The 288,358-nt window shown below is 47.0% G+C and overlaps 1 pseudogene across 1 annotated transcript; it reads left to right on the forward strand.

Moving 5' to 3' along the window:
* The first annotated feature begins 36,408 nt into the window (after positions 1-36,408).
* On the forward strand, positions 36,409-231,962 carry LOC146817897 (uncharacterized; annotated as a pseudogene). The gene is made up of 6 exons (XR_014962855.1): positions 36,409-36,586; positions 173,512-173,608; positions 193,465-193,609; positions 200,117-200,265; positions 218,975-219,114; positions 231,664-231,962. The product of XR_014962855.1 is annotated as an uncharacterized LOC146817897 (transcript).
* The last annotated feature ends 56,396 nt before the right edge of the window (positions 231,963-288,358 follow it).

Genomic DNA, 288,358 nt, shown 5'->3' on the forward strand with positions numbered 1-288,358 from the left:
CTGATTTGCATTTGGCTGGGTTCAAACTGGAATGGCATGGTGAGCAAAAAGAAACGATGGATTTAGGCCCAGATCTCTGCACTGGGGTGAATGTATCACATTGTTCTGCATTCTGTCCATCAATTGTTCTTTTTGTACTTGTGTTCCTAGGCCTCTCCGTGACGTTTGACACAGTCAACCACCAGGTTCTGTTAGACACCCTGAAACATCGAATGGGTATTAATGGTGTCATCCTTAAAGGATTCACCTCCTATCTAACAGCTCCCAAATTGTAAAAAGTGTAAATGCAGTCTCGGATCCGCTCAGTCTGCAACAATGTTCGATTCTCTCCACAAGACTTTCAACCTCTGTCTCGAACCGCTCTGTAAAGTCCTCTTCCACCTATACACCAATTACACCCAAGTTCACTTGAAGGTCTCCTATCAAGGAGGCTGCACCCAGTTATCCAACTACCTAAATAGAATTCAAACTTGGATGACTAACAACTAAACCCAGCGAAAACAGAACTACTCCTCATCTCTCCTGAGAAAGACAACTTGTCGATCCAAGACTGGATGGACCTCTCCCAGACATGGATGGCCGCCCTTCCATCATTGAGAGAGGCAAATCCATGGAATTAACCCTTGACAGATATCTGAATCTTGAGAACCTTGTCTCCTCCATCACTAAGAGTGTGTGCTTCCAGCTAAGGCTTCTTTTGGGAATCAGGAACCTCATTCCAGAACACACCTTAAATCTGTTGTCGAGGCACTTGTGCTCCCCTGACAACTACGGAATTGTACTCCTTTCCGGCATTCCCAAATTTCACTTAGGTCCTCTCAGAGTAGCCCTACATGCGTCAGCCAGCTTAATGACAGGACACAAGAAATTCAACATCTCCACCATTCTACGCTGCCTTCTTTCTGTGGCTTCCCACAGAAACAAGATATCAATTTAAAACGGTCTGCATCAGTAATAAAGTTCAGCATTCCACTTTAGCCTGGTACCTCTTCAAGAACTGAAAATCTCAGGCACTGACAAAGACTCGCAAAACTATAAATTCCACCTCGAGCCCTCCTCCCCCACCTTCAAGCATGAGCGATACATGACCAAATCTTTCTCCGGCAGCACCGCCAGATTATGGAGCTCTCTCCCGTCCAGCATCCACCTGGCCACACCATGTCACCTTCAAAAAAAGACCTCAAAGAACTGGTCTTAAAAAGACATCTGCCCAACGTGCTCCTACCCCATCATGCTCTCAAGTGCAGACCAACCTCAACCAGCACAAAAGATGTGTGTCCATCTCGTGGTACTGTACTGTAGGAAGGTGGAATCTGACTGCATGGTTACCCCCACTTTTTGCCTGGTGTTTTGCAGGTTTTCGACTTAGTTTGACTGGGATCCTGCTAATCAGGACCCCAGTCTATCTGCGTTCTCCCTAAATTGATTACATGTACCTTAGGTACACTCCAGATTGGATTCTGGGATACCCTTATAAGTATATGGTATACTATATACCCAGATTAATTCAGAAATAAGGGGAAGTAGAGGTAAAAGTTAGGTTCACCCTCCACAAATATATCTAGCAAAAAAGACTATCTAAACAAGTCAGATAGACAGGAACCTAACTGGGAAAAAGCAGAAGGTGTAGGAAACAATTTGATCCTTGAAGACACCGTTATCCGAAAGAGAAGTATTATCTTTTTCTATAGTCCCCTCACTCACCAGGGTTTCCCCACGGTGACATGCTTCATCATAGGGGTCCTCCCAGTCCTCTACGGACTGAGGCGTGCTGCGACTTGCGGTGTTACGTAGGAGCACTGAGAATTTGGGTAAACTATGTGTGGTGTAAGTGAAGTGGTGGAGTGGGAAAATTAAAAATTAAAATAATCAGCTAGTGGGCTACAGAATAAACTTTATTGGTGCTCTAAGCTGAAAAAATTAAAAACGGGGTAATATGACAAGGGACCCTAACTATGATGGAAAGGTGTGCCTAGCATATTATGAAGTCAACTAGTTTCGAGCTCCCCAGCTCTTCGTCAGGACTACACTGGGACCAGCCCAGTGTCGAGAAACTTGCCACTCCTAGTCAACCTTAATAAGGTGAGATAAGTGTGATGCCACAATAGTAAGGCATGCGTTTTAAAATATATATACATACGTTATGTACGTTGGTATAATGATCTGTAAATCACAAAATCACAGTTAATGGCGAGAAAAATTATATATACATATATATGCGCATAGTGCAATACATAGTAGTAGCTGAAGATGTGAACACACTACACACAGTTGAATGCACACTTCCATGACTGGCGTGCCGCTAAGTGAAAAAAGGAAGAAATGCAATTATTCACTCCATGCCGGCGTAGTGATGGAAAAGTTGTGCTGGAATTAAATAAATAATTAGGTATGACTAAACACACACAGTAACATACAACATACAACATGTAACCTACTTAAGAAAAAGCAACACTGTGCCTCATGGTCACTGGAGGGGATGCGGGGATCTCGTACATCTAATGGACGAAGGGAATCGAGATCGTTAGAAAGAAACGGCGTGTTCCGTCATGACGGATCGCCTAGCGTGGTGTGGGGGGGTAAGAGAATGGTTTCCACGCTTCCTTCAGGAGGTGAGAATGGCAGTACTTACTTGTACGTTGAACCCCACATGCTTCTGACACCTACTGAAAGCCAAACCTCTCGGACCGCATTCTGGCGTGTCCTCGTAGCCGCAATGTTTTTATGTGCTGGCGGGCGTGTCACGAGGTTAAAAATAGAAGAGGGCAAGTTCCAGCGCCGATGTGCAAGTGGATCCGCCATCTTGGAAAGGGGTAAGACAAGAGTTTGTGATACTATTAAGCATCCAAATATGTTTCTGTGTGGGCTCAATGTTCCTGCCAGGGTATGCGATCGCTCACAGCTAGATGGGGAATGAGAGCGAAAGATGGTGCGATATGGGGCCGCACTAAGATGAGGCTCATATTGGGAAGAAAAACGAATTTAAATGAAAGACCTGTTCAGACCCGGGTCAGTTGGGTCGGCTAGGATGGAAGCCGCCATGTTGGAAAGGGAAAGGGAACAGGATGAATGGTCATGAAGAACTACTGCTAATTAAGCGCTGGAGACAATACGCTAAGGGGCCGTAAAGAGAATAGTGATAGTGGTCACAATTGAGACACAGATTGAGGGAATGAGGGAGGGATAATGGCTAATGGAATAACGTGAATGGATAACAACGTGCTAGATGATTTATCAAGTAAAAACTGATGAAAAAAGGAAGGCTAGATCAGCAAATGTTCCAGTGATTGTTGTTTAAGTGAACTGGCCCCAGGGTATGTCATCATTGAGACCCCTGTCGTCCGAACATAGCTTGAACACCCAACGTTGTTCCTTCTCATGTAGCTGTTTCTCTATGTTGCGATGATTCTTGATGTGTTCTAAGACAACCCAGTTGAAATCATTCGGAGTATGGCGTTTTTCCAGGAAATGTTTGGTCATTTTTGTGTTATCCCGTTTACATCTGAAATTACTACGGTGCTCGATCATTCGGGTGTTTACTTTCCTGGTGGTCATACCTACGTAGTGCAAATTACAAACGCAAGTTATTAGGTACACCACACATGTTGTGTTACAATTAGTGAATGACCGAAGATTCCAGGTTATCCCATTGTTGCATTCCACTGTCTTAGTCACCTTGGTCAGATGGCACACACTGCAGTTACTGCATGGGAAATGGCCCTCTGGTAGGGGTTGCAGCAGGCGTTGTGGACCTGCGGCTCTTGTTGTCGTTGGACGTGTATGGACAAGATGATCCCTTAAGTTGCGTGCCTTGCGATGGCTGAACATCGGTTCCTGTAGGTCTAGGCCCCCGCTGTTCAGGGTGCGCCAGTGTTTCTTGATTATTTTGCTAACCAAGTTGGATGCAATATTGTATGTAGTAATACAAATTTGTCTTCGTGGCTCATCCTGTCTTGCTACGGTTTTTGTCTCTAAAAGAGCCTCCCTATTGTTATTGAGAGCTCTTTTCCTGGATCTAGATACAAGATGTTGTGGGTAATTACGCTGTATCAACTTTTCTGATAGTTCTTTTGCCTGAATATTGTAGTCTTGTGTTGTTGTACAATTCCTTCTGAGGCGCAAAAATTGGCCAAAAGGGAGGTTGTCCTTGAGGCTGCGAGGATGGAAGCTGTCATATACCAGCAGGCAGTTCCTTGCCGTAGGTTTGAAATGTGTAGTACTGTAGAGGCGTCCGTCTTGTGCTGATATATTAAGGTCTAAAAAGACCATGGTGGATCGGCTCATCGAGGAGGTGAATTTCAGGAACGGGTCTTGTTGGTTAAGCCAGACTAGGAAATCTTCAGCCTCCTGTTCATTGCCTTCCCAGATCAACAGTACATCATCTATGTACCTTCTCCATAGTTTCATGTGTTCAATGTGAGGATTGTGTTGGTGGAGAATATTCTGCTTTTCCAAATGATGCACATACAATCCTGCCACACTCGGCGCAAATGTGCTTCCCATGCTGGTACCGTGGGTTTGCTTGTATAGGACATCTTCGAATTGGAAAAAATTCTCAGTTAAAGCCAAACGGCAACATTCAAGAACCACATGTCTAGGGGTGTGATAATCCCAATCATTTTGGTAGAGTACCTCTTCAAGGATGTCTAAGGTTTCTTTATGAGGGAGACTCGTGTAGAGACTCTCTACATCCAGACTGATCAGAATGTTAGTAGTGGGGTTGAATTCGAGATCCTGGATTAAACAAAGGACTGCTTTGGTGTCCTGTAGATAGGTTTCTGTAGCCTGAACCAAGGGTCTTAAAAAGGCATCCGCAAATTTTGACAAGGGTTCCAAAATCGAACCGATCCCTGATACTATGGGTCTTCCAGGGGGAGTTTCCATAGATTTATGTATCTTTGGGATCGTGTAGAAGTAAGGTGTTACTGGATTTTTGTTTTCTAGGAAGTCTGCCTCTTTCTTGCTGATCCAGTCGTTAGTCAAAGACTCTTCCACTAGACTCGCGATCTCTCTGCGCAGTCGTTCAGTGGGATCCTGTTGTATTATTAGGTAGTTACGTTCATCACCTAGTAGTCGTAGGCATTCGTGTTGGTAATCAATAGTATTCTGTAGAACAATAGCTCCGCCTTTATCGGCTGGTTTAATAGTCAGGTCCTTGTTATTCGATAGTTGGTAGATCGCCTCCAGCTCAATTTTGCTCGTGTTGTGAAAGACTTTGATTGTTCTTGGATCTATCTCCGTCACCTCTTTTATAACCGCTTTCTCGAAAGCCAGTAATTCAACCGGCAGGTTATGTGGTGGAGGAGTGAAATTAGATTTTTTATGTAGTCCAGTGTCGGTGGTGGCATTATCGCTAGGATCTTTATCTTTGAAATAGACTTCCAGTTTGATTTTGCGAATAAACTCCTTTAATTCGCATATTAGCTTGAATTTGTCCAGAGCCGCTGTGGGGACAAAGCCTAATCCTTTTTCTAACACGCTTTGACTAACGACTGGATCAGCAAGAAAGAGGCAGACTTCCTAGAAAACAAAAATCCAGTAACACCTTACTTCTACACGATCCCAAAGATACATAAATCTATGGAAACTCCCCCTGGAAGACCCATAGTATCAGGGATCGGTTCGATTTTGGAACCCTTGTCAAAATTTGCGGATGCCTTTTTAAGACCCTTGGTTCAGGCTACAGAAACCTATCTACAGGACACCAAAGCAGTCCTTTGTTTAATCCAGGATCTCGAATTCAACCCCACTACTAACATTCTGATCAGTCTGGATGTAGAGAGTCTCTACACGAGTCTCCCTCATAAAGAAACCTTAGACATCCTTGAAGAGGTACTCTACCAAAATGATTGGGATTATCACACCCCTAGACATGTGGTTCTTGAATGTTGCCGTTTGGCTTTAACTGAGAATTTTTTCCAATTCGAAGATGTCCTATACAAGCAAACCCACGGTACCAGCATGGGAAGCACATTTGCGCCGAGTGTGGCAGGATTGTATGTGCATCATTTGGAAAAGCAGAATATTCTCCACCAACACAATCCTCACATTGAACACATGAAACTATGGAGAAGGTACATAGATGATGTACTGTTGATCTGGGAAGGCAATGAACAGGAGGCTGAAGATTTCCTAGTCTGGCTTAACCAACAAGACCCGTTCCTGAAATTCACCTCCTCGATGAGCCGATCCACCATGGTCTTTTTAGACCTTAATATATCAGCACAAGACGGACGCCTCTACAGTACTACACATTTCAAACCTACGGCAAGGAACTGCCTGCTGGTATATGACAGCTTCCATCCTCGCAGCCTCAAGGACAACCTCCCTTTTGGCCAATTTTTGCGCCTCAGAAGGAATTGTACAACAACACAAGACTACAATATTCAGGCAAAAGAACTATCAGAAAAGTTGATACAGCGTAATTACCCACAACATCTTGTATCTAGATCCAGGAAAAGAGCTCTCAATAACAATAGGGAGGCTCTTTTAGAGACAAAAACCGTAGCAAGACAGGATGAGCCACGAAGACAAATTTGTATTACTACATACAATATTGCATCCAACTTGGTTAGCAAAATAATCAAGAAACACTGGCGCACCCTGAACAGCGGGGGCCTAGACCTACAGGAACCGATGTTCAGCCATCGCAAGGCACGCAACTTAAGGGATCATCTTGTCCATACACGTCCAACGACAACAAGAGCCGCAGGTCCACAACGCCTGCTGCAACCCCTACCAGAGGGCCATTTCCCATGCAGTAACTGCAGTGTGTGCCATCTGACCAAGGTGACTAAGACAGTGGAATGCAACAATGGGATAACCTGGAATCTTCGGTCATTCACTAATTGTAACACAACATGTGTGGTGTACCTAATAACTTGCGTTTGTAATTTGCACTACGTAGGTATGACCACCAGGAAAGTAAACACCCGAATGATCGAGCACCGTAGTAATTTCAGATGTAAACGGGATAACACAAAAATGACCAAACATTTCCTGGAAAAACGCCATACTCCGAATGATTTCAACTGGGTTGTCTTAGAACACATCAAGAATCATCGCAACATAGAGAAACAGCTACATGAGAAGGAACAACGTTGGGTGTTCAAGCTATGTTCGGACGACAGGGGTCTCAATGATGACATACCCTGGGGCCAGTTCACTTAAACAACAATCACTGGAACATTTGCTGATCTAGCCTTCCTTTTTTCATCAGTTTTTACTTGATAAATCATCTAGCACGTTGTTATCCATTCACGTTATTCCATTAGCCATTATCCCTCCCTCATTCCCTCAATCTGTGTCTCAATTGTGACCACTATCACTATTCTCTTTACGGCCCCTTAGCGTATTGTCTCCAGCGCTTAATTAGCAGTAGTTCTTCATGACCATTCATCCTGTTCCCTTTCCCTTTCCAACATGGCGGCTTCCATCCTAGCCGACCCAACTGACCCGGGTCTGAACAGGTCTTTCATTTAAATTCGTTTTTCTTCCCAATATGAGCCTCATCTTAGTGCGGCCCCATATCGCACCATCTTTCGCTCTCATTCCCCATCTAGCTGTGAGCGATCGCATACCCTGGCAGGAACATTGAGCCCACACAGAAACATATTTGGATGCTTAATAGTATCACAAACTCTTGTCTTACCCCTTTCCAAGATGGCGGATCCACTTGCACATCGGCGCTGGAACTTGCCCTCTTCTATTTTTAACCTCGTGACACGCCCGCCAGCACATAAAAACATTGCGGCTACGAGGACACGCCAGAATGCGGTCCGAGAGGTTTGGCTTTCAGTAGGTGTCAGAAGCATGTGGGGTTCAACGTACAAGTAAGTACTGCCATTCTCACCTCCTGAAGGAAGCGTGGAAACCATTCTCTTACCCCCCCACACCACGCTAGGCGATCCGTCATGACGGAACACGCCGTTTCTTTCTAACGATCTCGATTCCCTTCGTCCATTAGATGTACGAGATCCCCGCATCCCCTCCAGTGACCATGAGGCACAGTGTTGCTTTTTCTTAAGTAGGTTACATGTTGTATGTTGTATGTTACTGTGTGTGTTTAGTCAGACCTAATTATTTATTTAATTCCAGCACAACTTTTCCATCACTACGCCGGCATGGAGTGAATAATTGCATTTCTTCCTTTTTTCACTTAGCGGCACGCCAGTCATGGAAGTGTGCATTCACCTGTGTGTAGTGTGTTCACATCTTCAGCTACTACTATGTATTACACTATGCGCATATATATGTATATATAATTTTTCTCGCCATTAACTGTGATTTTGTGATTTACAGATCATTATACCAACGTACATAACGTATGTATATATATTTTAAAACGCATGCCTTACTATTGTGGCATCACACTTATCTCACCTTATTAAGGTTGACTAGGAGTGGCAAGTTTCTCGACACTGGGCTGGTCCCAGTGTAGTCCTGACGAAGAGCTGGGGAGCTCGAAACTAGTTGACTTCATAATATGCTAGGCACACCTTTCCATCATAGTTAGGGTCCCTTGTCATATTACCCCGTTTTTAATTTTTTCAGCTTAGAGCACCAATAAAGTTTATTCTGTAGCCCACTAGCTGATTATTTTAATTTTTAATTTTCCCACTCCACCACTTCACTTACACCACACATAGTTTACCCAAATTCTCAGTGCTCCTACGTAACACCGCAAGTCGCAGCACGCCTCAGTCCGTAGAGGACTGGGAGGACCCCTATGATGAAGCATGTCACCGTGGGGAAACCCTGGTGAGTGAGGGGACTATAGAAAAAGATAATACTTCTCTTTCGGATAACGGTGTCTTCAAGGATCAAATTGTTTCCTACACCTTCTGCTTTTTCCCAGTTAGGTTCCTGTCTATCTGACTTGTTTAGATATACTATATACCCAGGGCATAGGTACCCCAGATGCCTCTCAGGTGCTACAGCATGTATTATGCCACCCCTGGGAGACCATTCAAAATGACAACAGGTCTGCTACAGCAGCCTGTGTAAGGTGGTGCATGCACCCCTTACTTAGATATAGGTTCACTATATCTATCCATAGCACTGCACATATAAACCTATCAGTCACCCCTATGGCAGGCAGGGTGCTAGGTTTTATGTGAGAAGGTGCAACTGCATGAGCAGAGCCCCTCTGCAGCCGTCAGATCCTCTATTCCGGGGTTCTTTGTGATGCAGCCAACCATATATACTTAAGTGCATTATAACCTCGCGGTAAACGCTAACTTTAAAACGGCTGCATGGAAACATGTTGTGTTCGGTGTCAAACACCTTGGAATCATACCTCCACACCAGTAACTGGTGTGGGAGGTATGATTCCACCCTACTAGAGGGAGAAATATGACAGCACTGGTACACCCGGTACCAGCTTTGCAAGCCCTGGCATCACAAAATGGATGCTGCCAGCCACAGACACGAGTCTGCCCTCCTGCTGCTGGGCGAAACTCCGGCAGGGGACGGCTGGACAATAGGTTTCCTCTCACAGGGAGTTGTGACCACCTCCCAGACAGGCTTTAGTGTATTGGGGCTGGGTGGGTGCACTCAGAGTGCTTTGATGTCTGCACTGGGGGCACATTTGGTGTCCCTGTGCATAGTCCAGCTCAAACCGGTTGCAGGGGCTATAAGCCCCTGCTCTGGCACGAAACTGGACAAAGGACATGTGTGTGGCCACCCCTCTGTCCTGACCCTCCCATAGGTGGGTCCCCAGAGTTTGTCCCACCCCTTCCTTGGGTATAAATAGGGCTCCCGGTTTTATGGTATTTATTTTTTTGCCATTTCCGTCTGCATTTATCCATATTTCTTTTTTAGGCATTTTTTCTGTATTTATCTACATTTATTTTTGCCACAAGCAAAAGACTACTCTACAACTAGTATTTTTCCACATTTATTTAAAAATCGACAATGCACATATGCGCTTGGTTATGTGAGGGCACTGTCAATGTATGAGAGGGAAGACCTCGGAGGGCAATAGCTGCTTGCAAGGATGAGGGAATCCAGTTTGAGGAATTTCAATCAATTGCTTGGCTAGGGCTCTGCTGGAGGTCATTAGTGTTCTATTTGGTCGAACCGCGAGGATGAATGTACAGATCTGTAGGTTACCGTCTCCCCTGCATTGTTTCACAAACCAGTGAAAACATCCATGCCAAGCACTCAAATTGCGCTGACTAGTTTGCAAGTGATCAGACCTCATAGCATGGATTGTACAGGTTCCCCGGTTGCACAGTGGGGCCATCTCTCCCACCAGGCGCACAACACCCACTGGGCTCAAAGCCCCCCCACCCGTCCTGTGTGTCAGCCAGGGCTGAGACAGCTTCCCGGGCCCACACACTTTTTGAGCTGCCAGCCGCACCCGAGTACTTCACAGGTCTTTAAAAAGGCCATTCACTTGTTAAAGAGTCTTTGTTGTTTTTTTTCACCTCTTCTTACCAGACTGCGGGCAGTGTCTACAGGACCCCCTGTGCTCAGTGGCCTAATCACTGAAACGTAAAGAGCTGCCTTTTGTGATACACACTTTAATTGGTGGGATGTCCTGCCGCCCGCGGCACTAACAGAGCGGGCGGCAGTTTAATTAAGTTCGTTTTTTACTGCTGGCAGTGGCAGCACAGCTCGGCCCTGCTCGCACCGTGGGTTGGTAATCATTTTAAATGATCCCGTGACCGGACCGGACCCATCACCCCACTGTGGGCCAGCAGCTGAGTGCACGGACCACCGAAGTGGTTCCTCACTCAGCAGCCCAGAACACACCGCGGTCCACTCTGCAGCTGAGCCGCCCTCAGAATCACTCCAGGCGTTGCCGCAGGTGATTCAGTCATTGAGGCCACGAGGCAGCCTGTACTGAAAGGCCACTCGCCTTGCAAAGAGTAAGTGCCTGGTGGAGTGAGGTATTCTCTGCTTCTCAAAAAATAGCTTTTTTAGTGCCCTGCGGTCATAATGATCATTCATCTTCAGCTGCCTGTGCGTGCCCTGTTTAACAGCTGAATTCTACAGTCTCACATTGCAGTCAGAATCAGTCTGTGCTGACCTCACTGGAGTTTTCAGTGACAAGCACATTAGTCTGCCGCATTAACTCGTTTTGGGTCCAGTCGGGTGAGCAGCAGTAGTGCCGGTCCAACATCTACTTTTATGAATACTTTCAGCGCCGAGCACTCAGCCGTGGCATCACTAAGTCCGCAGAGCCTGTAGCTCTCCGACACGCTGGTGTGAGATCTGGTGCGCTGCTGGGCTGGGCACTAGCGGTGCGCCGACCAGGATAGACAGCTCAGCCCCTTGGCCACAGCACGCTGCGGGATGATTCTGTGAAAGACCGGCATTGCGCGCATTCGCTGTGTATGGCGTCACGTGTGATGTACACAATCTTGTGCACTGGAGCATGGCAAAATATGCTAGTATTTTGCCGTTTCCAAGTATAAATACAGACAAAGGAAATATAGTTTTCCGTCTGTATTTATATGTAAAAATCAGTAAAACCGGGAGCCCTAGGATTAAAGTAGGAAGCTCTGGCTACAGGACTTCAGATTTACCTGGACGAAACTCTGCTACAGAAACCAAGTACTTCAACTATCTACATTACTTTGGATGACGAAGAATCTCCCTTGCAGTAAAGGAGTTACTCCCCTGCAAAGCAGGCACCAAAGACGCATCTGACCGGTTTGCCTCTACGCAGCTCCTGATGGACTCCGTAGACTTTGCGACACAGGAGGTGGGTTCCTAAGCTTTCCCCGAGGCCAACCAGTGCTCTCAGCAAACCTGAGATCCGCAGCCCTCGTCGGGACTGTGCAACCCGAACCCCTGGACACCGTGCACATTTGCAGCAGCATATGCTTTTTGGCGATCCCTGAGGCTGTGCTTTGGACTACTTGTAGTCCAGACCCCGAGCAGCGATTCCACAGAAGATTACTGGCCTACACTCCACGAGTGTTCCATGGTCTGGTATTTATTGATTCCTCTCAAGATCACTTTGCGATCCCTGGTTCGTCGACCTGTGGGTCCCTGAGAAGGGAACTGTAACTTTAAGTGGGCTTACCTGGTTGCTCCAGACGTACCCTGACTCTTCATCGCTTGGCGAGTCCCCAGGACCTTGCTGGTCCACACCAAAGCATCTTTTCTCTGACCGTGTGGGTTGCAGTTGCCAATGCTTGTTGGTGTCCAATCCAGACAGTGACACCCCAGCACTCGACATCCTTCGTGGGACAGCTCACCTGCTGACTCTGGTCGTCGTCGACGTCTTAGTCCCAGTGGCTGCAGAGTCAAACTTCACCTTATCGAACCTGCAACACCCATCGGTGGGCATTCGTCTATTGTGCCCCCGGTCACTGGCAAGTGACCCAGACTCTGTCCCCTCTGCTTTCAGGTTCTTCTCAGCTCCGATCCAAGCTTGGATCACACCGGACACTTTTCCTCTTCAACTATGCACCTGGCTTCCCTGAGTTAGGTAACACGAGTACTCCAGTGCTCACATGAGTGCTGGCCTTAGAACCTTCTAAGTTTGAAAGGGTATGCTCCAAGTCCTCTCCTAAGTGTCCTGAAACGTTAAAATTCCAACCGCGACTTTCCCGTAGGATTGTATGGAGCTCGAAGCTGTGTTCTCACACTGCACGCATCCCCTGTGGGTCCCCTGTGTCACTACCTTGTACTTGGGTGGTTCCTTGGAGTCCCAGCAATTCTACATGCTCTAGACCAGAGCTTTCCAAACTCTGTGTCGCGACACGGTACTGTGTCGCCTGCTAATGGTGGGTGTGTCGCGGCATGATGCGACGTTCGTACGCCAGACATATGTGGAGAGAGGAGACTGGTTTCCTAGCGTGTAAGCGCTGTGTGCGCACGGCACATGCGCAATTTCGGGACGTGGACGAAACAGCAGGCTTGGAGATAATCCACCGGCCACGGCATAAGAAGGCCTTGCCATTCTTGACCTTTTCACAAGTAGGGTGATCAAATAAAGTCGTGAATAGGAACTCCTGCCAAGATGCAGACAGTTGGAGCTGGTAAATTCTAGGGTAGCTGAAGGACTGATGTGTTTCAGTTCGAGCTCTAACCACCTGACCTTGGAACCTCTCAGAATTCCTCTTTCTGTTTTGCATAATTTATGCACCATTCTTGGTTTCTGAGTAGCCGGGTTTTAACAACATGTGAATATGTTTAGAGCCGTTGGCTATTTTACTTGGTCTCTAGCAGCGTTGTAAAGGCAGGGTCCGCGCAGGTGACATTTACTGTCTGTCCTCAGTGGCTCTGTTGGGTGAAACGAGAATCAGTTGGTGATTGGGCTTTTAGCAATCTCTGGCGCCCACGACATCATCCAGATGGGGACAGAAAAATGTCAATTATTTTTCGATTAAGTCGGAAAAATAATGGGATTTTTGGAACACCATTTATGGAAGTTTCGTACACTTTGTTCAGAAGTTGAAAGTCGACACAATTTAGATTGCAGCAAAAGTAGCGCTTGTCAAGTCTTCCCGTTCACACTGTAGAAATCCCCCTCGCGTGGGCCACATCAAATGAATCACCGACATGAAGTAGACTACAGACATGGGATGGGCGATACGGTCAGTCACTCGGGGCATCACTGTGCGCTGCAAAGATCCTAATGTTTTCACATCATTTTGCCAATCACGTTTTGGCTGCATTCGGTGCATCCAGCATGGCTGGCTGTCCGTTTCATCCTTCTCTGCAGCCAATATTATTGTTAGCGCCATTGAGTTGGACAATAAAGTACTGCAATACCCTGCGTATAATTAACTTTTCAGCTCACCTAGATACAATTATTCCCAATTTCCGCAATGTCAGTATGTAGATTGTAGCTGATAAAGACATATGGCTATGTTTACTTGTTTTATTTGCTGGAGTTCTTAAAGAAGTGACGTAACGTATCGTACATTAAACTGCTTAAAACACGCTTCTCGTTGTGCAAATGGTTGTAATTTGGAATATTTATGTTTCCCTTCTCTTCATTCCTTCATTTTGCTTGTCACTCATACTCGATCAAATGTCACTCATAATCGCACTGAAATTATGAAAATGTCACACGTGGCAATCTGAAACCTTGGCATCTATGAACACGTTTCCTACCACTTTCAGGCGCTAAAGCATTATGCAGCATATGTATAAAGATTAGAACATGTACACGTGAATGCAGCTTGTAATACTGCTTGAAAAAGGCTCCACTCGGGCATTATCTACCAGTCCCCTCCACCCAGCCCCCAACTCCATTAATTTGTTCTCTTCATTTTCAAATTAGATTTTAAAGTTTCTTTAGTGCAGACCGAGCCCAGAAGTGTGTCAGACTGCTAAACATGAGAGGCAGGTATTCGTTTATACAGAGAGGCTGTGCTGTGTTTTTCCCAGCTGTCATTTGAGGTGTTCCTCAGAAAGTTTGGTGACAGAAGAAATTACGACTCATCGAAGTTCCAAAAATGAGCATCTATTGATTTGGAGCAGTACTCGAAGGAATTTTGCATTCAGTTTATCTGCTTTAGAAAGTGTAATGGATAAATCAAAACAAGCACACACCAAACACACACCTGCATGATACAGTACGACGTGGTTTTAACATAGAGTGCAAAATCTTCTAGGTAAAAACAATTAGCTGTCCACGATTGTGTCAATTTTTAGAACAGGTGCAAAGTTCTATATACAAGAAGCAGTGAAAAAAGAAAAAGGGTTTCCCTCAAAAAAACTATTCTCTTTCTTGTCATCTTTTTCCACATTAAAAAATGCAATGCTGCATTGGGAATTAATCCTCCAATCCCCAAAGCTTTGAAAGGCCCTGGCTGGCAGCAGGACTCTCATGCGTTGGGCCAGTTTGTTGTCATCCTCAGCAATGCTCTGTTTGCTGGCTTGGCAAGCTGCCCAGGTATTGTTGTTCACGACTGAGCGTCGATGTCACAACACATGGGCGCAGAAAAGCGACACTAAATTTAGAAGGCAGGACGTGAGAGTTTGGTCTCCAACTAATCTGGCAACAACAAAACATTAGTTTCACCTCGTGTGAAGGCACTTCAAAGGATTTTGCTAGAGCGCTTGTGAAACAGCACTTGTCACATATTTCTATAGATTGGTCTTTAAAATTGAACATTGCTACATAAAAAAAATAGGTACATTGAAGTTACCTTTGCAGTGGTGCGGCTGGGGGGGGGGGCAGACTGCCCCAGGCAGCACTGTTTTTGGGGGCAGCCACCTAAATGAAGCTCCCAAAACTGTGGTTTACGCCTTGCGCCTACGCTTGCCTTTTAGACATTGGTTGTGTCATAGAAGTCGATGTTCATGCTTTATTTTTTCATATATTTTATTTTTACTTGTGAAGTTTGCTATTGTCGTATATAAAAGGAGGCAGAAGTTGATGCACAATTTGAGTTTCTGATACAGATATGTGGTACTTCTGGCTATTTTATTGTTTAGTAATTAATTTTCAAGGTCAGGCAGGTTGCGTTTTGCCACTTCAATTCTGCATGAAGTCTGCTACATTCGCCGTCTCTCTTGATCTTAACGTGAAATAAAACCCAATCCAAGATTTGTTATTTTTAAGAGGAGGTCTTTCTTCAAATTCATAGTGGTCTGGTCCCAGCTATATCCCTTCTTCCAATGCAGACATTCAGAAAATGCCACTATTATAACTCGTTTTCCATTTCAGACATTTACTGTTAGGATTTGGGAAGTTGATGCACAAACCTTTGTGATCTTTTTGACCCAGACTCATGACTTGCTCCGTATTTTTTTTGGGTGGAGTTTTATATAGCGCAAACTAGACCTGAAGGTATCAGAGCGCTTTGTTCCAATGCACATAAATGGTGCTCATGTAGTCAGCTATGCTTAACACAAGTTTCCAGACGTTTCTTTGAACTGAGGCTGCAAGAGACCTGTTTGCTTCCTTATATTTTGGAACAAGAGGGATGTAATGTGCCTGGATTACATAACATGCCCAAAGAGAAAATTACATCACAGAATAAGACTTTTTATTGGAAAGAAGCGCTATGATTTATGAAGAATGTGGTATTCTACGGTACATAATGCTGTTTAGGCATGTTCAGTTACTTTGTCACTCACTGGACATTGTTACAGGTTTCCCACAAGAAACTGGTCCATGCTTAATCAGGAAAATTCATAGCACTTTGTCCTGCTTCACTGACAAATCTCACTACTAGGAACTTGGGGTGAAGTCAGGTTTTCAGGACATTCTTGGTGCAGTGTCGTTCTGTGACTGAAACATCATTTAGTATTACAGCAAGTTTGACTTACCCTTCCATACTTCCAAAACATTGGTAACTATATTGCCTGTATTTTACAGCACTTAGAAATGGCCACATGTAAAATGTAGTGCTATATTTAAGGCGTAAATTCTCTTTCTTTCCAGTCTGCCCAATTTTTCATTTTTAAATTCTTCTATTTTTGCACAACATTGCCTTCAAGGTCATGAAGATATTCCACACCACAATCATTTGCTGTTGGTGGGTTCTTCAGTAGCTTGCAATGCATAATAAAGGCAGAAAGATGGAATTAAAATGTTTGCATTTGCTATTGTTGGCAAAGAGGAGAGTCGCATTTACCTGGGTGGGCCTAGTCTCGATGTTTGGGAGAGGGATGTGTGTGAGTAGGTAGGTAGGCAGTGGCGTAAGAAGTACACGGAGGAAGTACGCCTCCGTAAAATGTAGACATGATGATAAAGTGGAAGATGATCTGCAGGTTTGGGGGGTGCTGTCTTTGTTAGAACAGATTCACAATTGCTTTATTAACCTTCCTGCTTTCTCAAATTTACTTGAAAATGCACCATTTGCCCACTATTTTTTCAAATATTTCTCGAGGGGAGAACCCCCCCGAACCCCCCTTAGGTGGTTCAAATTTGCACGCACATTACAGTGTCAATAAAGCAGGAATGTATAAAAAGTGTGTCACCAACGTGAAAAGTTTGGAAAGCTGTGCTCTAGACACTGTGTCTAGTCAAGTCGGGGTTTGTTATACCACTTTCTTAATATATGGTTTGGTCTCCCCCTGGGGCCCACTGAGTACTGTGCTATTTACTGTCGTTCTAGTGCTTTAATATTGTTTATCTTGTACTCTAATATCATAAAGAGGTTAGTAGAGTGGGTTTAGTAATAAATACATATATTTTATATATACCTTGTGTGGTTCTCCTTTCATGTAATCATTCAAGAGGTTATAATCTGGTAAACCAAGCTGCTTTACATTCCTTTGAGACTTAGCCTGAAGGCTGCTCTCCATAGCTACTACTACTAGGATAGCTTTCAATAAAAGTTGTCTTTAACCTAATCATCAATAGGGGTTGTTTGGACTGGTACAAGGTGCCCACTTTAACTATTTAACTAGTGGACAGCATATACCAGACCAACTTCTCACATGTACCACCACCTGCTTGTCACTGCTATGTTACAACGAACTCGTATGAAATGTTCTACCTCATGGGGAGGCTAACACGGTGTTCTCTCCGCCAATAATGTAAATGTACCTAGTTTATGTGTTATCCATACGGGCTGCTGAATCGTAAAACACTCTGATGGCTACAGGCCAAGTCTACGATATATAAAAAAATAAAAATTAGTAAAATAAACTACAGCTAGTTGAAAAAACAAAGAAGCTATAGTATCCACAACCATGGAAGTCACTATTACATGTTCAAGTTCAGAGAGCTACTGCTCTGCTGGTTCTTTCGGATCGCCGACCCTGCTTAGTACCTGCGAAAGTCGTTCCTGTCCGTTGCGAAGCCATAAGCTGTCTTGAGCCAGTGCCGTATCCCCACGGTCTTCTTCACGACACCGCCACTCGTGGCCACGGTACCCGCAGCCATTACAACCCCACTAGCAAGCTAATATGGACACGTGAGGAAATACGCAACGTCCGAGAAAAGTAGGCTTAGAAGTACAACACCTCAACCAGGCACGTCAGTGGCAGCAACGGTTAAATAAATTAGAAAACAGAAGCACAACCTAGATCTACCGTGCTCTTAGTCAGTATACAAGGAGACTTAACGACGACCTTAAGAAAATGACTATAGAAACAAGGCTGTCATTCATTGAAATAGAAGACGCCCGGGCACATACCGCACCGGAGTATTATGTGATGGCCATTTTAAGAAGGAAAGCATTTGGGAGTGAGCGACCGGAGACATCTGATGTAACTGGAGCACGCAGAAGTGGTTTAAACGCATGTTAAGAAGGTGGGCAAGTGGCAAAGTATTGAAATCGTTTAATATATATTTATCCATTATTCCTACACTTTCACAACAATATATCGATTGCAAATTATTTAACGGCGCTTAGTAAAAAGTGAAGCGTTGGGAATACGTGTGTAATTTAGTAGTAAAAGTAAACCATCGCGATGCTGTATTTCTTTTATTTTGGAGGGGGGGTGGGAGGGTGTTTGACGGGCATGGGCAGAACCAACCAATCCAGTATGGCTCCCAGGGCACCTTTTAAAACGCCAACTAGTCTTATGTCGCTTTCATCCACTATATAGCGGATACACGGATCAGTTGGCCTGAGCCCTCTTGCATACAAGTGCCACTCAGTTGAGGCAAGCGAGAATTATTCGAGAAAGGCTGCGCCCACAAGTCATTCCAGGCAAGACTTTTCTAAATACCACATTACACTAATCGGGGTTTTCAAGCTTCCTTACTAAAGGAACACGCAAAATCAACCAATGAAAAGCTTCTCTGGTTAACCTCATGACAAGACATTCAGTAACCAATCCAAGGTCGCTATGCTTTCCACCTCTACTAGACTGTTTCCTTCTACGTGATTGGCTCTGAGCACCTAGATGCCAGCCACTGCAAAGCGTTGCTTCCCCCTTATATGTATTTGCGGAACAGAACACTTACGTTACGAGAGAAAAAATAACGGAGAACGAGCCCATGTTCTTAAACCAGTGACTGTTCAGGTACATTCTGAATACGTTTTTACTATGTGTGATCTACAGAGCTGAAATCTACCGGTGATAAAGAACCAGACTCGTGGGCAGCGAATACACCGGGAAACAGTCTGTGAGCAAAGTGAGTTTTGAGTCAAACGGTGGGCCAAAATCTGCCTGGAAAGCACAGGCTGCCAGTAGAGTACGACTTTGGAAGCAGAGACTGGCCAAGGTATTTGAGACTGCGAGGAGACACGTTCCTGGTGAGCAGAGACTAAGTTGCTGGTGACCAACCGGTGGAACTTATTATTTAGCCACCCCCCCCCGCCCCATTGGCGTCCCAAGAAACTTAGCCAACAAGGATTGCAATTGTTGTGGTCGTTGTTGGCCTCAGACTTTATTATGGTTACACACATACTGGTTATCCGGTCATCCTTTAGCATGACCCCTGATCACATTGGGTTATTTGCGAACTGCCATATCTTTGGTCACAACTCCCTGCCTGCATCACATTAGCAGATCCTGTTGTGGTACCTCCAGTTCGTAAATGACCCCCCAACCAGTTCTGTTGGTAGTCCTCTTTTGTCCTGTTACCACTGGGACCACCATTTGGTTGGTCACCCACGCCCTCTGCGTGTAGGGAGGGGTAGCTTCTCCCCGGAGTTAGGCCCCCAACTTGCTACCTTTTGTGCCCTGCCGACAGGCCGAGTCTGGGCCGCGAGCGCCGTCTCCGTTTGCTACCCCCCTCCTTGGCCCGGCCACCTCACTCTGCCGTGCGGCATCCCAAGGTGAGAGGCCCTCCTCCTACACACCGCCCTGGCGGTGTGTCTCCTTAGCCAACCATTGTACAGTTTTTCGCCAACGCTCGTGTTGCTGACCAGCACTGCGACACTGCCGGTGGTTCGTAGGTGTGGGTTCCGAAAAATTGTCACCGGTGCGCCGCTCTTCCCGCTCCACGAAGTTAGGAGCTACCTGGGAGAGCGGCTGCTTATATCCCCCCCCACGTTTCCCGCCACCCGGGTAACGTGCCCCCATTGGGGGGTTCGTACCTCGGCTTGCCCCCCCCATTGGACGGGGGGGGGAAGTTTGTCGCTACCCTGATGGGGGGGAGGGGCGCTCCCACTTGCCGCTTCTGGTCGCCGCAAGGTGCCCAGAACTGGTTTTTGCCCACGTTTGGCGCGGGTTATGGCGCTGGCCCCTGAGCCTCTCTCCCCCTTCGGGGAAGAGCGGCGGCCTCTGCGATAACCCCTGCACTGCGCCCAACCGGTGGAACTTATTATTTAGCCGCGCCGCCCCATTGGCGTCCCAAGAAACGTAGCCAACAAGGATTGCAATTGTTGTGGTCGTTGTTGGCCGCAGATTTTATTATGGTTACACACATACTGGTTATCCGGTCATCCTTTAGCATGACCCCTGATCACATTGGGTTATTTGCGAACTGCCATATCTTTGGTCACAACTCCCTGCCCGCATCACATTAGCAGATCCTGTTGTGGTACCTCCAGTTCGTAAATGACCCCCTCCCCAACCAGTTCTGTTGGTAGTCCTTGGTAGTCCTCTTTTGTCCTGTTACCACTGGGACCACCATTTGGTTGGTCACCGACGCCCTCTGCGTGTAGGGAGGGGTAGCTTCTCCCCGGAGTTAGGCCCCCAACTCGCTACCTTTTGTGCCCTGCCGACAGGCCGAGTCTGGGCCGCGAGCGCCGTCTCCGTTTGCTACCCCCCCTCCTTGGCCCGGCCACCTCACCCTGCCGTGCGGCATCCCAAGGTGAGAGGCCCTCCTCCTAAACATCGCCCTGTTGGTGTGTCTCCTTAGCCAACCATTGTACAATTTTCCGCCACGCCGCAGGGAGGCTAACGTCTTCTTGCGGCTCCCCCCTTAGCTATTGTGTTTTTTTTTTTTTTCTCTCTGCAACCTGCGAGAGCCATTGCGCCCCATAGGTTGTCCCAAAAAAGTTTCCACCCTTCCTCTGACAGGTGGACCCCGTCCTGGCCATACAACTCTTGGCGCCCGGGGTGGATCAGCCCGTGTCTGATGGATTCCATACCGTTGATTTTGCAAAACTTGTGCATAGCTATGTTCAGTTTTCTTCTGGCATTTTCTACTGCTTTGTGCGATTCTGCACCCCTCCATTGTCTCCTGCTGATCATTTCCGACCATATGATGGCCGTGCCGCCGAGAGATGCAGATGCCTTTGTGAGGTCTTCCTGGATGGCGTAACCTAACGCTTTCCTTCCCATTTGGGTCAGGTCGTTGCCCCCGAGGTGGATGATCAGTATGTCTGGGTGCCATGCTGCGTCTGCCAGCAGGTTTCCAAGTGTTGGCGTCAGCTGGCTCCATTTCATCCCTGGCTGTCCCAGCCACCGGACGCACGTGCCTTTGGGCTTGCTTGCCATCCTGTGGCCCGCCTGCTGCCACCATGTCCGCATCCTGGACACGAAGTAATGGCCCACTACCCACACCAGCCTGGGGCGTTCTCCTGGTGAAGAAAGGATTGCACATCAGATAGCCATCTTAGCAGCGCAGGCTTTTTTTTTTTTTTTGCTCTGTGACACCCTGCCGTGCGGCATCCCAAAGTGAGTGGCACCGACTCTTCCCAGTGCGGTCTAAAGCAGCTGTGGCTTGATGTATGTTTTGTATGCCCTGGACCGCCACCGGCCCACTTCTTGAATTCTTGCCTCCGGCATACCGTGCTGCGACGCCGCTGTTGCTGCGCCGATCCTGAAAGAGTGAGGGGCAAAAGCTCCCGGGGGCAGCCCGGCTTTGGCGAGGGCCTGGCGCATCAGCGCGGTAAATTGGAATCTGCTCAGGTTGCTTCCATCTTGATGTTTGAAAAGTGCCCCTGCCGGGCGGGCTTCCATGTATTTGCGCAAGCAGCACACTGCGCACGACTTGCTCCCCTGGATGCATTGCAGCTGTATTACAGCGCCCTCTCCTGCCTGGTCTGTTTTTGACCTTCGCAGAACTATTTCCACCAAGGATGCCCCGGGTCTGATGTCCACGGCCTGGAGGCACCGCCCCGCTGGCTCCTGCCTCCTGGGTGCCACCAGTTCGCTGATGCGGAAGGCGCCAAAGAATGCTGTGGAAATGGCTGCTTGGAACAGGTGGAGCTCAAATCTGTCCTTTGTACACCACACCAGGGCCTCCAACAGCTGGCCAAGTCTTCCGAAATCTATGGGCCGCCTGCCATCGACCTTCTTCCCCTCGGCACGCTTCCACCCTTTCATGGCCGCCTTGAGGTACAGGGATGCTGTCGAGTCTTCCCCCTGTATGAATTTTTGAAAAATGGGCTATGGCTGCCAGGTAGGCCTGTGCCCAAGACCTTGTCTTCTTGTTGGCGAATGCCCACTGTATGAATCACTCTACCGCCCTTCGTGTCTCGTCCCTGTCGGCCAGGGATCGTATGCCACCTATCTCCATTACTGTTGAGGCGTATTTCCTGTAGCGTCTAGCTGCCTCAGGAGTGAGAGCCTGATTGACCAATATAGATAGATCTACCCCCCCAGGTCCCACAGGTGCGCTGGGAAAGGGGTCATGGCTTTGTCTGCCCCAGGTGCCAGTTCCCTGAAACGGCCCATCTGTGATCTGGACAAGGCGTCTGCTACCGTGTTGTCCACCCCTGGGACATGGCGGGCCTTCACATCCAGGTTCCCCTACAGCTGCAATTTAATCAACTGACGCATTAGTCTTAAAATGTCGGGGCACCTTGCTGCTCCTTTGTTAATGGCCTGCACCACTCCCTAGTTATCCGACCAAAGTGTTAGCTTCATGTCCCTTAGCTCCTGCTTCCGTATAGTCAGTGCCACTATAATGGGGAATAGTTCCAGAAATTTTACGTTGCCTGTGATACCCAGTCTATGCCATTTATCTGGCCACCGGCTTGCACACCACTTCTTGCCGAGAATTGCCCCGAAACCTGTGCTACCAGCTGCGTCCGTAAATAGGGCTATCTGCAGGGCACAAGTCCTAAAAAAAGAAGTGGGGGGACGCTCCAAGTTAGGTGGTGTCACCGGAAGTGACGTCACGATAGGACGTGTCGTCACGAAAGGTGAAGGGGGCAAGCTACCACCAGCAAACCTCGGCGTTGTCATCACACTTCCTTCCTATTCCAAACCCGGCCCCCTTGTGAGCGCGCGCCCGTTTCCTCTCTTGCTTTATTTGGTGGTGTGCTGGGATTATGTTTTCCTCGTGAAGCCCTCAATGCGGCCAGCTTTTGCGCAGGGGGGACGGCGTCCACCCGGTAAAATAAGTGGGGGGACGCCGTCCACCCGCGTGGTACCCCGACTCGAGCCCTGGCTATCTGCTTGGCTGTTACCCAGCCTTCCCTCCATATGAGCATGCCATTAAAGTCTGTGAGGAATTTGTCCCACATCAGTAGGTCTTGCTTGACCCCCGCCCCTAGCCTTACGTGATGGTGCTTGTGGGTGAGGCCTGAGGTCAGTTGTGTGAGGCGCCTGGCAAACACTCTACCTACTGGTATGACCCTGGCTGCGAAGTTGAGCTTCCCAATCGGCCTTTGCAGCTCCTTGAGCGTCGCTTTGTTCCGGCCGCACAGGCCACGTACCTCTGACCTGAAATCCTCTACTTTGTCCTCCGGGAGCCTAGCTGTCCCTGTTACTGAATCCAGCTCTATGCCCAAAAATGTGAGTTTTGTGGAGGGGCCTACCGTTTTTTCTGGTGCCAGGGGGATCCCCAGTATCCCTGCCAGCTCCTCAAACGCTGCCAATGTGTTCCCGCAGATTGGTGACCAGGGGGGGGGCCTGTAAACATGAAATCATCCAGGTAGTGCAGTTTCCCCCCTTTTGGGTGTCTGTCAAATCAAATCAAAAACTTCTTTATTCGACCTTCCGAAACAGGTCATAAAAGATACACATACAAATAGTGTTAAAACATCTCATAAAAATTTACAATCATTAAAAATTCATTGAATTTAAATTTTAAAACCAAACAAGAATACATACACAGTTAATCTCGGGAATTTGATCACGGCTAAAGTGACAATGCATATAGAATGATTGGATAAAGTGCATCAATATATTTTAACCATCAAGAAGTAGTAAAGTCAGTCGTATAATAAATATGAATTAAAACATAAATTAAAACACTCAGATCCCATCATTGACCCGTCCCAATCTTTAAACCCTATTAAAATCATCCTAACTTAGATCTATGACGCGAAATATACTGCAAAAAATTAGAAACAATGCAAACCAACTCCACTCCGTCCAGTAACTGTAGAGAGAGAAAAGCTGGGCGACAAGTTCGGAAACCCATCCGTTTTAATAATGGGATGAGTAATTTTTTTCGTTGTTCCACATAATATTTGCAGAAAAGGATGGTATGCATTGTAGTTTGGGTAGAAATCCCATCACAAGGACAGGGAGGTACATTTTTTGCCCAGTTGTTTCTCGACGGGAAAGCAACTAGACGATGGAAGAAGTTCAGCCTAAACCTAACCAAAAGAAACAATTCATAAGCAGAAATGTTGTAGGTTAGGTAAGGCTGCATCCCAAATACTGTCTGAACAGTCAAGGTGTGTCTGACTGATTGTTTCATGACCTCAGAAGTAAGTCTCAGTTCTTCGAGGTGGTTTAGACAGAGTTTCTGAAAGTCCTTCCTCGATATCTCCCGAATTAATAAGGGACCATGGTAGTATTTTACTAACCCTAAGTCAGTTAAAAATCTTTTAACATAGGATAGCCACCTAGATTTGTGTGCATTTTCCAGGGCTTTACAATCTTGAATTATTGTTTGTGAAAAGGCTGTTTTGTCAGACAACCAAATTCAGTGCCACAGTAAAAGTGGCTGTATTTTCGCCAAATCTGCCACGTAGGGAAGACCCAGTTCCAAGTGGCAAAGAAAATTTGCAGAGCTCCTAGGTAATGCAAGAAGATACTTCAAAAAGGTGTTTTCTACCCCCTGGATAGAATCCAAAGCTACGTGGCCCCACACACCGCTCCATACAGAGCCACTGTAATACATTTAGCTTTGTAGATTTTAACCATTTCCAAGGGTGCTTTTTTACCTAATTTCCTGGAGAAATTTACAAGTGCTGTGGTAGTTCTCATAAATTGAAGTTTCCTCATATCAATTGCCGCTTTCCAGCTTAATTTCTGGTCAATCATCACACCTAGATAGGGATATTTATCTGTATTCGCCAGTTTTTCATTATTCAGGTGAATAGCCCTAGTTTTATTTTTGTTACCAACCCCTGCCTTCATAACAAAGGTTTTTCCAATATTGACCTTGAGATCCAAGGTGGCCATAAAGGATGAATACCTGCTTAACGCCCTTTGTAGTTCGTTAGGGGTGCGGGCCAGTATCACTGCGTCGTCCGCGTAGAGAAGAGCCGGTATTGGACGATTACCTACCAAAGGGAGGTCCTTGGCCCCCCTCAGCATCTCCCCCTCCAAGCCATTGGTATAGAGGGTGAAGAGAAAGGGAGCCAGGACACATCCTTGCCTGACACCCCTCTCCACTCCGAACGACGCAGTGAGTTCTCCACTGGTCCCAAACCTCACCCTGGCGGTCGCATTTGAGTATAGTTCCCTCACAAAGGTAACTACACTCTGCTCCACCTCCATCTCTAGCAGAACAGACCAGAGTTTAGCATGGCTGACACAATCGAATGCGGCAGATAGGTCTACGTAGACCATATAAAGAGCTCCCGCCTTAATATTTACATATTTATCCATCAGAAGTGATAGATTTAAGGCTTGGTCAATAGTCCCCAGGCCCTCACGAAACCCATATTGTAGGTCGGATAAGATACCAGTATCCTCCGCCCACTCCTGCAAACGCCCAAGAATTATTCGTCCCATCACTTTCCCCAGGGAATCCAATAGGGAAATTGGGCGATAGCAGGATACTGAGCTCCGGTCCCCTTTCTTAAAAATCGGGACCAGTATAGATTTTTTCCAGGATTCCGGAAGTCCCGCTGTGCATAATGCGTTAAAGACCCTAGTCAAAAAGGGGACCCAAAGATCAGTATATATTTAAAAAAAATCTATTGGGACCCCATCGGGGCCCGGGGCCTTCCCTTTCTTACTTGCACTCAAAACCCGAGTGATCTGTTCTGAAGAAATAATCAGGTCAATGGGATACGGGGACGACCGTTGATAGCGAGAGTCGTTATCTATATTGTTAAGAGATGCTGAGTTATTCATAAAAATTTTTGAAAAGTGCTCTACCCAATCTTTTTCATCAATAGCGACCTCAATTTTGGGGGAGTCTCCGTTATCGATTAAAAAAGGTGATTTTACCACTTTCCAGAATGCAGCACTAGTTTTATATAAACAGCTCTCATGCAATTGGTCCCAGAGTTGTTCTTTTAACTCCAATTTTCTTTCTTTTATGGCAGAATTGTATGCCCTCCTCAGTTTCGAGATCTCAGTGGGGACCCTAACTGTCCTACGTAAAGCAGATTTTAAATTTGAATAAGCTACAGTACACCTGTGATTAAACCAGCCCCGCCTTTCCCTTGGTGTTTTATTTTTTTTCACCATTAGGGCTTCGTTTATGGCCTTAATCACAGTGCCAAAATTTGTAATTACGTCAACATCTGTAGTAGCCAAATCTAAACATTTCTGAATGGATGAGTGTACATTAGTTACCACAGTTTTGACAATTTCAACGGGATCAACAAGAGCCCATTTAAGAGAGTAGCCATTAAATCTATCTAATACTAAGTTATTTTGGTCCAATAAACTAGGGATATTAGGCTTGGGCCTAAATGAGAGTTGAAAAGTAAAGCTCAGAGGATAATGGTCACTCAAAGCATTCTGTGTAAATGGAAAGAACTATCTCTTCTTATTACTTAATGGAAAGAACTATCTCTTCTTATTACTCCATTTGACACCAGGATAAAATCAATGGTAGTAGAAAAACCTCTCCCATGAAATGTAGGGGCCATCCCCATGTTCGGATTAACTAAATTGTTGGCAATTCCTAAGTCTAGGTTAAACATGGTTTCATTTAGGGAGGTACCTAATCTTGTGTGACTAAAATGCGGGATAGGGTTATCTCTCTCATCGTGGATGCCACAGATAAATTTGTTAGTTACTTGACAAAAAGTCTGATTAAAATCTCCACCCCATATGGTAGTTACCTCCCTGGATAATTTCCTTATAATAGATGATATTAAGGAACAGATAGAATTCACTAAATTCGCTGCATCTATCTCAGGGAGATTATTATAAAAGTTTACCAACAGGAAGGTGTCCTTCTTGTTTGTGAGAAAACTAAGGATTTGGAAGTGATAGTCAAGTTTTATGACCCTCATCTCGTCTATATTTATCAAGTTTGAAATATAAATAGTTAGGCCTCCCTTAGCCCTGCCAGATTTAGAAGGTTGGGCAGGTAAAAAATAAGTTTTGTACCCGTCTACGTGGATCTCTGTTGTCAACCATGTTTCCTGTAGGCACAGAATAGTAAAATTCAAAATAAAATTTGTCCAGACATCATTCCCTAATTTGGAACGTTGTCCAGCTACGTTCCAGAATACAACATCCATTTTTGGGTTAGTAACCTCCCGGTTGCTACCGGTCGTAATGTTTGATAATAGAGGGGGGGGGTTCCAACACTTCATCCACCCATTGAGGGACGATGCTTTGATCCTGTTGTTGTACATTCTTTGGGTGAACTGTAATGGAATTTGGGCAGGGAACCAGAGAATCGCTGTTCTCTAATGTCCTGTCACCAAGTTCTTGAGAATCCCGATTTGTTCCCCTAATAGGGAGTCAATCTACGTCCTCCAACCCTCGGAGGGTTGAAAAGCGATTAGAAATAGGGATGTTAAAATTAAATCCCCCAAGTTGGTGCCGGTGATGGGCTCTAATCAGTGTTGAATTCCTCATTAGTGTCTGGGGATAAAAATAGGTCAAATCATAAGTTCTAATAACACTCTGCCCTAACCCTTGATACCAATTTGTTATATGCGTTGTTGCCCTGCAGTCTCTAAAATTAACGATAATCAAATCCCCTTGTGTTTCCTTTGGCCGGTGTCCAATCCAGCCGAGTCTGCGTACGTTTAAAATTTCCCCATCAATATTAGGGGGTAAGGGTCTGTTCTGACTCAACCAGTGTACAACCTTGTTCTTTAAATCATAATATCCTTCTTTTTTCCCTTTCTCTAGTATTGGAACTCCTACTAAAGCCACAACATATGGGACCGCCTCCGGGGGCAAATCTATATGTTGACTATTTGCGCCGTCAGACTTTCCCGGCACGACGAAGCAATTTCATTTCGTCTAAGCAAATCAGACCCATAAGTTTGCGTGCTGAGATTTGTCTGCCCGCTTTTTAACTCTGTATCATCCTTCAATTGGGGGGTCAGATCTTTTGGACACAGTGGGGGAGATACACTTTTAACGGCCACTGACTTAGTCTGTCTATCATCTATCAATGAGGATGGTTTTACTTTTATAGAGCTATTTAAATGTAACGCTCTATTAATAGATAGATCTTTTATTTGGTCAGTATTACTTAGAATCGACTTCTCCAGTGACCCAAGTTGGTTTGACACTCCCTTCATTCTTTCCCGAAGTGGTAGTAGAAGTGATCTGACAAGTGTCTCGATACGTCCCATTAGCTTATTAATTAATGGGTCAAAGTAATGGGAGTCCGAATGAGTTTCTCCCCCCCCCCAGGCCTTTGGGTCATCTAAAGAGACAGGCGTCTTAGTAACTTTCACTGATTTACTTTTGTTGTTACTGATAGTGTCTGTCATGTAGGGCCCATTCTATAAAGGTGGCGAACTGCTCAAAGTATGCGCAGGATATTGCGCAGCCCATAGGCATGGCTTTATCTATATACAGGTCCCCTTCCCACTGGAAACCTAATAAGTGAAAACTGGAGGCATGGAGTGGTAACAGACGGAAGGCGGACTCAATGTCTGCCTTGGCCATGAGTGCCCCCTGTCCCGCCGCCCTTACCAGGTCAATTGCGTCGTCCACCGATGCATAACCCACAGAGCAGGCCTCTGCACTTATACCGTTGTTTACTGACGACCCCTCGGGGAAAGAGAGATGGTGTATGCGTCTGAATTGTCCCGGTTCCTTCTTGGGGACCACCCCAAGGGGTGAAATAACCAGGCCTTTTTGCAGATGCGGGGGTAGGGGGCCCTCTATCCTGCCTAAGGACTTCTCCTTCTCCAGTTTCTTGGTTACCACCCCCGGGTGCTCCCTTGCGGATGTCAAGTTATCTACCCCATCTAGGGGGAGTGGACCACTGAATGGTATCACAAAACCGTCCTCAAAACCTTCCACCAAGACAGCCGCGTTTGCTCTGTTGGGGTATTTGTTCGCTAGCCTGCGCAGCTGATGTGTGTTAATTGGGGATCTGGCTAGTTGGCAATCACCCAAACCCCGCACCGCCCCCCCCCCCCCGCTGCACCAACCTTAGTGCTTCCTTTACTTATCCTTTTTGTCCCTTTTCTGCTCCTGCTTGCCCTGGCATCCAGCTGACGGGTGCCCGCCCCCACAGCTGGAACATGCGTGCTGGAATTTGCATGCTGCACCCCACGTGCATTCCCCGGCATCAAACTTCCAGCAAATTGCTGGGGCACCGTTGGGCGAGGGCGGTTTTCCCGTGTTAAACTTGGACCTGTGAAATGACTTCCCCCCCCCTCCCTCTGTAGAACTCCGAAAGGACTGGTCATTTTTTCCCGCCCAGGCTTTCACCTCCTTTGCCACTAGCATTTTGTGTATAAAACCGGACACGTCCTCCTCATTCCATTCCATCTCCGGGTGCCTCTGCATCTTTAACCTAAAACCCTTGTCATATTCCAACCATGCGTCACCTGGGAATTGCCTCTGTGCCCAATGAATATTGGACTCGTAGAGCCATAAATCTTCTGCGCAGTGCGGGAACTTTTCAACTATGATGCAGGCCATAATTCTAAACGCGTCGTGCCAATTATCAAAATTTCGTTCTTTCTTTGCGCCGCGCTTCTCCCTCCTGTCTTCCTCCTTCTTGTCGCAGGTTGTGAGGTCCAACCCTTCTAACTGTATCTCTAGCAGGGAAAAATGTCTACAAACTCTTTGCGCCATAGTCTTTCTTTGACCGCCACAGGAATAAGGCTTGCCAAGCCAGTAGCTCTTGTGGTCAGGGATGCAGGGCCAGGGGATGGCCTGGTGTAGGCCTCTGTGGCTGGCGCCTCAAGCGTTGGGCTGCTTACATTGCCCGTGTACCCCCATGCCGCTAAAGGGGACCCTAGGTTGCCCTGGCCACCCTGTCCTCTTTGTCCGTGCAATCTAGCCTGCCGCACCCAACCGGGGTCTATTAAATGCCAAGTTAAGCCGGACGCTTCATCTGCGCGCTGCGCCCCTGTCTCCCCGGCCCCCTGACCTTTAAGCAATAGCGGAGCCATTGATTTCAAACATTCTTGGACAATGGTCGTTATATGCTCACCGCCTGGTGCTCTGCCGGGGCCTCCGCTGTGGTCGCCTGCTGGTGTGCCCACTGGAGGCGGATTCCTCCTTTGCGGCTTCTTCCTCAGGACCTTCCTCTGGGCCTGCCCGGGCGCTGCCGTCTTGCGTTTCTTGGGTGAGGATGGGCCAGCCTCGTCCGTTCCCCGGGCTTCTGTCCTCTCGCCTGCGTCCTGGCCCAAATGTGGCTGCAGCCACTCTCTGCCATGCACTGCCGATGCCTCCCGGATGCGATTTTGGAGCTCTGTGAGCTCCTCAGGTTGCCCTTTCGCTTTTATGGCCGCGCGGCGTTACTTTTACTGCCGCGCGGCCAATGCTTGTCAGTGACTGTGGGCGCGTGATTTGTACAATGAGATGCTCACGACAACGTGAAACGATTCAGCTCTCTGAGCACTCAGTCGATTTTATGATACTGGCAACGAAGGAGTTACCAGACACAATTTTGTTGCGTTTACTTAACAGCGCAAAAACAGAGGCCTTCAATCTAAATTAATAGCTGAATTATTTATTACCCAAGTCAGCGGTTCTCATTACCGACCTCGGAAGGCTGATTGGTTGATTTAGCTAAGAGTTTTGATGGCTTTCAAATCCGTGATTAAACTACTTCTAACCCGCGGATCGACCCACCAAGCAATCTCTAGGCTTTAATGTGCATGTTTTTTTTTTTTTGCATATTTATATCGCGCGAACTCGACCCGAAGGTATCGGAGCGCTTTACACGAGCACCGTATTTACATTAACACATTCAGCACGGGAAGATTAAGTGATTTGCCCAGAATCACAGGATGTGGACGCGACCCCGAGGCTCGAACCCTGGTTTCTAGCACCAAAGTCGGCCGTCTAGCCGAAGGACCACATCCTCACTCATGATAGTTTGACTTGGTACCGCTCTGTGAGTCACCTGGAGCTTTTGTAATGCAACCCATTGGAATATTACAGACACACTACACATCACAACAGGTGTCTTTTGTGTTAAAAAAAGCTCTTTTATTTAAGTCAGTAGTCTTGATATCAGCACTGGAAGAATGAAAGGATGAATAGGCATAACGCTTTGCAGGGATTCAAAATTATTATAAGGGGCTAAGTTACAATTGTACAGACAGGGTACTCTGTCACAGATGTGGCGGAAAACCCTGTCCCCCAAAACCTTGCCCCCTCCACCTTATTTAGACTTGGGTAGACTGCCAGCTTCCGTTGACGGAGCCCCTGTAGGCTCAATCGATAGAAAGCTTCCGCCGACGGCCTGATGGAGACGGGGCCATTAGAGGAAAGACTTTACACCCCTCTCCTTATTAAAGGTAAATCCTGCTGGTGAAGGACGCATAAAATAACAAGCATTTGCAATGAAATAGGTCTCGCAATTACTCGAGTTTGAGCTATTGGCATTGTAAGTGCCAATGCCTTTTATTTATGTGTCTGTTTGTAAAACATAAATAAAAGGCATTGTCATTTACAATGCCAATAGCTCAAACTCTCGTAAATGCGAGACCTATTGCATTGCAAATGCTTGTTAACTCTGAGCATAGGGCACTCGCCCCCTGAGCCTAATTCAACTAATTACTACACGTTGATGGCTCTCACTGTAAGCTTCGTTTTTTAGTTTGGAGTACTGGCTGGTCAGCAGCCTGATGACTGAACATCGGTATTGTAATGTAATCGCCCTTGCCAAGTGTCACTCATTAGTTGTCATACTAACGCAAATGTATTATCACCACAAAACTACACTGAAAAAATATGTAATGTGGTTCAGTGCTCCTCCGGCTGTTCTCTGGAGTTGTATGCACTGCATTGTTTAAAAACTTGTTTGTGAGCGCTGAGGTGGCTCATGCATACTGACAGAGCCGTATTTAGCAGCTGCTGCCCATCTGGTATCATCATTGGGATCAAAGATGTCACATGTTTGTAGGGCAATAAAGTGGATGAAGCCTTCTCCTGCTTTCTGTTTCTCTGGAACTCCTAAGGATTGTCATGACGCGGTACGCCAGAGACCTCAGTCTGCTATACCATTGTTCACTTTACACCCTTGCAGCAGCCAGTCTCCCAAAAATTACACTTTGGGCCTACTGGCCCTGCAGCGAAGGGCTAATCTGTGGCTCGGACAGATCCCAGGGAGTTCTGAGCTCATCGACACTGCGGTCCTGGCCAGCACCAATAGGTTTTTAAAACATCTGCTCAGGGAGAATGCAAGTAAGGGCTGAGTTCGTGGATATCCCTCAGTTTCAGGAGAATTGATATTCATAGGGCTCTGTCTGCCTTGCTGGGCACAGGCTGGTACCACGCAGAAAAGTGTCCTCCAAGGTAGTGCGAATATTTCCGCAACACACAGAGTGACCTTTGGTTTGCCAAATATTCTTTAAAGAGGGATTAATACATTTTCCTTAAAAATGTTGGGTTTTCATAGCATGTTTTAAACCCCGTAATAAAATAATGTGCTTGTCACAGTGTGCATGTGCTATTTTACATTTATTGCATTCTTCTGAAGATGTTGCAAGTAACGTCATCATGAAGAACATTTCAGTCCTTGGGCAACCGTATAGCTCAGTAACTTAAGCAGCAGCTACCTTGTGTGTTAAATGCAATGCAAAGGTTTAAATAGCATTGGGCCTACTCTGCTATTAATTCTTTCACAGTTAAAAATGTGAAAGTTCTGGGGCCTGAGTGCTGAGATCTTCCGCTAGACTTGGGTGAGAGCGAATCAAAACCTTTTGTCCATTGCAGTCTGCTTTACACCGGAAGAAACTAGCCATTCAGCTCAAAGCCATGAAAGTCGCCATGAAGCCTCTAGTTCTCAGCATGGTTTCTTTGATCCAGTCACTGGCAGCTTATATTTCAGATGTCTCTATGAAACACTGGTGTATAAACTCAGAGGTTACACAGAGAACTACTAGAGGAGGGGCATAAGGCGCCTTCATTTATATATTCTGTATTGGTCATACAGGATGTATAGAGGTGACGTCAAACGTTTAGCAGAAATAAACTAAAGAAAACAGTTGCCATATCAAACATTTTTTTGTACTAAGCAAGCTCCATCAGTGTTTGTTGTTTGGTTATGATAATGCTGCTTTGTGATTTTTGTCTCGAGTATAACTATTAGTTCCCGAAGAACGCCAAGAGGCTCGTTAAGTATTGTGCATACTAAGACATAAGCAGAACAAACACTGCCTCAGCTATGTGCTTGAGTGGGAGGGTCTTTGACTGCACACACCTCTCCTGTTGCTGGGGACATGGGATCAGCTCTTCTATGCACCTCTCATATGGACTATTAAAAGATGCATATCACAAATTAGTATTTTACATTGATGGCTATTGCTTTTGACACTGAGATCATTTTGATACTTCCAGTTCATAAGTTGCAGTCCCTCTATTATAGCACAGCCATCTATTTACCGGCATCAAGGAGTTGCATGCAAACTGTAAGCCTTGGGTTTAGATCCTTATTGGTGGTGGTTGTTCTAAGATTGCACAGAAGGATTCCTCTCTAAAATGAGAAAGTCTTGTTAGTACAGACAACACTAATCACTGCCTTACATTTTATAGCCTAACCTAGTTTCTCCCTACCATTCACTCTTAACATATAATGTCTACAAGTATGGACGATATGTGATTCGTGCAACTTGCCACCCTCATTGTCCTAAATAACATTTACTGTACATTTAATTACACACTTGTCTCATCTATTATATCTCTCTTTGGGATGTAAACCGATCTGACACCCTACACTAGGATGAGTATCAATATAAAAGAACTAAATAAAAAATAAATTAGTAGGTGCCATTTAAGGCACCTTGGCCTAGAACAAGTCATTAGAGGTTCTTCCCACATGGGCGTGCACCTGTTGGATGGGATTTATTTTATGAACAATCCATTTCTCAACCCCACTGGCTCACTCCAGCTTATGTGGTCGGACCGTTTAGCTATTCTTTTTGATCTTAAGCCTCCCAAGGCCTCAGACACTGGGAATACCTCAATGCATAAATACACAATAGAAGACTTGGACATACTATTGATGTCACTGAACTTAAGATCCTACTCATTAACAGCAGTCCCCCGCTTGCCAACGACCTTCAGTCCGCTACTGCCAAGTACCATGCTTTGATCCATTTGGCGGTAAGCACTCTAGCTCCTTTAAAAGAGGATCAGGGGGCGTGGCCAAGACGCAAATGCAGTGAGACGTGTTTTGCTGAGTCTCCGCTCCATCGCATCCTGCTAAAGCTATTCATCCTGGCCGCTGGGCTTGCTGGCCAACACCGTACACCTCGCCCGACGGGGGAAGAGATTGGAGGTACCCCTGCTGACGGAGCGGCGGCCCCACTGCCACCGGGGGACTCGTGGTCTACTGCTCGAGACGGCTGCAGTGAGGTACACCGGTGCCATCTTAGTGGTTTGCTCTGCGGGCCGCTGATGCCGAGTTGGAGGTGGTGCTGCCTGGACTGGAGTGACCCTTGAGGCGGGAGCGGACCGCTGGGAGGCCTTTGACCCCTCCGATCTTGGTCCTGGAGCCTGACGACCCCGGAGCTTCCGCGGTGCTTCACCCTGCACTGGAGGCGCTGCTGCGGCGGCGGAGCGGAGGATTAGGCCCTTGACCCCCGATACAGTAAGTGAAAACGTGCGCCTGGGGCTGTCTCTGCCTTGTAGAAGTGGAAGAGTGTGAGTTTCGCCGCCGGGGAAAGCTGCAGCCGGATTGTTTTCCCCCATTACGCCATCGGTGGGATGAGACTGCGGCCTTCCTTGGCCTAATCACTAAATCTGCTCCCTCGGCGCCACCCACCTGCAAGCTGTTGGTTGGGCTGGTGGCTCCATTTGTCTTCTGGCTGCTGGGCCTCAACGCCACGATCCCTACAGAGAAACCCCTGGGCGCGGGCATAAGCTGTGGACGGTGACTGGACCTCCCGCTGACTTGCCCTCACACGCGCACCTAGCAACGCGTGGTGGCGGAGCAGCATGGCTATTGAATGTGTTTGCCCAGGGCCACATCTCTTGGATGCTCCCCAACAGAGCTTGATCAGGGCGGATGAAGGGAGCAGTGCGAAGTGCTCTACGACCCAACGGTAAGCCTTCTCTACATGTTATGGGGCCAAAGTGAACTGGGAGTGCTGCAGGGAGACGGTCCGAGTCCAGGTTGCAGCTAAGTTCCTCAGAGATCGTCCAGATAGGCCTGGAAGGGACGGTGGCATAACAGATCCCCTGGTATCGCCGAGGATTACATGATTCCTCCTGAGCAAGGCCTTGGCGGACTGAGCTTGGCGAGCTCTACTAGGTGGGAACTGCCTAATCCTTCTGTTGTTACAATCTGAATGTTGAGCCTTGATAGCCTGCGTCAAACACGGGGCTCTAGGCTCTGCTCTTTGGTCTGGGGCTGCCTAGGAGATTGCGATAGAGCCGGGGAAGTGTTGCCTCTCCTCATAGAAGACTCTTAAGGTCGAGGAGATCTGAGGCGTTCGATTCTGTGCGGAGAAGGGTCTTGCCGAGAGCAGTTAGTCTGGTGGTCGCATTCATACCCCCTCCTCGCCGTTTATTGCCTCCGGCTGGGACTGAAAGTTACAACTTGAATCATATCTGTTTCTGTCAAATTACTCGCTGAGCCATCTCCAAATCTTGGGTGGTACCCCCCTCTGACCTGCCGGGACACTGTCAAGGAGCAAATACTAGCTATGCCCCCTAAAAATTAAGTCAACAAGGACCCAGATCCTACCTCGACCAGGGGCAAACCGGTAGCTTCTTAATGGTCCAAAACCAATTTACAACCCCAGGCTACAGCCGCCTCTTTGGATCCTGCAGCAGGAAAAAGGCCCAGCCTGATACGCCGATCACGCAGGCCTTTATGACCTCATTCCTCCAAGAGATCAAGGACGACATCTGATCTCTCAAACAAGACTTCAAAGCTGGGCTGCAGGACATCCCGCGGGAGGTCACAGAAATCGGTGGACTGGTGGACGATCTCAAGCGCACCATGGACACAAGATCTGAGGACCACGAGAGCCTGTGGCGTTGGACGGCGGAACTGGAAAACCAAAATATTAGCCTAAAGCTTAAATAGGAGGACCTTGAAAATCGAAGTATGCGTAACAACCTACATATCGGGGAGTACCCCTGGGGGTGGAAGGCAAAGACATCATGTCCTTCACGGCAGACCTTCTCCAGGCCATTCGCGAGAATGAAGAAGCATCTCCACCCATCCTGACTAGAGCTCGAGTCCTGGGGCCCAGAAACCGTCCTAACTTCATCCTGGACATACTCACACAGGTCCACTTTTTCGCTGAGAAAGAAGTCATCCCGAGAAAGATCAAGGGAGGTAAAACCCTCTCTTATAACGGATTCTCGGCTTAAATCTTTCAAGACCTAGACCCTGTCAACCTTAGGAGGAGAAAAGACTCCAAGCCAGTTACCGACGAGCTTAGTGATCTCAACATTAAATATCAGTGGGGCCACCCCTTTGCTTTGTTGTTTAACTGGGAAGGCAGGCGACGTGTCCTTCGCTCAATGAGAGAAGCAAAACAGCTCCTGCAGCTTCCGCAGGACCCTGAGGGCGACGGACCCTCCCTCTCCGCAGGGGCGCCCCGGAGGACCCCTGCGTCCGGAATGGGCTACGGTCCTACCACCTAAATACAAGTGACGCCTTCAGGACCGGGACTCTTCTCAGGCCAAACAGAAGATCATCAGCCACATCAGGTCTTTAAGTGAATCTTCCCCCGCAAACTTGTTCACCGGACCATAAGGATTGATTAAGACTTGGAGTGCACAACTCCCTATGCTCTCCACATCTAACTCTGTGACCTGGCGTTAGGATAAACCAATGTGATTCTACTGTATAATTGTTTTCGTTCTGCCCTTGTCCCGAGGAGAGCTGATCCCTTGCGAGAGAATATAAAAAGTCCCATGGCCACAGCTATCATGGGAGTGAGCCTTTAGATCCAGTCACTGCCCGCCATGGCACTGACTTTACCGGAAGCGAACCGACGGAGGACGACTTCTTCACATCACCACACAGGCCGTTGGAAGTGGAGACCTAAGAACTCATTTGTGGCTGAAATCCCCCACCCCCCCCCCCCCCCCCCCATATCCACAGGGTACCTTTGGAGAGTGGCTTCTTCAGAATGGGCTGTTCCTAGTAGATACTGACCTTGTCCTGCCCCTTTGGCCTTCCCCTGTTGGGTTTGTTACCATTCCTCTTTTCTCACTCCCCCGTCCTTATTTTCGGGATGCGCTGCTATTGAAGGGGTCGAGTTTGGGTACCTACGGCCTTGGAACCCTGGTTGTGGCTGGAAGGTGTTCTGTTTTTTCACTTGTCTCATATATGCCTCTAGCTACCGTACTCTGTTGCGATATGCCGGGGCGGGAGGATGGCCCCCCGCAGTATGTTCTGTTAGACTTATTGCACAAACCACCTTTCGGGACTGACTGTGACCAATTCTTTTAAATTCCTCTCACTTAATGTTAAGGGTCTCAACTCTCCTAATAAGACGCCAGGTCTGGCGTTACCTTCTCCAACAGGACCCTGATGTCATATTTCTTCAAGCGACCCACTTTCTCTCCTCTGACACCCGCCTTATGTCCCACCCCAAATATCCTACTCAATACTGGGCCTGCTCCTCTACCAAAACGGGTGGGGTGGCCATATTACTTAAGGCTGGTTGAGCGGGGATTTCCCCCAAGGCTACGAAAGACAAGGACGGGCGTTTTTAAAAAATACAAATACGCAGGGACACACGGCCCCTGACCCTCGTAAATATGTATGCTCCTAATCAAAATCGGGATGCATTCCTACGCTCCCATTTAAGAGATATCTTAAAGCCAGCTACAACAGCGACTATTCTTTGGGGGGGAAGGGGGGGATTTTAACCTGGTATGGGACCCGGAATGGGATTGTACTGCACAGGCACATCAAAGCACTGGCGCCATGTCTACAGCTCTTAAAAATGCGATCCACTTAGGATTAGTTGATGCCTGGAGATGCATGCATCCTGACTCCAAAGACTTCTCATTCTTTTCGCATGCACATCGATCATACGTATCGACTATTATTTTCTCTCCCTACCCCTACTGCACTCACTAGTTGTCGCTGAGATCTGACATTTCTTTATCCGATCATGCCCATATCTCTAGCATTACAACCTCCCACACCCCAAACCAGCACTCCACCCAGATGGAGGCTACCTCCTCAGGCCCTCCGGCATCCTGTTGATCTGGCAGATATCCAGAAGGAGATTGAGGCTTTCTTTATTACAAACAACACCACTGATACCTCAGAAACTGTCAGGTGGGAGGCATTTAAGGCACCCATCCGTGGAGTTATATCATCCATAGCGATAGCGATAGCCAGAGCCCGTGAATCCCGCTTGATAGAGACCTCCCTCTCAGCCGACATCAAAATCTTAGAATGTAAGGACCATCAACAGCCTTCTATCCACAATAAACGTCCGCTTGCTGAGCTGCGGGGTCAATTACGCTTACACCGTACTAATCAAGTGGAACGGCTTTTCCTCGCCCTTAAACAAAAATTCTACACGGGGGGTGGGACAAGGTTGGAGCATGCCTAGCGCGACGCCTCCGGGCTCAAACTATGAGAGCACACATCTCCAAACTTCGGTTCCTCGATGGCACTTGGGCCATAACGGGACCTGACAAGAGCTTAAACCTTTCAAACTTATAGAGAATTATATGCGAATGAACCCTGCTCCCTTGAAGACTTTCTCGATTCCTGCCCTTGGGAACCTATCCGTTCCCACCACACGGAACTGCTAGAAGAACCCATCTCACTTGAAGAAATAGCAAAAGCCCTGAAACAGCTTCCACGGGGAAGACGCCTGGTCCTGATGGCCTTCCCATAGCCTTCTATCGCGCCTTCTATCCGCAGCTTTGAGAACATCTGCTTCAGCTTTTTAATAGCTTCAGACACCACGGGCCTAACTCAAACTATGTTCAAAGCGGAAATAGTGCTTGCCTACCTTATACCGTACTATCGCCTATACCAAGATCTTTGCGAACTGCTTGGAGCCTCATCTCCCACGTTTCATAGATCTGGACCAAGTAGGGTTTATTTACCACCGCCAGGGGGCTGACAACATTCGTTGGGTGGCCCGCCTTATTGAAAAAGCCCAGTATAGAGACATACCTGCCTGCCTGGTGTCGCTGGATGCTGAGAAAGCCTTTGATCGGGTGGATGGCGCTTTCTCAGGGAGGTCCTACTTAGTGTGGGGCTGGGCTGATGGCTCCCTACACGCAACCCACCATACGCATCCGCCTTAATGGTTGTCTCACTGCTCCCATCCCGATTTATCACGGCACCAGGCAAGGATGCCCGCTATCCCCTCTTTTATTTGCCCTAGAGGTAGAGTCTTTGACAATTGCAAGCCGCTGTGAGCCTGCTATCTTGGGCATTCCCCCGGGAGGGTACGATGATCAAATTTCTCTCTTTGCAGAGGACCTCCTCTTATCCCTAACCACCCTGTCCTCCTCTCCCAGCGCTAGCTACGCTTTTACGGTCTTTTGAGGGAGCCTTGGGGTTCCGGATCAACCTAGCTAAATTTCATGCCCTCAATCTCACCCTTCAGGCCTCGGAGATACAGGACTTACAAAATCTGATCCCCTTAAAGTGGTCTGATAAATCGATACAATATCTGGGATTGGACTTGACGCCCTCGCTCTCTTCCTGGACTCTAGCTAATTGGCCTAGATATAGAGGCGCCATCCGGGAAGAGCTAGGCAGGTGGCGGGGCCGCCCTCTCTCATGGCTAGGACACATTAACACAGTTAAAATGTCGCTTCTCCCAAAGATATTATACCTATTTCAATCTCTTCCCACCCCAATATCATAAAGCGAAGTCCTGTCACTTCAACGTGACTTTACTAATTTCAGTCCCGTCCGCGCTTTTCTAATAAGATATTGATGTTGCTGCGAGATTGGGGGGGAGGGGGGGCGTGCGTGTCCTAACCTTCTGGAGTACTGTTGGGCCTGCCATCTCCACTATATATCTGAATGGGTGATCGAGAGAGGGAAAAACATTGGTTACACATGGACCCGGCGGTAACATGCAGAGCCCTATGGGACCTAGCTTGGCTCCCTCGGGGTGGGGGGGGGGGTCGCCCCTGTAGTGCATACATAGCCACTCCCACAAAAAACGTCCTAGAAACATGGGATAAATTGGCAGTATCTCGGAGCCTGACTTCATTCGCTTCTCCTAACACGCCCATAGCGCGTAGTCACATTTTTCCTCCTGCGTTGCAACCTGTTTCCTTTAGTGCATGAACAGACGGTGAATGTCGTATAATACAAGATTTATTTCAGGGTGATAAATTTCTCATTTTTTACCAGTGCTAAAAAACATTTCACCTTACTGAGGGGGCTCAAATGCAATATTATCAAATCCGCCATTGGTTACTCTCCCCTGGTTACACACAAGGAGCAACCAGACCACTCACCGCCTTTGAGACCTTAGTCTGCAAATTTGAGGGCTCGAAGGGCCTAATTCCTCATACTTACAACGTCTTGCAGCATTCGCAACGACCTTCACCCCACACATACAAAACACAATGGAATTTAGACCTTGGCGAAGAGCCCGCCCCCCTCCCCCAGAGCTGGGAACGACTATGGCGAGACATTCCGAAAATCTATCTCAGCACCCCTCAGCGTGAATCGGCATATAAGCTTATGACACAATGGTACTTTACCCCAGCCCGTATACAGCAGATGGTACCAAACTTTCCCCCAACCTGCTGAAGATGTCAGGGTGACAGAGGTGACTTTATCGACATATGGTGGTCTTGCCCCAGCCTAACGATATTCTGGAAAGAGATTCTCCATCATATCAAGGACACGGTGGGATTTCCTATTCCTTGTTCCCCAATTGTAACTCTGCTGGGCATTAGACCCTCAACATTGACTGCTATGACACATTTGGAATGGCGATTAATATTACAGATGGTAGGAGCTGCACGACAGTCCATAGCCTTATTCTGGAAGAAACCTAATTCCCCACCTGTGGCCATGTGGTTTCTCCGCCTATGGCATGTTCTAGCCCTTGAGCTAATTTCCTCCCGCATTAACCACACTGACTTCAAACTTATTCGCACCTGGCAGCCACTAATTTAACACTTTTCCAAGATGGAACACACCCACCTGGTCCCCCCGCCTGCGAGCTCTACAGCTATTTTTTTGACCCTCTTGAGCTCTACTCTAGGGGTCGACAACCGGCGTCCCCAACTACATTGGAGCTGTAGAGGACTGTTTTACCTCCTCCCTAAAAGAGGCCTGGGCCTCCCCTCTCCCTCTTCAAGGTATTTTAAGCGCACCCTCCCTTCCCTTACCCCCCATTGATAGAAGCTCAAGATATACTCTCACTCCTCTCCAAGTTCGATAACAATAATATCTAGAGACAAATACATATATACACTACCACATAGACATACTTGAACGTTAATCATTTAGTGGTGGACCTGTGGATTTGGAGGTCTCCGTGGAAGACCACCCAAAGGTGCAGGGTCCACCCTTCATCCACGGGTCCGGGATACAAACTGAGACCAACAATGGAGCGCCGAGAGAAAGGATATTTATTACAATCTCATGAGATGGAGAGAGAGCATCGGCAACAGACACCCGCAGCTTGTCTGAGGAGCCAATCTGCTGAGTGCTTTGCCTCTGCACCTTATATACCCTTCATCCCCACCCTGTGCGTGCTAGGTGAACAATAACAAACACCAATAATTTACAGACAAGCAATGGTCAGTTATGATACAATCAGCAGGTGGTGACTGTTTGACCCCTGCAGGGCATAGGTGAAAAAGGCATGATTATATGTCAAACAAAGGTTAATCCGATAAGTCCACAGATGGTAGCAGTTTGTTACATAGTGCTATCTTCTTGTTGGAAAGTTCCATGGTTTCGTTGTTTGTCATAATCGGTCTTCTTTTGGGCTATACAGCTGTTGGAGAGAAAAGGTGAGCCCTACGCGTCGCTGGTAGCTGGTGGTTGCTTCTCCTGGCTAGGCTTCCCAGTACCCCGCTACCTGGAGTACCAATCCACCCTTCCAGATAATACTACCGCCCTGCGACTTTTGGCTCACCTTCCCTGTCCGGTCGCTGGAGCTCCAGAGGACGTGCGTGGGCGGAGGTTGTATCTTTCTTTAGTTGGCACGGTGTTATCTTTGAATAATTCCTGTTCTGGTAGACCACACACAGGGGGGTTGCACGTTAAAACTTCCTTGTAGGTGGACAAGGTAGGATCAGTTTGAGTGATGCTGGGGATCTTCCGGCAGTGCACAGCATGGATCCAGGATTTCTTGCCTTCCACTCGCAGGGCCGTTCTAGTGGCCAGAAGGACTAGCAGGGGCCCTCTCCACCGGGGTTCCAGCGTCGTCTTTCGAGAACAAAATCCCCCGGTAGGATGGCATGTCCCTGCCCGGTGGATCGATCAGGCAATGCTTCCTGGACCTGCTGATGAATGGAAGACAAAGTTCGTGTAAGTACGGACAAATAATCAATCAATAATTCACAAGGGGAATCAGACAATGTTGTAGCGGGGGGTGCGCCCCAGATGTTCATTGGGCGTCCAAAGACCACCTCATATGGAGTCAATGAGGTGCGGGAATGCGGGACAGATCTTATTGATAGAAGGGCCAGTGGTAGCGCATCTGGCCATTTTAGCCCTGTCGTTTCTACTATTTTGGCTAGTTTGGATTTGATCGTGGCATTGTATCTTTCCACTAGGCCTGCTGATTGGGGGTGGAAGACGGCATGACATTTTTGTTGAACTCCTAATCCTAATATGCTTGACTATTTCTCCAATGAAGTGACTCCCACTGTCACTCCATAGGACTCGGCAAAGGCCGTAGCGGGTAAAGAATTCCTTCAGCAATATCTTGGCGGTGGTTAGGGCAGTGTTGTCTCTAACTGGGTAAGCCTCCACCCATTTGCTGAACACGCAAACAACCACCAAAACACATTTAAGGTTATTGCATCGTTCCATTTGAATATAATCCATTTGCAGCGCTTCAAAAGGTGATGTGGGGATGGCATATCCTGCCCCAAGGTACCCGAGTCCCTTTACCTACATTGTAGCGGAGACAAACCAAACACTGTTGGACCAGCCTGGAGGCGGTAGACCGGAGTTGGTTGTTATCCCACACTTCCTGTAATATTTTAGCCATGGTGGCAGCATTAGTGTGTGCTGGCAAATGAGTCATGTTCAACAATGGGAGGAGATAAGCATTTGGTAATTTCCAAAGTTTTGCATCTTTGAATCGCCAACAATTTTCTTCAGCAAGCATGCCCTCCTTCTCCCAATTTTGAAGTTCTTCAGAGGTGGCAGTGGACTGGATGTCCCGGATCTGTTGTCTAACATCATGCCACTTCTCTGCTTGGGATTTTACTATGTACATAGGGATATGTATTCTTTCCTGTGCAGTAGCCCGGGCTGTCTCATCAGCAAAGGCATTTCCTAATCCTATTTCGTCTGTGACCTTCTTGTGTGTGTTGCATTTAACAATAGCTAATGTTCTGGGTAGTGTCAATGCTTGGAGCAATGCAGTGACTAAGTCACCATGCTGAATGGGCGTACCATGTGACGTTAAGAACCATCTCTCCGGAGGAGCCAAGATGGCGACCGGGACGGCAGCGTAGGCTCCCGGCTCCGTGACCCTCCGCATCCCGCACAGATATCCTGCATGAGATCCTTAGCCTGCGCTATGTGCCCGTGTTGGTGAATGAGAGCGGCAACCGATCGTGTGACTCCGAAGTTTCTGGCGGCGGTATTGCCGGAGAAATATCCATTTGAAGCTTGCGGCCTGTGCAACCCTGGAACCGGGACCTCGAGTGGATGACATGGCCGGGCGGCAGTTCAACAACAGCGGCCTTTGGTGACTGGGTGGAGTCGGACTAACCGGAGCGGTGCGATTATCGGCCTACATTTCGCCGTGGTCGTCCCTACCACTAAGCGTAGCGGAACGAGTGCACGCCCGAGGTGGCTAATCCAAGATTCCCCGGTGATTGCCTCAGCCTTCGCCGGTGAGCTGCCCGGCCGCCGCCCGTAACTCGCCCTGATTCTTGCGGACTGCTCCCGGATTTTCGCGGGCTCAGATCCGTGGTGGGGATGACTGTTGCCCGTGATCACACATCGGATATATTTTTTGCCTGCCCCCGAAACCCTGATTCCAGTGATTCCAGTGACATGGAACCTGAGGCGCTTGTCCCTGAGTCCTGGTCCCAATCTGGGTTGGACCTACCCGGCGGCCATCTTGACAGGACGAAGTCTACCATCCTGTACACTGGGTCGCAGCACGATTGGAAGTGTGCGACTATGAGGAGCGTAGCGGAGCGAGCGCCGAGAGCTGTGCTGGGGTATGGTGATCTTCTCGAGGCTCTCGGCGCCCTTCACTCCACCTTGGTTCACGGCGCCTGGGTATTGGGGAGTAAGCTTGATGGGGTGGCATCAGCGTCGGAACAGTTGCTGCCTGCCTGTCCCCAGGTACACGGGGACTTCCTACACTGCACACAGGAGGACAGTGTCGTGGCCGCCCCTGTGGATAGTGACCAGCTGGAAACTCCGGACAGTATACTAACGTGTGATTGGTTGGCTGTGGGTCTGGTCTGTTCCGGAGGTCTTGGACCTGAGTGGGGGGTGGTGGCCTTGTCCCGTGCGCGGCCACCGGCGACCCAGGCAATATTCAAGCAACGGTCGCCTGCTCTGGCTGATTTCGCCTTCTTGGACCTTGTGTGCAGTGCAGATCCTGGAGCAGCACTGGGAAAGATGACTCTCCATACTGCTGACTGTGTTGGGATTCAGAGACTTCCACCCTACCTGTGTGTGTCGCTTCATGTTCTTTTTTGGACGCTCCTCTTCTTTGTAACATTGGACATGGCACTGGGTCGATGGGTATGCATGGGTAGATTCGCAAAGAGTGGCCAAGGATAAGGCTGATCCTTCAGAGGTGGTCATCTAATAAGCGGGCGGGCTCTGGGGTTGCGTGCTCTCACGGCATAACTGTTAGTGTAATAGGCGCATAATGCTCCCCATTCTTCTTTGACATGGTCGATTCGGTGTTGCTTATTGTTTGTTTTGGGGGAAAACCTATTGTGCGGGAGGGAGAAGCCGGGGGCATGTTTTGAAGGCCCTCCTCCAGTTTATTAATATTCTCTCTACCCCCCCGTCTGGTGGGGTTTCTTTTCTTACTCCTCTTTCTCTGTTTCTTCTATATTTCGGGTCTGGTTCCGGGGCGACAGGCACACTGCTGGGGGGGGGGGGCCGTACTCATCTGCAGAGGTGCAGGGTGGGGGGTTGGGGGAGGGGATCCTTTAGTCTTTAACCCTTTTTTTCCATGGCCTCCTTTTTCTTCTCTTATTCTTCTTTGTCTTTCTTTTCTGGGATCAGCATGGTAGAACTCCTTCGTTGTTAATCGCTGCGTTTTCATGTGTGCCACAATTTCCGTGGTGTTTTCTGGGTTTTAGGGCAGGGGACTGCAGGCGCAAATGGCCGTGATATTCCTCCACATCCTGAACTTCCTGTTTCAGCGCCATTGACTAGATAAATTGCTGTTTATCGTTGACGTTTATTATTCTGCCTGCCATTTCTTGCTGCTGGGAAACTGTTTGGCACCTGATCCTTCCATCCTCTTTAATTATAAAATGAAAACCTTTTGTATCCTGGTCTCCTACTTGGGCTGGCCAGTGGCCGAGAGTATACTAGCATGGAGATTCTGCTCCCCGAGGTGCTGCCTGTGATAAATATTGATTTTTGTTACTCTGACTGCTTAGCGGCCGGCCCCGGGGGGTTGTAGGCCCATACTTGTTATTGGTTGACATGTCAATAAAGGTTTTTCCAAAAAAAAAAAAAAAAAAAAAAGAACCATCTCTCCTTCCAAAGGATACCAAAACTGTGGGCTACTCCAAAGGTGTACTGGCTGTCGGTATAGATGGTGACAGCGAGATCCTGGTTAAGGATACAAGCGCAGGTGAGAGCTATAAGTTCTGCAGCCTGGGCCGATTTCTGAGGTATGCGTGCAGTCTCAACAATGGTATTGGAAGTGGTGACGGCATAGGCAGCAGATGTGGTACCGTTTGATAGTTTAATACAAGACCCGTCCACCCACAATTGCCCATCCTGTTCCGTGAGAGTGGTGTCTTTTAGGTCTACCCGTCCCTTAGTCTGTTCTTCTGTTTGAAAGAGGTAGTCATGTGGAATGTTTGGGATATCAGGATCTGGTGTGGGCAGGAGTGTGGCAGGATTCAAGGTCGCACATCTCTTTAGCGTGATATGGGGTGCTAACAGCGTAAGTTCGTATCCTGTTAGTCGTGCACTAGTGAGGTGTTGTGTCTGTCTGATTCAGTAATATGTCGACTGCGTGTGGAACTAATACCGTCAATCTAGATCCCAACACAATCCCTTCACTTTGTCGGATAGAGACGGCCGCTGCTGCAACCGCTCTAAGGCAAGAGGGCAGACCTCGGGCCACAGGGTCTAGGGTGGCCAAAAAGTAAGCGCATGGGCTTTGTTTGGTGCCGTGAATTTGGGTCAGGACTGAGAGAGCACATCCTGAGCGCTCATGGGTGTAGAGGCAGAAGGGTTTAGAGTAATCAGGTGTGCCCAATACTGGTGCAGAGCAAAGAGCGTGGCGTAAGTCTTGAAAGGCTTGGTCGTGTTCATGTGTCCAAGGAAGAGGTGTGGGTGTGTCTTTTGTAAGCAAAGCAAGGAGTGGCTTAACTATGAGGGGAAAAATTCGGAATCCATTGGCGACAAAAGGAAGTGAGACCAATTAGTGCACGAACATCTCTTTGGGTAGTGGGAGAGGAAAGGTGTAGTATTGTTTGGATGCGGTCAGGTGTGAGAGTACGTCCCTCCTTAGACAGCAGATGGCCGAGGTAGGTCACCTGCTGTCTACAATACTGTAGCTTATATTTGGATACCTTATGGCCCTGTGATGCCAAAAAGCGCAGTGTAGTAAGAGAGGCATTGCGAACCAGGGCCGGAGTGTCTGCAGCCAACAGAATGTCATCGACATATTGGATGAGAACAGCACCGGGTGGTAACTGTATCTGGTCGAGCTATTGTTTAAGGGCCTGGTTGTAGATGCTAGGGCTTTCGGTATACCCTTGAGGAGCCCGACAGAATCTGTACAATCTGTTTTTTATGGTGGAACCAAAAAGATAGCGTGACTCAGGATGTATTGATATGGAGAAAAATGCATTTTTGAGATCTATTAAAGTGAAGGTGGTAGCAGTTGAGAGGATCATTGTTAATATAGTTATGTCAGAGACCACAGGATATTGTGGGACCGCTATTTTGTTAATTGCGCGGAGGTCAATGACAAAACGGTATATTTTCTCAGAAGTGGATGTACGTTTCAAAACTGGAAGGATGGGGCTATTGCAAATGTTAGACTGAACTTCCTCAACTACCCCAGCTGCAATCATATCCTGTACTATAGTCATGAGAGCCTTTTCGCCGTCTGCAGAAATGTTATACCGAGGAAGGCGAGGAAGAGGTGCATTCTGTTGTACTGTTATGTGGACAGGATCTGTAGGAGAGTAGGGTCTGCTATCCTATGGTCACCCCAAATTTTTGCTTCACTGGTTTTTGACGTATTGAGGCTGTGGGCCTGCTAATCAGACCCCCAGCCTGCTGTTCTCTCTGCTAAATTGACACTATGCACTTTAGGTGCATAACCCATTGGAACTGGATCACCCTGTGAGCCCCTGTACCAGTGTACACTAGGTACCCAGGGCATTGGTGTATCTAAGGCCTACCAGGGGATGAAGCATGTATTGTGCCACCCCTGGCCTGGCCTAGCAATTTGACACAACTGGCTGATCACTCAGCTGGGGTAAGTTGGTGTATCCACCTTTTACTTAGGTGTAGTATGCCTATACCTAACCTTAAATGGGACGCATGTTAACCTATAAGTCACTCCTATGGCAGGCCTTAACAATCCTGAAGGCAGAGTGCTTGGTTTCATGTGAGATGGTGCTCTGGCATGAGCTGAGCCTGTCTGCAGTAGTCGGAACAACTTCCTTCTACCGTTTCCAGATATCGCCATACCATATACTCTTAAGTGCATTATAAACCTCGCGGTTAAATGCTATCTTTGGTTTGGCTTTATCAAAACATGTCGAGTAAGGTGTCATACGAATTGGAATACTAACCCCTCGCCAGTTCTGGCGACGGGGTTAGCATTCCACCCTCCTAGAGGGACACAACATGTACAGAACCTGAAACCCGGGTAAAATCAGACATAGCCTCAGCTCCACAAAATGGACGCTGCCACCACAGACACAAGTCTGCCCTCCTGCTGCTGGGAGTCCTTCCAGCTTGGGAGACGTGGACAAAGTATTTCCTGCCAGGGGAGGTGCGAGCACCACCCCAGACAGGATTTTGTGTATTGGTCAGGTAGGGCTTGAAAAGAATCAGACATGCCTGAGGCTCACAAGGAGCCTCGGTGCATATGCCAGTTCAAACCGATCCTGGGGCACACCAGCCCCAGACCTGGGGCGAGCTGGACAAAGGATTGGGGGTGTAACCACCCCCCTTCCTGGTCCCACCCTTAGGGAGGGACCTAGCAGGTAGTCCGGCCCCTAGAATCCGCTTAAAGGTAGGAGCTGTGTCCTAAGACTTCAGACATCCTGGAATCAACTTGAAACTAAGAAGAAGACGGGAACTTCGACGTTCTGCTGCACAGAAGACTGAAGGAAATCTCCCCTATGGTCAGGGAGTGACCATCTTGCTAACGCAAGCACCATCCAGCACATCAACGTCTGCTTTGCCGCCGCCTCCTGCCGGAGCCCGAGCCCAGAGACCGACAAGGACAGGACCTCCAGACCTCTCACCGCCCGATCCACAGTACCTGCAAAGAAGGAACTCGTGGAGGCACCGAGACCCGTGGAGCCAGCCACCTTGGAAGACACTCGACTAAGCTGAAAGCGCGACAACAGAGGCTCCCTCCGAGTTGTGCTTTGGGTCATGAGAAGCCCAACATCCGAGCAGCATTTGCATCAAAGGTGAGCCCTCCAGCATCTCCACGATCTGCGTGGGGCCCCTCTGCACTTCGCGACTTGACGCGCCTAACCGGTTACTGGTCCGTTGACTAGTGGCCATCTGTTCTGCTTGGGTTTTCGGATCAGATAGAACTCGCTCATCAGAGCCTCACTAACCCAGCCAGAACGTTACCCCCTCCCTAGAACCTATTTACAATCCTACAACCACATATATCTATCACCTAAGGACAGGGGATTCCTACTATGCATACCAAGATCTCACAATCGGCGGCCTCGCGATCCCATACGGATCCAGACCTTTCTGCCCATACGACAGTATCACAAGTGGCGGCCTCGCGGTCCCATACGAACCCAGACCTCTCTGCCCATACGACAGTATCACAAGTGGCGGCCTCGCGGTCCCATACGAACCCAGACCTCTCTGCCCATACGACAGTATCAGCACAATCGGCGGCCTCGCGATCCCCTACGAATCCAGACCTTTCTGCCCATACGACAGTATCACAAGTGGCGGCCTCGCGGTCCCATACGAACCCAGACCTCTCTGCCCATACGACAGTATCAGCACAATTGGCGGCCTCGCGATCCCCTACGAATCCAGACCTCTCTGCCCATACGACAGTATCACAAGTGGCGGCCTCGCGGTCCCATACGAACCCAGACCTCTCTGCCCATACGACAGTATCACAAGTGGCGGCCTCGCGGTCCCATACGAACCCAGACCTCTCTGCCCATACGACAGTATCAGCACAATCGGCGGCCTCGCGATCCCCTACGAATCCAGACCTCTCTGCCCATACGACAGTATCACAAGTGGCGGCCTCGCGGTCCCATACGAACCCAGACCTCTCTGCCCATACGACCGTATCAGCACAATCGGCGGCCTCGCGATCCCCTACGGATCCAGACCTCTCTGCCCATACGACAGTATCACAAGTGGCGGCCTCGCGGTCCCATACGAACCCAGACCTCTCTGCCCATACGACAGTATCAGCACAGTCGACGGCCTCGCGATCCCCTACGAATCCAGACCTCTCTACCTAGACGGCAGTCTCATACGACAGTTCATCCTATGATCACCATAACATACAAAAAGGGAATCAGTCTCACTATTCATCAGATCACACAAGGATTGCCAGTTCGGGCATAGCCTGTTCTCAGGTTTGAGGGGCTCCTCTTTCCCTTATTCAGTTACCACTTACCTGATCAGGGTTAACATCTGTTCATGTAGCCGCAGCTGGCTAGAAGAATAGGCTACCCTCTTATACAAGAACACGCAGCACATGTTGGTTCACTACAAACTGGATACTTTATTACTCATTACATACACAATCACATAACATTACGATATAACACATAACCTGCAAAGAAAAGTGAAAGATTAAGTTGTACACTCTAATAAGAAAGGGTCGACATCACCTTAGTAGTATGTAGCCTGCACTCAGTGGTCATCTAGGCTCCCCTCTCGTCTGTGCCTCGGCTCGCCTGGAATCACCCTTCTCCGAGTCACTGGGACCTCTTCCTTATCGGCTACTCTCTCCTCTCTGGCTATTCTGTTAGGAAAGCATCTGTCTCTCGGTTCTTCTCCGCCTTCAAGATGGCGTCTGTCTTCCCTGGAATAAGTAGTAGCTTTACTGCTAACGGCTAGATGCCGCCTACGGACTGAACATGTAACTGCCTCAGACTTTCACTAATATAGAGGTGCATTTCCTCATGGAAAATTCCGGCCCGTAACCTGCCGCCCACCAAATTCTTGTACCTCCCCGTACCAAGGACACGTTCCCAGCCGGCCGGCCTGATGTAGTGTCTTCGGCATGAAGAAAAATACAATCCTTCGATAAGGGCCGGCCTGAACCGGTTCTCTCCAAGCGAATAACACCTCATAACTAAAATATTACTCTTGACCTAGAAGCATCCCAAGCTGCCGAAGCAGAAAGAAAGATGGAGTCTCTCCCGTTTGAGGCCTACCAGGCCTGAATTCAGCACAGCTCCATGAAATACCCTCACTACAGGACAGGTTATCCCTAATACTAACAAATCTATCCCCTAGGCTATATGTGCAAGCCCTGATCTATGGGGAAGAGCACAGAATCATGTCGAAGTGCCTAGTAAATAGGCTCCATTCACTACTCTAACCCTTAGGCTTGAATGGTAAGAGACTGAAGTCACATTCAATCACTTGTTAATACAAGAAGACCGGGAAAATCGAGCAGAACATTTCACCCTTGACTTCAGTCTATTATACATTCATTAAACAGAACTAACATCTGTGGAAGAATAATATGAAACAAGACTAACTGATCTATGTCTAGTACCAGGTGTGCAGAATTGAAGTAGTGAAGGAATACACTGAATAAAGCAACAGATAGAAATCAAAATGCCGATAGTAATCAGAATACCTCCTAATATTTGACGTAACATATGTAAATCAGGTAACCAATTAAAGAGCCAGTCAAACCAGCCCTGGTCAATGTGTTTTCTAACTTCTTCTGTCAAGTCATGTAATTTGTCAATGTGAACCTGAATGGATTTTGTATGATCCGACAAGTTAAAACAACAAAAACCCTCAAAATCAGAACAATCGTGTCCATGTTTAAGCAAAAGATAATCAATAGCCGCTCGATTTTGTAAGATAGCCCTTCGTTCACCCTGGGCGTCTAATAGCATGTCAGACAGGATTGTAGAAGTATGATTGATGGATTTTACCATCCAGCAGGCCATTTTCCCAATAGATTTGGCATTATAAACTGCCAAAGCAGGAACACCAACAATTGAAACAGCCAGGCTAAGGTATTCAGACTTGGAATATAAATGCAAAGATGAGTCACAATCCTCCGGTAACCTCACTGTATCTCGGATCACACGAGAGTTGGCATTTGGATGTGACGAGAACATGAGTAAGCTCAGTCTAGTAATGGCACAAGGGCCTCCAGAAATATTTGCGGGGATATATGGCCAGGAAGTATTACCACATGAGAAAAGCCATCCGGCAGGTAATAACATCGTGCGATAGTGACTGGGGGTAACTACCATACTCTTGCAAGTCATGTTATTCTGAACAGAAGTACATGTTTTCGGTGTCCTTTGAAAGCACAAAGTTCGTTCATGAGCGGTGAATAAAGTGGCACCTTTCAATTTTAAACGCATACATTCGGAAATCGCACTAGGATCACAGGTAAGGAAAAAACATAAATCACCTTGTGTGATATTATAGGTAACTATTTGGGACTGGACAGGCGGTATCGGGTCTGACAGTACAGTACACAAGGGGCAATACTCATGGGCAGCGAAATCGCCCAGAAGAACATTGGGGCGAGCATTTGTTATATTAAAAATATGAGTCAGAGTCTCCAATGAAGCAGGGACAGCAACCAAACAAGTTGCCAATATATCAGTTACCGATCTCATCGGTGTCAAGCAGAAATGAGGGGTCTTCGTCACTTGCTTGGCCAATGTAACCCAAAAGTTTGGCGACGAATCCCACGCAGCGAAGGAACGCGACACTCGGGTTCTCAACTCAGCCCGGGTCGATGGGATCCCTCCTCTCTCGTCGTACCATCCCAAAAGGAGTCTAACGCCGACACATCCTGCAGCAACAGTCCAAAGAATCATCTGAAAAAGAATCAAATACAGGCATTATTCATTCTCGTAAGTAACATTTGTCAGCCAGGACTGCTTCCCAGCTATCTTTCCCTGGTCTCATAACTAAAATGGTGTTGTCTTGACCGGTTGCAATCACTTCTGCTTGTTCAGGGGGATTCTTAGGCGACTGCACCCAAACTCTGGCCCCAGGATTATCTGTGGAGCCAAAACCTTTCTGGCCTCGTACAGTTAGCAACGTTGGGGCAGTGCCTTTTGTAATCTCACCACTGAAAACAGGCATTATCAGCAATTGAGCCACTCGGTCAGTTTTATGTATCAGTAAGTCAATCTCACTGCTATTCAGCAGGAGCACCTTAATCTCTCCCTGATAATCACTATCAATTATTCCTCCAAGCACCTGAATGCCTTTCACAGCCAGCCCCGATCTAGGGGCAATTAATCCGAAATTTCCAGGTGGTATCTGAACACCAACACCTGTTTCAATGATGACTCGATCTTTACTTTTTATAATGGTGTCATCCATGGCATGCAAGTCTAAACCTGCCGACCCTGGGGTCGCTCTGCATGGAGCCAAAGCTCCGGGAGTAATCTCCCAGTACATCACAGTCTCTCTGATCTCATTGGGTTTAGCATTAACATTCGGAGGAAACAAACGCATAAGTGGGGATTCAGCATTTAGAAAAGGACGGTTATTCAAAATCAATAGCGCTTGTGGCAAAAAATCTCGCCAATTCTTATACTTGTCATCTGTTAATTTGCGCAGTTGGTCTTTTAGCAGGCCATTCAACCTCTCCACAAGACCCGAGGTCTGTGGATAATATGGTATATGAAACACCCATTCAATATTGTTTTCCACACAGAATTCCTGTACCAATCTTCCACGAAAATGGGATGCATTATCAGATTGAATTTGGAATGGCACACCATAATACATCATAATCAATTCCAATGTTTTAATAGTATTCAATTGGGTAGCTTGCTTACAGGGAAGGGCCACCAACAGGCCACTGTATGTATCAACAATGGTGCAAACATATTGACAATTCCTACTCATAGGAAGTGGACCAATGTAATCAATCTGCCAAATTTGAGCGGGCAATTTCCCGCGATGTAAATGACCTTTAACAATTTGGGGCACTTTGCGCTGCCTGACATGCTGACAAATGGGACAATGTAGAATAACATTTTTAATTAAATCTAGGGGAATATAAATTCCTCGATCAGCAGCCCACCTGCTAGTGGCTTTCTCTCCAAAGTGTCCTGCTTTCTGGTGGGCCCATTTCGCCAATCCCGCAATATCAGAATCTTGCGTGTCCACCACTGCCTCAGCAATTTTAGATTTCTCATCTGCAATGTTATGAAAGAATTTGTCAAGAGAGTCTATCGGGGTATGAGCATCCACATGGAAGATTGTAACAGTACTCTGTGGGAGCATTTCCCAAATCTCCTGCCATAATTCTTTTCCCCACAATTCCTTGGAATGGATTTTCCAACTATGGGAATGCCAAGTCGGTAACCAAACTGCCAGTCCATTGGCAGTAGACCAAGAATCGGTAAAAATATGACATGTGCCAGGTAACTCTTGTTTCAGAACTTGATAAACAGCATAGAGTTCAGCAAATTGACTGCTCTTACCCTCACCAGTTGTACTCAGCAATTTTTGTGTGATCGGATTATAGGACACTGCCTTCCAATGCCGTTTCGTCCCTATGAACCTTGCTGAACCATCCGTAAACCAGACATGGTTTCTGTCCTCTGCGGACAAATCATCAAAAGGTTTACCCCACTTAACAGGAGATTCCTGTACTAAAGGTACGGAACATTCACTCTGTTTCAGTTGATGGCGCCCGTGCCACCTGCTCATGCAAAGATGCAACTCCTTTTTGTCCCACACGTGCCCTGTCTTGTACATACCATTTCCATTTAATCACACTCGCCTCTTGAGCGTGTCCAATTCGGTGAGTTTTCGGCGAACTCATAACCCACTGCATGATAGGAATTTCAGGTCGCAAAACTATATCATGTCCCAAAGTCAATTGCTCGGTATCCACCAGAGCCCAATAACATGCAAGTAGCTGTTTCTCAAAAGGTGTATAACGCTCACCAGCATCAGGTAACTTTTTGGTCCAGAAACCTAACGGTACTCTACTCTTGCCTTGTTTCTGCCACAAACTCCAATTCGCATAAAGGCCTTGTACAGACACATTCAAATCCACATCACCATCACATACAGGCCATAAATCCAGAGCATGCTGAATTGCTTCTTTTGCCAGACTGAACGCATCTTGCTGTGGTTTACCCCATTCAAATGCATTCTTTTTACGAGTGACCTGGTACAAAGGGGCCAATATTTGACTCAAATGAGGAATATGCTGGCGCCAAAATCCAAACAAACCAATGAAGCTTTGGGCTTCTTTCCTATTTCTCGGAACTGCAAAATCAAGAATTTTCTGTTTAACCTGAGGGATCACTTCTCGGTGCCCTTCATGCCAATTAATACCCAAAAATTTCACAGCCTGGGACGGACCTTGTAATTTATCCGGGTTGATTTCCCAACCTTTCTCACGCAAGCACTCAATGACTGTATCCAATTGGGTCTGAACTTCCTCTTGTGATTCACCTTGGATCAAAATATCATCAATATAGTGACATATCTGAATTTGTGGATGAACTGGTACCTCAGCCAGATGCTCTGCCACCAGCCGGTGACATATCGTAGGACTATGCACATAGCCCTGAGGAAGGGCTGACGCCCGTTCCACGTAAAGCTGAATTGTTCCTGACACTCAGGGGCAATCGGAATCGAAAAGAAAGCATTAGCAATATCAATGGACGCATACCATGTACCTGGATGTTTCTGGATTCTTTCAATTAGGGTAATAACATCCGGTACTGCAACAGTCAAAGAGGGTGTGTGTCTATTCAATTCTCGATAATCAACAGTCATGCGCCAAGAATTATCACTCTTACGTACAGGCCAAACAGGATTATTCCAAGCAGAAGTAACTGGGGTTATAACTCCTGCATCCACCAACTCCTGAATAGTGGTACTAATCTCTTCATGACCACCTGGAATACGATACTGCTTCTGACGAACCACTTTTGTCGCCTGGGGAACTTTTATGGGGGGCATTCTTAAACGACCAACCCGTACAGGCCTGGACGATATATAATGTTTAGTTCCAAATTGGTAACATCCATCATCTAAGTGCAAAGTCATTCCTTTCAAAATATCAATTCCAATTATGAATTCTAAGAGTGGCACCACTAATACAGAGTATTCTTTTCTAGGAATTCTACCTATTCTCATTTCAAGTAAGGTTTGAACTGCGGGAGTTTCCTTTCCACCTAATCCGGTAATTGTAAAAGGCTGACCTTTAAACTTCTTTGATTTTCCATGAATAAGAGTGGCCTCCGCTCCTGTATCTACCAATGCTCGGGCCCTTTGGATATTACGATGTCTCCAATAAATGTCAATATCTACATAGGGTCTATTATCTCTGTGAGCCCATCTGTGTACTGGAGCTTGACCTATTTCCTAGTCCTTTTTATTGTGTTCTGTGTACCAGGATAAATCAGGATAAAGACTCTCACGGTTCCTAGGTATCGATACCTCCTGTTCATATCCATCTCCATTACGAAATGGATTACTGTTCCCTGCATTGTACTGCGGGTTTCGATCGGCCAATATGTGTCGATCCTCTCTCCTTCTCAACTCAGGGGATTGATCCCTATCATCTCTGCGTCTGCTGTTAACATAATCATCTCTCCCCCTCTCTCTTTCCCCCTCTCTCTCCCTGTCTCTCTCACGACGGGGGGACAAATCACGCGCATAACGTCGATCATCACGACGATCAGAGCGCCCACGGCGGTCGTCATCACCGCTACCGTCAGAAAAACCATGATCACACTCAGTTGTCCGAACACGCCGGGCACCCTCCTTTCGATCCAAGCCACGTTTGCGAAACATTTCCCACAAACGAGAAGTAGTCTCACCATCAATGTCCTCCTTCCGCACACCATCGGCCATAAGACCAAAAAACATATCACGTCTAGTAAGTTTATTGTCACCAGGAGTACGAGTGTCAGGCCGGGACTGCCGTTCAGGTTTAAACCACTCACCCAACTCACCGAGTTGGCGTACCGATTCCAGCACCACAGATAACATGTTACCAGTCTGATTAATCAATAAAGTCATCATGACCTGCTTATAAGCAACAGGGGAAGAACGAATAATACGATTCTGCACAGAAGATGTCAAGAAACCATCAAGCAACCGGTCAGCAGTATTCAGAAAAATTGCCGTTTTCATCACCTCCTCTTTGAGACGTTGCGCAGCATCGCGCAAAGTATACCGCGGTTTGTCATTCAGAGGCCAGTCAGACTCAGTAGGATATTTTTGATTACAACCCTCAGTCGCCAATTGAAGCAAAGAAATTTGACCACCACCATTAAAGTTACGAAAATGATCCTGTACAGTAGAATCCGAACTCAAGGAACAAAACTTCAAACAATCACCAGCATCCAACATAATGCCAGCAGCGCCCAGTTCATAAAGGTGCACCATCCATGTGAGCAAGGGCTCACCAACTCGCTGCCGAAATCGCTGCAAAATATCACTAATTTCTTGTTGAGTAAAATCCTCCAAAGAGTCTAAAGCAATACCATTCGGAGCACCGGGAGCCTGCTGCACCTTCCGTCGAAAAACTGGATGCGCCGAGACTGCGGGATGAGCATCACAAGGAGCTCGACCAGTACACGTAGAGGAACAATCAGTGGAAGAAGCATCGACCCCGCTCGAAGGACGAGCGGAATCACGGGGTGCACCATCAGAGGCGCAAGAAGCAGATTTACAAGCACGGCCGGAGCGAGAGGACTCGCGCTTGGCAGACTCCTCACCCGAGGAAGGAGAATCACTCGAGTTCCAGATATTACCATCCCATTCATCAGGATTCCAATCCAGTCCGGCTTTCGCCACAACCAGACGCACCTTCCGCGTCGAAACCCGACCACGCCGATTCTTGTATTTATAACGAGCAATTCGCACAGCCGCCCTCTCAGCAATAGTTTGGTACGTCTCAAGTTTGTCAGCAAGCAACTTATTTTGACACCGCAACAAAGTATGAGCATTCTGAATCTCAACAAAGTTTGCTTCCAAATCCTTATGCAAGTTCTGCAACTTCAACAACCTCTCATGGAGAATCCTGTACGCAGACAGAACAATCCAACCTCTGCGCCCTAAAACGGGAAGCTCATCACCCTTAGATACCGGCGCCTTCTGTAAACAAGTAATCACATTAGCCGGCTCCGCCAGCTCCAAAAAAGAATTCCAATTCTCACTCAAACCAGTAGAATCAGCCCACTCACGGGCTAAGGCTTCATAAGGCGTTGAATCCCAGCCGGGAATATCAACGGGCAACTTAAAAGTAGATTTCGACTTTCTAGAAAACATTTTTGAAAAGAAAGAAAAAGAGAAAAAGAAAAAGAAGAAAGAGAAAAGAAAACTACACGCAGGTAGATACAAATAATATACAAACAAAACCACGCACGCGCCGAAGGCAAACACGATACAACCACAACGCACACAGGTTTCGTAAACGGTTCGTGACGCCAAATGTTCTGCTTGGGTTTTCGGATCAGATAGAACCCGCTCATCAGAGCCTCACTAACCCAGCCAGAACGTTACCCCCTCCCTAGAACCTATTTACAATCCTACAACCACATATATCTATCACCTAAGGACAGGGGATTCCTACTATGCATACCAAGATCTCACAATCGGCGGCCTCGCGATCCCATACGGATCCAGACCTTTCTGCCCATACGACAGTATCACAAGTGGCGGCCTCGCGGTCCCATACGAACCCAGACCTCTCTGCCCATACGACAGTATCACAAGTGGCGGCCTCGCGGTCCCATACGAACCCAGACCTCTCTGCCCATACGACAGTATCAGCACAATCGGCGGCCTCGCGATCCCCTACGAATCCAGACCTTTCTGCCCATACGACAGTATCACAAGTGGCGGCCTCGCGGTCCCATACGAACCCAGACCTCTCTGCCCATACGACAGTATCAGCACAATCGGCGGCCTCGCGATCCCCTACGAATCCAGACCTCTCTGCCCATACGACAGTATCACAAGTGGCGGCCTCGCGGTCCCATACGAACCCAGACCTCTCTGCCCATACGACAGTATCACAAGTGGCGGCCTCGCGGTCACATACGAACCCAGACCTCTCTGCCCATACGACAGTATCAGCACAATCGGCGGCCTCGCGATCCCCTACGAATCCAGACCTCTCTGCCCATACGACAGTATCACAAGTGGCGGCCTCGCGGTCCCATACGAACCCAGACCTCTCTGCCCATACGACAGTATCAGCACAATCGACGGCCTCGCGATCCCCTACGAATCCAGACCTCTCTACCTAGACGGCAGTCTCATACGACAGTTCATCCTATGATCACCATAACATACAAAAAGGGAATCAGTCTCACTATTCATCAGATCACACAAGGATTGCCAGTTCGGGCATAGCCTGTTCTCAGGTTTGAGGGGCTCCTCTTTCCCTTATTCAGTTACCACTTACCTGATCAGGGTTAACATTGTTCATGTAGCCGCAGCTGACTAGAAGAATAGGCTACCCTCTTATACAAGAACACGCAGCACATGTTGGTTCACTACAAACTGGATACTTTATTACTCATTACATACACAATCACATAACATTACGATATAACACATAACCTGCAAAGAAAAGTGAAAGATTAAGTTGTACACTCTAATAAGAAAGGGTCGACATCACCTTAGTAGTATGTAGCCTGCACTCAGTGGTCATCTAGGCTCCCCTCTCGTCTGTGCCTCGGCTCGCCTGGAATCACCCTTCTCCGAGTCACTGGGACCTCTTCCTTATCGGCTACTCTCTCCTCTCTGGCTATTCTGTTAGGAAAGCATCTGTCTCTCGGTTCTTCTCCGCCTTCAAGATGGCGTCTGTCTTCCCTGGAATAAGTAGTAGCTTTACTGCTAACGGCTAGATGCCGCCTACGGACTGAACATGTAACTGCCTCAGACTTTCACTAATATAGAGGTGCATTTCCTCATGGAAAATTCCGGCCCGTAACCTGCCGCCCACCAAATTCTTGTACCTCCCCGTACCAAGGACACGTTCCCAGCCGGCCGGCCTGATGTAGTGTCTTCGGCATGAAGAAAAATACAATCCTTCGATAAGGGCCGGCCTGAACCGGTTCTCTCCAAGCGAATAACACCTCATAACTAAAATATTACTCTTGACCTAGAAGCATCCCAAGCTGCCGAAGCAGAAAGAAAGATGGAGTCTCTCCCGTTTGAGGCCTACCAGGCCTGAATTCAGCACAGTTCCATGAAATACCCTCACTACAGGACAGGTTATCCCTAATACTAACGAATCTATCCCCTAGGCTATATGTGCAAGCCCTGATCTATGGGAAAGAGCACAGAATCATGTCGAAGTGCCTAGTAAATAGGCTCCATTCACTACTCTAACCCTTAGGCTTGAATGGTAAGAGACTGAAGTCACATTCAATCACTTGTTAATACAAGAAGACCGGGAAAATCGAGCAGAACACCATCTTGGCGACCATCTTGAAAAACTACGACGCTGGTCTGGTTGCTCCAGACTGGCCCCTGCTTCCCTCCAAAGGAGCAGCCCCTCTGACCTTGCTGGACAGAGCTAACCGCTTTCTCCGATTCCTGCGACTCCTGCTTTTGCCAAGGCTTGTTTGCTTCTTCTGAGTCGCCGACACCACCGACAGCGAGAGCCTGCGTGGGACAGCTCGTGAACAGACTCCTGGACGTCGTCGACCTTCAGGGACCACGTGGCTGCAGAGACAAGCTACACCTCTTCACCTGTTTGCACCCGACATCGCCTGGTACCTACCTGGTGCCACGCCGGTCACTGGCTAGTGACTGTGAACCCTGTCCCCTCTGCTTACAGGTCTTCTACTACTCCGATCCATCCTTGGATCCACCGCATCTCTTCTGGACCGACCGCCTGCAGCATCTTTGTCATCAGGCTCCATTGAACAGATAGACGAAACCCGACGCACTTCGAGCCCTATGCACCCGCTTCCTGTGGGTGAGGTAAAGCTGGCACTCCAGTGCACAAGTGTAGAGTAACATCTCTAATGTCTAGGTTTGAAGTCTTGAATTGGTAGTCCAACCAGAAGACCCTTCTAGCAGTAACTTTTGAACATTTACGCACCCATTGAAAACATATGGGCGCCCGCGTGTAACTTTCCTCACTGCACACGCGACCCGTGGACCTCCTGGTCACTAACTAAAGTTAGCTCCTTGTAGGCCCAGCGATTCTAGAGGCCCTAGGCCTTCTCCCTTTCCTGTTCGTGGTACTTATACCACTATTTTAGTATATGGTTTGAGCGGCCACCAGGGCCTATCCATATAAAGTGCAACTTTCGTATATTGTGATACTTTCTTGTTTAACGATTTGTGCTCCTGTGCTCATAAAGAGTCTAGGGGATACTTTGAGTAATAAATACATATATATTTTGAATATATATCTGTGTGGTGTCCTTTCATTGGTATAAAAGGGGGTTACATATGGTAAAACAGCTTGCTTTACATGCCTAAACGAGTTTAGCCTGAAAGACTGCTTAGCCTACGCTACCACTAGGGCAGCTGGTCCGAAAAGGTTGACTTACAACCACACCATAAGGGTTGCTTGGCATGGTACAAGGTGGTCACTTTAACTAGTGAACATCATATACCAGGCCAACTTCTCACAGGATCCATCACAATCTCCCCCATGTCTGTGTCCGTGATGGCTCACAGGGTGTCCGGTAACTGGGACAAATCCTGCTGTTCGGAATCAGTGAGACAATAAAGGCAGGATTCATAACCAAGGGGGCAATCATTATCAAACAGTATGACTCTGACATTCTGAGGAGAACAGCGAATGGTGGCTCTGAAATGCTTTAATAGATCAATGCCCATCAAATTGTCTGGGCAGTTCGGGGAGAGCAGAAATGAGGCAATCACTGCGTAGAAAGGGGGGTTGGTGGAGGGCGTGCCGTCAAATCCTACAGATGTGACCGATAAGCCAGACAGGGGTGCCCTATGAATCAGCTTATGTGAGAGGGCACTTCTAGAGGCCCCTGTGTCGATCAAGAATTTGCCCTGAGTTCCAACCACTGAAGCTGTGACATAGGGCCCTGATTGATCAACTGGAAGTTCCACTGGTTCCTTTCCCTGTCTGTCTCATGCAAATTCATTGTCGGGGAAGTGGTCATCAGAATAATCGTGTGCAAAAGCCTGTCTATTGTTATCGAAGACATTGGGGCGTTGTCCGTTGGAGGGTGGGACTCTTCCTCTACCTCTACTCAGTCCCCTTCCTCGACCCATTGTATTTCGCTGTAAAAAAGGACAATCTGCGCGCCAGTGGCCCGTTTCCTTACAATATGCGTATTGGTCCTGGGACAGTTGACGTGGGGGTGGGTGTGTTCCAGCAGTTGCGGGCATATAATTATAATGTGGACCTCTACCGTTTCCCTCCCCCCTCTGATGCTTATTTGGGAAAGCATTACTTTTTCTTTGAGTTCTTTTCTTATCTTTTTCCTCCTCTATCTTATTTTGCAGATGTTCATAATATTGGGCCATAGTCAAGATCTGTGTGGGTGTTGCAGCAGGCCACGTGCTTTCGCTTTGTGGAGATGGGTGGCGACAATCCTTTAACAAAAGTCTGAACTAGTAAGTGTCGACCTGTCTCAGTCGTCGAGTCCTGTCCACTACTAGTCCATAAACACCTGGCTGAGGCGGGAGAAGTAGTCAGATGTAGTTTCTTCAGATTTTTGTTTACAAGCAGTGATGACTGTCCAATCTACTTTCCTAGCTGGAATTGTGGCCTTCAAGTTTTTTTACTATGTTACCTGGCAGCTCTAAAATAGCTTCTGCAGGACTTTCACCTAGTTTTCTGTCTCTATCCATTGTCGTCAAATCCTCCCACTTATGTTTGAACAAGGCCTCATCGTCAACTTTCCTTATGGGCCTTGTTGGACCTGGCCCTTTTGGCCGGATGGTCCCTAGACTTTTCGCCTTCCACCTGTACTTTTTCTGACCTGTTGTTGGCTATTCTATGACTCTGGGCCCTTTTCCACTGCTGTTCAGTGCTAAAGTGCATATGCTCTCCCTATTTAAAATGTATATGTTGGTTGGATTCCATGATTGACTTATTTGGTTTACTATCAGACCCCAGTAAAGTGCACCAGGAGTGCCAGGTCTTGTAAATACAAATGCTGTTGGTGGGCTTGCAGCACTGGTTGTGCCACCCACAGAAGCGGCCTGGTAAAATGTATCTAAGGTCTGCCATTGCAGAACCTGCGTGCAGTCTGGTACTGTCATGCTGACTGGGCAAGTGCACACACTTGCCAGTCCCTAAACCTTCCCTTAACTTCATATTAGTCACCCCTATGGTAGGCCCAAGGGCAGGGTGCATTGTAAGCATAAGGTAGGACAAGCCCTGATGTGTGTGCCATGTCCTAATAGTGAATTACAGCCATTTTCGTTTTTCACTATTGTAAGGCTACCTGTTCGCCATAGGCCAGAATGGGCTGTCAGAATTGTTACATTCTATGATCCTAACAGACCCAGGGAACATGGTAGAAATTCGAGTTTAGTATGCCTGAACTCAGAATAATAAAATACATCTTTTAGTAAAGTTTATTTTAATATTCTGTGTTTGCAAATACCATTTTTAGAAAGTTGGTATTTGCTTGCCTGACCATTTCAGCCCGCCTCTGCTAGGATGTGTATCTGCCTGTCTGGATGTGTGAGTGAAAGGGCTGGGGAAACCCAGATGGGCATGGCTAGGTAGCCTGGTGGTGAATAGAGAGATTGACAGCCAGATGGCTGGGAGGAGTACACCTGGACTCTGAATAGGGTTGTGCTCTGCCACCACAATGCTGGCTCCACCTCCTGTGGAGTGGCTGATGTCTCTGCCCTGCACCCTGAATAGAAAGGCAGTCATGTCAACAGAGTGCTCAAGAACTGGTTTGGACTGGGCAAAAGCCCCTCTACCCCAGAGGAACAAAGGAATTAGGGGTATAAGTATTGGGACCCTGCTCCCAAGAAATTAGATCCTGCTGAAACAAGAAGAACCTCTGTCAGAGGAGAAGGAACTGGAAAAGCTGTAGGAGGAGTACTGTCCCTGACCTGCGGGATTGGCCTGCAGTGGTTGCCTTGCTGCTGAAGGAGAGGAGAAAGACTGCTAAAGACTTTGCTTCAACTTGTGCTTTGAAAAGATCTCCAAGGGCTTGAACTGAGCTTGCCCCCTGAACGAAGTCCCAGGACCAGTGGACTTCACCCTCCAGCTCCCCAAAGTCTTTTGGAAGTGCCTGCTGCTGTGTTGGGCCTTCTGAGGGACTGCGTGTCGCAAGGAGCTGGAAGCGTGACTCAAGGGAGAGAAGCGTGCCGCCGTCGGAGCCGCTGTCGTCGCATCTCGCAGAGTGTCGCCGCTGCAGCATCGCATCGAGCGGAAGCGTCTCGCATCATCTGGAAGTGTCTCGCATCGAGGAGGAAGCGTGTCGCCATCGCAGCCGTCGGAGCCGCTGTCGTCGCATCTCGCAGAAGGGGTGTCGCCGCTGCAGCCTCGCATCGAGCGGAAGCGTCTCGCAACGTTGGAGAAGAGTGCCGCTGCCAAGGCCGCTGTCGTCACATCTCGTCAAAGGTGACGCCGCTGTAGCTGACGCATCGAGTCGAGCCTTCTCGCAACATCGGAGAAGCGTAACGCATCTGGAAGATCCCGTCTTTATTTCTTTTGCACCAAGAACTTCAACGCATCAGCATCGCTGCAACACTTTCGTTGCCCTGCGTGTCGCATCTAATTTACATTGACTTAGTGTCGCATTTAAGAACTTAACAGAAACTAAGCAATTCTTCTACCAACTAAGCAACCGTATTGTGTATTATTAATCGTTTAATGGTCTTGTGATAATCCTATATAAAGAGTCCTTAATTTTAATATAAACCTGTGTGGTGTCCATTTGTAGTGTTGTCACTTGGTTACTGTATGTGTTCACAAATGCTTAACCTATAACGCCCTGAGATAAGCCTTATCTGCTCGCGCCAAGCTACCTAGAGGGTGAGCAGGGGTTATTTGAGGAGTGTACCCCCTTATCCTGACTAGAGGAAAAGTTCCCTGCTTGTCACAAGTACCTACCTGTGCCAACCAGAGAACCCGGATTCTAACTTTGGTGGTCAGCGGTGAGGATTCTGGTCTTGCATTTGTGACTCATGTACAGTAATTGGTGAACACTACTTAGTGAGTGCAGACCTTAAACGCAACCAAAACTTGTTGGTAGATTTCTTTTTTGGACTGTCTATTTTTGAGCACTTTCAAGCTTAACCATGGTGGAGAAAGCAGCATCCATAGTCTCTGTGAATACTGAGTTAGAATGGGAAGAAGAGAGATTGGATGACTACACTGCCAAACAGCTGAAATCATTTTGCAAAAGGTTTAAAGTTTCTACAACTGGATGTAAAGGCAAGGCAGAGTTCTACAAGGCGCTGAGGGCCTGGGTAGAAGCCAGGAATGCCACTGAGAATGAAAACGCAGATGAGCAGTTAGATGGGCCAGTGGGTCCAAGTGGAAGGAGAACCTCTTCCCCTGCCGGTAGCAGTGTGTCTAGTAAAAGGTTATCTCCAGAGGAGTTGGCAGACAGGAGGGAAATCAGAGCTCATGAAGTAGAGATGGCCAAACTGAATGGACAACTGGCAATGGAACAAAAAAGGCTTGAAATGGAACAAAAAAGGCTTGAAATGGAAGAGAGAAAAATCCAAATGGATCATGAGATAAAAAATGAGGAAGCTTAACTTAGAGATCGAGAGGCTTGAGACCATGAGTGTCTCGACCCAGCAACAAGAAATGTGTGTAGCTCAGAGATTGAGCTTTGCTGAGTGGGAGAAGGAATCCAGCTCAGATGGTGGCAGCAATATTGAATTTTCTAGTGAAGAGAGAATAGTACACACACCCAGAGACATGGCACCTGACTTGAAGGAGGGGGTTAACATACACCAGGAGGTTCAAGGGCATGAGGTAGCTCCAGTAGTGCGCAGTGTTCCTGAGGGTAATAGGGCAACTGGCGCAGGGGTTCATGGTCCTAGTGGTGGGAGGGATTCCCCCATGGTTGAGATCCTGGTAGTTGAGTGTGGAGACCGCCCAGAAGAGTGTGGGTTGTGTGACAGACAGTCAGATACTGTCTTGCCAGTCTCAGGAGAGTGGTATGGAGTACGTGTGCGAGGCACTGGATGGTGAGGTGAAGGATAGTTTGGTCAACCCTGCTAGGGGGCTGTGTGATCCAATTGTGGGAGAGAATATTGTAAGTCCCTGTTTTCCAGAGCTATGCCAACACCTGTTGGAGAGTGAGTTCTCTGTTAGCAGGGAGCTCACGTTGGAGGCAGACGTTTTGGTGGAGTCCAGAGGGTCTGAAAAGGCATTGGGGAGTGATCCCAAGATGAGTGGTTCAGGTATCTTCCAACCCAGCGTGGTGGAAGTGGCTCAGAGTAGCCCAACTAGGTCCTGTAGTAGTGAGAGGGGTGTAGGGCCTCACGTCCTGTCTTTAAGGGGAAGGAGTGAGAATGGGTTATGTCCCGGTAGTGCCCAACCTCAGTCTCAGAGACTGGATGGTTCTTTAACGGAACACCAGGTGAGGAGCCTAGTCCGTCCTGAGGGCCTGCCCATTGTGCGGGATCCCCTAGTATCTGGTGAACGGGGAGTGTCTGTAAGCAGGCCTCCATCAGTTCTGGTGTCGGGCAGTACCACTCCAGTTGGGAGGGTGCAGAAGTCCAGAGTGAGGGGTGAAAGGGGGAAAGAGTCCCCAGTGGAAGAACCAGTGGGTCAGGGGCCAGCCAGAAGGGCTGCGTCACCAGGGAATGACCAGGGTGACACCACTTCTGTCCTGGGGGATCTTCGCGCACTGTCAGATGGGCAGGGGTCGGGAGATCTGCGCCAGGCAGGCTGTCACACGACACATGAGTTTATGTGTCGCCCTCAGGGAGGGCATGCGTGCTCCCCGGGAAGTCCTGGTGCGCCAGGCGAGCGTTCAACCGCATGGGTTGGTCCCAGGGTTGGGAAGCCAGGTTCAGGTGTTGTCTAACCTGGAGGGTGGGACAACTGTAATCAGTGTCCTGACCCATGTTGCTTCTAGGGGTACCACGCCAGTTGGGAGTGTGCAGTACTCTGGAAGGGGGTGCAGACGGAGGGAGTCCTCGCCTCTGACCCCGGTGCAGCCTGAGGGTTTAGACCCTAGGTTGGAGAGCCAGGTTCAGGTGTTGTCTGACCTGGAGGGAGGGACATCTGTAATCGGTGTCCCTACCAGTCTGTCTTCTTGGTGTACCACTCCAGGTGGGAGGGTACAGCCATCTGGAAGGGGGTGCAGAGGGAGGGAGTCCTCGCCTCTGACCCCCGCTCAACTGAAGGGTTTAGACCCTAGGTTAAAAGGGCCAGGTTCAGGGTATCCCCCCTGACCTGGACGCCCAGTTGCAGGATAGAACCCCTGAACTGGTGGGCGAATTGCGCAGGACACCTGCCACAGGTGCCCTGGCAATTCTGGAAGGGGGTACCACTCCAACTGGGAGGGTACAGAGCCCCAAGGAGGAGGACCGGGTGTGGGAGAGGCCACCCCTGTCTTTGGTCCAGCCACCGGGTACGGACCTGGGGCTGGTGGGTCAGTGCCAGGATGTCATACCTCACCTGACAAGAGGGAGAATGGACAAGGGTTGCCAAGCACCTGGGGCTACTGCCCCCCGCTCCCTGGCGCCACAGAGGTTTGAGAGCCCTGAGAGGCATACGGCCTGGGTCTCATCCCTGGCTACTGTCAGCAGGGGTGTGGAATTTATTAAAATATCTACTTGTCCATGGGGATGGTTGCTTCATAAATCTACTTGTCCTGTAACAAAATCCACTTGCCCCTTTGGTGCCATGTTGTGCGGCGACAAATTATGGCAGCAAACTCATTATATAAGGGCTCTTACATAGCCTCTCTGATTATGCCAGGGCTCATACCATAGTAGTGTTTGAATACTAGCAATCCCTTTATGTTGCTACGTTTCCGCAGATCTACATACTGGGACTGAAGGTAGTGGTAAACAATAGTTCCAGGGTTGGAATGTCCTTCTGAGTCTGTGCAAACCTACTAACTTGCATGTTTTAAGGGTTTTCAACAACTCTTCTCTAATCTTTTCCAATACTGAGAAATGTTTGAAATTTACTCCTGACAATGGCAGAAGTAATCTTTCTTCCAGAGTTGGGAAAAAAATGGTTGGAGGGAAAATAAACTTGCAAACACTCAGGGTTTCGCATGAGCAAATCTACACATGCATAATTGCTCATGCTAAAACGCAGTTCACAAATATTTTCTTTGAGTACCATCTCTTGCCCTACTGCTGTAAATTTGTGTGAATTCCCGAAAGCCATATTGCTGCCCTTAATGCAAGGACATCAGTGGCAGCTGGTGTTAAGGGGCGAAAGGGGGGGGGGGGGGGGGGGGGGGGGAAGATAAGAGAATGTGTACACAATCAGGGCTCGAAAAATCATGAAAAATGCACTAGACCTGCAGGTCTAGTAACCTACAAAATCTCCTCGACCCAACTGAAATGCACTTGACCTCTAATCTGAAAGCTGAGCAAATGTGACAAATTAACAAGATTTAAAAGCATTTTTATTGCTCATTTACTTGCCAGTAAGGGCGAGTAGGACCTAAAAATAGCTTGCCCTGAATTAATCTGACTCGCAAATGCGAGTGGTCGAGTGAATTTTTCGAGCCCTGACAATGTAGCAGTTCCCTTCCTAGAGAAAAAATGGAATTTGTATTCAACACGATGCAGTGAGCACTTCATTTGATTCAAATGAAGTGCTCACTGCTTCGTGTGAATACAAATTTCGTTTTTGTTAGGAAGGGATAAGGTCAGAGACCTCCTGCGCATGTGCTGGCTGGGGCGAGGACTATTGCTCGCCCTCGAGGCACAATCTAGAAGAGTGTTGTCCGCATGAAGGGAGTGGCCAGAAAAAGGATATTAGCGCGCTATTTAAATGAATGGTAAGGGGCAGGGCTAGTGGGTGAGGGAGAGTAGTGGGTGCCAACAATTCGAGCACCAATTGCCTTCGCGGTACTTTTAGGCCTCCTGGTTGGATAATAGAAGCTGGGGGCATGGGCTGCGGAAGAGTTTGCTGGGCAACTCTGGTTCCAGCATAATCGGCATGCAGGCATCAGGTGTGCTGTATTTCTGTTGGTTGTGTTTGATCAGGACGGACTTGCTGTGAACCCGACTGGTGATCCGTTAAGTACAACATTTGAGATAAAATCATGTTATGAAGATCGTGATATATATGATGGATGGGGCCTTATTTGCATGCATATGAATATAGAAGCAAAACCCTGTAAATGTGGTGTGGTGTACAGTTTGTGTCTCCTAAACATAAACTGCGCGATGGCTGCAACGTGAGGTAAGGTTTTATGCTCCAAGCCTCCCCCTTTCAAAAAAATCACATTGCTACCTCTGTTGAGTTAGACATGGTCTGAAAGAATTCTGAACTTGCTTTTAATTAGAGCTTCCTATTATTACATATTATAAAGTTCTCGAGGGCACAGCAGCTGCGAGATTTCTGCGGATAAGTCACACAATTCTGATAGCGTTAAAGGTCTGGCAGTATGTGTGAAGGGCATTAGTGCACATGCACGGCCTCTTGACGCTGTGTAATATATCTCTGGCTACTTCATTTTCAGTGCTGAATTCAAATTTGGGACGAGAACAATCCATGCATAGTGTGTATATTGCTCAGATTTTCAGCAGGAAAAGATAGGTAAACGGCCACAGGTACGGGGTAATGAGAGGCCGAGACCGGTGCAAGGTACAGCAGAGAGGTACTGAGCAGCAACAGGTACAAAGAGAAAGCGGCAGGGACAGTGAGACATACGGAAAAAGAGACGCAAGGCTGGATGAGACAGGCGTACAAGCAAGGGCACTAGCTCTGTTCTTGCTACTTTGCATCCCTTCACTTCCCTGCATGAGATCCATGTCTCCTATTTTCCTGCATGCCCGCCCCTCCCACTCACAAACCTCACCAGCCGCCCCTGAAGGACATATACCAAGGGTGCACTTTTGAGACTTTCTTTAATAAATGGGCCCCTAATTTGGTCTGGCGTGAACCATGACCTTTTGTGTTTATTAAAATTCTCTCTCTCTCTGTATCGGCTGGCTTCACGGTGAGTGACAGCATTCTGCTCTTTCACAAGGAACATATCGGCACACAAATTAGTTTTTTTCCGTGCCAGTAACTAATGTGGCAGTGTGTGCTTTTTTGAGCCCAATTTTTTTTTTTGCTTTAGCCAATGTTTGTTATAATGGTGAGGGTCCGCCAGCTCTCACATCAATAGGTTTTACAAAAACCATGCCAAAACCAGTCACGCATTGCCAAAACTAAAAAGCTGACCACCATTTCAGACCTATTGGCTTTGCCAATGCTTGTTTATTTTTATGTTTCCCAAAATCTTATTGAAACTGGTTACACTGATTTTCTAATATGAATATTTTGGGGAAATACTAGCATGCATCAACACATTTTACTAAATGATGCTGCAAAGAAATGGTACCTGAAATTTTACAGTAGTTTAGCAAAACAGAATGTTTCCTACTTTCATTTTTTAGTAACATTTTATATTGAAAGCAAGGAATAATTAATCTTGCTTTCAAGCTTCTGCAAATATTTGCATCTAATCAGAGAGCATTATGGGAGCATTATGCATAGCCTCATATTGCTAAACTTTGAAACCATTTGTACACATTTTTATACTGGAACCACTATCAGTAGTGCAGTCAGAACTTACATTTACTGAGAGCGCTCACCCTAATAATAAAGCCTTTCAGTTAATGAACCATAAATAGAAGTTTGAACAGCATTAACATATGCACACAAAGATTAACTTAACTGCAGGCAGTGCCCTTCCCTGATCCTTAATGGGGTACTGCAAACTGGCAGCGGAAGGGTTTGTGCTGCTGGGGGTTGGGCCTGCTTGTCCCAAGGACAAAAAGTCTGCTGTCGTGTTGTATGATATGCTCTTTATTTATGTGGAATGGTTCTTCAGATATTTTAATTGTTGCTGTAGGTATTTCTATCAGGTTTCTTAATTTTTTTATTTCATTAAAGTTTATCTGAACATTGATAAGATTGTCACAAAATGAAAAAAAAAGTAATCCCAACGAGGTTATTTTTCCTGAATTTTAAAAAAAAGATGTAAAGGTGATTCTAATGGGGTTATTTTTTCTTAATTCAGGAAAAGTAACCAGTCGTGGCTCCTCCACTAAGGCGGAGGAGCGTCGCCCCACTGCTTTGAGAGCAGTGCAAAGGAGAAATAAAATTATAAACTGAACGTTATTGTCATTTTATTTTTCTGTTCCTAGGTGCGGGGAGGGCCTGGCCATAGAAGGGGCCAGGGAGAGGAGTGTTTTTCACTCCCTAAGTGCGCATGAACTGTTTCGCCGGCCCTCTTGGGCCAACCCAAAGTTCATGCACACATTGCATCTTCTCCACCCGGCTGTAATGCACAACCTGGTGAGGAACATGCACAGGCTCCGTGTCCCCATCTGAGCTTCAAACTACGGCGCTCAGACCTATCGCAATGTTGCATTGCTGCATTGTGATTGGCGTAGGGGAACCAATCACAATGCTGCATTGCAGCGTTGTGATTGGCTTAGGGGAGCCCGGGTGCTTCCTGCCATGGAGGAGAGGCGGGGGCTGTGATGCGAACGCAGGTAAATTTTCTTTCTTTTTAAAAAAAATTCTAACCCCCCGCTTCCTCCCACCTCCATTCCCTATCAGCCGCCACTGAAAGTAACCTCATTGGAATCACTCTTTCCAGACATTGAAACGTATTTCAGGATATCGCTGAGTGCCTCGCAAAGCTTCTTCAACAATAAATAGCTTTTCCCAATCCCCACTGTTGACCCTTTATCAAGAAATCAATATGTTCTTGAATCGTCCACACCAGGTTACACTGACGAGGACACAAGAGCCTGGAATGGACCCACAGTTGAGTAGGCCATGGTGATAGCATGCCAGTTCACACATAGCTGGCAAGGCAGGCAGAACCAGGCCAGCTCTACCCAACCTTCTCTTGGCTTCTGTCTACGATCTCATTCAATAAGTGGATGATGGCAGGTTCCAACTAACTGAAAGGGATGACTGAATTCTGTTGCCAGATTTAAGTATTTAAGGCAAAGTTAGATAAGCACTCCTAGGCAGTCATCACTCAGCTTTGAACATAAATCTCTAAATATAGCGCTGTCCTGCTTTGTACCTCTTTTTTTAGACCCAATCATGGGATACATTCCATTGTGATGGGACAATCATCCTTCTCCACACCCCCATAACATACATGTGTATGTAACTCTTCGAGGCTAGTACAGAATTGCTGCACTGTACTCTTATCGTACCTGGATTTAATATTTTGACACCTTCAGTGCCCGCCTCGGTCCTGACCTGTTGTCTGGCTACCCTCAAACAGTAGCTAAGATTAACGAACTATTATATACAGAGCATAATATGTCTGAGACCTCACTAGTCATCCTCAGGCAATAGAAAAACGTTCACAATTAGTTTACAAAAAGGAATTTAAATACTACTATGATTACTGAACTTTTGACAACAGGCTTTCCACAGCACCTCTTAAAGTGCATTAAAATGTGAACTGAAGTCCCCTGTTACCTTTAGATGAGGTTTACTAATTCAAATTCCACGAGGATATGCTTACATAATGAAATGTGAGATATTTCTTGAAAACTAGGTAAAGGTAAGTTCAGTTAGGACCTCTTCCACCTTCCACTCGCTAACCCTCCTTCCCCAGATATGTCTATTAAAGCCGGGCTCTTGGTCCTGGTGTTAAAAGATCTTTAGTTCCTGCTAAAAATGCACCTGTAGATATGGGGTATATTATAAAATATATTCTATATCCAGTGATATAATGGCAAACAGAAATGCAATCTTTCTCCCAGAGAGGCCACAGGGTTAAAAAAAGATTTGATGCCATAAAAAAGGAATATGCAGCGCTAATTAGTAGAAAGAAACGTGTTTACCAGAAGGCAATTTGGGACTTGATGATCCGCACCTTCCAGGCCAAAGATTTGCATATGTTTTGAAAGTTAGTCCAGAGTGGCTGAAGTAAGGCAAACAAACCTGTAAGGTGTGTGGTCTCGGAGAACATTTGGGTCAGATTCGTAAGTAATATTTATAGGGCTAGAGGGGTTCCTGAGAGAGGAAGGTGGCTCACCCCGAGGGAGGGTCTACTGGTGTTTTTTTCAGAACATTCCCTTGTGAAACTGGTAATGGTGTGCCAAGCGACTGTTCAAAAAAAAAAGTTCTTAAAAAAAAAAGCTAACCAGGGCAGCAGGTCCAGACAATATATCCGCCATTGTTATAAAAGCAAACCCTGTGTGGTGGGCCTGGTTTTTTAGGTCTCGCTGACCCAGCGCATGCGCTGCTCTGCGAGACATTTTGTATCGGGGTTTTCAAAGTGCTGCCACAGGCTTTTGGTGGCCTAGCGCTTGCGTCCACGCGAGCGTGCACACGTGCAGCCGCCATGTGGGTTTCTGTCAAGGCTCATGAAGCCTTCCAGCCTTCCAGCGCGTGACTCCCCTTACCTACCCCCTCCCTTCTCCCACTCGTCAGTTTCATTCTCCCCTTCTTCCCGCCCCCCTTTGTTCATGATCGCAATCAATTTCACGTCACTTTTGCTTGTTTTTTAAATGTAATTCCTTTATTTTTAACCATAGGCAAAATTGTGCATTTTCGTTTGAGCCAATTCAATACCGCTCATTTTATTGACCCCAGCAGTGGCGTGAAAATAGCACCCGCAGTGCGGGGGGAGGGGCAATCTCCAGGGGGCCCCCTCTGGCACAGTTCACAGGCGGCGGGACTCTGAGCTCAGAACTCCTGACTATGTCAGGAGCGTGGGGCCCCCTTATACTTTGCAAGCCCCCCGCTCTATTTCGTTACGCCACTGGACCCCAGAAGGATGATATGTTGTGTGATCCTGATGGTACGGGAGCCTGTGACTTGAAAGGAACACACTGACCTCGGCAGCAGGCACTTTAACACACTGAGCCTTCCTGTGCCCATGCATCAGTTTTCTGCAAGAAAATCAAACAATGTTCTAACTCTAGCTTCAAATCGTATGTTATGTTAGCAATTCACACAGCGTCAGCTGAAGAGCCTTATAAATGTGTTGTGCATCTGAGGCGGTTTCTGAATTTAAAAGTTTGTTCCTTAGACTAAAGTATAAGGATATTTATGTGCTTCTCTAAAACCGCACCACGTACCTTGTACACCTAAACGATTTCTGTATCTTATACTAAGATCTTTATGACCGGGCTTTGTATGGTGGTACTAAGAACGCATAACTTGGCAAATCCAAATAGCGGACTTTTAATTGAAATGTTCATGTTTTGTTTTTCTCTTTTTGTTTTCTTATTCATAAAACTAGTAAAGCAGAAATGATCCATAAATGTTCCTTTTCACAGGAAGCTGTGATCCGAATGTGTGAGTGTTTAGTGTAGAAGTTTCACATGTAAACTTATATGCTCCAACTCGGAGGTGGAATGTGTAGTGAATCAGAGAAATGTAATAAGAGCATGGGTGGCTCTCAGATGTTTATACAGATGCACTCTCAAGGTACCTCACACACCACAGGCTGAATCTGTCCCGCGGAGCGTAGTGCTCATGGACGCCCGTGCCTTGGCGAAAGAGTACAGAAGCACTTTTGCAAGTTACCATTCTAGACTCATCAGCTTTTCCTCTGAACACGTCTTAGCACGAACACTAAGCTGAGAGTAGCAGCTACTGTACAGGCGACATACTAGTGACCCTAATTAGGTCATACATTCGGGTTAAAACAAGCACTGGCAAAGTCAATCGGTCTGACATTGGCAAGCTTGCATTTTTATGTATTTTTACAACCGTGCATTGAGCATTACATTTGTGAAGGTAATAACAAGTAAAATTGCCACTAGGCAAAGGTAGCATGCGTTTGCTTGCAAAAATATACCCATCGGAAAAAATAAATAATTAAAACATGAAATTAAAGTAGAGATTGGCCTAACAGCCCTGGCCCTGAAGCTGGTTTCTTTTTAGGCAGATGTATACACATGCATTAACAAAATGCTTTCACTCATAGTAAAGCAGTGGCATAACAAAACAAGCATTGGCATAGCCAATAGGTCTCGCCTTTGGGACCTTATAAGTGTTTAGTTACCCAGCACAATATCCTTGGCGCAACAACATCAAGTGTTATAAGATCCCAAAGGCCAGACCTATTGGCTATGCCAATGCTTGTCTCCAAAGTTTTTGTGTTTGCAACTCAGACAGGTAAATTCCCTCTGAGCTGGAAGGGTGCAAAAATTAAGCCAATCCACAAAAAAGGAGTTTGATGACCCAAAAAATTACCGTTTGATAAATGTGCTTGATGTTGGAGCTAAGTTGTATTCGAAGGTGATTTACAGACACTAAAAGATTGGATTGAGACCATTAATATAGTCCCTATGGAGCAAGGAGGCTTCACACAAGGCCATTCTATGATAGACCATTGCTTCAATCTGTAGGCTCTTGGGCAGAAGGCAATGGAAACGACAGAGAATCTTTTTTGCTGTTTTATCGATTTTAGTTCACCTTTCGACCTAGTGGATCGCACTATATTGTGGGAGAAACTTCTGCACCTGAACATTCCCTGTAGCTTACTTGCAATCATTCAGGAACTTCATCACCAGAATTGGGGTCAAGTAGAATTAGATTTAAATAGGTCTCGCTCTTCTAGAATCCCTATGGGCTAAGACATCCTTTACTCGGATGACTTGGCCATTTTAGATTTGACACAAGTGGGCCTACAGAGGAAGTTAGGGAGGTTTAATGTGTATTGTGGCTAATAAACTAAAGGGGAATATGGAGAAAACAAAAATAATGACCTTTGGGGAAAAAGATAAAACTATATAAGTAGGTATTAGGCAACGATAAGGTGGCGGTGGTAACTACTTATAAATATGTAGGTATGATGTTTCATAACAAATAACATTCGCCCCTGCACAAAGAAATGGTGGAGGCTCGTGCACTTTCCACTAATGGTGGCCTAGTCAAATTTAAAACCACATACAGAGGACCTTCTCTGACCCCGGTACTTACAGCCTATAACGCTATGGTTCCAAGTCAATGCTTATATGGGGCTGAATTGCTGACCCTAGGTACAGAGGCAAGCTGGGAGATGTGTGAGGGCATATACCTGATAAATTGCTAGGCCTACTCAAAGGCACAATGTGCCCGGCGATACGAGTGGAAGGGAATCTGGTGTGCTATAGAACTAATACGGAGTGATCTAAAGTGGGCTGCGCAAGTCAGAGAAATACTATTGAATAACGGGGCACTACTGAAGATGAAAACATTTAGAGTAATGGACGTGTCCCATCTTTGGAAGGGGGAGTTGAGAGTGGCTGTAGAAGAGAATCCAGGGCACCAGATTTGTGTTGCGTTTCAAGGAAACCCTCAGCGGACAGATAACATTCCTTAGCACACGTCTTATCAGTTATTGAAGTGACTTTAGTACATGGGGTAAACCGTGAGTACAAACATAAATAATGGACACTTAGTGGTTCTTCTATCAAGTTTCGTTTAATAAGTGCAAGTCTTCATGTTGGATTCCTGGGATAATTGTAGGATGTATCCTTATATAGCTGCTTTGCCAAGCCCTCAGTTGTGCCTGATGCTATAAAAATTTCAGGTGGCGTTGAATTTTCGTTTTTTAAAAGTGGATGCAACTGTGGTTTGTGTTTTAAATTTTAATGCGCATTTCTTGTTAGATTGTTTGCATTGTTATAGTTTACGATGTCAGATTTTAAAACCATTGTTTTTAAAATATAATATACCTCATAGCACTGGCACTTCCCACGAACATGGAGTTTTTTGATGTAGCTTGTACACTAGCAAAAGATCTGAAAGGTAGCTTGGGCTAGAAGTATTGTTAGAGAACGTTATTCCTTAAAGCTGAAAGGATCTGTGTCGATTATGAGGAGGAATACTGAAACAGCAAATTTGTTAATATATAATTCAGGATTCCTGTTTTGCCTTTTTACTGATTTTTACAGATGAGTACAGACAGAAAACCATTTATTTTCCTGTCTGTATTTATTTTTAAATGTGGATAAAAATGTAAATATGGGTTGTTTTTGAGTGATTCTAAATGCTGTCAATCATGACTGCCAGACAATAGCTGTGCGGATTGCCAAACAAGGGAATTAACAAAATATAGGGATTTTAGTAAAGAGCCCTAAACTGCAGTAGATGTGCACAACCTTGATACTAAAATGTATATATTTTCTTACAAGTTCAGATTTTACCATCTGAGTGTGTATATATCATTGAAACATGTCAGGCGTTGAGGCACAAGTGCACATTAATTAGTTGAATAAATGCAGAAATATACACGTTTCAGCTTAATTTTTTCACAAAACCTAAAATAAATGTGGATAAATACTGGTAAAATTTGCAAAAAATAAATATGGATAAATACAGACGGAAATGACAAAAATATAAATACCATAATACCGGGAGCCCTATATATATTCATATGACGTGTCTTTTACTGTGGCTTGCCATGGGGAGGCATGCGTAGGTGGTGGGTAAGGGGGGTAGGGTGTGGGAGTTTTACTGTCACTGTGTGTACATTGTTTTATAGACATGTCTAAACAATAATAAATAACCTACCTAACTAAAGATTTTTTTAATGTAATGTTATCCTGACCTACGTTTTGGGATGATACTTTGTTCCTCACAGTATGCTTTTTTGTAGGTCAATGTCGCGAAACTATAATTCACAGACTTTCAAATATTTTAATCATACTGTTGTTTAAGATTTCAGTGCAAAGAAGTACAGTCAATGCATGACAATTACAGCATGTTTTTGGTTTTAGCATCTTATAATGGCTCAGCACGATACGGGGAAGATTTTTCTAATTTTCCTATCCCTTGCTGTCTACATTGTTACGGTGGCCTTTAACGCAGGAGCCGGGTCAGGCGCATTCAAAGGTAAGACACCTATGCAGAAGTAAACCTTCTTAACGTCTCAGGAAATGCATTAAACACCTTTTTGGTGAGCATTCATTCAGTATGCCTTTGTTATCTCCAGTGAGTGAGGATACTATCCAGGAATTCATTTTAGTGTGTGAAATTTTAGTTCAAAATGTTTATGAAGTTATCCATCCTACATTACCCTATTGGTAAATTATATGCTGTGAATACAGTTTTGAGGAAGTGCCTAAGAAAAAGGCAAACAGTAGTTGCACTTGAGTTCAGAAAGCAAAAGCTCAAAGGAACAAGCTAACACAATGTGAACGAGTGGGCGCAATCTTGTAAATGTTTATGCTCAATCTGTCATACCAGGCCTTAGAATATCTAGCTTAGTGCTTCATTTGTTAAGAAATGTGCTAGGACACAAAGCTTTCTTAAAGCACTGCCAAATGACAAGCTTGCCAAATACCTTGGCTGTCTAGTGATGACACAACACCATGCATCTTTCTTTCTCCACCCCACATTTCTGATCTCCTTATCTCACTCTTGGAGTCTCTTCTTCATCATTGCATTTGCCTTTTCTCGCTGTTTTGATATTATTTTTCCTTCCATTTCTCCCTTTTCTGTTTTTCTCTTTTTTGCTCTGGGTCAAAGTCTGATGACTAAAGTAAGTCCTGGCTCCTGGATGACTGCAGGTAGTCACCACCTGCAAAAACGTAAGAATTGATCTACACTAGTACACACTCAAAAGATAAGCCAAAGCAATGTAGGCCCTACGGTTGCACAAGTGTATCGTATTATCATCAGTGATCCCACACTCAACTTTTCATGGCCCAATGCATAGAAGACAAAACTATGCAATTTACATCACAACAATTAGAAAAGGAGCATCTACTATATTGTTTCGTTTCCGGCCCAAATTCAGGCAATCTAATATTAACAACTATTACAATGATGAACAAGAAGTGAGATTCAATTGTCAGGAATCTCAAGAATGCGTCCAGTATCCAATTCAATTTTGTTGATTTTTCAATACATAAAATTTTCCAGTGAGCCCAGCCACCACGTTTCATCCACTAGGGACTTCATCAGGGTTGTGCTTTTCAAACTTGTATGACGTTCAAGTAGAAAGAAGTAAGGCCTCCTGTTTCAGTGTCTTCCTAGGTAATAAATCTTCTGTGAGGCCAAGTAGTCTGCATTTGTGTGTGTTTTTTTTTTATTCAGCTGTGACCCCCTAAACATTGCAAGCAGATTGCTGTTTGTAAGTTGCCAGAATATGGATATGTGGTGTAATACCTAAAGCTACCCACCCATTGTAGCATGTTTGTAAAAGTTGGCCAGTTTAGCCTTTTATTGGTGTGGTGGAATAAATCTACATGGAATTATGGACTTTTCTGCTATTTCTTGCCCCTTGTGTATCTGAATGTTGGTGTCTTCATTGTCTTACTTTGGGATGGGTTGTGCTGCATTATGTTTTTGCTTCAGAACCGGATTAATGATCAGCTTTTCCTGGGCTATGCTGGTTCCAAGAAAAGCAATGTGATTAGGAGCGGACTGTTTCTCATGGGTTGTGGTGTGCATCAAAATCTGGTATGCCTTTGCCAAGAAGGAGCCTCCTTAGAGCATCAGGACTCATACTAGCCTTGGCAAATACTGTTTCTTTTGCATTATCTGCTAGGCTGCAGTGTAGTCTTCAGTCCTTACCATCCCCATGCATTATTGCTTTGCCACTGAAGACTGCGGGCATGGCCATTTTGCCAGATCTGTGCTGCAAACGTCCCGATTTGACCATCTCTTTAGATCCGCCACTATGGCAATGCTACTTGGGTAATGATTCAAGAGGTGCAGAATCTGCAGTTAGAAGTATCCATCAGAAAAAAATCTACTTAGAAGTATCCATCAGAAAAAAAGCTACTTACCTTTGGTAGCAGTCTATCTGGTGGATACTCTGTCTGCGTCAATGTACCTTCTCACCAATCCCATTCACCTCACCATTCAGAAGAGTGGGGATACATATGATACTGAATAACTATGCTAAGTGAGTTTTGTTACTGGAATTTCTATCACTATCTATGGCCTTGTCTCTGCATCTGAGAGCATGGAAAAAAGGGTGATTAACTAATATCCAGGCAGTGGATAGGGTGAAAACGAACAGAGCTTTGTGTTCCAGGTCCTCACCAAACCTAGTAAATAAAGCCACTCAACTGGAGATTTTCATAAATTTGCTGATCTGGGAGCCCTGAGAGTAGGGAGAGGCTCAGTTGATGAAAATTTAGGTGCAACAAGCCCGCCTGGCTGAAAAGTGCTCAGATGCATGTGGCTGGCAAATCCATGATGACCACAGTGAGCGGTGCACATCAGCCATCCAGGGCTCCCAAGCTGGACTGAACAGGCTCTAAGCAGTGTTTCCATTGACCGTGATGGGATCAGCACTACAAACTTCAGGTGTACCTGAGAGGGGGAGCAGAGTTACTCCTTGAAGAGCAAACATGAGGGAGAAACCAGGTGACACTGCTTTGAGCTGCAACCTGGAGAGAGAAGGGCCCTGACTGGGAAAACAGTCTTTACCATATGGTCGGAACCACACAATGCGATTACCACGCATCCATTACCATGCAGTTCCTTTACCATGCATTGCCTTTACCACAAATATGCCTTTGCCATGCATGCCTTTACAATGCAAGGTAAGTATAATTAAGGTAAATGTGTGTGTGTATATATATATATATATATATATATATAAAATGTATGGGTTGGGGTGGCTAAGGGTATAGGGTGGTAAGGGTGTTTTAGGGGTTGGGTAAGGGTAGTAAAGTTTTTTATTAGGGTTTAGGGGTGGGTTTACTGGGTGGTAAGGGTCCTCCAATTAAACAAAAAAGTAATATATACATATATTCAAATGTATATAAATATATATATATATACATATATATATATTCACTGAAAAAACCATAGGTTTCACACATGTTATAGTTAGCGGAAATTTTACTGATAAAAAACCAATGAAATTCCCCCGTTATAGTTAGTGCAGGCAACTATAACTCACGCGACCGTAATCCTCTGCTGATGCTAATACTGTATTTAGACACTTATTTGCCCATGTCTTCTTCCATACATTTTTAGCTATACATATATTACAAATATTTTTTTTTCATAAGGACACATATGTCCTCAGCAGAAGATTGCGGTCGCGTGAGTTATAGTTGCCTGCACTAACTATAACGGGGGAATTTCATTGGTTTTTTATCAGTAAAATTTCCGCTAACTATAACATGTGTGAAACCTATGGTTTTTTCAGTGAATTTGCAAGGTTTTTTAAATGCTAATTCCTAACTATAACGTGTGTGAAACCTATGGTTTTTTCAGTGAATTTGTACGGTTTTTTAAATGCTAAGTTACTTTACGCCATTCGTGGCGTGCGCGCCCACTTAACGCAGTTCGTTCCGTGCGCGCACGGGCCCACTTTACGCAGTTAGTGCCGTGCACGCACGGTGGGCACGCGGTGCGATGACAAAGCAAGAAAGCACGTCAACAAATCTGTTTCTGCTTTCCTCCGTGACTATGGTATGGGTGCCATTTACCACAACAACTTGCGTTATGACATGCAAGACATTTATAGAGGAGATGGTGTGCACTTCAATGATGAAGGGAACAGAGTCTTCCTCTTGAACCTTAGACTCTGCATCGGTACTTACTTGTAGGTACCACTAAAAAATCATTTCATAAACACAACGGCTCTTTTTAGAGCCCCCTAATATCTAAACACTTAAATCTGATTTTCATTTTTTTTTTTTTTCTACCGTACGCTTACCGTAAGCTTACCGTACGCGTACCCCGTGATTTTTTTTAAAATCAATAAATGTTTTCTTTGTACTTTACAGTCCTTCTTTGACCCCCTCACAAATGTAAGGGGGTCTGTAACTCTCCTCATTGCCCCCTTTTCTTGTTTTCACTCTTTTTTTTTCTGAGTGAAATACACAAAATGGCGGCCGCCGCTTCCTGGTTTCGGCCGATTCGAATGTTTACTAAGATCTAAGAGCCAATCAGAATCGCGCTCGCGCACGCCACCGTACGCTTACGGTAAGCGTACGGTAAGCGTACTGTAAGCGGGCTCAGATATATATATTGATTTAAAGGCTATTTTCTCAGAATCTACTGAACAGATTTACACCAAACCTACAAAAGGCACTTCCTTGACCTAGGGACTACCTCTCTGCCAAATTTCGAGTAATTCTGTTCAGCCGTTCGGGCTGTAGCTCGTTCTAAAGGTCCTATGGAAAAATGCATGGGAAAAACGCGTTTTGGGACCCCCCTTTTATCTCAGCCCCCGCTTGACGGATCCCCCCGAGACTTTCAGGGTAGGAGCGGAGCGTAGCGCCCCACCTATTTTGAGAAATTCGCGAGGATTCATCGACCGGCGCCAAAGTTATTCAAAATAGAATGTTGAGGTTTTCCTATGGAAAAGGGGTCCTAACTATAACTACCTACTGGCGACCGCCAGTAGGTAATACACACACACACACACACATATATAAATATATAACTTCCAGTACGTGTTGAAATGCGTAGACCGTCCGTCTGTTTGGTTGCACTATGGTGTTGAATCAAAATTAATAAAGAAGAAGTGAAAACATATCGGAGTCTTCAGTGCCGTGCGTCCTCATCAGATTAATAGGACGCAGACGGTGAAGCATATATATATATATATATATATATATATATATGGAACACCACCCCATGCCACTCTGTTCCACTCCACCCTACCACACTCTACTCCACTTTATGGCACTTCACTATATGGCACTCCACGCCACTCTCCTCTATGCCACTAACTTTTGGTAATGTTGAACAGCATTCATGCATGATGCTGGTGAACAAAATGGATGCAACACATTGGCAAAGCCAATAGCTCTTGCACAGTCAAGAGCTATTGGCTTGCCAGTGCTTGTTATGACGATTCTTTACCCAGCCTAGGGAATGTCAACAAACTGTTTTAATTTGGAAAGCTTTAGGAATAGTTTAAGGAGTTCAAATGTTTTAAATGTACGTACATATTATGGTGATATTTAAATATATCTTCTAAGAAGTTCACTATTATAAGCATATGCCTTTTCTGTTAAAAATAAACTTCCCCATGCTGTGGGAATAACATTGCTTCAGTTCACAGCCTATGAAGATGTTGCCCTTACCACAAAACAAAGCTAGTCCCTCATGAACATATTCCATGGTGCATATTAATATTTAAACAAAGGCAAAGCAATATAAGGCACTGCATTACGGGCATAAGCATTAAACTGGAACAATTTCCTTTGATGCCTCTCGGTTACTTGCCAAAAATGATCAAACCAGTTTATATTGCATTGCATTGTATTCCACCGTCATTCTTTATTTGAAAACATGGATCAAATGGCAATAGTGAAGTATTATGGTATTCAAAACTGACTCAAATTGCTTTTAGCAATATTATCAAACTACTAACAATTTTTAGACCCCAAAAGTCTAAATTCAGTTGCTTCATGTCAAACTCTCAATAAGGTTTTGTATTAATAAATAGAGCAACAGATAGTTTGAATTTCTAAATATTTGAAAAAACATTGGGATAGACAGCTTTTAATGTGAAATATCTGTCCTTTCTGCTACTAGTGTGTGGATCTGGTGAGCAAAGTGTGTTTAAATGCTGTGTTTAAGACTGCAGTACCGCCTCCTGTCTACAGGGGCAGAGCTGAGCAAAAATATAAACCCACTTAATAAAACACAGGTCCCCACAAGGCAATTTTAAAAAAAGTTATAAAAATTGGAACGGATGTTTCTGAAGTCATTTTTAGGTTGAGCATAGCGCAGCACACATGCACTGCTCTAGGAGAGGGCCTCTTGAAATCACTCCAGACATGCTGAAAGCTTTCTGTAAGCTCGTGCTTGTGGTTGTCACATTCTATTTGCCTTTGCATGTGGCTTTCAAAAAATGAAAGCACGCAATTGGCCAAAAGCGGGTGCATGTCCCACCTTTTCTTAAAATGTTCACTCCCATGGCGTTTTGCTCTAGGGAGCGAGCAGGCTGGCAGCTGCATTCCTTCTGGGTCCCATGCTTTCGCTTATCAGGTTACTAATTGATCTTACCGCGCCGCCCTGCTTTTCTTTGAAATGCTTGTTCTTCAGTTCTGTTCTGTGCTACAAAAAATTTCCCCCAGGGGAGGTTGTTTATCTGGGCCTCTTGCTCTGAATGCAAAGCAGATGCAAAGTCACTTCAGATAATAATTAAATTCCTGCTGTTCATAATATCCTCGCAGCTGTTATGCACCTGGATCGGATGAATTTAAGCAGCTAATTGCTGGGAAGGTGGTGTATTTATGAATCTGTCAATGTTTATCCAGTGTAGCAGCTGTCTGCTGCTTCCCTCTAACAGTGATAAAATCCGAGGCATCGATTTCAAGGTCACGGGATTGACTGCGCCAAGAGAACACGTTGTTATTCCTGGAGATGGGGAGATAGCGGGAAGCCACACACCAGTGCCCGCAGGCATCCGATGAAGTATGTGTCACAGCAGCGCCCAACGTGCTGCCAGGGGCCTGGCCTAGGGTATTTCTCCTTCACACAGCACTGTGGTAATTATCGATTTACTGCACAGTTTGATGCATTGGAATGAAATATGCATGAGCGTGCCACAGATCACAGAGATAAACGTTCCTCCTGTGATTGCTGCTAATTCCGACCTTTTCCGTCATTACTTGCCCTATTTAAACACCCACTTGACCATGTGGAAATTATTTTTACAGGTTCCATGTAAAAGCACTTGAGCTGTGGTACACGCCACATATTTACAATCTACTCAATGCAACATAAATACACTCAACATAATACCACTCAGTACCACATAATTACACATCACATAATTACACTATGTTCAATGCAACAAAAATACACTCCACATAATACCACTGTGCCACATAATTACACGACACATACATACACAACTCAATGCAACATAAATACACTCCACAAAATACCACTCAGTGCGACATAGTTACACGCCACATAATTACACTCTACTGAATGCAACATACACTCCACATAATACCACTTAGTGCCACATAATTACACGCCACATAATTACATTCTACTCAATGCAACATAAATACACACCACATAATACCACTCAGTACCACATAATTACACACCACGTAATTACACTCTACTCAATGCAACATAAATACACTCCACATAATACCACTCAGTGTGACATAGTTACACGCCACATAATTACACTCTACTCAATGCATCATGAATACACCACACATACCACTCAGTACCACATAATTACAAGCCATATAATTACTCTACTCAAAGCAACATAAATACACTCCACATAATACCACTCAGTGCCAAATAATTACACGCCACATAATTATACTCTACTCAATGCAACATAAATACATTCCATATAATACCACTCAGTGCCACATAATTACATGCCACATATTTACACTCAACTCAATGCAACATAAATACCCTCCTCAAATTAACACTTAGTGCGACATAGTTACATGCCACATAATTACACTCTACTCAATTCAACACAAATACACTCCACATAATACCACTCAGTGCCACATAATTACACGCCACTTAATTACACTCCACACAATGCAACATAAATACACCCCACAAACCACTCGGTACCACATAATTACAAGCCAAATAACTACACTCTACTCAATGCTACATAAATACCCGCAACATAATACCACTAGGTGCCACATAATTACACTCTACTCAATGCAGCATAAATACACTCCACATAATACCACTCAGTGCCACATAATTATGTGCTACATAATTACACTGCAGTCAATGCAACATACACTCCAAATAATACCACTCAGTGCAACATAATTACATGCCACATAATTACACTCTACTGAATGCAACATACACTCCACATAATACCATTAAGTGCCACATAATTACAAGCCACATAATTACACTCTACTCAATGCAACATAAATACACTCAACATAATACCTCTCAGTACCACATAATTACACGTCACATAATCACACTCTATTCAATGCAACATATTTACACTCCACATAACACTGTGCCACATAATTACACACCACATAATAACACTCTACTCAATGCAACATAAATACCCTCCACAAATTACCACTTAGTGCGACATAGTTACATGCCACATAATTACACTTTACTCAATGCAACACAAATACACTCCACATAATACCACTCAATGTCACATAATTATGTGCTACATAATTACACTGCACTCAATGCAACATACACTCCACATAATACCACTCAGTGCCACATAATTACAAGCCTCTTAATTACACTCCACACAATGCAACATAAATACACCCCACATACCACTCAGTACCACATAATTACAAGCCAAATAACTACACTCTACTCAATGCTACATAAATACCCGCAACATAATACCACTAAGTGCCACATAATTACACTCTACTCAATGCAGCATAAATACACTCCACATAATACCACTCAGTGCAACATAATTACACCCCACATAATTAAACTCTACTAAATGCAACATACACTCCAAATAATACCACTCAGTGCAACATAGTTACAAGCCACATAATTACACTCTACTCAATGCAACATAAATACACTCCACATAATACCACTAAGTGCCACATAATTATGTGCTACATAATTACACTGCACTCAATGCAATACACACTCCAAATAATACCACTCAGTGCCACATGATTACACGCCACATAATTGCACTCAACTGAATGCAACATACACTCCACATAATACCACTCACTACCACATAATTACACACCATGTAATTACTCTACTCATTGCAACATAAATACACTCCACATAATACCACTCAGTACAACATGATCACGTCACAATTAAACTCTATTCAATGCAGCATAAATACACTCCATATAATACCACTCAGTGCCACATAATTGCACATCACATAATTACACTCTACTCAATGCAACATAAATACACTCCACATAATACCACTCAGTTAGACATAGTTGCACGCCACATAATTTCACTCTACTCAATGCAACATAAATACACTCCACATAATACCACTCAGTGTGACATAATTGCAAGCCACATAATTACACTCTACTCAATGCAACATATTTACCCTCCACATAATACCACTCAGTGCCACATAATTACACGCCACATAATTACACTCTACTCAATGCAACATAAATGCACTCCACATAATACCACTCAGTGCCACATAATAACACTCTATTCAATGCAACACAAATACACTCCACATAATACCACTGTGCCACATAATTACATGCCACATAATTACACTCTATTCAATGCAACATAAATACACCCCACATATCCCTCAGTACCACATAATTACAAGCCACATAACTATTCTCTACTGAATGCAACATAATTACCCTCCACATAATACCACTCAGTGCCACATAATTAAACGCCACATATTTACACTCTACTCAATGCAACATAAATACACTCAACATAATACCACTTAGTACCACATAATTACACGTCACATAATTACACTCTGTTCAATCTAACACAAATACACTCCACATAATACCACTGTGCCATATAATTACACGCCACATAATTACACTCTACTCAATGCATCATAAATACACTCCACAAAATACCGCTCAGTGCGACAGTTACACGCCACATAATTACACTCTACTCAATGCAACATAAATATCCTCCACATAATACCACTCAGTGCAACATAATTATATGCTACATAATTACACTGCACTCAATGCAACATACACTCCAAATAATACCACTCAGTGCCACATAATTACACCTCACATAATTAAATTGTACTAAATGCAACATACACTCCAAATAATGCCACTCAGTGCAACATAGTTACACGCCACATAATTACACTCTACTCAATGCAACATAAATACACCCCACATAATACTCAGTGCCACATAATTATGTGCTACATAATTACACTCTACTCAATGCAACATAAATACACCCCACATAATACCACTCAGTGCCACATAATTATGTGCTACATAATTACACTGCACTCAATGCAACATACACTCCAAATAATACCGCTCAGTGCCACATAATTACACGCCACATAATTGCACTCAACTGAATGCAACATACACTCCACATAATACCACTCACTACCACATAATTACACACCATGTAATTACTCTACTCATTGCAACATAAATACACTCCACATAATACCACTTAGTACATGATCACATGTCACAATTACACTCTATTCAATGCAACATAAATACACTCCATATAATAATACCACTCACTGTCACATAATTGCACATCACATAATTACACTCTACTCAATGCAACATAAATACACTCCACATAATGCCACTCAGTACCACATAATTACACGTCACATAATTACACTCTATTCGATGCAACATACACTCCACATAATAACACTGTGCCACATAGTTACAAGCCACATAATTTCACTCTACTCAATGCAACATAAATACACCCCACATACCACTCAGTACCACATAATTGCAAGCCACATAACTACTCTCTACTCAATGCAACATAATTACCCTCCACATAATACCACTCAGTGCCACATAATTACACGCCACATAATTACACTCTACTCATTGCAACATAAATACACTCCATATAATACCACTTAGTGCCACATAATAACATGCCACATAATTACACTCTACTCAGTGCAATATGAATACACTCCACATAATACCATGCAGTACTACATAATTACACGTCACATAATTACACTATTCAATGCAACATAAATACACTCCACATAATAACACTGTGCAACATAATTACATGCCACATAATTACACTCTACTCAGTGCAACATAAATGCTCTCCAGATAATACTACTCAGTGTGACATAGTTACACGCCACATAATTACACTCTACTCAATGCAACATACATCCACCCCACATACCACTCAGCACCACATAATTGTATGCCACATAATTACACTCTACTCAATGCAACATAAATACACTCCACATAATACCACTCAGTGCCACATAATTATACGCCACATATTTACACTCTACCCAATGCAACATAAATGCACTCAACATAATACCACTCAATGCCACATAATTACACACCACTTATTTACACTCTACTCAATGCAACATAAATACACTGCACATAATACCACTCAGTGCCAAGTAATAACACGCCACATAATTACTCTACTCAATGCAATATAAATACACTCCACATAATACCACTCTACCACATAATTACACTCCATGTAATTACTCTACTCATTGAAACATAAATACACTCCACATAATACCACTCAGTACGACATGATCAAATGTCACAATTACACTCTACTCAATGCAACATAAATACACTCCACATAATGCCACTCAGTACCACATAATTACATCACATAATTACACTCTATTCAATGCAACATACACTCCACATAATAACACTGTGCCACATAATTACAAGTCACATAATTTCACTCTACTCAATGCAACATAAATACACTCCACATAATACCACTCAGTGTGACATAGTTGCACGCCACATAATTACACTCTACTCAATGCAACATAAATACACCCCACATACCACTCTACCACATAATTACAAGCCACATAACTACTCTCTACTCAATGCAACATAATTACCCTCCACATAATACCACTCAGTGCCACATAATTACATGCCACATATTTACTCTACTCAATGCAACATAAATACATTCCACATAATACCACTCAGTGCCACATAATCACACACCACATAATTACACTCTATGCCACATACCACCAATCAACATAAATGCACTCCACACCATGACACAATTTCGCTAAGCATAATTTCATTCAACACCACAGTTCCAGGCCACACAATTCAACTCTACACCTTTCCAATACACACCACATAATTACACACCAAACAACACATTTCAACTCCACAACTCTACAATCCACAACATATCTCCAATCCACACCATATAGTGGCACCACCTGAGCACCAAACCTCACTCACCACCACCATTTTGCATCAGCGCACCACCTATGGATCACGTCAGTCTGCCCTCAGATTCTGGCATCTATTGATTCTCCCCTAGTGTTCGTTCGCAGCTCATGTTCTTATTAAATTACTGTTTTCCAGCCTCCACTCCCCCGTTATTTATGTCCCGCTCCCCCATAACAAAAAAGATTCTAACTAACAAGCATGAAAACAGGCAGGAAGAAGTTGCCAGCAGAGCAATTCCCAAAAATTAGAAGACATTTTTGATGTTAAAATCTTTTTTTAATCAGGTTGTTCAGTTGTATATAATGTCATCTTGGTTTGTATAAAGGTAACAAAAATGCTTAACACTTTTTATTATAACTTTTCAGCATGATGCACAGCAGCCACAATGCTCTTCAACATAGCCAAAAGTTCTGGCTAAACACATAAATCCCAAAGGCAAGACCTATTGGCTATGCCAAAGCTTGTTTATCATTCAGAAGACATTGCCTTGTGGGGACCTGTGTTCAAGTCCGCACAGTGCAATCAAGTCCCCACAGCGTGAGTGTGTTATCGCACCCAAGTCCCCACAAGAATAGTGCCCCCCTATTTAGACCCAGCCATGTGCAAATCAGTCTTGACCCTGTGCCTCTTGGGAACAGTCCAGCCCGAACTGCTAAGCCGGGTCTTCCCTGGACTGCAAACAAGCATCCTGGGACCGGTTTCAGGGCATCACCCTTCATCAGCCAGGCTACCTTGAATCCAGTGCCACAGTGAGCCCGGAACCCACGTTTGGGCATACCCGGCACACTTAGGATGAGAAAGTAAAAGACACACAGATGATGGACTGAATGCAGAGCAAATCAAACATTCACCCCCAGTCAAGAGATCTGGGTTAAATCCATTGTTTTTTTCCTCACCATGCCCCCCCCCCCAGTTTAGACCCAGACATATGCAAATTAGTCTTGACCCTGTGCCTCTTGGGGACAGTCCAGCCAGAACTGCTAAGTCGGGTCCTCCCTGGACCGGAAACAAGCATCTTGGGACCGGTTTTGAGGCATCAACCTTCATCAGCCAGGCTACCTTGAATCCAGTGGCACAGTGAGCCCAGAACCCACGTCTGGACATACCCGGCACACTTGGGTTGAGAAAGTAAAAGACACACAGATGATGGACAGAAAGCAGAGCAAATCAAACATTCACCCCCCAGTCAAGCAATCTGGGTTAAATCCGTCGTTCTTGTGCTCACCATGCCACCCCAGTTTAAACCCAGCCATAAGCAAATCAGTATTGACCCTGTGGCTCATGGAACAGTGTACCCGAACTGCCAAGCCAGGTCCTCCCTGGACCGGAAACAAATATCCTGTTACTGGTTTTGGGGCATCACCCTTCATCATCCAGGCTAGCTTGAACCCAGTGGCACAGTGAGCCAGGGAGCCACGTCTGGGCATACCCGGCGCACTTAGGGCAAGAAAGCAAAAGACACACAAATGGACGGAATGCAGAGCAAATCAAACATTCACTCCCAGTCAAGAGAACTGCTTCTAGTCCTGCGGTCTTTTGGGCCCTCTCCCATAACAGACGCCCGAGGCAGCTTAGAGCTTTGTGTCACCCAACAAGACACTTTTACAAGGGCCTCGACGAGACCATTCAACCTTTTTCAGCACTGCCATGCGCATAGAGGACATTACAATTAACAACGGCAAAGAGTGGAGCCCTCCCATGTCTTCTCCCACAGTGGCAGGGAATAGGGTGAAATCAGCAAAATCCCTTGCACTGTCCACATCGGAATCTCCAGGCATTGCAGAGCTAAAAAACAAGATATTCTGTGACGATGCCTTGTTGCTGTTTCAAGAAGTTTCCCTTTACACCCTAGATAAACGACGAGAATTTAAAGATGTAACCTCCTACCTGCTGAGAGAAAAAATACCCACCAGCTGATGGTACCCTTTCTGCCTTTACTTCACCCTCAAGGGCCATTAACTCGCAATTAACAAAATCAAAGACGCCTGTGTGGTGCTAGGCCTGGATACAGCCTCCGCAACATCAGAAACAGACACAGGACGGCTTGATCCCAGAGAGACCAGTAACGAATGGCAGCTTTCCCAAACTTCCAAATCACACATAGTAGAGTGACTCTGATGAATGCTGGAGAAAGAGGCTCATCCTCCATTATTCAATGAAATCAGACCTCCCATGGGGTATCTCATCCAGGTGTATCAGAGTGATGATCATGGCGACCGAGTGTTTGCCATCCATCTCCTGGTATGGCTCCCATAGATTTCAGCTGGGCAAGAGTGTTGGAGACCCTACCAGGTTCAACAGCAGTATCCCCAATTTTTGACTTGACTTCTGATTCTCAATGTGGTTCATAGATAATTTATTATTGGATGACCACCTTCATTCAGACCAGTTAGTCTCTCTTCAAAGAGCATTCTCCTCAGGTCTCCTAGTTTAATAAACATGTAAAGACGACCAGTATGGATATCCTATTCTGCTGCCGTGCACCAGTTCGCAAACTGTGGTGTCTATCTTCCGCCTCCACAGTCTGGCAATTTCTCAATGCACTGCGCCCAATCCTACATCCTTAAAAGCTTGACATATTTCAAAGGCAGGATTCTAGGCATCTGACATCCCAAACAACATTACGCCAGTATGTAAAGGCACAGAGAGCTCAATGATGCTACTGAGGCATTCCACAACCTCCTTCCAAAACACACATAACTATGGCATTCCAAATAAGGCAAAAAGTATGTGGTTGGCTGCATCCTCGCAAACATGCATGGTTATTAGTTTTACCAAACCATAACATCTGTATTTGAGTATAGTAGCTACAGGCTCTCACTATGAGCTGGCCTTAAAATTTCAAAATTTACAGTAACTCCAAATCCTGCACATATATGTAGCAGTAGTATTAAGTAGTGAAATAAAAATCACATCCTCTGGATACATTTCAGCAGGTCAAACCTGCGGATATTACTTGAAAGGGGCTGAATCCTGGTAAGTACCAGATCATGCTGATTTTGATGTAGTAAAGACTAAAATCTGCATATTACTCCCTATTTATGAGGAAAGACTCATAGTTTCGTGGTATTTTTGTTACACAACAAATTGCAACTCAGTGAAGTTGGATTTTATTTGGAGGAATAAATGTTGCACCAATTGCTTGTAATCAGAGTCTCTACGTCAAATTTTATATTGTACCTGCCTGGAGCTTGGCGATTCCTCACTTCTTTAGGTTACATCATTTATTCCTAAACAGCTTTCTCAATATGGTCTAGATCAGCCAGCCATCGAGCCTGGAGAAATTTCATACTACATAGTTGTTGAACAGAGGTTTGTAGATCTTGGATGCCATTGTGTATGAAAAGATTAATTTAACACTTTATACTTTATGGACGAGGTGTCCTGTGCCTCATTCTTAAGATCCACAAATGTTTTTGGGCCTAGCACAGATGCAGGTAAGGAAAAGCCTCAGTATCTGCCATCTCATATTCAATTTTAAGTAGGTGAAATGCTTTTAGAATCCTCGGTCTACAAACATCACTCAGGGTAGCTATCCTCATAGAATTCCATATCCTGAATCCTGTTCTGAGCAAGGTCTGCATGCCCAGATTGTGTCTCTAAGTACAACATTTGACATTATGGGAGCACTTAAAAGTTTAAATTGTTCACCTTTATTAATGAATTTAGTGATGTTAAGTTTCTTAAAGGAAATAAACTGTCCATTTTTCTCTTGAATTAAGACAATGAAATGTTTGCTAAAACATTAGTTCAAACACTTGCCTCTCTGTGTGATAGCCAAAATGGTTTTATACGTGCACAAAGGACATGTAAGTATGTGTGGCTGGAATTTTGTATCATTAAACTAAACTTAATAAGGCTTGATTGCCATTGGTTTAGGCACAATTTATTGGGATTGGATTTGAATAACAAATCGTATAAAAGATCAATTGCAGTATGGAGGACAATAAACAGATGTGTTGATTTTCATAGAATGGTGGTCAGGGAAGCCAAGGTGCAGGATGATGTACTCACAGGGCATGCACATTACACTTACTTAAACACATTCACATTTTTATATTTTCCCGGGCTGATGGTGAGCAGACAGATGGCTGGATGCGGCCTTTACACCATGGTGGTAAAACTTCTGGTCAGTGAGGTGTTTTGAAGCTACCTTTAATGGTGGCTCGTTTGGAAATGATATTGAGGTCTCTGGGAGGGGGGAGGGGGGGTTTCAGGGTACAAAGTAGGGAAAAATAGCACAAGTGGGAACTGGGAGCAGGTGTGCATTAGCAGATTGCAGTGATCAAGTTGAGGTGTGACGGGTGAAGGTCCAGCCCATAAATTGATTTGAAGATTAGGATAAAGATTTCATGCTGGTCTTTGCCATTGGCTGCGATTCAAACACCCTAACGGCAGGAGGGGGAGATGTTTTTTTAAGTGAAAGGGAGAAGAATGTTAGGTTGAAAAGCTGCTAACATTGTCAATTGGAGAGAATGCATACTTGTTGAGTTCCATGAACAAGCTGTTGCAGTAATCTAGATTACTTATGACAGATGTACAAAGGAGATTTGTAGTGGGATGGAAAGGGAGGTGATGCTGGAGCTTTCTAATGCTTGGGAGCTGAGGCTCTGTCCCTATCCTGTGGAAGAGATGATTCCTCAATTGTGAATCAATAGCCTCAATAATCATTCCCTCGTTTCTCCTTGTGGAGGATGGAATGATGGTCTCCGAGATGGGAAGGAGATGAGAAGGGTGGTGGAGATTTTCGATTTTACAGCATTAAGTAGAAGAAAGTCAATGGTGACGTAGTAGCAGATAGTTAGGAAACAGGTAAGTTAAAGGTAGAGATGTAGGAATTTACCTTTATAGTGAAAGAGGGTAAAGAGAAGATTTGTGTGTCATCCACATATATGTGTACAATAATGGAAGAATAAAAGAAATGTTGCATTTGTCTGTTAGGGCGTGAGTAGTGACATACAGTATTCTGCAGTGGAGATGGAGGTATTTGAATATTACTAGTCAGTCAATCAATTTAAAGCTAAGCTGACCACAAACCTCTTTCATATATCTTTGAGTATTTGATGGAGGTGTAGCTCCCAGAGATCCAAGTGTGGATCATGGAGTATAATTTTGAGGTACAATAAATGAAAAGTCTGCAACATTTAGTAACTTACTCCCACCTGAGATTACTGAGCATCCAAGAAGGAGATAAAATGCAGGACAAAAACAAAGTAACAGTTGGTCATGATGGTGGGAGAGGGACTAGCCAGAGTAATGGAAAATGAGATGAAGTGATAAAGAAGGACCCTTCATGAATTACATAAAAAAGAAATTAGTGAATGGTTTGACTGATGGAGATCAATTCCCAGAAGCGAAGAAGTTTCTGTTTTATGTTTGCATTAGAGTAAACGTCTGAAGAAGACTCTGATTGTACCACTTCTAGTCGTAATAAACTGATTAATACTGTAAAGGTGATTCGATTCAAAAGCGTTATTCGGTATGTAAACAACCATAAACGTAGTTGACAATAAAATAATAATACATGATTACACCAAGAGTAAAAACAAGAGCTCTTACAAATAGCTATTTTTATCAATAACAGTAGCAAAAGTACATGACAAAATATTTGACATCATAAAACAATACTTTTATGTATATTGATTGCTTTGGTGATAAAAGGTGCAACTGTAAAGGCATCCTTAGCGTTGTATGGCTTACAGGAGCATGAGCCAATAATTCTGATTTTCTCACACAAATAAAATAAATATTGAAAGAGTGCTGTGCATGTGCCAGTAGCGGCGGTAAAAACTGTAAGTCAACCACCTTTGTCACTAACGGAAGTTATTGGGAAATCATGGTTGAAGTTAGCTTTGGATTTCCTTAGCCCTGGGCATGTCTTGTGAAAAATATGTATGGCTTTAGGTGGAATATCAATATATCCATTGCTCTGCATGTGGCGCTGGAGGGTTGAAGGTTCTGAGATTCAATTGTGGATCTAAGAGTGAGGGAAGTGTGTTTATGAGGTCATAGAAGATGTTGGGACTGGGTGAAGTAGAGATATTGTTGTGCACTGTGGTACAGGGATAAAAGATAGACGTTTATATCTAGAGATAGATGAGTTGACAATCAGTGAATCATCATGGAGGTTGTGTAACTGGTATGTGCATGCAGGCATGATCAGAGGGATGTTGTCACGAAGGTAGCCTCTGTGTCCAGAGGTCAGTATGAGGTTGTTGTGTTGTGAGTAGAGCATGTGTGAATATTAATGAGTATCTGGGCAGCATGAAGTAGAGAGGAGATTGTATTCTGTATGTGGGTGTTTGTGTATCTGTTACAAACTCAAACCACAAGAATGTTCAGAGGGACCAGAGTGTGAAGGTGATCTAGAATGCTGTCAAGATCTTAAAAAAGAGCTGTTGTGGGTTGAGGTTCATTGTAAATAGCAGGCGCATGAAATAGGGTGGTGACAGTGTCAATCAGTTGGTCAAGTGTTAGTGAATTATTGTTTTGGCGTATGGTTGTGAAAGCTGTCAGTGATGTCACGCAAAGGCTTAGTTAGACAACCTTACATGATGATTGAGGGAAATAGTGGAAGTTTGCATGGTGAGTCACTAATGTAGTGTGTATTCAGAAGACTGGGCTTGCCATTGACTTGCGAGAGGTTCTGGACTTATGCTGGTCCTGGACTTCAAGGCGCGCACCAATCGAAATCTTCATGTTGACAGATTAACTACTGTCCCTGTCAGGTGCTTCACACGTGTGGCACAGTGGTGGCAGCATTAGTGTTCTGCTGGTCACTGTGATCTTGGGTCATAGCACCAAGATTCTATGCACTTAAGTATGTGTGTGTATGCTAGTGTGGTGGTGTGCAGTGTATGAGTAAATAGAGTGACACAGGTCTGTGGTTTCCATTTTAGAAGCCCTTGACTATTCATATACACAACATGCCTATGAGTATGCTTCTCCAGTGGAAAGGTATTGATGACATTCCTGAGACTGGAGGAGGGGAACCCAGACACTGAAGTGGGAAAAGTTGAGACAAGCCTCCCCCTTATAAATTTGATTAGGCCCTATCTGATGCTTAGGGGGTGAGTTATATTAGGGCGGATGACCAGTTGTTCCACCAGAGCAACGCAGAGTAGATTACTCCTTCCCCCTGACGGGAAGGGGCTGACTGACAAATTTATGAATCACCTCCAAGCTGACACCCTGCACTGGACTCCCCTGCTGTCTAGTTTTCAGATTTGTCAGCCATTCAGCATGGTAGTATAGCAAGAAAATGACATTTGAATTTACCCCCAATCTGCGCGTCCATATCTGATGTTTGCCCCCAGACCAATTTTAATTTCCTCTTGCTTGCCATGGGACTGGGGATGCTCAGTGCACCAGGAATGCAGAAAGACTGTTGGAGCTTTAAAGGCTTTAGGGACAGGGGCTGAGACCAATGATAGGGTGAGCTGCCCACTCTTCATATTTTGTCCTAGGGGCCTCACACACCCAAAAAAGTTAACTCTGCAATTCACTTTTGATTTAGTAGGCTTTTTATCGCCTGGGGAGTAGATTGGGAGCAAACACCCCCCCAAGGGCAGAAAAACTGTTGTCCCAGGGAATATAGGGAGCACAGGCCCATGTCCAGCAGGAAGGCTCAAGTCAAAACAGTAAATGAAGCAATTTCCCGGTGGCCTAATGGGCATTCTGATTCTCTGGGGCAAATTGAGGTTAAACATCCCTTATATGCCACCCCAGGGGGGTATAAAGATTAGTATGCCTGGGGTAGGAGGGATCAAGCTGCCATACAATCTACTCACTAACTCCTAAAGTGAAAGAGCAACCTGCAGCATTATTGTGGAGTGTTTGTCTGTATATACTCTTAGGCTGTACATATAACCCGTAGAGCTCTCCCACAACGTGTACATCCTGATGCTGTAACGGGGTCATACTTTCCTTTTCAATCAAAATAACAGACTAACATGTTCACTTCTTGAATTCCATATTCCACTATACTAATTCACCACTAATCCTTTATGGGTTCCAGAGTAGCGTGCTACTCGCCAATAAAGCGTTTCAACACCCCATCAGGGTTACCAGCGCTATATAAATGCAAACCTTTTTCCACCCCTCTCCAACCCTTCACAATCCAAATAACTGACTAACTTATCCACCACTCAAATTACTTTGATGTTTTGCAATACTAATTCAACATTAATCCTAAGGGGTTCCAGAGTAGTGTGCTACTCGCCAATAAAGCGCTTCAAAACCCCATCAAGGGGTAGCAAGCGCTATGTAAATACAAACCTCTTTCCATCTTCTATCCCGCAACCTACCCTTCTCTATTCAAATACCTCAATGATATATATCCACCACTCAAATTACTTCATACTTCACTATACTACTTTTCAAAACTAATTCTTTATGGGTTACGGAGTAGCGTCCTACCCGCCACAAAAGCGCTTCAACACCCATCAGGGGTAACGGGTGCTACATGAATGCAAACCTTTCCTCCCTTTTATCCCTCCCCTATCCTTCTTACTCCAAATAACTGACTAATATCCACCACTCAAATTACTTTCATATTCACCATAGTAATTCAGCACTAATCTTTATGAGTTTGCGGAGTAGCGTGCTTCAACACCCCATCAGGGGTAACAAGCACTATATAAATACAAACCTTTTTTTTCCTCTTCTATCCTTCTGCTATCCTTCCGAATCCAAATAACTGACTAACCTATCTATCACTTAAAATGTACTTGCATGTTTCACTATACTAATTCAACACTAATCCTCTATAGGTCCCGGAGTAGCGTGCTTCGACGCCTCGTCAGGGGTAGTAAGCGCTATGTAAATGCAATTACAATACAATACTTGATTTGCTTTGCATAAACAGAAATCCCCCTTTGTACAAGATCAAGGACTCATTGACTGTTATATTCTTTCCAAGAATATAAATCTCTAGAAACTTGGCAGACAAATGTTCCACGAAAGTCGGTATTTTTAACAGTCTGTCACGGTATGGGTGATCCTGGGGCAATGCAACAGAATTATCATTGAAAAGCAACATAGGCTCCAAAATCCAAAACCTAGCTGTGCTCATGACCAGTGCGAAGCTGGGTTTTGCTCAAACCGCATGAGTAGAAGGGCTGTACAGTTGGGTTGTGTAGGTTTCCCATGTTCAGTGTTAGGCTCAGAATTTCTTTTAACTCCACAAGTGATGTTTTGAGCCTCCAGGTGTGCCCCAGATTGAGGCAACAGAGTGCCTCAATGATTCCTCAGAAACTGAGAGGCATGTACATTTGTTTGGGGCTTAATATCCTCAAAGAAATCTTCATCCAGAAAAAGATGGAAGTAGTTAATGGAAACAAAATTAAGTATTGACCTTATATCCAGCACCTACGGTGCATGGGGGACTCTGTTCCTGAACTACATTAGGAGTCTGCCAAGTGAGCACTTTGCCTGTACTCTGCACGGTGCCTGTCTGCCTGCACTCTACATTTTCTTGGAAAACTATGTGAACATTGTAGGAAAGTGCCCCTTTTTGCATGGTTACCCCCTAACGTTTTGCCAGATACATGTTGCCAACTTGACTGAGTGTGCCCTGGGTCCCTGCCGCTCAGGCTCCCAGGGCCTGTGTTCTTTCTCAATACTGTACCTTTTTCTCCACAATTGGCACACCTCTGGGCCACATGCAAGTACCTTGTAAAAGGTACCTCTGGTACCGCGGGCCTTGTGACCTGAGAAAGCCTCTGAGGGCTGCAGAATGTATTATGCCACCCTCAGAGACCCCTCACCTTAGCACTGCCACCTGCGTGTTTGGTGCAGACAAAACTGAAGAATCGAGATAGCATACATCCCTGTGTGCCATGTCCACCCACACTTCCTGTGGCATGGGTACGTTACCCCTCACTTGTGCCAGGGTTGGATTTAATGTAGAATGCATTCAGAGGGCATCTTAGAGATGCCCCCTGTAAAACAACAAGCCATTGTGTGGTTCCTGAATGGCTACCCACCATCTACCACCTCTAGACAAGTTTCTGGCCCCTGGGTAGAGAGCCTCCACTCTCTGAGGCCTGAAACAAAGCATATCCTGGGCAGAGGTGTCATGCCTGCTCCCCCAGGATGGGCAGGGTCCACGAAGGGGAATCTTCTAAGGCCTGCCGCTTTTGTTAGCTATCCCTGCTGCTATCAGCAACTGGCTCCCACTGGTTCTGATTCTCACTATGGGCGGTAGAATCAGCAGGAAAACCTAGAGAGAAAGGGAGTGTTGCCCACCTTTGTCAACCCCACCCCTCAGGTAGGGGAGGTGAAGCGAAGCACACATCTCAGACCCCTCCATCTTGAAGATGAGGGGACCCCCCAATCAGGATGAGGCATATGCCCTCTCCCACTGGAGGGTGGCATAAGAGGGGGTTGTAGACACTCCAGGGAAGGGACCATTGGTCCCAACCTGTACCCCACTCTAACACCCCTAAATCTAGGTATTTAAGGGAAACCATAAACCTGGTTAATTAGATATGACAACCTGAGAAAAAGGAGGCCTGAAGAGCCGTCCTGCAGAGAAGAGGCCTACAACAACTACTTTGGCCTCAGCTCTAACAGCCTGTTTCCTGCTTCAGGGGCCCTGCAAGCTGAAACTGGTGAGTCCTGCAGCCAGCAGCCTCCAAGAACCCCAGAGACCAGCCCTGCCTTTGAAAAAGACTTGTATCCCGAGGACACTGATTGTCCAACAAAGAAACTCCAACTTCAAGGACTCCGGATCTAGGCGGATCCGCATCCCCAGCCCACGCTGCACCTGACGCCAATGGCCCGAGTTCGAGTGACTCACCTATCCTGTGAATTCTCCCCAGCGATCCTGACCTCGTCTGCATCAGTGGCTGACCCTTCCAGGACTCCCCCTCAACGCCTGCAGCCTCTGTTAGAAGGGTCCTCCCGACTGCGACAAGAACCAGATGAGAAAACCCTGACACCAAAAGGCACCCCTGCATCCTTCGTCCAGACTTTGGAGAGCCCAGCTGATGGTGCCCAGGTGTCCCCCAGCTATCCAGCCTACCTGTCCAGCCATTGATCATCTTCGGGCAGCTTCATGGTCCAAGGCTGCAGCCTCTTTCCGAAACCGACCACGTCCATTGGAAAACATTAAGCGTCAGACGCTAATTTGCACCCGACCGCCCTGTGCCCCTGGTGGTGTAGCTTTGGTGCTGCATTGTGGCCCCTCCCTGTGCTCACTTCAACCCCCAGGCATTTGCCCTAAGTCTGCGGGTACCTACCTTCAAACCGTGCCTCTTCTAGGTTCCCCCTGTATTGGATAACATTGTGCCTAGCGACCTCTGCATCCGGCCATCCTAGTGCCTCTGGAGGTGCAGTACCTACCTGGTCTTGAACCTTGCCCTGTGTTGTCCTAAACCCCCAAAGCCTGGGGAAGTATGTTGAGTACTTACCTGCAAACTGTTTAACATTGTTTTCCTCTGTAGGATTGCATTGTAGTTCTGTCTATTACACTGAACTGTCTAACCTTATCACTGCAAAAGCATACAACTGTACTTGATTGACATCTACAGAAAACATTCTTAATACTGTAAAGTATATAACTGCATTTACAAAACATTACTGCATTCTTTAAAAGTATTGCTACTTTTAAACCACTGTTTCTGACAAGTTTCTGGCCCCTGGGTAGAGAGCCTCCACTCTCTGGGTCCTGAAACAAAGCATATCCTGGGCAGAGGTGTCATGCCTGCTCCCCCAGGATGGGCAGGGTCCACGAAGGGGAATCTTCTAAGGCCTGCCGCTTTTGTTAGCTATCCCTGCTGCTATCAGCAACTGGCTCCCACTGGTTCTGATTCTCACTATGGGCGGTAGAATCAGCAGGAAAACCTAGAGAGAAAGGGAGTGTTGCCCACCTTTGTCAACCCCACCCCTCAGGTAGGGGAGGTGAAGCGAAGCACACATCTCAGACCCCTCCATCTTGAAGATGAGGGGACCCCCCAATCAGGATGAGGCATATGCCCTCTCCCACTGGAGGGTGGCATAAGAGGGGGTTGTAGACACTCCAGGGAAGGGACCATTGGTCCCAACCTGTACCCCACTCTAACGCCCCTAAATCTAGGTATTTAAGGGAAACCATAAACCTGGTTAATTAGATATGACAACCTGAGAAAAAGGAGGCCTGAAGAGCCGTCCTGCAGAGAAGAGGCCTACAACAACTACTTTGGCCTCAGCTCTAACAGCCTGTTTCCTGCTTCAGGGGCCCTGCAAGCTGAAACTGGTGAGTCCTGCAGCCAGCAGCCTCCAAGAACCCCAGAGACCAGCCCTGCCTTTGAAAAAGACTTGTATCCCGAGGACACTGATTGTCCAACAAAGAAACTCCAACTTCAAGGACTCCGGATCTAGGCGGATCCGCATCCCCAGCCCACGCTGCACCTGACGCCAATGGCCCGAGTTCGAGTGACTCACCTATCCTGTGAATTCTCCCCAGCGATCCTGACCTCGTCTGCATCAGTGGCTGACCCTTCCAGGACTCCCCCTCAACGCCTGCAGCCTCTGTTAGAAGGGTCCTCCCGACTGCGACAAGAACCAGATGAGAAAACCCTGACACCAAAAGGCACCCCTGCATCCTTCGTCCAGACTTTGGAGAGCCCAGCTGATGGTGCCCAGGTGTCCCCCAGCTATCCAGCCTACCTGTCCAGCCATTGATCATCTTCGGGCAGCTTCATGGTCCAAGGCTGCAGCCTCTTTCCGAAACCGACCACGTCCATTGGAAAACATTAAGCGTCAGACGCTAATTTGCACCCGACCGCCCTGTGCCCCTGGTGGTGTAGCTTTGGTGCTGCATTGTGGCCCCTCCCTGTGCTCACTTCAACCCCCAGGCATTTGCCCTAAGTCTGCGGGTACCTACCTTCAAACCGTGCCTCTTCTAGGTTCCCCCTGTATTGGATAACATTGTGCCTAGCGACCTCTGCATCCGGCCATCCTAGTGCCTCTGGAGGTGCAGTACCTACCTGGTCTTGAACCTTGCCCTGTGTTGTCCTAAACCCCCAAAGCCTGGGGAAGTATGTTGAGTACTTACCTGCAAACTGTTTAACATTGTTTTCCTCTGTAGGATTGCATTGTAGTTCTGTCTATTACACTGAACTGTCTAACCTTATCACTGCAAAAGCATACAACTGTACTTGATTGACATCTACAGAAAACATTCTTAATACTGTAAAGTATATAACTGCATTTACAAAACATTACTGCATTCTTTAAAAGTATTGCTACTTTTAAACCACTGTGAAACTTACCTGCACTAAGTGATTTTTGGTTCTAGAAATAAAATAACAAAGTAACAATGTTTTGTACAACCTAATAGTCTGAATTTGGCACCAAACGTCTCAGCACATTAAACCCACACTGATGCCAGTGTTGGATTTAATGTAAAATGCACTCGGAGAGCATCTTTGAGATTCGCCCTGGAAAAACCACCATCCCTGGAGTGGTTCCTGAATGGCTACCCGCCATCTGCCATCTCTCTGGGTCCTGCAAAAAAGCACATCTTGGGCAGAGGTGTCATGCCCTCATCCCCCAGGATGGGCAGGTTCTATGAAGAGGAAGGTTCAAAGGTTTGTTGCCTTTGTTAACTAACCCCAGCCTCTGCTGCTATCAGGAGTTGGCTCCCTCCGGTTCTGACCCCTTTTTGGGCAGGAGAATTGGCGGGAAAACCTAGGGAGAAAGGGAGGTGTGCCCACCTTTGCCAATCCCACCCCTCAGGTGTGGGAGGCAAAGTGACGCACACATCTCAGTCCCCAGCATCTTGAAGATGGGAGGTAGCATAAGAGGGGGCGTCGTAGACACCCCATGGAAGGGACCCATTAGTCCCATCCTGCACCCCCCAGTAACAGCACTAAATGTAGGTATTTAGGGGCACCCCTGAACCTTGCTCCTTAGATATGACAACCTAAGAAGAAGAAGTACCGAAGAGCCGTGCTGCAGAGAAGATGACGACGACAACTGCTTTGGCCCCATCCCTACCAGCCTGTCTTCTGCTTCAGATACCCTGTGAGCTGAAACCAGCAAGTCCTGCAGCTAAGCAGTCTCCAACAACCATGGAGAACCTGCCATGCGTTCGAAAAAGACCCTTGTCTTCCGAGGACATGGATTCTCCAACAAAGAAAGTCCACCTTCAAGGACTCCGGTTCCAGGCGGATCCATGTCCCCAGCACACTGCACCCGACGCCCACTGCCCGAGTTCAAGTGACTCACCTATCCTGTGAAGTCTGCGCCGTGATCCTGACCTCGTCTGCATCAGTGGCTGACCTATCCTGGACTCCCCTGAACGCCTGCAGCCTCTGCTCGAAGGTTCCCCCCGACTGCGACAAGAACCAGTTGAGAAAACCCCAACAGCAAAAGATACCCCTGCATCCTCTGTCCCCGACTTTGGAGACCACAGCTGGCGGTGCCAAGGTGTTCCGCCGCAATCCAACGTACCTGCCCAGCCGTTGATCACCTTCCTGCAGCTTCATTGTCCAAGGCTGCAGCTTCTTTCTGAAACCGACAACCTCCAGTGTAAAACAGTGGGCGTCCGACGCTGATTTGCACCCTGCAACCAACTGCCCTGTCCCGCTGGTGGTGTAGCTTTGCTGCTGCATTGTGGCCCCTCCCTGTCCTCACTTTAACCCCCAGGGCATTTGCTATAAGACCGCGGGTACCTACCTGCAAACTGTGGCTCTTCGAGGTACCCCCAGGCTCTATTGGATAACATTGTGCCCAGCGACCTCTGCATCTGGCCGCCCTAGTGTCGCTGGTGGTGCAGCACCTACCTAGTCTTGAACTTTGCCCTGCATTGTCCTACCCCTCCAAAGCCTGGGGAAGTAAGTTGAGTACTTACCTGCAAACTGTTTAACATTGTTTTCCTCTGTAAGATTGCATTGTAGTTGTATCTATTGCACTGAACTGTTTAACCTTATCACTGCAAAAGCATACAACTGTACTTGATTGACATCTACAGAAAACATTCTTAATACTGTAAAGTATATAACTGCATTTACAAACCATTAGTGCATTCTTGAAAAGTATTGCTACTTTTAAACCACCGTGAAACTTACCTGCACTAAGTGATTCTTAGTTCTAGAAATAAAATAACAAAGTAACAATGTTTTCTACAACCTAATGGTCTGAATTCAGTCTTTGAGTGCCCCTTTTTGCATGGTTACTCCTTACCTTTTTGCCAGATCGATGATGCCAACTTGACTGAGTGTGCCCTGGGTCCCTGCCAATCAGGCTTACAGGGCCTATATTCTTACCCAAAACTGTGCCTTTGAATGCACAATTGGCACACCTCTGGACCACATGCAAGTCCCTTGTAAATGGTACCCCTGGTACATAGGGCCTTGTGACCATAGAGGACCCTCTGAGGGCATGCCACACTCAGAGACCCGTCACCTTAACACCCACACACTGCCACTGCAGGCTGCGTGTTTTGGTGCAGGTCCAACTAAAGAGTCGACATGGCCCACATTTATGTGTTTAATGCCCACCCACACTGCCTGTGGCATGGCTAAGTCACCCGTACCACAGTGGAGGGCATAGCTGCATGAACAATATGCCCCTACAGTGTCCGTGCCATTCACCGACATTGTAAGTGCAGTGAAGCCATTTTGAGCACATGGGCTGGGAGTTTGTCAGCACAAACTCCACAGCTCCATGATGGATTTACTGAAGACTGAGAAGTTTGGTACCAAACTTCACAGCACATTAAACCAACACTGATGCCAGTGTTGCATGTTATGTAAAATGCACTAAGAGGGCATCTTAGAGCTGCTCCCTGGAAAACGACTATTCTTGGAGTGGTTCCTGAATGGCTACCCGCCATCTGCCACCTCTCTGGGTCCTGCAAAAAAGCACATACTGGGCAGAGATGTCATGCCCTCCTCCCCCAGGATGGGCAGGTTCTACGAAGGAGAAGGTTCAAAGGCTTGCTGCCTTTGTTAACTAGCCCCAAGCCTCTGCTGCTATCAGGAGTTGGCTCCTGCCGGTTCTGACCCCTCTTGGGGCAGAAGAATCGGCGGTAAAACCTACAGAAAAAGGGAGGTGTGCCCACCTTTGCCGACCCCACCCCTCAGGGGGGAGAGGCGAAGTGAAGCACACATCTCAGTCCCCTCGATCTTGAAAGATGAGGAAACTCCTCCAATGAGGACGAGGCATATGCTCCCCCTCACTGGAGAGTGGCATAAGAGAGGCGAAGAGACTCAAGGTATGGGACCCATTAGTCCCAATCTGCACCCCCTGTAACTCCCCTAAATGTAGTTATTTATGGGCACCCCTGAACCTTAATCCTTAGATACAAAAACCTAAGAAGAAGAACCAAAGAGCCGTGCTGCAGTGAAGATGACGACAACAACTGCTTTGGCCCAATCCCTACCAGCCTGTTTTCTGCTTCAGAGAACATGCAAGCTGAAACCAGCGAGTCCTGCAGCTAAGCAGCTTTGAAGAACCCTGGAGACCTGCCCTGCCTTCGAAAAAGACTTGTCTTCCGAGGGCACGAATTGTCCAACAAAGAAACTCCAACTTCAAGGACTCCCGATCCAGGCGGATCCGCGTCCCCAGCACACTCTGCACCCGATGCCCTCAGCCCGATTTCGAGTGGCTTACCTATCCTGTGAAGTCTCCCTGGCAATCCTGACCTCGTCTGTATCAGTGGCTGACCTATTCAGCAACACCTTTCCCACTCTATGCCTGCAGCCCGACTGCAACTGGAACCAGTTGCGTAACCACAACACCAAAAGGCACCCCTGCATCTTCCGCCCCCTGACTTTATGGAGCCCAGTTGATGGTGTCCCCCCGCTATCCAACTTACCTGCTAACCGTAGGTAACCTTCATCCAGCCTCCTGGTCCAAGTCTGCAGCCTCTTTCCGAAAACGACGACCTCCGTTAGAAAGCATTGGTTGCCCGACACTGATTTGAACACTACACCCATCCACCCCTGTGCCACTGGTGGTGTAGCTTTGGTGCTGCTTTGTGGCCACCCTGTGCTCACTTTAATCCCTGGGGCATTTGCCCTAAGACTGTGGGTACCTACCTGCAGACCGTGCCTCTTCGAAGTACCCCCAGGCTTTATTGGATAACATTGTGCCCAGTGACCTCTGCATCCGGCCACCCTAGTGCCGCTGGTGGTGCAATACCTACCTGATCTTGAACCTTGCCCTGTGTTGTTCTAAATACCCAAAGCCTGGGGAAGTAAGTTGAGTACTTACCTGCAAACTGTTTAACATTGTGGGTATCTACCTTCAAACCGTGCCTCTTCAAGGTACCCCCCGGCTCCATTGGATAACATTAGGCCCAGTGACCTCTGCACACTGCCGCCCAAGGGCGGCTGTTAGTTCAGTACCTACCTGATTTAAACCTTGCCTTGTGTTGTCCTAAACCTCCAAAGCCTGGGGAATTAAGTTGAATACTTACCTGCAAACTGTTTAACATTGTGGGTACCTACCTTCAAACCGTGCCTCTTAGAGGTACCCCCGGCTGCATTGGAAAACATTAGGCCCAGTGACCTCTGCACTCAGCCGCCCCAGTGCCGCTGTTAGTTCAGTACCTACCTGGTCTTAAACCGTGCCTTGTGTTGTCCTAAAACCTCAAAGCCTGGGTAAATAAGTTTAGGTACCTACCTGCAAACTGTTTAACATTGTTTTCCTCAATAGATTTGCATTGTAGTTCTATCTATTGCATTGAACTGTCAAACCTTATCACTGAAAAAGCATACAACTGTACTCGATTGACATCTACAGAAAACATTCTTAATACGATAAAGTACATAACTGCATTTACAAAACATTTCTGCAGTCTTGAAAAGTATTGCTACTTTTAAACCACTGTGAAACTTACCTGCGCTAAGTGATTTTTGGTTCTAGAAATAATATGACAAAATAACGTTTTGTACAACCTAATAGTCTCAATTCAGTCTTTATGTGCCCCTTTTTGCATGGTTACCCCCTTACCTTTTTGCTAGATACATGATGCCAACTTGACTGAGTGTGCCCTGGGTCCCTGCCAATCAGGCTTACAGAGCCCATGGTTTTTCCTAAAACGGTACCTTTGTCTCCACAGTTGGCACACCTCTGAGCCACATGCAAGTGCCTTGTAAACGGTACTCCTGGTTCCAAGTGCCTTGTGACCAGAGAGGGCCTCTGAGGGCATGCTACCCTCGGAGACCCCTCACCTTAACACCCACACACTGCCACTGTGGGCTGTGTGTTTTGGTGCAGACCAAACTAAAGAGTTCACATGGCCCACATTCTTGTGTGCAATGTCCACCCACACTGCCTGCAGCATGGGTACATCACCCCTCTAGCAGGCATTACAGCCCTAAAGGCAGTACACTATACCACAGCTGAGAGTATAGCTGCATGAGCAATAGGGGAGAGGAGTTGGCCTAACGGCTAGGGCAGTCGACCTCGAATTTGGGGAACCGGGTTTGGGTCTCGGCAATGACGCTGAACATCCTGTGATTCTGGGCAAATTACTAAATCTCCCCGTGCCTAACAAAAATGAATGGGTCCTCATATAACGCAACTGGTGCTATGTAAAGCGCTCTGATACCCGAAACCGGGTCAAGTTTGCGCTACATTAAAGTCAGTGAAAAAAAAACAAAAATCAGCTACAGTGTCTGTGCCATTCACAGACATTGTAAGTGCAGTGAAGCCATTTTGAGTTCATGGGCTGGGAGTTTGTCAGCACAAACTCCACAGCTCCATGGTGGCTTTACTGAAGACTGAGAAGTTTGGTATGAAGCTTCACAGCACATTAAACCTAAACTGATGCCAGTGTTGGATTTAATATAAAATGCACTCAGGGGGCATCTTGGAGATGCCCCCTGGAAAACGACAATCCCTGCAGTGGTTCCTGAATGGCTACCCTCCATCTGCCACCTCTCTAGGTCCTGAAACAAAGCTCATCCTGTGCAGAGGTGTCATGCCTCCTCCCCCAGGGTGGGCAGGTTCCACGAACTGGAAGCCTCAAAGGCTTGCTTCCTTTGTAAGCTAGCCAAAGCCTCTGCTGCTGTCAGGAGTTGGCTCCCACCGGTTCTGACCCCCACTTTGGGCAGGAGAATTGGCGGGAAAACCTAAGAGAAAGGGAGGTATGCCCACCATTGCGAGGGGTGGGGAGGCGAAGTGAAACACACATCTCAGTCCCCTCCATCTTGAAGATGAGGGCACTCCCCCAATGAGGACAAGGCATATTCCCCCCCCACTGGAGGGTGGCATAAGCAGTGTGTAGACACCCCAGAGAAGGGACCCATTGGTCCCAACCTACATCGCCCTGTAATGCTCCTAAATCTAGGTATTTAGGGGCTCCCCTGAACCTTGCTCCTTAGATACGACAGCTTAAGATGAAGAAGAACCGAAGAGCCATGCTGCAGAGAAGATGACGACAACAACTGCTTTGGATCCATCCTTGCCAGCCTGTCCTCTGCTTCAGAGAACCAGCGAGCTGAAGCCAGCGAGTCCTGCAGCTAAGCAGCCTCCAATAACCCTGGAGACCTGCCCTGCCTTCGAAAAAGACTCTTCTGTTCCGAGGACACTGATTGTCCAACAAAGAAACTCCAACTTCAAGGACTCCAGATCCAGGTGGATCCTTGTCCCCAGCACAATCTGCACCCGACACCCACTGCCTGAATTCGAGTGACTCACCTATCCTGTGAAGTCTCCCTGGTGATCCTGACCTCGTCTGCATCAGTGGCTGACCTATCCATGACCGCATCTCCCCCTCGATGCCTGCTGCCCGACTGCGACTTGAACCAGTTGAGAAGCCCCAACAGCAAGAGACACCCCTGCATCCTGGGCCCCCTGACTTTAGGGAGCCCAGCTGATGGTGTCCCCCCAGCTATCCAACTTACCTGCCCAACCTTTGGTCGCCTTCATCCAGCCTCCTGGTCCAAGCCTGCAGCCTCTTTCCGAAAACGACAAACTCTGTTGAAAAGCATAAGGTGCCCGACACTGACTTGCACCCTACACCAGGCCACCCCTGTGCCGCTGTTGGTGTAGCTTAGGTGCTGTTTTGCGGCCACCCTGTGCTCACTTCGACGCCGGGGCATTTGCCCTTAGACCATGGGTACCTACCTTCAAACCGTGCCACTTCGAGGTACCCCCCGACTCCATTGGATAACATTGGGCCCAGTGACCTCTGCCCTCTGCCGCCACAGTGCCGCTGGGATTGTGCAGTACCTACTTGGTCTTGAACCTTGTCTTGTGTTGGCCTAAACCCCTGAAGCTTGGGGAAGTAAGTTTAGGTACTTACCTGCAAACTGTTTAGCATTGTTTTCCTCCATAGATTTGTATTTGAGTTATATCTGTTGCATTGAACTGCCAAACCTTATCACTGCAAAAAGCATACAACTGTACTTGATTGGCATCTACAGAAACCATTCTTAATACTGTAAAGTATGTAGCTGCATTTACAAAACATTTCTGCATTCTTGTAAAGTATTGCTACTTTTAAACCACTGTGAAACCTACCTGCACTAAATGATTCTTAGTTTGAGAACTAAAACAACAAAGTAACAACTTTTTGTACAACCAATTGGTCTGGATTCAGTCTGAGTGTGAGACGTCATTTTTTGTACAGTAAATGCTTAACACTACCCTCTGCTCAGCCCAGTTAACACTACATTGAGAGTAAGGTAGTATCTACTTTAACCTCTGCCATACCTTTGGGGACTCACTGGACTCTGTGCACAGTATACCTCTTTTTGGTACAGTCTATAAAGAGCCAGCTTCCTACAAACATCCTCACCCAAATTAAAAAAGTGCAAGCCAAAGCCTTTAGCGCCCTGGCATTCTAAAGACATTGCTGACAATAAACAATCCATATGAGACCGGTAAGAATAACAGAACTCCTGAGGAGCTCTTGATAATGAAGGCCCTCAGTGCAACATGGAGACAGGTCATCACATCAGCCTACGAACAGTACTATACCATCACCATCAATGGATCCACCAAAAGAAGCAGAGCGTTCTTCAAGACAATCAAGAACTGTATCCCTCCTGCCAGATTCCCCTATTTCTCACTCCACAGAAAAGTGCAATGCCATCAACCTCTTCTTCAGTGGAAAAAATGCAGAAGATCCGAGAACACATTGACGGCCCTAAACCTACTTCATCTCATGAAGGACCTGGCCTGGTAGTTCAAGCTGGACTGGCATGGTGTGCAAAATAATTGATTGGGATGCTGCCGGAGTAATTACCAGTGTCTGAGATTAATTCAAGTATTTTATCCATCACAGTTTTGTGTACCTTCGTGTTGTCCTAAATACTGTGGGCATACAAAAACATGAATAGCTGGCTAACTGATCAGTGGTTGAAATGAGTTATCCCACTGCCCTGTGTTGTATGCTGTGCTAGGTGGAAGTAAAATGTGAATGGCACAAAAACTAATCAGTAGCTGAAGTAGGCTGACACTGCTGCCCAAGCAGGAGGCACCTGAAAAGCCCTGAGGCGGCAGCAGACACAAACAACCATGGACAAAGTCAATAGCTCTTGCCTATATAAGATCTATTGGCTTTGCCAGTCTTTTAGCCATATTGATCAGCAGCGTGGCAGCTGTTCAGCATGGCTAAAAGTTAGTGGCATGGCATAGAGTGGCATAGGGGAGAGTGGCGTAGAGGACAGTGGCATGGATTGGAGCAGCCTAGAGTAGTGTAGAGTGGCATGGAGTAGAGTGACGTAGAGTACAGTGCAGTGGAGTGAAGTGATGTGGCATAGAGTAGAGTGGGCGTACAGTGAAGTGGTAGAGTATAGTGGCATATATTGGAGTGGAGTTGAATGAATGGAGTGGAGTGGTGTAGAGTAGAGTGGCTTAGACTTGTGTAGAGTTAAATGGAGTGGTGTGCAGTAGAGTAGCATAGAGTAGAGTGGAGTGCTGTAGAGTAGAATGGCATACAGTAGGGTGAAGTAGAGTAGAATTGCATAGAGTGGCATACATTGAAGTGGCATAGAGTAGAGTGGAATGGAGTGGTGTAGAGTGGGGTGATGTAGAATGGAGTGGCGTAGAGTGGAATGGGGTAGATTGGTGTAGAGTGGGTTAGAGTGGACTGGTGGGGTGTAGAGTAGAGTGGCACGGAATGGCGTTGTGTGGAGTGGAGTGGTGTAGAGTGAGGTAGAATGCAATTGTTTGGAGTGGTGTTGAGTGGAGTGGCGTAAAGTAGAGTGGCATAGAGTAGTACAATTGTGGGTGTAAGTAACTCAAACAACGAACCAAAATTAAAATGAGTGCAAAGATATGGGGCATGAAGTGGATGAATGTCTGAAAGGCAACGATGATAGGTGTGCGGTGGCGGCAAACATTACGAGGGTGTAATCTGTTGTTCGTGTGGAATTTTACATTGTAACGGCTTAAACCAAACCACATAGAATAGCAAAGGATGATCTAATAGAAGAGATTTTGGGTAAGAAGGTTCAACTTCTAAGGCAGTACATTTGGAATGGGTTGGTGTTTTTTTGGGGTAGAGAATACTGTTCCAGTTTGCACCCTAGTCTTTTCAGGCTAAGTTGATTTCAGGTAATCAAGCTCTGGAGATATGTACTTTGATTGTTCTATACTGTTCAGACGTTCTGATTTTCCGTGGTGGATCAGTGGCTTCTTTCTTGGCTGTTGCACCAGCACTATGCTCTTTCTTCTAGGCACTTTATGCTTTGATGGACTGTACCTCCATCTATTGCTGCTTTTGAGATCTTCTTGTTTAGAGCCTAACGGCTTACATAATTTCTGCTTGCAATGCTCGCTCGCCAGATTCTAGCTGCTCTTCAAGAAACTGCACATGGCCCCTCATCTCAACTCATCACTCCCCATATTAGTGGGGATTCTAGGATCCACTGACTTCATTCTCTCGACTGTTCTCCAACACTTCAGCTTCATTCTTGATGTTGTAGATAAGTCGCTAGTAGCACGCTCACAGACACATGTGAAAACCTCTGTCCTTTTTTTCGCAGACCTCAGTATGAAACCCCACGAGAGAGGAATCAAATGCTGCAAATGTGGTGTTACATAAAATGGACATTTACACCTTTGTCCAGAAGTCTGTCAAGATAAGGGTAAACCATAAGTTAGTCCATGAGATTAATATATTCATGTTTTACAAGATAGGAGCACAGCTTCAGCGTTTCTGCAGGGGAAAAAAGAAAAATAAATGTCAGCAGTTGATTGGATTCTTCACACAAAAGATTACTATGGAAGTTCTAAGGAACAGATTGTATTGTCTAGTCTGTGTTTCATGGTGTGCTTAAATCTTATTTTTGAGGTATTCTCTATGAGACTGCTGGATGGGCTATGTGAGTTTTAGAGAAGATGTGAAAAGGGCGGGTAAGAGCTGTGTCTTGCAGTATTATGCAGATGAGGTCCCTTTTATTCATAATTCTTTCGCCACTTTGCCCTTCCCTGCGAATTCTAGCTCAGTTTGTCACTTCTCCTTTCTTGAAGCCTCAAGGTTTTGCAGATTATTTGAATTGGATATGATTTAAATTGGATAAAATGAGGTCAAATAAAAAACAAATGTATGGACAGACATACGTTCACCACCATTTTAAGCAAAGGATTAGCTCAGTTGGCTTCCATGCGAAACTAGAAAAATGGCAAAAGGGATTTAGAGTTTGGTGGATGTGGGAGGTCTACCAAAAATGGTGAATGTTCTATTATGCACTAATAAGTGAGAATATCCAGGATTAAACTCTAACTAGTATTGACAGTAATCCACCAATTATTTGCAGATGTCCCACATCCACCAAACCCTGAATAACCCCCAAAGTATTTTGTCATTTTTCACCATCTTTAAGCGCTCTTTAATCTATAGGGCATACTTACAAGCCCCTATTACCAGAGGTACGTCACTTTCAGTGATGTTCAGGTGGCTATATCAGCTTCGCCTTCTTTACAAGGCAGCTTTAAGCCACTTAACGTGGCTTAATGCTGCCTTGTAAGTAAGGACCCCTTTCCCGCTACATTTAGTGTGTAAGGGGCGGGCAACGGGTGTTGTGGTGCACTGCAACACCCATTGGTTTTGAGGCTGCCCCATATATTCACAAGGGCAGCGTCAAACCCAGTGGTTTTTGAGGTGGGCATCGTAAAGAAGGGGCATGCGCAACCAAGAGAAATGTTTCATTTCTCCTTGTTGTTGCTGTTTCTGTGTGTGCTGCATTGTGCAGCACACAAAGAAACAGCAAAAGAATACTGATTTTTTATGTGCAGTAAGGTGACCCTTCCTGCACATAAGCAATTAAAAAAAATTATGTTTTGCAATCTATGGGTGCTGCATTAAGCAGCACACATAGAAGTTTCAAAATGCCTTTTCAGAATGTTTTTGTGCAGGAAGGGACACCTTCATTGTCAGGAAGGGACACCTTCTTGCACATAAACAATCTTTCCCTACAACGCAGGCACCCTTGCACTATGGTGCACTATGGTGCAAGGGTGTCTGCGTTGGCGCTAGGCAGCTAAAATTAGCGCCAGTGCAGGGGGAGACGCAGGGTTGCACCGTATCCTTGTAAATACAGTGCAGCCCGACGTTTTGAAGTGGTGGAGCGTGGCGTTAAGCCATGCCCCGCGCTCCGCCACTTTGTAGTAAATAGGACTGAAAATTTCGAATATAAATGAAATTCATGATAGTGATTATTCAAGAAACCCACTATATCCTAATGGTGATTATACAAGAAACCCACTATATCCTAATGGAATAATTAGTTACATTTATAAATTGAATAATTTCCCATTTTCTAAATGTTTTTATATCTTTTTGTTTTAAACAAGCATTTGCTTATACATTAAAACAGCAACCTATCTTTCAACCCACTTATCACAAATAAGATGGAGACGGCATGAATATAGCGTGGAGCTACTATTAGTATAAACCACTTTTATTGGCCCAATGATGATTGGTTCAATTACTTTTGCACTATTAGAAAAATATTGCCTGTTTGCAGTTGATATCCTTGGGAACCATTCTTGTTTGTAGTAGCCCTGCATCATCTTCAAGACCTGCTGCATCAACTACAAATCACTTACAGAAGGCTGATTATCATACCTAGTAGAAAACAGTCCATCTTTGGTGGTCACTGCAATACAAGAAGCCAAAGCATTGAGATGCTCAAACCTGGGAGAAGAAAAAGAATGTTACCCTCTTCAGTCGAGGCTCCAGGGATAAAGAACACCCACAATTTTACCGGACAACCCTCCATCCTCCCCAAGTAGCTTTTCCATCCTTCTTAAATGATGGTTCCGCATGGACACAAAAACTCCACAAACATTATTGCAGCAAGATAAACTCCATAATATGGATTGGCTTAATCTCGACCCTACTTAAATATCTTCCTACAGAAATTTCAACTTGTATTTAATTCCTAAATTCAGACAAACTCACTACCTATATTAGTGGGTAAATTTACTGTTTGAGCTCCAGACGTGAGATAATTCCACGCTGGTGCTCGATAAAGGATAAGTCCAATTTTTTTGTAGACATGTTCAAGTAAGACCAAAGTTTGAGTGACTGGGTTTTACAGTCTCTGTGTTAGCAACAACAACAACATTGAAATCAATGGCGTTACAATTGCCACTGAATTACTGCGTAGTAAAAATCTCCCCAGGGTAACTCGATTAACAGTGTTTTGACCCCGGCGATTTCACTTCCGCATTCTTAGTAAATGAGGTCAGAATAGGAATGACATGCAAATGCGGGTTTGTCACACTCAAAATCTGCACTTTTCCACCATTACAACCTGTTATGCCTGACAACCGAAAGTGCAGCAGTTTCACAGTACTCCAAATTCGAGATTAGGCTCAAACAGTGCTTATGCCCAATACAGGTACGATGCAGCCAGTCAAAACCATTTGTATTCGTCAATAATCCATAAAAGCATAAAACACTTCCATAAACAAAATAATAATTAAAAAATATATATATCCGATGTAACCAAAACTTGTAATGATAATGGAGAAAGTGGAATTGTTGGAAAATGGGCCTCAGGGGAGGTTTGGGTAAATTAAGGTTTGGGACAAGTGAAGTGCTATATAGAAAGGAGTTGAGGTGTGGAAGTTTGGCAGATAATGGAGGATGGAGTGTGTAAAATGGGAGACAAATCGAAGTGGATGACAGTCAGAAGGAATGTTTTTAGGTCTCGCCTGGCGTTAGCAGCGCATGCGATTGCTCAAGCTACGCGAAGGCTACTTGGAATCAATACGGTTCCAGAAGTCGTGTCTCAGCTCTGCCTGCAAATTTGATTGGTATGCGTCATTATTCAGAACAGACTTTGTTGATTGTGCCGGAGGGTTTTTAGCCCCTCCTGGTTGCCACCCTGTCCTTTTTAGGCCACGTCCAGCGGGATTGAATCTTTTACTGGCGGCTTGAGACGGTGGATTTAATATTGACTTGCTGCACTTTTTTTCAAACTATTGCATGCGTTTGCGTGTGGAAGGCATTCTACACTATTTTTTTACCCTACTTTGTTACTATGCGCTTTTTAAAAATCTAAACAATGCTTAACCCCTTCCCCGCTCATGACGGAGCCGCTCCGTCATGAGCCACGGTTGCCGTGTGCTCATGACGGAACGGTTCCATCATGTCACGGCCGTTGGCGGCCGCTCCGCCTACGCGGCGCTGTTTCCCCGCCTGTGCGGGGGGACAACGCAACTGGGCGGAGTCATGACGGAACTGTTCCGTCATGAGCACAGCTCAACCGTGGCTCATGACGGAGCGGCTCCGTCATGAGCACAGCGCCACCGCGCTGCCCCCCCGCACCCCCCAGCGCTGCGGCGGAATTCCCGCCGCAGCGAAAGGGTTAAATGTGCACATGCCGTTGGAAGCGTTTTGAGGGGATGTCCGTAACATTAGCATCCAGACGCGGACTCGGCATAAAAATTAAGCTTTTGTGGATGAGGGCTCGCAATAAAAGGTAAGCTTTTCTGGATTATGCGTTTCTGAGTGGTTTATTTATGGCTTTTTTTGGTGATATCGGTTATGCTATTAAGGTGCGGCTTCGTGTGTGGGATGCATTTTGTTAATTCTATGCTACTTGTTGCTATTGTCAAGAATTCCTGTCATACGAGGGGAGGAAAACGGTAACCAGCGAAAACGGACTACATCTCCCAGGATGCTTAGCGGTTGAGAGGTTATGTAAACAGGAGAGCTGTTACATAACTCAAGGGAAACACGCCCTTATGTAAACAGGAGAGCTGTTACATAACTCAAGGGAAACACGCCCTTATGTAAACAGGAGAGCTGTTACATAACTCAAGGGAAACACGCCCTTATGTAAACAGGAGAGCTGTTACATAACTCAACGGAAACACGCCCTTATGTAAACAGGAGAGCTGTTACATAACTCAAGGAAAACACGCCCTATAAAGGGAGGAACCGGGAGGTACAAGGCTGTCGGATATTGTGTTTACACCGACGTACCTGCTTCGTGAAGAGCAGTGTTCCGGAGTGGTGCTCCAGTAAGGCAAGAACGGAGGTAGGTCGAGTCGTTACTCCCTGGGCCGTGTCTTGCCCCATCGTCACCTGTGAAGGACCCGGAAGCTCTACCGGTCAACCATTGAGCTTCGCTTTTTGACTCGGCTGAGTCCAAGCGCAGTGGCGCTTTTTGCTGGTTGGAGTCGTAACTCCCAGCCCGACCAGAGACACAGGGACTGCCAGCTGTAACGCACACCAGGAGGTGTTTGCCGCGTTACAGACTCGGAAGTCCACAGGATCGATCGAGCGGCTGCTCTCGGTTCAGTCTTCTTGCTTGTGATTGGGGTATCGGTGACGCATCACCAGGAGGTGACTCCGCGTCCCGGTGCAGTCTGAGGAAGAGGTTGAGCGGCTGCTCCCTTCAGGTAGAGACCCCGGCTGGGTGTTTCCCTGACTCCTCGATTCTCCCCAACACTCTTCGTGCCCCTCACAGCCTACCGATTGGCATTGTCGGCCATTTCATTTCTGCCCTCTGTTGGCATACGCCGGGATCGGCGTATATGCAGAGGACGGTTAGGACCATCCGTGCTGTGGGCTGGTAACGTACTTAGCCTGGAGGATTCCAGTGACTATAACTTTTGTTTGTTCTTTGTATTTTATTTGCCTTCATTAAAAGAACTAACCCTTCACAAGTGGTTGCGTCCTCATTGTCGTGTCTGTTAAACGATCCTGAGACGTTCAGGGCGTTACAGCTATATCCTTCCTGTGGGATGCTTTTTCTTCATTTTATGCTACATTGTTACTATACGCTTGAGGTGCGGTTGATGTTTTCTCTCTCTAAAGAATGCGTGAATGTGCACATGCCGCTGCTGACACTCTGCTGCTGACACGCTGCTGCTGACACACCACTGCTGACTCACCACTGCTGACACATTGCTGCTGACATATTGCTGCTGACATGCCGCTGCTGACACGTCCCTGCTGACACGTCCCTGCTGACACGCCGCTGCTGACACGCCGCTGCTGACACGCCGCTGCTGACACACAGCTGCTGACACATCACTGCTGACATATCGCTGCTGACACACCAATGCTGACACATCGCTGCTGACATCGCTGCTGACACACCACTGCTGACACACCACTACTGACATGCCGCTGCTGACATGCCGCTGCAGACACCACTGCTGACACATCGCTGCTGAAATGCCTCTGCTGACACCGCTGCTGCTGACATGCCGCTGCTGACACACCGCTGCTGACATGCCGCTGCAGACACCACTGCTGACATATCTCTGGTGACACGCCACTGCTGACACTGCTGCTGACACACCACTGCTGACACTGCTGCTGACACACTGCTGTTGACTACTGCTGAAACATTGCTGCTGACATGCCGCTGCTGACACCACTGCTGAAACACCCCTGCTGACACGTCCCTGCTGACACACCTCTGCTGACACCACTACTGACACACAGCTGCTAACACCACTGCTGACACACAGCTGCTGACACACCACTGCTGACACATCGCTGCTGACACACCACTGCTGACACACCACTGCTGACACGCCGCTGCTGACATGCCGCTGTAGAAACCACTGCTGACACCACTCCTGACACGCCGCTGCTGACACCACTCCTGACACGCCGCTGCTGACACCCCGCTGCTGACACGCCGCTGCTGACACACCGCTGCTGACACGCCGCTGCAGACACCACTGCTGACACATCGCTGCTGACATGCCACTGCTGACACTACTGCTGCCACAACACTGCTGACATGCCGCTGCTGACACGCCGCTGCTGACACGCCGCTGCTGACACGCCGCTGCTGACACGCCGCTGCTGACACGCCGCTGCTGACACGCCGCTGCTGACACACCGCTGCTGACACGCTGCTGCTGACACACCGCTGCGGACATGCTGCTGCTGACACGCCGCTGCAGACACCACTGGGCACACACCACTGGGCACACACCACTGCTGACACCCTGCTGCAGACATCACTGCTGACACACCACTGCTGACACGCCACTGGTGACACCTCACTGCTGACACCTCACTGCTGACACCTCACTGCTGACACCTCACTGCTGACACCTCACTGCTGACACCTCACTGCTGACACCTCACTGCTGACACACCACTACTAACACGCTGCTGTTGAAACACCACTGCTGACACACCACTGCTGACACGCCGCTGCTGACACACCACTGCTGACACGCCGCTGCTGACACACCACTGCTGACACGCCACTGCTGACACATCGCTGCTGACACCACTGCTGACACCACTGCTGACACGCCGCTGCAGACACGCCAGTGCTGACACACTGCTGCTGATACGCCACTGCTGACACGCCACTGCTGACATGCCACTGCTGACACGCCGCTGCTGACACGCCGCTGCAGACACACCACTGCTGACACGCCACTGCTGACACGCCGCTGCTGACACGCTGCTGCTGACAGACCGCTGCTGACACTACTGCTGCTGACACTACTGCTGCTGACACTACTGCTGCTGACACGCCGCTGCTGACACCACTGCTGACACCACTGCTGACACCACTGCTGACACCACTGCTGACACCACTGCTGACACACCACTGCTGACACGCTGCTGCTGACACACCACTACTGACACGCCGCTGCTGACACGCCGCTGCTGACACGCCTTTGTAGACACCACTGCTGACATGCCGCTGCTGACACCCCACTGCTGACTCCACTGCTTACACACCACTACTGACACTCTGCTGCTGACACACTGCTGCTGACACACTGCTGCTGACACACCACTGCTGACACCCTGCTGCAGACACACCACTGCTGACATGCCGCTGCTGACACGCCGCTGCTGACACGCCACTGCTGACACGCCACTGCTGACACGCCACTGCTGACACGCCACTGCTGACACCTCACTGCTGATACCTTACTGCTGACACCTCACTGCTGACACACCACTGCTAACATGCCACTGCTGACACATCACCGCTGACACACCACTGCTGAAACGCTGCTGCAGACACCACTGCTGACACACCACTGCTGACATACCACTGCTGATATACCACTACTGCTGACACGCCACTGCTGACACGCCGCTGCTGACACGCCACTGCTGACACGCCGCTGATGACACACCATTGCTGACACGCCGCTGCTGACACGCCGCTGCTGACACACTGCCGCTGACACACCATTGCTGACCTACTGCTGCTGACACAACTGCTGACACATCACTGCTGACATCCCGCTGCTGACATGCCTCTGTAGACCACTGCTGACATGCCGCTGCTGACACCCCACTGCTGACAAGCCACTACTGACAAGACACTGCTGACACGACTGTGCTGACACGCCGCTGCTGACACCACTGCTTACACACCACTACTGACAAATCACTGCTGACACTGCTGCTGACACCACTGCTGACACACTGCTGCTGACACTCCACTTCAGACACTCCACTTCAGACACACCACTTCAGACACTCCACTTCAGACACTCCACTTCAGACACTCCACTTCAGACACACCACTGCAGACACACCACTGCAGACACACCACTGCAGACACACCACTGCAGACACACCACTGCAGACACACCACTGCAGACACACCACTGCAGACACACCTCTGCTGACACATCACTGCTGACACATCAGTGCTGACACACCTCTGTAGACACCAGTGCTGACACAGCACTGCTGGCAAGCCACTGCTGACATGCCACTGCTGACATGCCACTGCTGACATGCCACTGCTGACATGCCACTGCTGACATGCCACTGCTGACATGCCACTGCTGACATGCCACTGCTGACACGCCACTGCTGACAAGCCACTGCTGACACGCCGCTGCTGACACGCCGCTGCTGACACCACTGCTTACACACCACTGCTTACACATTGCTGATGACACTCTGCTGCTAACACACCACTGCTTACACAACACTACTGACACATCGCTGCTGACACCCCACTGCTGACACCCCACTGCTGACACCCCACTGCTGACACCCCACTGCTGACACCCCACTGCTGACACCCCACTGCTGACACCCCACTGCTGACACCCCACTGCTGACACCCCACTGCTGACACCCCACTGCTGACACCCCACTGCTGACACCCCACTGCTGACACCCCACTGCTGACACATCGCTGCTGACAAGCTGCTGCTGGCACCACTGCTGACACACTGCTGCTGACACACTGCTGCTGACACACTGCTGCTGACACACCGCTGCTGACACGCTGCTGCTGACACGCTGCTGCTGACACCACTGCTGACACAGCACTGCTGACACAGCACTGCTGACACGCCGCTGCTGACACTGCTGCTGACACGCCGCTGCTGACACAGCACTGCTGACACAGCACTGCTGACACCTCACTGCTGACACCTCACTGCTGACACCTCACTGCTGACACCTCACTGCTGACACCTCACTGCTGACACCTCACTGCTGACACCTCACTGCTGACACCTCACTGCTGACACGCCACTACTAACACGCTGCTGTTGACACACCACTGCTGACACACCGCTGCTGACACCACTGCTGACACGCCGCTGCTGACACGCCGCTGCTGACACGCCGCTGCTGACACGCCGCTGCTGACACGCCGCTGCTGACACGCCGCTGCTGACACGCCGCTGCTGACACGCCGCTGCAGACACACCACTGCTGACACACCACTGCTGACACGCCACTGCTGACACACCGCTGCTGACACACCGCTGCTGACACTACTGCTGATGCCACTGCTGACACGACGCTGCTGACACCACTGCTGACACCACTGCTGACACCACTGCTGACACCACTGCTGACACACCACTGCTGACACGCCACTACTAACACGCTGCTGTTGACACACCGCTGCTGACACATCGCTGCTGACACCACTGCTGACACCACTGCTGACACGCCACTGCTGACACGCCACTGCTGACACGCCACTGCTGACACGCCGCTGCTGACACACCACTGCTGACACACCACTGCTGACACGCCGCTGCTGACACGCCGCTGCTGGCACACTGCTGCTGGCACACTGCTGCTGGCACACTGCTGCTGACACACTGCTGCTGACACACCGCTGCTGACACCCCGCTGCTGACACCCCGCTGCTGACACCCCGCTGCTGACACCCCGCTGCTGACACCTCGCTGCTGACACACCACTGCTGACACGCCACTACTAACACGCTGCTGTTGACACACCGCTGCTGACACACCACTGCTGACACACCGCTGCTGACACCACTGCTGACACCACTGCTGACACCACTGCTGACACGCCACTGCTGACACGCCACTGCTGACACGCCGCTGCTGACACGCCGCTGCAGACACGCCGCTGCAGACACGCCGCTGCAGACACGCCGCTGCAGACACGCCGCTGCAGACACGCCACTGCTGACACGCCACTGCTGACACGCCACTGCTGACACGCCGCTGCTGACACGCCGCTGCTGACACGCCGCTGCTGACACACCGCTGCTGACACGCCGCTGCTGACACACTGCTGCTGGCACACTGCTGCTGACACACTGCTGCTGGCACACTGCTGCTGACACACTGCTGCTGGCACACTGCTGCTGACACACTGCTGCTGACACACTGCTGCTGACACACTGCTGCTGACACCCCGCTGCTGACACCCCGCTGCTGACACCCCGCTGCTGACACCCCGCTGCTGACACCCCGCTGCTGACACCCCGCTGCTGACACCCCGCTGCTGACACCCCGCTGCTGACACCCCGCTGCTGACACCCCGCTGCTGACACCCCGCTGCTGACACACAGCTGCTGACACACAGCTGCTGACACACAGCTGCTGACACCCCGCTGCGGACACACCACTGCTGACACATCACTGCTGACATGCCTCTGTAGACACCACTGCTGACACACCACTGCTGACACACCACTGCTGACACACCACTGCAGACACACCACTGCAGACACACCACTGCAGACACACCACTGCAGACACACCACTGCAGACACACCACTGCAGACACGCCTCTGTAGACCCCACTGCAGACACGCCTCTGTAGACACCACTGCAGACACACCACTGCAGACACACCACTGCAGACACACCACTGCAGACACACCACTGCAGACACACCACTGCAGACACACCACTGCAGACACACCACTGCAGACACACCACTGCAGACACGCCTCTGCAGACACGCCTCTGCAGACACGCCTCTGCAGACACGCCTCTGCAGACACGCCTCTGCAGACACACCACTGCAGACACACCACTGCAGACACACCACTGCTGACACACCACTGCTGACACACCACTGCTGACACATCACTGCTGACACATCACTGCTGACACGCCTCTGTAGACACCACTGCTGACACGCCACTGCTGACACGCCACTGCTGACACGCCACTGCTGACAAGCCACTACTGACATGCCACTGCTGACAAGCCGCTGCTGACAAGCTGCTGCTGACACTCTTCTGCTGACACCACTGCTGACACACTGCTGCTGACACACCACTGCTGACACACCACTGCTGACACACCACTGCTGACACACCACTGCTGACACACCACTGCTGACACACCACTGCTGACACACCACTGCTGACACACCACTGCAGACACACCACTGCTGACACACCACTGCTGACACACCACTGCTGACACACCACTGCTGACACACCACTGCTGACACATCACTGCTGACACGCCTCTGTAGACACCACTGCTGACACGCCACTGCTGACACGCCACTGCTGACACGCCACTGCTGACACGCCACTGCTGACACGCCACTGCTGACACGCCACTGCTGACAAGCCGCTGCTGACAAGCTGCTGCTGACACTCTTCTGCTGACACCACTGCTGACACACTGCTGCTGACACACCACTGCTGACACACCACTGCTGACATGCCACTGCTGACACCCCACTGCTGACACTCCGCTGCAGACTCGCCGCTGCAGACACGACTGCTGATACACCACTGCTGACACATCGCTGCTGACAAGCTGCTGCTGACACCACTGCTGACACACTGCTGCTGACACACCACTGCTGACACACTACTGCTGACACCACTTCAGACACACCACTGCAGACACACCACTGCTGACACACCACACCACTGCTGACACATCACTGCTGACACGCCTTTGTAGACACCACTGCTGACAAGCCACTGCTGACAAGCCACTGCTGACAAGCCACTGCCGACAAGCCACTGCCGACAAGCCACTGCCGACAAGCCACTGCCGACAAGCCACTGCTGACACCCCACTGCTGACACCCCACTGCTGACAAGCCACTGCCGACACGCTGCTGCTGATACGCCGCTGCTGACACCACTGCAGACACATCGCTGCTGACACCACTGCTGACACACCACTGCTGACACACCACTGCTGACACACCACTGCTGACACACTACTGCTGACACACAGCTGCGGACACACCACTGCTGACACACCACTGCTGACACACCGCTGCTGACACCTCACAGCTGACATCTCACTGCTGACATCTCACTGCTGACACCTCACTGCTAACATCTCACTGCTGACACCTCACTGCTAACATGCCGCTGCTGACACACCACTGCTGACATGCCGCTGCTGACACACCACTGCTGACACGCTGCTGCTGACACGCTACTGCAGACACCACTGCTGACACACCACTGCTGACACACCACTGCTGACACACCACTGCTGACACACCACTGCTGACACACCACTGCTGACACACCACTGCTGACACACCACTGCTGACACACCGCTGCTGACACACCATTGCTGACACACCGCTGCTGACACACCATTGCTGACACGCTGCTGCTGACACGCTGCTGCTGACACGACTGCTGACACACCGCCGCTGACACACCATTGCTGACCTTCCGCTGCTGACACGACTGCTGACACACCACTGCTGACATCCCACTGCTGACATGCCTCTGTAGACACCACTGCTGACATGCCGCTGCTGACATGCCGCTGCTGACATGCCGCTACTGACAAGCCACTGCTGACACGACGATGCTGACACGACGATGCTGACACCACTGCTGACACACCACTACTGACACATCGCTGCTGACACTCTGCTGCTGACACCACTGCTGACACACTGCTGCTGACACTCCACTTCAGACACGCCGCTGCTGACACCACTGCAGACACACCACTGCAGACACATCACTGCTGACACGCCTTTGTAGACACCACTGCTGACAAGCCACTGCTGACAAGCCACTGCTGACAAGCCACTGCTGACAAGCCACTGCTGACAAGCCACTGCTGACAAGCCACTGCTGACAAGCCACTGCTGACACCCCACTGCTGACAAGCCACTGCTGACACGCTGCTGCTGATACGCCGCTGCTGACACCACTGCTGACACCACTGCTGACACACTGCTGCGGACACCACTGCTGACACACTGCTGCGGACACACCACTGCTTACACAACAATACTGACACATCGCTGCTGACACTCTGCTGCTGACACCACTGCTGACACACCACTGCTGACATGCCACTGTTGACACCCAACTGCTGACACTCCGCTGCAGACTCGCCGCTGCAGACACCACTGCTGACAAGCTGCTGCTGACACGCTGCTGCTGACACGCTGCTGCTGACACCACTGCTGACACAGCACTGCTGACACGCCGCTGCTGACACACCACTGCTGACACATCGCTGCTGACATGCCACTGCTGACACGCCACTGCTGACAACACTGCTGACACGCCGCTGCTGACACGCCACTGCTGACACGCCGCTGCTGACACGCCGCTGCTGACACGCCGCTGCTGACACGCCGCTGCTGACACGCCGCTGCTGACACGCCGCTGCTGACACGCCGCTGCTGACACGCCGCTGCTGACACACCGCTGCTGACACATCGCTGCTGATACACCGCGGCTGACACACCACTACTGACAAGCTGCTGCTGACACCCTGCTGCTGACACCACTGCTGACATGCTGTTGTTGACACCACTGCTGACACGCCGCTGCTGACACGCCGTTGCTCACACCACTGCTAACACGCCGCTGCTGACACGCCACTGCTGACATGCCGCTGCTGATATATCGCTGCTGACGCTGCTGCTGACACACCACTGGTGATACACTACTGCTGACACGCCGCTGCTGACATGTCCCTACAGACACGCCACTGCTGACATGCCGCTGCTGACATGCCGCTGCTGACATGCCGCTGCTGACACGCAGCTGCATACACCACTGCTGACACGCCACTGCTGACACGCCACTGCTGACACGCCACTGTTGACACGCCACTGTTGACACGCCACTGCTGACACGCCACTGCTGACACGCCACTGCTGACACACCGCTGCTGACATGCCGCTGCTGACATGCCGCTGCTGACACCACTGCTGACACATCACTGCTGACACGCTGCTGCTGACACCACTTCTGACACATCACTGCTGACACACCACTGCTGACACATCGCTGTTGACTCATCACTGCTGATGCCGCTGCTGACACACCACTGCTGAGACATCACTGCTGACACCGCTGCCGACACGACGCTGCTGACACACCACTGCTGACACGCCGCTGCTGACACGCCGCTGCTGACACACCGCTGCTGACACCACTGCTGACACACCACTGCTGACACACCACTGCTGACACACCACTGCTGACACACCACTGCTGACACACCACTGCTGACACACCACTGCTGACACCACTGCTGACACACCACTGCTAACACGTCGCTGCAGACATCACTGCTGACACACCACTGCTGACATGCCGCTGCTGACACACCACTGCCGACACGCCGTTGCTGTCACACCACTGCTGACACACCACTGCTAACACTGCGCTGCAGACATCACTGCTGACACACTACTGCTGACATGCCACTGCAGACATGCTACTGCTGTCACACCACTGCCGACACGCCGTTGCTGTCACACCACTGCTGACACACCACTGCTGACACGCCACTGCTGACACGCCACTGCTGACAAGCCACTACTGACATGCCACTGCTGACAAGCCGCTGCTGACAAGCCGCTGCTGACACATCGCTGCTGACACTCTTCTGCTGACACCACTGCTGACACACTGCTGCTGACACACCACTGCTGACACACCACTGCTGACATGCCACTGCTGACACCCCACTGCTGACACTCCGCTGCAGACTCGCCGCTGCAGACACGACTGCTGATACACCACTGCTGACACATCGCTGCTGACAAGCTGCTGCTGACACCACTGCTGACACACTGCTGCTGACACACCACTGCTGACACACTACTGCTGACACCACTTCAGACACACCACTGCAGACACACCACTGCTGACACACCACACCACTGCTGACACATCACTGCTGACACGCCTTTGTAGACACCACTGCTGACAAGCCACTGCTGACAAGCCACTGCTGACAAGCCACTGCTGACAAGCCACTGCTGACAAGCCACTGCTGACACGCCACTGCTGACACCCCACTGCTGACAAGCCACTGCTGACACGCTGCTGCTGATATGCCGCTGCTGACACCACTGCTGACACCACTGCTGACACATCGCTGCTGACACTCTACTGCTGACACTCTACTGCTGACACCACTGCTGACACACTGCTGCGGACACCACTGCTGACACACCACTGCTGACACACCACTGCTGACACACTACTGCTGACACACAGCTGCTGACACACCACTGCTGACACACCACTGCTGACACACCACTGCTGACACACCGCTGCTGACACCTCACAGCTGACATCTCACTCCTGACATCTCACTGCTGACACCTCACTGCTAACATGCCGCTGCTGACACACCACTGCAGACACACCACTGCAGACACACCACTGCAGACACACCACTGCTGACACACCACTGCTGACACACCACTGCTGACACATCACTGCTGACACATCACTGCTGACACGCCTCTGTAGACACCACTGCTGACACGCCACTGCTGACACGCCACTGCTGACACGCCACTGCTGACAAGCCACTACTGACATGCCACTGCTGACAAGCCGCTGCTGACAAGCTGCTGCTGACACTCTTCTGCTGACACCACTGCTGACACACTGCTGCTGACACACCACTGCTGACACACCACTGCTGACACACCACTGCTGACACACCACTGCTGACACACCACTGCTGACACACCACTGCTGACACACCACTGCTGACACACCACTGCAGACACACCACTGCAGACACACCACTGCTGACACACCACTGCTGACACACCACTGCTGACACACCACTGCTGACACACCACTGCTGACACACCACTGCTGACACACCACTGCTGACACATCACTGCTGACACGCCTCTGTAGACACCACTGCTGACACGCCACTGCTGACACGCCACTGCTGACACGCCACTGCTGACATGCCACTGCTGACAAGCCGCTGCTGACAAGCTGCTGCTGACACTCTTCTGCTGACACCACTGCTGACACACTGCTGCTGACACACCACTGCTGACACACCACTGCTGACATGCCACTGCTGACACCCCACTGCTGACACTCCGCTGCAGACTCGCCGCTGCAGACACGACTGCTGATACACCACTGCTGACACATCGCTGCTGACAAGCTGCTGCTGACACACCACTGCTGACACACTACTGCTGACACCACTTCAGACACACCACTGCAGACACACCACTGCTGACACACCACACCACTGCTGACACATCACTGCTGACACGCCTTTGTAGACACCACTGCTGACAAGCCACTGCTGACAAGCCACTGCTGACAAGCCACTGCCGACAAGCCACTGCCGACAAGCCACTGCTGACAAGCCACTGCTGACAAGCCACTGCTGACACCCCACTGCTGACACCCCACTGCTGACAAGCCACTGCCGACACGCTGCTGCTGATACGCCGCTGCTGACACCACTGCTGACACATCGCTGCTGACACCACTGCTGACACACCACTGCTGACACACCACTGCTGACACACCACTGCTGACACACTACTGCTGACACACAGCTGCGGACACACCACTGCTGACACACCACTGCTGACACACCACTGCTGACACACCGCTGCTGACACCTCACAGCTGACATCTCACTGCTGACATCTCACTGCTGACACCTCACTGCTAACATGCCGCTGCTGACACACCACTGCTGACATGCCGCTGCTGACACACCACTGCTGACACGCTGCTGCTGACACGCTACTGCAGACACCACTGCTGACACACCACTGCTGACACACCACTGCTGACACACCACTGCTGACACACCACTGCTGACACACCACTGCTGACACACCACTGCTGACACACCACTGCTGACACACCGCTGCTGACACACCATTGCTGACACACCGCTGCTGACACACCATTGCTGACACGCTGCTGCTGACACGCTGCTGCTGACACGACTGCTGACACACCGCCGCTGACACACCATTGCTGACCTTCCGCTGCTGACACGACTGCTGACACACCACTGCTGACATCCCACTGCTGACATGCCTCTGTAGACACCACTGCTGACATGCCGCTGCTGACATGCCGCTGCTGACATGCCGCTACTGACAAGCCACTGCTGACACGACGATGCTGACACGACGATGCTGACACCACTGCTGACACACCACTACTGACACATCGCTGCTGACACTCTGCTGCTGACACCACTGCTGACACACTGCTGCTGACACTCCACTTCAGACACGCCGCTGCTGACACCACTGCAGACACACCACTGCAGACACATCACTGCTGACACGCCTTTGTAGACACCACTGCTGACAAGCCACTGCTGACAAGCCACTGCTGACAAGCCACTGCTGACAAGCCACTGCTGACAAGCCACTGCTGACAAGCCACTGCTGACACCCCACTGCTGACAAGCCACTGCTGACACGCTGCTGCTGATACGCCGCTGCTGACACCACTGCTGACACCACTGCTGACACCACTGCTGACACACTGCTGCGGACACCACTGCTGACACACTGCTGCGGACACACCACTGCTTACACAACAATACTGACACATCGCTGCTGACACTCTGCTGCTGACACCACTGCTGACACACCACTGCTGACATGCCACTGTTGACACCCAACTGCTGACACTCCGCTGCAGACTCGCCGCTGCAGACACCACTGCTGACAAGCTGCTGCTGACACGCTGCTGCTGACACGCTGCTGCTGACACCACTGCTGACACAGCACTGCTGACACGCCGCTGCTGACACACCACTGCTGACACATCGCTGCTGACATGCCACTGCTGACACGCCACTGCTGACAACACTGCTGACACGCCGCTGCTGACACGCCACTGCTGACACGCCGCTGCTGACACGCCGCTGCTGACACGCCGCTGCTGACACGCCGCTGCTGACACGCCGCTGCTGACACACCGCTGCTGACACATCGCTGCTGATACACCGCGGCTGACACACCGCTGCTGACACATCGCTGCTGATACACCGCGGCTGACACACCACTACTGACAAGCTGCTGCTGACACCCTGCTGCTGACACCACTGCTGACATGCTGTTGTTGACACCACTGCTGACACGCCGCTGCTGACACGCCGTTGCTCACACCACTGCTAACACGCCGCTGCTGACACGCCACTGCTGACATGCCGCTGCTGATATATCGCTGCTGACGCTGCTGCTGACACACCACTGGTGATACACTACTGCTGACACGCCGCTGCTGACATGTCCCTACAGACACGCCACTGCTGACATGCCGCTGCTGACATGCCGCTGCTGACATGCCGCTGCTGACACGCAGCTGCATACACCACTGCTGACACGCCACTGCTGACACGCCACTGCTGACACGCCACTGCTGACACGCCACTGCTGACACGCCACTGCTGACACGCCACTGCTGACACGCCACTGCTGACACGCCACTGCTGACACGCCACTGCTGACACGCCGCTGCTGACATGCCGCTGCTGACACCACTGCTGACACGCTGCTGCTGACACCACTTCTGACACATCACTGCTGACACACCACTGCTGACACATCGCTGTTGACTCATCACTGCTGATGCCGCTGCTGACACACCACTGCTGAGACATCACTGCTGACACCGCTGCCGACACGACGCTGCTGACACACCACTGCTGACACGCCGCTGCTGACACGCCGCTGCTGACACACCGCTGCTGACACCACTGCTGACACACCACTGCTGACACACCACTGCTGACACACCACTGCTGACACACCACTGCTGACACACCACTGCTGACACCACTGCTGACACACCACTGCTAACACGTCGCTGCAGACATCACTGCTGACACACCACTGCTGACATGCCGCTGCTGACACACCACTGCCGACACGCCGTTGCTGTCACACCACTGCTGACACACCACTGCTGACACGCCACTGCTGACACGCCACTGCTGACAAGCCACTACTGACATGCCACTGCTGACAAGCCGCTGCTGACAAGCCGCTGCTGACACATCGCTGCTGACACTCTTCTGCTGACACCACTGCTGACACACTGCTGCTGACACACTACTGCTGACACCACTTCAGACACACCACTGCAGACACACCACTGCTGACACACCACACCACTGCTGACACATCACTGCTGACACGCCTTTGTAGACACCACTGCTGACAAGCCACTGCTGACAAGCCACTGCTGACAAGCCACTGCTGACAAGCCACTGCTGACAAGCCACTGCTGACAAGCCACTGCTGACACGCCACTGCTGACACCCCACTGCTGACAAGCCACTGCTGACACGCTGCTGCTGATATGCCGCTGCTGACACCACTGCTGACACCACTGCTGACACATCGCTGCTGACACTCTACTGCTGACACTCTACTGCTGACACCACTGCTGACACACTGCTGCGGACACCACTGCTGACACACCACTGCTGACACACTACTGCTGACACACAGCTGCGGACACACCACTGCTGACACACCACTGCTGACACACCGCTGCTGACACCTCACAGCTGACATCTCACTCCTGACATCTCACTGCTGACACCTCACTGCTAACATGCCGCTGCTGACACGCCACTGCTGACATGCCGCTGCTGACACACCACTGCTGACACGCTGCTGCTGACACGCTGCTGCTGACACGCTACTGCAGACACCACTGCTGACACACCACTGCTGACACACCACTGCTGACACACCACTGCTGACACACCAATGCTGACACACCACTGCTGACACACCGCTGCTGACACACCGCTGCTGACACACCGCTGCTGACACACCATTGCTGACACACCGCTGCTGACACACCATTGCTGACACGCTGCTGCTGACACGCTGCTGCTGACACGACTGCTGACACACCGCCGCTGACACACCATTGCTGACCTTCCGCTGCTGACACGACTGCTGACACACCACTGCTGACATCCCACTGCTGACATGCCTCTGTAGACACCACTGCTGACATGCCGCTGCTGACATGCCGCTGCTGACAAGCCACTGCTGACACGACGATGCTGACACGACGATGCTGACACCACTGCTGACACACCACTACTGACACATCGCTGCTGACACTCTGCTGCTGACACCACTGCTGACACACTGCTGCTGACACTCCACTTCAGACACGCCGCTGCTGACACCACTTCAGACACACCACTGCAAACACACCACTGCTGACACACCACACCACTGCTGACACATCACTGCTGACACGCCTTTGTAGACACCACTGCTGACAAGCCACTGCTGACAAGCCTCTGCTGACAAGCCACTGCTGACAAGCCACTGCTGACAAGCCACTGCTGACAAGCCACTGCTGACACCCCACTGCTGACAAGCCACTGCTGACACGCTGCTGCTGATACGCCGCTGCTGACTCCACTGCTGACACATCGCTGCCGACACTCTATTGCTGACACCACTGCTGACACACTGCTGCGGACACCACTGCTGACACACTGCTGCGGACACACCACTGCTTACACAACAATACTGACACATCGCTGCTTACACTCTGCTGCTGACACCACTGCTGACACACCACTGCTGACATGCCACTGTTGACACCCAACTGCTGACACTCCGCTGCAGACTCGCCGCTGCAGACACCACTGCTGACACATTGCTGCTGACAAGCTGCTGCTGACACCACTGCTGACACAGCACTGCTGACACGCCGCTGCTGACACACCACTGCTGACACATCGCTGCTGACATGCCACTGCTGACACGCCACTGCTGACAACACTGCTGGCACGCCGCTGCTGACACGCCACTGCTGACACGCCACTGCTGACACGCCGCTGCTGACACGCCGCTGCTGACACGCCGCTGCTGACACGCCGCTGCTGACACGCCGCTGCTGACACGCCGCTGCTGACACACCGCTGCTGACACATCGCTGCTGATACACCGCGGCTGACACACCACTGCTGACAAGCTGCTGCTGACACCCTGCTGCTGACACACCACTGCTGACATGCTGTTGTTGACACCACTGCTGACACGCCGCTGCTGACACGCCGCTGCTCACACCACTGCTAACACACCGCTACTGACACGCCACTGCTGACATGCCGCTGCTGATATATCGCTGCTGACGCTGCTGCTGACACACCACTGGTGATACACTACTGCTGACACGCCGCTGCTGACATGTCCCTACAGACACGCCACTGCTGACATGCCGCTGCTGACATGCCGCTGCTGACACGCTGCTGCATACACCACTGCTGACACGCCACTGCTGACACGCCACTGCTGACACGCCACTGCTGACACGCCACTGCTGACACGCCACTGCTGACACGCCACTGCTGACACGCCACTGCTGACACGCCACTGCTGACACACCGCTGCTGACATGCCGCTGCTGACATGCCGCTGCTGACACCACTGCTGACACATCACTGCTGACACGCTGCTGCTGACACCACTTCTGACACATCACTGCTGACACACCACTGCTGACACATCGCTGTTGACTCATCACTGCTGATGCCGCTGCTGACACACCACTGCTGAGACATCACTGCTGACACCGCTGCCGACACGCCGCTGCTGACACGCCGCTGCTGACACGCCGCTGCTGACACGCTGCTGCTGACACGCCGCTGCTGACACGCCGCTGCTGACACACCGCTGCTGACACCGCTAATGACACCACTGCTGACACACCACTGCTGACACACCACTGCTGACATACCACTGCTGACACACCACTGCTGACACACCACTGCTAACACGTCGCTGCAGACATCACTGCTGACACACCACTGCTGACATGCCGCTGCTGACACACCACTGCCGACACGCCGTTGCTGTCACACCACTGCTGACACACCACTGCTAACACTGCGCTGCAGACATCACTGCTGACACACTACTGCTGACATGCCACTGCAGACATGCTACTGCTGTCACACCACTGCCGACACGCCGTTGCTGTCACACCACTGCTGACACACCACTGCTGACACACCACTGCAGACACCACTGCTGTCACACCACTGCTGATACACCACTTCTGACACACCGCCGCTGACACACCACTGCTGGCACGCCGCCGCTGACACACCACTGCTGACACACCACTGCTGACACACCACTGCTGATGCCTCTGCTGACACACCACTGCTGACAAACCACTGCTGCTGCACCACTGCTGACACACCACTGCTGACTCACCATTGCTGACACGCCACTGCTGACACACTACTGCTGTGTGCCTCACTGCTGACACACCACTGTTGTGCACTTCACTACTGACACACCACTGCTTACATGCCACTGCTGACACACCACTGCTGTGTGCCTCACTTCTCACATGCCACTGCTGTGCGCCTCACTGCTGACACACCACTGCTGACACGCTACTGCTGACACACCACTGCTGTGTGCCTCACTGCTGACACACCACTGCTGTGCATCCCACTGCTGACACGCCACTGTTGACACACCCATTCTGTGCACCCCAGTGCTGACACGCCCCTTCTGTGCGCCCCACTGCTGACACAGCACTGCTGACACGCCGCTGCTGACACACCGCTGCTGACACATTGCTGCTGACACGCCACTGCTGACACACCACTGCTGACATGCCACTGCTGACATGCCACTGCTGACACACCGCTGCTGACACATCGCTGCTGATACATCGCTGCTGACGCTGCTGCTGACACGCCGCTGCTGACATGTCACTACTGACACGCCGCTGCTGACATGTCACTGCTGACATGCCGCTGCTGACATGCCGCTGCTGACACGCCGCTGCTGACATGCCACTGCTGACATGCCGCTGCTGACACGCCGCTGCTGACACGCCACTGCTGACACCACTGCTGACACACCACTGCTGACACGCTGCTGCTGACACCACTTCTGACACATCACTGCTGACACATCGCTGCTGACACACCACTGCTGACACATCGCTGCTGACTCATCACTGCTGATGCCGCTGCTGACACACCACTGCAGATACATCACTGCTGACACCGCTGCCGACACGACGCTGCTGACACACCACTGCTGACACGCCGCTGCTGACACACCGCTGCTGACACCACTGCTGACATGCCGCTCCTGACACCACTGCTGACACACCACTGCTGACACACCACTGCTGACACACCACTGCTGACACCACTCCTGATACACCACTGCTAACACGTCGCTGCAGACATCACTGCTGACACACCACTGCTAACATGCCGCTGCTGACATGCTGCTGCTGACACACCACTGCCGACACGCCGTTGCTGACACACCACTGCTGACACATCACTGCTGATGCCGCTGCTGACACACCACTGCTGACAAACCACTGCTGATACACCACTGCAGACACCACTGCAGACACACCACTGCAGACACACCCCTGCTGACACACCGCCGCTGACACACCCCTGCTGACACACCCCTGCTGACACACCCCTGCTGACACACCCCTGCTGACACACTGCTGCTGACACATCACTGCTGACACATCACTGCTGATGCCGCTGCTGACACACCACTGCTGACAAACCACTGCTGACAAACCACTGCTGCTGCACCACTGCTGACACACCATTGCTGACACGCCACTGCTGACACACCACTGCTGTGTCTCACTGCTGACACACCACCGCTGACACGCCACTGCTGACACACTACTGCTGTGTGCCTCACTGCTGACACACCACTGTTGTGCACCTCACTGCTGACACACCACTGCTGTGCACTTCACTACTGACACACCACTGCTGTCACGCTACTGCTGACACACCACTGCTGTCACGCTACTGCTGACACACCACTGCTGTCACGCTACTGCTGACACACCACTGCTGTGTGTCTCACTGCTGACACACCACTGCTGTGCATCCCACTGCTGACACGCCACTTTTGACACACCCCTTCTGTGCACCCCAGTGCTGACACGCCACTGTTGACACACCCCTTCTGTGCACCCCAGTGCTGACACGCCACTGTTGACACACCCCTTCTGTGCACCCCACTGCTGACATGCCACTGTTGTGTGCCTCACTGCTGACACGCCACTGTTGACACACCACTTCTCGGCCCCACAATGATGACAGACAATTGCTGTGCGCCCAACTGCTGACACGCCACTGCTGGGCCCCACAATTATGAGGGACCACAGCTGTGTGCCCCAATGATGACAGGTCACAGCTGTGCGCCCCAATGATGACAGGCCACAGCTGTGCGCCCTAATGATGATAGACCTCTGCTCTACGCCCTGGTGATGACAGACCACTGCTGAACCCCGAAATGATGATAAACCACTGATCTGCACCCCTCTGCTGACACACCACTGCTGTGCGCCTCACTGCTGACACGCCACTGCTGTGTGCCTCAATGCTAACATGCCATTGCTGTGCGCCTCACTGCTGACACACTACTGCTGACACACCACTGCTGTGTGCTTCACTGTTGACACACCACTGCGGTGCGCCTCACTGTTGACACACCATTGCTGGCACGCCACTGGTGACACATCACTGCTGACGCAACACTGCTGACGCAACACTGTTGACACGCTGCTGCTGACATTACTGATGACATGCCGCTGCTGACACACCAATAATGACACATCACGGCTTATGCACCACTGCTGACACACCACTGGTGTGTGCCTCACTGCTGACACACCACTGCTGACACACTGCTGCTTACACACTGCTGCTTACACGCCAATAATGACACATCACTGCTGACACATCGTTGACACACCACTGCTGACACATCACTGCAGACACAGCACTTCTGACGCACCACTGCTGACACAATACTGCTGACACAACACTGTTGACACGCCGCTGCTGACACAACACTGCTGACACATCACTGCTGACACACCACTGCTGACACACCACTGCTGTGTGCCCCAATGATGATGAACCACTGCTGAAAACACTGCTGATACACCGTTGCTGTGCACCCTAATGACAATGGAGAGTCACTGCTGACAAAACACTGCTGTGTGCCCCAATGATGACTGACCACTGCCGACACTCCATTGTTGACATGCCACTGCTGCCACATCTTTGCTGTGCTCTACAATGAGGACATACCAGTGCTGACAAAGCACTGTCGACAGACCACTGATGTGCCCCCCAATGATGACACACCCCTGCTGACACACCACTGCAGATAGACTACTGCATGTGCGCTCAAATGATGGCAGTCCACTGCTGACAAACCATTGCTGTGTGCCTCAATAATGACACACCACTGCTGTACTCCACAATGATGACATACCACTGTTAACACAATACTACTGACGTGCCACTGCTGACACACTACTACTGTGCGCTCCAATGATGACAGACCACTGCTGACAACATTGCTGACACACCACTGCTGTGCACTTCACTGCTGACCCACCACTGCTGTGCACTTCATTGCTGACACACCACTGCTGACACGCCACTGCTGGGCCCCACAATTATGAGGGACCACAGCTGTGTGCCCCAATGATGACAGGTCACAGCTGTGCGCCCCAATGATGACAGGCCACAGCTGTGCGCCCTAATGATGATAGACCTCTGCTCTACGCCCTGGTGATGACAGACCACTGCTGAACCCCGAAATGATGATAAACCACTGATCTGCACCCCTCTGCTGACACACCACTGCTGTGCGCCTCACTGCTGACACGCCACTGCTGTGTGCCTCAATGCTAACATGCCATTGCTGTGCGCCTCACTGCTGACACACCACTGGTGTGTGCTTCACTGCTGACACACCACTGCGGTGCGCCTCACTGTTGACACACCATTGCTGGCACGCCACTGGTGACACACCACTGCTGACACATCACTGCTGACACATCACTGCTGACGCACCACTGCTGACACAACACTGCTGACGCAACACTGTTGACACGCTGCTGCTGACATTACTGATGACATGCCGCTGCTGACACACCAATAATGACACATCACGGCTGATGCACCACTGCTGACACACCACTGGTGTGTGCCTCACTGCTGACACACCACTACTGACACACTGCTGCTTACACGCCAATAATGACACATCACTGCTGACACATCGTTGACACACCACTGCTGACACATCACTGCAGACACAGCACTGCTGACGCACCGCTGCTGACACAATACTGCTGACACAACACTGTTGACACACCGCTGCTGACACAACACTGCTGACACATCACTGCTGACACACCACTGCTGACACACCACTGCTGTGTGCCCCAATGATGATGAACCACTGCTGAAAACACTGCTGATACACCATTGCTGTGCACCCTAATGACGATGGAGAGTCACTGCTGACAAAACACTGCTGTGTGCCCCAATGATGACTGACCACTGCCGACACTCCATTGTTGACATGCCACTGCTGCCACATCTTTGCTGTGCTCTACAATGAGGACATACCAGTGCTGACAAAGCACTGTCGACAGACCACTGATGTGCCCCCCAATGATGACACACCACTGCTGACACACCACTGCAGATAGACTACTGCATGTGCGCTCAAATGATGGCAGTCCACTGCTGATACACCACTGCTGACAAACCATTGCTGTGTGCCTCAATAATGACACACCACTGCTCTACTCCACAATGATGACATACCACTGTTAACACATTACTACTGACGTGCCACTGCTGACACACTACTACTGTGCGCTCCAATGATGACAGACCACTGCTGACAACATTGCTGACACACCACTGCTGTGCACTTCACTGCTGACACACCACTGCGGTGCACTTCATTGCTGACACACCACTGCTGACACGCCACTGCTGACACACCACTGCTGTGTGCCTCACTGCTGACACACCACTGCTGTGCACTTCACTGCTGACACACCACTACTGACATGCCACTGCTGACACACCACTGCAGTGCTCCTCACTACTGACACATCACTGCTGAAACACCACTGCTGTGCACTTCACTGCTGACACGCCACTGCTGACACACCACTGCTGTGCACTTCACTGCTGCCACACCACTGCTGCCACACCACTGCTGTGCACTTCACTGCTGACACGCCACTGCTGACACCCCACTGTTGACGCACCACTGCTGTGTGCCTCACTGCTGACACACCACTTCCTGCGTGTCTCACTGCTGACACACCACTGCTGTGCACTTCACTGTTGACACACCACTACTGACATGCCACTGCTGACACACCACTGCAGTGCTCTTCACTACTGACACATCACTGCTGAAACACCACTGCTGTGCACTTCACTTCTGACACGCCACTTCTGACACGCCACTTCTGACACGCCACTGCTGACACGCCACTGCTGACACACCACTGCTGTGCACATCACTGCTGCTACACCACTGCTGCCACACCACTGCTGTGCACTTCACTGCTGACACGCCACTGCTGACACGCCACTGTTGACGCACCACTGCTGTGTGCCTCACTGCTGACACACCACTGCTGTGCACTTCACTGCTGACACACCACTGCTGACACACCACAGCTGCGCGCCCCATTGATGATGCAGAATTGAATGCTGCCAAATTTTGAAGAGGTGGGCATGCACAGCATCGACCCACGTCATCTGAAGGAGTCAGGGCAAGGAGGAGGGTGCAAGAAGCTGCCAGCACAGCTACGATAGGAGGAACATTAGACAGGTGCATGAAAGAGAAGAAATACTTTTGGAAGGCCTTTTTTAAACCAGCAGGAGATGGTTTATTGTTTATACCTAATTTAAGGCGTTCCATTTGATTTCTCAACACATGTACATTACAATACGACCAACAGTAGTGATCGAGAACTGAATGTGACTTCCGTTTCAGAGTCAGCAGTCTGTCTTATTTAAAAAGGAAAGGCATCTAACGTAAAGGCAGCAAAATTGAATGCCCACAAAGTAAAAATGTCGTGTGGCAAGAAAAGTGCATTTTTAACAGATTATCAGACTGCAGTGATCTTTTAAATTTTCGTTAAATATACCCATAACTTGAACAATTCAGGTGTTTATGTATTTTTGTAGTGACGTTTGTACGAATGGGCATGTCAACAGAGGGTGCATGAACTAATATTTGAAGTAAATATGTTAAAACGTCGCATATTTTCGTAATATCTAATTGCATGGGTGTTTTTCTACTTAGTGGAGCACTCAAACCCCGTGTGATTAATTCTAGTCATTCAGCCCAGCCCAGTCTTACATTTCTTGTTCATTGCATGTGAGAGAATATAGCTTACCTTTCTGTCAAGACCTGCTGCATCAACTACAAATCTGTTACAGGAGGCATACCTACAAGGCACAAGTCCTAAAAAACAGAAGCGGGGGGACTAACCTAGTTAGGCAGTATGCAAGTGACCACGGCGCGCGACATCACACATGGCATCACAGAATTGACATCATAGAAAGTGGCATCACAAGATACGTCTTTACAGGAAGTGACATCTGATCTAAAGCCCTCACATATATGTTTAGCAGGTCTTTCATGTGTACGTTTGAGCGCTCGGTGCTTAATTTGAGCCGGTGCTTTCCGGTGCTCAGCACTGGCACTTGTTTTCAGTGCTGGACACCGGCACCTAAGTGTCAGTACCATACTTAAAACAGTCTACCACATGGTGGCCCTGCTCATCTAATTTAGAGATGAGCAGAACAACGGTGTTTAGGATTACAATGCAATTTAAAATATGCCCACACTTGCCTCCCCAGCCATTCCTTTAGCTTTGGGGACCTGGAAATAATCTGATCTGTCGCTTTTACATGCGATAGAGGTGGTTAGTAGTCATTTTGGCAGCAATGACAGGGGCGAGGGGTGGTGCAAGCTGCAGTGGCCCCTCCTGGTCAGAGCCCTGGCACTTAATATTTTACAAATTAAGCACTGAGCGCATTGCGAGGATAATAGCACAGTGAGCTATGGAAGATGATATGTGACTTCTACACCTTGCAATCCCTCAGTTTTATGTAACACATCTTGTTCATTCATTTACAAACATATAATTTATTGTACATGTAATGTGCACATGTTGATGTAAAGAGCTCTGACAATCTGCATTGGAATGAGTAGGGCTATACAAGAAAAAATTGTGGTACTTAAGTTATTTCAATGCCTCCTTAGGGGAAGAAAGCTCTATATAAATGCAATTCGTTTTGTGGAATTACTGAGAAAGACCAACACATCTGACATTCTTACAGTGCATGCATATCCCATAAACAGGGACTGAACAAAGTGAAAAGCTGCCTCTCTTAAGTATGTGTTAAATTCTAACAAGGCGTGGGCCTTTGTTTCCCCTCCGCTTCATTTGCATCAGGTGTGAGGCTCCTGACTGCTCCCAGCCAGGAGACTCGAACAAAAGGAGGTCTGATGACACCTCAAAATCGGCCTTTGTTATGGGCCAGCAGGAGTGTAAAATAAGAAAGCCAGTCCCCGCCTGCACCTTGTTGCAGATGGAAAGCAGACAATGTGCAGGCGCTGCTTAAAGTGTGGACTGGACTAGTTCAGCACATTATTCAGTGGGGCCTGACTTCTTGGCAGGGTGGATGGCGTTCACCCAGTGAAAATAGTGGGTGGACGCCGTCCAGCCGCGTGTACCCTCGACTCGTGCCCTGAATACCTAGCTTGGTGTTCACTGCATTACCAGAAGCCAAAGCATTGAGAGGCTCGAAACTGGGAGAAGAAAAATAATGTCATCCTCTTCAGTGGAGGCCCCAGGGAACACTCGCAATTTTACCAGACAACCCTCCATCCTCCCCAAGTAGCTTTTCCATCCTTCTTATCAAATGGTGCTTCCGCATGGAAACAAAAACTCCAAAAACATAATTTGCATAGAGATAAACGCCATAATATGGATTGGCTAAATCTCGACCCTACTTAAATATCTCCCTACAAACATATAAACTTGTATTTATTTTCTAAATTCAGCCAAACTCACTACCTATATTAGTGGGTAAATTTACTGTTTGAGCTCCAGACGTGACATAATTCTGCGCTAGTGCTCCATAAAGAATAAATCCATTTTTTTTGTAAACACATTCATGTAAGACCAACATTTGGGTGACTGGGGTTTTACAGTCTCTGTTTTATCAAAAAATGTGTTTTAAATCAATAACGTTATTACAAATGCCACAGAATTACGGCGTAGTAAAAATCTCCCCATGGTAACTCAGTTAACAGTGTTTCACCCTCACGGTTTCACCTCCGCATTCAGAGTAAATGAGGTCGGAATAGGAAATGATGTGCAAATGCTGGTTTGCCACACCCAAAATCTGCCCTTTCCCTCCATTACAATCTGTTATGCCTGACAACTGAAAGTGCAGCAATTTCACACTACTCCGAATTCGAGATTAGGCTCAAACAGTGCTTATGCCCAATATCCGATGCAGCCAGTCAAAACCATCTGTATTCGTCAATAAGCCATAAAAGCATAAAACACTTTCATAAACAACATAATCATTAAAACATATATATCCGATGTAACCCAAACTTGTAATGATAATGGAGAGGTCGAATTGTTGGAAAATGGGGCTCTGGGGGGGTTTGGGTAAATTAAGGTTTGGGACAAGTGAAGGGCTTTGAAGTAAGGAGTCGAGGTGTGGAAGGTTGGCAGATAATGGAGGATGGAGTGTGTAAAATGGGAGACAAATTGAAGTGGGTGACAGTCAGAAGGAATGGGGTTGATGATAGAAATGGGGTACGAGTAATAGGGATAGTGAGCGTAATGTAGGGTCGTAGAATTAAACAGACTGGGTTCAAGGGAGGGATGACAATATGATTTGGGCAGCATGTGTGACAGATTGAGGTGATTGAAGGTAACGAGAGTAAGGTATGGGCGTCTGGAGGGGGGATAAATGGGAACACAGAAAACAGATGTGTAATAAGGCAGGTTTAGGGAATGGACAGATTGGGGAAGGGCGGGGATTGAGAAGATTGGAAGAAAAATAAGTGTATTCGGAGAATTCGTGTTTAGAAGGCCTCATGAAGTGGTGTAGAAGGGAGTATTTGCCTAGAATGATTTAGAGGGGGTAAAGGTGTGCTAACTCACATTCTCTCTTTGTGGCAGGCAGCATATCCCTCTCCTCTTCCATTGAGGGAGTCCGTGTAATTCAGCCATGGACTCCCTCTTCTCGTTGGTCTCTGGCTCCAGCAGAGGTTGCCTCGTGACCAAGTCAGAGTCTTCAATGCGACGGCTCCCTAGTAACTGACCTTTATATATAGCCAGAATATGTCACAATGTGTTCCTCATCACATTTGGGAAAGACCATGTGCCCCGAGGCTGTGGGGGTGGAACGGAAAATCTCAGCAGCGATTGTGTTTTCCAAGTAATCTTTCTGCCTGTTTAATTAATTTAACCAGTAACGTGGACAGTTCGTTGTGTAGTCTCTGAGGTGATTGCTGATTATATAATGTCCTCTCCTTGCTTCTGCTACAGCTGAGTTATCCCCGTTCCAGTACGTTGTTTTCATGTTCCACGTGCCTCGTGACATCATAGTGCAGATTGTGTGATGTCATCAGGGGTTTATGCTGATGCTATGGAGATATGCAAAATCCATAAGAGGGTTAAGGCAACCTCATCTGTGTGTAACTGTACTTTGTCCTCAGTCTCCACGGCAATTTAGTAAACATTCTGAAGGGGTGGGGAGGGGGGGTGGGGGGGTTACAGGTCACCTTTCAGATTCAACACATATGCTCGGAAACCCCTTTTTTCTAGATCTCGGTAACACTTCGGATTATATTCTTTACTTCTTTAGTTTTTCATTTATGTATTTACTTGGTGCCTTCTACATCCCCTGAAAGGAATAAAAGGATAGAACTGAATAAACAATGAACTCCGAACCATGTTAATTAGAGAAGAAATACTTTTGGAAGGCCTTTTTTAAACCAGTAGGAGATGCTTTATTGTTTATACCTAATATAAGACGTTCCATTTGATTTCTCAACACATGAACATTACAACACGACCACCGCAGTGATCGAGAACTGAATGTGACTTCTGTTTCAGAGAGTCAGCAGTCAGTCTTATTTAAAAAGGAAAGGCATCTGATTTAAAGGCAGCAATATTGAACGCCCACAAAATAAAAATGTCGTGTGGCAAGAAAAGTGCAATTTTAACAGATTATCAGACTGCAGTGATCTTTTACATTCCTTTAATTAAATATACCCCTAACTTGAACTATTCAGGTATTTCTGTCTTTGTGTAGTGAAGGGTGATCGAATGCTTATCTCAACAGAGGGTATGTGCATTAATATTTGGAGGAAATGTGTAAAAACAACGCTTCCTTTCGAAATACAAATGTCTAATTGCATAGTGGAGCACTCAGAACCCGCGTGATTAGTTCTAGTCATTCAGCCCAGCCCAGTCTTAAATTTCTTCTTCATTGCATGGGAGACAATATAGCTTGCTTTTCTGTCTAATTTGGCCCTGCATTTACTGGACCTTTTACAAGACTTCAGATGAAGCAAACACTTAACAGCGAGGCTATATTTTAAAGCCAATATCTTCCATCCAATTCTTTCTTCAAGCTACATGACACAGTGCTGTTCTATTGACTCAGCAGCTCACCCTTCTTCCCACTCTCCTGTGTTGACCCTTCTTTCTCACTTTGTCTCCTTCCCCCAACTGTCTCACGCACTGATTTTAGGCAAACGTATGGGCTGAGAGACACTGCACTAGGAGCCAACATGACAGCAGATTCTTGTCTTCCCTCTTTCCTGATGGCACTCTCTCTCTCATACCTCTTCCTGCCATCTTGTGTTCCTCAGCGCTTTGAAGTAGCTCTTTCATGTAACAAACGCTATACAAGAAACCATTATTCCGTAAGTTTCTGATGTCTCTGAATTTGATGGATAGTCTGTGGCATCCAGTGCCACTTGGATAATAAACTCCTTACCAGGTTGTCATGGCCATCTGAGGTGTTCCAAACCCCATCCCATGGCCCTCAAACACCACCCCAGAGGGCTTAGCCACCTTCCTTAACTTCACACACACAGAATAGCCAGCAGACCCATCCCTCCACCCCTCTTCCCACCCACTCTATTATACTCCTGTTATGGACGTTGGTATTGGCATACTCCCATCAAATGCAGATTCAGGAGAATCTTGGTCTCAGAGATGAAGTTAAAAGATATTTTGGAACTTGGCGTCTGTGGAGAAAAAGTAGGCCGGGCTTGTTCTCTTTAAGATGGGGCTTGGGATATGCAGTGATTGGCAAAATATATCTTTTGAAGCAGACACAAATTTTGCACCTCTTGTGCTCCAGCTGTAAGACTTTGGTTCAGTAACCCTTTTTTTCTGCCCTCCACTTACACAGCTGGGGCTGTTTTGGCTCTAGTCCTCAGCATTTTAGCAGATTTCCATTACCACCAACTGTGCTCCTGAAATCCTGGTTTGAAATAAGCCGCAAGTCTTACATGGGTCCTGAATGTTCCTAAACACTACCCGAGTCCTCTTAGATTAAGACCAATAACGCCTATCGGAGCAGCTGCTATGGCAGTCTTGGGTCAGTCTTGAAACTCTGTAAGCTTACGCCAATCAGTAGCCCTGGGCTAGTAAGAGTGCCAGGGCCTGCCCTTCAGCACCCTAGAAAATACATCTGACTTGACACCTGATGTCTCTATTCTCTCTGAAGCCCTTCCTACTCCCTATTGCTCCTTCCTACTCAATCGTCAAGCGCTGCCTCTGGACATCAAAGTCTCAATTGGGATGTAGAGAAGGGGTAAGATCTGTAGCTTCCATCAAACATTGACCAAGAGAATGGGAAAAGTGAACTTAACTGTTTTCCTGGAATCTCTTTGTCCGGTCGTAGTGCGTTTCCTACCCACTGTGTCTCTGATCTCTAACTCAGTGCCATACCAGGATCCCTCTTATCCCTGATTTCCAAGCAGTGAATCTACTCCCTGTGACCTACTGCTTTCTAGTACACCTTCACCCCTTCAATTCCGCATCCCCTCTTGAGATCAATGTCTATAGAAGGTTCAGTCTGTTGTGTGTGCGTTACATGGCTTGAAATGCATGCATTAAGCACGTTGCGTGAGATATACGGGGACATTAGTCCATTGAACTGGTGTTGAGACATCTTTAGTGTTCTTTATGGTTCTGTATTAAATGATTGTGTGGGTTCTCCCAGTCCTTATATTATTTACTTATTTAATTTTTCATTTATGTTGTGCTTTCTACAAACCTGATAATCACTCAGCTCATCCCCTGAAAGGAATAACATAATATAACTGAATAGACAATGACCTCTGAACCAAGTTAATTAGAGAAGACAAAGCATTACACAGTGTTCATTCATCTTCATGGCATAGAGAGCCTTCCCTGTGCTTTCTTCAGCACTGCATTAATGTGGTGGTGTCTCTTCGTCTGAGCAGTAGTGCCATCTCCCGCATCCTAGACAGCAATGCATTAAAGGGAAGTTGTACCATCTCCTCTGTCTCAGGCAATCATTTTATCTTTCTTACTTTCCTGGTACCCCTCACCTTTAAAGTCGCATACTTCCCTCTTCTGACCCCTCAAACGCTTAAGGTGGGATGTGCCCTATACAAGTAGCCAACATAACATTATATTCCCTCTCGTTCTCTCCTGTCCACCATTGCCCGTTCTCACTTCTGTTCCCCTTAACACTGTGAAGCAGATGTAGGGGTGGTCATTTATAGATTTGCAGAGTGAGTCAGCTACCATAAATTGGCAGTTTACCTCCCCAACCAAACTTGCTTTTGTCCCCCACCCAATTAGAGGCGGGGCAACTGCAGGGTTAGCCCTGTCAGGCCCTCAGCTAGCTCTGTTGGCACAAGCCCATGATCTTGCAGACTGTCCGTCACTGGAGTGTAAGGCAGGCTTGGGCAGGGAAATAAATTAGTAACCCAGCACACAAGGAAGGACATCACTGCACATCAGGATGATTGATTGTTCTTCAATAACAAATTTACACGTGTAAGGTTGTGTTTGATAAAAGAAACGGAGGTTCTGAGCTGTCCCAAAACAACATGGCAGCCTCTCAACATATCCCTCAGCCTACAGTGTAGCCACTTGTGTGGTATTTCCTCTGTAGACTTAGAGATCCCTGCCAGGCATGAGAGAATCTCTAAATATGGGAAGGGGGGGTCCGTCTCTGGCGTCAGGGAGGAGAACCATAATCTCTGCTGGTCTGGTGGGTCTGTCCTCTGCCCATCAAGGGCTAAATGAGTCCCACGTTTAGTTTTCAGGGTGAAACTCACTAGTTCCACCTCCTGGTTTTTATCCATTTGTATGGTGTTTCACTCCCTTTTTAAAAAAAGATAACAGCCACTCCCCCCTCCTATCTTCTCAGCCCTTGGTTGATGGATTAGCAAATTACTCCTAGATCCACCTCTGAGTCGGGGGGAATCCAAGTTTCAGTAATAAAGTATGTCCCATTAATTTGATTCCAGTAGGACACTTAGTTCAATGGCATGTTTCACCAAAGAGCGGGCTTTTAACTGTCACATTTAATTCCCTCCCCTCCTTATGTTATGCTGACAAGGGTCGTGGTAATAATCTTCACACGTTCAGTGGCAAATGGTGGATAAAGTAGTGGATCATTGGCTGAGGCAAGGCAAATTATGTGGTGGAAATGATATTTTGGCAACATTTTGTGTGGTTCAGTCCTTGCCTGTGGATCTTTCTGAAGGGGCTTGGTGGAAATTTGGGATTGATCTGAATGGACCCTTCTAGGCTCTGACAAGGTGGTAGGTTTAGGCTATTGTTGTAAATTATTATGATAAATGTCCAGACGTAAATGTTGATGAAAGTGTGACTTTGAGTACTGTAATACATTTTTATAAGATGCCTTTTGTAAGGAGGGAGTTACTGAGTACTTGGTTACTGATAATAGGCCACGGGTTGACTGTATTAGGGTTTCAAATTATCTTGTCAGATGTGGCGTGGAGCATAAAAGGATTACTTCTTACCACCTTAATCCGATGGTCAAGTTGAGCGTTTCACTTGTGTCGTTAAGGATGCTGTCCAACTTGCGGCAAGTGGTGAAATAAAGGGGAACAGAGCATTCCAATCTATATTGCTTACATGGCTAAGCTAAATTCCATTATGGGGTTTCAACATTTGCAATGTAGAGCGGATGGAAACGAGGTCTCGTCTAGCACCATGGTGGTTGAAGGGTAATGTCAAGGAAACTACACAGGAAGATCATTTTTTTGGGTAATACATAGAGTTGAAGAATGTAAAAAGGGAAATATTGTTTATTTAGATGGAAAGAGAGGGAACCCTTCTGAGAATCTGCCTGGAGTGTATGATTATGTAAGAAGCAGACATCGTAGGAGTTATAATAAATCACAATCTAAACTGTCTAGTCCTGTCTCAGTCAATAATAATGAGCCATTTAGGTTGAAGGGGGTAATGTGTGGAATAAGAGTAAGATATATGTGTATAGAGGACAGGAGTAATTTTGTATTGTTTCCCTTGTTCCTGGCAACGTCTTGCCATGTTTGCTTATGGAGGATGATTCTTTTTGTTCCTGTGTCCAATGGAGTAGGTTTGAGAGATGGCAGAGTTAGGCTAGTAGTAGAGCTAGGAAGCTTTCTGCCAAGTTTATGGATTACAATATGTTTTAGAAGTTGTTTAGGTTGTGGTAGCTTTAGATTTTTTCCCTTCTTTTACGGTAGGTGTTCCTCATGTGTGTTCCTTTTGTTAGGTTGCTGTAATAGGGAAAGCGTGTGTTATGTGTCCTTAGAATCTGTGTATAGGAATGTGTGATGCTGGTGATGTGCCCTAGTAAATTGCCCTCCTGGTCTCGTGACCACGAGTAATGGGGCAGGGGCTGAAGCACCCAAGCTGGAGGCGATTGGAAAAACCACAGGTAGTTGCACAATGGTCGAGAGCAAGAAAGATCCTATAAATACCAGGGAGAACCAGAGACCAATAACTATTGTCGAACAGGGAGCACCACTCCTTATCACTTCCCCCCTTTGCTTATGGGAGTGCACCCACACAATGTATTACTTCAAACCATCTTAGAAATGTCAACATTAGAAGCCCGAACTCCTGACTTGGTACCAAATGAGTATAAGCGAGGTGCAACTCTGGAGAAGTCCACCAGTGCTGGCAACCTTAAAGTGAAGCCACCCAGCATCTACACATGGTGTGTAACGGCTGTTAGATGTAATGAAACCTATGGCACTAAATGGGGATAACAGGGTAGTGGCAAAAAATCATATTGTAGAGGCCGCAGTGGGACCATTACCATCCAATAGGGAAAAGAACACAAAGGTAGAATCTACGAGGCACGAAATAGAGCGCCATGAGATTGCCACACACCCTGGTGCAAATTACCAGGCATTACTAAGTAGCACAGTGCTGGCCACTAAATGGGGAAAAAAGGAAGCCATAATAGAAGTAAACCAGCCAGAAGAGAAGGAAAATCATCAAAGCAAAATGGCCCCACAATAGAAACAGGAGAGCTATTTAGGAGAGCAAGAGGAACGCAACAAAGACAATATGCAACTGTATCCAGTTTTTATGAAAAAATCCTGTACCCCAACTGCCCCCCCCCCCCCCGCATTGCAGCGCCATGTGCGAAGTCCAAAAGTAAAGTGCAAAAAGAAGAAGAAATTTAAGGGAATTAAAAAAAACTATATTGCCACTGAAGCGCACAAAAAAGATAAGGAGAACAATGGGTTTTAACCCCGGATGCAGGAAATGTTTCAGAGGCACCGCCATCCAGGTAGGGACTCCCTTAAGTGTACTCGAAGATAACGACACTGGAATTGATGGTGAAGAGCAAAGTGGTGCAAATGGTAGGAGCTTTGCGCCATGAAACCCATGTGCAAGCGTTTTTCTGCCTGAATCAAACTGCACGGTAGTGGAAACTAAACCGCTGGGGATATTTGAGAATTGTAATATATTGACTCCCCAAGCACTAGCGAAATTTACTTTTATTGATCTATTCCCTGATCCGGTATGTCCATTACCATTAAATCAAGCGTGCCTACTAGAAGTGTTTTGGGCTATTCATGCTCTTAGATTGCTAGTGTTGCAGGATATTAAATTAGTTAATCCCTGTGAGTATGCTAGCCCTAGCTCCCAGGCTGGCTAGAGTCAGGTATATAGTGACGTGGAGCTTCATGCACCGGTTACTCAGAATCTGATCAATGATAACAAGGACCATCTGCATGTGAGTGGCCTAGATATGATCCCCCAAAGTAGAGATTGGAGCGTAGCATTGCGGCGAGAATGCCAGATGGAGTTGGGACAGGAGAACTCGGAGCAACAGGATACGCGAGTCCTCCTCAGAAGACTGGAGGCACTTTACAAATTGACTCCCGGTGTCCTAAGGGAAGCAAAAAATATGACAGTTACCAGGGGAGAAATAGAGCTGTTATTATCAATCAGAAGAGGAGCCTTAAACCTGCAGTAGGTGGTGGCATTAATTGGCACTGGCTGCCAGCAGTACTGAACAGCCCTAATACAGCAGGTTACAAAACTTATTACACCTCTGCTGTCTCATTTTAGCTAAAAGGGCACCAAGTTTCCTGTCCACAATTGTACCTTTGGACCTGGAGAGATGCGAAGCATAAAGCCAGCAGGATAACCATTATGTCCAGGAATATAGCCGACCTACAACCAAAGTTTGAGGATGAGGACTGAGTGGCATCTGTTAGTACCAAGAAGATTTGCTGGTTTCAGGAGACTTGGGCTGCGATTGGTACTTTAGCTGAATCAGTGCCAAATGGGTTTTGTCACTAAAGCAAATAGATCCGGTAAGGGCGGGGGGGGGTCTCTCCTCCTGGATCTCAACAAAACTAGCTTACATGGTATCAAAAGTTTCTTTATTCACGACTCGATTATGTTTGTTGCACGTACCAAGGCCCACAAGAAACCACAAGCCATAATAGTTGTTGCCAATGTCTATTTGAAGCCCAACCAGTGTGGTAAACCTGAGGATCAATAAGCAACACTACAGGAAGTCATCCATGGAATAAAGGCCAAGGTGAAACCCGCCGGCATTCATTATCTGAAAGTATGTGGAGATTTTGATATTCACCCGCCCAAATGTATATGGAACGAGGCAACGAGCAAAGAGGAAGCAAGCTGGGGTATCCCTTTGCCTGATATTGCCTGCTCTATTCCTATCAGCAGGCAATGTAAAGTGAGATCGTCTGCTAACTTCCTCAAAACTTTAAAGCTAAGCTTCCGAAATGGCCGAATCACCTGGGGCTCCTATGTTCCAAAGCAATAAGAGAAGTGGTATCCTATTTCCAAACAACCAATGGGAACTGGTGATGAAATGCAAGTAATTCAGCGGCCTAAGGGTGATCACGACCCTCTGTGTTTCAAGCATGGAATAGTGACAGGGTTTGAACGTCCTCCATGTTATATTGCTAGTATCTTCCCAGATAACAGTAGTAGAGATGTAAAATGGATTGCGGATAGCTACTCAATCGACAAGAACATACTGATGACATCCACAGGGGAATATCTTCTAAATATTCAAGATGTGGAAAATGGAGACCATGTTGTGATATTAGAAAATTATAGGACTCTGTCAAGTGAGCTTACAAACAAATGGTCTACATCGAGAGTGGCCAGGTAGAATGGTCTGTTAAAGAATTACTCTGGGTGGTACCATAAGGAGTGTAGACTTGCCAAGTCGAAGGTCTCTAACGCATATAGGTACCAGCATCATTCGTTAATCAATGATTAAATGTTTAAGAGCGAAAGGAGCAACTGTAAAGCCCTACTAAGGAAGAAGAAATCAAACTACCAGCAACAAGTGTGGCGCGACCTGATTGAGGCAGCAGAAGAGAAAAATAGTAGATCCTTTTCAGGTAAAATTGCCAGAGTGTTCAGGGATGGTCCAAATAGTCATGGTCATCAGATTTGCTCACACACCTAGGTGGGCCACTAAAAGGCAGTATATAATAGCAGTGGTGGTTTGACATATTTGGGAGAACTTGCCAACCATAGACCAAATTGAGAACTAAGGAGCTACGCCCGGAGGTAGAAAGAGCAGTCATAGAGCAAAAGGCCAATATAGCCCCTGGCCTCGATCGTGTCCCAGTGCACATGTTTCGATCTGACCTGAAGGTCTGGTCATTCGTCCTATCTAAGATGTTTAGTACAGCTATTGGGAAAAAATGCATCCCCTCTTCGTAGCAAAGTGCTATCATAGTGCCCTTCCACAAAAAAGGAAGTAAGATGCTTCCCAGTAATTACAGGCCTATTTCATTATCAGAGAGCACCTGAAAAATCTCTGGCTGTGTACTTTCAAATAGGCTGCAAGGGTGGATTGACAATAATAATGTTCTAATCGATGCATAGGCTAGATTCTGTACAAGCATCAGCACTATCGATCAAGCTGTCAAACCATATATGGTGTGTGCCAAATATAGAAGGGTGCTCAAATTGTGTCTATATCTATCATTTATAGATTTAAAATTGGCGATTGATCTAGTTAACAGATCAGAATTTTGTCAATCACTAGAAAAAATGGGGGTGGAAAACAACTGTGCATGCAGAAACAAGCGCTTCTGTTTGCTACGGAAGCTCTGGGGTATACATCCCTCATTTTACAATCTGCTCTGGTGTACAGCAAGGCTGTCTACTTGCCCCGCTGTTCTATTTTTAAACAAATGCAAAGAATTTGTATCCAGAGAGAGCCTTGGATGCTCCAAGGTTGTGCAGTAAAAACAAATACTCATTCTTCTTTTTGCATATGACGCAGTTCTATTGATGCTATTGATGTATACACAAAACGCAATGCATAAATCTTTGGAGAACTTTGAGAGCATCTGTAGGCAGAAATATCTTTGCACTAACACACAAAAAACAAAAATAATGCCTATTTCAATGGCTCCGCCTTGAAGGAAATCCGCAAGGATAACGGGTCAGGTGCTTGAAACCATTAAGAGCTATGACTACTTGGGCATTCGCTTCATTAACAAACTGAACTGGCCTGACCATATTGAAAAGGCAACCAATGTCTTGTAGCGTCAAGCAAACGCCATCCTTCGGACTTGATAAAAAATTGGTTGCCACATCCTGAGCATTATCTTACAAGGTTACAGACAAAAAGCGGTAGTCTCAGCTACTTTGGGGATACAGTTACTGCACGCAATCGCAGATAACTGAAAATTCATTCCCGCTTTCGCCTTTTGAATTTAAGTAAATCGCAGCCACCATGGGGCATCTGAGAGTGGTTTTGGAAGCATCGACCCTAGGAAATTTCCAATACAATCCCTGGCTAATCTATGTTAAGGGATGCCTGGATGAACTTGGACTCTGTCATCTTTGGTCCAGTTCAGCTCTTGTAGATCACGCCACAGTGGGCTTGGTAAAAGACACCTTTATGTGCTGGAAACTTCTCGCCTTGGCAGGCCTATTCCTCACATTTGACTGTTGACTATTTGCAAGTAAAACATACATTAGGTATTTAGCTAACTGAAATTGCCACTGTTGCACGCCACACTTTGTATTTAAACTTCCGCTTGGGAACTCTCCCTACCAGAGTGTATTTGGCCAAGTTTGCTGCTAACTGTTTTGGGACCGATTGCTGGGATTGTAAGTTTGGAGTGTGGGAAACACATTCACTTTTTGTTGTTTTGCACAAAAACCAACCACTTACACTACAAATGGCTTGTACCACTGTTTAAGCAGTTCTCGACTGTAGCTTGACTAAAGCACTCGCACTATGCCACAGAACGTTTAATAGCAGTCTGTATGGCAGTGGCCAGTTATAACCTGCCTGTCTGGCCAGTTACAAGAAGGTACTTGAAAGCTCAAGCTAACGATTAATTATGTTGGTGTTCCTTTATAATCGTCAATGTTGTTGCTCTTTTGAGATAACAGCAGTCCTCTCTCAGCAGTTCAATGCTTACAGTTGAACTGGTGAGAGAGTGTATCTTGATGTGATCTGAAGAGGGCAGAGAAGGAGCTGCCTGGATGAAGGGAACGCAGTGGTGTGTGCAGGAAACAGAAGTGCTGATGGGGCCTCTTACTTGCAAAGTCCAGCTGCAGATTCTCTTTACCATTTAGACAGTTCCCTGGCTCAGGGGATTTTAACTTCCTCACTGACTGGTAAACCAGCTTGCAGACAGATTCCCAAGAGGTTCAAACTGATCTACTTCTGGTTTGAGGACTTTCGGTCCCTTTAGAGGTCCTCATGTTTGGACATATGAAGAGTAACTACATACCCTCAATCACCACATGCCTTGATGTCACTGTGCAAACCATTTTCAAATACTTATGTCCCTGAGCAGTATGTTTTATGCATATAGGTAATGCTGGGTGCTGAGCAGAATGTTCTTCGCACACCTCTCCACTCTGTAGGTAAGGCTGTCATCAGGGTCGCGAACATTCACTGCTCACTAAGAGAACTGTAGGCATTTTAGATGATTGAAAATAAGCGAGCTAGATTTTGCTTGCCATTAAAATTAATAAATCTTACAGCATATGGCCAAATTTAATCCGCTTGCTCCCTGGGACATGCATAAAGGAACCGTGGCCTGAATTAGTTACACAAGGTGGCTTCCAGATACTTATGCACCCAAAACATTGGGTCTTTTGGTGTAAGGACAATTTGCTGCACCAACAACAGACAGAAAACATAGAGGCAAATTCATTAGGTTACAGGTTGTCCTCTGTAATCTGCTGGAACCTCATTGGGGAGTCTGACAAGCCTTCCTGTTTACAGCAGCAACCTCTAGTTGTCCCATTTCAAGATGGTGTTCATGGCATAGTTTAACCAGACTAAAAGCACTTGTTCTCCAATGAGGGACAGAGCCACAGCAAGTCAGCGAGCTTTCACGGTTAATTCTTCTCATTCATAGCCGATGAGCAATGTCCTCATCTTACTAACCAATAATTTAAACTCCAGCTTCTGTAACATTGTGGAACTGGTATTGTAAAGTAGCCTAAACACAAAAAAGACATATTAATAAACCACCCTGGCATAAGTTCATCTGTAGCCATTAAAAGTTTAAAATGGCAGCTCGCGGTGAGTTGTCAGCAGTAAAAATGCGCTTCATGGACTTGTGGTCCCCAATATACTCTCAGCCATAGATGTCTCAGAGGACTACCACAGTTTGCTATCCTCACCTTTATGGAGGATGATTCTTTTTGTTCCTGTGTCCAATGGAGTAGGTTTGAGAGATGGCAGAGTTAGGCTAGTAGTAGAGCTAGGAAGCTTTCTGCCAAGTTTATGGATTACAATATGTTTTAGAAGTTGTTTAGGTTGTGGTAGCTTTAGATTTTTTCCCTTCTTTTACGGTAGGTGTTCCTCATGTGTGTTCCTTTTGTTAGGTTGCTGTAATAGGGAAAGCGTGTGTTATGTGTCCTTAGAATCTGTGTATAGGAATGTGTGATGCTGGTGATGTGCCCTAGTAAATTGCCCTCCTGGTCTCGTGACCACGAGTAATGGGGCAGGGGCTGAAGCACCCAAGCTGGAGGCGATTGGAAAAACCACAGGTAGTTGCACAATGGTCGAGAGCAAGAAAGATCCTATAAATACCAGGGAGAACCAGAGACCAATAACTATTGTCGAACAGGGAGCACCACTCCTTATCACTTCCCCCCTTTGCTTATGGGAGTGCACCCACACAATGTATTACTTCAAACCATCTTAGAAATGTCAACATTAGAAGCCCGAACTCCTGACTTGGTACCAAATGAGTATAAGCGAGGTGCAACTCTGGAGAAGTCCACCAGTGCTGGCAACCTTAAAGTGAAGCCACCCAGCATCTACACATGGTGTGTAACGGCTGTTAGATGTAATGAAACCTATGGCACTAAATGGGGATAACAGGGTAGTGGCAAAAAATCATATTGTAGAGGCCGCAGTGGGACCATTACCATCCAATAGGGAAAAGAACACAAAGGTAGAATCTACGAGGCACGAAATAGAGCGCCATGAGATTGCCACACACCCTGGTGCAAATTACCAGGCATTACTAAGTAGCACAGTGCTGGCCACTAAATGGGGAAAAAAGGAAGCCATAATAGAAGTAAACCAGCCAGAAGAGAAGGAAAATCATCAAAGCAAAATGGCCCCACAATAGAAACAGGAGAGCTATTTAGGAGAGCAAGAGGAACGCAACAAAGACAATATGCAACTGTATCCAGTTTTTATTAAAAAATCCTGTACCCCAACTGCCCCCCCCCCCGCATTGCAGCGCCATGTGCGAAGTCCAAAAGTAAAGTGCAAAAAGAAGAAGAAATTTAAGGGAATTAAAAAAAACTATATTGCCACTGAAGCGCACAAAAAAGATAAGGAGAACAATGGGTTTTAACCCCGGATGCAGGAAATGTTTCAGAGGCACCGCCATCCAGGTAGGGACTCCCTTAAGTGTACTCGAAGATAACGACACTGGAATTGATGGTGAAGAGCAAAGTGGTGCAAATGGTAGGAGCTTTGCGCCATGAAACCCATGTGCAAGCGTTTTTCTGCCTGAATCAAACTGCACGGTAGTGGAAACTAAACCGCTGGGGATATTTGAGAATTGTAATATATTGACTCCCCAAGCACTAGCGAAATTTACTTTTATTGATCTATTCCCTGATCCGGTATGTCCATTACCATTAAATCAAGCGTGCCTACTAGAAGTGTTTTGGGCTATTCATGCTCTTAGATTGCTAGTGTTGCAGGATATTAAATTAGTTAATCCCTGTGAGTATGCTAGCCCTAGCTCCCAGGCTGGCTAGAGTCAGGTATATAGTGACGTGGAGCTTCATGCACCGGTTACTCAGAATCTGATCAATGATAACAAGGACCATCTGCATGTGAGTGGCCTAGATATGATCCCCCAAAGTAGAGATTGGAGCGTAGCATTGCGGCGAGAATGCCAGATGGAGTTGGGACAGGAGAACTCGGAGCAACAGGATACGCGAGTCCTCCTCAGAAGACTGGAGGCACTTTACAAATTGACTCCCGGTGTCCTAAGGGAAGCAAAAAATATGACAGTTACCAGGGGAGAAATAGAGCTGTTATTATCAATCAGAAGAGGAGCCTTAAACCTGCAGTAGGTGGTGGCATTAATTGGCACTGGCTGCCAGCAGTACTGAACAGCCCTAATACAGCAGGTTACAAAACTTATTACACCTCTGCTGTCTCATTTTAGCTAAAAGGGCACCAAGTTTCCTGTCCACAATTGTACCTTTGGACCTGGAGAGATGCGAAGCATAAAGCCAGCAGGATAACCATTATGTCCAGGAATATAGCCGACCTACAACCAAAGTTTGAGGATGAGGACTGAGTGGCATCTGTTAGTACCAAGAAGATTTGCTGGTTTCAGGAGACTTGGGCTGCGATTGGTACTTTAGCTGAATCAGTGCCAAATGGGTTTTGTCACTAAAGCAAATAGATCCGGTAAGGGCGGGGGGGGGTCTCTCCTCCTGGATCTCAACAAAACTAGCTTACATGGTATCAAAAGTTTCTTTATTCACGACTCGATTATGTTTGTTGCACGTACCAAGGCCCACAAGAAACCACAAGCCATAATAGTTGTTGCCAATGTCTATTTGAAGCCCAACCAGTGTGGTAAACCTGAGGATCAATAAGCAACACTACAGGAAGTCATCCATGGAATAAAGGCCAAGGTGAAACCCGCCGGCATTCATTATCTGAAAGTATGTGGAGATTTTGATATTCACCCGCCCAAATGTATATGGAACGAGGCAACGAGCAAAGAGGAAGCAAGCTGGGGTATCCCTTTGCCTGATATTGCCTGCTCTATTCCTATCAGCAGGCAATGTAAAGTGAGATCGTCTGCTAACTTCCTCAAAACTTTAAAGCTAAGCTTCCGAAATGGCCGAATCACCTGGGGCTCCTATGTTCCAAAGCAATAAGAGAAGTGGTATCCTATTTCCAAACAACCAATTGGAACTGGTGATGAAATGCAAGTAATTCAGCGGCCTAAGGGTGATCACGACCCTCTGTGTTTCAAGCATGGAATAGTGACAGGGTTTGAACGTCCTCCATGTTATATTGCTAGTATCTTCCCAGATAACCGTAGTAGAGATGTAAAATGGATTGCGGATAGCTACTCAATCGACAAGAACATACTGATGACATCCACAGAGGAATATCTTCTAAATATTCAAGATGTGGAAAATGGAGACCATGTTGTGATATTAGAAAATTATAGGACTCTGTCAAGTGAGCTTACAAACAAATGGTCTACATCGAGAGTGGCCAGGTAGAATGGTCTGTTAAAGAATTACTCTGGGTGGTACCATAAGGAGTGTAGACTTGCCAAGTCGAAGGTCTCTAACGCATATAGGTACCAGCATCATTCGTTAATCAATGATTAAATGTTTAAGAGCGAAAGGAGCAACTGTAAAGCCCTACTAAGGAAGAAGAAATCAAACTACCAGCAACAAGTGTGGCGCGACCTGATTGAGGCAGCAGAAGAGAAAAATAGTAGATCCTTTTCAGGGAAAATTGCCAGAGTGTTCAGGGATGGTCCAAATAGTCATGGTCATCAGATTTGCTCACACACCTAGGTGGGCCACTAAAAGGCAGTATATAATAGCAGTGGTGGTTTGACATATTTGGGAGAACTTGCCAACCATAGACCAAATTGAGAACTAAGGAGCTACGCCCGGAGGTAGAAAGAGCAGTCATAGAGCAAAAGGCCAATATAGCCCCTGGCCTCGATCGTGTCCCAGTGCACATGTTTCGATCTGACCTGAAGGTCTGGTCATTCGTCCTATCTAAGATGTTTAGTACAGCTATTGGGAAAAAATGCATCCCCTCTTCGTAGCAAAGTGCTATCATAGTGCCCTTCCACAAAAAAGGAAGTAAGATGCTTCCCAGTAATTACAGGCCTATTTCATTATCAGAGAGCACCTGAAAAATCTCTGGCTGTGTACTTTCAAATAGGCTGCAAGGGTGGATTGACAATAATAATGTTCTAATCGATGCATAGGCTAGATTCTGTACAAGCATCAGCACTATCGATCAAGCTGTCAAACCATATATGGTGTGTGCCAAATATAGAAGGGTGCTCAAATTGTGTCTATATCTATCATTTATAGATTTAAAATTGGCGATTGATCTAGTTAACAGATCAGAATTTTGTCAATCACTAGAAAAAATGGGGGTGGAAAACAACTGTGCATGCAGAAACAAGCGCTTCTGTTTGCTACGGAAGCTCTGGGGTATACATCCCTCATTTTACAATCTGCTCTGGTGTACAGCAAGGCTGTCTACTTGCCCCGCTGTTCTATTTTTAAACAAATGCAAAGAATTTGTATCCAGAGAGAGCCTTGGATGCCCCAAGGTTGTGCAGTAAAAACAAATACTCATTCTTCTTTTTGCATATGACGCAGTTCTATTGATGCTATTGATGTATACACAAAACGCAATGCATAAATCTTTGGAGAACTTTGAGAGCATCTGTAGGCAGAAATATCTTTGCACTAACACACAAAAAACAAAAATAATGCCTATTTCAATGGCTCCGCCTTGAAGGAAATCCGCAAGGATAACGGGTCAGGTGCTTGAAACCATTAAGAGCTATGACTACTTGGGCATTCGCTTCATTAACAAACTGAACTGGCCTGACCATATTGAAAAGGCAACCAATGTCTTGTAGCGTCAAGCAAACGCCATCCTTCGGACTTGATAAAAAATTGGTTGCCACATCCTGAGCATTATCTTACAAGGTTACAGACAACAAGCGGTAGTCTCAGCTACTTTGGGGATACAGTTACTGCACGCAATCGCAGATAACTGAAAATTCATTCCCGCTTTCGCCTTTTGAATTTAAGTAAATCGCAGCCACCATGGGGCATCTGAGAGTGGTTTTGGAAGCATCGACCCTAGGAAATTTCCAATACAATCCCTGGCTAATCTATGTTAAGGGATGCCTGGATGAACTTGGACTCTGTCATCTTTGGTCCAGTTCAGCTCTTGTAGATCACGCCACAGTGGGCTTGGTAAAAGACACCTTTGTGTGCTGGAAACTTCTCGCCTTGGCAGGCCTATTCCTCACATTTGACTGTTGACTATTTGCAAGTAAAACATACATTAGGTATTTAGCTAACTGAAATTGCCACTGTTGCACGCCACACTTTGTATTTAAACTTCCGCTTGGGAACTCTCCCTACCAGAGTGTATTTGGCCAAGTTTGCTGCTAACTGTTTTGGGACCGATTGCTGGGATTGTAAGTTTGGAGTGTGGGAAACACATTCACTTTTTGTTGTTTTGCACAAAAACCAACCACTTACACTACAAATGGCTTGTACCACTGTTTAAGCAGTTCTCGACTGTAGCTTGACTAAAGCACTCGCACTATGCCACAGAACGTTTAATAGCAGTCTGTATGGCAGTGGCCAGTTATAACCTGCCTGTCTGGCCAGTTACAAGAAGGTACTTGAAAGCTCAAGCTAACGATTAATTATGTTGGTGTTCCTTTATAATCGTCAATGTTGTTGCTCTTTTGAGATAACAGCAGTCCTCTCTCAGCAGTTCAATGCTTACAGTTGAACTGGTGAGAGAGTGTATCTTGATGTGATCTGAAGAGGGCAGAGAAGGAGCTGCCTGGATGAAGGGAACGCAGTGGTGTGTGCAGGAAACAGAAGTGCTGATGGGGCCTCTTACTTGCAAAGTCCAGCTGCAGATTCTCTTTACCATTTAGACAGTTCCCTGGCTCAGGGGATTTTAACTTCCTCACTGACTGGTAAACCAGCTTGCAGACAGATTCCCAAGAGGTTCAAACTGATCTACTTCTGGTTTGAGGACTTTCGGTCCCTTTAGAGGTCCTCATGTTTGGACATATGAAGAGTAACTACATACCCTCAATCACCACATGCCTTGATGTCACTGTGCAAACCATTTTCAAATACTTATGTCCCTGAGCAGTATGTTTTATGCATATAGGTAATGCTGGGTGCTGAGCAGAATGTTCTTCGCACACCTCTCCACTCTGTAGGTAAGGCTGTCATCAGGGTCGCGAACATTCACTGCTCACTAAGAGAACTGTAGGCATTTTAGATGATTGAAAATAAGCGAGCTAGATTTTGCTTGCCATTAAAATTAATAAATCTTACAGCATATGGCCAAATTTAATCCGCTTGCTCCCTGGGACATGCATAAAGGAACCGTGGCCTGAAATAGTTACACAAGGTGGCTTCCAGATACTTATGCACCCAAAACATTGGGTCTTTTGGTGTAAGGACAATTTGCTGCACCAACAACAGACAGAAAACATAGAGGCAAATTCATTAGGTTACAGGTCGTCCTCTGTAATCTGCTGGAACCTCATTGGGGAGTCTGACAAGCCTTCCTGTTTACAGCAGCAACCTCTAGTTGTCCCATTTCAAGATGGTGTTCATGGCATAGTTTAACCAGACTAAAAGCACTTGTTCTCCAATGAGGGACAGAGCCACAGCAAGTCAGCGAGCTTTCACGGTTAATTCTTCTCATTCATAGCCGATGAGCAATGTCCTCATCTTACTAACCAATAATTTAAACTCCAGCTTCTGTAACATTGTGGAACTGGTATTGTAAAGTAGCCTAAACACAAAAAAGACATATTAATAAACCACCCTGGCATAAGTTCATCTGTAGCCATTAAAAGTTTAAAATGGCAGCTCGCGGTGAGTTGTCAGCAGTAAAAATGCGCTTCATGGACTTGTGGTCCCCAATATACTCTCAGCCATAGATGTCTCAGAGGACTACCACAGTTTGCTATCCTCACCTTTAAGAATGTAAGCAATTCGAATGGCATCACCAATGGGTCATTGGGCGCTAGTATTGTACAGGACTATAATGCAAGTTTTTGCAGATAACCAGTGTAGAATAATAAAGGAATTGTAAGTTTTAAGAAATACTTTGCTTCTTTGCAGTGCTTTATAGACTATAATGAAAGTGCACGCCAATATCACAAAGCACTGTGTGGGTAATTTAGAGTTTGGCAGAATGTACTCCACTGCAAACACGACAGCTACCCTGTCTGCCAAACTGACAGTCTGCCCTCCCCGCTTAAGGTTGAGAGGATGGTCAGCCCCTGAGAGGAGGGGGGCTCCGTCAGCTAAAAGCTACCTCTGATGGCCGGACAGTGTAGTACATCAGACTAAAGTCATCACAAATCCCACACTGTTTAGAATGTACAGTCTGATGGGGCTTTTGTTTGTCCATCATCGCCAGGGAATAAATGGCGATGGGGCACAGGCAAAAAAATAGTGACCCCGCACCCACACCATGAAAGAAAACTCTCAGTGTGTGGAGTCATTATTTTTTTTGTTAGTGATAAAGTTCCATTTTGGGAGGAAAAAAAAATCTTAAGTTTGGAGCTCCGCCATCAAAACCGATCGCAGCCGTCCACCCAACTTTTTGTGCCTTGAATGGAATTGTAATAATTGCAGTTCTTTTCAGAGTGCATAGATGACCACAGGGCCAGTGGTCATCTCTAAATAAGACAGACTACTGTTCATCACGGTGGCAAACTTTAAGTCCTTTGCCACCCAAACGGATGGTACTCTGTCCGCCAGGGTCTGAATCGGTTTGTAACTTGAACACAATGTGATTGACTCAAATCTGCCTATTTTATTGTATTTGAATATCTAGACTTGCACAGTAGAGTCTAATTCCATTCATGTATACTGTATAATTTAACTTGCATATAATAACATAATCTGTTTTGGAAGTTAATTGATTGACACTCATTGTTACTATGTTCATCTCTTCCTTAGGTATATTTTTGGAATCAGTGGGAAATCTCCCAAACAAATTAGCAACAGACTTTACTCCTACCGGATGGACTTTTTCCCTGAACTGGAATACAATATTTATCTGGCAGTTTCTGTGGTTTCGATATGCTCTTTCTGGGTTGTGTAGAAGGTATGTATTTTGTTTATTTTACTATTCGCCTGGACTAAGAGTCCATCAGGCAGAGAAAATTCACAAGCTAGGAGTTGATACTATGGGTCTGTCAACTTACTGTAGGAATTTAACTATAAATGAGTGCAAACTTTAAATTGCAAAGATTAGCTGTCTATCCATGTGCTTTAATTTGTTATGGGCAAATCAGGGATGGAGATATGGTCCACTATTTGTACTGTCAACTGTGGGACAAGGAGACACAAGTGCTGATCTTAGCTTTCACACTTGACTGAAGCATGGTCATAGGCAGATCTTTATTTCCGTGGGGGTCAGTTCTGTTTCTTTGGAAGGATGGAGGATTGTGCTCTTCTGCTGTTCCGCCTCTGCCTCTCTTGCCTCTTTTCTCCATGCCCTGTTTTTCTCTCTTGCCTCTTTCCTCTGTGCTCTCTTTTTTCTTTGCCTTCTCTGTCTTTTTTACAGTGTTTTTTCCTTTCTTTTCACGGCGTTCACCCCCCCCCCCCCTGCCGCTGCTTCCCCAGGGCCCCTCCACTGTGTCCTTCCTACCTCCGAACTTACCCGCCCTCCCCTGATCCCTACTTAATGGCGGCTGCTGCATGGCAAGACCACTGACCTGGTCAGTGTGACTGCTCTACCCCGCGCAGCTCCACCACTGAGTGTTGTCCCCTGAGCTCACTGTTGCAGGGTGTTCGAGGCCCTCCACCCGCAGGCTCCTACCTGCGCCTCATCCCTGGTTGTTCAGTGGAAGAGCACTCTGCTCTTCTTCTGTTCTGCCTCTACCTCTCTTGCCTCTTTTCTCCGTGCACTCTTTTTCTCCCTTGCCTCTTTCCTCTGTGCCCTCTTTTTTTCTTCCTTCTCTGTCTTCCCCTTTTTCTACCGTGTTTTTTTTTCTTTCTTTTTGCTGCATTTTTTCCCCCTGTGGCTGCTGCCTCCATGGTCTCTACCCCCTTCAGTGTGTCATTCCCGCCTCCCAGCGGACCCACCCCCCCATCCCTACTTAATGGGGGCCGCTGCGCAGACGCACAGATAGCGCACAGAAGGCGTGTCAAATGCAGGCCCGTCTGCTCTGTGACCCGACCGCAACCAGTGCCAGGGACCCGGGTCCTCTAACCCGCCTCTGCTACGACTCCAGGACCCTCCAGGCTCTCAACCTCGGAGGCAGCAACAACTGTCAGCTCTCGACGCCGAACAACACCCGAGGCCTTCTCTCCTGTCTACCCTGCCGTCGCACCTAACCCACCTCCGTACTCCAGCAGCATCTCCCAGCCTACCAGACATCACCGCTCACAACCCACTCAACTGCATCCTCCTCGACGTATGTGTCCTACACAAGCACGTCATAGAAATCTGGGACCTCCTCAACACCGATGTTGTCCTCCTCACAGAAATCTGGACCAAAGTTAACTCTTCACTCAACATTCCAACAGCCATTCCCGACGGATACAAGATCCTCTGCTAGGACCACGCCATCCACCCAGGAAGAGGCATCGCCATCGTTTAGAAAAGCACCTTCAGCATGAAGACCACCGTCCCGTACGACCCTCATGGAGCACCTCCACTTCCAGATCAACCCTAAAGCGACTCTCTGCAGAACCCTCATCTACAGGCCGCCCGCCCCCAGCGCTCCTTTTACCGACGCCATCACCGACCTCATCACACCCTATGCCCTTGCCTCCACAGACTACTTCCTACTCGGAGACCAAAACTGGACAACCACGATGAATCAAACACTGCCTCACTCCTAGAGAGCCTAGCCAGCATAGGACTGAAGCAACTAGTCACTGCCCCCACGCGCACAGCAGAAGTCACAATGGACCCCGTCTTCAGCAAAGGAAACCGATTCTCCTATAGCCACACCATGGAACACCTCTGGACAGATCACCACTGCATCCATTTCTCCTTAAAAAAAAACACCGTACACAAGTATGGCCACCGACTGCCCTGCAGAAGCTGGAACAAAGTCACTGAAGACCAGCTTATTTCCTCCCTCATCAGCACCCCACCACTGCCTACGCCAGACGCAAACACCGCAGCACGCGACCTCCACCGCTGGATCACGAACTGCCACTGACACACTCGTCCCCTCAAGAAAGTCGCAGGAAGACACATCAAGAAAGCAAGCTGGACTCGACAGGACATGGAGTAACAACAAAACCCCAGAACCACGTGGCACCTACAAAGCAGACACCACCGCACACCACCATCTCATCAAATCCACAAGGAAGAAATCCCTCCAAGACAGAATCCTCACCAACGCTCACAATACCAAATAACTCTACTCCATCAGCAAGGAATTCGAAAAACCTGCAGCGAAACAACAGATGTCCCACCCTCCCAAGAGCTCTGCAACAGACTGAGCACCTTCTTCCACCTTAAGATTAAGATTATCTATGACAACTTCAAAAACAAAGACCTCCTCACCATTCCGGCTCCCCCACCATGTGACGCCACCCAAGAGACCCTGCTCAAATGGACTCTAGTCACGACAGAAGACACCTCGAAGACCATGAAAAGCATCCTCTCCGGTGCACCCTCAGACCCCTGCCCACACCACTTCTTCAACAGAGCCGCCTTGGCTATCACATCTGAACTACGTTTGACGATCAACTGCTCCTTCAAGTCCGCCACCTTCGCACTCCCCTGGAAACACGCCAGAGTCAACCCCCTCTTGAAGAAACCCTCAGCAGACCCGACAGACCTCAAAAACTTCATGCCCATCTTCCTGCTTCCATTAGCAGCAAAGGTCATCAAAAAAGCCGTCAGCACCCAGCTAGCAGACGTCATCGAAGCTAACAACATCCTAGATATCTCCCAATCCAGATTCTGCTGCAATTACAGGCCCGAAATTGCTCTACTCGTGGCCACCGACGACATCCGCACCCTCTTCGACCAGGGTGAAACTGCAGCCCTTATCCTCCTGGACCTCTCGGCTGCCTTCGACACCGTCTCCCACCGCACCCTAGCCACCAGACTCCACGACGCCGGCATCCACGCCAAGGCCCTCGACTGGATATGCTCCTTCCTCACTGGCAGAACTCTGCTGGTCTGACTCCCTCCCTACCTCTCGGAACCGACAGAGACCAACTGTGGAGTGCCCCAGGGCTCCTCCCTCAGCCCCACCCTCTTTAACGTCTACATGGCCCCCTTCGCAGCCATCATCAGGAACCACGTCTCAACATCATCTCCTACGCTGAAGACACCCAGCTTATCCTCTCCCTCACCAACGAACCCAACATCACCAAACACACTTCCAAGAAGGGATGAAAGCTGTCACCACCTGAATGAAGAACAGCTGCCTGAAACTCAACTCTGAAAAAACAGAAGTCCTCATCCTTGGCTCCACCCCCTCTGCATGGGACGACTCCTGGTGGCCCCCCGTCCTCGGAAATCCTCCCACCCTGACGGACCGCGCTGGAAAACTCGGCATCATACTAGACTCATCGCTCACAATGAACCGACAGATCAATGTTGTATCCTTGACCTGCTTCAACACCCTCCGCATGCTTCGAAAGACGTTCAGATGGATCCCATCCGAATCCAGAAAAACTGTCACACACGCTTCCATCAGCAGCAGACTGGACTACGGCAACGCTCTCTACTCCAGAATCAATGAGAAACTCTTGCGCAACCTCCAGACCATCCAGAACGCCGCAGCCAGACTGATCCTCGTCATCCCCTGTTGCAGTCACATCACCCAATACCTCCGCGATCTCCACTGGCTCCCAGTCAAAGGAAAAATAACCTTCAGACTCCTCACCCACGCAATAGAGACCCTTCACTTCACCGTACCCATATACCTGAACAACTGTCTGTTCTTCCACGCACCCAAAAGACACCTCAGATCAGCCGATCTCTCTCCCGCCACCATCCCATGCATCTACAAGACCAGAACGGGAGAAAAGTATTTTTCCTACCTCGCAGCCAAGGCCTGGAACTACCTCCCCCTCTACCTCTGCCAAGCTCCACATTGCCCCAGTTCAGGAAGGACCTCAAGACCTGACTCTTCAGATGACCCCAGCACTCAATGGAGCTGCCTCCTCAGTGCCTTTAGACCCTCACAGGTGAGTAGTTGCGCTCTATCAACCCTGATTGATTGATTGATAGCGTGTAAATTAGAGTAAACTTTATCATAACCACTGTAAAATGGCCATACAGGTGCAGTTTAAATAATGAAAGCAGAGAGCTGCAAAAAGGAAGTTTGTCACCATTTCGATGAACTACTCACCGAGTATTACTTGTATATAATAATGAATTGATATACTGAATAACATATTACACAACTAATTCTAACTTGGGAGGAGTTTATGTGAAATTGGAAAGGAGATGAAGAAATGGAGAAAGTGGCGAGAACCATCTAAAATTACTGCAAGGCATTAGGCTCAAGGCATTTAATACTATCAACATAAAGTCTGAAGTAACAGGCATGTATTAGTCCATGTTGTAATGTCACCAGAAATCCGCTAGACTGCGGATTAGCAGTCTAGCAGAGTGGCGACTGGGCTTTCTCCCAGCGGACCCACCCCCCCATCCCTACTTAATGGGGGCCGCTGCGCAGACGCACAGATAGCGCACAGAAGGCGTGTCAAATGCAGGCCCGTCTGCTCTGTGACCCGACCGCAACCAGTGCCAGGGACCCGGGTCCTCTAACCCGCCTCTGCTACGACTCCAGGACCCTCCAGGCTCTCAACCTCGGAGGCAGCAACAACTGTCAGCTCTCGACGCCGAACAACACCCGAGGCCTTCTCTCCTGTCTACCCTGCCGTCGCACCTTAAACCCACCTCCGTACTCCAGCAGCATCTCCCAGCCTACCAGACATCACCGCTCACAACCCACTCAACTGCATCCTCCTCGACGTATGTGTCCTACACAAGCACGTCATAGAAATCTGGGACCTCCTCAACACCGATGTTGTCCTCCTCACAGAAATCTGGACCAAAGTTAACTCTTCACTCAACATTCCAACAGCCATTCCCGACGGATACAAGATCCTCTGCTAGGACCACGCCATCCACCCAGGAAGAGGCATCGCCATCGTTTAGAAAAGCACCTTCAGCATGAAGACCACCGTCCCGTACGATCCTCATGGAGCACCTCCACTTCCAGATCAACCCTTAAGCGACTCTCTGCAGAACCCTCATCTACAGGCCGCCCGCCCCCAGCGCTCCTTTTACCGACGCCATCACCGACCTCATCACACCCTATGCCCTTGCCTCCACAGACTACTTCCTACTCGGAGACCAAAACTTCCACCTGGACAACCACGATGAATCAAACACTGCCTCACTCCTAGAGAGCCTAGCCAGCATAGGACTGAAGCAACTAGTCACTGCCCCCACGCGCACAGCAGAAGTCACACTGGACCCCGTCTTCAGCAAAGGAAACCGATTCTCCTATAGCCACACCATGGAACACCTCTGGACAGATCACCACTGCATCCATTTCTCCTTAAAAAAAAACACCGTACACAAGTATGGCCACCGACTGCCCTGCAGAAGCTGGAACAAAGTAACTGAAGACCAGCTTATTTCCTCCCTCATCAGCACCCCACCACTGCCTACGCCAGACGCAAACACCGCAGCACGCGACCTCCACCGCTGGATCACGAACTGCCACTGACACACTCGTCCCCTCAAGAAAGTCGCAGGAAGACACATCAAGAAAGCAAGCTGGACTCGACAAGACATGGAGTAACAACAAAACCCCAGAACCACGTGGCACCTACAAAGCAGACACCACCGCACACCACCATCTTATCAAATCCACAAGGAAGAAATCCCTCCAAGACAGAATCCTCACCAACGCTCACAATACCAAATAACTCTACTCCATCAGCAAGGAATTCGAAAAACCTGCAGCGAAACAACAGATGTCCCACCCTCCCAAGAGCTCTGCAACAGACTGAGCACCTTCTTCCACCTTAAGATTAAGATTATCTATGACAACTTCAAAAACAAAGACCTCCTCACCATTCCGGCTCCCCCTCCATGTGACGCCACCCAAGAGACCCTGCTCAAATGGACTCTAGTCACGACAGAAGACACCTCGAAGACCATGAAAAGCATCCTCTCCGGTGCACCCTCAGACCCCTGCCCACACCACTTCTTCAACAGAGCCGCCTTGGCTATCACATCTGAACTACGTTTGACGATCAACTGCTCCTTCAAGTCCGCCACCTTCGCACTCCCCTGGAAACACGCCAGAGTCAACCCCCTCTTGAAGAAACCCTCAGCAGACCCGACAGACCTCAAAAACTTCATGCCCATCTTCCTGCTTCCATTAGCAGCAAAGGTCATCAAAAAAGCCGTCAGCACCCAGCTAGCAGACGTCATCGAAGCTAACAACATCCTAGATATCTCCCAATCCAGATTCTGCTGCAATTACAGGCCCGAAATTGCTCTACTCGTGGCCACCGACGACATCCGCACCCTCTTCGACCAGGGTGAAACTGCAGCCCTTATCCTCCTGGACCTCTCGGCTGCCTTCGACACCGTCTCCCACCGCACCCTAGCCACCAGACTCCACGACGCCGGCATCCACGCCAAGGCCCTCGACTGGATATGCTCCTTCCTCACTGGCAGAACTCTGCTGGTCTGACTCCCTCCCTACCTCTCGGAACCGACAGAGACCAACTGTGGAGTGCCCCAGGGCTCCTCCCTCAGCCCCACCCTCTTTAACGTCTACATGGCCCCCTTCGCAGCCATCATCAGGAACCACGGCTCAACATCATCTCCTACGCTGAAGACACCCAGCTTATCCTCTCCCTCACCAACGAACCCAACATCACCAAACACACTTCCAAGAAGGGATGAAAGCTGTCACCACCTGAATGAAGAACAGCTGCCTGAAACTCAACTCTGAAAAAACAGAAGTCCTCATCCTTGGCTCCACCCCCTCTGCATGGGACGACTCCTGGTGGCCCCCCGTCCTCGGAAATCCTCCCACCCTGACGGACCGCGCTGGAAAACTCGGCATCATACTAGACTCATCGCTCACAATGAACCGACAGATCAATGTTGTATCCTTGACCTGCTTCAACACCCTCCGCATGCTTCGAAAGACGTTCAGATGGATCCCATCCGAATCCAGAAAAACTGTCACACACGCTTCCATCAGCAGCAGACTGGACTACGGCAACGCTCTCTACTCCAGAATCAATGAGAAACTCTTGCGCAACCTCCAGACCATCCAGAACGCTGCAGCCAGACTGATCCTCGTCATCCCCTGTTGCAGTCACATCACCCAATACCTCAGCAATCTCCACTGGCTCCCAGTCAAAGGAAAAATAACCTTCAGACTCCTCACCCACGCAATAGAGACCCTTCACTTCACCGTACCCATATACCTGAACAACTGTCTGTCCTTCCACGCACCCAAAAGACACCTCAGATCAGCCGATCTCTCTCCCGCCACCATCCCATGCATCTACAAGACCAGAACGGGAGAAAAGTCTTTTTCCTACCTCGCAGCCAAGGCCTGGAACTACCTCCCCCTCTACCTCTGCCAAGCTCCACATTGCCCCAGTTCAGGAAGGACCTCAAGACCTGACTCTTCAGATGACCCCAGCACTCAATGGAGCTGCCTCCTCAGTGCCTTTAGACCCTCACAGGTGAGTAGTTGCGCTCTATCAACCCTGATTGATTGATTGATAGCGTGTAAATTAGAGTAAACTTTATCATAACCACTGTAAAATGGCCATACAGGTGCAGTTTAAATAATGAAAGCAGAGAGCTGCAAAAAGGAAGTTAGTCACCATTTCGATGAACTACTCACCGAGTATTACTTGTATATAATAATGAATTGCTATACTGAATAACATATTACACAACTAATTCTAACTTGGGAGGAGTTTATGTGAAATTGGAAAGGAGATGAAGAAATGGAGAAAGTGGCGAGAACCATCTAAAATTACTGCAAGGCATTAGGCTCAAGGCATTTAATACTATCAACATAAAGTCTGAAGTAACAGGCATGTATTAGTCCATGTTGTAATGTCACCAGAAATCCGCTAGACTGCGGATTAGCAGTCTAGCAGAGTGGCGACTGGGCTTTCTAGGGGAGGGGAAGTGGGAAGGGCATGAATAGGAAGTGAGGCAGAGGGGAAGGGAAGCCCTGGATGAAGAGACATTTCAGAGGCTAGCTCCGATATGAGTAGGCTATGAAACTAGCCAGGGGATCAGCAAATAAAGAAGTCTCCTAACAAGTTCCACCAACTCTTGCAGATTTCTGGGAGTGAGTCACTCCCGCCCTCTCCGTGGTCAGGATCAGACACACGTTTCTATCCCTGTTAGGGATTCACGAAGGTTTCATCAGTTGTCAATTAGGCACTTGTGTACTAAAGCATTTTCCCATAGACACAAAATGGGTAAAGCATTTGATACATCTAGCCTTTAGTTCTTAGATGTGTTGTAGGATTGTCGGTCACTCAAATATACATACTTTGTTTTATTCACCATTAAATAGACCGAAGAAGCTGACCCTCTGTTGAAACGAAGGAGCACGGTGGATTACCCCAATTTCTCACACATGGTGGTTCGTTGCCAGTGGTTAGAGATATGTGGCTAGAATACTGTCAAGCAATTTGGCCACAGATGGGGCGGCTCTCCATTTGAGCGAAGGAGCGTTGCCCCACTAATTAAAATGCCAGTTTTGCCCCAGAGGTGAATAAAGTTATGAAAGTTATTCAAGTTTTTAATATGATTGGCGGTGCTTGGCTGTTGAAAGGTAATAGGTGTAGAACATTTTATTAACAAAAGGCAACATATTCTTGAACCCCTATGACTTAATTAGCACTCTAAAAGTTGTAATTGGGTTTTCAGTTGTTTAACTGTTTTTTATTATCAGTTCAGAGTGATTGATACAACTCACCCATCTCGATCCTTCAACGCACACCCATAAGTAAAAATATAAATTCTCAAGGACTAGTCCGTCATTACATGACCTACGTTCACCATCCACTCGCGATCCCCCTTAGTATATTGTATAGCATTAAGACTCGGAATAGCTTATTCTACCCACATCATGCCATCCTTCTAGTGAACATTAATACGCAATTACAGACCTATATAGAAGGTGAGTATTTATTATGGCTCATTGCAGAGCTCTGTGGTGAGCGCCCACCCTCCTCCAGGAGTGATATTGGACTTCTCAGACTGTCATAAAATGTGTATCCAAAAGGTCAGTTGCAGATTCAAGTGTTACAAAGAAATTAGCTTCATCTCTGTATTCTATACCAAACTGGCCACATAAATCAGTGCATATTTTGATTCCATTTTCCGCAGCTTCTTCACTTCCAGAAAGGATTGCCTGACTTCCTGCACTGTTGCCTTAAAATCTGGGAAAGAAGACATGAATTAGCCTTCATATTCTAACTTCTCCTTCCAATGGAGTCCAGATTAGATTTATCTCTTGTGGATTACTTTTCATTTCTAGGTCAACACTTTTACTTGCCTCGGGACTGGCATCTGATGGGCCGGTGTTACATTGCAACGATAGGGCACCTTGACTGACCAGGAAGCAGTCCTGACGTGAGTGGTTTGTCGTTGTTAGACTATGTATACCATTGGTAGAGGCTAGGCTAAATCTAATATTACTTTCACTTCTGGTTCAGAAGTTTCACTTGTCTCAGGCTTGGCATCCAGTAGGCCCATACTACGGCCTTTTTGTTGAAATGCCAACTTCTCCGGTTCAGGATTTAGTTTCCAAGATTAGGGGAGATGAACAAGTGCCTATGTTCCATCCTCAATCTTCTTCTTTTTTTAATTGATTTTAGGATTTACGTTACCCATTATCTCTTTAGCAGTTGGGGCTTGTCTGATCGATTGCACTCATTTCTTCCTGCAGTGTACCAGATCTTCCAAGAGCCTCATGTAAGGAGTGCCATCCATGACAGGAAGGAGATTTAATTATTCTACTTGCCTGTGAGCACCACCTCAGACCCAGTGTCGAGAAGAAATGTAGGAGTGTATGTCCATATTCAGTCTGTGAAGTATGGTGTAGCCTAAGCAGAATAGATCATTGGCTTAAGAGAATGGGAACTCAACTCCTTGATTCACTGTTCGAACTCAAGAGAACATGGCCGTCAGCATCACACACTATTAAAACATTCACCTGTATAATTCACTTGCAGACAAGCCCCCTATAAACAAAAAATATTTACCCAACTATTTACAATAACTAAAAATCCATAACCAGCTTGCCTATGAAATCAAAACATCTTTGAAAAAAAGTTATTGCATTACAACGTTGTGCTCCTCTTGACAGTGACAATCTCATTGTTCATTACTGTCTGTCTTCCACATCAGCCAGAAAATCACCAGAGTCCTTCTCAAAATATGTGATAAGGCCCTCACAGCAGGGACAGTTGCAAGATAAGGCAATAATTGGCAGAAGGAAGTAAACTTCACAGAAGCACTAAAAGGGGTACTGTAATCCACAGATGTTGCTGCCATGCATGTACCAAGAAGATTGTTGTCATTTCACAGTTGTCTGGGGCAGCAGTAATATTTGAATTGTCCATGGCCCAAACCTACCAGTAAGGGTGGGACTTACCTTTTGTGCAGTTAGAACTTAGCACAGCATTCAACGCTGAAGAACACGCAACACCATTTCCATGGCTTTCCATACTGCTGGTGACATGGACGCTGCCGTGCCATGGTACCTTTCGTTTAAGGATCTGATACAGTGTCTCACGTTAGACCCTTTTCTGCTTCAGTATTAGTGTGCCTGTCAGCAATACTCGTCTTTAAAAGCTACCATACACTTCTCCTGGAGACTGTTGGTAACCTTAGTCTCCTCTCCAACTCCTGTGCTCTGGTGCCAGGAATTTATAAAGAGATTGTATTTTAAAATTAAGGCTTGCATCAAGTTTAAGTCTGATAGCATAATGTATTCAGTTGGAATCTCTATCAATGTTGTCTTCCTAATGTGTGAAACTATAGGTGTCCCACACTTTACATGGCCTCCAGGTCTCTCAATGAGTAATGGGTATCATGTTGTCGATGTTTGTAGTGGAGCAACAGTCTTGTTTTCAAAATTTCTCCAGAGAAGAAGATGGCCTCCTTCTGCATGAAATTCATATTCTCCTTTGGTGTCTCTACTTCATTGTCTACCAGAGTGACCATGGAATAGTTGGGAATGTCCAGATGTAAAGCCTCCCTCCTAACTAGGCTGTTGTGCCTAACTCTCAAAGGCTCTCACCCGTGGCCAAGAAATGTTGTGTTCCCCTCCTCCGGTAATCCACCAAGGACCAGCAGATATGGATTGCAGGCCATCATCCTTATAGGAGATAAGGACTGAAGGAGGAGAAGGAAGCTTTCGGGCTGCAGGACACACCTGGGCATATCTATATAGCACGCCTCTGAATGTTGACCATCATAAATGCATCTAGAATACCCCCACCCCCTTAAGGGTTTTTTGCATTCCGTCTTGGTTGTTCAGTTAGAGGTGGTCGGGCCAAGATGGTAGTGGTGATCCAGTGGGAAGCTGTTGAACTTGTCGCTATTTTGGGTCTTGTACCTTTTTGGAATGCTTGTACTGGGAAAAGGGGCACGCAGGTAATTAATTACCTCTGTCCCACACCAGCTATGGAGTATGAGATTAAATGAAAGTCAACAGTGTGTGTGTGTGTGTGGTTGTGTGTGTGTGGTTGTGTGTGTGACTGTGGTTGTGTGTGTGTGTGGTTGTGTGTGTGGTTGTGTGTGGGTATGGTTGTGGGTGCGGGTGTGATTGTGGGTGTGTGTGTGGATGTGTGGTTGTGTGTGGTGTGTGTGGTTGTGTGTGGTGTGTGTGGTTGTGTATGTGTGTGTGGTTGTGTATGTGTGTGTGGTTGTGTGTGTGGTTGTGGTTGTGTGTGTGTGGATGTGTGTGTGTGTGTGTGTGGTTGTGTGTGTGGTTGTGTGTGTGGTTGTGGTTGTGTGTGTGTGTGGTTGTGTGTGTGTGGTTGTGTGTGTGCGGTTGTGTGTGCGGTTCTGTGTGGTTGTGTGTGTGGTTGTGTGTGTGTGTGGTTGTGTATGTGGTTGTGTGTGTGTGGGTATGTGTGCGGGTGCGGTTGTGGGTGTGTGTGTGGATGTGTGGTTGTGTGTGTGGTTGTGTCTGTGTGTGTGGTTGTGTGTGTGGTTGTGTGTGTGTGGTTGGGTGTATGTGTAGTTATGTGTGTGTGTGGTTATGTGTGTGGTTGCGTGTGTGCGGTGGGGTTGTGTGTGTGTGGTTTTGTGTATGGTTGTGGTTGTGTGTGGTTGTGTGTGTGTGTGCTTGTGTGTGCGGTTGTGTGTGTGGTTGTGGTTGTGTGTGTGGTTGTGGGTGCGGTGTGGTTGGGTGTGGCTGTGTGAGTGGTTGTGTGTGATTGTGTGTGTAGTTGTGTGTGTGTGGTTGTGGGTGTGGTTGTGTGGGTGCTTGTGTGTGTGGTTGTGTGGGTGCGTGTGTGTGTGGTTGTGTGTGTTGTGATTGTGTGTAGTTCTGTGTGTGGTTATGTGTGTAGTTGTGTGTGTGTGTGTGTGTGTGGTGTTGTGTGTGTGGTTGTGTGTGGTTGTGGTTGTGTGTGTTTGGTTGTGGTTGTGTGTGTGGTTGTGTGTGGTTGTGTGGGTGCTTGTGTGTGTGGTTGGGTGTGGTGTGTGTGTGGTTGTGTGTGATGTGATTGTGTGTAGTTGTGTGTGTAGTTGGGTGTGGTGTTGTGTGTGTGTGTGGTTGTGGTTGGGTGTGTTTGGTTGTGGTTGTGTGTGGTTGTGTGTGTGTGTGTGGTTGTGTGGGTGTGGTTGTGTGTGTGGGTGTGGTTGTGTGTGTGTGTGTGTGTGTGTGTGGTTGTTTGTGTGGTTGTGTGTGTGTGGTTGTGGTTATGTGTGTGGTTGTGTGTGGTTGTGTGTGTTGTGTGTGGTTGTGTGTGTTGTTGTGTGTGGTTGTGTGTGTTGTTGTGTGTGTGGTTGTGTGTGTGGTTGTGTGTGTGTGTGGTTGTGTGTGTGGTTGTGTGTGTGTGTGTGGTTGTGTGTGTGTGGTTGTGTGTATGTGTGGTTGTGTGTGTGTGTGTGTGTGTGTGGTTGTTTGTGTGGTTGTGTGTGTGTGGTTGTGGTTATGTGTGTGGTTGTGTGTGGTTGTGTGTCTGTTGTGTGTGGTTGTGTGTGTTGTGTGTGTGGTTGTGTGTGTGGTTGTGTGTGTGTGTGTGGTTGTGTGTGGTTGTGTGTATGTGTGGTTGTGTGTGGTTGTGTGTGTGTGTGGTTTTGTGTGTGTGTGGGTGTGGTTGTGCGTGTGGTTGTGTGTGGTATTGTGTGTAGGGTTGTGTGTGGTTGTGTGTGTGTGGTTGTGTGTGTGTGTGTGTGTGGTTGTGTGTGTGTATGCATTTATATATTTAGATGTGCACACACACACATAGTGTTGGAGGGAGGCCCACCGGGTCGTCGGGGAGACTATTCCGGGGCACCTTCCTACCGCAAAGTTATATCCGAGCGCCGCTGAGAAGCCCCCTCGGGGAGGTCTTTCTCCTAGGATCGTACTAGGCCCAGTAACACCACCACACAGGACTCAAGAGCAGTTGCGTGACTTGGTTCTTTATCAGCAGTAATACGTTCAATATTTACAGTGGGATCGAGGGATCCTATCAGAGTCTCAATGTCCGTTAGAAGGGTAGGGTAGCGGGACAGTCTTAGTACCAACCAGGTACGGGAGGGCTCTGCGCCAGACCTTGAGTGCTGGTCTCAGAGCGGCTCGGACGTGGGGAGCCGCGACGGCGTCTGCAGGGCTCGGGTGGCAGTTCCGCTTAGGTCGAGCCGCGACACAGTCAGCAGGGCTCCGGTGGTAGGTCCGCTTCAGTCGAGCCGCGACGAGGTCAGCTGGGCTCTGATGGTAATGTTCAACAAGGTCGGGCCGCGACAGCGTCAGCAGGGCCCCAAAGGTTCGTGAAGGTCTTTAAGCACGGGGGAGCCGCGACGTCGTCAGCAGGGCTCAAGTGGTGGGTTCAGGGTGAGTCTTCTTCCGTAGGGTCAGCCGCGATCCGATCAGCAGGGCTCTTGACTCCAGGATACAACTACTGTCCTGTTGTCGGGTCGCCCCAGATATAGGACGGGAGCCCTTTGATGTCCGGACCCTTGCGCCCGGAGGGGGCGGAGAGGCCGGGTAGGGAGCGGCCAGATGCCCAGCAGGAGAGGCGCCAGGCCCCAGAGAGCTGTGGGGCGATCACACCTAGGTGTGGAAGGACGGTTGGGGGTCCCATCGATACTGCCCTCCGCCGGGAGTGGGAAGGGCTCACGTGGTATCCCCCAGGCCAGGGGTTGGCGTCTCGATGTCGGGCCTCGCTGGGACCGAGGCAGGGTAGAGCAGGGTCATGCAGGTGGTCACGTGGAGTGACGTATAATCCAAAATGGAGGAGCCCCGATGTGCATGGGACCTCGTGCGGCTTAGCGCGTGGAAACAGGACCACGCCACGAGGCCGGCTCCCACACGCGTCCCCCCCAGCTGAAGGCAGGGAGAGTCACCCATCTCCTTGGGGGTTCTCCTCGCCGAGGCGGAAGAATCGGGACAGGCCGTCAGCATTGACGTGGTCGTTGCCGGGCCGGTGTTCTACAATGAGGTCCATCCCTTGCAGCGAGATGGACCAGCGTAACAGCTTGGGGTTCTCGCCCCGCATTTGCATGAGCCACCGCAAGGGCCGGTGGTCAGTCTGGACCCTGAAGTGGGTGCCGAAAAGGTAGGGCCGGAGCTTCTTGAGAGCCCATACCACCGCGAAGGCCTCCCGCTCGATGGTGCTCCACCTCTGTTGTCGCGGCAGCAGTCAGCGGCTGATAAAGGCCACCGGTCGGTCGAGGCCCTTGGCGTCCAGCTGGGAGAGGACCGCCCCGACCCCGTACTCCGATGCATCGGTCTGGACTACAAATTCCTTGCTGTAGTCGGGGGCCTGTAGCACAGGGGCAGCGCACATGGCCGCCTTGAGAGCATCAAACGCGGTCTGACAGCGGGGCGTCCAGTGCACCGCCTTGGGCTGTTTCTTTGAAGTGAGTTCCGTAAGGGGGCCCACAATGCTGCCATAATCCTTTATGAATCGTCGGTAGTAGCCTGTGAGGCCTAGGAAGGCCCGGACAGCGGTTTGGGTTGCGGGAGGCTCCCACGCCTGGATGGCGTCGACTTTTAACTGGAGGGGCGCCACCTGGCCACTCCCCACCTGGTGGCCCAGATAGGTCACAGATCCTTGACCGATCTGGCATTTACTGGCCTTAATGGTGAGCCCGGCTCTTTGGAGAGCGGCCAGGACTTCCCCAAGGTGTCCTAGGTGCGCGGCCCAGTGGTCGCTGAAGACAGCAATGTCATCGAGGTAGGCCACGCTGAAGGCTTCTAGTCCGGCCAGGACCTTGTTTACTAACCTCTGAAAGGTCGCTGGGGCGTTCTTCATGCCGAAGGGCATTACCCGAAAGTGGTAGTGGCCATCGGGGGTAGAGAAGGCTGATCGTTCTTGGGCGCCGGGAGTGAGCTTGATCTGCCAGTACCCAGCGGTGAGATCAAAGGTGCTTAGGTAGCGGGCGGCCCCTAAGCGATCGATCAGCTCGTCGGCTCGTGGCAAGGGGTGGGCATCGGTCTTGGTGACTGCGTTCAGGCCCCGGTAGTCGACACAAAATCAGAGATCGTGGGCCGTGCCGGGGGCGGCGGCCTTCGGCACCAAGACTACCGGGCTGGCCCACGGACTGTCGGAAGGCTCGATGACTCCGAGGGCGAGCATCTTGGCGACCTCGGTCTTTATGCAGGCTCGGACTCGGTCAGGCACCCTATAAGCGCGGTGTCGTACAGGGGGGCTGTCCCCCGTGTCCACGTCGTGGACGCACCAGGGGGTCACCCCGGGCGGGAGAGAGAAGAGGGCAGCGAAGGGTTGCAGCAGCTTCTGGCAATCATGGCGCTGTTCTGGTGTCAGGGTGGCGGAGAGGCGGACGCTCTCCAAGGAGCCGTCTTGGCCCGAGGACCCCAGGAGGTCTGGTAGGGGCTCGGAGTCACTTTCACCCCCATCGTCGGTAGCCAGCAGTAGGCTTAGTTCAGTTCGGGCAAAGTGGGGCTTGAGCCGGTTGGCGTGCAGGACCCGGAGGGGGTTCCTCGGGGACTCCATGTCGACCAGGGACGTGACGGGGCTCTTCCTCTCAACTACCTTGAAGGGCCCGGTCCACTTGTCCTGCAGGGCGCAGGGGTCCATGGGTGACATGACCCAGACTTGCTGGCCCGGCTCAAACTCGACGGCTGAGGCATTTTCGTCATACCAGCGTTTCATGTCTTCTTGGCTGGCTTCGAGGTTGGCTTCGGCCAGGGCCCGGAACTTCCGAGTCTGGTTCCGCAGGGTCAGGAGGTACCGGTAGACGTCGGGGGGGGGGGGGCATTTTGGACGTTCGCCTCCCAGCCCTCCTTGACCAGGCTGAGGGGCCCTCGGACGGGGTGCCCATACAACAGTTCGAAGGGGCTGAAGCCCAGGGACTTCTGTGGTACCTCCCGATAGGCGAACAGGAGGCAGGGCAGCAGGACATCCCATCTCCTCCTGAGGGGCTCTTCCAGGCCCTTGATCATCCCCTTCAGGGTTCGGTTGAACCGCTCGACCAGTCCGTTCCCCTGGGGGTGGTAAGGGGTGGTGAATTTATAGGTGACCCCACATTGTTGCCAGAGGGATCTCATGTACTTCGAGATAAAGTTCGTACCCCTGTCGCTCACCACTTCTCGGGGGAGCCCCACCCTGGAGAAGATGCCCATCAGGGCCCGGCCCATCACTGGAGCTGTCACAGTTCGGAGGGGGACGGCCTCCGGGTACCGGGTGGCGTGGTCGAACAGTACCAGGATGAAGCGGTGGCCCAGGGCGGTTCGGGGGTTGAGGGGCCCCACGATGTTGATTCCCACTCGTTCGAACGGGGTGTGGACGGCTGGAAATGGTTGTAGGGGGGCTTTCACTCGTCCCCCAGTCTTCCCGCTAGCTTGGCAGGTCGGGCAGGACCGGCAGTGCTGGTCCACGTCTCTTCTCATTCGGGGCCAATAGAAATGGGTCACGAGGCGGCTGTACGTCTTGTCCCGCCCGAGATGTCCGGCGAGGGGCACGTCATGTGCCAGGTTCAGGAGGAACTCTCGAAATCGGAGGGGGACCACCAGCACCCGGCCGGCCCCTAGTTCGGCGACTTTCTGCTCGCTATATAACAAGTCATTGTCCCAATAGACCCAGTGGGTTCCCGTGGGGTCCCCCGCAGCCTGGGCGGCCGCCTGCTGTCGGGCCCCCTCGAGGGACGGGCAGACCTTCTGCTCTTGCTGGAATTGTTCGCGGGTGGGGCCCCCGTCGTGGCGCCACTGGGCCAGCTCGGGGATCTCGCTGAGGGGTCGGCCTTGTCGGGAGAAAGTTCGGATGGCCCGGCCTCCTCGCCAGGTTCCTCCGTGCCGGAGGAGGTGGATAGTTCGGGCCCGTCGGCTTGTCGGGGGCCGTTGCAGCGGCTGGTTGGGCGGTCATGGACCGAGTGGTGGCTCAGGCCCACTCTGGTAGTCCTAGCATCCCCAGATGCTCTCGGCGTTCCACCTGCGCCCAGGGTGAGCTCTCTAGGTCGTTCCCCAGGAGGCAGTCCACCGGGGCGTCGTCGCGGACCGTTACTTTTAGGGTGCCGGACACTCCTCCCCACTCGAAGGGGATTCTGGCCATCCGGCACATGCTCTCGGTGTTGTCTGCGGTCCGGACAGGGCATAGGACATGCGGCAGGATTTGTTCGGGGGTCACCAGATGGCAGCGGACAGCGGTCACACTGGCCCCAGTGTCCCGGAGGGCCTCGGCCTGTCGCCCATTGATGGTGACCCACTGTTGGTACTTCTGGGTGTTGCTTGGGATGGCGGCTCGGGGCACCATTTCTCGGGAGCCCAGGCATACAAGCGACATGGCAGCTGGTTCCCACTCGGGGACCCGTCGTTGGGGTTTTCCTCCTCGTCTTCTCCCTCCCCCAGGGCTGCGGCGGCTATTTGTCGGGGGGGGGTGGCCCTGTGGTCCCGTTCCGTCGGTTCACGGGGCAGGCCGGGTCACTTGCATAGTGGCCGGTCTGCCGACATCCGAAGCAGGTCACTGTCGGTCGTGGTCCAGGCCGTGCGATAGGGGTCCCCCTTCGGCCCTGGGTCGGGGAAGCGTGGTTGGTTGCTTGACCTCGTGGCGGGCTTCTGGGCGGCCCGGCCGGGAATTCTCGACTGCGGTGGGACCCCCCTCCTCCGCCTCGCTGGCGGGGAGGTCCCGTGGTACTCCGTGTGTAGTCCCCCACGGGGTTCCGGGGGACCCGGGTGTTGACCCATCGGTCCGCTTCGGCGGCGAGCTTCCGGGGCTCGGTCAGTTTACTGTCCAGGAGGTGTTGCCTTAGTTCCACAAAGCAGTTGTTGGCGAGGTGCTCCCAGACAATGAGGTCGAACAGTTCATTATACAAGGTGACCTTGCTTCCTTTTATCCATCCTTCCAACGCTCGGCTGAAGAAGTCCACGTACTCGACCCATGTGGTACCGGGGAGCTTCTTGCAGTCCCGGAAGCGCTGCCGGTACATCTCGGCCGATAGACCGTAGCGGGTGAGTAGGGCTTCTTTCATGTGGTCGTATGAGGTCATCACCGCGTCGGGGAGTTGCAGCAGGGTGTCCCGGCCCTCGCTGAGGAACCTCCCCCATAGGCCGGCACCCCAATCCTTCCGGGGTACCCGATGGGAGGTCATGGCTACTTCGTACGCTCGGAACCATTGCTGGATGTCGTCATTTTTATAGTACTCCTTGACGACATCCTTGGGGATGTGAACCTTTGGCTCGGTCAGGGGCAGAGCGTCCCGGGCTCCGGGGTTGCTGGTCTCCCCAGTTTTAGCTTTTAGTTCAAGTTCTTTAAGGCTCCTCTCGTGCTCGAGGGTTAGCCGTCTCTCCTCTAGTTCCCGATGCCTTTTCTTTTCCTCGATTTCCTCTTGCAGCCGTAGTTGCTCCAAGGCTATCTTCTTCTCCGCCAGTAGGAGCTCACCGTCTAGCCGGAGTCGGGCGAGGTCCATTTCGTGTGTCCGGACCCTTTCCCGTTCTCGTATTTCTTCGTGGGAAAGGCTGGTGTCTGGGACGGTTCGCTCCCCATCTGTCGGGGTCGTGGTCGGCAGGTTTCCGTCCTGGGCCGAGGTCCCTTCGGCTCGGGGTGGAGGGGTCTCAAGTTCTGCCCAGGCTTTCAGGGCTTTCTGCATTTCCTTTTTGGTGCCCAATCCTGTGGTTGGGATTCCTTTGTCCTTGCAGAATTGTTTGAGTTCTTTGTGGGTGTATTCCTCCAGTTTCTCCAACTGGAAGGTTGCGGCCACGGTTGCTTCTTGGCCATCCATGGTTCCCTTTTTCTTTTCCCGTCTGGTCAGGTAGTGGGTGCGTTACTTGCCTGCACGATTGCGTCTGGCTCGGATCCCGTCGCTGGCCACCAAATGTTGGAGGGAGGCCCACCGGGTCGTCGGGGAGACTATTCCGGGGCACCTTCCTACCGCAAAGTTATAGCCGAGCGCCGCTGAGAAGCCCCCTCGGGGAGGTCTTTCTCCTAGGATCGTACTAGGCCCAGTAACACCACCACACAGGACTCAAAGCAGTTGCGTGACTTGGTTCTTTATCAGCAGTAATACGTTCAATATTTACAGTGGGATCGAGGGATCCTATCAGAGTCTCAATGTCCGTTAGAAGGGTAGGGTAGCGGGACAGTCTTAGTACCAACCAGGTACGGGAGGGCTCTGCGCCAGACCTTGAGTGCTGGTCTCAGAGCGGCTCGGACGTGGGGAGCCGCGATGGCGTCTGCAGGGCTCGGGTGGCAGTTCCTCTTAGGTCGAGCCGCGACACAGTCAGCAGGGCTCCGGTGGTAGGTCCGCTTCGGTCGAGCCGCGACGAGATCAGCTGGGCTCTGATGGTAATGTTCAACAAGGTCGGGCCGCGACAGCGTCAGCAGGGCCCCAAAGGTTCGTGAAGGTCTTTAAGCACGGGGGAGCCGCGACGTCGTCAGCAGGGCTCAAGTGGTGGGTTCAGGGTGAGTCTTCTTCCGTAGGGTCAGCCGCGATCCGATCAGCAGGGCTCTTGACTCCAGGATACAACTACTGTCCTGTTGTCGGGTCGCCCCAGATATAGGACGGGAGCCCTTTGATGTGCGGACCCTTGCGCCCGGAGGGGGCGGAGAGGCCGGGTAGGGAGCGGCCAGACGCCCAGCAGGAGAGGCGCCAGGCCCCAGAGAGCTGTGGGGCGATCACACCTAGGTGTGGAAGGACGGTTGGGGGTCCCATCGATACTGCCCTCCGCCGGGAGTGGGAAGGGCTCACGTGGTATCCCCCGGGCCAGGGGTTGGCGTCTCGATGTCGGGCCTCGCTGGGACCGAGGCCGGGTAGAGCAGGGTCATGCAGGTGGTCACGTGGAGTGACGTATAATCCAAAATGGAGGACCCCGATGTGCATGGGACCTCGTGCGGCTTAGCGTGGGGAAACAGGACCACGCCACGAGGCCGGCTCCCACACATAGATATAAAAAACATATTCAAAATGTATCTATTTTAGTTTTTCCTTGCTCTCTTCTAAGTGAGGAAGAGTAAGTAAGTCTAAGTTCATAGAATTTCAATAAAGTACATTTTGAACATGAAATACAAAACCCTTTTAATTCAGAGTGGGTTAGTACACCATAGCTTTTCAAGTATTACACACACCTCCCTTTGTTACGGTCTAGTGGGAGTTATACCTTTTTTTTAAGACTTGTTAGATACTGTAATTGCATTGTCCTCAGCTTGGCAGTAAATATAAGACCCACAGTGCTTATGTCAAGCTTTGCTGGCTGGGTTGCAGTGGCACAGTTACAATCATCATCGTCAAGCTCAATTTCTTATTCAATCTTTCACATCCAAGCACAGAACACGCCTGATGTTGAGGGCGTGTTCCCACAGTTCACTATGAGTGTTATCCTTTCACATAAAGAACTTGAGTAACAACCATTTTGGTAACCATAACATTCTTTCACATAATTGACTGAAGGAGAACACCTAAACACGTGAAGTGGCTTTGGCGGAGTCCAATTGGGTGGAGATCCAGTTGACTGGATGAGTAAAATTTCTGGGGAAATTGTTTGTAATAAAACTGGGGGTCACAAGCTTGATCATGTCCAAGTGAGGGGTCAGGCTTAATGGACATGCCTCGAGTCAGGTCTCAAGGTATATCAAGTCTTTTTGTCTTTGGCTGACACTCTGGAAGAACTTAGTTGTAGAGAGCGCCTGTATGTTTATGCTGGATGGCTAATATTCCAAAATGGCATGCTCAGTGCCCCTTGGCTTGTACCTTGATGTAGTGATGACGACCTGTCACGTGCTCTGTCACTGTCATATAGTTTGGGAGAGTCTTCAGAGTCCTCATAAACTTCAGAGTAAAGACCTTGATAGCTCTTATATGCAGACACATTCTCTTTAATGTGGATAATCCTTTTGACAAAACCTTTGCATTTCTCTGGGTAGTTTCCCTGAATGATTAAGCTTTGCTCCTGGGTATTGCATGAGATTTCCTACCCGGATGTCTGAGATTCTGGTGCATCTCCACTACTTCACCTTGTTATTACTCTACTGGTATTTGATCGCCGTTCCCTCTGTCAAGGGAGAAGGGTAGCTGGATGCCAGGATGAATGAGCAGAGATGTTGACGGCAGTGAGACTTGTCATGACAACAGCAGCCAGGAAAGTGTGTGTTGCCTCTTCTGTGGGAGTATTCAATATTTCATTTCTAGATACAGAGAGTATTTGTCGACAACTATTGGCAGCTATCTCTCATTGGTGGTGACACAAAAATCAGCACTCATTTTTTCCAGTAGCTGTTTTGAAAACTTATGTGATGATTTTTCTTCCAGTTCTGTTGCCTAACACCTAGAAGCACATTGTCACCTCGCTTTCCACCAAAGCATCAAATCCGAGAGCAGCACCCTCTTGTAGATTGAGGACTTGATCACCGCTAGAACCTGGTGTCTGACATATGCTAGCTTAATGGTAGGAAGAGGCAATGTGTGAGGTATCACAATGCAGGGCCCTGAATAACAGATATGTCTCATACATAACATAACTGGGGTATTTGTAAAGCAGACAATTCACCCGTGGCGGGGAGTGGGAGGGCTTATTGTTTTGGGCTGACAACAATTATTTATTGTTATCTGACTCAATGGTTCTCATTGTATGGTTCTCAGAAGAATGACATTCTCAATGGATTGACTTAGATTTGAAGCTTTGACCTTGGGAGCAAATACATACCTTTGTAGTAGATCCATTAGTGCACTGGGTCACCACAACTAGCCTATGTTTCTTTCCAAGTGGTGATGATAACTGTTATCATCTTCCTGGCCCTTAGTGTCTTCTTCTCCATTTGCTGATCAGATGTTTCTGAGATGATGGTAAGCACCAATCTACCCTTTTGTGTGGGTTCTAACTGACTCCTCCAGCTTCAGGGCTGTAATACAGCAAATTTGGTGATTGGCTTCACTTGCTCTTCAATACTGTCCACCTCTTATGTTCCTCTGATGAACCTATCTAGGATGCCTTTGGGAAATCGGCAGGCTTATCTGTAGGCTTATTGTTGGACCTGGCTCTTCTTACAGGTTTACCCGACCCCCCCCCCCCCCCCCCCCCCCACGTTTTGCCTCCTATTTTTTCTGACTTGTTTTGGTTGGCTTTAGGACTCTGGGCACATTACCACTGCGGATCAGTGCTAAAGTGCATATGTACTTCGGATTGGTTCTCTATAACTAGCATATTTGAATTACTGGTAAGTCCCTAGTAAAGTGCACTATGGTTTCCCAGGGCCTGTAAATCAAAAGCTACTAGTGGGCCTGCAGCACTGGTTGTGCCACCCACATGAGTAACCCTGTACATATGTCTCAGGCCTGGCATTGCAGTGTCTGCATGTGCAGTTTTTAAACTGCTATGTAGAACTGGCAAGTTCACCCACTTGCCAGACACAAACCTTCCCTTTTACTACATGTAAGGCACCCCTAAGGTAGGCCCAGGGTGTCCCCCATGGGTCAGGGTGCAATGTATGTGAAAGGTATTACATGTACGTGAAAGGTATTACATGTACTGGTATGTTTTACATGTGCTGATAGTGAATTACTGATAATTATGTTTTTCTTTATTGCAAGGACTATCTCTCCCATAGGTTATCATTGGAGCTGCCTTGCAACATTTTGCAAGTGTACCTATCAATTGGGAAGAGAGAGAGATTTGGAGTTTGGGCCCCCAACTCAGGATTTAAAAATACATCTTTTAGTGAAAGTGGTTTTTAAATTGTGTGTTTGAAAATGCCTCTTTTAGAAAGTGGCATGTTCTTGCTTTATCATCCTGTGCCTCTTCCTGTTGTGAATCAACATCTGGTTCAGACTGACAGATGGGTTGTTTGTGCATTCACTCTAGGCAGTCACACAAAGGGAGTTGAGCTGTGCCCTGCATATCCTGATGACCCATCACCAGGCTGATGGGCATTCCTAAGCTAGAGTGGTAGGAGGAGTTGTCACATACATCTGAATAGGGCTATGCCTGGCCTCTCACAATGCTGTCTTCAGCCCCCTGGAGTGTGGCTGGAGATAAGACCAGGCAGGACAAGAATGTGTGCACTGCAAAGGCAATCATTTGAAGAATGCCTACTTCAAAGGCCAAAAGGGGTATAAGTATTGGACCTAAAACCGCAGACTTTTAGAACCCTTCCGGAACGAGAGGAGACTCTGTCAAGGAGAAGAGCTGTAAGGAGGAGTACTACCCCTTTGCTGTGTGTTGCTTTGCAGTGGTAGCTTGGAGTTGCTGCTTCTGCTTTGGAGAGGAAAAGGACTGGACTTTGCTGTGTATCCTGCTTGTGAAGTTTCTCAAAGGGCTTGTGCCTGCTTGTGTCCTGTTGGAAGTCTCAGGGTCATCAAAGACTTCACCTACAGCACCTTGACTCCATTGCTGGTAGTTCTGAATTTGCCAAGTGGCGTCAAATCCAGTTCTGGGCCACTGGAGGTGTTTGCTGGGCTGTAACTTCTAGAAAAGGATTCCCGAAGCCATCACAGTGACCGCTCACTGGGTGAGCTCAGCACCGATCTCAATGATACCGCAACCCTAGTCTCAGCGACGACGACGCTTCACATTTGTCAGCAACAAGGCTGCTTGCACCGTGGCTGTGGACACTGACTTCTACAACCACACAACCCTACTTTTACCGACGACACCGCTTCGCACCGTCACCGACTCCACTGCCTACACTGTAGCCGTGGTCACCGCCCTCGACGGCACCATAGCCCATGGTCTGCCGACGACAGCACCACCGACTCTGACATCGTCACCTGTCGCCGCTGCCTGCACTGAAGCCCATCTCACCGCCTCGTGAGGAGCACGAGATACCGACCGTGACAACATCGCATCCCTGGGTCAACCGACGACCGTGCTGAACAGACGCCACGCCGCTGCCTGCACCGAAGCCACGGACACCGTATCGTGAAGTGCACGACACACCGCCTGCGATGACACAGCAGTCATCAGCGCTCCTGACTTCAACTTCATGGAGTTTGATCTGCAAAGCGTGTGACATCAGGTGCTCACCGACTTCCGTACTGACATGCAGCACCGATGCCGCTCAACTCAAGTGACGTCTCACTTCTACACTTCACCACAAGGTCCTCGAGGCCTCTTCAAATCCAAGATACTGCGGGTCTTCCCAGACACTGTAACCAGCGCTCGACTCCATCCAGGTCGGACTGAACTGTTAGATTTGTTGGTCACAATTCCGTGATAGCCCTGTTTAGCGCTATCAACTTCAAGGAACTGTATTTTTGCTTTATTCTTTACAAAATCATATATTTCCTTGTGTATGTTGGATTTTTGTCATTTTGGTTTTGTTTAGATTAAATAAATATTTGCTATTTTTCTAAACAGGTGTGGTGTCCATTTTGTAGCGTTTTCACTGCGTTACTGTTTGTGTTATGTATAAATACTTTACACATTGCCTCTTACATAAGCCTGACTGCTCGTGCCAAGCTACCAAGGGGGTGAGCTGGGGTTATCTTAGCTGTGTAATCCCCTTACCATGACTAGAAGGTAGGGTCCCTACTTGGACAGGTGTATACCACTGCCAACTAGAGACTCCGATTTCTATCACTTATCCATGGCAAGTTGGTACTCTATAACACAACAAGGCACTGGGAGATTCCAATGACTTAAAGGGTAAGAGAGGCTGAAATGTGTAGAGTATATCCTCCCTACAAGTAACTATATCCACGAAAAAATACTCTAACGGACCTAGAGAGGGATCCAGAAAAAACTAAAGAAAAGGGGGAAGTGAAAACTCCTGAAAATAAAGGTTGTGCCTAATACAACCGTGGTCGTGGGGGAAATAAGTGTTTCTTTAGGTTACCCTCACACACCCTAGTGGTGTCATGCTTCATCATCGGGTCACCCAGACCCCTAGAAGTCCGGGTGGGCTCGACCACAGTATTGGGAGTGCTTTTAATATGTTAAAGACAGAGGGGGTTAACTAAATAAAATACCTCAGGCAGATCCCCGGTTTCCCTTTATTTTTGGGTCTGTCCTAGGACCATAACACTCCTATAAGACCCATTTTTATCTTTTTTTAATTACCCAGACAGACCCAAAAATAAAGGGAAACCGGGGATCTGCCTGAGGTATTTTATTTAGTTAACCCCCCCTGTCTTTAACATATTAAAAGCACTCCCAATACTGTGGTCGAGCCCACCCGGACTTCTAGGGGTCTGGGTGACCCGATGATGAAGCATGACACCACTAGGGTGTGTGAGGGTAACCTAAAGAAACACTTATTTCCCTCACGACCACGGTTGTATTAGGCACAACCTTTATTTTCAGGAGTTTTCACTTCCCCCTTTTCTTTAGTTTTTTCTGGATCCCTCTCTAGGTCCGTTAGAGTATTTTTTCGTGGATAAAGTTGGTACTCTACTCTAAGGTGGCACTCTTGCATCTCCAGAACATACTCCTCTTTTCTTGGTGAATATTGGGTTAGCCCGTGGAGTAGAGTAATCAGTAGCTATTGATCAATGGCTTAATTGAAGGTGTGAACAAAGCAAACACAAGGAGATGATGGACGGCGCACTGAAACCTTTCTGACACTCACCCCCCAGTCACAGATCTGGGTTGAATCCATCACCGTTCTTTAGCTCACTACGCCACCCCAGTTCAGACCCAGCTATATGCAAATCAGTCTTGACCCTGTGCCTCATGGGAACAGTCCAGCCCAAACTGCCAAGCCAGGTCTTCCCTGGAGTGGAAACAAGCATTCTGGGACCGGTTTAAGGGTAACACCCCTCATCAGCTAGGCTAGCTTGAATCCAGTGGCAAAGTGAGCAAGGGACCCACGTCAGGGCATTCCCTGACAACTTAAAGTGAACAAAGCAAACACAAGGAGATGATGGGCGGAGCGCCAAAACTTTTCACACACTCCCAGTCACAGATCTGGGTTGAATCCATCATTGTTTTTAGCTCACTTTGCCACCCATTCATTTTTTCTCAGGTGGACAGTTAAAATTTGCTTTTTTATCATCTCAAAAAGACATTACTATCCTGAAAGTAACCAATATCTCAATACCTTCACTTGCCTCTCGTTTGCAGTTTGAACAAGGCTGGCTGGCTTTCAAGCAGCTCTTCCCAAAACCACCATCTTGTCTGGCCCGGAGACCAGTGGCGTAAAATAATGATTGAGCCATTTGAAGATATTGAAATTCTATAAAGCTGTTCTTTTTCCATAGGCTATTTTTGTTGCAGCACCTCTTTTGGGGAGCTTTCTCCATTTAACCTGAACATTGGCATATGTGAGAGCTGTCTTTATGGAGATGCCTATAACCTAGGGTTATATATGAGATTAAACACTTTGTTCTAGTTTTCTAACACATGTATTGTTGCTAATTCATTGCTTTTTGTTTTGACCTTAAAAACGAAAATGGATGGATGTATATAAAGCCAGATCTATTCCCAATTTGGTTTTACCTTGTGTGGATGCTCAACAACGCTCTCAACATTGGCTGGCTTTTCCTGTGGGATTGAGAATAAGTCTAAACTGTGATATATCTAAAGGAGTATTCACCATTTAAAGTCATAACAAAAAAAGCTATAAAATGTTCTCAACCAGAGAAACTGAGATACGTCTTGCAGAAGAGGATGCAGACATTGAGGGTGGTCAGTGGAGCTCTGGTGAGGATGAACTGCTCCTATCGATTACTGCCATCCTATACAATGTGCCAAATACTTACCGTCATCTTTGTTACTCTGCTAAACCCCTGTGCTCTATTACCTACCACCTTAGGTGTGTATAGTTTCCACTAAGCACCGCTTGACATACACTTGGGCCTCCAGGAATCATATCACTACACCAGCGACAGCCAGAAACAAGTACCCCACTGCCAACATTGAGTAGGAAACGGCAAGCCCGACCCTCAGCAGAGTCCCTCTCTCCACGCCTACCTTGCCAGACCAGGAAAAAGAAAGCACAAAAAAAGCTAGATAGGTTGACTAGGCTTATCTGAGTCTGATGAGTATCATCCTGTGGAGGAGCAGGTAAAAACAGCAGGGTGTTGTGGGACCACCATGGTCCTGGATAAGAGGGAGGACTTGAGGGGAAGAACATAGAATTGTGTAGGGAGTTTTTGGGGGTTTTTCTTTTGCTTGGTGAAATGGTCCCTTGAGGCACACAAACATTTGGAAAGGACTCGGACTGAAAAGAATTGACAACTGACACATTGTGGAGGCTTGTGGTTAGCTGGATAGGTGGAGAGGGGAGGGAGACTGGGGGAATCAACTGACACAGAAGGGAAAGATTGAATGGAAAGTTTCTAGATGGCACCTATAAGGGATACTTTTAGGTGGTAACTCCTCGGATCTTTTTGATGAACATCACTTTGATATTGTAAGCAGAGTGACCAAAGCCATGCAGGTGAATGTATTCGCTCTGGGGTGGTGGAGGAGAGGCCCTGTATCGCCATTCACCTACCCTCAAATACAAACCTACACCACAAAATATAAGTATGCAGTTTCTCAAAATACATGTGAAATTGTGTATATGTTTTCCCCATAACACAGCAAAGCTGAACGTAGAGCAGAAATTAAACAGGTTATGGTGTATTTGCAGTAGATAAGAGTGACGGTCACAAAATTAACTCTGACTTCAACTCTTAACCCAAGTCTCTGAGACTCGGTACGTGGACTCGAGTTCCCAGCAATGCTCGTATAAAGGGATGGGTGACTCCTCTCGAAAACACAGTTTACTTAATGAGGTTTGCATTAAGAAAGATAGGGATGGGTGGAAATGATGCTGCCTGGGGTGGCATCTGCCGATCTGTCATCATAAATTGCCTTACATGATTTTGATAGCACATTATTCGTGCAGCTGCTGAACGATGCATGTGGTTCCCCGAGGGAGTGAAAAGGAAAAACGAATATATGTCGTTACTACGCATTCCTTTGCAACGCATGCCTTTACCACGCATGCGTTACTACGGAATGATTTTTCTACGCATATCCTTTACCTCGATTATTCCTTTACCACGCTTTTTTTTTGGGGGGGGGGGACCCCCCCCAAGCCCCCTTTTTCTTTTTTTTGCCTTTTTCTCATGTCTTCGCCGACACTAAAAAAAGGACTGAATCGGATGAGGAAGAAGACGTTCCGTGAAGACTTTGCTTGCGTGGTTAAGACGGTCGTGGAAGCAATGGTTCAAAATTAATTCCATCTGAATTTTTAATGGCATGTTAGCCCATTTTTCCTTGATAAAATCAATGGGTTTTTTGAGCAATTAAAGGTCCCTTTATCAAAAATGTAAATAAACATAGTGATATTCCTGGAGAAAAATAAACACCCCAGGAAATGTCCTTCTTACTACCTAATATCCTTTGATTAACACTGGTGTTTTTGAAAGCCTTGAGTAATAGTTTGGCTGGGATAATACATCAATTGGTTTCCCCCATGCAGCATGGATGTATCCCTAGTAGATAGATCACTGTTCATATGAATATGGCCATCACTATTTTTTGATGTAGCAAACAGCAATTAGAGGTAGGGATGGGATTATCCTAGTAAATACCCAGAAGGCATTCATTAGGGCTGCATGGGTTTTCACTAGTCAAGTTGGGGGTTTGGTTTTAGATTTTTAAAGGTTTATCCAAATTCTCAATGAAAAATGTGTTTATAACTCGTCCCTTTTTTCAAGTCGTGGAAAAAGCAAGCAGAATCCTACCAGCCTTTGCTTAATAGTAGTGAGAGGAAAATTACAGATCACATTGCATCCTTTTCTTCCGACTGGGTATCTCGCTGTTGGGACACTCCATCACCACCCCCCTTCTGGTATTGATTCAAGAAAGCTATCAAAAATGGCTGCTCACCTTGTAACTCCCTGTCATCCTCTGACACCCATAGACATCTGTATCTGGTGGCATGTAGACATTTTATACACCTCACCGCCAAGACACAATACTGCGGCTTTTAGGGAGAAGGAGGCATCTGTATCGATCTGCATGGCTGCCACTCTTTATTTGACAATGCTAGCACTTATCAGCAGATCTGCTGAATTTTCATTGGGACAGTACCAGCTCTTCTCAGCAGAGGTGCTCTTATGACCAAGTAGCTGAACTTCTTGCCCATAGTGTAGTGCTTTTGATGGAACAGTAGCAGCACTTCCCAGCTCTTAAACACTGAACCCCTGACTAATTCTGTTAATTTGACTATATAGTGAAAATGCCACACTATCTCCATGCACCTATTGTTCCACTTCTTCTTTTACAGGTATATCATTCCAGCCCTGGTGTTCCTGGCATTCATTGCCTTCACAAACTACTGTGTCCTCATCATCTCTTACCGCGCACTGTACATTAATGACTTATGGCTGCAGAAGTCTAGAAAAATAGACCTTTGACTCATCCGGATTCTCGTAAGTTCCTCTTTATTGTTAATATAAGGATTGTGTGCAGTACCACACCATTAGCTACTTCCCAGATATCTGTTGAATAAAATAAAAACCAACAAACAAACAAAATAAAATGTGCAGGTGCCCAATTTTTTCTTATGGCCCATTGCTGAATGCCAGGGTTGCCATTACTAAGGACGCTTAGTCTTGAATCCACCCCATGCTTCTTTCCTCCACCACTCTACACTTCTTGTTTCTTTATCTCACTTTTTGGGCCTTGCCTACAGGCAGCTTTTAGGGGTATGTTGTCAAAAAGGCATATTGTGTCCTGCACTAGTACATTTTTGTGCCAGCCTGTTTCTTGGCACAGACTTTCTTTCTTGGCAGTCTTATTTGCTTGCTTCCTATTCAATGGCTTTCCTCCTCCTTGTGTTTTTCCCTCCTCTGGAGCACAGTTTCTTTACCAATCTTTTAATTGGATGGCTTTTATCCTTCCACTGCTTACATATAGGGAACTACTTTTTGCTGTCTTTCATCACTGTATGGGATTGCAGGCATTTTATTTTGCCCTCTCTTCCTCATTAGCTGCTTCCACCTAAATGCTCACTCCACCCCGTGTTACTCCCTCCTCAGCCTTCCTGTATAGTTGCTATATCTTTTCTTTTTTTTCTTTTTTTACATTTATTTCTCCCTCTCACCTCAGGCTCCTACCTTGATCGTGCAACACCCCCCCCCCCCTCCATCTCTTGTTGCCCACGCCTCTGTGTTTCACTCATTGTGCTCATTTAAGAAATGCTTTTACAAAATATTTTGGAGGGCTCAGCTGCTTCAATTTGTTGCCAGACTACTCCTTTTTTTATGTTTGTGTACATTTGACTTTCTTTATATTTACCGCTCCAGGATTGGCGTCCGTTGTCTTGGAACGGTGAGTAAAAACAAAATGGATGCTGAACCATGCCATATGTGAATGCGTGGTGAAGCATGCAGGCATTTAACACAGCATGCCTAGTCGACTTGGCATCATGATGCATATGCCCACAAGTGTGATGACTTATGCCTATGTTGACTATTGTTTTGTTTTTATTCTTTCCTCTTTTTGCCATATGCTGCTTTGCCAATTGGTTTGCTGAAGGCTAGACCTATTGACTTTGCCATAATTGTTTTTTTAATTTTTTTCTGCTTTCCCTGTGAATCGCTGTTTTCTTGTGTTTCTCTTCCTCCTCCTTTCTCCTGTTTCTGCCTTTCTCTCTCTTGCTATGGGTCAAAGATGATAAAAAATCTTTATTGGTCCGCAACGACTGGTACAAATTAAACGACAGTTGAATAAGGACGATGGCAGGAAGTCAGAAAGTGGTCTGATTTAGGGAGTTTTTTCCTGTCTATCATTTCTCAGTTGGATTCAGTGTTCAGGCGCCTCTTGAAGCTAATGTAGCATGGTTGTGCCTGGAGGTGTAGACTCACTTGAACTACTTCACATATTTGGTGTAAATTTTTATGGGAACATCAAAAACTAACTATCGTATCATGCTTATTTTCTGGCATGGATGCTGGATTGTGACGAAGAAAATGTTTAGAAATATTTAAAGATACTCCCTGGGCACCTCGCAGAGGAAACAATGATGCTTTCTGTAAGTTATCAGTTTGAGTACTATAGGTTTGGCTTGAATGTTACCCTTTAGGGCCCCTATTGTGCATCGGGGCAAATAGGTAAAACTAGGAAGTACATTTTTGGGTGGTGATGGAGTAAAGTCTCTAAAACGTGTAGATTGGTCTATTTTGTGCATGCTCAGAAAACATGCACGCCACGGGCACTCGAGTGTGAAGAATTAAAACCAAATGCACAACATTGAGGAACTCAACGCTTATAGAATTTGCAGAACACAAAGCAGCTAAAAGAGTAGGCAAAAAGTTACTATCACTCAGCGCCTTATCTGTAGAGGGTGAATACTACTGTTGGCTGGTGTAAGCTGGTTATAGTTTCACAGGTACAGGCCTTTTCACTTGTACAGTTGGAAAGGAGAGGGCATACAAGCTTTCCCCCTAAAAAAGCTGTATAGTCCCCATTGTCGAATAGCTGTATAGTCTCTATCGTCTGTGCATGGTTAGGTACACGTGTTGTGTGGGGGCTGGACAGACTATGAATGGTAATTGGTGTCTATATAGGAGCCAATGCGGTGAGCCTACAGAAGTTGACAACCAGTTTCGGCTGCTACCGACCAGGGGTCAAATGTGGGGCAAGAGGAGGAAAGGGAGAGGAATAATAAGAAAAAGCACTTACATCTTTACCGCTGGCCGCCCCCTATTCTTTCTCCAACCTCCTCTCGGCAGGAAGTGCACAGCCTCTCAGAATCCCCTGACCAATCAAAATTCTGCCTTAGCAGTGTTGTAATTGGTCAGAGCGCCATGGTTCAGCGCTTACACAGGGGCTGGCAGGCTGTGCATGTTCTCAGCCAGCGGGGATAACTTGCGGAGAGCGCATGTGGCTTTGGACGGCCCAAGACTGCCGGCCAAAGCATCATGCGCACTTTAGGTGCTGCCACCTCCGTCCTGACTTCAGCTTCAAGCTGAATACAAAAAACGATATGATAATAACGAGCGTTATTATTTTATGTTTTGTATTCAGCTGGCAGCTGAAGCAGTGGGGTGACGTTCCTCTACCTTAGCAGAGGAGCCACCACTGTTGACAACCAGTTTCCCTGAACGAAAAATCCAGAGTTGACTGGTAGGTTGAGGGAATCTACATCAGTCCCTGCATATTCAGTTTCTTCCTCCCCTGTACTTACAGCTCTCTCATTCCCACTCAGGGCCTGCTTCTAAGGCAGAAGGTGAAACTGGTGTAGATTTTTTCTTAGATGAGATTGATACTCTGAGGTTCAGCATCCCCAGGGCCAAATTCCTGAGTGAATCTGAGATTTTACTGTGTGCAAAGTAAATGGTAAGCATTTTGATTTAAATTCTGACATTTTCTCAGATAGCTTTTATGTTGTTTTAAGTATACAACTACGCCTCTATTTGCCCTTCTTCTCAATGCAGAATCTCCTCTTGATCGAGCAAGTCTGCCACAACTGATCTTCAATGCATTTAGGTTAGGTGCAAAATCCTCACAAACTTTCAGGGGAAAATATTGGTATTGGGTATCAGTGATACACATGTACGCAGTTGTACACATTCAGCACCCTGACATGTAGAAACACTGGCTGACCATGCATAAGGAGAGTGGCAATACACTGTACGTTTTGCTCACCCACAAGATGCCTCCTGTAGAGTGTGATAAGGCATGCTACCTGAGGTCAGGTGGATAGGTCACTATTCATCATGTGCCAAAGTAAAATACACGACAACAAGAAATACTATTTGGGAGACACAGACATGCTTATAGGGAAAAAAGACAACAGAGGGGTCGGGTGGATAGGAGATAGTAACAGACTGTGGTTGTAGACCAGTGGAATTTGTCCATGTTGTGTTGTCATTGTAAATGTGGTCTAAATTTCCAAAATTGACTGCCGGGGATGCATCACAAATTTCCACCATATTTCCTTGTTAACTTTATAATCCAGCAGCATGGAGGTTCAGAACAGAATATTCAAGCCAATTACCATCCCCTATGCATTTTTACTTTTAGACCCCTTCCTCTTGAGAGCTGAATACTCACTCTTCTCACAGCAATTGAGAGTAGTCTTCTTCAATAGCTTTTTTCACTCAACACACAGTAAAACACCTCGCAGAGTGCTCCCAAGGCTGCCCACCTCATAATAGTGTTACGATCTTGGCCATGAGGAGCTCGATGATGAAGAATGTCGGTTAGGGTTTTATGTACTTTTTTAAAAAGAGACATCACACAGTGGGGCAAATGCAGTAAACATTCGAGTCTACCTTATCCCAGTTTAGGAATCTGTAGACACTCCGTTTTTTTCCTTGGTGTTCTTGTACCCAATATCCTATGTAACTATTTATAGCTTCGGAGGGTTTATTGGACATTTTTGTCCTTTGCTTCTCACTGGCGTTTTAGAGATCCAAATATCTAAGTCAGTTTTTGCCCCTGGGATACTAGCTCTTTTATAAAGCACAGTTGTGATCACAGCATACAATTTTGAACTAAACATTATGCTAGGTCCATTAAATCACAGTATCTCACATACAGGCACCAGTGAATGTATTCCCTTTGATGGTCACCCAGTGGTAATGAAGGGGGTCAACATTGCAAGGTGGAGTAAGTCGGGTCTTAGTCATTGTGCTTAGGATAATACAGTGAAAATAAGCTTTTTGCCAATAACTCCTCATGTGTTAAATAGCTTAGGTCTACCTTACAGCTATTTATTGTAGACGTCATCCAAACACAATTTCTTAAACTTTGTCTGGAGTGTCAACTACAACCCAGTCTTTTCCATCAGAACACTTAAGGTTCCAACCACCTTTGGAGGATTTGAGTTTTCTGACCTTAAGAATTACCTCAAGGCATTTATCCTGTGTTAAGCTACATATAGGCTTCAAACAAATCAGACATCCCCAATTGTGTCTCAATAGAAAATGATGTCCTCCGGTGACTGTTTACAATCTTCATTAACAGCTAATAAGCGCAGAGTGCACTCTTGCTTTATGGTTACGGTTAAGACCACACATTCCACATTGTGTTATGTGGGTGCAGAGTTGCAAGTAAACTCCAGACTCCTCTTGCTGTCTTCAATTTGGGACATTACTGAAAGCTGCTGTGCAGGTAAGAAAATACATTGGCAAGAGTGGATTGAAAAAGGAATACACACCATAACCCAAGTAATAAACAGTGGTTCTATTATTCTATTCAGTGTTTGATAGAAGGCTTTTTTATATCTCCCCATTAGTGAAGTATAAATAAAGAAACTATATAATTGTGCCGAAAGCTGTAATGCCACTAGTGAATGAGGTTTCAAACAAGGCTGATATAATTCTCTAAATAATAGGATTGCTAACCGGCCAATTCTATTGGAAAACTTCAATATCCAAAATAATCTAACTTACCACCGCAGTAAAGTTTATCCTGTTTAGGAAAAGAGAGAACCGGCTGGAAAACTTTGAACTCAGAAATCAAATCCCAAATGCAGCTTGCCAAACTTACTGAACATCAGCCCACATGGAGCAATGCATTCAGCAAAGAATCATACTGTGTAGCTGTTGGACGCCTTAATAAAATGCAAAACTTGAATGTGATTACTCACTGTGCTGTGCTCTCAAGCTAATCTCACTCATATGGCAGAAAAGGGCCACATAGAACAAGAACGTAAGGAATTTGTTACTGTACGTTACTTTGTTTTAAATCACAAAATCGATGTAGATCATTCGATATTCTTCTTCAGTGACCTCTCCACATTTTCCAGTTTGACACCGTTCCATGAGAAATGGCTTGCAAAAGCTCTTTAGTAGCAATAAGTCTTCATCAAGTGTCTTATGTTTGGTTTCAGGGATTGTCATCCCTCTCTGTTTGGGGAAACTCCACTACCACTTTTCAGAGTTAGATGTTACAAAAGAATACTGGACTGAAGGATAAATTCTGTACCTTAAAGTATTTTCATGGCGCAATCTCATTTCTTCAAAAGATGAATTACACATGAGCTCCTTCCACTAAGTGCTTAAATGTGTCGCCTTGTTGCTTATTATGAGATGACTGTAATATAGCCTTATAGCCCACCGTAGCAGGCTATACCGGCTGTTAAAGGCCCGCTGCAGCGTTAAAGGCCCGAGCCGAAGGCGAGGGACTTTAACAAAGCAGAGGGACTTTAAAAGCCGGTATAGCCCTGCTACGAAGGGCTATAAGTCTATTAGAACATTCTGCCACTAGAGGGCAGAATGTTCTAACAAAACAAAGCCTTCAGGGAGCGAGAGGGGATTGAAATCCCCTCAGGCTCCCTGAAGTCTTTGTTCACAGCCAGAGCTGTGAACAAAGACACATTGGAATGTTGGAGCTCCGGGCTTATGCCAGCCACTATAAGCCCGGAGCTCTCCAGTGTTTTCAATGGAGCTCCCAACATTCCAATGTTCTAATACATTTTGTGTTTCAATAAAAACAAGCATTGGCATAGCCAATAGGTCTCGAATTTTGGACCTTACAAGTGTTTAGCCATGCAACAGTTGCATAACTAAATACTTATAAGGTCCCAAAAGCGAGACCTATTGGCTATGCCAAGCAGCCGCGAAAGTGATCGCGATCAGGATCAAACTTCAAAGCGGCTGTGCGGCCGTGAAAGTGAAAGTAATCGCGGTAAAGCGTGGCGCCCGCCTGCGCACATACACTGTAGCTCCCGGCTGGCCTGGTAGCACTTTTTGAAGCCCTCTCTAAGTCTCGCCAGACCAGCGCATGCGCTGGGTCAGGCGAGACCTAAAAAGGAGAGGACTCAGTGCATCGTTTATTAGGGGCTCCCTAGGTACTGGTGCAGTAGGTTATTTCAACTAGGCGTTGGATCCCCAGAGATTCATGCAAACGAGAATGAATACATAGGAAAAAATGACCCTTTTTTTCGTAATGTTATTCATACTTTTAAGATCTTAATTATTTTGTAGGTCCATAATGGAATCGCAGTTTATGCTACATGGACAACTATAGCCACACTTTTGAACTTTTCCGTTGTGTTAACGTACAGTGGAGATGTGGCCAACGCGACTTCGACTACGGTGGCATTAGCAATTTTATCCTTCGAGGTTGTTTTATGGTATGTGAAGTCAATATATTTAATAAAAATATACAGCTTTCATTTGATCATTACACTCTTCAAATTAAGGAAACATTTCCTGTGGCAGAAATTGCACTTGTGTTTCCTAATGCTTTGAGGGATTTTTTAGTAACCCAGAGGCTCTGTGACAAGCTGCTTTCTCCATCAACTGTTGTTTTATTTAAATATATTAGGCCATGTAAAAAGTTGATAATCTACCACTGTATGGTTAGCCCTACATTTGGAGTAGATTTCTGACTTTCAGGGGATTAAGAAGAATCCTAGGCTTGTTAGTATAAATGTATGTCAGTTGATTTCCAAGCATTAATCTAATTTTTCCGAATTAATTCATGCTTATTTCCCACAAGTCTGAAAATTTGAGAGAGCAAATTCTTCTGTAATGTAGCTTTAAAGAAATCTATAGCAGGGAGAGTATTTTCTTCTCTGTAAGTTCTCTGTGAAATATGTGTGTGTTACTTGTTGGAGTGGACTTCAATTCTGGCAGCTACTAAAAGGCATAAGGGTCCCTGATGAATCTGCTTCCCTGTTACCTAGGGAACATGCAGTGGTGTATGCGCACATACTGGGGCTTATTTACAAGTCACTTTTAATATGGGAAAAAGTGATGTACTGACGGCACAAGGGGTTTGTAAAAAGGCCCCAGAGTGTATGTGGAGCGATGCTGCTGCCTCCAAGCAGAAGAAGGAATTTCTGGGTCTTTTCCCCACGACAACTCCTTTAAAAGGAAATTAGAAAGTACTTTTTATGAGTTTTATCGTGTCAGTAGAAACAAAGAATCAGCCAACAGGGTGGCTTCAAACATCTGCAAAGAAATCGACAGACAATAGTTTACTCACTCAAACTGACTCTGTATGTTAAACATATAGCGTTATATGGTTTATTACATTTAAAATGATCGTTTATTTAACAGACAATACAAATAAGTGTTTTTGGAACTTAATTGTTAATTGCTTCTTCCTAACTTAGTTGCACTCATGTTATCAACCTTAAAAGAATGAAACATTGGTGAAAAACCTATGTTAATGTTTATCCTTCAGGCTTACAGGCTGCTGTTTGTAGCTAACACATAACTCTCCGAGCTATTTTACCAGGATTATGATTGGGTTACACATAATAGCTATCAGCAGGCACATAATTCATCCACACAATTTCATGTTGCAAATCTCTTAACATATATTACACAAAGTCTCTTTTAGGCCAACAGAGCCAGATCAATTTTCTGCACACAAGTTTTCTCGGAGGCAGACTTAGTAAAAAATAATGCACATAATTGCTGGCCATTGGTGTGCTGATGTTGACTTCAGACCTGTGAACTCACACAGTGCCACCGTGTGTCACTTTTACATGATTTCGGCTCCTTTCACTCGGTCACCTAGTGAGGACAATGCGGGTTGGAATGCTCTTATAGGGAGTGTTTCCAACTCACATTGTGTTCAAGGCTGAGCTGATGTCCATCAAGATTTTATAACCTTCCCAAGACGTCAGTGTCAGCCTTTGAAACTTCAGATTGTTATCTTAGGAGGGTCACTCTAACTCACGGGCAGTGCCCAAAGCCCCGTTCCCTGCCTTGAAAGCCACACCCCCTCAGAAGCACCTTCAGATCTTCTAAGGTAGTGGATTTAAGGTATTGCCCCGTCCTGGTGTCCTCCTCGCACACGGTGGGTTGTTGCACACTGGCAGGTCTGTGGCTCTCTTCCTTCTGACTCTGCTCTCTCTTGACTCTACCCTGCCTGGCTTCACTTGCTATTCAACCCTCCCATTTTCTACATCCGAAAATGTGTGGGTTCCCAGACTACATATTTTTCATTCCAGCATTGTGTCACCTCTTTTCCATCAGAGATGGTCACTTACTACTTCTTTCCAAAGAGTGAATTGATGTGTGTTTTCAGGGTGCAAAAATTCCTGTGATATGTTTGTGAAAATGCACAAACACACACGTTTGTACACATTTGTTGCCTTGTGCCTCTAGCACCCTTTCCACCCAAAACCTACATCTGTGACTGGAAAATCTGCCATGTTGGAGGACACTCCACCTCATTGCAATTTATGGCCCCAAACGTATCCAATTTTTGATTCTGTGAATCAGAAAGTGTAACTTACTATCATAAATTCATTTTATTTCTCGCCTATGTCCCTTTTTTGCGGATTGAGGCCATAATGTACCCTTTTCTGACGGGAAATGTGACGTATGGTTGGATGAAAGTTTGCTGGTGTCCTCGGTGTTTGCGATATGTGATGAATTTAACAACGTTCTCCCATGTCCACAGTCTAAAACCCAGAGGTTGAAGTGGGCGAGATCGGAGGGGTACAAAGTGCCCATACTTTTTTTAACTTATGAAAAACCGTTCCCCTACTTTTTGTGAAAAGACATCTGTCCCGGTGCGGTTAATTCCAGATAGCTTAAATGCTTAAACTGAAGTTTCATTCAGTGAGTCTCCTGTGCTGTGAAACCGAAGCCGGGCAGACTGCCGAGCAAGCCTTCCTGCCAGTACTAGGTTATGGCAAATTCTGTTTTTTTAAAGGTTCAAAAGAGGGGTTTTGTGCATGACAGAGGAAACTGAGTTCCAAATTCCAGGGCTCTTCCTGAAAGTGATTTAGGACTAGTTCTTTATTTCTTGAGTCAGGCTGGCTCCAGAAGCATGGATTCTGAGCTTTACAGAGAGTAACGGGCCCTTGGGGTGAGTAATTGTTTTGCCAAGTAATTATGGTTGCCAAGGTATAAAGCTTTGTGTGTGTACATCTTTAGGGGCTCATTGCTATTGGCATATGGTTACTTAGTAGACCTTGATGCTACTGTGCACTGAGATTGTTGATGTTATTTCACATACCAGATGTAAGCTGTTACTCATTAGACTGCCAGGAACAGGAAGTTGCACTTGAGAGAAGCCAGCCACTTTCATGGAATTTTGAGGAGCTTGAGACTCCCATGTTCTCTTCAGGACCTGTGGACGTTTGCTCTGTCACAGATATTTTCTCAGACTGGAGCAAGATGAACACATAAGATAATAGTTGCAAGAAATACCCTGAACAGCCACTTGAACAGCTTTCAGATTGGAGGGTGGTGTAGTCTCCCAAAGATTTCTCTAATTCCCCGGGGTCAGGCTTGGTTTGGTTATTTCAAGTTTACAGTCTCTGCCATGGACTGATACCTGCGATAGGGCCATTGCAGTTTTCAGTTCAGTGAGAGACTGGATGATGTTAGGTTTTTTTTGGGGCAGTGTGACAATGGGTGTTTAGAGAGCATCAATACTAGTTTGTAGTTCACACTACTACAAAATGCAAGGCATTTTTTACATCTGCCAATGCCTCACCAGTGGGGAAACCAGTCGCGGGGCACTCTTTTAATACTGAAACTCTTTCCAAATGAGGAGTAGCAGGATGGCTGAAACACTTCAAAGTAGAATATGGCTTGAGGTTTTCCAAAAGTTATACTTATCCCTATTACTCTCAAAGTACCTGAGTGTTCTTGCTACAATATATCTATATATGGCGAATGTATTATCCAACAACATTTAATATTGATTCATTCGTGATTCTCATATAAGCTGAATGATTTATAGAGGAAAGGAGCAGGAATAGACCTAGCTATCAAGTCAGGAAAATAGATAAAGAAGGAAAGCATGCGTTTGGGATGTATACCATGCAGTACAATTTCTCAAGCCCTAACATTCTAGTTAGAAATGTATACTTCTAGCAAGCTGAACCAAATATCCTCAAAATATTACATATTGATTTCTACTCTGAAGGATGCTCTGTACACACTTGTGAAATGTACCAAACCCCCCAGGTCCCACTTCTACCCTAGGTTTCCTAATGAGCTTCCATTTCCCAGAAGATCTCTTTTAGCACATATCACTGCTCTCAGCAACCACATTTTATGGTCTTTATCAGACTATGAGCTGACTTGTCACTTCCTCATATAGATAAATATGCATCTAACTTTACTCGGTCACAAAAGTGATTATCATTCTTACATCAGTTCTGTCCAAAATGTTTAATTTTTGAAGTTTGACAAACACATGTATATTTTATAAAGCTTTATTTGTTGCATCCAATAGATCATAAGAGACCTTCCACACTTGTAAATGATGCTGCTAAAATGTATCCAGTAATTGAAGCTAATGTTATCTTCAACCCATTTTCTTAAGGATTGGATGCAGGGGGTTCTCGCCTTGGTCGCACGTTCCCTGAACCTGAGGTCAGGGTGAGTGCTCTTGGTAGCCACTTTGCCAGCCAGCCAATGCATTACACAAAGCTAGGGAGTGTAGTCCTTTTTTGTTTTTTTACATTTTTTTTATTGTCAAAAAGAAGTACAAGCAAAGAGAAAAGGCAGGATAGAATAGGGTTGGGAATTCGCCTAAAAAGTTACACATCCAAATATACATAAGAAAGTCTGTAAAGAGAAAACAAACATTTCACGAAGATTATAAGCAAACAAATATCAAAGGAATCACAGAGAACCAACAACTAGAATTCCCCCTCTTATTAGCCATATGATTCTTCCAAACAACCCCATATAGACCTATATTTTAGCAGGGCCTGAATACCCCTTGCTTTAGCTAGCGCCTTCTCCCTTTCCCCCGTTTCTTTAACAATTAACCACCATTCCAACACTGTGGGGTTTGGGAGAGATCCAAACTCTACCTATCGCCAGCCGGGCAGCAACCAACATGACTGCCATTATGGAACTATACCGACCACAATCTTCCTTGTGTCCTAGCATCTTTTTGGCTGTCGTGAATATGAATTCACAATTGCCACTGATATTTGATCCCAAAAAAGACTTAAAGCAGGACACAAAACAAACATATGAGTAATACCAGCCGCATATAGCCCACATTTGGGGCAATTATGACGCAATCCACCATAAATCCTTCCCAATCCAGCCGCCCCTTGAGACCATCTGACGATCCTCTCCAGGGTGTAATAAAGTAAGCAAAGTGTCCGGAAATGCTGAAATCGTAAGTTCACTGAATGTACAGAAAGGGCAATAGTATTAAGGGCTATCTTCACCTTTTCTGTAGCAATATTTTCCACCAAGATCTCGCTCCAGCTAGAAGCTAGTTTCTCGCAGCCCTCTACTCTATGCTGATGGAGGATTTGATACGCCTTACTAATGGTAGCCTGCCGGTTCTGGGAATACAAACACTCACACATATCAGAACCAGAGACACTCCGAGCAGCTAAGTTTTTAACAAAATAATTCCTAACCTGTATATATTTAAAAAACAACCGTTGAGGAATATCAAAAATTAGCTGAAGATTCACAAATAACTTAATGCCATTACAATCGAGTAATTGCCCAAGACAATGCACACCGTACCTAGCCCATTGACTTGCCGCTGCATCCTGAAATACTCTGGGCAGCATTGGGTTCCCCCAGAGGGGAAGTTTGTCATGTATAAGAGATAAGGAGGATCTGGTTTTAATGCCCTGCCAAATATATACACAGTCTTGAATGGTCTTAAACCGTACACGTTTAAAATAATTAGGGTAATTGATTCAGTACAGAAACATCTGGCTCTCAGAACCAAGAACCAACCAATACCAAAAATCTGTTTCCTCTGGGTTCAGAAGGCTGCACAAACGGCCAATGAAAGCAGCCCAAAAATACAGTTTAAAGTCAGGGAGGTCTAAACCGCCCTGATTATATGGGAGCTTCATAGACCCAATGGCACGTCTTGATTTTTTATAACCCCAGATGAAACTGCTCAAGGCCCCATCCAGCTTATCAAAAACGAATTGGAAATCCTAAGCGGGATCGACCTAAATAAATACAAGAACTTGGGGAGTATCTTCATCTTTATGACGTTGCATCTCCCTAAGATACTTAATGGGAGCTCGTGCCACAACTTCAGTTGCTTAATAACAGCAGCTATTCGAAAATCATAATTTAAAGAGTGAATGAGTTCAATCTTAGGCGAGATTCGTACCCCCAAGTAGGTAGCGGTCGAAGAAGTCCCTTCCACTGGAAATTCCGGCTGAAAATTAAGAAGAACTTGGGTTTTATCACTATTCAGTTTATAACCTGAAAAAAGGCCAAAACTCATTGCCTCCCTATTAATGCTCTCTATAGCCTCCTTAGGATCCTCCATGAAAATAGTGATATCGTCTGCATACGCCATGAGTTTCAAGAGGCCCTGTCCAATATTCAAAGGACAAATCGTATTATTGGCCAACAATGCCCTAATAAATGTCTCTATATAAAGAGCGAAAAGAAGGGGAGAAAGGGGACAGCCCTACCTTGTGCTGCAATGAATAGAAAAAGGAGTAGTTTGAATATTAAAATATCGTAGTCTAGCCATAGGGTTGTAATACATAGCACCAACCAGCTTCCGGAATTTTTCCCTAACCCCAAATGCTGTGAGTGTTGCCCAGAGATATTCCCAGGCCACCCGGTCAAATGCTTTTTCTGCATCCAATAAGACCATGCCCAGGTTGATTTTTAACTTCCCCGCAGCATCAAAAGCCGCCACTGCCGTGTTGACATGGGCATTGGTGTCTCTCCCATGAATAAACCCATGCTACTGCAGAGAAACCAGGCTGGCCATCATTGGAGCTAACCGGGTGGCCAATATCTTAGCAAACACCTTAGCATCTGCATTTATTAAAGAGATTGGGCGATACGAAGCCCGTTGCTCTGGGACTTTATCTTTTTTTAGAAAAATAATTATGTTGGCCATATTCCATGAATTTAGTACCCGACCAGTAACCCACACTTGGGCAATTAGATCTCGAAGCACCGGGCCAGGAGGCTCTTACAGCACTTATAAAACTCTGCCGGAATAGCATAGTTACCAGCCGCCTTCCATAGAGGGAGCCCCCCAATTGATTTTGCAATTTCCTCCACGGTAATCTCCTGCTCTAATAAAAGAGAATCCTCTTCTGTCAACGTCGGTAAATTGCTCGCTTGCAAATAACTCTGCATACCAATCAAATCTTGTGTTAAATCGGGAGAATATAGTTGCTGATAGAAAATGGAAAACTGATCGGCGATCTCCTGGGGGCGCCTGTATACAATTCCACCCTTGCCTTTAATAGCTTTAATCTTAGTTTTAAGACGGCTGTCCATGAGCTGATGTGCTAAGACTTTCCCTATCCTGTCCCCATACTCATATTGCAGTGTCTTTTGCTTGGTAAAACAAGCCGCTACTTTCTCTTTAAGTACCCTATTAATCGCGGCCCTGTGCTCGCGAAGAGATATATACAGAGAGTCTTGATCTACCTTTCGCATTCGGACAGCCTTAGCATGTTGAAGCTCGCAAATAACAAGCCTTTGATAAGCTTCCTTAGTTAGTTTCTCCCGCTTTCTATTTTGTTGCCAAACAAACTGTTGAGTGACTCCACGAATAAATGCTTTCATAGCATCCCATACCACAAATGGTGAAGCAGACCCTATATTATCTGTAAGATATTCTGAAATTTTTTGAGGGATAAAAGCAAAATATTCAGAATCCGTAACCAAATACTGTGGAAAAGAAAAGGAACGGTTCGTTTTAGAAATAGAATTGGCCAAAAAGGAAAATATTATAGGGTTGTGATCAGATGTGATCCTAGGACAGAGCTCCATGTCTGACCCCGCCAGTATGGTATCTGAAACCCAGGCCATATCAATCCTAGAGTACTGCCAATGTGGCATAGAATAGTACGTGTACCCCGGTGCAGTTGGAAATAGAGAATGCCACGCATCTTGCAGCGAGTGCAAACGCCCTAATTCTAAAATGGCAGCCCTCACCTTGGCCATTCTAGGAGTAAGTGGCCGGCTAGTAGAATCCGTGCCATAGTTAATAACACAATTAAAATCTCCCATTACAACAAGCACACCCTACCATCCCATTAATTCTAGACAAATATCATCAAATAATGTCGGATCGTCAACATTAGGGCCGTATAGAACACAGAACACGTATTTCAAAGTGTTAATCTCAATTTGAGCTAGGGCCCACCTCCCTCTTTGGTCCGCTAATACCTTATGGATTTGACAATTGAGTGTTTTAGACACCAAAATGGCAGTCCCCCTGATTGACACATTTTGTGAAGTACATATTATATTCTGGAAGCCCCATTGATTGAGAAAGCCACGATCTTTATACGCTAAATGCGTTTCCATTAAAAGTACTATATGGGGTTTATAAGCCCTAAGCTCTTCCCGTACTAATTGTCTTTTAGATCCCCTATTCAACCCAGACACATTCCAAGATAGACACCTAATCCTTGCCATACCCATTAATATAATTACCAATCATCAAAGCAAAAAGGTAATAATCCCAAAGTTCACACCACCAAAACAAAAAACTGTAAACCTTCTTTTTGACTTTTTCTTTCTTTATACCCTTAACCCTCACAGGAGTGCCCATCTGCAGCCCCCTCAAAAACGACCTACCCCCCCCTCCCAGTTTCCTAAAGAAGGAATCACCCTCCCCAAAAAGCTGAAAATGACAGCTAACGTCTCAGCACACCACAGAGCCAGCCCCGGCTAGCCCCCCACAGCTGCAAGAAAAGAAATGAAATATAACAAGCTAAACCCCTAGCTGCCACAGAGGCTGCAACAAATGGCCCCAAGCACAGCCTCTATACTTTTCTAGTCTACGCCTCCCGATCCCCTTTGCAGAAAAAAAAACAGAACATTGTCTACTTTATCAATTCCTATTGGATCGGTCAGTCCTGCCGAAGGTTCATGTCATTTGCCATATGCTTAATACTTGCTTAGCCTGGAGGTCCGAAACGAAAAATTGTGACTGCCCATCCTTGATAACTTTCAATCTGGCAGGTTCCTGCAAAAAGACCTGAGCCCCGGTCGCTTTAAATGGATCGATGAGTTTTCTCATTTTCCATCTTTTTTCCATTGTAGTGCGGCTCAAATCAGATCTTCAAAAAATCGATAAAGAGTCAACCCCTACTGGCGAATTTGGCAGGGCTTTAAAAGACAGTGCCTGTCTTAACAAATAATTCCCCCCCAAAAATTAGAATAGGCCGAGGATACCGAGAATTGAGCCTCTGCGCAGTAATAAGGAGTCTATGTGCTCTTTGGACCTGGCAGTCCCAATCCCAATCCCAATCAGACAGATCCGGAAAGGCTTTTTGGAAAAAGTTGGACCACAAATGCTCGGGGGTCAGCGCCCTCCTTACCCTCCGGAACACCAAACAATCTTAAATTATTTCGCCTTTCGGTTTTCTAAATCTTCAATCTTAGCTTGACAAGCCAAGAGCTGTAGGTTGTGAGACTGCACAGTATTCGCTATAGCAGTAACTGACTCCTCTGTCTCTGCTACCCAGTTTTGTAACTCAACCATATCTCTTGTAATTCCGGCCATAGTACCCGTCACCTCATCCAATAATAACTTAATACTAAGGTAGTCCGCTCTAATCTGAGCATGATGATCCTGAGCCTCTCGTTGTTGTTCTTGTAAGGCCTGCAGTATTACCGCAAGAGACGGCTCTTTAGAAGAAGGCAGCTCATCTGTCTCTTGCACCAAATCTAGTGAGGTTGGCTTGGTCATATTACCTAGCTCTTCATTATGACCAGGCGAGATTTCAGAGCTGTTCCCATTAGAGTAGTCCGCTGAGTTAGTTAGGGGTATCTCTTGTTCCCCAATGGTGTCAATATTTTCACAATTCACAGAGTCCTCCGCACATTGGCCACTTGACCAGCCAGGACCAGAACCCGACAGACGAGAACTCAGAGCCTTGACCTCTCCCTTTGCTTGGACCCACTTTCTTAGTGGGCTGCTCTCCATTCCGCCGACCCACAGAGCTATTATGCCAGCTAGCCCCTTGCAGGTCCATCGATCTTTTGCGAGGTTTGGCTACCTTGAGATCCTTTTTGCTGTTATTTTTATTTTTATTCCCAGTAGTGTTAAGGGTCTTTTGTGGATCCCGTTGGTTCTTCCCTACATTCATGACCTCAGGCATAGCATTAGATACAGTTAAACTCTTATTTTTTGGTTTAGTGCCCAGATCAGAGCGCTTGGGAGTACAGTCTTGGCCACATAATAACATTTTTGAACCATTCTGATCCACCTCGGGACTAGACAGGCTACAGCTCTGGAGAGTACTACTAGGGCTATCACTGTTAGCATCTAACGCAATATCCTCAGTGCCCCCCAGTGCTACGTTAGGCACCTCTACGATGGCATGCTCCTGAGTGACTGGAATCGCCTCCGATTCAGTGGCCCCCCAATGGTCCAACACTCTGGGTGGTTCACCAGCATCGTCACATTCGGTTTCCACTTCTAAGTTCCCCACTGGATCCTCAAAAGACAGTCTGTTGTTAGCGGCTGGCTCCTGTGTATCTTTCTGCGCAGCGCTACACAATATAGATGCTATAGCTATTGCATCAGCCGTTTGTACGAGAAGCTCTCCCTCCGCAATTAAATCAGCGGTTTTACCTGCTTCCAGGAGCCGAAGTGCGGGTCTGCCCACTCGAGCTGGGGTGACTTTAGATTCATTCTTGTTGTTCAGCGCCGTCCAGCCTTCTTCACCGAGCGGTGGGGGTTGTAAGCCCATAGTCCTTGTAACACGGGCTGCTTTTGCTGTGTTTTTCAGTAGCGCCATGTCGGTCTTTAACTCCAACTCGAAAAAAGAAAGGCACGACCAACCGAGCCCCGATCTGCAGGGGCCGGACAACCAGCAGACTCGCCTTGCCGTCCGTCAAAGCTGCTGAAAATTACACCTCGGTCCAAGCATCCACGCTACGGAGTCAGCTACAACGATGGGGAAGACAGAAAAATAAGCCTTCTAGCGTATCACTCATGTAGGTAAGTAGGCGCCTCATAGCCTTTATTCAGCGGCTAGCGGTAATGACAGGTACTGGGGTAGCCAGCCAGGAGCTTCGCTGTGCTGTGAGACGAGGTGGCACTAGTCTGCCATCTTCCTTCCCGTAACAACCTCCGCCATCTTCCTTCCTGTGACAACCTCCGCCCGCTAGGGAGTGTTTTCCAAAGAGTCAAAAAATGCAGGAGGAAATATCATATAGGAGTAAAAATCTCCCAAGAACTGAGGCAAGGCTAAATACCTGCAATAAACATCCATATGCACTGACAAAGCTTAAAAAGATAACAGCCATGAAAAGAATCAGGACGATGCTCACACTTTAGCCTTAAATATGAAAGAACCTGCCTCACCTCCATCAACCTTCAATGATCAATGACAGGTCAGATGACTTGCTAAATCTAGGCCTGCCAACATCTTAAAGGCCTCAGCCTACCCATCCGTGTTTGTGATTGAGGGCATCCTGAGTCTTCCGCGTCGACTTACCATGTAATTATGTGTCCCATCCCTACCAAGTCTGTCCCAGATCCACAGGCTGTCAAGCTACCCTGACTTAACATATGTCTAACCGAACATTTGTACTACTGCTGTTTCCAGTGCTTCCCACAGACAGATGTTCCTGACGTTGGGAACTCACAGTGAACACACTCTAGGTTGCAATACGCTATACACACCTACCTGCCTTCCAAGACACTACTCTGACCTAACTGATTTCCAACTCAGTGTACCCTCAGCAGTCTAAAAGCTCTATGGTACTCCCTGTTACTACAGTGGTGGGTTCTGTGTCTTAATGTGCACCTCTAGTTCTCCAGCATAAGCAAAGTTTTTGTACAGGGAAAGACATCCCACCCTCCAAGGCTGAGCAAACTACTGTCAATATGAACATCCTTGCTCTGAGTTAATTAAAACAATGATGGAGCTTACCAAAACGTCCTAAAAGCTTTGAGCATCTACCTCCAAGCACTGAAATGATATCTTAGAGGACCAAAAGCATTCATTTCCGTGCACTGTAAAATTGAAACCAGACACACCAAGAAACTGCTCCTATGAAACAGCTGTTCTCATTAATAACAATTATTTCATAACGTTATCAGGAAGGTACATTTACTATAAGGAATAGGTGCATCTGGACATACATATCACAAATCAGTGGATGACTGAAACAATGAATGAATACATAACAGGGCTAGACACAGCCTCACACGGAAATTTTAGGTATTTACAACCTGTTCACGTTTCCACTACTCGCCTCTGCTAATGTTTTATTTATTTTTTACAATTATACCTTTTAATTTTTTAAAGACTAGGTTAGTATCAAATAAATACTGTCCCATGTTATTCCTTGAAACAGAATTTTCTCTGGAGGAGGTTCCTGTGGCTATCTTTTCTAGATTTGCAAATAAAATCCCAGGTCCAGATAGGGTGCCCATGGGCCTCTATAAACTCGAGGTGGCTCTGTGGGCAAACAATGCTAATTTGGCTCCCTGAACCGGATTCAGTGGCTATAGGCAAGAGTATAACGGACTGCTTATCCTGTGTAGGGGCCTCTGGATTCATTGGTTATGGTATACCAAGGATGTTTGCAGTAAGCTAGTTGGCCCTCTTTCTTCTTAAACCCGGAATTGTTATCTACAATGGATAAACACTGGCTTAAAATACATTTTATGGACGCCAGGCAAGGGGAAATAGGGAAGGTTGAACTTCAGAAACCCGCAAATAAAGATTATATGTTGATTCAAACAACACAACGTTTGGAGCCGTACATCGACATGGTGACCAACAAGTGGGATAAATTAATCCTGCCTAGATTTAGGTTTGGAACCATTAGATGCCAGCTTTGCTTTTGCTTGGGTCAATTTAATTCATCTGCTGTCCTTACCTGTCTTTGTATTGAGCACTCTCCGGAAACCCTGGCAAACTTTGTATTTTTTTGTAAATTTTATCGTATTTACACCAAAAGGTTTTTAATCTCGCCACTCTGGAGTGCCGCATTGACCAGATGTATTCTTGCGTTATTATATTTACAGATGCTCTGTTTCCCTGAGGTTTGTGCATGCATTGCAACATTTCTCAAATTAACCCTGCGTTGTAGGCAGTCTCTACTGTTTTAAACTGTTGGGTATATATTTAGGCTGTTTTTATTATCTTTATCATCTTTTAATCTGGGTTTGTATTTCTATGAGTTTTGTATACTGTTGATGTGCTTTTATGATTTTTTTTAATGATCAAATAAAGCTTATTGATTGATATTTGTAAAATATAGGCTCATAGTTGTTTTTGAAGTCTCATCCAGAACAAAGGGGAAGTTCAACGTATGTAAGTGCCCCTTGCAGAGTTATTGACAGATCTAAAGTAATCACCATACGTGTCCAGCCTTGTGAATTATGTCTGTGGAATGGTTGGTAAGAGCCCCATCTCTTATCCTTGCTTTTTGGATCCTCAATCTCGTTGAACAAATCAAGGATCAGGGCAAAAATCTTTTGGCTGATATCACACCTTGAGTCCTTCACATTTTTTGATAGTAAGGCGACACTGGGTTAACTACATTTTTGTGTGAGTAATATGTTCATAGTTTGCTTTTGATTCACTGACTAATACATTTGTTATCTTACACATTTTGTGAAGTGTACTGTTCACCATTTCACTGGCATCCTGACAATGTTGGTTGCCTGGGTACACAAAGGGGGTCTGTTGGATGAAAGCTGTTCCAGTACCAAGGCTTCATAAGAGGTTTGGGTTTCTGGCTTTGGAATTCTTGAACCACACTGCCTGGGAGCACACTGTGACACTGTCGCTATGCAATTGTTCCCCTATGAGGGATATGTCAGCTCTTGTGGTTGGTCAGCAGTGTGTTTTGGAGGATATGAGAGTTGCCTCCCACACACACTCCTCCACTTGTGCCAGTTCCCATGTTTGGGAAAAGAGAGAGTACGAGCGGGTATTGGCGCTGTCCTAGGTTTTCAATTCCCTGAATTTCTGTACCTCTTCACATTTTTTTTTATACGGATTGTTACAGAGCTCGAACTTGACCCGGTATCGGGTATCAGAGCGCTTTACATAGCACCAGTTGCGTTACACGAGGACACATTCATTTTTGTTAGGCACGGGGAGATGAAGTGATTTGCCCAGAATCACAGGATGTTCAGCGTCCTTGACGAAACTCGAACCCGGTTCCCCAGATTCAAGGTCGACCGCCCTAGCCGTTAGGCCAACTCCTTCACATCCTCAGACTCGAGGTGAACGCTGACTGGACCACCATTGGCATCACATACTTGTACCCTACTTTCTGGGAAAAGAGCAGGAGGGGCATTTCCATGTAGGGGGAGGGGCAACAAACACTCACTATGCCCTCTCAGCAGTGGGACAAGGGGTGGCAGAAAAGAGGACGGTCAGTAAAGGCGAGGTTCACTAAGAGAGAGGGTTGGGATTAGAGGAGGGGCTAAGGTACCGGTACTCAGATCTCTGTGTAGTAAGGGTCAACAACCTTGTGAACTACACTGGGGAGAAGATTGATGTCATTGGTTTTAGACAACTTGTTTTCAGATTCAAGGGTAGACATGCATTATGTAAGTTGTACGTGGCTAAAGAGGGACCCTCAGTTTTGGTCTGGAAGGATCAGAATAAACTTGAGATTATCCTAGATCCCAGCAGTCCAGAGAAAACACTAAGAACTGGGTCTTACATGAATTTTCAGCTGTCCGCAATGGCAAAACCGAAAAATTGAAGGGTTTCGCTCATGTTATTAGGTTAAAACAGGAAGCCCCACCTAAAATTCGCAAAGCACGCAGCATTCCCTTCATTGTTAGAGATGAAGTTAAGTCAGAATTAAATAAATTGAAGGATTCTAGTATCATAGAGCCCATAGAAGCCTCTGAATGGGTATCTCCATTAGTTGTAGGCAGACGTGCCAATGGCAAGGTGCATCTGTGTGTGAATTTGAGCGGTCTCAATGATAACATCATCGTGGATCAGTTTCCTCTCCCACGCATTGACGAAATGTTAACTTTAACTAGAAATGACAAATGGTTCTCCACTTTAGACATGTCTGCTGCTTATCACCAGGTTGTATTGGATAAAAAAGTAAACATCTTACAGCCTGTTGCACACCCTTTGGATGCTTCCAATCCAAACGTATGCCATTTGGTTTAGCATCTGCAGCAGCCTTCTTCCAAAGGCTTATGTTTGAACTTTTCAGTGACTTAAAAGAGGGGACATTTTTAAGATGACATCTTGATTATGGGTAAAACTAAACAGCATCACGATGAAATTTTAAGGAAAGTACTCAACATTCTTTGTATGAAAGGTTTAGCTGCTGAAATGAGTAAATGTAAGTTTGCTGAAAAAAAAGCCACTTACCTGGCATATGAAATTAGCGAGAAAGGTATCAAACCCAAGGAGAAACTTGTAGAAGCAATCAACAAAGCTCCTTCTCCCAAGAACAAAGATGAGCTATGCTCATTTCTGGGCTTGGCAGATATTAACTCTAAATTTGTTGAACATTTTTCAGAATGAACCTATGAAATGCGTTCTTTATTAAAGAACATGTCCAAATTTGAATGGACTAACTTAAGTCAAAATGCTTTTCTTGATATTAGGGAGCCATCAGCGAAGCTTCTAAGTTACAAGCTTTTAATCCCTCTGCCACAACCTTTATCGCTACTGATATGAGTGGTAAGGGTTTGGGCTGTGTCCTCACTCAAATTGATGATGTGGCGCAGAAATTGTCATAGCGTTCGCCTCCAGGTCACTTTCCCCCACGTTATTGAAAGAGAAACACTGGCCTGCGTATGGGCTCAGAACATTTTTGGAAGTTCTTTTGCGGAAGGAGGTTTACTGTTCAAACTGATCATAAGCCTTTAGCTAAATTGCTCACTACTGATCATCTAGGACATCTGCAAGAATTGCCAGACTTTCCATGCGCCTACAAGATTTTATTTAGGATGTTAAATATGTTCCGGGGGAAAAGAACGTCACTGCTGATTTGTTTATTAGAATGTCTCTCCCTCTGAGGGAAGTGGATGCCAGTCCTTGGAATGATGTGTGTGTTGCGAGTTTTTTTTCGAAAGACAATGAAAAAGGCTTACAAAAAGAAGAGTGGGAAAAAGCTCAAAAGGAGGATGAAACTCTTAACCTTGTCAGGACCAAAACTCAATGTGGTTGGGGTTGTATTAAATCCAAACTGCTTGGTGAGTTAAAAGCGTTATGGGAAGTTAAAAATGAACTAGGAGTTGATGGTTTGTTTGTTAACCCCTTCAGTGCCCCGCCCTTTCCCCCTCCTGTGCCGGGCGTTACATTAGCGGGCGGGGTCCATGGCGAGATAGTCTCGTCATGGGCACAGCGCAACCGTGCTCCATGACGAGACTATCTTGTCATGGGCATAGAAGAGGTTAAGATAGGGGACAAGATTATTCCTCCACGCAACTTAAGGAGTAAAATTAGTTATTTTTTATCATGAAGGTCACATTGGTATAACATGTTCTAAGAAAAACATCAAATCATTCTATTGGTGGCCTAAAATTGATATTGAAACAGAGAGGTTTGTGCGATCGTGCATGGAATGTGAGGATTCTGATAAATCTCAGAAAACCCTCAACCCTCCTTTAAGCTCTTCAGGTTGCACTTCTCTTCCCTGGTATGATGAAGCATTGGACATTATGGGTCCCATTGTGTGGTCTGATGAGTCTCAGAGGTATATTCTCGTGTTAGTGGATTTGTTTTCAAGGTGGATTGAACTTAAAGTTGTCAATAAAGTTGACACTGGTTGTGTCATTAAATTCCTGGACTGTGTATTTCTGTGTGAAGGTTTCCCTCAAACCATTCTTACAGATAACGGTGTCCAATTTATGTGTGTTGAAATGAAGGAATTACTTGAGGTGGTAGGGATTTCACATAGATGCACTGCTCTCTATCATCCTAGGGGAAATGGTGGCGTGGAAAGGATCAACCGCATGATTAAGGATGTGTTATAAATGACTAATCAAAGAAGGAAAAATATTGATTGTGAACTTAAGAAAATGCTATGGACCTACAGGGTTACTAGTCACGATGCCAAAGGTGGGAGTCCCTTTGGTGTTATGAGAGGCCGTATTCCTCACTTTAAGATCAACCCATGTTGGATGAATAGAAGCAAACAAGTGGAATGAGATACAAAAAAGATCAGGAGTTGAATTTTAACTTCTCAACTTAAGGACAAAAAAAACTTTGAAATGAAACATGGTGTCCGTGATGTAAAGTTGACTGTTGGTCAATGGTTTTGTGTAAAATCCAATAGAAAGGTAGCTAAAGGTAAAAGCAAATTTAGTGCCCCTGTACAAATTGTCAAGGTTATGAACAACACAGTGAGATTAACTGATGGCAGTGTATGCCATATGAGTCGTTTATCTTTAGTTAAGAATGTTCCTTGTCACATGTTGAATTATGCTCAACAACGAGCAGAACTATTGGTGGATTAATGTCCACACTGAGAGTTTGTCTTCTTCCAATCCTGTTGATTCCAATATTTGTGTTCAGAGTGGAGATGGTCTGAGGAATGAAGCTTGCTCTGAGCTGTGCCTTGGCTCTGGGCAAGGGGAGTTTAGCGGAAAGAAAATTAGCACCTTCGGTAGAACCATTGTGAAACTGAAGTGACTTGAAGACTATGTTTCACAATTTCCATTTTATCTTGTGCAGTCTCGCCAGTATTTTTCCAGTTTTTTTTCTCCAATTTTCTTCTTTTTTTTTTCTGTAAGAAGGGGGATGTGTAGTATTGTTTTTTTTTAATTTCTCTTTGGAAGAATTGTCCTGGTTCTGTGAAATTAAGAATCAGAACACTTAGAGTGTTCTCAGTACTTATTAATGTGTGTTAGAATGTTAGGGAGATGCATTGGAGCTGGTGACATTGCTGCTTGCCTGGGCCTCGCTCGGGGTTGCCAAATAAAGAAGAAATCTACATTTATTAAGTCTCCTGGTCATTACTTCAGCCTCCTCTCTCTAATCGATACATTTACTTGCAGCTCTCCAGATATATCAAATCAATTGCTTGCAAAATTAACAGGAAGACTGATCGTTGGGCAACTTTTAAGTGATTACTCATGCTTTGTGGCAGACCTTTTTACTTTAATGTAGTTCATAAACCAAACTACTTCCAGTGCATGTCTAAGCTATAAGTAGCACAGGTTCTAGCCAAGGTGTCCCTGCTCTGAGTTAACACATATGCATTTAAACTCCTCATTTCTTGCATTCTACTTTTCAAAGAGGGAGCAGCTCTTACCCTTCCCCTGTTCTCATGGACCTGGCTTGTTTATGAAGGTAAGAGAACACGCCTGTGATTCTACTCCTAAGGTTGTTCGCCATTTATGTGTGGGTGAAGTACCATTTTGTAGCTCCTGAACTATAGCGCTTCATGCACAGTGAACAATGGATGTTGGTGACGGAAGCTCGTGATATGTATAAATGGCAGAAACAACTACAGTAATTCCCTGTTGTTTTAGGATTATGACCCTTAGTACAGAATGTGATGCAAAACGTGGAAAGACACTATGGTGGAAGAAAATGAAGAACCAATTGAACAATATTGGTTAAAAGAATTCAGGTAATCGAAAAACATGTTGATAGTGCTCGTCAGTTTCGTTGAAACGTCTAGGAAAAAGCTGCTGCTTGTTTTTGCTTTCGTTGTTGCTTCTCCAACAGCTGTCTATGATTTAGCATTTTTGGTAAAAAGATGGCATCATGTTGAAAACAAGTGATAGATCAATTTTGGGTTATGCATTTCAGTTAACAATAGCCATGCTCCATCTTGATGTGTCTGTCTTTGTTTGAAAAGAAAACATACACCAGTGATGTTACTTCCTATTTGAGCCAATGTAAGTTTTTTTGCATCTTGTCACTGGTTGCCGTATTTTAATTTGTTGTTTCCTGTTAAATGTTTTTTCCATCGAAGGTTTATTCTTGAAAACTTTGTCTTCGACGAGTATGTGCGTTACACCCTCACTATATATCCAGTGGTAATTGTCTCATTATCTGGAAGCCTTAACAAGCACTTTGTATCATCAGATCCAGGACGCAACAACATCTTTTTAGGTACAAATCATTTTTTAGTAAAGTTAATGGTCACGTTGGTCGTTTTAGTTTTTTGGTGTAGGCAGTAAAAGTTCCAAATAAATGTAAATGTCATTCTTGTGATGATGTTTGATCAGGAAAACTTCTGCAGTGGTCGGTTCATTAGAGAAACTATGCTTGATGTAGCTTATTTCTGAAATTGAGAGGAAATGGGCTTTGATTATTAGTCTACAATATATGTTGTTTCATTTTATTACACTACTTCAGTGAGTCGATTTCTTCAGTTCTTTATGGATACCATTATTGAGCCTCACTGGCCAACAAATTAGGTGCAACTTACCCTTGATCTATGATCATTGTTAAGATGTATGTGTGCTCTTCATTTATTCCCGAGAGTCTTGTAGAAATGGAAATTGCACTTACTGTAAAGTTCCTCCTTCAGTGATAAGTTCCAAACAAATCGTGAAGGGGTATTGAGATCTCCACCCAGCATGTGGAAGTAAGTTGTGCGGGGTCTGGAGGAGGAGTAGGCTGAGTCTGACACCAATAGGAACCTCCCATTCAATGTACACAAATAAAGAGAGAGCAAAACAAAATGTTTACTGGGAGGAGCAAATGTTCCTTTGAGCCCCATAAATATGAGGGCTATATGTTTGTTTTCCCCAGAGTCACCTAAAACCTTCCACTTTCTTAAAATGTATGGTATTACTTAATTTGCTTGTTTGCTTAGTCTACCTGCAATTTTGCCATTATCACCTTGGTGTCCGATTGCTTGGCAGGTATCAAGGGGTGCTGCTCCCTTCGGGTTAAAAGTTTGGCTGATGCAACACGCAGCAACCAAGGATGGATTGGATAAACCCATCGGAGAGTAAAATTATTTATTGCTTAAATAATATGCTATGACACTCTATGGTTGCATCAAAATGCTGAGGTGGGCAGTGTAGAAGAAATGAAGAATATGGAGAAAATAAGGTAGCCGTAAAGAAGAGGGAAGGAGCCTTGTGAACAGAGTTGGCCATCTCTAAATTCTTATATCTTGCCGGAAGGGGTAAATGAGCTTTGTGGACTGGCAACGTAATGTGTCTACTTAGAATAAGTGCCCAATCACCCTTAAGGCTGTATCATTGGTTTGCAAAACTGGCTAGTCTTTGGCACAGCAGTGTTTTGGTCCAGCGAGTAATGGCAGAACAGGGTGGCATCAAGACACAGGATGAGGGAAATATTTAGTTTACAATCTATAAGTCAGTGGGTACCATCTTGGACTACAGCTCCACATCGAGCATTCCCCTATACAGGTGGCTGACTGGTCACTTGAGCAGCAAGAGAGCCTACTCTGAGCCCTTCTACTCTGCTACTGACTCTTGTGGTTTGAGGGTACGTTGCAAGCTTCCAAACGCGGTCAGTTGGCAGATGGAGCCAGAAACATGCAGGATACACGAGGAGTTGTCTTTGTTTATGACCTTGCATCTCTACTGGTCAATGTAAATACTAAGTCCCTCAGGTAATCCAGTCTGTGAAGTGGTAATATATAGGGGCTTGAATATCTAGGATAAATGCAAGCTGGTTTGCAAGATGAAAGGGGTGACCTTCCAGCTTTGCAGTTGTGAATGTAGTGTGTTTTACATATTTTCTTTTCCCATGGATTTCAAAAACTGTCACAGTATTTTAGACAAAGATTCTGTAAAAGAATTGATCCCAAATTAATCCATTACTGCAAAAGAATTGATAGATTGTTATGGCCTTTAGGGAGCAGTTTTGTTTGGCACTGTCCTGTATACAGGGCTATTCAAAACAAGCATTAACAAAGCCAGTAGGTCTTGCCTTTGTCAATCACTTGTGGCAGTGCTGCCCAGCATTGGGACACTGTGCAGCATCGTCAATAATGTTTAAAAGGGGGGAGGAGCTTAGCGCTTGACCAAGATGGCCGCGTGAGCCTTGAGCTCCCACTACCCTCGCGCCCTCCGGCACTCATCCTGTCCTAAATCCTGATTTTCATGCACGGAATCCTGCAGATGAGTCACAGCTGGGGCGATTGACGCTGTCCGGGTCAAGATCGCCCACCGGGGATCGAAGTTGTGCATGGCGGAAGATTGCGGCCTACCTCCGAAGGATGCCAGGGGCTTGCGTTGGCAGGATGCCTGGCCACTAATTGAACAACAGCGGCCTTGGGAGGTGTGAACTGACGGACGGATGCCGTGGCACTTTCACTTTAGCTTTCTCGCCTTTGTTAGCTCCGGGTTGGGAGTGCGTCATAAAGTTCCTCTGTTGTCTGGAAGACCTCCACCCGGTCCTGACTGGCTGTTGAAGACCCGAGATGTCGACCAAATCGGAGGCAGACAGGTCGAAGTCTAAGACTACCAGGCGGGGAGGCTATGTCCAATCCAATAATATGGATCGCTATGCCCAGCAGAAGGGGTCGCCTGGTGGATCGGGGCAATCGCTGGAAGCACAGAAGGCCGATTCATCCCCAGCCTCGGAGTTATCATTGCAGGATATCAAGGGGGCGATAGATGGGATGCAATCTTCGATTGGGCGACAGTTCGAGACCCTGGCGCACAAGGTGGACATGATTTTGGTCGATGTCAACTTGATTCGCGCGGATCTGGGGAAAACCAATGAGCGGGTCAGGTCCCTGGACCTCAAAACTACTGGCCTCGCGGACGATGTCTCGGAACTCCAGGCTGAGGTCCGCAAGCTACGAACCGCGAATGACCTCTCCGCTCGCCGGCTCGAGGACTTTGAAGGTCGGGCCCGGCGCAATAATGTGCGCATTGTTGGGGTCCCGGAGACTTCGGATGAGCTCTCCGTGGACCTCCTCGTCGAAGACCTGGTGGTGAATCATCTTGCGCCAAAGGGCCTCGGCAAGTTTTTCGCGGTGGAGCGGGCTCACCGAGTGCCTGGCGGACGGCCTAAGGTGGGAGCCCCCCCGCGGCCGATTGTCGCCCGGATCTTCCACTTTCGAGATCGGGACGCTATCCTGCAAGCATCGAGGGTGACAGGCCCGGTGCCTTTTCAAAATGCCTCTGTGAGCTTTTACCCTGATTTCACCCAGATGGTGCAGAAACAGAGGCAAAGTTTCCTGGGGGTGAAGCGGTGGCTTAGGGATATGGACCTGAAGTATGCCATGCTCTTCCCCGCTAAGCTGCGTGTGGTATATGAGGATCGGACTTTCTTCTTCGAATCGCCGGACATGGCAGGGGACTGGCTGGATGCACTCCCTCGGTGACAGCCCGGCAGCGACAGCGTGGATGGGGTGGAAGGCGACCGGGAGGGACAGAAGTGATACCTTCGGTGCTGGCCTGCTTCGATTCGGCCCTGGACAGTGACTCGCGCCTTATTGCAGTAATGGGAGGGCGGCGGGGGTAAGATAGGGGCTCTTTCCTCCCTTGGGGTGCTTTTTGTAGATTTGTTTTTGGTAGGGCGACAGGCACACTGCAAGTTGGGGGGGCTTTGTAAGCTGACGCAGGGGTGCAGGGTGGGGGGGGGTTTCAGGATGTTGGGGTTGTTGTTTGGGGTTGTTGTTTTTTCTTGCAAGGCGTAGCAATGACTGTCAGGATTGTCCGATTGTGGTTCTCGGGGGGGGGAGGTCTCTTTGTGTTCAGGGATGGGGGATAGGGGCTTAAACGTACTCAGCTGGAATGTTAATGGCTTAGGGGACCGTATAAAACGGGGGATAGTCCTGCAATTTTTGAAACGGACCTTGCCTGATGTAGTCCTCCTGCAGGAGACCCATCTTATAGGGAATATGTGTTATGCACTTAACAGAAAGGGCTACAAATTTTTGCTCACTCGGGGTTTTCCTCGGGATCCAGGGGTGCGGGCATACTTGTCAGAGCTTCCCTACCATTTGAGGTTGACTCCACCATTGCTGATGATAGGGGGCGCTTTGTGGCCGTGTCGGGGAGGTGGGAGGGCAGAACGTTGGTTTTGGTTTCTGTTTATGTCCCTCCTGCCTTGCAGGCCTCCACGTTTGCTGATCTGGGCAAGACCTTGTTGGAACTCCCCGAAGGGATGCTAGTGGTGGGAGGGGACTTCAATGCGGTTGGTTCTGGAATGCTAGATAGGTACCCGCCCAGAGACACCGGGGGGGCTCAGAAGTGGCTCCCCGACTTTATTGATACTTTTGGCCTGGTAGATTGTTGGAGGCTGCGGCACCCCACTCAGCGACAATACACCTTCCACTCCGGGGCCCACGGGAGTCTCTCCCGGATTGATTACCTGCTCACTCTGGCGGCACACGCCTCTTTGGTAGCTGAGGTTAGGCACATGGCACGGGGCATATCAGATCATTCACCGGTGTGGGCACGTCTGGACATAGGCCGGGTGGCGGGGGGCAGGGTGGCTCCCGTTAACCCCTGGTACTTTCGGGACCCCAAGCTGCGCAGCGCGTTGCTGAAGACAGTTGACCACTATTTTCGAGAAAACCAGGGCTCAGTTGACTCCGCGGTTTTCTTGTGGGAGGCTTCTAAGGCTGTACTGAGAGGAGAAGCCTTGTCCCTGGTAGTGGCCGCCAAGCGGCGGAGAGAAGCCGAGGTGATACAGGTGGGGGAAGAGATAGCGGCCTTGGAGTCGGCCTTAGAAGGGGATGTTGAGACGTCCACGCTGCACAATTTGAGCCTGAAGCAATTGGAGTATAGGGATCTGGTGACAAATGCCGCCAAGACCCTTCACAGGGAGCAGCAGGGGCGGTTGTATGATGTTGGTGATAAGGCCGGGAAATTGCTGGCATGGCTGGACAAAAAGGAGCGTGTTAATCGTGTGGTGCCAGAGTTGTTGACGGATGGGGGAGAGGTTGTCACTGATCCCGACGGTATAGTCCGGTGTTTCTCGGACTATTTTCGTACGGTATACGCCTCGGTCTCGGATAGATCGACTGAGGACTCGTGTGATCTACTGCGTGACATCGCTCTGCCCCGCCTTTCTGCCGTTGATAGGGAAGACCTCGATGGTGATATCACTGTAGACGAAGTGGCAGGTGCTATCCGTGCGTTGCGCTCCGGCAAGGCGTCGGGCCCAAATGGTCTGCTGATAGAGCTGTACAAGCTTTGTCCGGATAAGTTTGCTCCTCACTTGACCGCCATGTTCGTGGAGGCGCGGAGGAACGGGTTTCTCCCGCTCGATCAACGGCTGGCGACGATCGTGGTAATACCTAAAGACGGAAAGCCCCGGGATAGGTGTGGTTCCTATCGGCCGATCTCGCTCCTCAACGCCGAGCCGAAAATCCTTGCCAAGATTCTTGCGAACCGCCTGGTCCGGGTACTTGGTGACTTGATCCACCCGGATCAGTCGGGCTTTATCCCGCACCGTAACACTGCACTAAACCTTAGACGCCTCCACGGAGTGATTGCCAAGACGGGTACGATACGAGAGCCGGCTATCGTGGCGTCCCTCGACGCCACGATGGCCTTTGACACGGTAGAGTGGGCATACTTGTGGGCGGTGCTGGCCAAATTCGGCTTCGGGCCTGGATTCGTGGGGTGGCTGAGGCTGCTCTATGAGGGGCCTCTTGCAAGCATCGTGGTGAACGGGCGGGCGTCGGCACCTTTCGAGCTCGGGAGAGGCACCCGGCAGGGTTGCCCCCTGTCGCCGTTGCTGTTTGCCCTTGCTCTTGAGCCGTTGGCGGCGTGGATACGGTGGCACCCGGATATACGTGGGCTTCGTTGGTCGCCTGACCACGAAGACCGTATTTCACTCTACGCTGACGACATTCTGTTATATCTTGCCTCGCCTAAGAAATCTCTGATAGTGGTTTGTGACGTCTTGACATCTTTTGGTAGAAACTCGGGCCTAGTCATCAATTGGGGGAAGTCACACTTGTATGTCCTGTGTGGGGATGTCCCGCCTGTTCCGCGTAACTGTTCGATCCAGATAGCCCAGCAGGGCTTTTTGTATTTGGGGATCTATATTTCCACCGACCCCATCTTGCGCTACGAGAAGAACTTGCTCCCTCCCTTGGCGCGCCTGCGGCGGGATGTGGCGGGCTGGCGACGATTGCCGCTCTCCCTCCTTGGCCGCGCTGCACTGTTTAAAATGATGTCCCTTCCCCGTTTCCTCTATGCCCTGCAGAATACTCTTGACCTGGTCCCGGCCAGCTATTTCCGTGAGATCGAAAGCCACCAGCGCGCGCTCTTATGGGACGGGCGTCCGCGTATCGCAGTCGCTAAGTTGACGCTTCTGTGGTATGACGGTGGTATAGCGCTTCCGGACATTCGACGTTATTACTGGGCCACCCAGTTGAGCGCGATTAACCATGGTGTCTATGGTCCGGCGCTCAGCCCTGGCTTCGCCATGGACCGCTGGTAGCTCCGTGGGGGTGGTTACTACAGAGCGTTGTATTCGAAATCGTCGGACCCCACCCTCACGGGGCCCACCAGAGTGGCCGTCCATGTGTGGAAGGTGGCGACGGACTCGCTTGGCTGGAGGGGTAAGCTTACCCTTGCCACCCCTCTGTTTGACTGAGATTCTGGGGAAGCTTTGGCGCACAAAAGGGTTCGAGAAATGGGATTTGATCGGCATATCCAGGGTTGGAGACCTTTTGGTTAAGGGTAAGATAAAGTCGTTCGAGGAGCTGCAGAAGGAGTACGAGCTGGGGAGCACGGAGTTCTTCCGATATGCACAAGTGCGCCACGCCTTGCGGTCAGTCCTTGTGGAGGGGGAGAAGGTGTCAGAGTCCTCTCCGTTGGAGGATCGGATCCTGGATGGTCACATGCCTGAGAGCACGATTTCGCTCATCTATAGGAAGCTTATCAATGTTCGGGCGGATCTTCTCCTAGGGTTGCGCGCCCAATGGATAAGGGACGGCCTTGAACTAGATGATGAGGATTGGCAGTACGCAGTTTCTTCTCCCAAAGAGGTCGCTATCCCCGCGCGCCTGAGGCTGGTGCAGCTTAAAATACTCCATAGGGTTTACGTGACGGGGCCCAGGTTGGTTCACATGGGTTTCTCTGAGGAGGGCCTATGTAAGAGAGGCTGTGGTTTGGTGGGTACTTTCCTCCATATTATTTGGGAATGCGGTGCGATTATGGAGTTCTGGAGGCAAGTCCACGAGGTGATGGGGGAGGTGACAGGAATTGTTATGCAGCCTGATGCGCGCTGTTGTCTCCTGAATGTCTGGAGTCCTACTGACCACAACGCGGCACAGACTCAGTGGGTGACCCTGGGGAACATGGTAGCCAAGCGCGATATCGCTCGGCTGTGGGGCTCCAATAGGCCGCCCACATTGACAGCGTGGATGGAAAACATGGACTGGAGCATGTTTAGGGAGAAGACGGTGTATTGTGCTAGGGGGCGCCCTCGGAAATGGCATGCTGTGTGGGGGCCATGGAACCAGTACAGAGGGGACATATGCTGCCCCCCGACCCGGACCCGCCTGAGGAGCAACTTTCCCCTTAGTCCTTTTCCGGCTTTGACTTTCCCTCTGATATGTGATTGTTTCTAGAGTCTCTGCCTCTCCCTCCTTTCCCTTACTATAGATCTGTGCCTGTTGGACGTGATGGGGCTCGTCCCCCCTGACGGGAACCTCTCTTGATGCTCATGGTACCTTTCGCCTTGCTTGTGTTTAGGGGTGTATTTATGTTTGTGCAAAATAAAACCTTTGGCTCTCCTGTCAGTGATATGTGACCGCAAGCATGTGCTGAACTTCTAGAGCTGCCGTACCTCCGGGATGTCGGCTGAATAGCTCTGTCACTGATATAAAATAAAGGTTTTTCAAAAACAAAAAAAACAAAAAAAAAAATGTTTAAAAGCACAATGCAGCGTGCACCATTTCCTTTAGTTTTGTATTTACCAATCCAAGATGACAAATGCCACTTGGATCGGTAAAAAAAAAAGTATGATATTTTTTGCGTGAAAGCCCCAATTAGAAAAAAAAAAGGACGGTAGGGGTTAGAGTGGCTGGGGGGTAAAGAAGGAGTGGGTGGGAGGGAAAAAGCGCCACACAGAGGCCACGGGGTAGAAGCACAAGAGCGAAAGATCACCAGAAAATCACACAGATGACTAAGGCTCATGAGCTGTATAGTTTCAGAAAGAATGATGTCACTCAACATACTGTTAGTTACAGATTTATTGATATCTCACAACAAAATTACTCAAGATTTCTTTTCAAATAAAACATGCAAGTTCCCTCTTTTTGTCTTCTTGCACTACCCAACGTTTACTTCACAGGTAACCAATGATTGTTCACACTAAAGGCCCTGCCTTGATAAAGTCAATTCTGGACGAAACAGTTGTTGAGTGCCCTTGGAGAAATGTAATATGTTATTGTGAGATATTTGCAGTTGGCTATTTTTTAAAATAAAATATTATGATACTTTACAAATTATGACCAGAAATCATAATTATGAATTTTTGTTTGAAAATAAAGGTTAACAAATTGTGGTTATATCAATAAATCTGCATTGAATTCAAGGAGTCTCCCATTCTTTCGAAGAAACACCAAAATGCCCAAGCAGTCACTACAGCAGCAGGATACTGAGGGTTTAGAACCCGCCACACATACTCTTTGATAGATACAAATTGGGACTTAGTTGGTGTGGGTGCGTACCCAGTTTTTACAGATGCTGTTTGTCTTTTGTAATACGGCGATGTACTGTTAGTGTTTATTTCTCAGTTTCCTAATGTCTTGTAAGGCCGCTTTCTCAAACACTCCAGTATCCAGACCCGCTATTCCGAAGCAGGAAATAAGTTACTTGGAAAGTGAAGATATTTTCAGTTTTCTTGGCTATCGTATCCAAATTTACCAAAAATCACTTTAAGCACATTTTACAAATATAGGACCATATGTATGAAGGCAATTTTGCGATCGCAAATGCCGAAATCGGAGAATTTCAGCGTTTGCGATCGCAAAACAGCAGTGTCATATGTATGACACAAACCACCCCTCGCAAAATAAGGAATCGCAAATTTTGCGATACCCTATTTTGCCATTGCATTTAAGGAATCGCAAATTTTGATTCCTTAAATGCAATGTAAAAAGCACAGAAAAAGTGCAATTTGGACTTAATGAATCGCAAATTACCACCAACTTCAAGTTGGTGGAAATTTGCGATTTCTTTGAAAAATTCACTTTTATGTATTTTTCAAAGTGCCATGTGACTCACATACATGCCCTTAGGGCATGTATGTGTGCCACATCTGCACCCATGCTCATTTCAGGGGTGCAACAGGGTGTCCTTTTGACACCCTGGCACCCCTGAAATTGCATTCGCAATTTGCGATTCTCTAATTGGGAATCGCAAATTGAGAATGTCTTCCCATTCATCCCTATGGGCCTCTAGGCCCATAGGAAGGAATGGGGAGGTATACCTTATTTGCAAATCGCAATTTGCTATTCGCAATTACCAAATATGTAGGATTCGCAACATTTATTGCAAATCCTACATACATAGGGCCCGATTCACAGAACTAACTTAAGACAAAATCCTAAACTTACTACCATTTTGGTATTCACAGAAGGCACTTACTCATTTTGGTATTCACAGAAGGCACTTACTCATTTCGGTATTCACAGAAGTTAGGAGCCCTAACTTTAGGACTCCTAAATGCCTTCTGTGAATACCGAAAGTCTTAAAATTAGGATTTTTCTCAGTTTAGTAGTAGTATAGTTAGGGCTCCTAACTTTAGGACTCCTAAATGCCTTCTGTGAATACCGAAAGTCTTAAAATTAGGATTTTCCTCAATTTAGTAGTCCTAAGTCTAAATTTAGGACTACTAAATTGAGAAAAATCCTAATTTGAAGACTTTCGGTATTCACAGAAGGCATTTAGGAGTCCTAAAGTTAGGAGTCCTAACTATACTACTACTAAACTGAGAAAAATCCTAATTTTAAGGCTTTCGGTATTCACAGAAGGCATTTAGGAGTCCTAAACTTAGGAGTCCTAAACTTAGGACTACTAAATTGAGAAAAATCCTAATTTTAAGACTTTCGGTATTCACAGAAGGCATTTAGGAGTCCTAAAGTTAGGAGTCCTAACTATACTACTACTAAACTGAGAAAAATCCTAATTTTAAGACTTTCGGTATTCACAGAAGGCATTTAGGAGTCCTAAAGTTAGGACTCCTAACTTCTGTGAATACCGAAATGAGTAAGTGCCTTCTGTGAATACCAAAATGAGTAAGTGCCTTCTGTGAATACCAAAATGGTAGTAAGTTTAGGATTTTGTCTTAAGTTAGTTCTGTGAATCGGGCCCATAGGGTTCCGACAAATCACATTTGAGGCTTCATTTATGAAAACCGTTGCATCGCTGTGACAAAACAGCGATGCAACAGTTTTCACTGAGCCCTCCTTGTGACGTGATGGATGTGCCTTATTGAATGTACGTCGCTCCATTTCGCAAGGGAAGACAGATATGTCAGGAATCCTGGCGTATTTGTCGGCACAAAAGTCATGCATTGCTGGAGTTGTGTTGCAAGCATGAAGCAACTCCACCAATGAGTCGGCGAGGCTTATCCTTAATGCACTGCATCTCCCTACGCCTGCCATGAGGAAGGCGTAAGGATTTGACGCTATGGCATCCTAGAAGTGGCACACTGAAATCCTATAGCTTTCAATGCACCACTTCTACGAGGCTTTTATACGGGGTAATGCCTACCCTGCATATATTATACCTGGCGCAGGTATAATGTGCACAGGGGTTTACAAAGTGACGCATCTGCCTAGATGCGTCACTTTGTAAATAGGGCACAACTAGGCGCATTTTTTACGCCACCAGTAGGGCACAAAAAGTGACGGCGGTGTAACAGTGTTGCAAAAGCTCATAAATGAGCCCCTTGGTGACAGTGTTTTGTATCGTACTAGGAAAGTTCATGATTGGAGCCTTAATGTTACCATTGCCAATATCGCTGCCTGCCAGCTTATACGTACTATTGTCTCTGTGGCTGAAAGTGAGCGTTTTCTTGTGTTTTCCTTGGACTTTGTTAGTGTTCCTGTCTGAAAAGGAGAATCATTAAATGTAGTTAGGTTAAGGTTAGTGTTTCTTCTAGGCTGATCATTATGTGATTAGGACCAACTACTTGTAGATAACTTGGCCTCTTCAGATACCTTGAAAGATCTCAGTTTTAGTCAGAGCTTGATCAATAGAAGCTATGCGTCCACTAGGGAAGGTGATGTAATTTCCTTATTGTGTTGATGAATATGTTTTTTAAGTTTTTCTTTGTTTGCCCTGCATGCATTTTCTAAAACTTCCTATTTCAGAATTGATTACAGCATTTCTAAAAGAATAGTTTTAGAACAGGTTCCTTCCAGTTATACTGTTATTGCACATATTGTTTTAGTGACTGATAGGATTCAGCCCCAGGAGAAACTGTAGATGCACATGCTTTGTTTTTAGGTCTTGGCTGCAGATAGATTTAACCGTATGTAGGCTGACCTGTTGTTTCCAACACATAGGGGCCGATTCCGATCCTGGAAAAACCGGGTACGAATCGTCGGACGGAGCGTTTTCTCCATCCGACTCGTACCCGGGAAAAATACCTTACAAACATGCAAGTACGATTCGTACGGAAATGGCAAACACCACCGACCGACAAACCACATACCCACAATTCCGATCCAGGACACCGCGGACTTGTTCAGCGCGTATGCGGGCACATGTTTGGACGTCTCCATGGTTGCTATGGGAGTTCGCTCCGTACGGTGTTTTTTCCATACGGTTGTGCATTCGGACAGACTGGACGGATCGTACATGCGCGCTCGGACTTCAGTTTACCGATTCGTACGTAAAACTGTCCGGGGACGTGTCGGACACTTTTTCCGACCCGAGGACGTGTCGGGGAATATCCCAATGCGATTCGTATGGATTTTTTAACATACGAATCGTACTTGCCAGTTTGTACGGGACTTGTACGATTCGTACGTAAAAAAATCTGGATACGATTCGTACGGGGAATATTTTTACCGGATCGGAATCGGCACCATAATCTATACTTAGAATGGGCTTCGTGCAGTCACTTGCTCATGATTGGGCGACACAGTTGACTATCTTAGTAGACTGCCCAAGATTTGATAGTTGTACTCCCTATGCTTATGTCTGTCTTGCTGATTAGCATTTTGTTCTTGATGTTCTGAGTGAAAGAGGTGTGTCCGTCCAATGCATGATGGAGGCAACTTTTTCACTCTCCTAGATTTATCTCAGCCTGCTTCCTGCCTCTCTCCCCGTGTACCATTTTTGAAATTGTTATTATATTTATACAATGACCTGGCAGTTAGAAAGTGCTGCCAAGATTCTTGTTTCCTTTTTTGCATGCACTTTCGTTGTTTTAAAAAATTTAATTTCCCGTTTGAGCTAGAAACAGCCTAAAATACCCACAGCAGCAATCATTCAATCCTGATATTAAAAGTCATAGTTTCAATTCTGTCAATATTTTGTCTCAAGATGTACAGTATGGCATATATATGGTGAGTCACTGCCGGAACTCCGTCCTCAGTTCTTTGGCAAGACTGGTTTGTTCTTTCAGTTGCTGACCAAGAACGTGAAGAAAAGCATTTGTGTTTTTTCTAGAATGTTGATTGATTGATTCATGGACTGTATTATTACATCAATTGACATTTATCTATTTTTTCTCCCTTTTCAGCTGTGCTGCTGGCCGTGGCTTGCGCTGCATTTGTTGTTCGGCTCATACTTGTCAAATGGAGACACTTTAAAAGGCCGCTGTACAGGTCTCAAGTCTTGAAAGGGCCAGAAAACTCCTACTAAAGCTCAATGATTGCACCGGTGGTGCATGTGAAGGACAGGGCGATAATGTGAATAATGTGCCTAACAATTTAATTAGGCGTTTAGTATAAAATTATTGGATCGGTAGATTTGTTCGTAATTTCTAAGTTATAGTTCTGATATATCTGCATAAAACGCATGATAAAAAGTAAAAAATAAGTATCAGGTGTTTGTTTTTTGTTCTGCGCTTTCTTTTATAACGCATTAAGAATGGATGTATGAGCATAAAAGAGCTGGCATCGCTGGTGTTCCTGGCGCCCATTCTGTCCTTTCCTGTTGAGTCTTTGCTGTAACCATAAACATATGTTTTGGCAAAGGAGGCCATATTTGATGTTGCTTTAAGGGGTGACACAAATCACTCCATCCCACAGGAAGTGACACACCTCACACCCCATTTCTACAGGAAAGAATACAAATAAGTGGGAGACAGAACCAACTGTCTAATGGTCCCTAGTTTTTAAAGAGCACTTTCTTACATTCACCATGGAATCCATCCATCATCATACTTAGCAGCATGATCCATGCAACTGGAAATTACCCTGGCGCAGTTCACGTCTTACAATGTTTTCCTGGATGTCGTGGTCGCTGTGCTTTGGCACCTGTTTTTTTTATAGTGGAAGAACACATTGTGATGAGTAACATGTTGTCTGAAGTTGGGGCTAGTTCTTAAGATGGTTGCTGCAAGGAGGAACTGAGACCATTTCGGAATGTTGTAAAGACATAAATATATTGTTAGAGTGGGATGTGCTCACTGGATTATCAAAAGAGCAAAGAGAGAAGAAGCTCTTACTGGTCACTACAGCACTAACTCATTTTAAAGATTTTGAGAAGAAAAAGGAGACTTGTGGGAGGTCATGGAACATGCAGGAGATGGATGAAGGAGTTTGCTGGTGTGTTAGAACACCGTTAACATTTCTATTCAATAGACCTTTGTGGTTGACTGAGGGGCAAAGGAGTTAGCAGTCAATAAAACAATTTAAAGTTTGTGTAGCTTATTTGACAACACGATAAGGACCAGGATTCGGTGAGTTTATTATACATTAATAATCAATGCAAATTAAGCATCAGATTAGAAACAGAATTTGAATTGGAAGCATTAGTCAAAGATGTAAATTCAGTTTGGTAGCATCAGACTTGGGACAACATAGCCACACAAGTACAAATGGCAAAAACCAGAAGTTTATGTTCCTTTAAGAAACCCAAACTCTCCTTCTCAGCATGCATAAAGCTTAAAGCCTTCTAACCAGGACTCCAAGTTTAGATTGAGGATGGTTCAGAATTGAAAATCTCAGAGAAATTTAAGAAGCAAGAAGGTAACATTAACAAAGTAGTAGGGTGTTAGTATGGGGAAGATTTCAGTAAAGATCTTCTCGAAGGGAACGACTGCTTAGCATATAGCTTCACACTCGTGAGAATAGGGTAAGCAGAGAAAGTAAACATCGTTTACCACAAATCCTTTTCCCCGCAGGCTATTACAACGCAGTTGTTACAACGACTGCGTTGTAACAACGCATACCATTACCCCGCGAATCATAACAAGGACTTGCGGAGGGGTCAGAAGTTGTTGGATTTAAAATCCAACACCCTCCCTACTGTTGCACAGACTGGAGTTGGAATAGTAAATTATACTATTCCAACATCCAGCACCCCCTCTAGTGCAAGTCGTTGTTATGACTTGCGGTGTAATGGTATGCGTTAGTAACAACCGCTTTGTAATAGCCTGCCGGGAAAAGGAATGCGTTGTGAGGAGGCATATTCAAGCAGAGAGATTTGTACCTCTCAGAGTTCAAAGGGGTCTGCCGTAAACTCTTAACAGTGTATACATTAATTAAAGCATACAGATACATTCTCGTCATTCGATATTCACACCTCCCCTCTGGGGACCAATGGAGTTGCACTTCACATTGCTCTGTGGCAAAATCTTCAGATTTTCTGGACATTTACAATACCTTGGGTAGTACACCGTTACTGATACTCGATAAATAGGAAGCTTCTTCAGTTTATTAGCTTGTCACGTCTCTGCCAAGATTTTCTTCTCACGCCTCACTAGCTCTAATACACATTCATCCTTTTTCTAGCTACTGAAACCTTGAATCCACATATGCAGAGGAGAGTACATGCAAGGCAAAAAAATGCATTTCAAAATAAGGCCTAGTTAAATTCGTTATGGTGAAGTTTCACAATCTGCACTTCCGCTACATAATGGTTTTAAAAAATATATTTTTGTTTAACACTTTTGAAACTACATAGTGTACAGAGCTACTGTAAAACATCATATATTTGCCAACACACAGTGGCAATTTATAAACCATACAATGCCAGGTTAATATTCACATGACTCACTTCTAATGATGCTTTGTTGTGTATATATCAACATTGCAACCCCCTGTATGTACGGGCTTTCCTGTTTCCTTTTTCAGTTTACTAATGACGGATGGAAGTTGCCTGACTCGTCACACATTTTCAGTCCATAGTTTCGTAGCCAGGAGCCACAGATCTTGGAACATTTATTTGGGCACCTTCTTGCTTCATGTCACTTTTTCCTCCCCCATATAGAGGTTCATCCCGATCTCCATTCTGCCATTGTTGGAATGTTTGGGGGCCTCAGTATTTCGCTATATCCCCTTTGGCTACTACTAGTCCTAAGTCACAGAAAATAAGGGTATGTCTGGGTACATCTATGTCTGAGGGTATACCTAATAGAGCGTATGTGGCATCTCTGGGCAGCGGTAGTTCCTCAAATATCTTGGCCCAGTATTTTTGTATCTGGGGGCATTCCCACAGGGTGTGTATGTAACTCCCTACTTTCTGCTGCACCGCAGACATTCCGGGGATGCCGCCCACCCAATTCTATAGAGGCGGTGTCTGTCAAAGTATGTCCTGTGTAAGCTTTTAAATTGTATCAACCGTAGTTGCAATTTAATAACTATCTCCATTGGGTACATATTAGCCGCCTTCCAGTCTACGTCTTCTAGTTCTCCCAGGGTGTCTTCCCTTTGCGCCCTAAGACCCTTTAGATTATCTGGGATATTATTCATTAGGGTTTTATATATATCCATGAGACAGCTTTTTCAGGTATTTCTCCAATAAGGAGTCATTCCTCAAGTGGTGCATAGTCTGGTATGTTGGACATGTCAACCCTCTTAGCCCTCCAGGGATGCTATCATTGCAGGTATTGATATCCCTGGTTATCAATTAACTGGATTTCCATTGTAGGGAGCTAAAGGAGGTCAGTGACCCTCAAGGAGGTCTCCCAGCATGGATATTCCGATTGCATCCCATGGCCAAAACCCCCTCAGTTTCCCTAGTTCTGGTAGGCGTGTGCCCTCCCAAATTGGGGTCTCCTTTGTAATTTTCTTATCCAATTTTTATTTGTCTCTCAGCTCCTTTCCAGGCCTCTATTGACCTCTGGGGCGCAGGTAGGAGTTGCTGTAGTCCCTTGCCCCATGTATGTAGTAAAGGTAAGTGCGGGATTCAAATTGGCTCCTCTCAAGTGCGTATGTTGGGTGATCCCCTGGTTAGTGTCCCCACTCATTGATGGCTATCAAATGTGCAGCGCAGCAGTATGATCTTATGTCTGGGAGGTCAATCCCACCATTGTATTGGTTGCGTTGGAGTGTTAGGAGTGCAACCCTCGGCTGGCCCCCATCCCATAGTAACGTTTGCAGCTCGTCGTTTATTGTTCTAAAAACATCTTCAGGTATCTTGTTATAGGTATTTTGGAGAACCTACAGTATTTTCGGAAGCGTGATAATTTTAAAATGGCTGCTCTACCTAGTAAAGTCAGAGGTAGCCATCGTTCTACCTCCTCATGGAAGTCTGTTAAGATTCTATGGATATTTCGGGTGAGGCTCAACGTATTATTGGTAGTTATGTAGATACCTAAGCATTGAAATCCCTCATGTTTTACTTGCAGTTGGCAAGGGAAATCACGGTTGTGGATAGGTCCATAGTTGGATAAAGATTGGTTTTATTCCAGTTAATTATGTATATCACATGCCTTCCATATTCCGCAAATATGTGTAGTATGAGTGGGAGTGTCACAGTGGGGTTGGTGACATATAGGAGGATGTCATTGGTATATAGAGAGATCCTTTCGTCATGACTTGAATCGGTGTCCTAGGTAAATCCGCTTATTACTGGGTGGGCCCTGACTAGTCATCCTAGTGGTTCTAGTATTAAAGCAAATATCAAGAGTGATAGGGGGCAGCCCTGTCTAGTGCCCCGTTCTAGTGAGAACGGTTTTGAGATAGCACCATTGACCCGTACCTTTGCCTGCGGTGAGGTATATAATAATTTGATCCAAGCCAGAAATACCAGACCGAAGCCATACTTCCTTAGTGTGTGTCGCATGACTGGCTAGTGTATTGCATCAAAAGCCTTTTCTGCATCTAAGGCTAGGAAAATGTGGGGGTCTGTTCTATTTTTAACCCTATATAACCAGTTCAATAGACTATGCAGATTAAATCTTGTCGATGTTCCTGGCATGATCCTGACTGATCTGCATGCATTAGAGAAGTAATAACTGACAGCAGTCTCGTCGCTAGGATGGTGGCAAGTACTTTGGTTTCTATATTTAGGAGTGATATTGGCCGGTAGGATCTACACTCTGTCCGGGGTTTCCTGGTTTTAAGAATAACTACTATTGTGGCCATTCGGAGGTTAGGGGGAAGTATATCCTCTGTTTGTGTTTCCAGGTACATTTGCAATAGGTATGGACTTAGTAGGCTAGAATTTGCCTTGAAAAATTTGGCGGTATTCTATTTGGTCCTAGGGTCTTCCCAGTTTTTGGTTTGCCTATTGCCATCACTACGTCTTCTAGGGTAAATTCTTTCTCAAGAGCCTCTCGGTCTTTTGAGGACAGGGAGGGGAGGTCAACCGACTGGAGGTACTTTTAAATTTGGGTACCTTCTGCCAAGGTCCTGGCTTTATATAAATCTGTGTAGTACCCTGCAAAGGCGTCTGCTATGTCTTGTGCTGCTGTTAGTATACTACCTCTCCTGTGTATGGCGGACACCCATCTAGTTTCTCTCTCTTTCCTTCCCAACCATGCTAAAAGCTTCCCCGTCCTGTCCCCAGTCTCATAAAGGCGGTATTGTGCGGCCAGGCAGAGTGATTTTACCTCTCGGCGGGCCAGGGCAAGATATTTCTTGTGTGTAACTGATATCTGATGTAGAAGGAGTTGGTCAGTGTCTAAGCCTATATCCCTTTCCAACTCCAAGAGCTGAGTTTCCAAGGCTTCAACCTCCTGCTGTTTCTTCTTCTTTTTTTGTGCTATTGTATTTTGTGCCCTGTCTCGTAGTTTGGGGTTGAAGGCCTCACAGAGGACCACCGCGGAGGACACTGAGCCCTTATTTTCGCAGAAATATAGTTCGAGTTTTTCTTACTATCTTGGGCGATATCTGCGTCTCGGAGATTCCATGGGTTGAGTCTCCACTGATTATATGTTTTTTGGAGGCGCCCTTCTATTTTGAGCCATAACGGGGTGTGCTCGGACAAGCCCCACGCCAAATATTCTACCGTGATCACCGGCCCTATATCTCCAGCTGCGGCTAGAAGGTAGTCCAGTCTGGAGAGGGCTTTATAGGCACCCTAGAAATATAAGTACACATGCTCTGTGTGGTGGTGTAGGTATCAGAGGTTGGATAGGTCCAACGTTTGCATGAATCTGGCCGAGGGTGTGTCTCCTCGTTGCTCATGGTTTCTGTGTGTTCGATTCAGAGACGGATCCGCCACGTCATTGAAATATCCTCCCACTATAAATGTAGAGGATTCAGAGCTCGTTAGGATCCCTGTTACCTTTTCCAGGGTCTGTTACTGTAGTCTTGGGGGTGCTCAGACACTAATCGGAGTGAGTTCTTGTCTCCCCCAATCTCCTAGTACTGCAGTGTATATACCATTTGGATCCACCCATTTTCTATGTATCTGAAAGGGTGCTGTCTTTTTAATGAGGATCGCCACCCCCCTGGAGCCTGTAGAGAATCCTACATGTGCCAGTGTTGTGTATGCCCCCCTTCCGAGAAAGGCGCAGTGGGTTTCTCTGAGGTGTGTCTCCTGGTGGAGTACTATATCTGGTTTCAGTCTCTTGAGATAGTCACCAGCCCTCTATTAATCTTGTGTGCTAGGCCATTGACAATCCATGTCATATCGGAGTACCCCTCCTCATCACGAGTCTGAACTGATGGGTCTGTCATGGTTCCTGTCTGTGCGCTGCCTGAAGTGTGGATATGTCTTCGTGTGTGCGGTCTTGACGTCTAGCAGCTCTATAATACATCTTAAGCTGCCCTTTCCCCTGTTTCTTGGAAGCGGTGTTGGCCTTCCCTCCCACCCCACTCTCTCCCACTGCCCATGCACTTTCCCCGAACTGTCAACATGACAACTTTGTCTAAGGTTAAGCCTGAGAGGTCTGGAACCCCCCCAGCCCCCTAATAAAAGAACAACACCAACTTAACTAGGGATGTGTCTAAAAACTTGACCTTTAGACCCTTCTTTGATGTATTAGGAGAGTCCCAAAAGGGGCACCCAGTGCCGTCTTACTGTTCTTCTGCCTCTGACTGGCCCAGGGTGTTTCATCCTTCCTCGCTCTCTTCATGCCGTAGTTGCAGGGGGGTTTCTTGTGCTGCTGTGCCTGGTTCCTGTTCCTCCATGCGGGTGATCTTTTGCAAAACAGGGTGCTCACTTTCAGAACCGGTCGAGAGTTCCAGTTCCGTAGGGTCAGGGGTTGACTGTGTTCTCGGTTGGGTCTTAGAGAGATTCTTCCCAGTTTTAACTTGTGGCTGACCTTCATCTGTATCCAAGGCATGGATTTCTTCTTCTGTGATCCACCCCGATGTGAGAGGGGTGCCTCTATGTAGCTTGTCTGTTTGTCCTGGGCCACGCTTCAGTTTCAGCCTTTGTGACCAGGTTTTGATGTCTGGCATGTGAAGCACTGCCGGATATTCTGCCGGATCGCTTCGTTGCCGCATGGAGGGAGGTTCTTCTATCCAGCTCCATGTCTCCTCTGGTGTCTGAAAAAAGAATGTTTTGCTTTTGAAAATGACATTTAAATTCACCAGAAAAAGTAGCATGTATTGAATATGAAGGTTTTATAGTTTTTCTTTGACCGAATCGAAAGTTCTCCTTTGTTTCTGGACCTCTCAAGAGTAGTCCGGAAACACTATTATTTAAGATGTTGGCAAGTCGGATCTCCCCTATCTGCTGCATCTCATGGAGTACAAGGTCCTGGTCTTTGTAGTTCAGGAAACGGGCAATTAGTGGTTGTGGGGGGGACCCGCCGGTGGTCTCAGGCCCGGCATCCTATGAGGCAGTTCAATCACAAAACAGGACGAGAACTGTGCCTTCGGAAGAGAGTCTTTGAGCTATTTATGTAGAAAGGTTTGCTCGGCAGATCCCTCAATGGCCTCCAGAAAACCTATGAATCGTAGGTTGTTTCTATGCGTACGATTTTCTGCATCATCTACTTTCCAGGGGATTTCCTTCATGGAGACTGAAAGACAAGTAACCTCCTTGCGCAGGGTGTGAGTTGTATCTTCGACCTCTGATGTGCGTTGTTTTTCTAATGTGACTTTTTCTGATATGTTGCCTAGGTCTTATCTCAGTAGGGTGCCGTCAGAGCGGATTTCGTCCATTTCTTTTGCTTCCAATACTCCTCTGGAGGATTGTATCGCCTGCAAAAGGATTGCATTACCAGGCACATCCACCGTCCCTCACACTGTCTCTGGGGGAACGGCCAGCACTTTTGCATATTTGTCCATGTTCCCTTGTATTTGTGGCTTCGGTTCCTTGTCTCTTGCCATTAGGGAAGAGTGTGATCGGTTGTGTATTGGGGTATTGATCTGGACTACGGCTGACCGAAAGATTCCGTCTGGATTGTTCCTTCCAGTCTCTGCACCAATGGCTCTTACTTCGTGAGCGTTGGCATTTATAGGCAGGCCTTTCTTTTATCTTGGCTTTTTAACCCTGGGGTTCACCAAATATCGCACAGCCCTGGCGATCTTCCCAGGCGTATTTCTTCTGTTTTGAGGAGGGCCTATCAGCCCAGGCACAGTATAGCACCTATTCTGGATTGCACACTGGTGTCTTATCGCCAAGGCAGCAGTTACAGCAGCCTCCACTAGTAGTTTGCTGTGTCTTTCGTAGATCTGGCGGGGTTCAGCCCAGAGTTATCTCTCTAAGTTGTGCCTTCGAAGGGGGTTGTCAATCTTGATGGGGCTATCACCAAGGATGGGGCCAGGGAGGCTCTTTAAAATTGAGTTTAAAAACTTATTTGGGAGCATTGAGTCAGGGTGGGCCTGGTTTTCATCTCCTTCAGAACAAAGGGGAGGTTCAAAGTATGTAAGTGTACCTTGCAGAGTCATTGACATAACTACGGTAATCACCATACTGGTCCAACCTTGTGACTTATGTCCAGGATATAGTTGGTGAGAGCCCCATCTCTTTTCCCCGCTCTTTGAATCCTCAATCTCGCTGAACTAATCAAGGATCATGGCAAAAATCTTTTGGCTGCCATCACACCTTGAGTCCTTTACTTTTTTTGACAGTCAGGCGACACTGGGTTAGCTACATTTTTGTGTGAGTAGTATGTTAATAGTTTGCTTTTGATTTACTGACTAATAACATTTGTTATCTTACACATTTTTGTGAAGTGCACTGTTCATCATTTCACTGGCCTTCTGACACTGTTGGTTGCTTTGGTACACAAAGGGGAGTCTGCTGAAAGAGAGTTATTCCAGTGATAGGGCTTCATAAGAGAATCGGGTTTCTGGCTTTGGCATCCTTGCACCACACCACCCAGGAGCACAATGGATAGTTGCCCCCTCAGTGTGGTAATTCTTGGTATTTTGCAGGCATTCTTCACATGAGATGATGCATGTGCATAAAGAGCAGAATCTATTTGTGTGTGGCAAACTGATGTTTGGGCACCAAACGTGTTTGCAAAAAAAGAAAAGTTAGCATTCTTATTAAACTTTTCAACATTTGCATAAGTAATCAAGTTTGTTTGTGCTGACTGAAAAGCCGATATTTGAAAACAAAATGTGTGTGTTTTATTAAATTGGAAGCTGCTGTTTGCGGATTTAATTTCTATATATATTTATTTATATATATACACATAGTATCCAAACACTGGAATATTCTCAAGACAGACAACACACTAGGGGATCTCATTACAGACAGGCCCACTATCACGTACAGGAGAGATAAGAACATACGTGACTGGGTTGTGAGAAACGATATCATGAATTATCCCACCACCACCAATCATGGGCTCGTAGGATTCTTCCCATGTGGCCACTGTAAAGCCTGTAAACACAGTAAATACACAGCATCACTAGATTACAGAGGGGTAACCAAAAAGATCTTCCAATTTCTGACATGTAGCACCAATTTTGTGATCTATGCCATTGTTTGTACATGTAATCTTTGGTATATTGGTAGCACTGCATGCGCAGCCAAAAAGAGGATATTGGAACATCGGAGAGCCATTATTTATAATGACTCGAAATATCCTGTGGCTCGCCACTTTTTTTATCGACACTATTCCAATGCAGCAGAAATGAGTTACTTGATTTTGGAACATATTCCCAAAAACCCACGTGGGGGTGACAGGGTACTGGCCCTAAGACAGAAAGAATCTAGGTACATCATAGAGTTCCAAACCAAGACCCCCGGAGGTCTGAACATCGATGAAGAAATGTCTGTTCACCTCAAAACTGATTCATAATTTATGACTTAAATTGTTTATGACTTTGCTTCTGTATATGTGTGGATAGCATCTGTATAACCTCACCTCCCCCCCCCCCTTTTTGTGCCGAATCTCAGGATTGAATTAGCAATTTGAGATACCTCCGTGATCTTGTTACACCTCCTCTCTTCAAAATGTGCAATTTCATCTTTGTATTTCACATTTTTAATCAAGTTTTTTATCATTTATTTTTGTTACAGGAGAGAAGGAAGGGGCCCCATCACCTGACAGCACCTGCACGGGCATCCTACCCTTTTCCCTTTGGTTTTATCTGCACTTTCCATACGTCTTTCTAATTGTATATCTTACCAGCAGTCCTTACTATCCTTTCATATGTGACATCTCCTACAATCTCTGGTGGTAGCGTTGTGTGTATATAGTCATCTATTTTCCCACTTGGTGAAAATATGTGCAGTTAAAAGAGACTTCAGTAGAACACACTATTCGTGTTCTATGCCCACTTGGGCATCTAATTTTCTCCACAGTGATCATATACTATACTATCAGCATCTTGATTTCATGTGCTGTGGTAGCGTTTACATGTCCACTTTGTCCATGCACTCTAGCTCTCTTTCAAGACACTCACATGATGAAATTGATTAGAGTGCACGTAGAAAACCTCACCACTATTTTCTACACACACGCACCATTATGTGAAAGAATGTATATACTTGATTATTTCACTTATATTCACTAGAATGTCACACCTTAGACTATCATGATGCCGTATACGTTCCACTTGGATTAGCCTCTTGCATTTAATTGATTTATTTTGTTGCATTTGCATCATATTAGAGACTTGTTCTCTCTCGATTGTTTTGCATAGTCCAAGATGGCCGCCGATTGCGGTTTGCCTGGTTGTTTTGCCGAGTCAGTCCTATGTTGATTTCAACTGTAAATGACCGCGATGATATGTATGACTGCTTTGTGCATTCTCTTTCACACGTGAACAAGGCTGTGTGCTGAAACACGTTGTGTGAATTAAACCACTTGATCTTCCACTACTTTGGGGATTTTGTTTTGCTTTACTGAGAGCATACTGGATCGTTGTGTTAAATTGGATATTTTCGCCGGCCGGCTCCGCCGGAGTGTATGCCAACCTTCAAGGGTCCCGGTAATCCAGAAGGAGCTCCCTCTTCGTTTGAAATATATATATATATATATATATATATATATATATATATATATATATATTTTTTTTTTTTGTTTGTTTTGGTTTTTTTTAAAGCTGACTTTTGAGTTATAGCAAGTATTGCTGTCTTAGACCCTAGCTTCCATAAGTGGCTTAACATGTCCGCTGTCTGAACCTGTAATTCCCTGTAACGGCTAAGGGGCATATTATCAAGGAACGGCGTTAACATTATCGCCGCTTTAGCGGCAGAAAACCGCCGCTAAAGTGGCGATAATGGGCTTGATAATATACCCTTAAGAATTCCCATAGAAGCCCATGTTCTGGTGTCAACATGGGCTTCTATGGGAATTCTCAAGGGCATATTATCAAGCCCATTATCGCCGCTTTAGCAGCAGTTTTCTGCCGCTAAAGCGGCGATAATGTTAACGCCGTGCTTGACAATATGCCCCCATGTTACTTACCTTCGGTAACGATGTATCTGGTAGAGGCACAGTCTAGCCGCAGATTCCTTAACTTAGAATATCCCCAGGCGTCAGACTGGATCCGGAAAACTTTCTGCAGCAGCACCTCTGCGCGCCAGGGGCAGCGTCGCATGGCTCCACCCTGACGTCGTCGACAGATGCGACGTCAGCGGAGCCATATAAGCCCCTCCCGGCGCACTGACATCAGTTTTCGTCAGAGAAACTTTTCCGCGGAGCCACCACTAAAAACTGTGAGAGTATGGGAACAGTGTGCAAAAAGGATGAAAAAAGAAAAGAAATTGAATGGTGAAAAACAGCACCATAAAGGACATGACCCCGCATATTACATCACTCCTGACATGGTCAGTGATATCACTGATGATATCTCAAATGATGATATCCAAAATGACATTACTGATGATATCATCCGGTGAGTGTGAGTGTTTTATAAAAGTTTCTGAGTGTTCAACATATATACTAAGATACTACAAAAGTTTAATGACTATACTTTTTGTACTAGTAACACAAACAAAACTATTTTTAACATATACTATGTGAGTGGCTTTGTGACTGTGTATCTGTGTGAGTAGGTGTCTGAGTGGCTCTATAGGTGTGTAAGTGGGTGAATGGGTGAGTGAGTGGCTGTGGGAATGCAGGAGCAATCCTTTTGTCTGTTTCCTGCCGCCTCGGGCAGAGAAACAGACGAAACCTCTGCTTCCAGCAAGCAAGAGCATTTTGTCAGCTCTCGCCTGCTGGAAGCGGAATATTTTCTCTGTCTTGGCAGGTGCTGTCAAAGCAAACAGATATATCCCAGGGGTGGGCACCCCAGGACATATCAGGAACCGGCCTTGGGGGGTGGCGGTCTCCAGGGCCACTATTCACTCCAAGTGGGGGGGGGGCTGCGCCCCCCTTCCTGTGAGCACGGGCCGGCCCTGGGGGGGTGGTGGACCCCACTATTGACTCCAAGTGGGGGGGGGGCTACACGGCCCCCTCCTTCTGTGAGCACGGGCCGGCCCTGGGGAGGTGGTGGTCCTCAGGGCCTTATATGGCCTAGGATTGGGGCCGCACAGCCTTCTCCCAGTTTTATTTACATTTTAGGCCTCGGGAAGGTAGTGGGCCTCGGGGCCTGGGGGGTCCGCGTGCTCCCTTATTGGTTTTAATTTAGACCAAGGGAAGTGGTGGTACCCAGGGCTTGAACCCACCCCAGGAGGAGGGTCTGTATGGTCCCCTCCAAGCTGAAAACAGCCCCGGATAAGTGGTTGTCCTCGGGGCTCAAAAGAGCCAAGGAGAGGGTCCGTGCTGCCCCCTCCATTATATTAAAACAGCCCTGGGGAGATGGTAGTCCACCGAGGATTAAAATAGCATCAGGATGGGGCCCCCATGCGCTCCCTCCTTTTATTATTCCTGCGTGCCCCCGGGACCTGGCCTACCCAGGGACTAAATAGTAGAAAAGTGCAGGAGCTAGTGCTTCTTTATTTCAAAATAGTCAGCGGGAGCCGCATATCCAGCACAAATCCAGCAAAAAAATATAGAAATCATGCTTTCTTGCCCCTGGCGGTGTCCTTGCGGGACCACCCCTCCCCCTCCCCTACTCCAAGAGGCATAGGGGTGAGGGTATTCCTACCCTGTCCCCTTCTCTTTTTTTAAACTTTTTTTGTGGGACTTGGCTGAAGCAGAGTCCCAAGATGGCTGTCAACACTTCCTGGTTGAAGTGTTGGCAGTAAATCATATTTCAGCACAGGGATGTCGGATCCTTGGAAGATCCGTGTCCCTATATATTAAAAAAAAAAAGACATTCTCAAAAACTACTGAACGGATTTACATCAGATAACAAAAATGGTTCTTTCTGGACCAATAGCTACCTATCTGCCTTTTCCTGCTTGACTGATCTCCCTGAAACTTTCCATGCGCAATAAGAATCACAGGACACTTTTTGTGGAAAATTTCGTGAAGATTCGTCAACCGGCGCCAAAGGTATAGACAAGTCAAAAAACGCTTTTCCTATGGAAACATGGTCCTAACCATGACTACCTACTGGTGACCACCAGTAGGTAATACATATATCTTCAAGGTACATAGATGTGGAGTTAGGAATTTAGGAATAGTAAGTCTTTCTAACTCTATATGCACTTACCTTTTGATATTTTGGTTGTCAATATTTTGTCGATGATATTCTTTTGCCACAATATTCCTATCCTCGATATTAAGTAGTACAATCGCAACATATCTTGTCCTGAATATTATGCTGTTACTCCAAGATTAAGACCCATAACAACTTCAGTACTTTCACTGCGCTTACAAATTGTCTTTGACTAAAGCCCCCGTGGCTTTATTGTCCACTATGTTTCAGTCATTGTAGTGAACATTTCAAGGATTATGGGAATGCCGCAGACTGTCCAAATTGATATTTAGTTTCTTAAAACTTCCATGTACCAACGACTCACTCATAAACTGTATACACTTAGCCATCCCTCCATTAATTAAGGCAGAAATAATCTCCTCCTTAGGTCTCTAAGACGAGCACCTGCTTGTTATGGAGACAATATGAGGAGTGGGGGCTTTTATAATTGACAAATGAGGTATATATCTTAGTTTCAGTCATTGACCACTCAGTGTCTATAGTGCTTGTTCCACGTTTCCTAGGGCCACTTTGTCTGAGCAGACAGCAGTGCAATAAATCCTGAATGGAGTCTCAGACCCCATTCATGTCCAGTTCTGGTATTCACAGTTCCCAGTGTCTTGCCTTTGCCATATTTGCTTAAGGAGGCATTTTTCTGAAATATCTATATTTTTAGCAGCAGGGCAAGGTATTTAGTGTTACATTTTAAGCACTCAAGTCTCTCCTGATTCAATATCTGCTCTTCAAGAGACTGGTTGCTCTGACTTTCTCTTTTTGTGCTGCATAATTTAAGGGTGCTTCTAATGTTTGTCTCTTTGGCAACCCCAAAAGCATGTCACATGCATTGACTCCACTATGGTAAACTCCTCAGTTCAATTTATCAGTCAAGGATTTATATAATGCTGCTTATCACTTATTAGGGCATACAGGCGCTTGCAAGTCCCGATGGACTTATTAGTGAAGCCAGGTTTTGAGGGCCTTTCAGAGTTCTGGTAGTAAGGTGATGGTCCAGAGCTGCGGGGAAGGCTGTCCAGGTCTTTGATGTGATGTAGGAGAAGGAGCTTCCTCCGCATTTGCTTAGGTGGATGCGGGGTGTGCGGGGAACTGATAGGGAAGCAGAGTGTAGTCTTCTGGATGGTTGAGGCGGTGGTTTATGTAGACGGGTCCATGGTTGTGTAGGGCTTTGTGTGCGTGTGTCAGCAGCTTGAATTGCCATCTCTTCTGTATTGGGAGGCAGTGGAGTTGCCTAAGGTAAGGTGTGATGTGGGTTTGTCACGAGGGAGGTCAATGAGGAGTCTGGCTGCTGCGTTCTGTAAAGTTTGAAGTCTTTGTAGGAGGTGTGCTGTGATCCCTGCGTAGAGAGTTTTGCCATAGTCCAGTCAGCTGGTGATGAGTGCCTGTGTCATAGTGTGCCTCATGTGCAGGGGAAGCCATTTGAAGATTCTCCGTGGCATGCATAGTAGTGTGTGGATGCAGGCGGAGGAGATGGCATTGATCTTCGATTTCATGGTCAGCCTACTATCGAGGATGATTCTGAGGTTTCTGGCATGGTCAGTGGAGGTGGGTGCGGGTCCTAGTTCCGAGGGACATCAGGAGTTGTTTCAGGGTTTGGTGTTGTTGCTGAAGATCTGTACCACAGTCTTGTCCTGTGTTGAGCTTCAGGCAATTGTCCTTCATCCAGGTTGCGATGCTTGTCATGTATCTGTGAAAGTTGGTTCTGGTGGTGGTCAGTGTAGTGTCCTCCCCAGCCCTGGTACATGTTAAGGACCATGCAGCCATTAACTTAACATTCTGCAGCAGGAATTCTATCACCCACATCCAAGCACTCATGTCACTATTCTACGGAATACCATCAGGGGCCAATAGGGTCCCATCATCTCTAACTCACCAGACACTACATCGCTCCCTTTGTTAAATAAAAAGTACACATAACTACATATGTGTATCACAACCCTTCTATAAGTTGTTTTGGTGCTCGAATCAAACGCACAGATCTTGTCATGTGAGGCTGCGGAAATACAGAAGATGTGTCCATTACCTGCACTGTAGATAAAGACACAGGTACAGTTGTTGGGCTCTCTGGATTCTGAGGTGGATAAGTCTTACTTCTGACATCTGAAGATGGCAAAGGTTAAGGCAAGTGCTTGAAATGCGAAGAATCTCATGTAATAGACTTTCCAGGACGGTTAGCAGTTACCATGTGTCCTTTACTGGTCACAACGCTCAGTGGTTCAACATCAAAGGAACATCAGACTTGCGTTCTGTTTCTGCCTGACAATGACTTGGTCTCCTGTTTTGAACAAATGCTCTAAGCACAGTAGCTTCTAGCTGCATAGGGCTTCATTTTGTATTTTGTGAGACAAATCAGTATTATGAAGTTATCTATTCAATAGGTCTTTGGGCGATCCATTGCGGCAATTTTTTTCCCATGGCTCAAGCAAACATGAAGGTGACAGGGCTTTCACACATGGTTGAATAGGGAATTAACCCGTATGCATGCAGTGTACACTGAAGAACTGATTTGAGTTCCCGCTTTTTCAGCGCAGCACGCTGAACGGTCTTCTTGCGGGTGCTCATAATTCTCTCGGCAACCCCATTCACCTACGGCCAAAGAGGTGTTCTTTTCTGATGCTTGACATTTAAATGAGTCAGAAAGTCTTACAATTTTTTACTATTAAGAGTCAGCCCATTGTCAGACTTCAAAATTACAGGAATACCCCATGTTGCATAAATGCCTTCTAATCATTCAGTGACTCTGTCATGAGTAGTTGACGGCAGATCTTCCACAAGAGGAAAATGGGAGTATTCGTCAACAATTACTTGTAGATGATGTCTATTGTCTAGGGAACCAAATAAATCAATTGCAATCTTTTCCCATGCATGCTTTGGAAGATCAGACATGTTTAATGGGTGTGGGGTGTCTTGGATGACAAGCAGTTGCACAAATGACAGGCCCTTAATTATTTTTCTACGCTTTCATCCAGACGAGGGAACCACACTAGGTCCCGTCGAGCTCATTTAGTAGCAACAACTTCACAACGTCCCTCATGTGCCAGTTCATCGACTTCTCTTAGATTCACAGGAATTACAATTCTCGACCCTCATAAAATGATGCCTTCGGGAGTAACTGAAAGTTCTTCCTGTGCATTTTTGAATCTGTGGTATTCTAGGTCATCATAAAGAGAGCAAGCATGCTTTCTCTACGATTGAGGGATAATAATGTCTTTGAGGATTTGCAAATCTCTGTCAGTGTTAGTGGCAGCACTGATTTGCTCTACAATATGGCAGTTGGCGTACTGGATTTCACAATGAAAATAATATAAGCATCTGCAGCTTCAGAAGCATTGCCATGATATCGTATTGGGACATGTGAGAAGTAATCAGCAGGATTCTGACCTTTTCCTGGATGGTGCACAATCGTATAATCTACTCCTGCAGTTGTAACCCCCACCTCGAAAAGCGAGGAGCAGCTTGGCTTTAAGATTGCTGAAAATGGTGACCAATGCCTGGTGATCGTTGACAACCTCGAAAGGCTTTCCATACAGGAGCACATGAAAATGCTCACAAGCCCACACCACAGCAAGACTTTCTTTTTCAGGTTGTCAATAGGCACATTCTGTCAATGACAATCTCCGAATAAAATGCCACAATGTTTTTGATAGCATTGGGATGTCCAGCAGGGGTTTTGGAATTGAATAAAATATCTACTTGTCCATGGGACAGGCTGCTTCATAAATCCACTTGTCCTGTAACAAAATCCACGTGTCACTTTGGTGCCATGTAGTGCAGTGGCAAATTATAGCAGCCATCTCCTTATATTAGACTTCTGATAAGAAGATCTCTGACTGTGCCAGAACTCATACCATAGTAGGATTTGAATACTAGCAATTCACTTAATTTGCCATCTTTCCACAGACTGTAGCTGGAGGCAGCGGTAAGCAATAGTTCCCAATGGTTGGAATGCCATTTTGAGTCTGTGCAAACCTACTAGCATGTTTTATGGGTTTTCATCAGCTCGTCTCTAATATTTTACTCTACAGAGTAAGGCTGGAAATGTACCCCTGACACGGGCAGAGGTCAACCATCCAGAGTTTGGGAAAAAAGTGGTTGGTGGGAAAGTGAACCTGTTACTGCTCAACAGATTTCCGCATAAGCAAATCTACACATGCATATTTGCTCATGCTAAAATGCAGCTCACAAATATTTTCTAGGCGTCAGATTGCTTAACCTACTCATGTAAATTCTTGTGAATACATGAAAGCCTTAAATCTGCACTAATGCAAGGAAATAAACCATAGCTGCACTTTTGTGACTTTCTTTAAGAATTGGGCCCTTATTTAGGTCTGGCATTAATCAAGACATGTGTTTTTTTATATTAAAATGTTGTCTGTCTGGGGCAAGATGTCGGGGTGGACGTGATTCACCTAGGCTCCAGAGCCATGTAGCTGTCCGAGTGCGCTATCCGATGTGAAGGGTAAACCAAAAACTCGCTCAACTGGCGTCTGAAGCATCGTGATACCGGTGGTGCAGTGCAGGAGTGCTATCGCAAGCTGGGAGCAGAGAGAAAAGTGGCCGAAGAAGAAGCAAGAAAGAGCGGCTGAAGCTCCCAAAATGGCGGCATCAGTCGGGGAAGCAGCGACTCCACGACTTTGCTGAGGAGGAGCCCTGAGAGCCGCCACAAGGGCCAGTGTCAGCCTGTAGTGAGGCTACAGTGTGCGGGCCGATGAGAGGAGGTCTACGCGACCGGACGGTGCATCTAGTGAGAAGAGACTGCTGCAGCGATGAGGCCCGCGCCCGCCATCTTTGCCCCGACGAATGACAGTGAGAGGGGAGGTGGGTGGTGACGCCGGTGACCCCACTGAGAACCGGGGGTCTCGGTTTGCAGCCCCCGCAAGCATTTGGGCACTTGTGAGTGGATCTAGACAGGCACGGGGTGCTGGCCTCGGGCTGCCTGGCCTCAAAATGGCAGCCGTCACGACTTTCACCAGGAGCTTAAAGCGCCACTGAGCGGAGGGCCTCCATAGGGCAAACATACACCGGTGACCATAGAACAGCACCAAAAGCGGAGTCCCTGCCCAGGGGACTATCGCCCTAAAGTTGACTGTTGTGCAGCGCCAGATTTAGAGATGGTTCAGTGGAGTCCAAGGGGGTAACCCAGTATCCCTCCGAGGAGGTGTCAGATTCTTAGGCGCAACCTTCGCGTGGGGGGGTTTGCCCCTGAGTCACCACTAGCTGCCAGAGGAGGAAGACACATCTGCTGTGGGGCCCGCTGTCACCTGGTGGAGGTTGCTCACTCACGGAGACGGGGGCGGCTGGTCTGCATCTATGCCACCGAAGAAAGTGATAGGCTGAGTCTCCAGCTTCATCACCCCCACTGAGAAAAGACAGGCACTGGAACAAGGGGGAGATACCGCCACCATCACGCTCACTAAAGACGACCTAATGACCTCTCTTAGGGAATTAGGGAATTCAAGGCTGAAATCCGCTCCAAAATCAAATTGGATATCAAGTCTTACATGGATCAACTCAAAACAGATCTAACCGAGCGCATGTCTGCCCTTTGTTGGAGATGGGGACCCAGGCGCAGAAACTGGACAAACGAGCAATGGCCACTCATGACAAGGTGCAAGACCTTCACAGGGAATTACAGTTGCCCCACGATCAAAACTTTCTGGGAGGAAATCTTGGTTCACATGAAGGATATGCTTGGCTACCCCATTCCAACCTCCATAGAAGGAGCTCTCCTGGGTATAAGAGACCCAGAGCTGGAACATTAAACGAAAGCGGATTGGGCTATAATATGGGCATGCCTAGGAGTGGCCAAAATCGCAATTGCGGCGGCATGGAAGAAGAAGGTGGCACCGGTGCTGTCACAATGGCACTCACGCCTCTGGAAATTACTCATCATGGAAAGAATGGCAGATATTTTCAGGGACGATTACAATTTTTTTGAAATACAAATGGAGCCCTCTAGTCGCATTTCTCATGCAGGACTGCCCTTTGGCGGTATGCCCCCCCTCATTACGGGCTATGCACTTGTTCCAGTTTTAGGCTAAACAGAACCCAGCACTGATAATCCCAGGTGCGCTCGGGGGTCCCCCTCCATAAACGTTTGAACAGACCCCGGAGTCCCACAATGCGCTTTCAGAATCACACATCATGGTGCGTGGCCAGTGTTCACACCATTTAGTTACCACCGCAATTGTTTTTTCGTTGTTTGTGTTGAGGGTGGGGGGTGGGATAGCTGGGGAGGGGTTATAAAGATCTACGACATAAGATGCTCAACGCACAAGTATAGTAGGGACGGCTTGTAACTAGTACCCAGCTAACGATAACGGCTTCCTCATGTGAAGAATTTGTACCTTCATTAGCTTGTTTAACAACTGTGGGGAGTGTTCTTTCCTCTTTACTGTAATGCCACCTTCATACTGCTTATGTTTAATAAAAAGAATTTGACAAAAAATATTTGTCTGTCTGCCTCCCCCTTCCCCTCTCTCTCTATCTACTGGCTGGTTTCACTGTGAATGACAGCATTCTTCTCTTTCACATGGAGCATATTGGCGCGCAAAGTAGGTTTGTTCAGTGCTAGGAACTACTGGGGCAATGTGTGGTTTTTGAGACTAAAAATATTTTTGCTTTTGCCAATGTTTATTATAATAATGAGGGCCCAGCCGCTCCCACAACAATAAAGTTGTAAATAAACTATGCCAAAACAGGACACGCATTGACAAAACCAAAAGGCTGATCATCAATGTTCTACCTATTGGCTTTGCCAGTGCTTGTTTGTTGTTATGTTTCCTATTATTTTGTTTAAACTAGTTACATTGATTTAAGAATATAGATATTTTTAGGGAAATACTAGTATGCATCAACACATTTTACTAAATGATGCTCCAAAGAAATGGTACCTACAATTTCTGTGTAGTTTAGGAAAACATTTTGTTTCTAGTTGCATTTTTTAATGAACATTTTATTTTGAAATTAAAGAATCGTCAATCTTGCTTTCAAGCTTTTGCATTTATTTGCATCTAATCAGAGAGCATCCTGGAAGCATTATACGCAGCTTCATATTATTAAATTTTGCAAACATACTTACACATTTTTATACTGGAATCAGTGTCAGTAGTGTAGTCTGAACTTACAGCATGTCCTTAGAGCACTCACCCTAACAATAAAGGCTTTCTATTAATGAACCAAAAATACAAGTTGGAATGGCATTAACATATGACACAACTATTACCTTAACTGCAGACAATGCCCTTCCTTGATCCATGATGTGGTAACTAATCTGGCAGCCAAAGGGTTTGTGCTGCAGGGGGTTGGGCCTACTTGTCCCAAGAACAAACTAAACTGAAAACGTGTTGTCCTTGACACCAAACAATTTCTCCTGGGCTTTGGGCTAAAGGAATTCCACACACCTGGTCCAGTGTGCTGGCAAGGATGGCAGCCAACCCCACTGGGCTTGCATCAACAACAACCTCGGTCTGCGGTTTCAGATCCAAATATGCCATTTCAGTGACATTGTCAATTGCATGCTCGAAGCTCTGTTTACATTCACATGACCATTGAAATGGAACATTTTGTTTCGTTAAATCGTTCAAATGGGCAGTGTTGGACTTGGCCCTTTTTGGCAGGTTCACCCCTGAACTTTTTGCCTTAAGCTCTGACATGGTGGTAGTGATTTTAGGCCTCTGCGCACTTTAGCACTGTGGCCCAGTGTAAAGTGCGTGCGCTCTCTGTGGTACATTTGGAAGGTTGGCCTGCCCTCCCATATGAATGCATAGGGATGCCCTGATCAGTGTGTGTCAGCGGTAATTCCTGTTATGAGAGGAGCTGTGTGGTCAACTCTGGTATGTCTGAAATCGTGTGAAAAAATGCAGTGCGCAATAGTGTGCGCAGACTTATTGTGGTTATGTTAGAAATGCCACTTTTAGAAGTTGGCATTTCTGTGTCCTATGTGTCTGCCTGCATGATGTGAATTGCATATCTGGCTTGTGATTGACAGGAGCTGAGAGGGCTGGGGAATTCCAGGAGCCAGGATGAGTCTGCCCAGTGGTGAATAGAGAGATCTGCATGTAGATGAGAGGGAGGAGTTGCACCTTGGACCTGAATAGGGCTGTGCCTCCCCACCACAATGCTGGCTCAACCTCCTGTGGTGCGTCTGATGTCCCTGGCTTGTACTGTGAAAAGAAGGAAAGAGTCATGTACACAAAGTGCCCCTGAACCAGTTGTATCTGGTTCTCCCATACCCTGCACTTAGACAAAGGGATTTAGTAGTATAAATATAGGGGCTGTGACCCCATGTAAATGTTCAGTCTTCTGGAGTGCTGTTCCTGCCAGAGCGTGCTGCTGCTTGTGCCCAGGGGGGGCTACCATGAGGGCTTGCCTCCCTGGGCCCTGCATTGCCCTTTTCATCTTTGAGGACCTTTTTGCTAGGACCCCTTTGACTTTGCTTCCTCTTCCTTATCCTTCAGGACTCTGTGCTGCTAGTGCCTCGTGAGCGCTAAATTTTAATGATTCCCCAGGAAAGGGGAGAATGTGGGCTGCGCAGTGCTGCGCTGCAGCCCTTGCTGGGGGGCATCCACTGCATAGGGATTCCCCTGTTATGCCAATGCGGCGGGTGCCCACCCCGCTTTCATGCCGCATTTCTTGTTATTTTACGGGTGCCCACCCCGCTTATTTTTATACTCAAATAGCGGGTGCCCACCCCGCATTGCGGCCGTTGTTTATTCCTTAGCGGGTGCCCACCCCGCTGTATATGCCGCAAATGTACTTTACTTCAATGCGGGAGCCCACCCTGCGTTTCACCGCTGCCGGCCTGATCGAAAACCAGAAGTCCCGCCCGCCGGAGTACGCGAGAAGGAAAAGTGCGGCCGGTAGCTGTGCTGCATGCTGGGGGAGGACGGGAGCCTACCCCGCCTCCCCGAGTACTGATGATGAGTCCCGGGTCCCAGGAGGGGGCCCGGGTGAAGAGAGCAATGCCGCTACCCCGGGATACTCCAGTCCCGCGGGCTGCCACAGAGCAACTGGGAGAGGAGCAGAGTCCCCACCCAAAGTGCACAGTTGGCGAGCGGCACCAGCTGGCAGCGTGCCGCTCCACCATTGAAGGAGCAGTTCAGTTCCTTTGTGGGGCATGTTTTGTTTTAGGAGCCAGCACACTCCAACGCTTGGGGGCAAGTTATTTTTAGGGCATACCTGTTTAGGAGAGCCTGTGTGCTCCAACATGGGGGCCAATTTTATTGAAAACACCCAGTGGGGCCCCGAGGGCACAGATGTGCCTGGGCCCCGTCATGTTCCTCATTCTCAGCTGCCCCGCCAGACAGTGGGCAGCTGCAACGTTTGGCAAATTGATTCCAAGGGCACCAGGAGTGTCCAGGCCGCATTTGGTATTTACAGCTGCCCAGCAAGTAGTGGGCAGCTGCACCGTTTAGGCGCACAGTTCTTTGGGGGCATGTTTTGAGTTAGGAGTGAGATGCACCTCTTTGCCCCATACTTTCCCAGCTGCCGAGCAAGTAGTGGGCAGCTGCAACGTTTAGGTCTGCGCAGATTGCGCACCCTTGACTTTCGCTGCTTTGGCAGTGTGCCCTGACGTCTGGACGTAGGGCATTTGAGCCCCTTAGAGATGGCCTGTTGGCCACGGGGACTATTAGGTTTGTAGGGCGCCAGGCACTAATGTGATTTGTATAGGTGCTAGGAAATGTAATTTATATAGTATGTTTTATGCACCCTGATTTATGCTTCTAGATGTGATTTTATGATTATGAGATTTTACCTACTGTGGTATGTTTTATTTTATTCTCCACTGTGGTTCAGGTATGAGTAATTCCCTACTGCAGTTAATGTTAGTAAGTTTATTTCCTAATGCGAGTTATGTTTAGGAGGTTATGGTCTACTATGTTTAGGCTTATGAGGTTGGCGCAGAATATATTTCTCGCCTGATGTGATACTGTGCATGATATGATTTATGTTACAGGATGATGCTGAGTATAGTGTTTGCCAGTAATTACTGGTTGTGGTCTACGTTTGTGATATGTTCTTACTTTTACTATTTTTACCAAGTGATGATTCTGACAGTGGCCCACGTGGCCCTGTCATGTGTAAATAATCCCCTGTAAATATTGCCCAGTGCCAGTTGGCACAGTGTATATTGTATGATTACCATCTAATGTGTTTTATGATAATACAAAGGCTATTTTTATATATAACCTTTTGTGGAGTTCCTTTTGTGGTGTGCCTAGTATGTTGTTGCTGTGTGTGTTCCGCAAATGCTTTACACATCGCCACCGGGATAAGCCTGACTGCTCGTGCCAAGCTACCAAGGGGGTGAGCAGGGGTTATCTTTGACGTGTAACTCCCTTGCCCTGACTAGAGTGGTGGTTTCTGCCTGGCTTTGGCGCAAGCCTTAGCCAACCAGAAATCCTATTTCTAACAGGTAGGCACAGTGGCATAGTCACATATACACCTTGAACAATACTAACTGGCCATACCAAGGAAGGATCACAGCATAATTACATCTTGTGGGGGGGAGGGGAGTGGATGACAAGGCTTGTACTTTATTTGGATCTGGAGTCATTCCCCCATCTGAAAAGATATGACAGAAGACCTTGAGTTTTGTTTTCTGCAGTTTAAAGTGAGACCTGCATCAGCAAGTATCTGACACACTTATGTAAGAGCTTTAGCATGTTCTTTTTGTGTGGCCCCAAAAACTAATATGTCATCACTGTCATTAAAAACATTTGTGACTGGCTATATCATGCAACGAATTACATCCTGAAAGAGTTCTGCAGCGGAGGACACTCTAAAACGTAGGTGTTTCTATTCAAACAGTCCAACATGAGTCGAAAAGGTAGTAATATACCTGCAGTTTTCTTCCAGTTCGAGTTGGTGATACCCTTTGTTCAAATCAAGGCTGGAAAAGCCTTTGGTTCCATTTAGCTGCATAATCATTACAGTAATATGTGGATCTGGATGTCGTTCTCTTTCAATCACCTTGTTCTCTTCGTGCATATCAACACAGATGCGCTCTCGGCTCCTCCACCATTCTTCTTCGACACTTCCACTATGGGGGACACCCATAGCGTCGGAGCAGTGGATCACTCATTGATATCATGTTTCAATAATGTCTGTTTGTCTCTCAACATCCTCTTTCAAGTCAAATGTAATTCGACAATGTTTTTGAGCAACAGGATGGATGTCCTCATTTATGTGAAGTTGTCCTTTCATTGTCTTAAGTCTTCCTAGTCCATGAAACAGAGATGTAAATAAATGTATTACCTTGTGATAGGCATTGACGTCGTTTACAGAAATCAGCTCCATGTCAGCAGCAGTGCTAAAATTAAGTAAACATGCACTCGATGAAGTGCCTTAGAGGACATGAATTGCTGCGTGTACTTTTGTCTTTTTATGATTCACGGTTGCCATAAATGAGCCTTGACTTTGCAGGGGCGTTGAAGCATCCCATGCATACAATTTGGTTTTCATTGGGGTTAAACGGTGCTCTATAGACAGTTCATGGTACTTTTCCGCTGGCATAATGTTTATCGACGTGCCACTGTCTATGATAAACGGTATGGAGCACCTGTTAATGTTCAGTGTGATTTTGGAAGAGTGTCCAAATTAATTTCACACTTTCACTTGTCGATCTTGTTTCGACTGGCACTCTTCCTTATAAGAAGCTAATCCTACATCTGCACATTGTTCAGTGGTTGACATTGATATCACACACCCCTCTTCGTCGCTGTCATTTGATAATGACTGTGACAACATTTAGACGAGGACTTTGACGTCAGTCGACATCGTTCGGTTTCTACTTGCCTCAACTGATGTTGCCACTTGGCCTTGTGGGCGCTGTTTTAATTTTTTTTACTTTCTGGCATCCATTGTGTTTTCTCATTGTGATGCACTTGATGTTTCCGCCATTTTATTTTCTTGATGTGATGCGGCTTATCTTCCCCACGCTTTGTAAACTGTTACAAAATTGTTCTCTTTCCCGAAGCCCTATGCATATCTGTCCACTGGCAGAGCGTTTACCTTCATGTGGAAAGGAAAATCTACATCGAAAACACAACTTCTTTTTCTTTGGAGACATTGCTTTATGGCTTTCTACCTTGTGTTTCAGCTTACTTTTCACACTCAGGGCAGATTCATTTTGGGCAGTTCTGGCCTCCATGTTAGCTGCTTGTCTGTCAGCTCTTTCTTCCACTCTAGCATCCATGAGTACGCATGACCTCTTCATTGTTGAACTTGCAAAGCTTGATGAGGGAATCAAGTCTATAAGCAAACTCATCCATCATTTCGCCAGTTTTCTGCCTTTCCTGTCTGAATGTATACCTTTTGTAGTCTATATCCATCATTGGATTAGACTTAGTGTTTAATGCCTCTTTGATTTCACAGTGCCTCACTTCACCACCGTGTGTTTTTTTCTTAATCATTTCTTTTACTGATTCACCCGCTGTATTCTTCAGATATTTAATGATATTTTTTGTCATTTACTTCTTCCAGTAGATCAATGAAATTATCAAATGCTTCGATCCAGGCAGTCCATCTGTCGCCTACATTTTGCTTTTTGGCGGTATCGTAGGGAGGCAGTGGGTTCAAGAATGCAACAGCATCATAACCTGTGAAACTTCTGCTGCCCAGAGCGGAGCCCACTCCTATAGTGTCGGCTGCCCAATCAGACCTGTATCTTCTTTAAGCACTAGCCATGTGCCAATATTTGGGTCATCGTGCCCACTCTCTGCTTGTGAGGTACTGTCTTTTTCTTTTGCGGTGAGTAGCGTTTTGATTACTTGCACAGTATCTTCACCATTCTCGCCTTTTTGTATTGTGCCTTGTTTCTACTGCATTTAGCGTTTCTTTGTGTTGGAAATATTTCCGCTTATAGCGCTTCTTTGCACTCAGATATAAATGCCTTTAGCACTTTGCTGACCTCGTTGTCTATGTCTTTAGCGTTGTTGTACCCCATGAATGACTGCTCTGTGTGTTAGGCTGTGTTAAACTTTCGATAAGGCTTTCACTTTTCTCACTCGCCTTGCACTGGCTGGAGTGTCGATTTGACTCCACATAAGCCATCTGCCGATTTTCTTTTCGACTGGGGCATACTTGGCACTCAAAAGCAGTTTGCTGGACAACAACAAACTCTCTGGGAGGGCATGCTCTGTTCTTTGGTTCACAGCATTTATGCAATACCCTCTCATCGTCGTCAGTTGTAGCATTCTCTCCTGCCTGGGTACATGTAAAGGATAACACCACAAATGGAGCTTGGTATTACACGTCTTGATTCCTCAGTGTGCAACTGTTAACTGAAGATTCTACAGAATGAATTCTATCACCCACACCCAAGCACCTACGTCACTGTTCTGCATAGTCCATATGGGACTAAATGGTCCTTTAATCTCTAACTCACAAGACAATACAGTTGGGCCATCAAAGAGAATGAGTTGGGTGTCATCTGCGTAGTACATAATGTTGAGCCCATGTGCTCTGATGATGTTGGCCAGTGGGGTCAAGTAGGTGTTGACGAGTGTAGGGCTGAGCACTGGGGAATGCTGCAGATGATATCCTTGGCCTCGGAGGTGAAGGTTGGTAGGCAGACCCTCTGTGTCCTTCCTGTGACAAAGGAGGTAATCCATCTGAGTGTGTCCCCTTGGATGCTGATGTTGTGAAGTCTTTTAATCAGTTTATGGTGTGATACAGTGTCTAAAGCTGCTTAGAGGTCAAGGAAGATCAGAGCCGCCATTTCTCCCTGGTTGAAGAGGGCTCAGATGTTGTCGGTGGCTGCAATTAGGGTGGTCTCGGTGCTATGATCGCTGCGAGATACAGTCTGGGAGGCGTCAAGTAGCTAGTTCTGCACAAGGTGTTTCATGAGTTGTCTGTTGATAGTCTTTTCCTGAACTCCGGCCCGGAAGTGGAGCAATGAGATGGGCTGGTAGTTTATGAGTTCGCTGAGTTGGCGGAGGGCTTTGTAAGTAGGGGTTTGGCTTTGGTGTGTTTCCTGACTTCAGGAAAAGTGACAGTGGTGATTAAGTTGTTGAGCAGGGCGGTGAGTTCCTGGCTGATCCTGTGGCTTTTGAGGTTGAAGATATGATGCGGGCATGGGCTGTCGGAGCTCCTGAGGGGATGGAGTTCAAGATGGAGGTGATATCCAGGGTGGAGAGCTGGTTCCAAGTGGTCAGTCGGGCTCTGTGTTGGTTGCACTGAGGGTATTATGGTTTAGGAAGTCCCTGTGGGTTGGTGTTTGAAGTTTCTGTATAAAGTTGTGATATTGTCAAGAAAGGAGTCAGTGAGGTTGTCGCAGAGCTCTTGTGAGGGGGTGATGTTGTTTTCAGTGGCTTTGACACTGTTGAAGAGTTCTTCTGTGGTTGGAGCTGGTTTCGATGCGTGCGGCTAGGGAATTCTTCTTTTTTACCCTCAGCAGGCAGTGTTAGAGGTTGAGGGAGGTCTTGAAGGCCGCCCTGTCAGAGGTTACCTTGCCGGTGCGCCATCTGTCTCCTCTCCAGTTTGCAATCGTGTTTTGCCCTTCTCAGTTATTGGGTGTACCAGCTGGCCTGTTTGGAGGATCTTCTGCGTCTGTTGCTCTTGATGGGGGCAATGCTGTTGGCGCGGTTGGTGATCCAGGTGTTAAAGGTTTTGACTCCCTGGTGCACGTTGGTGGTGGCAGCTGGGTTACAGGTGTGGAGGGTATCTGTTCAATGGATCTCTGACCCTTTGCTCCAGCTGCAGTGGGTGGTACTTGCCATCTTGGGGGTGGTGGTGTAGGGCCTGGAGATTATGAAGTGGACGATGGAGTGGTTGGTCTATGTGACTTCTGTGAGGTGGCTGTACTTGACGCAGTTGCTGGAGGGGAAGATGGTGTCCAACGTGTGTCCTGTGGATTGAATGGGGTTGCAGACTAGTTGAGTGAGTCTGAGGTTGTTCATGCTGTCGAGGAGATTGGCGGTGTTGTCGTTGGGATCATCGAGGTGGAAGTTGAGGTAGTTGAGGAAGATGTAGTTGTAATCCAGGTCGAGGGGTGCGTCAAAGTCAGCAATGGTGTTGTAGAAGCTGGGGCGCGGTTGGTATGCAAGTGCCCCTCTGATGGTTGACTTGCTGTCCTTGTGGAACTTGAAGTTGAGGTGTTCCATGGGGGGGTGGTATTCTAAGTGGTGGTGCACTAGATGGTAACTTAGTAGATGATGGCTATTTCTCCTCCGGGGCTGTTGACGTGATAGTGGTGGGTGATTTTGTATCCGTCGGGTGTAGCTGTGGCGATATCGGGGCAGATAACAGATTGAGCCAGGTCTAAGGTGAGGAAGACTATGACGGGTGCGAGGGTGACGATGAGATCTCTCAACTGAGTGGAGTGCTTGTACATCGAGCACATGTTGAAGAATAAATAATAGAGCTGGTGGTACACTGCTGGTCTGGCATGGTGATAGGTTGGCGTGGAGCTCTGCAGCGTGATGGTACAACTGGTTCAGGAAAATGGTTTTTCCATAGAGTGTGGTGGGTCAGTAGTGGTTGTTGAGGCGTCCGGTGTTCAGGACGTGGAGGTCGGTGGTGGATTAGCTGTGGGGTGATGAGAGCCAGGGTTCCTGGCCCTGATGTGGTCCAGGCACGAACGGGCACACAAAGGCTTGTCTTTGGCACGCCTGCAGCACTCGCTGTGGGCTCCATTAAGTAGGTCCTAGGAGGTGGGAGGGGCTTGGTAAAAGGTGGGAAACAGGCAGAGCGGTGGCAAAATGATCTGGAGGAGAGTGCGAAAAACAGTCTCAAAAGGCCAAAAAGGGTGAAAAAGAAAAGGCACAACAGACAAGTAAAGATCAATGGCACAGGAAGCAAAGGAAAGAAGAGGCACACATGGGTAGCTGGAGGAGAAGGCGCAAAAAAAGTGAGAGGGGGAAGGAAGCACAAGTGGTCACAGCAACTGCAGCACAATCAGGAGATCTCATAGGAGAGAGGCACAAAAGGAGGGGACGAACTCAGTGAGGGAAAAGGCACAGTAATGAGTGCAGGAAGAGCGAGGCGGAGGTAGGACTGGTAGCATGAGGGAACAATGGATCTGGGACCTGCTCCCAGACCACAGGAATTGTCCACTTACTTAAAGTTTGACTTTCTGGCTCTGCATCAAGTCTATACCAGGAGAATCAGTATACTGTGTATTCCCCAAGGGTTTTGTGTACCTCAGTTCTGAAATGTTGTACTTCACAGCTTCATCAAATCCAATCTGTTCCAGCAAGAGACAACTTTATAAATCTGGCAATAGCTTGTTCTGCTCTACAGATATGGTGAGAGCATCAGCCACGTGGATCAACATGCATGCTTCTGTCTTCCAGCAATAAGCACTGTCATACCCTGGCAACAGTAAAAACATGATTTGCCTAAGAGTGCATTCCTACCTTTCTGCAAAGTCTGTGTGTCTCATCTGTCTCTGCTTTCTTTTCCGTGCTGAGTTGGTTGCAAGCCCACAAAGCCCTTTTGAAGCAACGGGCTTTGGCATTTCTCATCCATATCCTTATATTGCTGATGAGGTCATCACGAAGAGGCTAGCATAATCCAGTTCAATCAATTCCCCCACTATATGATGCAATTATTATTATTATTTTATATTTGTCAAAGGGGAGAAATTTGCCACTCCTTTGAAAGACTGCCACAGGCACATCAGTTGAGAACTAAACCAGAAATTCCTTTCTGCAGCCTAGCTGGCTAGGACCCCCTCATTCACTTAAAAATGTACTTGCTTGGCCAAAATGTCTCTTCACATTGGCACTATCAAAGGAAATAATCAAAAATGGCAGTGATAAGACAAGCTAGTTGTCTGCGCACAAGCTGGCCTGTAAAGACCAAAATCCTCTGTCCCCATCACATCTAAGAATATCTGTACCTTCCACTCAGGCGCTCAACCACAACATTTACAAAAACTGTACTAATCAGTTTACTCACATTTATCAGACTCGCCTGGTTAAGACTAAGGGAATATATTTTTGTCTTACAAATGTGGTACTCGTGCATCACATTGTGGAAAAAAACTAGCCTTTTAGCACCAGCATTTCTGTTGATTACTCTGCACAAATACTTGCATTAAAGCTTGCATGAATGATCTTTTTGCAAGGCATTTCTCATGTATCTGTGCAAAGTGCTAGTATTCATGGTAATAGTTTATGGGTATAGTAACATAGTTATTGCTTCTGCGGTATTGCCGCAGACCAAGAAATCCACATAGATAAAGATCTCCATCTCGTCCCCTAATAACTACACGCCCACATGGCTGCTGAAATTAATCAGGAAGGTCCTCTACTCCCTCATCATTCTTCACTAACTCTTTCCAGTACTCACTGCAAGGTAGGAGAACAGTTTCCCTCATTGGCAGTACGGTCTTTCTACATAGTGTCTTCCTCATCTGATCACTTTGTTCCTTCCAGATACATTTTCATAATTTCTAGCACTCTTCGGGGAGTCTGTCAGATTACTGAGTACAAACATATTGACATGCCAAAATATTATGATGAAAATACTAGCAGCTAGAATATCATGAAGGTAAGTATATATTGATAAATATAGATTTACTGTCAGTAATTCCACATCTGCATACCTGGAAGATACATATTATTCAAAATCATATAATATGGACGTAAGCGTAGCAAACCGATACCCAAATATGCTTACCGTCATGATATTCTGGTTGTTGATATTTTGGCATGTTGATATTTCTTCTTGATATTCTGGTAGTATGCCGGCTGGGGCTTCAGTCTGTCTTTTCAGATGCTAATATAATTCCAAACCTCCAAGTCACCCCTTATAATGCTAACAGCCTTCCACCTCATACCTGCGGGAGCATAAATGTGATATTGAGCACCTGCTCCTCCATGTTGTCTCTTTACCGTGATTTCATGAGCCATGTATTTGTACAAACCCTGTACGCTTCTGTATGTAGGCATAAGGAGGGGTGGGTAAAGTCTGACAACTGTTTATGCTGGTTAGCTTACCCATTGTTTTCAAGAACTGAAGGAACAAGAACATAAGAATTAGATAAGAAAGAACGATAAACAGCAGATGTTGAAACCGCGCCTGTCCTCTCACCATTAAAATGTATTCATGCTTTGCTATTCAATATTTATTTGCATTAGAGGGGAGAGTTTTTCCTGCTGTATCATGACACTTGAACTGTGAACATTATTTGGTGGGGGGGATGCACAATTTGGTACATACCTGACAGCAAACAGTAAGCATATTTACACTTGACTAATATTGTAAAAATTATACCTATTATTACCATTAATATAGTCCAACCCCGGGCTCCAAATAGTGAAGAAATATCATTCCACATGTTAGTTCAGCAAAATGATGCACTTGTAACACTATGTCATGTAAATTTTCCATGGCCTTATAAACATTCGGGGCTTTACATGTATAAACGTGCAGCATTCAGTGTACATTATTTTACAAACGCCCCCTTTCTCTTCGAGGAGCATGTCAAGTGCCATATGATTGTGGAGAGTTGCCTGTTTCATGGCTGTCTTTTCTACCGTAATATTACCTAGGACACATGTTGTTTCATTTATTGTTGCTTCTAGCAATCGGCCTAATTACCTGATACTTCTAGAATTCATTGCTACCCCTAGCATAGATAGTATTTCTAGCTGAAAATCACCAAAGTCCTGAGCAGAGGTATCCGCCAGCTCCACTGGTAATGAGGGCCAAGAGGCATTGTCCAGATTGAATACATGGGTGCAGTCACTCCGTCTCATCGCTCGTGATCCATTTGATGACTGAAAAAATTGTCTGTGTCCTCTTGTTACCCATAAGGCCGGAGGCTTATTAAGGTAGAGGCGATGTAAATTGAACTATTCTTCCCTAGGACAATTTGTTTATATCTTTTACTCATGACACTATCTTTGAAGGCGTGCCTGTAGGGGGAACCTTCCCCTCCGACAAAACAACCCAAAGGTACCACTATTTCATCTCTGTATTTGCATCTGACATCAATACCCCTCGGGCCAGAAAACCAGGTGATCACTGCTTTAAATAGAATATAACAAGAATCATTAAGTGTCAAACTCGAAGGCAACACATTCATCTTGTGTTGTGTTACAGAAGGAGGTTTTAGACAAATCCAACAATCAGAGACATTTAATTCCTTATGATAGGCATTCATCATTGTATGCCAACCCTTTCACTGTACTTTTGGAATGGTGATCGTGCGGATCTTCAGTAAGTGTGGTATTATTTGAACCTAGTAATTTCAGGAAGTATAAATCATGCAAGCAGATGACAACGGCTGTTAGTCTAGTAATGATCAGAGCAAATGGTATTCCCAATTTCTTTGTCAGTATGGTACCTTTCCTTTCTCCTTGTCCCTCCTGAGCAGTAAGGGTCTATATTCTTTACCATCGCCAGGCCCTGAGAGGTCACCAGTACTTCGCAGCTCTGGACCTGATAGTAAACTATAGTTGGTTGGGTCAAGAAGATGGACTTACTGTAAGGCCTGGGCACGGCTTGTATTGCGGGCCAGCATCCTTGATGGGCTGAGGGGGGTGAGGTGGCATATTTGTTGGTGTAATACTGTGTGCTGCAGCCGGTGGCAAGGTCTGAGCAAGGGAGCTCTTTCCACATTTAAGGCATGAATCCAATTCTTACATCCTGGACACTTCACGCCTGTTTGTGTTGCTAGCGGAACTCGTACAGACCCTTCCAGCATGGTTGTAGGCAATTAGATCTCTGAAAGTTCTTGACCATCATCCGTTTGCCGGGTTAAATATTGTATCAAGGCCCCTGCTGAGGCAAGGGCAAGGGGTCGTTCACCTGTTTATGAATGGCAGAAACACGTTTTGTCAATTTAACACAATACTCTTGGAGCAGGTTATCAGTTATTTGTGTTGTTAGCAATGTCTTTTGGGACCCCCGAACAGGTGAGGGGCCTTCTAGTCACTGTTTCATGTGTGCTGAGATGTGTTACAGTATCTGGGGTAGTTTGCATATTCATAAGGACAAGTGGCAAGGTATCCACTTAAGTCATTGTGGACTCTGAACATATTTCAACTATCTTGGCCTTCAGGATACTATTTCTCCATTTGATGGCACCGGCTGCCTTGGGGTGATATACACAATGAACTTCTGTTGTACTCCCATTGCCTTGCAGAACAACTCCCTTACCTTATTGTGGAAGTGCACCCCATTGTCACTTGGAATCATCTAGGGCAAACCAAAAAGTAGAAATAATTAATGTTAATGACATTCTGTGTTTGTCTGATTGTTTCATCAGCAAAGGCATTTCCCTTTACCACATCAGCTGTTATGTGTACATTACATTTGACAATGGCTACTCTTTTTGGCAGTGATAAAGCATTCAGTATTTAATCAGAGGACCATATCGTATCTTTGTTCCTTGAGACGTGAGGAAACCGTTTTCTGGCCAAAGCCTGTTAAATTTATGTGCAACTTCAAATGCAAATTGGCTATCAGTATATACATTAACAGTTTAAAAAAAATTTGATTTAAGTTTTTATTGAGGCTTTAACATAAGCACAATGATACATGCTGTTCAGCAATGGCATCAATCTGTTACAGAGGATTTAAGGCACATTCTTCGGTACATTAGTAACTTGGCGGAATTGTGATTGTCTCTGAGATACGCATCAGAAAGAAACAGATCCCATATGAAAGCGGAAGGGGTTTTAGAGAGGCAAATAGAGACATAACAGTAATCATATATGTGCAGTTCCACGTGTCACCTATCTAGGCATCTGTCGCCCGCGCAGGTGTGCACTCCGAGCTACTCACTGGGTCGTGGTGATCCGAGGTGTTGTCCACCAGACTATGTAAATAAGTGATCAAAGGTCCCCATATATCGTGCTGCCTGCTAGCGCTTGGCATAAGATTCCAAAATTCTGTTAGTTGTGTCTGACAATATGCCGCATCAGCAAGCTAAACTTTGAGCGTAGGTGCCGGTCTTCGCCCCTAGTGCATTGCCACTCTGTGTTTGGCCAGGACCCGCAACATTGCCACAAGGCACCTGTGGGCATCGGGCACCTCCTTGACATAGCCAAGTAGGCACAGAAGGGGGTTTGGTGCAAGGGTGGTTGATGCGATAGCACCAATGGATGCGCACGTTTCCAGTCAGTAGGCTGCCACTTTGTGGGGACTAAGCTAAATGTATAAAAGAGGCGCCAGGCGACGCACAGCACAAGCAGCGTGCATCCGTAATAAGGCCCATCCTGCGCATGACCTCTTCATTGTTGAACTTGCAAAGCTTGATGAGGGAATCAAGTCTATAAACAAACTCATCCATCATTTCGCCAGTTTTCTGCCTTTCCTGTCTGAATGTATACCTTTTGTAGTCAATATTCATCATTGGATTAGACTCGGTGTTTAATGCCTCTTTGATTTCACAGTGCCTCAGTTCACCACCGTGTGTTTTTGTCTTAATCATTTCTTTTACTTATTCACCCGCTGTATTCTTCAGATATTTAATGATATTTTTTGTCATTTACTTCTTCCAGTACATCAATGAAATTATCAAATGCTTCGATCCAGGCAGTCCATCTGTCGCCTACATTTTGCTTTTTGGCGGTATCGTAGGGAGGCAGTGGGTTCAAGAATGCAACAGCATCATAACCTGTGAAACTTCTGCTGCCCAGAGCGGAGCCCACTCCTATAGTGTCGGCTGCCCAATCAGACCTGTATCTTCTTTAAGCACTAGCCATGTGCCAATATTTGGGTCATCGCGCCCACTCTCTGCTTGTGAGGTACTGTCTTTTTCTTTTTCGGTGAGTAGCGTTTTGATTACTTGCACAGTATCTTCACCATTCTCGCCTTTTTGTATTGTGCCTTGTTTCTACTGCATTTAGCGTTTCTTTGTGTTGGAAATATTTCCGCTTATAGCGCTTCTTTGCATATAAATGCCTTTAGCACTTTGCTGTACCTCGTTGTCTATGTCTTTAGCGTTGTTGTACCCCATGAATGACTGCTCTGTGTGTTAGGCTGTGTTAAACTTTCAATAAGGCTTTCACTTTTCTCACTCGCCTTGCACTGGCTGGAGTGGCGATTTGACTCCACATACGCCATCTGCCGATTTTCTTTTCGACTGGGGCATACTTGGCACTCAAAAGCAGTTTGTTGGCAACAACAAACTCTCTGGGAGGGCATGCTATGTTCTTTGGTTCACAGCATTTATGCAATACCCTCTCATCGTCGTCAGTTGTAGCATTCTCTCCTGCCTGGGTACATGTAAAGGATAACACCACACATGGAGCTTGGTATTACACGTCTTGATTCCTCAGTGTGCAACTGTTAACTGAAGATTCTACAGAATGAATTCTATCACCCACACCCAAGCACCTACGTCACTGTTCTAGAGAACAGTTCTAGAACTGTTCTAGAGAACAGTTCTGGAGAAGTGTGGCTCAATGATTAGAGCGGCAGACCCTGATGCAGAGGTCTAGCCCGGGACCAGGGTTCAATTCCCCGCCTCGGCGGGTCTTGGGCTCAAAAATTCCACGGACATGATAATTCTCGCCTTGGTGCCTATTCCAATCATGGAGTCCCACTCTGCAACTCTGGGCAATAGCTTGCTTAATCTCCACAATGGCCCCCACAACGCTAAGGATGCCTGGCCTCCACCTTGGGGGTGCCCAGGAGTGGACGCCTCACAGGGAAAGCCAGGATGGGTTCCACAGCGGTATTCGTACAAGCGCCTTGAGACCCTTACGGGTGAGTAGTGCGCTATACAAGTATCAATTTGTTTTTTTTTGTTCTACATAGTCCATATGGGACTAAATGTTCCTTTAATCTCTAACTCACAAGACAATACAGTTGGGCCATCAAAGAGAATGAGTTGGGTGTCATCTGCGTAGGACATAATGTTGAGCCCATGTGCTCTGACGATGTTGGCCAGTGGGGTCAAGTAGGTGTTGACAAGTGTAGGGCTGAGCACTGGGGAATGCTGCAGATGATATCCTTGGCCTCGGAGGTGAAGGTTGGTAGGCGGACCCTCTGTGTCCTTCCTGTGACAAAGGAGGTAATCCATCTGAGTGTGTCCCCTTGGATGCTGATGTTGTGAAGTCTTTCAATCAGTGTATGGTGTGATACAGTGTCTAAAGCTGCTTAGAGGTCGAGGAAGATCAGAGCCGCCATTTCTCCCTGGTTGAAGAGGGCTCAGATGTTGTCGGTGGCTGCAATCAGGGTGGTCTCGGTGCTGTGATCGCTGCGAGATCCAGTCTGGGAGGCGTCAAGTAGCTAGTTCTGCACAAGGTGTTTCATGAGTTGTCTGTTGATAGTTTTTTCCTGAACTCTGGCCCGGAATGGGAGCAATGAGATGGGCTGGTAGTTTATGAGTTCGCTGAGTTGGCGGAGGGCTTTTTAAGTAGGGGTTTGGCTTTGGTGTGTTTCCTGACTTCTGGAAAAGTGGCAGTGGTGATTAAGTTGTTGAGCAGGGCGGTGAGTTCCTGGCTGATCCTGTGGCTTTTGTGGTTGAAGATGTGATGCGGGCATGGGCTGTTGGAGCTCCTGAGGGGATGGAGTTCAAGATGGAGGTGATATCCAGGGTGGAGAGCTGGTTCCAAGTGGTCAGTCGGGGTCTGTGTTGGTTGCACTGAGGGTATTTTGGTTTCGGAAGTCCCTGTGGGTTGGTGTTTGAAGTTTCTGTATAAAGTTGTGGTATTGTCATGGAAGGAGTCAGTGAGGTTGTCGCAGAGCTCTTGTGAGGGGGAGATGTTGTTTTCAGTGGCTTTGACACTGTTGAAGAGTTCTGCTGTGGTTGGAGCTGGTTTCGATGCGTGCGGCTAGGGAATTCTTCTTTTATACCCTCAGCAGGCAGTGGTAGAGGTTGAGGGAGGTCTTGAAGGCCGCCCTGTCAGAGGTTACCTTGCCGGTGTGCCATCTATCTCCTCTCCAGTTTGCAATCGTGTTTTGCCCTTCTCAGTTCTTGGGTGTACCAGCTGGCCTGTTTGGAGGATCTTCTGCGTCTGTTGCTCTTGATGGGGGCAATGCTGTTGGCGCAGTTGGTGATCCAGGTGTTAAAGGTTTTGACTCCCTGGTGCACGTTGGTGGTGGCAGCTGGGTTACAGGTGTGGAGGGTCTGTTCAATGGATCTCTGACACTTTGCTCCAGCTGCAGTGGGTGGCACTTGCCATCTTGGGGGTGGCGGTGTAGGGCCTGGAGATTATGAAGTGGACGATGGAGTGGTTGGTCTATGTGACTTCTGTGAGGTGGCTGTACTTGACGCAGTTGCTGGAGGGGAAGATGGTGTGCAACGTGTGTCCTGTGGATTGAATGGGGTTGCAGACTAGTTGAGTGAGTCTGAGGTTCTTCATGCTGTCGAGGAGATTGGCGGTGTTGTCGTTGGGATCATCGAGGTGGAAGTTGAGGAAGATGTAGTTGTAATCCAGGTCGAGGGGTGCGTCAAGGTCAGCAATGGTGTTGTAGAAGCTGGGGCGCGGTTGGTATGCAAGTGCCCCTCTGATGGTTGACTTGCTGTCCTTGTGGAACTTGAAGTTGAGGTGTTCCATGGGGGTGGTGGTATTCTCAGTGGTGGTGCACTAGATGGTAACTTAGTAGATGATGGCTATTTCTCCTCCGGGGCTGTTGACGTGATAGTGGTGGGTGATTTTGTATCCGTCGGGTGTAGCTGTGGCGATATCGGGGCAGATACCAGATTGAGCCAGGTCTAAGGTGAGGAAGACTATGACGGGTGCGAGGGTTACGATGAGATGTCTCAACTGAGTGGAGTGCTTGTACATTGAGCACATGTTGAAGAGTAAATAATAGAGCTGGTGGTACACTGCTGGTCTGGCATGGTGAGAGGTTGGCGTGGAGCTCTGCAGCGTGATGGTACAACTGGTTCAGGAAAATGGTTTTTCCATAGAGTGTGGTGCGTCAATAGTGGTTGTTGAGGCGTCCGGTGTTCAGGGCGTGGAGGTCGGTGGCGGATTAGCTGTGGGGTGATGAGAGCCAGGGTTCCTGGCCCTGATGTGGTCCGGGCACGAACGGGCACACAAAGGCTTGTCTTTGGCACGCCTGCAGCACTCGCTGTGGACTCCATTAAGTAGGTCCTAGGAGGTGGGAGGGGCTTGGTAAAAGGTGGGAAACAGGCAGAGCGGTGGCAAAATGATCAGGAGCAGAGTGCGAAAACAGTCACAAAAGGCCAAAAAGGGTGAAAAAGAAAAGGCACAACAGACAAGTAAAGATCAATGGCACAGGAAGCACAGGAAAGAAGAGGCACACATGGGTAGCTGGAGGAGAAGGCGCAAAAAAAGTCAGAGGGGGAAGGAAGCACAAGTGGTCACAGCAACAGCAGCACAATCAGGAGATCTCATAGGAGAGAGGCACAAAAGGAGGGGACATACTCAGTGAGGGAAAAGGCACAGTAATGAGTGCAGGAAGAGCGAGGCGGAGGTAGGACTGGTAGCATGAGGGAACAATGGATCTGAGACCTGCTCCCAGACCACAGGTATTGTCCACTTACTTAATGTTTGACTTTCTGGCTCTGCATCCAGTCTATACCAGGAGAATCAGTATACTGTGTATTCCCCAAGGGTTTTGTGTACCCCAGTTCTGAAATTTTGTACTTCACAGCTTCATCAAATCCAATCTGTTCCAGCAAGAGACAACTTTATAAATCTGGCAATAGCTTGTTCTGCTCTACAGATATGGTGAGAGCATCAGCCACGTGCATCAACATGCATGCTTCTGTCTTCCAGCAATAAGCACTGTCATACCCTGGCAACAGTAAAAACATGATTTGCCTAAGAGTGCATTCCTACCTTTCTGCAAAGTCTGTGTGTCTCATCTGGCTCTGCTTTCTTTTCCGTACTGAGTTCGTTGCAAGCCAACAAAGCCCTTTTGAAGCAACGGGCTTTGGCATTTCTCATCCATATGCTTATATTGCTGATGAGGTCATCACGAAGAGGCTAGCATAATCCAGTTCAATCAATTCCCCCACTATATGATGCAATTATTATTATTATTTTATATTTGTCAAAGGGGAGAAATTTGCCACTCCTTTGAAAGACTGCCACAGGCACATCAGTTGAGAACTAAACCAGAAATTCCTTTCTGCAGCCTAGCTGGCTAGGACCCCCTCATTAACTTTAAAATGTACTTGCTTGGCCAAAATGTCTCTTCACATTGGCACTATCAAAGGAAATAATCAAAAATGGCAGTGATAAGACAAGCTAGTTGTCTGCGCACAAGCTGGCCTGTAAAGACCAAAATCCTCTGTCCCCATCACATCTAAGAATATCTGTACCTTCCACTCAGGCGCTCAACCACAACATTTACAAAAACTGTACTAATCAGTTTACTCACATTTATCAGACTCGCCTGGTTAAGACTAATGGAATATTCTTGTATTACAAATATGGTACTCGTGCATCACATTGTGGAAAAAAACTAGCCTTTTATCACCAGCATTTCTGTTGATTACTCTGCACAAATACTTGCATTAATGCTTGCATGAATGATCTTTTTGCAAGGCATTTCTCATGAATCTGTGCAAAGTGCTAGTTTTCATGGTAATAGTTTATGGGTATAGTAACATAGTTATTGCTTCTGCGGTATTGCCACAGACCTAGAAATCCACATAGATAAAGATCTCCATCTCGTCCCCTAATAACTACACGCCCACATGGCTGCTGAAATTACTCATGAAGGTCCTCTACTCCCTCATCATTCTTCACTAACTCTTTCCAGTATTCACTGCAAGGTAGGAGAACAGTTTCCCGCATTGGCAGTACGGTCTTTCTACATAGTGTCTTCCTCATCTGATCACTTTGTTCCTTCCAGATACATTTTCATAATTGCTAGCACTCTTCGGGGAGTCTGTCAGATTACTGAGTACAAAAATAATGACTTGCCAATATATTATGATCAAAATACTAGCAGCTAGAATATCATGAAGGTAAGTATATATTGATAAGTATAGATTTACTGTCAGTAATTCCACATCTGCATAACTGGAAGATACATATTATTCAAAATCATATAAAATGGTGTGGTACTGTAAAAATCGGAACCGTGTAGGTGGCATGGTCCCACCATGCCAAGTTTGGTATCAGCGAACCGCACATGAGCAACACGATATGTATGAGTGTTTTCGTCATGTTTCACTGATGAACTCACTGTGTATACGATACTACATATTGTATCCATGGGTTCCATTTTACAGTAGTAGCCATTTTGTGGTTGCCCTCACATAGGCTGCGCACTAAGGCCATGCCTAGGTTTAAAGGACACGTATACCCTCTGTGACTTCTCTCTGACCTGTGCAAGCCGACTCCGCTGCCCGAGGACAATCCTGTCCGGCCGGTTCCTTTCTCGTGGCCTAACGTGATTAGCACCAGGGCTCGACCCATCATAAAGCCCCTGTTCGCACACGATCCCTGACTAAGCTGTTTTCACATCTGACCCTGTTTCCTACTTTATGGCTTGTTTTACGAGCAGGACGTGCCCGTTTTATTGGGGTCTGCTGTTATCTGATGAGGGTTCTGAGACTTGCTGGGTGCAATAACTGCATGCTTAATGAACTGAAATGTGGGATTGTCATTATGGCTCTGCTGTTCCTTTGAAACTAAAATATATGAATGACCATTTGTAAAACAGGGGCGGTGTTGCCCCCAAAGCGCAATTTTGTGTATATAAGTAAAGACTGTTTTTTGGTTCGGGAGCAGTCTCCTGAGAACATACATCGTGTTGTACTTCTCGGATATCTGTGATTGGTCTGCAGCCAATAAAGCCGTTCTTTGAATTCACCTAGAAGACTCTGTGTTTCTGTGGGTCTGAAACAGGAAGAATCCGAAGTCTTAGGGTGTGTTCCCCTGCACCACTGGGTTCTAAAAACCCGGTACTTCAGTTGGCGCCCAACGTTCGGCGATTTCAGTGGTACCGGTCCAAGCCAGAGGTTCGTGGGGAGCTTCGTGTGGAAATTCTGGAGGAAGGCCGCCACTTCATCGACCCCTGCATGTCGACGTGGTCCGAAAGTCTTTTCTGCGAGGTTCTCCGCGTCCCGACGGCTACGAAGGACTGCTGCCCTGATTAATCGCCCTGGTTTGGACCCTTGACGATTTGGTAGAGCGAAACAATTGAGAGAGTCTTCTGGTGAAGTCATCGATACCTCAGTTAAATATAAGTGGAGCGTCTCCTAGTTTGTTTGGTATCCTTTGGGATTTTGGTATCCTTCGGGATCGCTTTGATTTGGGTCTTGCAAGTGCCAAAGCCAGAGGACTCGTGTATTCACGAGACTATCGTATTCGATAATCCTTTGAAGTTTGAAACTAGACTAGTGAGCAAAGATGCCTGGTTCTAGTATATTTGGAAATTTGTTTTGTTTTGGTTGTAAAAGGGACTCCCGATTGGAGGATTCGTGTCCGGTTCCTCCAATTGGAACTCCAACTTATGAGCTTTATGTGAAACATGGCGTGGGCCCCATTACGTATAATGAAGTATGGGTCCGATACACCAGAAAGGATGGTGTTTTAAAATGGCCCCAAAATGGTAGTTTTGACACAGAGATCCTAGATAATTTAGAAGTTAAATTGTTCAAGAAGAAAGCCCGCCCGGCGATGTTTGATTCCTTCCGCCTATGGCGAAAGGAAGCCAAACAAAAATAAATTAAATTAGCAAAGAAACATAAAAGAGAGAGAGGTATGTCGATCATGCAAGCAGCTTTGCAGTTCAAGGATAATGAAGAGGACCGAATGGATGAGCAGTTGCATAGGCAACGCAAACTAGTCATTGATTAATGTTACCCAGTTTTGCCACCCCTTCAACAAGATGAGTCAAAAGAGAAAGAGAAAGATTCTTTAATGTCCCATTTACTAAGTTCGCCACCCCCTTATGCGCAAAATGCTACAGCACCTCCACAGCCCGTAAATGTGCAGACTCCAGTTAATGCGCAGCAAGCTTTCCCGCAGCCGCCAGCTCCTCCTCAGCCGGCTCCTGTCCTGGTAGCACAGCCTTCCCGAGGGCTGCCGATTTTGCAACCTACCACTTCTGCGCCCCTTGCGACTTTCCCTAGCACATCAGCTGCCTCTCTTGGTGCCCTACCTGCTGCTACCCATGTATCTGTATCTGCACCCGTTTTCCTTCCCTCTGTTTTTCCCTCGGTTCTTACCTCGACTTCTCCTTCTGCACGACAGCGAATAGCTAGTGCAGTCACTAGTCTTATATCACCCCTCTTTGGGTCGTCTACTACGACCCCTGGTCCTCAGCGTAAGCAATTACGTAGTCAAATACCTGGTTCTAGAGAGAAAGAAGAACTGGACCGCATGGCACGTAGATGGATTGTTTATCCTTCTAGATATGATGTAGAATCTGTTGTTAATGTTTTTCATCAGTGGGAAGCGCCACAACAGCGGTACGTTTTTGAGAAAATGTGTGAAATTCTATTTGAGGAATTGGAAGATAATGATGTAGACTCCAGTCCGCAAGAGTTGTGTCAAGTGCGATTTGAATTTGGAAAAGGTACGCCTGTGGGTTCTGATGTTGGGAAGGCAGTTGCGACACTGCTGTCTTTCAGGAATTCCCTGAAGGGAAACAAGCAAAAGCGCGACAATATCCGATGCGTGAGGTTCCTCCAGTTTGGAGACCTGGTGATGCGAATGCTAATCCACCTGTTCTGGCACATTTTCAGCGTGTTTGGGTACATGTTCCCTGGAAACGATCTGAAGTTTTAGCCCTTAAGCAGACATTGCCTGACCCACGTAAGAATCCTGCAGGATATTATAAGGAGTTATCGCAGACTGCAGAATCAAGTGTCATGAACCTGGCAGACATAGATATGCTGTTCGGGAATGTTGTTCCACAGCCTTTGTGGGGATTGATTCGCAATGCAGATCATGCTGCAGAGCTAGGTGACACATGGGCTAATATCATTAATGCGGACAATAGACAGGTTGGTGGTGCCAAGCCTGATCCCTTGGTAGCAGAACTCTCTGGTAGAATAATTAATTACATGAAAACTTTAATGCCCGCAATACGTGTAAATTGGGATAAATTATCCGCGTGCAAACAGAAGAAAGATGAAACAGTGTCCGATTTCTTCACTAGGTTTGAAGAAACATTTATCGACCACAGTGGTCAGGACATGAGTACAGAAGGTGGCCAACGGTTATTTGTTGATAAATTTGTGCATAATTTGCTTCCAGAGTTGTGTAAGAAATTAAAAGATTCGGAGAGTTCTTGGGCCGTTTCCTCTTCAGCACAAATACTGGCTACTGCACAGTATTATGAAAATAGGGATAAAGATGAGAAGGATAGAACAGACAAGAAAACGAAAGAGTTGAAAACGAAGGTTCTTTTACAACAGGCTTATCCGCCACGTGCAGGTCAGAATAATTATAGGCAAACCCAGGGTATCTATCAGCAACCCCAACAGTTTCAGAATAATCAGCAAATGTATGGGTATTATCAATCACGTGTCCCTATCGGTCCCAATCAATGTTCGTATTGCAAGGAGGAGGGTCACTTTAAAAATAATTGTCTCAGATTGTTGCAACGCACAAATAATGCTTATGGCGCAAGAGGTAGAGGTGGCCAGCAAGCCCCAAGAGGTAGAGGGCGTGGGAATGTTCCCCAGAACGCGCGTCCTCTTCCGCCTCAAAATACGATGAATAGTTTTGATCAGCAAACCAATGCGACCGGCAAGACAGCGCAGTACTATAATAATGACTACTATACAGAAGATGATGATACGGAAGGGAATGATTACTAGGACAGCCGTAGACAGAGAGAGGGAGTTGTTTCAGTGCCAGTGGACCAGAGCGGGCCGTATGTTAAGGTGACTACAGCGGGTATAACCGAGCCCTTTCTGCTGGACACTGGGGCTGCAAAAAGTTCTATTATGCGCTCCAAACTCCCTGGCGCGCCTTTGCCTGGCGAAGTGAATGTTTCCGTAGGTTTTTCTGGTGCCCCGGTTAGGAACCCGATCTCAAGTCCTATGGCCCTTTCTGTTGGACCTTGTGAGCTGAAAGCACTCCTCATCCTAACGACAGGATGTAATGAAAACTTGTTAGGATTGGACCGGCTGAAGAGATTACATGCAACATTATATTGTTCTCCCTCAGGAGTACAACTTACGCTGGGTAAGGAAGTGATTTCTCCCATGTATTTGTCAAAGACTGAACTACCAGCTGAATTATCGTCTCTTCCTGATGCCCTTTGGGCCACTGGCCCTAATGATGTGGGCCTTTTGGAAATACCGCCTTATGTTGTCACTTTAAAAGCAAATGTTAAATTGCCCCGCATTCCCCAGTACAAGATCTCTAAGGAAGGTGAAAAAGCGTTGTTAACAATTATCTATGATTTAATTGAGAAGGATGTCATTGAAGAGACAAGAGGCAACGTTTGTAATAGTCCGGTTCTGCCTGTTTTGAAACGTACTGACCCTTCGCAGGCACCTGTTTACAGATTTGTGATCGATCTTAGAGAGGTCAATAAGGTTGTTGTGCCACAGTTTCCAGTGGTCCCTGATATTACCGCCTTGTTGACCATGATCCCAGCTTCCGCTGCTTGGTTCTCAGTAATCGATTTAAAGAATGCTTTCTTTAGTATTCCGATTGCAGAGGAGAGCAGAGATATTTTTGGCTTTTGTTTAGGAGGTCGAAGCTTCCGTTTTAAACGTGCTCCACAGGGCTACTGTGAAAGCCCATCAATATACAGTCAGGCGTTAAAAGCACAGCTTGATGCCCTTGTTTTACCTAAAGGTGCTACCCTTATGCAGTATGTTGACGATTTACTAATCGCCGCAGATACTGAGGTAATTTGTAAACGAGCTACATCATCATTGTTGCGTCATTTGTCTACCTTCCATCACAAAGTGTCTCTCTCTAAGCTGCAATTTTGTCGACAAGAGGTGACCTATTTAGGTCATCTCTTCTCGAAGGAGGGAAGGAAGCTGACCCCAGAAAGAATCCAAGCCATTGCACAATTAAGCGTGCCAAAGACAAAGAGAGAAGTGCGTGCTTTCCTGGGCATCACTTCATATTGTAGGCACTGGATCCCGAGTTTTTCTTTATTGGCAAAACCATTGCTAGCATTAACATATAAAGATATAGCAAATCCTGTCCCATGGTCTGAAGAGTGTCAGAAAAGTTTTGTGGAATTACGAGAGGCATTATGTTCAGCTCCTGTGTTGGGTACCCCCGACTATAGTAAGCCTTTTACCCTGTATGTTTATGAAAGGGACGGTTGTGCATTATCAGTACTGACACAGCCTTTTGGAGACAGACCGCGCCCATGCGCGTATTTTTCATCGACTTTGGACCCTGTAGCGAGGGCATTGCCAAGTTGTTTAAGAGCTACAGCGGCAGCAGCTGCGTCTATTCGACAGTCTGCTGGACTAGTGATGAATAACACATTGATTGTAATGGTTCCTCATGCAGTGGACATATTGTTAAATAGGACCAAGACACAGCATTTAACTAATGCTCGATTGTCAAGTTACGAGTTGACGCTGCTAGCGGGTCATGTGCACATAAAGAGGTGCAATACGTTGAATCCAGCCACATTATTGCCAATCGCAGCAGACACAGATGAGGTTGAACAGCATGATTGTCTGTTCAGAACAGAAGAAGAAACAAAAGGTAGAGTGGATCTTAAAGATACTCCCCTGGTTGAATGTGATGGTACCTTGTGGATGGATGGTTCGTGCTTCAAGCTTCCGAATGGTGATACGACTGCTGCGTATGCTGTCACGACTCTGCACACGATTGTTGAAACTGCACGCATACCACATAATTCGGCTCAAGCAGCAGAATTAATTGCACTCACAAGAGCATGCGTGTTGTCGACAGGAATGAAAGTGAACATATATACTGACAGTCAGTACGCTTTTGGTGTGGCCCATAGTTTTGGGCGTTTGTGGAAAGAACGTGGGTTCCTGACTTCGCATGGAGCCAAGATTCAGAATGGTGAGTTAGTGAATGATCTCCTTGAGTCACTGACCTTGCCATTACAAGTTGCGATTGTGAAATGCAGCGCACACAAGAAGGTTACCGATGATTTTGGGCGTGGTAATGCATTTGCTGACGAGACCGCGAAAGAAACAGCAAAAGATGTGACAACCCGAATGTATGTTGCAGGCCCCGCAAGATGGGTTGGTGATGTTGGAATGTGTGAAGACACGATAGAGAGTGTGAAGTCTCTTCAAGCTGAAGCCACAAAGAAAGAATTAAGTATGTGGAAAGAGAGTAAGGGTAAATTAGATGAAAACGGTTGTTGGATTGATTTGTCAGAACACCGGCGTTGGTTGTTACCTGATGCGTATGTGCTTCCAGTGGTTACGATGGCGCATGGAATGGCACATATCAGTGTGAAAGGGATTTGTAAGTCGTTGGCTCCAGTATGGCAGAATGCTGGAATCTTTAAATGTGCAGAGAATGTAGTCAAAAATTGCATGGTATGTCTGAAATACAATCCTGGTAGGGGAACCCCCAACTCCACCTGGTCATTTTGCGCCTCCATCATATCCTTTTGAAGTTCTACAACTAGACTTCATCCACATGGAAAGATGCAACAATTTGAAATATGTACTGGTTGTTGTTTGTGCCTTTTCAAAATGGATAGAAGCATATCCCCTAAAAGACAATACTGCCTTATCCACAGCTAAAGCCCTAGTTAAAGAATTTTTTCCTAGGTTCGGAATGCCAAGGATGGTATGGAGTGATATCTGAGGTTCTGTCTCGATCCAAACCAACCCGTGTGTTCGGTATCGCAGCACTGACACGATCTTTGTACCAGCGAACCGTAAATGATCCATATAGTATGTGACAGTGTTTTCGCTGTGCTACGAGCATGGATTCACTAAGAAATAGGGCATTCCGTTGTCACTTCATGGCATCCATCTTAGATACGGCATCCATCTTGTTTCTTGCCCTCACATAGTCAATGGACAAAGCAATGACCCTGGCTGAATCGCCTTGTTAAGGACCCGTAAGCGTTAGTCCAAAGAAGCTGATGCTGCATGACTAGGCAGAAGCTACCTCCCTTGCCTGAGGCCAATCGTGCTATACTGGTTCTTGTGTTCGTTGGCCTGATCACGATTAGGAGGCTGAAGCCAGTAGCCATGCCCGTTTATGACCCACAAGCATCTCTTATCCTACTTATCAATCTTTCCCACCTGGCTCCGCTCCTCTCCTTCTGGGCTTTTACTATGGGGAGGATACAATTTTTATGATGGGGAGGATCGTCGAAGAATGGGAAACTGACATGAAGACTTGATCGAACACTGGAAACTTACAAATAATTATTGTTTGATATATGTTTATTGTTTGTTTGGGATACCGGGCTAGGCATGAAAGATATTTTTGCAACATTGCCTGAGGACACATTTGGTGTATTTAAGGAGCGACCCACTTTATACAATTCGAACAGTCTCCTAGATTCTGCCTTTGTGTGGTTCCTACGACTTCTGTGTCCCTGCAGTAAATAAACCTTGTGTCTGACGCCACCATCGAGAAGCCCGTGTCTCTGTTTATTTGTGCACCAAGGCAGGAAGGAACTCAGGGGTCTTTTGGGTGTTGTTTCCCTGACACCTCTGGACTTCGGAAAGTCCAGAACCTCATTTGGCGCCCAATGTGGGGCGACGTCAACCGGTACCGGTCCAAAGCCTGAAGATTTCGAGGAGCTTCGTGTGAAGATTCCGGAGGGGGGTACCCCACTTCATCGATCCCTGTATGTCGTAAAAGTGGCCCGACGATCTCTTCCACGAGGGTTCCCGCTCCCAGACGGCTACAGAGGACCGCTGCCCTGACTGTCGCCCTGTCTTGGACCCGAGGTGCAGACCTTAGTACGGCGAGACGTAGGCGGGTTCTCCTTGGTGACGTCTTCGACATCTCAGTTAAGTATTGAGTGGGTCGCGCCCTGTCTGATTGCTCTTAGTTGCTCTTGTAAGGATTTATCACTGGTTGCTCTTGTTCGGATAATCCTTTTTGCTCTCTGGGTACGTTTGTTTTGGATTTGTAGATTATCACTGGTTGCTCTTGTTAAGATAATCTTTGGTTTGGTATTGGTTCATTTGATAGGCCTAAATTCTTTGCGCATTTTGGTTAAAATTTGTCTTCAGTTCGTAATGGCTAACCGTAGTAATTGTTTCTTGTCCTGGTTAAGTTGCAGCAGGGATTCCCGGTTGGAGGACTCGTGTCCGGTTCCTCCAATCGGAACTCCTACATATGAGCTCTATTGTAAACATGGTGTGGGTCCTATCACTTATAATGGAGTGTGGGTCCGTTACACCAGGAAAGATGGTGTCCTTAGTTAGCCACCACATGGTAGCTTTGAAACTAAAATTCTAGACAATCTAGAAGTGAAATTGTTTAAAAAGAAAGCCCGGCCGGCAATGTTCGATTCTTTTCGCTTTTGGCGAAAAGATGCTAGACAGAGAGAAATCAGAAAAATAAAGAAGGAACAGAAAGAGAAAGGGTTGACTTTAATGCAGTCTGCTAGGCAGTTGCATGTCAACGAAACTGAAAAAGCAATAGAGGTAGCAAATAGAGAACTTAATTTGGCGATTGACAAGTGCTACCCTGCCTTGCCATCGTGTCCTGCTAAGCCAATAGAGGACTGTGAAAAGGATCCCCTGTTGTCTTACCTATTGAGATCACCTCCACCGTACGTACAGGGTATTGCAGCGCCCCAGTTACCACCCGTTGTGCAACCGGCTGCTGGTCAGCCTGGAATAGTTGTTCCTTTTCCTTTGAATCAAGCTCCTATTCTTCCTGTGGTTAATGTTCCTTCGGCACCCCCTCTGCCCGGGTTGCGTATTCCGCCTTTGCCTGCCGTTTCGCAAACTGCTTTACCTACTACTTCTACTACTTCTACCCCTACAATTTCATCTGCTCCAGCTTCCCTGTCCCCGAACCCTGTAGACATTCTGACTCCGCTTTCTGTTCGTCGGAAAATAACCGACTCTGTAACTAATATCTTAACTCCTCTCTACAGGTCTTTAATTAAGACACCCGTTTCTGACTCTACACAGAGACGTAGTCAGCTCCCTGGTCCCCATGAGCGAGAAATATTAGATTCGACAGCTCTTAGGTGGATGTCGAAAGCTGTGAAGTATGATGCACGAAGAGTGTTGGATACATTTATGCAATGGAATGAACCAACTCAGCGTTATGTCTTTGACGTGATGTGTTCCCTTTTGCGTGAGGAATGGGATGATGATGACTTAGTTTCCGTTCCCACTGACTTGATACATATTCAGAGAAGGTTCGCTGCAGGAATGGTAATAGGTTCGGAAGTAAAGGAAGCGATAGAACTGATTCTAGCATACAGGTCTGATTCTCCTCTTTGAGCACCAAGGGACTCTGATGGTACTCCGATTACTAGGAAGAAGCAAGGTCAGTATCCGATGAGGGAAGTTCCGCCGATATGGCGCGATGCAGTTCAAGCTGATGCGGCTAATAATATTTTAGATGCTCCAGCACATTTCCATAGAGTATGGATACACATCCCTTGGAAGCGGGCCGAAGTATTAGCAGTAAAACAGGCGTTGCCGGACCCGCGTAAGAATCCTGCTGGGTATTATAAAGAGTTAACACAGACAGTTCAAGCATGCGTCATGAATTTGGCAGACATCGAAATGCTATTTGGCAACGTAGTGCCACAGCCTATATGGGCCAAAATTCGCCAGGAGAATCACCCAGTTGCTTTAGGGGGTGATTGGCCAGCTATCGTAGCAGCAGATACACAACAAGTTGGTGGTGCTAAACCTGAGCCTCTGATTGCTGCTTTGCCTGGCAGAATAATCAATTTGATGAAAATACTGATGCCAGCGTTACGGGTCAACTGGGATAAATTATCAGCATGCAAGCAAAAGAAGGACGAAAGCGTCTCTGATTTCTTCACTAGATTTGAAGAGACCTTCGTAGACCACAGTGGGCAAGATATGAGTACTGAGGGAGGTCAGAGGTTGTTTGTCGACAAGTTTGTGTTTAATTTATTGCCTGAGCTTAGTAACAAGTTGAAGGATTCTGAAAGTGCATGGGCGGTATCGACGACAGCACAGATACTCGCAACTGCTCAGTATTACGAAAATAGAGAAAAAGAAGAGAAGGAAAAGTCAGAAAAGAAGACAAAAGACTTGAAAACTAAAGTTCTTTTGCAACAGGCGTATCCGTCTCGCTCGAATCAGTCAGACTCGCAGCAACGACCTCAGTTTCAGCAACAGCCACAATTCCAGCAAGGGATGTCCCAAAGATCTGACTATGGTTTTCCCCGACAACAGTTAGCATGGAATCAATGTGCCTATTGTAAAAAGGAGGGTCACTATAAGAATGAGTGTCCAGTTCTGCACTCACAAACTAGTGGTGTCCCAGCTCAGAGAGGTCGTGGTGGGTCTATGCAAGCTCTTAGAGGTAGAGGACGTGGTACTATGCCTCCACAGACTGATCGCCCATCTAATTATTTCGATCAGCGAAATGCACAATCTACACAATCCGGTAGATCTCCCCAATACCATGTCGAGGATTACTATGAAGGTAGTGAAGAAGTTCAGCACAGTGAGTACTAGGACAGCCACAGGCAGAGAGAGGGAGTAGTATCCGTTCCAGTTGATCAGAGTGGACCTTATGTCGCAGTAGCTACATCAGGCGTGATTGAACCGTTTCTGTTGGATACTGGTGCAGCAAAAAGTTCAATTATGCACGCGAAACTCCCTGGCGCACCTTTGTCTGGCTCAACGAACATTTCAGTAGGTTTCTCAGGCGCCCCTGTTCACAACCCCGTTTCTGGTCCTTTGTCAATTTCCGTTGGGCCATGTCAACTAGAAGCACCCCTTATCCTGACGACCGGTTGTAATGAGAATTTGCTTGGTTTAGATCTGTTGAAACGCCTGCATGCGACATTGTACTGTTCTCCTTCGGGAGTACAGCTCACGTTGGGCAGGAGAGTCATCTCTCCAATGTACTTGTCGATGGATAAGCTCCCACCGGAGCTGCGTTCTCTCCCTGATAACCTTTGGGCGACTGGTCCTAATGATGTAGGCCTTCTGGAAATCCCCCCTTATGTAGTGAGTCTGAAGGCAAATGTTAGATTCCCACGAATCCCACAGTATCGGATTTCAAATGAAGGTGAACGTGCGCTTTTACTGATCGTGCAAGATTTGATACAGAAAGATGTGATAGAAGAAACTAGAGGAAACGTCTGCAATAGTCCTGTTCTGCCGATTTTGAAACGCACTGACCCTTCCAAACCTCCAATCTACAGATTTGTGATTGACCTCAGAGAGGTTAATAAAATAGTGGTTCCACAGTTTCCGGTGGTCCCAGATATCACTGCATTATTGACGTTGATTCCTGCCTCAGCTACATGGTTTACAGTGATCGACTTGAAGAATGCCTTTTTCAGCATTCCGATAGCCGAGGAAAGTAGGGATATTTTTGGTTTCTCCTTAGGTGGCCGTAGTTTCAGGTTCAAGCGCGCCCCACAAGGTTATTGTGAAAGCCCTTCAATTTACAGCCAAGCATTAAAAAGTCAATTAGATGCTTTTGTAATTCTATCTGGTGTCGCTCTGATTCTATATGTAGATGATCTTTTAATAGCTGCGGACGACAAGGAAACTTGCAAAATAGCTACAATTTCTTTGCTGCGTCATTTATCAGACTTGCATCACAAGGTTTCACCTTCTAAACTACAATATTGTTGCCAAGAAGTGACCTACTTAGGTCATCTCTTGTCAAAGGAGGGAAGAAAGCTGACCCCAGAGAGAATCAAAGCAATTTCACAGATGACTGTACCAAGCACACAGAGAGAAGTACGGGCGCTCTTGGGTAATAGGTCATATTGCAGACAATGGATCCCAAATTTTTCTCTCATGGCAAAACCATGAATCCATGAACCAATAACATAGCATAATCACCTTTCCGTTTGAAAACTGTTTTGATCTTATCACGTTGCATTCAGTCAGGAAGTTTGCTCTATAATTTTTGTCCTTTTGTTTTTGTTGTTCTCTCGCCTTGCCATCTGGGTTACCGTAGGGTTGTAACGTGTGCCTTGTTTTAACTTGCAGGGGGCCAGACACAAGGTCGGTCTCTTCTGTTTATTTTGGGAACTCCCAGGGTAAGCAGAGGCAATTTCTCACCAGGTACAAACCATCTGTTACGAACGGTTGTAGAAGATGGAGCTTCCTGAACTGCGACAAACTAACGTCATAAATGCTCGTAAGACAAAACTGTATAGAATTCTGCATAGCAAATGTTTCATGATGCAATGCGCTCTAACCTTTCTGATTGTTTTATTAACTTTGGTAGGCGGAATCGTTTTTGGTACCCAACTGATTTTTGCACCTGTTACATCTACAGTGCCTCCCCCTGTTTCTGTTTCTCCGACTGTTGTTTCCCTTCATTCTTTTTTTTTTTTTTTTTTTTTTTTTTTGAAACCGTTTATTACAAAACTCAAAAAATATACAAAGATGGGCCTACAACCTTCTGGCCGGCCGCTAGTAAACAAAAGAAGCATATGATACACATTGTAGAGCGCGCGTTGCAGCTGAGGAAGATGCACAGGAGTTAGCAGCGTTGATAGCCACACCTTCCGGACCCCACTGTACGGTTTCATTTTAAACTGAAATAACAACCAGAAAAAACAAAAAACCCACAAGGCAATCTACAATCAGAAATAGCAGCATGTGCTCCCCTGAGAGGGGGACCCTACCAATCCATAGGAGTATCAAGAAGGGGAAGAGATCAGGATTAGGGCTGGGTAAAACTCAATGCCCGGAACAGGGAAGATGGGTCGGCTACGGGGATGGGGCAGGCGACGGGTCGGGCAATAACGGTGGAGTACAGATTCCCCCGCGGTAGGCGTTCCAGGGGCCCCAGACTTTCACCCATGTCCCAGGCTTACCTCTCGCAACATACACCACCTTTTCCCGAAACATGCACCAATCCATATGCTCCTTCCAGGCCGAGACAGTCGGGGACCTCTGAGATCCCCACAGTTGAGCAATATCACGCTTGGCCACCATATATCCCAGAGTCACCCACCACGTCTGTGGCGCCGAGTAATCGGTAGGTTCCCACACATTCAACAGGCATCTCCTCGCTTCGGGTAGCAGCACCACATGCGTAACCACACGCAGGACCTCATGCACACCACGCCACAATCGCTCCACCTCCGGGCATTCCCACAATATATGCAGAAAGGTCCCCAAAGCGCCACACCCACGCTTACACAACCCGTCCACAGCATAGCCCATACGCAGAAGCCTCGGCCCCGTCATGTAGACTCTGTGGAGTATCTTGAGCTGGACGAAGCGAAGGCGAGCTGGTATGGCTACCTCTTTCGGGGAGGCCACCGCGAGGGTCCAGTCCTCGTCGTCCAGCTCCAGTCCATCGGCAACCCAAGCCTCACGAAGGGCAGTCAGCAATCCCGTGCGGTCATTGATCAGTTTTTTGTAGATCAGTGAGATCGTGCTGTCCGGAACGTGTCCATCCAGCACTCTATCCTCAAGGGGGGAACACTCCGGGATGGCTGCAACGTCCGGGAAGACGGAGCCCAGTGCATGACGGATCTGCAAATACCGAAAGTACTCCCTGCCATGCAAGTGGAACTCCGTCTGCAACATCTCGAACGTTTTAAATCCTCCCCTCGTCCAGAGATCCCCCACCTTGCTAATGCCTATCATGTCCCACTTCTCGAAGCCCTTCGAGGTCCACAGGGAGCCCAACTGCTCGGACGCGTATAGTGGTGACGCCTGGGTCAGACGATCCTTCCACCCCATCGCCACATTAGCCGCGTGCCACACTCACACCATGACACGCGTGGGGCCGGTCAGCCGAGCGTCGGGCGTGCTGGAGTAGAGCGCTCGATTATAGTCCCCACCCGGGAGTAGCATCTTATCCATTTCGAATGCCGGGTTTAAAGCGGGCCCATACAGGCCGTGATTAATCGCAGCCAGCTGGGAGGCCCAATAGTATCGTTTGATATCCGGGAGGGCAATTCCGCCGTCATACCATGGGAGCGTCAGCTTCGCCAGGGCGATACGCGGCCTCCCGTCCCAGAACAGGCGGCGCTGTAAACTCTCCACCTCACGGAAGTAGCGCGCTGGGACGGGGTCCATAGTATTCTGCAAAGCATAGAGGAAGCGCGGCAGAGACATCATCTTAAACAATGCCGCCCAGCCGAGCGGCGAGAGCGGCAAGCGCCGCCAGCGCGTGACATCTTCCTTCAGGCGCTGGAGGGGGGGAAGCAAGTTCCGATCATACCGGGCCTCCGGGTCCAGAGCAATGAAGACACCCAGGTACCGAAATCCCTGCGGGGCGATCTGGATCGGACAGCCCCGCGGGAGAATGGGCGCCTTCCCAGAGAGAACATACACGCACGATTTAGCCCAGTTGATGACCAGGCCGGAGTTACGACCAAATGAATGCAAAACATCAACCAGTACTATAAGTGAGTTACGTGGGGAAGCTAGGTACAAGAGGATGTCATCAGCGTATAGGGATACGCGGTCCTCATGCTCGGGGGGTCCAACGGAGACCACGGATGGAAGGCTCCCACCGCAGCCACTCTGCCAGGGGCTCCAAGGCAAGCGCAAACAGGAGCGGCGATAAGGGGCAGCCCTGCCGCGTGCCCCGGCCCAGCTCGAACGGAGCCGATACTCTGCCGTTCACCACCACCTGCGCCAATGGGCCCGAATACAGCAATTTGACCCAACTGATGAACCCTGCGCCAAAGCCAAACTTCGCAAGCATCGCCCAGATGTATGGCCATTCAAGCGTATCAAACGCCATGGTGGCGTCCAGGGATGCCAAGATGGCCGGCTCCCGTATGTACTGAACACGTGCAAGCACCCCATGCAAACGCCGCAAGTTAAGAGCTGTGTTACGATGGGGAATAAAGCCGGACTGATCCTGGTGAACCAGTTCGCCCACCACGCCGACCAGCCGATTGGCCAGGACCTTGGCGAGAATTTTAGGCTCCGCGTTCAGTAGCGAAATGGGCCGATAGGAGGTAACCCGGTCCCGAGGTCTCCCCTCCTTGTGGATAACCACGATTGTAGCCAGACGCTGGTCTAGCGGGAGGGAGCCCACCGAATGGGCCTCCAGGAACATCGATCGGAGATGTGGTGCCAGCGTATCCGGTCTCTATTTGTACAACTCGATGGGGAGACCATTAGGACCCATGGCCTTGCCGGAAGCGACCGAACGTATGGCGAGGGCAATTTCGTCGGAGGTTGGAGCGGCGTCCAACGACACTCTGTCCTCCTCCGAAAGGGAAGGCAGTGCGATATCCCTGAGCAGGGTACGGGAATCCTCTTCAGAGCAGGAAGACACCGGGGAATACACCCCACGGAAATAGTCCGCGAAGCAGGAGACAATTTCTTCCGGCTCAGTAACACACACACCGTCTGTTTTCTCAATCAGCGGGACTACACGACTCGCTCTCTCCTTTTTGTCCAGCCACGCAATCAATTTACCAGCCTTATCACCCACATCATACAATCTCCCCTGTTGCTCTCTACTGAGGCCCCTGGCTGCCTCCGTGACGAGGGCCCTATAGGCCGCTTGCTTGAGTTGGAGGACATGTAATACGGCATCCGTCACCCCACTTTCTAGATTACCCTCCAACTCGGCTATCTCAGCTTCCACCCGGGTCACCTCCTCCCGCTCGCGCCTCCGGGTGTGGGAAATGAGGGACAGGGCCTCTCCTCGTAGTACTGTCTTGAATGCCTCCCACAGTGAGACAGCCGAAGGCACGGACCCCACATTCTCGTCAAAGTAGCGCTGGAGGGATTTAATCAATTCAGCGCGAATAGTGGGGTCGCGCAAGTACCAGGGATTGATCGGGACCACCCTACCCTCACCCCTCGGAAAAAGGTCCAGGTGTAACAGGAGCGGGGAATGGTCCGAGATACCCCGTGCCAAATGGCGCACCTCTCCCACCCTCCCAACATAGGCCGCCGGGACCAGGACATAATCTAGTCGTGAGAGACTACCATGGGCCCCCGAATGGAAGGTATACTGTAACTGCGTGGGATGTTTTAAACGCCAGCAATCCACCAATCCCAAAGTGTCCAATAGACCAGAGAGCCACGCTTGGGCCCGGCGGAGGTCCCTAGGGGGGTGACGATCCACAGTCCCGGAAACCACCGCATTGAAATCCCCCCCCACCACCAGAATCCCCCCCGGA

The sequence above is a fragment of the Triturus cristatus genome, chromosome 6 (assembly GCF_964204655.1).
Source record: "Triturus cristatus chromosome 6, aTriCri1.1, whole genome shotgun sequence".
NCBI lineage: Eukaryota > Metazoa > Chordata > Amphibia > Caudata > Salamandridae > Triturus > Triturus cristatus.